Here is a 288,358-nt window from a genome sequence, read left to right on the forward strand (position 1 = left end):
ATGGGGTGGTTTTTTTCCTGGTATAGTGTAGGGATCAGTCTGGAACTAGGTTTTTTTTAAGGATGTCTTTAAAAAGAACTAGGTTCTCAGTGAGTTACTGCTGGTGTTTTCTTTGATAGGGATGAAGAAATGGCCTTATTCGTTCATAAATACCCAGCAAACAGCTCACCAGGTTTGTCTTAAAGAAACGTGAGGAGCTCTGTGACAGCAGCAAAAGCGACACTGAAGAACTATAATCTTTAAGTGACTCATAGGAGGATGTAAAATAAAGTGTGTGTTTGATGGTTGTGTCTCTACACCCCTTCTGCCCTTTGCCGTGTAAGTTACTTTACCCAACCAATGCCAAAGTGGTGCAAGATGCATGTTGAGTGTAAGCAGCCAAGTAGTAGAATACCATTTACTGTATAATAGCAGTGAATTTGGCCCAGAGACTCTTCTCTCTGTATGAGAGATTTGAATTTGAACTAGTGCAGATTGTGATTAATATCATTTTATATTTTCCCCAAGCTTCTGCACACAAAAATATGAAAAGGAAAAGGGTCTTTTTATGATACAAATACATGTGGGCAATGGTGAATAAGTGTTACTTATATACTAATATCACAAAAGCATCTTTTTCGTCCAATCTAACATGCAGTGGTTCTCACAAATAGTGCAGTTTGTCCAGGTTGTTTAAAAAAAAAAGTGAAAATGTACAGAATATCACATTGACCACAGGTACATGGGAAAGATGTGTTTCTATCATCAGCTTCCTTCCTTTTTCTCTCTGCAGTGTTAAATACAGTGAGGCATAAAAAATGTACTATAGCCATAATTCAACAACAAAATAAATATCTTCACTTGTGCACACTGCTTTTATTTTGTATGGTTCAACCATGTCTCATGTGCACATGCATGCATGCCATGTAACTGGGTTTTAGCATACAGAATAATGTAATTACTCATTCTTGAATAGAAGGATAATTACTGTCACAGAAACCCACATAACTTACAGATTTTTTTGTTCTTTTTAAAATGATAAATACAGTATTTTCTGTTTTGGAGCAGGATGCATCCTTTTCCTTCAGATTCCCCACCGCCCCTCCCACCCCACCCCATTGAATTACAGATGTTTTGAATGAACAACGAGGGATATCACTTCGCACAAGGGAAAAAAACAAGATTATTTGGAATTTATAAAAATAAAAGTAATCTTGTGTCTCTAGAGACAGTGAGGTGAGTCACCATTTGTTAAAGTGGGTTCTCATCAGTTATGACCTCACTTCGCATCAAATTACTGATACAAACACATCTGGTAGAAATGGGAAAAATAAAGAGGTGGCAAAAAAGAAAAAATTAACCAGCCGCAGATAGACACTTAAAACAAGATGTTCATATTAATAATTATTAAAGAGCACCAATAATTCAAGGGTATCATTGTCCCAGTCATTTAGATGCCACAATGATGAGCATTAGCTAGACCAGTGGTTCCCAAACTTGTTCCGTCGCTTGTGCGGGGAAAGCCCCTGGCGGGCCGGGCCTGTTTGTTTGTCCGCAGGTTTGTTTGTCCACAGGTTCGGCCGATCGCAGCTCCCAGTGGCCAATGGGAGCTGCTGGAAGTGGTGGCCAGTACGTCCCTCGGCCCGCGCCGCTTCCAGCAGCCCCCATTGGCCTGGAGCAGTGAACCACGGCCACTGGGAGCTGCGATCGGCCGAACCTGTGGACGTGGCAGGTAAACAAACAGGCCCGGCCCGCCAGGAGCTTTCCCTGCACTAGCGGCAGAACAAGTTTGGGAACCACTGAGCAAGCCAGATACTAGAATAGTCAGTGGGAAAATGGGCCCATGGCTTTGCAATTCACTCCTTAGTCAAAAGTAGCACATATCTGACGGAGCCCCAGAGAATGCTGCAAGGCTGATCTCCCACCACCACCACCACCGGCAATTGATAATGGGGATAACTGTAATTGTGGGAGTGGGGAATTGTTCAAAGAAAGAAGGTGGATTTCCAGAGGTTTCTCTTAGATTGCTGCAGTCAGAATATATTTTTAAGTAATGTCAAGGCTCCTGGAGTGCCCTTTTTATATTTTTGTAAGTCTAAATAATTAAATATAAATGCTGATTAATTATAGGATACTAAGCCAAAAATATAGATTTTAGAAATAAGGTTATGATATATCCTAACAAAATATTGATGAATCTCTCTTCTTTGATGGTGATTGGGATACTTAAGCCCTGGTCTAAACTAGGACTTTAGGTCGAATTTAGCAGCGTTAAATCGATGTAAACCTGCACCCGTCCACACGATGAAGCCCTTTTTTTCGACTTAAAGGGCTCTTAAAATCGATTTCCTTACTCCACCCCTGACAAGTGGATTAGCGCTTAAATCGGCCTTGCCGGGTCGAATTTGGGGTACTGTGGACACAATTCGACGGTATTGGCCTCCGGGAGCTATCCCAGAGTGCTCCATTGTGACCGCTCTGGACAGCACTCTCAACTCAGATGCACTGGCCAGGTAGACAGGAAAAGAACCGCGAACTTTTGAATCTCATTTCCTATTTGGCCAGCGTGGCAAGCTGCAGGTGACCATGCAGAGCTCATCAGCAGAGGTGACCATGCAGAGCTCACCAGCAGAGGTGACCATGATGGAGTCCCAGAATCACAAAAGAGCTCCAGCATGGACTGAAGGGGAGGTACAGGATCTGATCGCTGTATGGGAAGAGGAATCCGTGCTATCAGAACTCCGTTCCAGTTTTCAAAATGCCAAAACCTTTGTCAAAATCTCCCAGGGCATGAAGGACAGAGGCCATAACAGGGACCCGAAGCAGTGCCGCGTGAAACTTAAGGAGCTGAGGCAAGCCTACCAGAAAACCAGAGAGGTGAACAGCCGCTCCGGGTCAGAGCCCCAAACATGCCGCTTCTATGATGAGCTGCATGCCATTTTATGGGGTTCAGCCACCACTATCCCAGCCTTGTTGTTTGACTCCTTCAATTGAGATGGAGGCAACATGGAAGCAGGTTTTGGGGACGAAGAAGATGATGATGAGGAGGAGGTTGTAGATAGCTCACAGCGAGCAAGCGGAGAAACCGGTTTTCCCGACAGCCAGGAACTGTTTCTCACCCTGGACCTGGAGCCAGTACCCCCCGAACCCACCCAAGGCTGCCTCCTGGACCCGGCAGGAGGAGAAGGGACCTCTGGTGAGTGTACCTTTTAAAATACTATACATGGTTTAAAAGCAAGCATGTGAAAGGATTAATTTGCCATGGCATTCGCGGCTCTCCTGGATATACTCCCAAAGCCTTTGCAAAAGGTTTCTGGGGAAGGCAGCCTTATTGCGTCCTCCATGGTAGGACACTTTACCACTCCAGGCCAGTAACACGTACTCGGGAATCATTGTACAACAAAGCATTGCAGTGTATGTTTCCTGGCGTTCAAACAACATCCGTTCTTTATATCTCTGTGTTATCCTCAGGAGAGTGAGATATCATTCATTGTCACCTGGTTGAAATAGGGTGCTTTTCTTAAGGGGACACTCAGAGGTGCCCGTTCCTGCTGGGCTGTTTGCCTGTGGCTGAACAGAAATGTTCCCCGCTGTTAGCCATGGGGAGGGTTGAGGGGGTAGCCACGCAGTGGGGGGAGGCAAAATGCGACCTTGTAACGAAAGCACATGTGCTACGTATGTAATATTAACAGCAAGGTTTACCTTGAAAGAGTGTAGCCACTGTTTTATAAAATGTGTCTTTTTAAATACCGCTGTCCCTTTTTTTTTCTCCACCAGCTGCATGTGTTTCAATGATCACAGGATCTTCTCCTTCCCAGAGGCTAGTGAAGATTAGAAAGAAAAAAAAACACACTCGTGATGAAATGTTCTCTGAGCTCATGCTGTCCTCCCACACTGACAGAGCACAGACAAATGCGTGGAGGCAAATAATGTCAGAGTGCAGGAAAGCACAAAATGACTGGGAGGAGAGGTGGCGGGCTGAAGAGAGTAAGTGGCGGGCTGAAGACAGGGCTGAAGCTCAAATGTGGCGGCAGCGTGATGAGAGGAGGCAGGATTCAATGCTGAGGCTGCTGGAGGATAAACCAGTATGCTCCAGTGTATGGTTGAGCTGCAGCAAAGGCAGCTGGAGCACAGACTGCCACTACAGCCCCTGTGTAACCAACCGCCCTCCTCCCCAAGTTCCATAGCCTCCACACCCAGACGCCCAAGAACGCGGTGGGGGGGCCTCCGGCCAACCAGCCACTCCACCACAGAGGATTGCCCAAAAAACAAAAGGCTGGCATTCAATAAATTTTAAAGTTGTAAACTTTTAAAGTGCTGTGTGGCATTTTCCTTCCCTCCTCCACCACCCTTCCTGGGCTACCTTGGTAGTCATCCCCCTATTTGTGTGATGAATGAATAAAGAATGCATGAATGTGAAGCAACAATGACTTTATTGCCTCTGCAAGCGGTGATCGAAGGGAGGAGAGGAGAGTGGTTAGCTTACAGGGAAGTAGAGTGAACCAAGGGATGGGGGGTTTCATCAAGGAGAAACAAACAGAACTTTCACACCATAGCCTGGCCAGTCATGAAACTGGTTTTCAAAGCTTCTCTGATACGTACCGTGCCCTCCTGTGCTCTTCTAACCACCCTGGTGTCTGGCTGCGCGTAACCAGCAGCCAGGCGATTTGCCTCAACCTCCCACCCCGCCATAAACATCTCCCCCTTACTCTCACAGATATTGTGGAGCACACAGCAAGCAGTAATAACAGTGGGAATATTGGTTTCGGTGAGGTCTAAGCAAGTCAGTAAACTGCGCCAGCGCGCCTTTAAACGTCCAAATGCACATTCTACCACCATTCTGCACTTGCTCAGCCTGTAGCTGAACAGCTCCTGACTACTGTCCAGGCTGCCTGTGTACGGCTTCATGAGCCATGGCATTAAGGGGTTAAGGGGTCCCCAAGGATAACTATAGGCATTTCAACATCCCCAACAGTTATTTTCTGGTCTGGGAATAAAGTCCCTTCCTGCAGCTTTTGAAACAGACCAGAGTTCCTGAAGATGTGAGCGTCATGTACCTTTCCCAGCCATCCCACGTTGATGTTGGTGAAACGTCCCTTGTGATCCACCAGAGCTTGCAGCACTATTGAAAAGTACCCCTTGCGGTTTATGTACTCGCCGGCTTGGTGCTCCGGTGCCAAGATAGGTCTATGGCCCCACCACAGTTAGGGAATCCCATTGCAACAAAGCCATCCACTATGACCTGCACATTTTCCAGGGTCACTACCCTTGATATCAGCAGATCTTTGATTGCGTGGGCTACTTGCATCGCAGCAGCCCCCACAGTAGATTTGCCCACTCCAAATTGATTCCCAACTGACCGGTAGCTGTCTGGCGTTGCAAGCTTCCACAGGGCTATCGCCACTCACTTCTCAACTGTGAGGGCTGCTCTCATCTTGGTATTCATGCGCTTCAGGGCAGGGGAAAGCAAGTCACAAAGTTCCATGAAAGTGCCCTTACGCATGCGAAAGTTTCGCAGCCACTGGGAATCGTCCCAGACCTGCAACACTATGTGGTCCCACCACTCTGTGCTTGTTTCCCGAGCCCAGAATCGGCGTTCCACAGCATGAACCTGCCCCATTAGCACCATGATGTATGCATTGGCAGGGTCCATGCTTTCAGAGAAATCTGTGTCCATGTCCTGATCACTCACGTGACCGCGCTGACATCGCCTCCTCGCCCGGTATCGCTCTGCCAGGTTCTGGTGCTGCATATACTGCTGGATAATGCGTGTGGTGTTTAATGTGCTCCTAATTGCCAAAGTGAGCTGAGCGGCCTCTATGCTTGCCTTGGTATGGCGTCCACACAGAAAAAAGGCGCGGAACGATTGTCTGCTGTTGCTCTGAGGGAGGGAGGGGCGACTGACAACATGGCTTACAGAGTTGGCTTACAGGGAATTAAAATCAACAAAGGGGGTGGCTTTACATCAATGAGTATTTCAGGCAGGACTTCACGGAGGGTTCCAATAAGAAATGGTGCACCTAAGTAATTGTTCTTATTGGAACAAGCAGGTTGGTCTGGCCTCTAATTGATACATGGCTAGATTTACTTTGCTGCACCTTCTCTGTGAGTGACTGCAGTGTGACCTAGAGGAATGAGTCCCCTAGACGGGGGAGGGGGGAAAGCAAATGAGTACAAAACAAATCTGGTCTATTTCTTGTTTTGATCCACTCCATCTATCTTTTACATCTTTGGCTGGCAGCAGACGGTGCAGAAGGACTGCAAGCCATCCACATCTCATGGCTGCTCGGCAGAAGATGGTGCAGTAGGACTGCTAGCCATCCTTATCTCTTGCCTGCCTGGCAAAAGATGGTACAGTAGGACTGCTAGCAATCCGTATTGCCTGCCTGCTCACCATAAGATGATTCAGTAGGACTGACTGCAGGACTAAAGAGAATGACCTGGTCAAGTCACTCCAAATTTAGTCCCTGCGCCCATGTCTGCCCAGGCACTCCTGGCCAACGTGGCCAGGAGCACCTCGGACATGACGATGACGGCTACCAGTCCTATTGTACCGTCTGCTGCCACAAGGCAATGGGTTGATGCTGCTGTGTAGCAATGCAGTACCACATCTTCCAGCACCCAGGAGACATACGGTGATGGTTACCTGAGTGGGCTCCATGCTTGCTATGATATGGCGTCTGCACAGGTAACTCAAGAAAAAAGGCGTGAAACGATTGTCTGCTGCTGCTTTCACAGAGGGAGGGAGGGAGGGAGGGAATGGGGGCCTGACGATATGTACCCAGAACCACCCGCGACAATGTTTTAGCCCCATCAGGCATTGGGATCTCAACCCAGAATTCCAATGGGCAGCGGAGACTGCAGGAACTGTGGGATAGCTACCCACAGTGCAACACTCCGGAAGTCGACGCTTGCCTCGGTACTGTGGAAGCACTCCGCCGAGTTAATGCACTTAATGCACTTAGAGCATTTTCTGTGGGGACACACACACTCGAATATATAAAAACGATTTCTAAAAAACCGACTTCTATAAATTCGACCTAACTTCGTAGTGTAGACATACCTTTAGATTCCCTTTAAAGACCCCATTGGAGACCTATATCGACAAATTAATCTTTGTCCACATGGTTGCAAAAAAATTAAGAAATCTCTGTCCTCCTATCATTAAACAGCAACAAATATGCCCCCAGCCGCTAAAAGAGAAGAGCGTGGAAGTCAAATTCTGCTCTGTCCACTGGCATAAATCTGAAGTAACTAAATCAGCTTCAGTGAAGTTATCCTGGATTCACACTGGTGAAGCAGAACAATTTATATTAAAGTAGCATTTGGGGGATCCCATTCCAGGACTTGATTTAAAAAAAAAAAAAAGATCAGTACACACTGCTTTACAATCCACCATAAATAGTAGACTGTCAGTTCGACACTCAAATTGAGATTCTGCCTGTTTGAAATAACTTCCTTAACAACCAAAAATTGCACAAGATGATTCATATTGGCTAGGCATGGCCAAACCACATACATTCAAAATGCAAGCTCTTCTCATGAGCCTCAAAAACAGAATTTTTCAGTAAATCTTGCATTTACGGAGTTCTCTTCCATATTGACCATATTCCCCTTTGACTTAGCACATCATCACGGATAGGAAGTCACAATCACCATATTCTTTCGTGAGCTAGCTCACGAAAGCTTATGCTCAAATAAATTTGTTAGTCTCTAAGGTGCCACAAGTCCTCCTTTTCTTTTTGCGGATACAGACTAACACGGCTGCTACTCTGAAACCTGTCATATTCTTTCTGTAGATTTTTGTGGTCCTCTAGCCCACCAGCTCCAGTTTCAACCCTCCCAGCACCATACCCCAAGTCAGTTTTGAGAGCTGTGTCAGACCACATTTGTCTTAATTAAAAAAAAAAAAGTGTGTTTATTGTACCACTTCGTCAGCTAATAAACTGCCTTTTTCAATTGGTTTTGTAAATCAAGAATGTTAGAAGTTTGCTTTGTTATTAAAAACTGAGAATTTTTGTTTGGGCTGTTGCCAACTTCTGTACCATTTAGGGCCAAATCTTTGTGGGGAAAGAGTAGGGGTGAGGGAGAGGAGAGAGAGAGAGTAGAAAAGCCCATAATAAGAGTTGCTTCAGCAAGAAAAATGTCAGCACAAGGACAGAATTCTCAGCTCCAATGGGCCAGGTGGTTCTATATGTGGGCCAGAGCTGATAGAAACAATTTTTGTCCTGCAAGAAATTTTGCTATTTCAATATTTGTTTTGTTCTCAAATCAAATCATGGTGATAAGCGGGATGCCAGAGGCCTACTTCCACAATCCCGCTGTCTCATGGGGGAGTGGGCATCAGAAGCGCCACGGTCTCTAGAGAAGCGCTGCCCTTCCCTTTCCAGAGGGAAGGCTGCTGCAGCAAGTGCTAACCTCATCATGTGTTTTGTTGATAGCTGGAATTGGTCTCCAATTCAAAATTCAGTTTTTCCCCTGCTCTAATTATCCCTTCAATTTAGCTCCTGATATTTTAAAATTATGTTCTAATTCTCCTTCTTTAACCAGATGGTTTATATTTTAAAAAATCCTTGATTATACTAATTTTCACATCCCTACTTAAACATTGTTAGCATCTGCTGACCTATCCCCCCATTAAAACTGTGATGAATTTTGACTGCAGTCACTCCAGCTGTTCACTAAATATTTTCCACATTTCTACAATGGATTTTTCCATTACACATGGGATTCTAACACCGGATTCTCAAAACCTTTTCTGCTAATTCCTACTATTATTTACCCTTACAGAATTATAGAATTGTAGGGTTGGAAGAGATATCAAGAGGTCATACAGTCTACCCCTCCCACCCTTCCCGGAGGCAGGATTAAGTACACCTAGACAAACATTTGTCAGGGATGGTCTAACTTGTTCTTTAAAAACCTGCAAGGACAGGGATCCCACCACTTCCCTCGGTAACCTGTCCTAGTGCTTAACTACCTTTACAGTTAGGAAGTTGTTCTAATATTTCACCCAAATCTCCCTTATTGCAAACTAAGCAGATTATTTTTTGTCCTACTGTTGGTGGAATGGAGAACAATTGCTCACCATCCTCTTTATAACAGTCCCTTTACGTATTTGAAGGCTTATGCCTCCAGTAGATTGGCGCTGTCTCAGGGCACCACCTTGTGGCACGGAGTGGCCCTGCAGGCACCCTGCCTCATTTTCCTTTAAGTCCCCAGAAATATTTTACTCACAGCACAAGTATTTAAAATCATATTCTTCTATCTCATAGGGTCTAATTCATTAAGCACCATTTGGCTCCCCAAAGAGCCCCTTAAGTTCAGGGTTTCACAGCTCACCTTCTACAGACTGTGGCTTTAAGTTCTAGCCTCTCAGGCCCATATCTTGCCCCTCAACTCAAGGGTCTCACAGTCCTCTGACCGGAACTGTGAGCTACTTGGTTTATTTTCCTCAGGAGCTGGGTTCAGCAGCTCCCTTTCAGGGGCACTGCCTCTGACTGGGCTTGGAACCTCCTTCTGAGTCATCCATCTAGTCACCTGAACACACCCTTAATCCTTCACAGGTAGGTCTAAGAACCCCAGACAGCTATCTTTGCTGACTGGGAGAGAAGAGAGCTCTGGACATGCTGCAAGGCTTCTGCTCCAGTGCCCTTAAAGAAACAATAGTGTGGGATGACCCTGTACTTTCCCTCTGCCAGACACCAACTGCTTCCCAGGACCCAGTTACTGCTTTGGTTATTCCAGACACCTGGAACTGAGTAACTGGCCTCTCTCACTACCTTAGAAGGCCGGTACCCATTACATTCCCCCTCCCCGCCATCTTCGCTTGACTAAGCGTGTATTTGACATCTAAAAATATTGTCATCACTAGGTCCTAGGAACTGCTGAATTTCGACTTTGTTTACTGACACTTCATTATTTTCTTAGGAGTATATCCAGAGCAGCCTATGATCTTACAGTCAATTCAACAAATTATAGTGGAATCCTGAATTACTTCTCAAAACATTTGTCATCACTTCACTTTTGCTCCTCTTGTTCAAAGAGGAGTCATTAAAATTCCTGGATCAATGTTTTGGCCTCCTTACAAGCAGTGTGGCAGGCTTGTTTGTTTGTTTTGTATTTTTAAATCTGTAGAGCATTTCTGGATGTATTTTCTCCAGCTGCTACGGAGGACCACTGCAGCAGTCAATGTGAGTAATGAAGGAATCATGATGTCTATCTTCCCTAAATTTTATACAACAAAGACATGTTGCTATGAAAAAAATACCTAGATCAATCTTCATCAATACCATCTGCCCCTTACCTACTTTATTATGTACATATACAAATAATGCTTTATTTATTTATTATGTACAAATAATGCTTAGTTCTTACTCAGGCAAAAAGGACCATAGATTTAATATGAGCTTTGCTTAAGTAAAAATTGAATTGAAGATCCCAGATCCAGTTTTAAATCTCAGTCATTTTTCCAAATTAACCACTTTCCTCTTATTTGTAGCATATTAATTCTTCCCATGAGCACACACAATTCAAAACCAGCAGTCTTAAATGCTCACAGCAGAATGCGTGTGGCAGCTTGGTTTAATTGACACCTCCTTGCATTCTATTTTTGCTATGAGGTACAGTGTTGCCATAATGATATTAAGGGGAAAAAAATAACTTGAAGAGTTAGGGACGAAGACTTGTTTAATAACAGCTCATGACTTAACATGTACAGAGTTATCAGATATTGGGATTCACTCTGAGACCTTTTCCACTCAGCTAGGGTTACCATTTGCAGGTTCCCAAAAAGAGGACACTGTAGGGTGGGGTGGGAGGGAAAGACCTGGAAGAAGGGGTACAGTTGGGGGAGCTGGAGGGGTACCTGCGGCAGGGGTACTGACCGGAGGTGGGGAGTAGCATTGCTCCCTGTCAGTGGTGGGGTGGCTGGCACAAGCCCAGGACACAGCAACAGCTGTCAGTCAGCGCCTTCCTGTGGGACCTCCTCGCCAGGGCTGGGAAAGAGGGCCTGGGTGGACAGGATCCGGCAGCTGTGACTGCAGGGGAATGGACCAATCAGCTGCCAATTCAGGGGAGGGACTAACCAGCAAGTGGACCAATCAGAGCTCTGAGTTGCAGCATCTGCTCTGAAAAAACCCCACAGACATTTCCTTTTATTTGAAAAATCCACCTGGACAGAGGCTCAGAAAAGGAGGCAATGTCCAGGAAAACCCAGATATGTGGTAACCCTACATTCGGCTTATCCAAAACACATTGTCCAATTCTGGGAGAACAGGTCATCCACTTCTCTGGGATCCAAAAGCTCAGTTCAACTCCAGCTTATTAGTCAGGCTACTTTGTTAGGCAAGTAACAGCTTTATGCACCCACAATGGCTGGGCCCAGATGCAGGAGGTTTATGTACAGGGTGATAACAGGTCCAAATCATATCACACAATACATAGTTTGTGTACCTTTTTTCCCTACCAACTAACATCTGCACTTCTTGAATCTAATTAGGCTGAACATCATACAGATTGTGGAAGGACCAATAGTTTTGCAGTTTGTGCAAGGACAACTTCTTAGGTCTTCACCTTCTCTATATTTCAAGTATATCCGTTCAGGACGTTCCCACGTATCTCAACTAGCCCCAAAACACCGTCTCCAGCACACAGCCTATTGCACCCTTGTTTACAGCTTAACCTTCCACTCAAATCAAGCTTTATGCAAGTTTACTCATGACCAGCAAGATCTAGGCCTACAACAGAGTGCTATATAAAACTTCAGAAATATTGGGGCTGATCCAGCACCCGGGAAAGTAGTAGCAAAATGGGGCAAGGAGAATTGCCCATCCTGAAGTCAATGGGAATTTTGCCACTGACCCCAAAAGAGAAAGGTAGACCACAGAACAGATACTCAACCTGAGTCAGAAGGAAGAGGGAGTAAACTCTGCATCCTGCACATGAGTTGATCTTCATGGGCTCAGTGAAACTCCCACTGACTCCACGTGCTTATACCTTCCCGGTCTCTAGCTCCCTCATGCTTCTCTCATGAGATTAGGAAGAAAAGAGGGCACGTGTGGACAGGAGAGCATGTGACTTGGGAGAAGTGGTCTTATACCAAATACTGGGCTTCACAAAGGAGCTGCTACCATTTTGATAGTATATTATATCCAAAACAAGACCATTAAGGTTGCCAAATCAAGGACCAGAATGAAGGTTGTCTATGCAAATTTAATTCAGCCCTCTTGTGCATATGCACTGATACACTCTTTAATGGCATGATAACATGCTATCTTTTCCCACATGACCTCTGCCTCACTCAGTGCACTGAATGGGGAGCTGTTTAATTTTTTCCCCCACCCATATATTTTAAGGCCAGAAAAAATCATCATTATCATCTAGTCACCCGTCCTGCATACCACAGGCCCAAGAACCTCTGTTATCTCCCCATGAAGCCCATAACTTCTGTTTGAGCTAGAGCAAATCCTTTTGAAAAACATAACCAGTCTTCATTTAGAGACTTCAAGTGACGGAGAATCCACTACATCCTTCAGCTTCCAACCATTGGATCTCATTAAGCCTTTTTCTGTTACATTAAAGACCTATATTATTATCCCCATTTTACAGGTGGGGTACTGTAGCAGAGAGATTAAGGTCGAAATTAACAAGAGTGCCAACTGATTACAAGTGCCATATTTGAGAAGCCTTGGGCCTGATTTTTTAGGGTAATTAACACTTTATATGTTCAGACCAGACCTCAGTCACAGTTGTGGGTGCCCAAGACTTCTGCAAATTAGACCTCAGGTGTCACGTTTGGTATCCCAAAAATGAAGACCAAAAAGTGGTCACCATTGAAAGTTTTGCTTTATGTGTCTTGTCCAGCATCACACAGGAACTCTGTGGCAGAGTCAGGGATTGGAATCCAGGGTGGGGTCCTACAGCATGAGACAGAAGTCCTGTGTAAAAGGCTAGTACATAATCATGCAATTAAACACTATATCATAATGCATATATACAAGGGGGCAAATTAAGGTGGCATAAGCAACATTCCAGGCCTTTCCTAATTTTTGAGTGGTTAATTTTGCAATTTTAATATTCTTTAAGTGTTAGAGGGGCTATGTAATTTCCTAATTTTAAAAAAAATGGAAATAAAATTCTGCCATATCAAACTATATTAACCCCATACTTGGATAATCAGCGGGGTTCAGATTTTTAGATCCATAACACAGTCCCCTATCATGTGAACTAGTGGAGGTAAATGGAGCATTAAGAGGTTATCTTCAATGTGGCCCTGTTTCTAGAGGGGGATGAGGTTTTGCCAGTGGGTTTCACAGATATGTACTGACTAAGGAAAAATGGGTTAAATTCCAGGTTTTGTACAGTAGTATGATTTAGGAGTCATAGAGCCTTCTGTCCTCACCCCTTCTGCTCCTATTCCCCACTCCCCATCTCCTATCCTTTTTCCCCCTCTAGCTCCAGCTATCCTCCTTGATCCTACCCCCATTGCCATCTGCTCAACCCCCAGACGTCGGCCCCAATCTCATCTACTCTCATCCTTCCCGGATCTTCCCCTCCCAACTTCTCACCTTCTTCTTCCTGTCCTTGTCCCTTAACTCCCATTCTGCTCCTAGCCCCAAATCCTGCCCATGTTCTCCCCACCACTCCCTGCTCCTCTCTCTTCTTGTGCCTGCCCCTCTCCCTTCATTCTGGAGACTGTACCTGGTCTTATTCTATTACTAGGACTGTACAATAATTTTAGAAACTGTAGAGCTGTAGACCTTTGAATAAGGCCTAAAATAAAGAAAGCTTCCGATTCATGGTCATTAAAATTTCAGCTTTATTTTACTTTATAGTTTCTGCATATTCATACTTTAGATGTTGCTAACTAGAACGTTCTTCAGTACAAACATTTTTAAGTGAGTGCTGGTCTGTAACATTTTCACACTGCTGTAGAATAAGTGCTTTTTGGAGGAAGTTCATCTTACTGGTTCAAATGGAGTGGCATTGTCTGCAAATTCTCATTTTGAAATTATTGCACTGGTTTTTTGTTATGCTACAAGATGTGAAGTCCACAATATTTACGTTTCTGATTGTCAGTCTTTCCTTCATAGAGATGTATGAGTGAAGACAAATAGACAACTTATTTTGTTGAATCAATAGAGGCATATTATCACAGCAAGATTGTAAAATACAGGTATTGTACACCTGAATTATAGAGTACAAAAATGAAACTGCCATGTACTGTGTGTCACAGCAGGTAACTAATATCAACAAAGTACCAAAAACTATGTTCAAATAACATTGTATGGGTCTGACTTCAATCCACAAAAGCAAGGCAATTCAAAGTTAAGGCTTAAGCTCTATCTTTAACCCACTCTGCTGAGCTTTGGAATTGCAATATAACTAAGGCTGAATTCTAATCTCCAGTGTATATCGGTACATGTTGCTGGGCATCTTAAAAGTCTGCTGTTGTATTTGCGTGCAGATGCATACTGGGCCATACTATATCTACTAATAGCATTAACATATTGTTTACCTTTACCTCGGTCAGAAATGTATTTTGTGAACATTAGGACAAACTATGAAACACGTCAAATGGAGCAAGTGTTTGGGAGGAGAGAGGTTTGGGCGGGTGGATTTTTTTTTTTCTTTTTGGTGGTGAGATGGATGATGATTTTATGGAGGCAGAGGTGGGGAAAGTTGTTTTGTGCATTAACTTCTTGTGCAAAGGAAAAGAATTGGTTGCGGTTGCAGTCCAACAAAGAAGCAGAAAGCTGTCTTAATTAAAGGGATGCCAAGAGCATGCAAGACATATTATGTTTCATGATGAAAATTCAGAGTTATACTGCTTTTCATCCAGAGAATCCCAAAGATATTGATGGACTCAAGATAAGGAATCACTTCTCCGACCACCGAAGTGGTGGCCCTGTGTGTGTTGGAACATGGCAGCCCTTAACAAATATCACACAGCAGTTTAGCACAGGAAGTGAAGAATACCAAATCCAGCTGAACTCCAGCTGGGAGTATAGGTAGACTGAAGACCTACAAAAAATGTCTTTACTTTTTTTATACACTAAGTGCACAAACACATAACTGGTGACAAAGTAAGTGTCTAGCTTTTGAGTACAATTAGTTTATAGTACACATGTTCCCACAATGCATAGCATCTCATTGCATGAGTCGGCCCTTTGAATTCAATGGCACAGATTGTGGGGCAAGGTGTTATTCAGTACAGCTAAGGGGATCAAAATCTGGCCCAGGATGATACCTATACAAGCCTGAAAACATAGGTACTTGAATATATGCCGTATATTTTCTTGCTCTAATAAGAACACACAAGAAGGGTGTGGTCTAAGCATCGGACTGGGAGCTGCAAGGAATAGCTAGATTTTGTCATAAGAACATAGTCCCTTTGAAAAGAACATCCCAGGAAGAACTTGTGACTAAGAGAGCCGTAATTCCCTATCTGCTCGCTGGGGTGCAACATGTGCATATGTTATTAATTTACTGCTGGGAGAGGCCAGGAAGTTAATACAGATGTGCGGTGCAGCTGAGCTGCTGCAGCATTAAGTGGGAGTCGGAAATTCTTTCCCCACCTACTTGCTCTAAGGGGGTTTTATCTGGTAACTGAGCTGCACACTGCCCTAGACTTTGATCCAAGATCACGAGTCTTATCCAGGCAAGAACATAAGAATGGCCATACTAGGTCAGACCTATGGTCCATCTAGCCTAGCGTCCTGCCTTCCGACAATGGCCAGTGGCAGATGCTTCAGAGGGAACAAACACCGCAAGGCAATATATTGCATGATCCATCCCTGTCAATGACATCAGCCAGTCCCAGCTTCTGTGGTGGGAGGGCTTGCTTCCCTTTTCTGTTCTGCTCTACCAAGTAAGAGGCAAGCACAATCAAGCTCTCTGTATTTGTAAAGCATGAAGCACAGGTGGCTCTGAACCTGACTAACTCTAGGTATTACCGCAATATAAATTAAAACCTATTAGTGCTATGCATTGAAAATGTATTTGTTTCTACACTTCCTTGATTTCTCTCAAAAACAGTTCTAATATCAGTTTCCCAATGAGATTAGTTATTTTTGTAGAGGATCCTACAAAACACTGAAGGCCTCAAAACTGAATGAACTGTTTACTAGGACATTGAGATTTTTAAAAATAAAACGCAACTGTTTATTGCTTCAAGTTTTATAGCAGCATACTCTGCGAGAGAGACCACAGAAGAGTCTTTTGTGTCAGTTTTATTTTGAACCCCTTTTGCTGCTGACTATGGGAAGAGATTAGTTCACTGCTAATTGTGCTGTTGGTTTTGTGATCCTATGAACCCCCCCTAAAAGTCTGCATGCAAAACCAGTGAGGTAGAACATGTTTGACAAGCTTAGCTCCAACATGACCCATGTAGCAGGAAAAGATTTTAAAATCATTGCCTCTCTTCAACAACAATAGTACATACAAGTGTTTACAAGAGGATTAAAAGCTGCTTTAGTGAGCTGTATTAAAGATTCCTTTATCAGACAAGTTTTACTGAAAAACCTGTTGGAGCACTATTCGACTAACCAGGTTCACACAGAAACGGGTTATTTTATTTACTTTATTTCACTTGCTTTAAAAAGGTGCATACTGTATTGGTCAGATATACATCATGGCTATAATAAGCCATACCTATTAATAACCTGTCCAATTACAACAACAGCAGCAAAATAACCCACAAGCTACGACCCCTAGCACCTGGTAATTAAAATTGCTAATCACCAGCAATTATCTGGCAGAGCTTTATAGCCAAGGGAAACAGTTTGACCCTTTGCCCATTGAAAGAAGAATGTTTGCTGTCTATTGATAAGCGCTTAGGAAAGCTGTGTGCAGCTCCCATCCATTAAGTGGCTACTAATAGGAAGTCAACAAAAGAGCTTTGACATCTGTGGTGGGTACTTCTACCAGGCCAGGCTTGAGAGCACAGGTGTTTGATGTGCCCTTGCCAAAGAACACATACAGGAGAAGGAAAGTTTACTAAAAATGAAACTGTCCCACATTTCAAAGCTGGCGTCTCCAGTCGTCAAAGGGTAACTGCAATCAGATTCAAGCACAGAGATTAAAATAGTTACATTACTGTTTTCAGGAGCCGCTGTTTGCTGAAAGGAATATTTTTAAAGTATAAAGAGGTACAAAGTCATTTCAAGTTAATTTATGTAAAACTCGTACATCTTTTCTATTAGAAGTATATTATTTTCTGCTTCGATTAAGCCCTTAGCAAAAGACAGCAAAAATGTTGCTTTATTGTTATTTCCTAGTCTCAAGGAGAGAAAGCTTGAGATAATAAAGATTCTTCCCATAGGATGCTATTATGACCCTGGCTGTAAAGTATTCTGCTATTGTTAGAGCTCAAAGAAACAGTCGCTAAAGCTTCTTCAAACTGCAGCAAACAAGTCCATTAAAGCTCCAGAACTCACTAGTGCCTCCTCTGAAAAGGGCTGGATAAAAAGATCAATTTCCCGCCCCCCCCCCCCCCAAAAAAAAAAAACAAAGGTTAAAAATATTGCAAACTTTTAATGAAGAAATGGCTAAAAAATCTGCAGGACAAAAGCATCACTTAGCCACTGAGAGTTCAAATTGCTCCAAGAACAGGAACTAATAGAAAGGGTGAAGCCAGGAGCTGAGGTTGTTGATCTTCTCATTCTAAAATGTGGTTGGTTGTCGGGGGGTTGTTTTGTTTTTTGGCTTTTTGGAAATGGAGGGTGGGGAGGCGCTGCTCAGGCACCTATAAGCTGAAGTCTGAGTATCAAAGAAACAAGGAATGAAGAATCAATTCCAAACACTTTCACAGAGCTAGAGAAACCATACTGACTGCTGATTTATATAGTACCTTTCATTGCATAGGATCTCAAAGCACTTTACAAATGTATTTACACTTATAAGCAAGATTCAGGCATGAAACTACCCACAGCAATGGGTGTCCACCAAAAAAAAAAAAGAGCACAACAGAGGACTAGAGGGTAGAAGGTAACTCCAGCTGCTGATTCTTCATAGTGTCTACTCATTGTTTCCATCCAGGCATCCAGCCTATCTCATTTCCCGTGGCACATACATAGGACTATATCTTCCGCAGAGCTGAACCATTATGAAGGCTACAGCCATCTCCGCACCAGTGAAGTACTCCCAGTTTCTTTGGGACAAGTACTCCAGTAGCAAGTGCAAGCCCACTCTCTTCCTCATCATGACCACCACACTTGTGGTCTTCAACAGCGCTCTGCTCCAGCACACTACCAGTCTCCTCCTACAGACACTCCAGCAATGCTGGCTTTCACCACTTGTCACTGACTCCCTGTTGCCACTGGCTTTTAATTCACTTGCTTTTGTTGCTACTAACTGATCTGGACCTCCATATAGTCCTTCACGGTGCCACCTGCTTCAATCTTCTTGATCTGATCTGGACCTCCATATAGTCCTTCACGGTGCCACCTGCTTCAATCTTCTTGATCCTTGTCTCTACCCTCTCATACCCTATACCTGTCCATTGCCGACTCTCTCTGTTCCCATCCACCACACGCACACCCCTCATTCCTGTCACCACAGCTCTATATCTACCGCACACCAAGACAGCCTGTGAACATTGATCTGTGTTTAAGATTCCATCAGGTTCTACTCTTGGCTAGCATGAGCATGTCTTTGTTATTCTCATTCTACCTGCCTTCTTATCGCTTCACCCAGAGTCACGTATGACTTATTTCTTAGACACGGAGACCCTGTCTTTTGTACATATGGTGCCCAGCCCATTTGGGCATTTAAATAAATTACTGGCATTTCACAAGCATTGATGACTTCTACCCCACATTATTTGTATTATCATAGCACCTAGGAGCCCTACTCATTGAACCACTTCCTACTAATGCTAGTTGGGATTTTGGGCGGGTTTTTTAAGTCTAAGTTTCAATTAATTTTCAAAATTTTTCATGGAAACTTATTTGCAAACTCTTCAATCCATAGACTTACTTCCCATCTAGAAAATAAAAGTCTGTTCTATATTGCTCTTTGACAAGGGCATAGCTTATTAGTCAGACACCAATTCCTAATGATGAGATAGCAACAGCCTAGGATCCTCATCCATCGTTTGTAAGCTCACATCATTGAAATCCCAGGGCCAGATTCATCATTGGGAAAAAATTCCAGAGAAGTCAACATAGGAACTAAAGTCAGTGGAGTTGCACACCAGGGATGGATTTGGCCCTGTGACAGGGTTTACAAACCCTGAGCAAAGGCCAAGACAGGGAAAGGGCTGGAGCAGTAATGGGCTAAGGATGCCCAGCCCCTCAGGAAACTTCAGCAGCCTCTGGTGAGTGGGGAAGAAAGAGGCCATTTCTTGAAGGGGCACTGCTCTGCAGCAACAGAAGAGAAAGCTTCTACTGAGGAGACCTGGCTGTAAGTCTTCACCCCCGACCCCGCCCGCCAACCCCAAGGGACAAGGGCTCGAGAAGGCTGCAGGCATCAGCCCTAGATGGTGAGAAGCTAGAAGGAAAGGACTAAGTCCGCTACAACTATGCCCCAAACTGAAATGTAGCAGTGATAGGAAGTAGTCCAGGGGAAATGAACAAGGGCTAGCGGAACCAAGGCTGGTGCATGCCATTTCACTTGTAGGGCTGGGCCCCAGTCGAGAGGGAGGGTCTGAGTCCCTCTACCCACTCTGGAGCTATGACCCCTGGCCTCAAGAAAGGCAGAACTAGGGGGTTACCATCAAAGAGGCCAGTCCAGCTAAGACCCCATCCAGAGGGCTGGGGCACCTTGAACTAACAGAAAAGCTGGAATTGGAGGCCCAAACCAATAGGTCTGCTGACTGAACAAAATACCCTACTATAGGCCCCTAATATCCAAATCAAGAGAGGAAGAGAGTTTTGCCTACAAATGCCAGCATTCCTGGGATACTAATGTTCACTTCCATCTGTGTTTCCAGTTCACCAGTGGTCCATTGTATGTTAATCTGCTCACATGCTTCTGTATGCTATTTGTTATAGATTAAGTTATACCTAATGGCAACTCCCTGGTTTAGCTGATGTAATGGAAGATGAACTAGGCAATGGGAAGCAGGAACAGATTTTTTTTATTCACTCAATAATAATATTGAGGGTATTAAATACCACTAGATTTTACAAGCAACAGCCAACCTATTCCAGCCACTACCCAGGTTAATAGTGTCTGCAACACATGGTATGTCCACAAACCTTTACCTTTAATTGAACATTTAATTTTAGCTCTATTGTCCAAAACTGCAATCCTGTGGAAAGGTCATTGGGGTTAAGCCAGTCGGCTGTTTACTTTGTCAAGTTAATGTATGAGGTTGTCAGGAGTATATTTTCTGGGTGGAGGAAGCAAAGCCAGGAAATAATAAATTCATTTGCCTATAAAGATTGTGTGGCCCAGTAAATTAGCAGATAGAGCAGAAGGAGACCTAAATCACAAGTCCCTAGTGTATGGATTTATAAAATGTGCACATTTGTACATCTCAGGGCACATGTACAAAGATTACAAAACCACAAACAATTATATAAAGAGAAAGTGGCCAGCCCTAAAACAAATTAACAACTCACCCATTCTACCTTCAGGTGAAAGCCTGAGAACAGAGAGATGAGTGGGTCCTGACAGTCAACACAAACTGACTATGGGGCCACCTGGGTAATGAATTCCAGAGTCAAGAGCTCTCCACTGAGAATGCCTTGCTACCGTCTCCCAGACAATTAAGTCTAGGTACTCTTAGCTCATGTACCCCAGCTGACCTCTACCATCATGGCAGCTCAGAGGGAGAAAGTGAGAGCAATCCTAAACCATTTCAGGCTTGACTGTGCCGTTTAGATAGAGCCCTGCACTGGGGGTGGGATGGAACTGTATTATCAGAACAGCTCTGGGAGGCATTTGGTCTCAAAGCCAAAGGTCTTCCAGAGCTCCCAGGCATGCAGAGGCTGGTGTGCCTGCTATTCCACTCTTCTGTGGGATTCAGCATGCAGCTTGCAAGAGTTTGACCCCAAGTGATTTTAAAGTATGATCCTACTAAGAGTGAATACTGTAATCTAGAATTCAGAAAGGTCTGGCCTATTTTATGTCCCGCATCTGAAAGAAAAGGTCACCAGTATCTAGCTAGATGCAGATGAGAGATGATGCTTTTGCTACCTGTGACTCCACAAGTAGATGGGGTTCCTAAAACACTCCCAAAATTGCCACCTCTTGGATGAAGGGCAGTGGTGAGCTGGAGCCGGTTCGCACCTGTTCACACGAACCGGTTGTTAAATTTTGAAGCCGGTTTAGAACCGGTTGTTAAAGAGATGGGCAAACTGGCCCGCGGGACCGTCCTTTCCGTCTCGCCTGAGCTCTCGGCTAGGGAAGCCCCTCTGAGAATTTTTACTCACCCAGTGGCATTCCCGGCATTCGGCGGCAGGGCCTTCAGTGCCACCGAAGACCCAGAGCGACTGGAGGAACCGGTTCTTCAGCTTCTGACAGGTCATCACTGATGAAGGGTAGACAAATCCTCATAAAAAGGGAACAGAGCCCACTGCACCATTCTGTCAAGATCCTTCCTCTATCACCACCTCTGTGTCTTACCCAGATTAAACTTCAGCCAACTCACTGATCATCCATCTCCCAATCTCTGCCAGCCTCTTGGTAAGAGAAGATTGTGCCATTTGGGCTTAATGAAGGAGACAGAGCTGCATATCAGCCTTTTGCCTCCAGAGAACCTCCATGTGTTCAGGTGTCATGTTTGTGTCACTTCTGGAGGTTCCTGGGGTGCCCTGAGGTGAACAGGTGGCACGGTGTGTTCTCCAGGGTGACTCACTGTCTCCCCCTGGTCACCAGCTGGGAATAGACAATCAGCCATGCCCAGGTTAGGTTTCTGTCCCTTTCTTCAGGGTTCTGTTTACTGCCTTCACAAGCAGAAAAGAAAAGTGCACAAACCAGCAAACCATCTGGTCAGGGATTCAGACTGGGGTACTCTGGCATGTGCTAGCTAATGGATAGGGCCTTCTCTGATCCCAGAGAGTTGACTCATAGGGACTAGCTACAACCTCCTGCTCTGGTTACCAGTCCCCTCTCTCCAGGTTTTCCTCCTTTATATTGTCCAGCTGAGTGTGGGGGGCCAATCATGCAATGCTGATGGGCTGTGTCAGCAGATTCCCAGCACCTGCCTGCTGGGCTGCTCCCTGTTTTCCCTCCCCTCCCCCAGGCTATTAAAGGGGCAGATCACGCTGTTACAGTGCCTATCAGAGGAAACTCTTCCCAGCCACAGTGGCTGGGAATACTTGGCTCAGAGTGCCCCAAGCCCCACTCTTTCCTCCTGTAGGCTAGCAATTTACACAACCACTTTGTTGCATTTGAGTGCACTGTCACTGGTCTTCTATCAGGGGGTAGCCATGTTAGTCTGTATCCAGAAAAACAACAAGGAGTCCGGTAGCTCCTTAAAGACTAAGGTGCCACTGGACTCCTACTTGTCTTCTGGACACCCACAATGTACACTAATTTGCTGCCTTCATGGAAGCAGTGCCCCCCTATCCCCATTCTCTGGGGTAAACTCAGTTCAACACTTCCCTTAGCACAGGGCACTTAGACCTGTCTATTATAGAACCAAACTGAAGTTTAAGAGAGCTTGAGAAACAGATTCAAATAAAAGCAAGTGTAAGGGTTTGCAAACACAAGGTTAGAATTAAAAGGAAAAAAAACAACACAGTGTATAGCCTATAGGACTCTGGTAAGTCCTTGTAGTGCTCGTAAATCTCAGTTTTCTGAACTAGACCTGTCCTGAGATACCCTCGCTGGCAGTCTCTCCTCTGTAATGGATCACAACTTGGGCCATTTCTTCTGCTCTTATTCTGTTACAGACTATTGTCTCTTACCCCAGGGAAGGGGGCCCTGTTCAGAGAGCTCTCCTGGGGTTTGTCTTTGTCAATGCTCAAGTCTCCACCTGGTTAAGACTGTAAACAAAAAAGTTTGGTCTCCACAGATGTCCGTTGTTCTCCACGCTCATTGAGTTAGCCCTGAAACCCTGCCTCTCCTCAGGTGACAAGCCTCACTTCAGCTGTTCTGCAACCTAATATTCTACATATCTCAAACTATTTCCCATACAAACATCTCAATAACCATGACAATCAGCTAGTTCTTAGCTTCTGCCCGAAAGCACACTTGACCGCTTTCAGTAAACTATTGAAAAGATGGTCAGACAAGGGTAATATGCCTGCCAGGGTACATCTGAGACAGTGTTTTGGCGTCCCCACACACACAGTTTAGCATTCCCTTTAGCCAGTCTAGTTCCAAATCAATCTGTCACTTTCCATGGCCTAGACCTCCAGCCAGGTCACTATTCAGGCCTTTGCCCTTCCAGGGTAAGCAAGAGTGTTCAAAAATAGGAAACTCAGAAGCTAATGGCCTTCAAGCCTGTCTCCCAACATCTATCTGGAGCTTGTCATTCTTGTCCTCATATACTCTTTTTAAGACTCATGTACCCTCTCTTGGTCTGAGAGGAGAGGCAGGAGAACCCAGGCTCACCCTTTCCTCCAGCCCAGAGATCCTATTTTGGGCTAATAAGGACTGTTTCCTGTAGTCAGTCTGCCTCTTTCCTGAGCTGCTCCTACCTTCACCCCACTTGTCAACATCTTCACCAGGTCTCCTTAGCCAGCTATGAAGGTGCTTCCTCAAAGACCATTTCAGCACTTCTCTGCAGCAGCTAGGTTGTATTGCAAGCAGTCCTCTGTCTCTCATCTTTAGAGCAAACAGAAGTTCCCCCTCAGACCTCTCCTAGATCTGAAGTTTGGATCTCAGACCTCTTGCCTTGGACTAGTCAACTGCCAGGCTTTTGCTAGCTTCTGTCAGCTGAACATCCACTCTAATTAGTCGTCCAGTCTGGAAGACTCAGCAGACTAGTCATCAGTGTCTGCCCTCCCTGTGAGGGAGGAGAAGGGCTTTATGCTGGCCCCTTTCTGCCACTTCATCCCCAATTGGTTAGAGAGTAGGGGAGCCTTGCCCCACTCACTCTGCCAGGTTCCTCAGACCTTTACAGAAACAGAGCCAGTCTTTCTCCCAACCACTACTTATTCCTAAGGATTGCTTTTCTTGGTCTATCCCTACAACTCCTTAGATCTTTGTATATACTTTACTGGCCTTTCAAAATCCCTAAAGGGCCATGCCAGGTGGTGGGTGGGCTGACCACTATACACTACTGCCCTAAAGGGCAGGCCACCCCATCACTGATGGCACGGCAGCCCAAGTCATTTCACTAGTTCCCACAACAGTCTTAGTACCCAATGAACAGGAGGGGGTGAGAAAACAGTTTTGTATCCCTGTATAAGGGAAGAATGGTCCCGAAGCAACTTCTTACTCTTTTGATACCTATAAAAAGGAGTCAGCATAGACTCCTGATCCATAAAAAAAGGATAAACAGTGAAATGAACTCGCCGGGGGTGTGCGGGGAGAGAAGCATTATGGCTGACTCTATGGACCAGATAAGTGGACACAAACCAAGAAGTTCTATAAAGAACTTGTAAAAAAATATCAGAGGGACAGTTTTCTCCCCGGTAACCTGGGAGCTACAAGAAATATGGTGGCGGAGAACTCACATTGGAACAACAGGGAGTCCTTGTAGCACCTTAGGGACTAACGAATTTATTTGGGCATAAGCTTTTGTGGTATATAACCCACTTCATCAGATGCATGGAGTAGAAAACACAGGAGGCAGGTATAAATATACAGCACATGAAAAGATGGGAGTTGCCTTACCAAGTGGGGGGTCAGTGCTAACAAGGCCAATTCAATTAGGGTGGATGTAGCCCATTCCCAACAGTTGACAAGAAGGGGTGAATATCAGAGGGAAAATTACTGTTAGTAGTGTTTTTACTGATACAGACTAACACGGTTACCCCTCTGAAACCTGTTACATTGGAACAGTGACTCTAAACACTGCAGGCATGCTGTTATTCAGTATTAGAATGTCTCAAGAGCAGTTAATTGTAGCTCTAACATTTATTAAAACAGCAATGAGAACTTGATACAAGAGTTAGCAATCTAGAAGGAAAGCGGCAGTGAGGTGGACCTAGTGTACGTATACAGAAACATGATCCAAGGCTAAAAGCAGAGGTTAACCTCTCAAGTGTACTGGGTTTTGCAGGGCATGCCACACTTTGCCTGAATCAGGATGCCAGCTCCACAAAGGTCAGCCATGTTCCACAGACACAAGAGAGAGGACACACCAAATGCCATGGCTCCAGGAAACTTAGGGCAAGATTTTCCCCATGTTGGCTTCTTTACTCTGGGTAAGAGGGCCAGAGTGGCATAAAGAAGCACTAAAAGCCCCAGTTCCCATTCAGATTCTTCCAGCACTGGCACTGCAGAAGCCAGCCTTCCAGTGATGCTGTCGTAAACCCTGGCACAGGGCCATATTGGGGCAGGAGGGACATGTCAAGGAGGGGGCCAAAGCATGCAACTCTGGTGGAGATTTCAGTCACCACTTCAGCTCATAGGCCAGTCCAGGGAAGCTACCCCTAACTTAGACAGGGCCTGGCCTCTACCTGTATATTGACTATGTATTTCTACAACAACATATCCCTTAAGTGCTGTTTTGTTGTTAACAAGATGAGGGGCAAACACAAATGAATAAAATTCTAATACTTTGTTAGGGCAACATCCCAGATGCCCTATCAAGTTTGGTCCTGGATACAGAGTTACAGTAATACTGTCTTTTTTAAAAGTTGGCTTCCATAATCCCTACCTTGACTCTCAGATCCCACAAGCTAGATATTACATGTCTGCCTAGCGCACAGTAACTGACAAAGCATAGCAGCAACTGTGAAGTGCTGTTTGTTGTCTGTCTATGCACTGGGTAGAGGTTTCTCATTTCACACATCATTCAAAATTTACTCTAGTGAGTCCAAAAAGCCACAGCCTTATCCTACCCACATGTTAACACTAAACACTCACAGTTCCTTCTTCCTGTTTGCTGCGGAAATTTGTCTGGGAAGCTAGGTGCACAGAAGAGGTACACTGGCTGGCATTCTTGCTCAGTCTCTAGAGGGAAATCAGTTTTAGTAGGATTATTTTAACATTATGGTGGTCACAACCATGAGAGGTTTTTGCAGATCGTTAGCAATACTGTAGTATCCCCAGCTATTTCCTATATTAAAAGTATCATGATAGTGTTATCTATTTGCACAGTAAAATGGTGAAAATTTTAAATGGTGACCACAATACTTGTATTCTATAAGCATTTAGAGTAGCACTGGAATGTAGGAGCAGCTATAATGGATCAGATCAATGGCCCATCTTGTTGGGTATTCTGTCTGATAGTAGCTAGTATGAAGTGATTCAAGATGCAAGAATCTCTGTAATGGGCAATTACAGAATTGTCTACCCATAGGGGAAGTTGTTTCTTCTTACCATAGAATCATAGATGATATGGGTGGGAAGAGACCTCAGGAGGTCAGCTAGTCCATGTCAGTTAGTGGCTGGCTTATGCCCCGAAGTATGACAGGATAAAAATGGGGCTGAGATATAAACTAACTTCTACAGTTCTATTAGATCTCATTATCCATGAAAATGTCTAATCCTTTTTTGAATCCTACTATGCACTTATAATATAGACAAGCCTATAGAGGCTGAGTTTTAGTATAAATGACATGATCCTGAACATTACCTTGATCTATACCTAGGAGTCAGTTGTGATTAACATCACGTCAAATAACTTGACTCTTCCCAATCATGTTTGGGCATGACAAAGTTATGTAATTGTGGCACTAAACATCCCTGTATTCACACCCTCTACACTATCATAATAATCTGTGTACAAAGTATGCCCTGTGAGGTATCATTTGAAAACCAATAACCCCCTGATCATTAATATTCTTGAGTGATGTATGTACATGGTGGCTATGAAGAGTTATGAATATACGCTGGAATTATGCGTAACGTGTGTAAATCAAGTATGGCATGGAAAGTTGTTAAACAGGTCTATCCTAAACAAAGGAATGTGTTTACCTCAGTTTACGTATAAGCAGTAAACAGACCCATCAATACAGCAGAGGGAGGAGATGGTATGAAACAGAACAGTTTGCATTTAAGCAAATAAGTGGGGGAAGAAAGAGCATGGAACTCCCTTCAGCACCAGACTCCATGTTCCCTGCAGCTTGAATAAAGTCTGTTTTGTTGGGAAACCTTCAGAAGAATCCATTTCAAACATTTACTGGTCTATAAGAGTAAGCAGAGGCAGGATGAGCTCTACTCTGACATCTGGTGGCGAGTCATGGTGGGTTGTGGAAAAGAACTGCAGGGGCTGATCTCATTTGCATAGGCACACCCACTCTGCCTAGATGGTCACTTTGGCTGCTGTAGGAGCCCCAGTTTCTCTGTTATTGGGGCAGGAATAAACTGTTATTATCCTGATTATGTGAATCATGGACAGTGGAACTGTACTTGGCCTTTTGTTATGATGGAGGGACTCACCATCAACTAAGCAGCACTCACTAGGCAAGGGTCATGGGTTCCAAAACCCAGTGAATGGAGAAAAGGTGGGGACAGGTATTAATATTTGGTGGTTTGGGCCTTATATGCTAATTGCACTTTCTCCACTGTAGACTATCAGAGCTAATTTTGATTCCATTAGGAGTCTAATTATAGGCTGCTGAGCTGAATTCACTTTGGGCTGATGGTACACCAGCACTGAAGCTCCCCTGCTACAAGCTGAAATCACAAAAGAGCTAAACTTACTAAGAGCTGAAATCACTGAGTGTTGTGTTAAGTTAAGTTAAGTAGTGGGGGAGCCTGAAGATATATTGCAAAGCAGTTTGCGGGATGGCTGGCAGAGCGGCTCTTGGAGCAGAGCTGTTTGCAGGACAGCTGGTGGAGCAGAGACATTTGTCGGATGCCTGGAGCAGCTCATGGGGGCAGCTGGCAGAGCGGAGCGATTCGTGGAATGGCTGGTGAAGCGAAGCGGAGCCCCATGGAGAGGTGGGGTAATCAGCTTTGGACCACACAAGGTGCCCCTTAACCCCCATCTCAACACAGGTTGGGAGGTAAAACTCTACAGATAAACTTTTGAACTCTGGAGCTCCCCTGACCAGGGACAGAGACTTTTGGGTTGTTGGACTGTCAAGGTCCTTCCCCACTCTAAATTCTAGGGTACAGATGTGGGGACCTGCATGAAAACCTCCTAAGTTTACTTTTACCAGCTTAGGTTAAAACTTCCCCAGGGTACAAACTATTTTACCTTTTGCCCTTGGACTTTTGCTGCCACCACCAAATGTCTAACCGGTATTATTATTATTAGGAGTCCGTTTGGAAACGTCTTTCCCCCAAAAAATCCTCCCAAATGTAACCCCCCCCCCCTTTCTGGGGAAGGTTTGATAAAAATCCTCACCAATTTGCATAGGTGACCACAGACCCAAACCCTTGGATCTTAAGAGCAATGAAAAAGCATTCAGTTTCTTAAAAGAAGAATTCTAATAGAAGAAAAAGTAAAAAGAATCACCTCTGAAAAATCAGGATGGTAAATACCTTACAGGCAAATTAGATTCAAAACATGGAGAATCCCTCTAGGCAAAACCTTAAGTTACAAAAAGGCACACAAAACAGGAATATCCATTCCCTCCAGCACAGCTTATTTTCTCAGCCATTTAAAGAAATCAGAATCTAACGCATATCTAGCTAGATTACTTACTAAGTTCTAAGACTCCATTCCTGTACTGTCCCTGGCAAAAGCATCACACAGACAGAGAGAGAGACTTTGTTTTTTCCCTCCCCCCAGCTTTTGAAAGTATCTTGTCTCCTCACTGGTCATTTTGGTTATGTGCCAGAGAGGTTATCCTAGCTTCTTAACCCTTTACAGGTGAAAGGGTTTTTCCTCTGGCCAGGAGGGATTTCCCTTTATATTTATCACATGGACTTTGGGTGATTTTGGGTTGCTGGACTCAAGAACCAAAGGGAAAGGACACGCCCCAATTTGCTTGGGGTGGGGTTTTTGCTTATGGGTTGTGTTATGAATCCTGTTGGTGGTGTTTCCCCAACAATATGCCACTTTGTTTCTCTCTGTTATTAAAAGGCTTTTGCTACACTCAGACTCCGTGCTTGCGAGAGGGGAAGTATTGCCTCTTGGAGGCGCCCAGCGGGGGTGGTATATATTTGTCCCAGGTCACTGGGTGGGGGCTCGAGCCGGTTTTGCATTGTGTTATTGGAATAGAACCCCTAGATATTGAACCCGGCTCTTGTTGCTGCCAACTCTGATGGGCAGAAGGGTTGCATTAGGACAGGGAACTGAACCTCAAGTGATAAGCAGTTGATTCAACTGCTTGTATATAATATTATTGTATTGTAAAAATGTACAGAGTAAAGTCTTTTCTGAAAGCTAATGACACACTGATTGTTAATATCATTGTGAAATTTATGTATGAATGAATACTATGAGGAAATATGGATACCAAGTGATAGAATGCTTCAAAGTCTGTGGCCAAACAGGAGAAACAAGTTCCCTCCCAGACAGGAGAGAAGGCACGTACCTACCTTCTGTATAAGTGTAGTGTGGTGGAATCAGAACAATGGAAGCTCCATTTACATACAGAGGGAATGGAAGAACAGCATAAGGGCATCCTGCCTCTGGACATAGTCATTTAACTTTGCAAGATATATAAGCAAAGACAGAAACCTCTTTGATGGGTCCTTCAGGCCAGGGGGTTTCTATCTTTGGAAACTGAATATAGGTGAGAAACCATCTTGAACAAAGCCTGTACTGTGCTAGATTATGTTTTAAACTTTTAGATGCGCGTTTTTGCTTTTATTTGCTTGTAAACCCTTCTACCTTTATTCTTTGTACTTGGCATCATTTAATTTATGTCCTCTTAATAAATTTATTTTATTCTTACTACAAACAGATACAGTGCTGTGTTTTAAATGGGAGTCTGTTTACCCGAGTTAAGTTGATAAGTTGCGATGTGTGTTCCTCTAAAGAGAGAGGAAAAACAAGCCCCAAGGTATCTTGTGACTATATCAAGAATATGCATTTTTAAAAATCAGATTTCAACAAGCTGCCCTCCAGTTTCACTGGATGTTCCTTTTATTAAGATAACAGGAAAAGCCAATTTATTTTTTATACCATTCCTTATGTTGGACACTATCTTGTCTCCCTTTGTTTCTCATCTGTTCTAGACAGCTCTAGTTTCCCTCCCTTCCCACTCTCTCCTCTCCTCTCACAGAAGTTTCTTTATGCCTTTAGTCATTTTGGTCACCTCTCTGAGTCTCTTCCATTTCTGTTATAGTCACCCAAAGGGGATATGCCTGTGATTCAGGGCTTGTCTACATGAACAATTAGTCTGAAGCAAGCTGAGGTGCAAACAGTTCTGTGCACTAACAGTACACGGCAAAAGGGTCCCACATGGACAAACTGTTCCCTGGGGCACCTTGATCTACTCCATTTCAAAGCCGGGCAGATCAAAGTGCACTAGTGAACTGTTAATATATGGCAGCAGGGTCCACTTGGACAGTTAGTGCACAGAAAGCTAGTGGGATAGATTTCCTCTGCAGCACACTGGGGAGTAACTTCATGTCAACCAGCCCTTATAATGTAAAATTGCATTATAATATTCTTAGTATTTTAATATCACATTATTCCTATATCCCAACACTGGTTTTTGACCACTAACCATCAACCTGCAGCTTTCACTGGCTGTACACAGTGACTCCCACACTCTTTTAAGTGCTTACTATTAAGTTAGAGCCAAGTAAACCCAGACATGAATCCATGGCTGCACAGATGGTGTCAATGGGAGTGCTTGTTTCCTTGACCCTGGGATGCTGCTCTGGGAAGGAGAGCTACTAGGAAGAGAGGGAGTCTACCTTTCATCTTCATGCACCAGCTGACATGAAGGAGGGCTTTAAATTATGTTCAAAGGGGCCAGATGACAAAAGCCAACGGGTAAGTACTAAAAAAGAGACGTTAAGAGAAGGCTAGATGTTGGGGGGAGGAGGGGACATGTGGAAGATTACAATAGAGTCATAGGAGCAACAAGAGGGAAATCAGTGGAGGAATCTCCTCAGCCTCTTAGCTGTCTAGACACAATTGCAAGGAGTATGAAAACAAACAAGACAAACTGGAAGTATTAGTACATAGCCAAATTATGACTTAATTGGCATGAGAGAGAGTTGGTGGGATAAGTCTCATGGCTGGAATATTGTTATAGAGGGGTATAGTTTGTTCAGGAAGGATAGTTGTGTGGGGGAAGGGAGGTGGTGTTTCATTATACCTATACTCTTCCTCCCCCCACCCAACCCACCTCTGAAGTCCAGGAGGCCGCAAGAGGCAGACCAGTTGAAAGTCTCTGGATAAAGATAAATAGGGTTTTAAAAAAAAAAAAAAGGAATAGGTGTTCTGTTATAGTAGGGGTCTACTGTAGACCACCAAGTTAGGAAAAGGAGGTGGAGGAGGCATTTCTAGAACAAACAGAAATGCCCAAGACCTGCAGTAATTGGGTAGTTAAAGTTCCCAAACATCTGTTTCAAATGTAATACATCAACAACACAAAATTTCCTATAAGTTCTTGGGAATGTACTGGGGAGAGCTTTTTGTTCCAGGAAGTAGAAGAAACCAGAAGGTAACCGGGGGCAGCTATTTTTGATGTGATTCTCACCAAGAAGGAGGATTTGGTTGCAAATCTGAAGATGAAAGGCAATTTAGGTGACAGTGACCATGAAATGCTAGGATTTCATGTTTGTGAGGAAAGGAAGGAGTGAGAGCAGCAGAATAAGGATAATGGACTTCAAAAAAAGTAGATGTTAACAAACTCGGAGAACTTGTAGGTAAGGGCCCAGGGAAAGAAAATAAGGGAAAAAGGAGTTCAGGAGATCTGGCAGTTTCTCAAGGAGAAAATATTAAAAGGCACAACAGCAAACTTTCCTGATGTGAAGGAAAGATAAGAAGCATAGTAAGAGGTCGCTACACCTCCACCAGGAGCTCTTTAGCAACCTGAAAAAAAATAATTAAAAAGCAGGACAAGTTGCTAAGGAGGAGTACAAACAGAGCAACCAAAGCACATAGGAACAAAAATCAGAAAGGCTAAGGCACAAAATGAGTTACACTTAGCAACGGACACCAAAGGCAATAAGATCTTTAAATACATTAATGAACAAGAGAAAGATGAAAGAAAGTGCCAGCTCTTTACATAGTGGGGTCAGAGAGCTAATAACTGATGACATCAAGAAGGCAGAGATGTTTATTGCCTATATTATTTCAATCTTCACTAAAAAGATTAATTGTGAGGAGATACTCAAACACAACGAATATTAACAACAATTAATTGTTAATTGGGGGGAGGGATAGCTCAGTGGTTTGAGCATTGGCCTGCTAAACCCTGGGTTGTGAGTTCAATCCTTGAGGGGGCCGTTTAGGGATCTGGGCCAAAAATTGGGGATTGGTCCTGCTTCAAGCAGGGGGTTGGACTAGATGACCTCCTGAGGTCCCTTCCAACCCTAACCCTCTATGAACAGTGGGGAAGGAATGCAGTTTAAAATCAGGAAAGAACAGGTTCAAGAATATTAGTTAAGTTAGATGTATTCAAGACATCATGCCCTGATGAAATTAATCCTAAGGTACTTAAGGAACTATCTGAAGCAGTCTCAGAACTATTAGCAATTATCTTTGAGAACTCCTGGAGGATGAGTGAAGTCCCAGAGAGCAGGAGAAGGGCAAACATTGTTCCCCTTTTTAAAAAGGGGAACAAAGAAGACTCCAAAAATTATAGACCAGACAGCCTAACTCGGATACCTGGAAAGATACTAGAACAAGTTAATCAATTTGGAAGCACCTAGAGGATAATAGGGTTATAAGGAATAGCCAGCATGGATTTGTCAAGAACAAATATGCCAAACCAACCTAATTTCTGTCTTTGACAGGGTTACTGGCCTAGCTATAAGGGGAAGCTGTCACTGAGAGACACTGATTTTAGGAAAGCTTTTGACATATACCCGTATGACACCAGAGAAATGTGGTCTGGACAAAACTATCAGGTGGATGCACAACTGGTTGAAAGGTTTAGTCTGCGGAAGAGAAGAATGAGGGGGGATTTGATAGCTGCTTTCAACTACCTGAGAGGTGGTTCCAGAGAGGATGGTTCTAGACTATTCTCAGTGGTAGAAGAGGACAGGACAAGGAGTAATGGTCTCAAGTTGCAGTGGGGGAGGTTTAGGTTGGATATTAGGAAAAACTTTTTCACTAAGAGGGTGGTGAAACACTGGAATGCGTTACCTAGGGAGGTGGTAGAATCTCCTTCCTTGGAAGTTTTTAAGGTCAGGCTTGACAAAGCCTTGGCTGGGATGATTTGATTGGGGATTGGTCCTGCTTTGAGCAGGGGGTTGGACTAGATGACCTCCTGAGGTCCCTTCCAACCCTGATATTCTATGATTCTATGATCATACTCAAAGAGCAATCAATGGTTTGCTGTCAAACTAGTTACTAGGCCGTGTGGAGGGGAAATAAACCTCACCTGTTGCCTTAGTACTTTTGGCCACAGATCCACAAGGAAGTAAGTGAGTATTGTGCATCCTTGTCCTGGTTGCCACTTAGTGGCCACTGGGGAAAGCTGCACCCACTTGGGGAGAGGGAACAAAAGCGGTAAGTATTGACTTAAGAGCAGGAGCATGCCCCCGCCCCCATAAGCCAGTGTGGGGCACAGAACTCCTCTGGCCCTGGAGCTGCAGCAGGGGCACAGAACATTCAACCTCCAAAAGCAATGAAATTTAAATTCCCTAATACACCCCTGCTGAAGAGGTAGGAGTAGATCTTGAAGGCCCAAAAGAAAAAAGTTCCAATTGATATTAATTCTGATATGATTGACTATGCCACCTATTACCCAGAGGCCATTCCCCTTCAAACCACTATGGCCCAGGTGACAGCATCTGAATTATTAAATATATTTGCAAGGCTAGTATTGCCTAGTGAGTTCTTAAGTTATCAGAGTACAGACTTTGTCTCCAGACTGATGAAGAAGAATGTGACTACACTGAGGTGTGTCAGTCTTTAATTTTCAGTATCACCTACAAACTGATGACCTAGTCAAGAAGTTCAAAACAGATCCTGAAGGCCAGCCACAACCTCCACCACTGGAAGTGGCTTCCTGTTTGTAATACAAGAAGCCCTGCAAAGCCCTCCCCCTTTGATCTCCCTCTACGGTCACCAGCTGAGGGGTGTGCTCAGTCTGGTGAAGATGGCCTGTTCCACCCAGCCCTAAGTGGTGATGTATGTACTACAGCCAAGGAACAGCTTGAAGGCTTTACATGTCTTTGCACAGCAGAACCTTCAAAGAGCCCATGCAATCCAAGAAGAGACCTACAACAAAGGGACCAGACTAAGAGTTCAAGCTCAGTGACTGGGTCTTAGTGCTGTTACCCACCTCCTAATTTAAGTTATTGGCAAAGTGTCAAGGCTTGTCTCAGCTTGATGGATTATGGAGATTCATCAGCCAGATCAGAAGGAAAAACACAAATCATGTCAATTTGTTAAAACCCTGGACAACCAGAGAAGGGTTTCTTATAGCCCTGTACTCCTATGAACTAGAACTAAGACTGCGATTACCAAGGCCCCTTACAAGCTCAGAGATCCAACTGGGAATACTTGACCCCCAAGCAGAGGTAGACCAAGAGTCTTGTAAGCAAGTTCAAGGCCATCTTCTCAGAGGTTGGGACAAACAGATCTGATGTTCCGCTGCATCAAGTCTGAGCTAGGGAAGGTGGTGCAGGAACCCCTATGACTCCTGCCTAAGAAGATGCAGACCCTAGTCAAAGAAGAACTGGAGAAGTGAAAGCTGCAAGCGGGGAGGGGTGTCAAGGAATTTCAAAGCGCCTGCCACAGCCCAATAGTTCTGGTCCCCAAACCCAACCACTCAGGCAGGATCTTCATATAGACTTCCATAGATTAAGTGAGATCTATGTTCAATGCCTACCCTATGCCATATAGATGACCTCCTCCTGCTCCTGGGGCAAGCCTAGTATATAAGGACTTTGGATCTGAATAAAGGATGTTGGCAACTCCTTCTGACAAGACGATGTTGGGAGACGACCACCTTTTCTACACCCTAGGGAGTAGGAGTTTAAGAAATGCCCTTCTGCCTACCTAGTGCAGCAACCACCTTCCAACAACTGATGGCTAAGATCTTCCGACCATATACTTTTCATAATTGCCTTTTTTGATAATGTAGTAATCTTCAGCCAAGACTGGGGGTCAAACGTAGAGGAAGTGATGGCAGTTCTACACTTAAAAGCCAATAAAAAGACCGCAAACCTGGTCACACATGCTATCAGCAAGAAGGATGTGAAATCTAGGGTACCTCCTGGGAGAGACTGTATGGTCAAACTCTTAATGGATAATGTGCAGGCTTTAAGAGACTGTCTCACCCCCATGACCAAAACACAGGTGAGGTCCTTTAAGGCTTAGCCAGCTATTAATAGAAAATTCATAATTTGGCTGTGGACCAAATGGTGCCCCAGGTGAAGAGCATCCTCTCCATTTGTTAAACTTTTGAATACCTTATTTTTATTGCATTTGTAGCCCATTTCATGTCTTGGATGTATGCATGATTTATCCCTGTCATGCAACATGATACATTTGCATGATAGGATCTGTAAGTCTGTATTTATTCATGTCATATGTAACCAAATAATTCATTTCCTCTCAGCTTATAAATCTAGATTGTAATTGAATTTTTCACTTCCTGTACTGAGCTCCTGAAGGCTTCTTTGGGGGCATCTTTTATTTTCTTTCATTTTTTATTTTCTATGGGGGAAAAGTCTTAGAAAGTCAAACATTAAGTGTTAAGCATGACAAAAGTAATAACAGTATTTCTTTTATATTGTTGTATAGATAGGGGTTTGATAGGTATGTCTCATTAAATATGTCCTTTATTAGTTGCTACTTATTCTTCAAGAGTGTATACACAAGTACACTTTCATGATGACACAACAAAACAAGGTACACAATATCACATCTGGGCTCTCACTTCACTTCATTCTTATATCTCACTGACTGGCAACCCCTCATCCCTTATATGCTCACGAGGGCATGGCTGACAACTTTGTAGGAGATTCAAGGAAAATATAGTTCTCAAAGTCTGGAAGGTTCCATGAGATGCTACAAAAGTCCAGAACATTCTGGGGAAGTTAGTGAAAAATGAATCCATTGTGCCAAAATGGCCACTGTTAGTATGGTGGGTCCCGCGCTTTTCTTGGTGGGGCTGGGGGAGATGCCACTCCTTGCCCCTGCTCTTGGGGCACCGAGGGCCCCGCTAGTGGCCTGGGAAGGTGGTAAAGGAGGGAAACTGGGAAGGGGTCTGGGTTTGCACCTCACTCTGAGCCCGAGCCCCTCTCAACTCCTGCAGGTTTCTTAACCTCTTCCCCCTGGGTAGGGTTACCCTCGGTCCTTGATGCTGGGGGAGGGAGTCTCCCTGCTCTGCTGGAGCAGGGTCTCCCTTCCTCTGGTCTTTCAGTTCTCAGCAATACACCTCCAAACTCATCCTCTTTCCTTCCTCCTGCCACCCTGTCTGCCTGAAGTCCTGACAGGGCCTAATTGGCTACAGGTGCTCCAATTAACCTGTAGTAACCTTCCCTAGTCTACAGGCAACCATGCCTTAATTAGCCTAAGGCTTATAGCTCCCCTCGCCCACTTGCTCCCTGGCCCTGCTGTATTACACCACGTACAGAATACCTGAAATATTTTACTTCAATCTATTTTACCTTTTGTCACTAACAACAATAGCACCCCGAGCCCGGTGCCTCCCCCAGCCCTAGCACCCTAGGTCACTTTGTTCCATTCTGGGCTTTCTACATCCTCCTGGAAAGCAACAGCTTTGTGTAGGCATTCTGAAAACACCTCTGCTCACTTGTGTCTGATCCAGTTCTAGACCCTATGAGGGCTATTATTTGTATTAGCATAGTGCATAGGAGCCTACTTACGGGCCTCACTGTATAACACCTAGAGTAAACAGAGAAGAGTCCCTGCTTCAAAGAGATTACAATCTAAGCAGAAAATGAAACAATAGATGGACACAGACAGATGAAGGATTACAAGAAAAAGTGAGACAATGTCGGTCAGCATGAGAAGCAGTGGTCTCTGCACACCTAGTCTTCGTCACTGCACACTCTGCAGCCTATTCTTCGTCAAACTTTGGTAGGCATCATGGAAAAGGAAAGTTTTGAAGGACAACAGTGAGCTAGTTTTGAAGATGTTTACAGGGAGCACCTCCTAAGTGTGACGGGCAGAATCGAAGAAAGTGCACAGATGCTTGTTACAAAATTTAATACATGGGCAGTGAAGGCTAGCATCATGGGCCAATCGCAGGGGAGGACTGAAAGGTCAGTAACAAACGGAAGTTGATAGATGGTCTGGATAGGCTGTAAGAGACCTTGAAAATAAAGACAAAATATCTTATGTTTGTGATACAGGAGAGGAAGCTAGTGGAAGAATACAAAGTAGTGTGAAATGGTCACCGTGATGGACTAGGAAACTGATATTAGTAACAGCATTCTGAATGGATGTGAGTGGGGCAAGACTGCATTTGTCAAGGCCAGAGAGAAGGATGTGGTGTTAATTTAGACCTGAGATGCTGAGAGCCTGAATGAGAGTTTTAGTTGGGTGGATCAATAGGATTGCCTCTTTCTTGGAGGTGTTATGCAGAAATAATCTGCAAGATATAGACAGACTTCTCTCTAGGTTTTCACATCTAGGCTGAATCAAAGATGATGCCCAGTTTATGGGCCTGAGTGACAGGTGGGATGGTGGTGTTGTCCACAGTGATCGAGAAAGGAAGTAGCAGGGATGGCTTGTGGGTGAGGGGGGAGATTAAGAACGGTTTTAGCTTTGAGCTTGAACTGATGGCTTGACATCCAGAAGACAGACAGGCCAAGAAAGTACAATCAGAAATATGGATCTGGAGCAGAGAGGTAGATCCAAGAGTCACCAGCCTAGAGATCAGAATTCATGTTTGCAGAAGAGATTAGGCAAATATATGCTTAGAGGAAGAAGAGGAGGTGACCAGGGACAGAGCGCTTTTGAACTTTCACAGAAAGTTGGAGGGGGATAAGAAGTATGCTTTCTGAAGGACACATTGGTACATCTATGCTTTGAGCGGAGGTGCGGTTCCCAACTTGAGGAGGCATACCCACATTAGCAGTCAAACAATTGTGCTAAAAATAGAATGTAGCAGCAGCCATGCTAAGTACATGCCTAGTGTCTCAGATGGGTACGTTCTCAGGGTACCTAGTTCCTCTCACAGCTCACGCTGCCATCGTTACAGGCTGTTTAATGCACTAGGTCTATCAGAGCTAGTGCAAGTACATCTCCTCTAGCTGGAGGTAGAGAGGTAGGAAGAGAACATGGAGAGGGACAGAGCCACAGAAGCCAAAGGAGGACAATTTCAAGAGCATAATCAGTGGTGCCAAAGGTGGCTGACCAATCAAGGATGAAGGTGGACTTCTGGTTCTGACCTTTGGCAAGGAAGCTATAATCAGCGACTTTGGCAAGGGCAGGTTTCTTGGAGTGCAAGGGCACAAGCTGGATTGGATAAGACCTAGGATGGAATTGGAGGAGAGGAACTCCAGACAGTGATTAAACTCTAAGCTCATTGAATGCTGTCTAGATAGAAGGGAACTGGGGTGGTAGTTGGAGAGGCAAGGGGGGGTCCAGGATGGGTATTTTTTATATGGGAGAGGCTAAAGCATGCTTACATATTAAGGGGGGAAAGGACCAGAAGAGTGAAAGGTTAAGGCAAAGAGTAAGGGAGAGGATGAAAGGAGGCACAAGGAATATCAGGAGGAGGGAAGGGATCACTGGGAAGAAAGCAGATAAGCTTCTGTGACAGGGAAAGAAATCATGGAGAGGAGGAGTTTAAATTTTCTCAATTTTGAAGAAATTGGCAAGATTCTGTGTGAAGAAAAGTAGAAGCAAAAGAAGGGGAGAGTTTAAGGACTGAGACAAAGGTGTTTTGAAAAGGCAGCTGGGATTGTGGGTCTGAGATTCAGTTAAAATGGATATGTAGAGTAGTCTAGTTAGGTAAGTGGCAGAACTGAAGGAGGAGAAAACAAGTTTGTAGTGAAGGAAGTCAGTCTGGTCACAGGATTTCCACCAGAGATACTCCACAATGCAACAGCAGGAGCAGAGGGAGTAAATGCTGGAGATAAACCAGGGCTGGCAGGGCAGACTTTGCAATGGGAAAGAGGGGCAAAAGAGTCAAGGGTGGAAGAGGGCAAAGCAGGGAATCAATCAACAATACTGATGGAGAAAAGAGCCGGCAAGGAGGAGAGGGCCAACAGCAGCTGAGATGTCATCAACACTGAAGGACTAGAAGTCATAAGAAGGCCAAGAGACAGCAGATTAATGAGGGGGCTGATAGGAGATGCTAAAAGAGGCCAGCTGATGCTCTGAAAGGGGGAGCTCAGCAACAAAGATCAGAGAGAGATCAGGCTTAGTAAAGACAAAGTCAAGTGAACAGCCTTCTCCTGCTGGGGACACTTCCTCACGGTTGGTGTGAATGCAGCAGACTCATACAAGCCTTCCCCATCTGACCAGTGTCAAGATCTATTTCCTCAATAGGCTGAACGGGTGCAAATAGTTACTTAGGCACCCAGATTAGGATCAAGTAGGAGATGGGTGTGACCCTAAGAGCACCGCAGTGCCAGAGGGCTCCCTGGTACATAGCAGTGAGTCTCAGACGGCCTGACCAGCTCAGTGCACCCCACACATTGTTATCATGATAGTTATCTAAGACATGTCTTGTAATATAGCACTGGAAAACACTGGTCATTAATAGTCTTGTGTGATAGCATGTACAGCTAACATGCTGAGAACTATACAGAGCTGCTGGAGATATGAAGAGCGTGTTTAAACAGGCATGTCAGGAAAAGGTGATAAGACAGGTTTTCCTTAGACCAAAGGTTGTGAATTCCTGCTGTCTACCTCATTGTAGAGGATGGAGATACCTCCACAGTAAATGAAGCAATCAGCTCCCAGGCAGGCAGAAGACTTGATTTGCATTCTAAAATTGCAGCAGGAACCATCACATGGGAACTCACCAGAAGAGGAAACTGATCAAGATGGTGTAACCCCTTGGAGAAGTCTGAATCCCCCAGAAGACATTCCTGGCTCTTGACACCAGCATAATGAACTGCGGGGAATATATGGAACTGGAAAAGGACTTCGGGTTGTCCTTCACCTGTGGAGGAAAAGGAACCAAGCACTTTTGGCTCTCTGCTGGATCCTGGCTAAAGACAGACCAGCTTCAACTTGTTCTACTTTTTCTATAAAGTAACTCGATGCTGTGTATTGAAGTGAAGGGTGTGTTAACCCCATGTGACGTTGCACTACATATGATTTTATGAAAATATGCTAATGAGTGGGAATATAATGTAACTGGAATACGCTTCATGCAAAAGGTGTCTTGTAAGATATCATTACAAAGCTTATAATCTACTGAATGTGGTCATCCTATTTGTATAAATGTATCATTCTTGTATATGAAACTAGAAATATGAAATGTAACTCTGAGGTCCTATTGTAATTATGCAAAGTGTGGACCATTAACGGTGATTTGGAATCTTGATGGCGCCCATCAACTAGGACAATTGGTTGTAAATGGCTCTGTTTATTTGCAAGCCTTCCTCTGAGTCAGGCCAGGAAGAATGAAGGCTTGGGGTCTCACAGGGCATGTGACCATGTCACCTGGTACTGAAATCCATCTTAAACCTAGTGCTTTTCCATTTAGAAGGAGGGGTGGGGACCCAGAGAGACAAAACTATGTAAGGGGGTGGAAAAGAACAAAGCAGGTTCCAGTCATGAGAAATCCCCTAGTTACCACCTGAGCTGGAGCTAACAAGAACTGTACCAGGGGAAATGATTGGGCCCAGACTAGGAAGTCTGTGAAAGAAGCTTATTGGAACATGTCTGAGGGTGAGATTTACCTGTATTCAGTTTCTTACTGTATTAGGCTTAGACTTGCGTGTTTTGTTTTGTTTTTTTGCTTGGTAACTTACTTTATTCTGTCTGTTATTACTTGGAACCACTTAAATCCTACTCTTTATACTTAATAAAATCACTTTTGTTTATTAATTAACCCAGAGTGAGTAATTAATACCTGGGGGAGCAAACAGCTGTGCATCTCTCTCTATCAGTGTTATAAAGGGTGGACAATTTATGAGTTTACCCTGTATACGCTATATACAGAGTAAAACGGATTTATTTGGGGTTTGTCTGGGTGCTAGAGACAGGAACACTTGCTAAGCCATTTCCAGTTAAGTCTGCAGCTTTGGGGGCGTGGGTCAGACCATGAATCTGTGTTGCAGCAGATTAGCATATCTGGCTCAACCAGACAGGGTTCTGGAGGCCCAAACTGGCAGAGAAAATGGGCTCAGAGGTAGTCTCAGCACATCAGGTGACAGTCCCAAGGGGGTCTCTGTGACTGAACCCATCACACCCCAGTTAAGTAACAGGCTATTGCATGCTGTATCTTTAAAGGAGCAGGGAACTTGAGAAGGTTTGTGAGTGTTACAGTGAGAGGGGCTGAGCATGGCAGAGAAGTGTTTTTTGGGGAGAACTCGGGGCTTAAAGAGTTGTTGAGGTCTCCCTACAAAGAGTAACTGGGTGGTGGAAGCCAGGGTGAGACCCTCATGGTTGTATATGGGCTGTTGATGTCAGGGCTGTGAGCCACAGTAGCACAGCATTTAAGGCACCCAAGGTTACAAAGCATGTGTTGACTGAGCCTCTTACTGGCCTGGATGAACCCCAAAGTGTTACAATGGGCACCCAGGGAATTTACAAAGGTAGGTGTGACAGGGTGCACAAACCTCTCCTGAGCACCCATGTCAGCCAGGTGCAATCCTGCACTCATTTTTCCAGCTCTCGGCACCCTCCATAGTCTGTTGCTCTCATCAGGCAGGTCTTCAGTGGCTCAGCCCTCCAGCTAAATCACAGTCTAAAATGGGCAAATGGATGAACTCCTTCTAGGGTAACAAAAGGTCCAACAAAGACTATTGCTGTGCCCTGGCTGGTGGCTGCAGCCCTGCCTCTGGGCTCAGTTCTCAGCCCCTGCTGGGCTAGCTTTAAATCTGCCCCCACCCTCCTATAGAGCACTGTCCCTCGGGCTTTCTCCCTGGAGACTTTGTCCTCAGCAGTTCTCACTACCCCAGCTCTCCAGCCAGGTCACTCCTTAAGTTCAAGCCCTTCCCAGCAGTGGTTAACCTAGAGGTCAGATGGTCTGTCTGCCCTTACCAGGGTCTTCGTCCCCATCCCTCAGTCCTTTAAATTCTAGCCCTTTGCTTGGGCTTCTAAATGAGTCTGATCCCTTCCTGCAGGCTTAGGCCACTTCCTCAGTAGCCAGTGAGGGGACCCAGGCCACACACTACTCCAGGTCCCAACCTAGGGACCCTACACACAGCCGCCATGTCCCTGCTTCCCTTAATAATTGCTGCTACTACATTCTCTGGGCTGCTTCCCACTCAGTCCCATTACCTTACAGTCCATGGGTTCTCTCCATCTGTTCCCCTGCTGGAGCAGGGTCTCCCCAAACCTTCATGCCCTTCCTTACCCTTCTGGCCCCAGCCAGGAACTGACCTGCTTAGGCCTTGCAGCTCCTTTTAACTGAGCCTGTTGCACTCTGGCTGCTTCCCTGCAGCCTCTGAGGACCCACCTTTACTGCTCTTTCCCTGGGAGGGAGCATGGTAGCATGGTAAGGGTCTGAAAGGGCCTGATACACCCCATCACACTAGGTTCTAGACCTGCTGTTATCAGAGCACCTTGGGGACTATGTAATCTAAGAAGATGGGTCTGGGGAGTGTCCTGGGGGAGAGGCATACAAGCAACATTTTCATAAGTGGCCTGGCTGTGCTCATGAACTCCTTCAGTTGCTCAGAATTTGGGTCACATGCATGACTAAATGAGGATCGCTGCTTGAACACCTTAAGTTGCACCTCTAGGCTTAATGGCCTGTACCGCATTCACCCCTAAACATACCAAATTGGCATTGACAGAACCATGTCCACCAGCACAGAGAACATGGCCCAGTGGCAGCTGGAGGGAACAATGGGTCCAGTCAGCCATTTTAAGTTGTTAACCATTATTAAAAATGCATACACAATAAAAGCAAAAACCTGTAATAAGTGATGTTTAAATTAAACTTAAGACATATTGCATCTCAGCTGTTCAGATTTATTGTACACATGGGTGCTCAAATAACTGAATATGTGTCTATATGTATATTTTATTATAGATAGTGCAGGTAGCAATACACATAGTTAAGGATGCCTGACATTTTCCATTATATTCCCTATTTCCAGTTGCTTACAACTAGGGCCCTACCAAATTCACGGTCCATTTTGATCAATTTCACAGCTAGAGGGTTTTTTAAATTGGTCAATTTTATGTTTTCAGCTGTTTACATCTGAAATTTCATAGTGTTGTAACCCTGGGGATCCCAACCCAGAAGGTCTGATCTCCTTCCTTCCACCCCTGCCCTGAGCTGCCACGCAAGGAAAGGACAAGTCCTGTCCCTCCCCAGCCCAGCTGGGACTCGCAGCTAGGAGCCCCTTGTCTGGGGTGCTTTCAGGAGCAGTGGGAGATCGGACCCACCTCCACAAGTCTCGTCCAGCTGCAGGGGCTAGAGCTTCCTGCAGCAGGGGGAGGCACTCCAAGGTGAGTCTGATCTCCCTCTGAGAGCGAGAGTGGCTTTGCAGGGGAAGGACAAGTCCCTGTCCCTCCCCAGCCCAGCAGGGACTTGCAGCTAGGAGCCCCCTGGCTGGGGCACTCCCAGCAGAAAGGGGAAGATCAGATTTCACAAGGAAGGGCTTATTTCATGGTCCAGGACACATTTTTCATGGTCTTGAAATTGGTAGGACCCTACTTATAACTTTTCCAAACTTAGATAATTTGGACTGGAATTTTTGATGCCAAGTATATGTCTCAGGCTGATTTCTTTAAAAAAAAAATTAAAACTAAAATTTCTGAGAGGGAAGCTAAGGAAAAGTACATTGTTTTGTCCATATTAAAAAGATTCTTACAACCATTTTGTTGAGAAACACTAGTAGCTCTGTGTTTTGGTACAGGGACTTGAAATTTGGCAGGGAGTCACTCTGGTTCCAGGAATATGCCTTTTGCATCCCTATGAAAAACTACCCAAATTTGCAATATGTCCAAGCTATACGTCTGAAAAAATCTCTTTTTTTCACATTCTCAGTAGAGGCTTGTTACAGTTAACAAAAATAAATTGCCAATCTCTGTTAGGTCAAGTAACAAATGTCTGTGCAGTGGAATTAAAGGATCCAATCTTGCTGATGCCCATGTTGATAAGATGCCATCTAATGGACTAGAGCTCCTATGGAAAATACAGTATGTGATAATGTAATTAAAGACAGGTTTCAGAGTAGCAGCCGTGTTAGTCTGTATCCACAAAAAGAAAAGGAGGACTTGTGGCACCAAATTTATTTGAGCATAAGCTTTCATGAGCTACAGCTCACTAGCTGTAGCTCATGAAAGGTTATGCTCAAATAAATTTGTTAGTCTCTAAGGTGCCACAAGTCCTCCTTTTCTTTTTGTAATTAAAGACTATATCATAATGCATAAACACAAGAAGGCTGAGTTAAGGTTATGTGGGCATCGTTAGTTCTAGCATTTCCTAATCCTTGAGTGCTTGACTTTGAAACTTCATGTTCTTTTAAATTAGTTTTTTCTGTGTAATATTAACAGTATATCTTGTATATATTATTAACTCTATATCTATATAGATAGATTGGTAAGTTCTGGGGCCTGAAGCTCCAGAGGAAGGACCTCGCTGTCCCATCTATTGGTCAACAGGGGAAGTGTGGCTACAGAGTGCTTTGTTTGCATAAGCTTCCTACCCAGAATTCATCCTGTGACACTTTGGGAGCCACCATCACTGTATACAAACCCAGAATTGATCTTATCTTGTTGGAAGGACTCTGCTTAAATGTCTTGTGTTCTATTGATTTCCTCCACTATTCTATTTGGGAAGACTCTTTGAGGCAAGACACACCAGACCTGAGTGAACTCTGCTGAGGCCCCTCCAGCTACAAAATAAAATTGAAATCACTATAGCTGGTTACTGTGGTAGAGCCACAGGACAGGACAAGGGAGCACTTCCCAAGGGACTGGAGGAAGGCCTCTTCAAGGGCATCTCAGGACTCCGGGACTATGCTACCCACAGACCCGCAAACTGAGGCAGGAGTTAGCAGATAAGGAAGGAGAAAATGATGTAGTAAAGCACCATTTGCTATTGGACTTCAAACTAGTGAGTGAGGAACTGAGTTAGTGGATTACTTATTATGGGGGAGTGTTTTATTATTCATAGAGATAGATTGCTGCTGTGTTTTCCCAAGTTGATGCTATGATCCCTTTTCCCCTAATCAAGTTTTCCTTGTTTCATACACAGATTCAGTGCTTGTGTATGGGGAAGTATTTCCTATTACAAGCACCTAGAGAAGTGATCACAGAAATCCTGGCTGGAGCCTCAAGCTGGTGGTGTTTGTTAGTTACAAGAGTTTGAACTCAGCCTTTGTTGCTGACTACAATACCTGGGAGAATGGCTACATCCATATATTAGAAGAAACATTTCAGCTCTTCCCTTACTCCCAAATGAGGCCTAGCTTTGTGTATTACATAATTTTGTGAAACTCACCAATTTACATACTTAATTATTCTTCTGCATCCTTTTGTTGTTAGCATGCATAAAAAATTTGACCCACCTGGAGATAGTGTGTCATAGCTAAGTCAGATATTAGTGTATAGTGAACCTTATTGTTACAGTTTAGACATTAATTTATTTATTATTCACGTGGGTGACATACTGGGGAATAAAATATGTTTTGTAAAAAAGTTAGATTAGATTTTTGGAAAGAAATTACAAAATCCAGAAAAAATGAGATTATATTCTTTTTAAATTTTATATGTGTTCCTTGTATAAGTATACACATCTATAGATGCACCCCCACAGCCTATATAGGATATGTACACACTGTGTCTTTATCATCCTTCTAGTATTAGGGCATGCAAGATAATAAACAGATCTGTTAAAGTACCAATGATGTCTCTATTGACAGACTTTAAAAAGAGCTCAGTGACCTTGGTTAATTAGCCATGTAATAAACCAGAACTGAAAGCCCCTATTCCCACAAACCATAGCACAGCACCACTCCATCCCCCGCTTGTCAGAGGCTCTATGAATAGGAAGTCAGCAGACTCGATGCAAAGTGCAGCCACTTAGCCTTACAGCCTTTTTGAATATATGCAAAGATTAACAAAGAACTCTTCTTCCAACCACTGATTAAGAAACATTCTTTAAAACAAAAAGAACAAGTTTTGTAAATACTTGTGGTAGTGATTTCTCTTAGTTTACTGGCTGGTACAGTTTTAGAAGTACTGTCTTACTTTTATAGATAAAAAACTATCCTCCTTGATATTTGTAGAGCAGAAGAAAAGAAAGGGAAAAAAAACCTTTAAGAGTTGATTTTTATCCCCTTCAGAAAAAAAGTGCATGTAAATTAAGAATCTACTGTATTTATTTTTCCATTTCCTTCAGCTATTATTGGGATATGGACTATCTTAATTAGGTAATTATTAATATGTATTCTTTAAATATTACATTTTGTTGCCATACTGGAAAACTCATTGTCAAGTGTAAATCATGCTGAACACAAACTGTTGTAAAACCATCTGTTTAAAAATTTCACCTGCTCTTCTCTGGAGTGAGCAAAAAAAATTGAGCAATATACAATATGCAGTGGATGCGTAAGCCTTTTGGGGGAGGGAATGAAGGGAAAGAGAAGAATTTAACAGACTCTTTGGTTCTGTTTTTAAGTATCCGACCAAAATGTTTAGAAATAAAGCAAAATGCCTGTTTAAGTATAAATGAGTCATTGCTGTTTTAAAGTCTTCTAAGCGCCAGTTCATAACGAGCACATTCACTATTTGCAGCACAAACACTGTGTTAATATTTTGTGCATTTACAGTACTTTAATTGCCATACAATGTATGTTTTCTTCAGTAAACTTCCTTGAAGCACATGAATACTGTACTTTGATGGCATTCCATTCAATGCTGGTATTAAACAGCAAAAAACAAACAAATATATCTCGAGTGGCTAATGTCACTTTTCATATAGCATGCTTCCATTATCATATGGGACACTGAATGAAATTTAACACCAAGAACACCATCAAAATTATAATTTTCTTTATTTGATTTTGTTTCCCACCCCCATCTGCTTTTGAATTTTTAAGCTAAGAGTGCTATTTTATTCTCTGTATTCCTGTACAGGAAAACAAATGGATAGCATTCTAATTTTGATGTCTATAAATCTACTCACCCATTTGGAATTATTCTTGCTGCAATCAAACAATCACAGTAAATATATATATGAACAGAGACCCAGATACTGCCTTCCATTTCATTGGTGTATGTCAGACAGACTCTCTTTATTTCAAAGGAGTTTCAGAATATCACACACAGTAATTCCATTGCAATATATGGAGTCCTATACAAATCACAGTGGTGTAACCAAGAGCAGAATATGACCTAGATATTCTTAATGACCCAATCCAAACAGAAAACATGAATGCATTTTGGCAAAGCATATTTGCTAACTCATTCAATTTGTATTGTCTAGGCGGATCAGGAAGATCCTCGGTGCACATATAGTCCCCCCCAAATTTGATTTTTTTTTTTTTTGCATTTTTTTAATTGAAGAAATAGGCCCTGATCTGTAAAGACTTACATATGTGAGTATTACACACTTAGGCATGCTAGTAATTGCACTGACTTTAATGGGTCTAAAATTAAGCCTATGCATAAATGTTTCAGGATTGGGTCCCTAGACTGGACTATTTTTTAGGTGTTCAGGTGGTATGGTGATTAGAGGAATATAAAAAACCTAGAAAGGTAGCTAAAGTATATGGCCTTACAAGGGACCAATATAAAGCGCTAGTTACAAAAAAAAACACAAACAAGCAAGTAAACAAAAATAAAACCCAAGGGATTGTAAGTTAATAGGATGTCAAGTCAATGGGATTTCTCACAGTAGTAAAGTTAAGCATGTGTGTTAACGTTTTCAAGATTGGGGCCTTAAGCCCACAAATTTAGAAGGTATTTAGTCACTGCAGTGCTCAGTATTGCAACACCTAACTGATTGAGGAGCCTAAAGCCTTGTCTACACTTGGGACAGCATGTAGGGTACGTGTAGCTACCTGCCACAGAGAACAGTAGGCTGCATTCTTACTCGCTGCAGTGTGTAGCTACATGCACCAGTGAAAGGCCCTGGCAGCAGGGCAAGCACTGCTGGAGCCTTTCCCCACTACTTACCCTCTGCCAGTCCCTTTCCCTTCTGCTCCGCGGAGCCTTTCACTGTGGTGAGGAAAGGCTCTAGCAGAGGGGAGGCAGCAGGACACTAGACTGCTAAAAATAGCAGTGTAGACATGGGAGGCACGGCTTGGGTACGTAGAGAGTCACGTAAGGTATATACCCAAAGAGTGCAGGGCACTCAGCTCTACTCACTAAAGCCAGGCCACACTGCTGTTTATACCCATGCTAGCTGGGCATGCAGTGTCTCTACTCAACACACTGCCATGAGTGTAGATGTACCTATAGACTCAGGAACCTAAATCCCATTGGCTGTCAATGGGATTTAGTGTCTTACGTGCCTAAATCCCTTTTGAAAATTAGATGTAGACTTCTAAATCAGTTAGGCATGGCAAAGCTGAGCACAGCAATGCCTAAATACCTTTTAAAACCAGGGCCATACCTGTTTAGTATTTTATCATATACTAAAATGTGGTTTGTTAAGTATCGCCAAGCCTACCAGGAAAAGTAGCTGATACCAAAAGAGCCTCGAATGAATTCTGATCTCCTATGAGAGGCCCAGATCCTGCAATTCGCTTCACCTTTGTGAAACCCCACTAAAGCCAAAGGGGGTCTGCATAGGCAGCCACACACCATGATTTGCAGGCCTGGGGCCTTATAGGAGGTGTGAGAGGTTAGTACTGGATATCACTTGAGAAATCCAGGGAATGTATACTTTGGAGTAACCTAACTTGCCATTGGCTGTCACCGTTGCTGCATCAAAATATATCTAAGAGCATATTTTCCTGGTTAGAAATAATGTGTGCCCCAAAAGATAAAAGTTTGGAAATGTCAGAGTGAAGTATATCTCTCCTCTGATTTTCAGCTTCTGGAAGATTTTTAGTTGCTAAGGATGGAGGATGACGCCCTCCACTGGCTAAGCCTCCACTTTTCATCAATCATCAGACACTGAAGAGAAATCACTTTGAACACTGAGGCGGGGAGCTAGAGGCAATTACTTGTGATTGATAGCACTAAATATGAAACCGCATGTACCTCATCCATGAAGCATGGAATCAGAGGCATATTGTTAGTGGGGGAGATGAATGGAACTTGAGATAACCTTGGCAAATTAGGCATATGTTAGCATTAAGCTTTGTCAGTAAGCAGGCTATAAATTACAGACATATTGTAACTCCATAAACTCATCTAATGAATTGAATGACAGTGGTAATTTAATGCAGAATGTAACAGTTTAACCCTTTTAAGAATTTAGCTACATTTCTGTATTATGCAACAAGCCAAATTATATTAAAAGGTTGGTGTTTAATATACTATAGATACCACAATCATAAAAGGGAAATGATTACTTCACATTTCAGGTACATTTTAACAAACAGTTAACCTGAGAATTACTTATGAGTTAATTGAAAAGTAATGGAATAACTGGGGGGAGGAGGAGGTCTTCTATATTCTCTTAGTTTTGTCATTATTTTTCTGTATGATCCAGCTAAATATATTTAAGCAATAAGGCACAGCATGCAGCACATTTCTGAACTATTACTGAACACCTCGGGTGGTGTTATGCTGCACAAGGCTAAAGGCCGAGTGACTTTAATCACAAGAGAAGTGCAATAATCCCTTCAAAATGCATAGCCTGCAGTGTTTTATTGCTATTATGAAATGCAATTTATAAATAAAAATAAGGGGAACAAAGTCAGGCTCGTGCATTTACTGGTGTTACTGACAGAATTATGGCACCGGTAACAGCTAATCCAGGATTTTGAAGCCATCTGCTAATTTATGGTATATTTCAGTCAGTTACAGAGGAAATCACTGACAAATCAATGGGGAAAAAAAGTTTTAAAACCTAAATAGGAAAATTAAATGGAATGTCATTTCAAATGTGTGTTGACATATTAAAAAGTATATTTGTTCTTATTCAGATGGAAGTAATTCAAAAAACAGTGGCAATAGGTATAATTATTATACAACCAGTATAGGTATTTGCACTTAATGTTACTATAATAATTTAACAAATAAATTATTACCACTTAATTTTAGGAAAGCACACTCTAACGTACATAATCCTTTATTATAGTTGTTAGCAGAAGACACTGGTTTTGATACTTACATTATAGAGTATAGTGTGAAGTATAATATATTGACCTTTTAGTATAATGCACTACCTCTATGGTAATAAATGATAAGCACATACTGTAATTCTAAACAGGCATTCTTTCAGCATTTACCTAAACTGGTATAACATTTAGCATCCCACTTTTGTGACTTGTTCACCTTAATACACAGCATTCACTTCAAACTGACATTTCAAGTGAAATGAACCACAGCATTTGTTCAAATGGAAATTCAAGACAGAAATCACAGGCTCAATCCTGTGAGATGCAATGCCAAGACAGGGCCTCAGCAGAGGGGACAGGTACATATGAAATCATTAACATTCAGTACATTTTTTAAATTAAGCAAATAAGCATTACTTCAGCTTTCAAACAGTAATAATTACCAATCAGGATCAACGTCCAGGGATTGGGAATGAGGCTGAACATGGTCAGAGCAATGGGCAAGGGTGAAGATTTGTGTTACAGCATTTGGGATTGAGGGAAAGGGGGAATGTTGAGGGTAGGAGGTTGCAGTAGTCAAGGTGAGAGATGATTAGGACTGAGAGTGGGTTTATAGATGTGGAAATGTGAAAGAAATGGCACATTTTTTAGATCTTATAGAAGAAAAATGGCAGGATTTAGTAATAGCTTGATGTGGGGGAAGGAGAAAGAGGAGTCAATTTTTTGAAAGTTTCCTGTGGTACTCATCACCGAGTATCTGAGCCCTTCTCACACACATTATAGAATGTTATTCTTCAAACAGTCCTATGAAGCAGGGATGCATTATTAACCCAATTATTACACTACACTATAAGGGTACTTACCTACTGGAACTGGTTACCAAGGGCAGTTGTGGGATCCCCCTCACTGGAGGTTTAAGAACATGTTAAACAAAAGCCTGTCAGGGACAGTCTAGGTTGACTTGGTCCTGTCTCAGAGCAGGGGGCTGGAGCAGATGACCTATTGAGGTCCCTTCCAGCCCTACATTTCCATGATTCTGTATTGCATTTGAGTGGGCAGCAAGACATCCAGGAAGATTTATCTCGGGATGGCAGTCAGGGATGTGAGATGCCATCTGGGAGATCCCCAACCCAGCATGCCAACTGGCCAGAGGATTGTACCAGAGTTCTGCTTGCTGTCTGGTGTGAGTACAGCAAGAAACACGATTTTGGAAGATGCACCCAAAATCAGCACCCGTACGAGAGTATCTCCAAAAAGCTAGCAGAGGAGGAGATCAAGAAGACAGCTAACCGGTGTTGAGAGGGAATTAAAAGAACTCAAAGGGTATCTACTGCAAGGCAAAGAATGCCAAGGCAAGTCTGGCAACTCCCAATCTACCCATCCCTGCTTCAAGGAGTTTGACCGATCAGCACGGCCCCAGGTACAGAGCCCACTGTGCCTGGCCAGCTTTTGAGTGGAACAGCCTCCACTGCTATCCCTGCCTGAAATAGTGTTAAAACCAATACTGGCAACAGGCCACTGGTCTAAGTGCCTGAACACCTCAATCAGGCCCCACATTTCCCCCACCCCCTTTTTTTTTTAATTTAATTAAATCTAAAATACTGATCATAGTCGCTCTGTAAGCTGGTACCTGCCATGCCACAGTGTCTGAACAGAGATGAACTACTAAAGGCAGACTGAGCAGATAAGCATCAGCTGGTGGTCTTGCCATGATGCAGACTATAAAAGGGGAAATATTTTTTTCTTTCCACAGACAAAAAAATACACTCTTTCATCCAATATATTTTGAATGGAAGTCGGAAGGGCTCGGTCAGCTTTAGCAATTACCTCCTCTCCTTCTGTTAGTATTGCCTTTTAAGCCATACCTTTATTGCTAATTTAAGGCTTGAGGGAAACAAATTCACTCTCTCTGCAATACAGTTTTCTTCCAGCAGGAGAAGGCAGACATTCAATGGCTCAAATAATAATATGTGAACTGTGTATCTGTTTTATTGGTGTTCAGGGGTGCCAGTGGCATGGGGGTGGTGCTGCTGAAGAGATAGTGTGGGATAAGATAAACTACTAAGGCATTTTAGTTATTAAAAAAAAATCTGAGAAGTATAACTGAATGAGGTAAAGATGCTTTATGTATATAGTGAAAGACCTTAAAGGAACAGAATGCAGGAAATCAGTATAATTCTTGTAGGAGGGGCAGAATAGGAGAAAGGAATTTACCCAGAAAATGATTCAGTTTTCCAACACAAATAGCAAATAATACTTTGCCCTAGACGGTGTGAACTTCACTTAGAAAAGCAATAAGGTAATCATTCAGCAGTGACTGACCTTTCCTCCAGTACCACACCAAAAACAGGACTTCAGCATCTGTACATTCTGTTGTCAGCCATGTTTTATTTGGTCAGGGAGTGTCTATGTGGCTAGAGAACTGTGGTTACTGAAGAGAAAAAAATTAGAGTGCTGAGAAACAGATGATGGAAGTGCAGTGACCCAGGCTAGGTGAGGCAGTGCTAGCTCTGAGGAGAGGCAGGGGCAAACCAAGACAAAAGGGATAATTTTGAAGTTTTAGAACCTGATAAGGGAAGCCCCAAAATTGTAGCAGGAGCATAAATAGAGCATTTCCAAGTACTTACTACTTACAGTACTAAACTATAAGTTACCAACACATTAACCTTTGTGAGCTGGTACACACTACTCTTCCCTACTTTGTGCTGTTAACACCAAATGCATCCTTGTCAACAAGAAAACAACAAATTACTCAACAGTATACTGTGTCACTTCAGAAAAGAGTCCACTTTTCCTCTCTTTGACTGTAAGTCCAATGTGATGTTGCACCCTGCAATGCTTTATAGAAATATGCTTATTAGTGTAAATATGACATGACTGGAATATGTTTTATGCTAGATATGCCATGTAACATATCTCTGCAAAGGTTATGATCTATTGGAAAAATTCATCCTATTTGCATGCACGTATCATTTTTGTATTCGAAGTTATGAATATTGGCTATGTACTTGTTTGATTTTAAGTAGCCTCAGTGAAGCAGTTGGTCAGCTTCTTGAGAAAAGACTATTCTCAGTAAGTGCCTGAGCAAGAAACACTTAAGCTAACAATGAACTTTGAGAGATGCCAATCCACATCTGAGCTTCCCTGGGAATGTGGCATCGGCTGATAAAGTTCTGAGTCATGCATGGATATGTGACTTGCCCATGTGACTCGAAAACTCCATCTTGCAGCTGGATTCTGCATAGGAGAGGAGAAGGGTTTCCACCCACAAGAGAAAGTATATTTAAGCCCCTGGAAACCCCTCCATTTTGTCTTCATCTGGCTCAAGAGGTAGCTTCTCCACCCCCAAAGGATACCTGAAAGAAACTGGAACAAAGGACAGTAACTACAGGGGCCTGAGTGATTGCTGGACCCAGACTAGAAGGAGACTAGTCTGTAAAAGAAGCTTACTGGAACATCTCTGAGGGTGAGATTTCTTCTGTAATCACTTTCTTACTGTATTAGGCTTAGACTTGCATGTTTTATTTTATTTTGCTTGGTAATTCACTTTGTTCTGTCTGTTATTACTTGGAACCACTTAAATCCTACCTTTTGTATTTAATAAAATCACTTTTTACTTATTAATTAACCCAGAGTATGTATTAATACCTCGGGGGACAAACAGTTGTGCATCTCTCTATCAGTGTTATAGAGGGTGAAAAATCTATGAGTTTACCCTGTGTAAGCATTATACAGGGTAAAACAAATTTATTTGGGATTTGGACCCCATTGGGAGTTGGGTATCTGAGTGCTGGAGACAGGAACATTTCTTAAGCCATTTTCAGTTAAGCCTGTTCTGGGGGACATGGTTCAGACCGGGTCTGTGTTTGCAGCAGGCTAGCGTATCTGGCACAACCAGGCAGGGCACTGAAGTCCCAAGCTGGCAGGGAAAACAGGCTCAGGGGTAGTCTCAGCACATCAGATGGCAGTCCCAAAGGGGGTTTCTGTGATCCAAGCTGTCACATCCAACTCTTCTCTTGCTGTCCTATCCATTGTTTCTCTTTGGCTTGTAGTGCTCCTTAGATTTCAGTGTTCCTGGGGCTCTTTTCAAGCGGGGTCTCTTCACTTAGTGGCCCTCGCTTGACCGTTAGGTGCTTTTGAACTGTATTCCTTCTACTGATGTTCAAACAGTCATTTTCTGTTCATTTACTTTAGGTCCTTTGCCGGTAGGCCTCTCATTCTCTGGTTTCAGGATCTATTGTAATCTAACACAGCTTTTCAATCAGTTACCTTTTTCAGCCACCCTGATTCTCTCTCTGGTACATCTGTAGATTTTATTTCCCTCTAATTCCCTTCTTCAATAGGGTCTGCTAACATACCCAGTCCTGTGTTTTTCTTCTCCTGACCTGAAACCTTTCCTATTTTCCTTCTCACTCCCGACTTTTATTCTCCTGTTCTTCTTTTATTGTATCACCTTACCTCCTACCTCAGCTCCACTTCATCTGCTAACTCAACATTTAGGTCCTTCTTCCCTCCTTCTTCTCTAAAAACCCTTTTTCCAATAAACTCTCCTTCCAAGGTCGTCCAAGCCCCTTCTCCAGCTCAAGCTACTCTCCCATTGGCTGTTCACTTCCCAGGATAGCATTTCATGCTGCTGCATCACAGCTTCAGGCCCTAATAGCACCTCAATAATTCTCAGCTGCAGCAGGGCCTAGTGCTGGGACCTGGGTTGCTACAGGAGACACAGCACCTTTCAGGAAAAAAGCAGCTTTAGGAAACAACCTGGTCACGCTGAACCAAGCGTATTAAGTGCTATAAGCCCTGAAGCTGATAGCCAAGAATATAAAGGAACACTGAACATTACTGTTGGGTCAAAAAGGAGACTTCTCATCACAGCTACACTACTTCAAGACTACGTATTTATAAACCATACTCATTCACTGTGGCTCTTTGTCCCCTTTTGTGGTGGATAGACTACATGAAGAGGTTCATGAGTCTGTTACCACCTCTAAGGCCTCGTCTTCACTGCACTATTAGCTTGAGGTGAAACTTGAGTGTTCCCCTCACCTGACTCCTGGCCCCACACACAAATCTCAAGCAAAGAAGTGCTTTAAACCCAAGCTAGCTGACCTGTCAGGGGTATAGGTTGAAGCTTGAGTGGTCCTAAGTCTTGAGATAGTCATGCAGTAGGGATGCAGCTACGGGCTACCCCTGGAGTCAGTACAGCCCATCAGCTGCTAATCCAATTACTCTGCTAAAACTATCGAGTCACTCTGTGCAGCAGGAGTGTTATGTCACAGTGTTGCCACTCTCATTTGAGATAGGCTAGCTCAAGTGGCGTAACTGCAGTGTACTAATTCCAGCTATTGGTTGCAGTGAAGACAAGCCCTAAGTTAATGGAGCAGTAGAGGCATATGCTTTTAGATTCAAATGCCTTGGGTTAAATCACCACAGATCTCCCATCTAGGGATGTCATTACACTTATATGCTAGGGATTCTCAAGGTGTTGTTCGGCAGTCATTTTTTAAATAAAATCAGAAATCAGCCTCTTTCTTAGAGTGTCTCTCTCCAGTTTTTTGATATATTAAATTATGATCGATCTTAAATGTGAAATGGTCAGTTTCAAAAGCTTTGAATGCTTGACCCTGTGCTGCAGGATGAAATTTAAAATCAATTACGTGTTACAGCATTCCGAGCTCATCTGCAACAGCACAAAGGGCTCTGACATCAGAGGCACAAAGGATTCTGGGATCAGGCATCACAGGAGAAAAGAATGGGTGTTTTTGCAGTCTGTCCTAAAGTCACCCTCTCAGAGCATCCTCTTGTGACCCGGGTGGCCCTGCAGGAACCCCACCCTCAGTTTCCTCCACTCAAGAGCATTTCTCCACCACTCTCGTAGCCTAACAACACCCATGTCATGAGGTGATTAATTAATAAGGGCACCTCAACTCACAACGTATAGTCCAGTGCCAGAACCCAAAGGTTTAGACTTTACCATCTTCTCTGACTCCACACTCTTCATCAGTCTCAATCATCCTTCAGGCTGGAGCATGCTCATAGTTCACCCCAAAGTCCTCTACTGGACTTCAAAAGCTCAAGCAAAGCAACAGCGCAAACAATGGCCACCTGTCCTGGGCTTAATGAAAGTGACATCTCTCTCCTGTGCTTTTCCCCAGCCCCTTGTACAGGACAGTGGCACTCCCCTAGGCCTTCCTCTTGCTCCAGAGGCCCCGGCCCCCACCCCCAGGTCTCCCAGCTTATAGAATCATAGAATCATAGAATATCAGGGTTGGAAGGGACCCCAGAAGGTCATCTAGTCCAACCCCCTGCTCGAAGCAGGACCAAGTCCCAGTTAAATCATCCCAGCCAGGGCTTTGTCAAGCCTGACCTTAAAAACCTCTAAGGAAGGAGATTCTACCACCTCCCTAGGTAACGCATTCCAGTGTTTCACCACCCTCTTAGTGAAAAAGTTTTTCCTAATATCCAATCTAAACCTCCCCCATTGCAACTTGAGACCATTACTCCTCGTTCTGTCATCTGCTACCATTGAGAACAGTCTAGAGCCATCCTCTTTGGAACCCCCTTTCAGGTAGTTGAAAGCAGCTATCAAATCCCCCCTCATTCTTCTCTTCTGCAGACTAGCTTCTGGCCTGTCTCACAGGTAGCAGCTGCAGAACTTTTTGCTCTCTACGGCTTCTCTCTCAGGCCCTAAGAGCCCCACAGCTGATCTCTCTGCCCCTTTCCTGACTCACCCAGTCTCCTCCTCTCTAGGGTCCAGCTGCCCTCTCTTAAACCCAACTGGGGGTCAGCTGACCAGTCACAGGTGCACTGGCCTCTTCCCTCTTAAAGGGCCATTTTTCACAGAAGGAAAACTCCACAGTCCACTTCTCCCACCCCCCTCAGGGACCATTCGAGCCAGCACAGACACTTCCATACCATACGGGTGTGTGAAGACTCCCTTGATATCCACTCTATGTTCACATATACTTCAGAGGCCCTCCATACTTGAAATTCACACAATATGCATGTGTGGAGGGGACTATGCCATGTGCACAGTTTTCCATCTTCCAGCAAGCAATGTTCTTTTTCTAAAATAATGCATGTTTATGCAGCGTTGTGAGTTCTAACTTACACATCTAATGCTTAAACACTTAAATAATGACATGACATGTGGATTTCAAAGCTTTTGGTACTTATGTGACCTCTGAATAAAATTGGTGCTTGCAGCTTCATTCTAGAAAAGATTGCTGTGACCTTCACCTTTCCATTTTTCTAATGGTTTCTTCACTACAAAGACAAATTGAATGACTAGCTCAGCCATCTGTAAGATTTAGAATTAAATTTGCCTAGTGCAAATCAATAGAATGGAAATCAAAACTAAAAACCTGAGGTTATTTTTGCAGTACTCCATGTAATACAACTTCGCATTTATCCTCTGTACTAAACGGTGACTCCATAACGAAGTCACTCACTCAATGGATGTTTTACATACTTTAATGGGACCAAGCTGTTTTGATCAACAATGATTAATGACAACATCTATTAAAAATGACTCAGTAAAGTCATGCCTATTCAATCCTGAGAGTTTGTTAGGCCTCTGAGTTAGAAAACTTATTTCAGATAGGTATCAAATGATCTCTTAAAATAGATCAGGGTGAATTTTGCATCTCTGGTATAAAATTCCAGAGTTCTGGTTTTAGTCAGGTGAAGTACATGGAGGCTGAAGAATGAAATACATCCCTCAACACAGCACCATGATTCAAAGCAGCCAAAAGTGCGTGCCACTGCTTTGCATCACTTGTGTGTGAAATTAGGGCCACTGTATCTGTGCAACGGCAGATTCACTGGCCTTGTCCTGGCTCCTTCCATCTCTCCAATGCCATTCTCCATAATAGCTGAAACAAGATATTGAAGAAATTCTTCTCTTCTCCATAGCAAACAAGGGGTACAGAGGTCACCCGGAACAAAATCTGCATCTGCAGTTCCCCACCACTACTCCCACTGCACTGCCGGAGCCACTGATGCAAACAGCCAGTTCTGCACCAGAATTTCACACTCACTAATTAGACTTCAGTCTCAGTAAATACTATGATTTGTTCCTCGGTGTGTTTGTTGAAATTTTGGATCTGTTTATCACTGCCCTGCTCTGCTCCTTTTGTATTACTCATTTGGCTGGAAATTTTCCCAGTATCAGAGAGTCCCCAGTAAGCATAGATCTAACTAACTTGCTCTTACATCACTGCAGCTCCTCATGCAAGGGAAGGGGAGGAGCGTGAATGAGAAGCAGCTTAAAATGCTGCATTTCCAGGGACCTTGTTTGCTGTACATGGAATTTCTTGCACATCTTAGGTAGGTTATCGTGGAGAATGACATTGGGGTGCTGAAAGGGGCCAGGAGAAAACCACAGAATTTGCAATTATGCAGATTCAGTGACCATATTCTCAGCTGGAAGCTGGTCCCTTGGGGAATGTTGAAAGCTAGTGCAGGTTAAAGAAACTCATAGGGTGCTCTAGCTTGCATTGGGTAAGGTGCTGGGCAGAGAACTGAGGAGCTGTAACTGGCTTCTTAGCAGTCCCCCGCCTCTACTTTACCAAGCATAAATTTGGCCACGCAGTGAAACATCGACAGTGACCTATTGGAGCTAAAGGTTTGAATTAAGAGGAACAAACATTTTTACTGTTTACAGTGTTGGTGTAGCTCATTTTGGTCCCAGGATATTAGAGCAGTATAGAAAAGACCTGAAGAAGAGCTCCGTGTAAGCTCGAAAGCTTGTTTATTTCACTAACAGAAACTTGTCCAATCAAAGATATTACCTCACCCATCTTGTCTCTCTAAACTTTTTTATTATTACTTTTAGAATATTCTCACTTAATTTTTACATTGATATCAATAACAAGTGCAATACAAAATAATCCATTCAGTGTGAATACTAATGGAGATTGGGAAAGAAAAAGAAATATAATTAATTTTCAATAATGTAAATGGGAACATGCTGAGAGACTTACATCAAACGGCAAAAGATCAAAAATATCTATCCAAATAAAGACCACAATTAAGATGGGGGATTCTAAAAACATTTTTTTAATAACATGTTGGCTACGGGATGAAACACTTGGGGCCAGATTCTGATGTGGCTCACTCTGGTGTTAGGGCCTGGTCCTATTCCTATGAAGTCAGCCCTTAGAAACAAGACGATCCAAGCTACTCTCTTGTTGGGAAATGAGTAGAAATGGAACTAAGTTTCTGACGTTTCAGCCAAAGCCCCTGGAAAACAGGAATATGAAGCACTTGCAAACATTGCTGATGGAGGGCTCAGTTTCTAAGCACAGTAACATTAGTGTAAATCCCAAATGACTTCATTGGCTGCAATTAACTGATTCCGATGGACAGCCCAATTCTCCTCCCATTGACCTTGAACACCTAGTAATGGGAGTCAAATAGCAGCAAAGTACAAAGAGAGAGTTTGGATCTTTCTGGGAGTTAAGACCTGACTTATATGTCTTCGTCAGTGATTATTTTGTATGCACTCATGAGACATACAATAGAGTTTAAGACTTAGGCCCTGGTCCACAAAAGTACTTAGGTGCCAGGCTTAAGGACCTAACTCCAAGTTTTAGGCTCCACTGTGACCCACAAAACTCCAGCCGAATGCTGTAGGCATCTCAACTCACTTGGCACCTAAGTACCTGCCTGTGGGCATGCGCACTGACACCTCGCTCTTGGTGTCCGGAGGCCTGTCACCCACCTAAGCCCCCAAGCAAGCCACGAACCACAGTAAGGTAAGTGGCTGAATGCCTATCTCACTTGTGCGGGGCCCAATCTGGTAGGTGTGCTCAGAGGTCATTGGATTGGGTCCCATTTAAAATACTGGTGCAGGAGGAGGTGGTGCCATTACTTTATCTTAGTGGTTAAATGGCTCACCTGGAACAAGGAAGACCCAGGTTCACTTCCCCACCCCCTCTCTCCCTGACTGGGAAAAAGGATTTGAACAGGAATTCCCACCTCTCTCAGGAGCACATGCTAACCACTGAACTAGGGGATATTCTGATGTGCCACTCCCTCAGCCTTTCCTATTGAAGCTTCTGCACTCTGAATAATGAAAGAATGATGGGTGCAGAGGGACTGGACCCTGGGTTTCCTACCCCAGAGGTGGATACCCTAACCACCAGCTATACAGTTATTCTCACTCTCTCTCTTTCTCTGGCCCAGTGATAGCTGTGCCTTGGATAAATAGAAGCTACTTAGGCACCTAGGCAGCTCCCCACAGCATGCTAGCTACCGGATTGCATTCTAAGGTGCCTGTCTCTCCCCATGCATTGCACAGGAGTTTGTGGATTGGAATGTTGTTCCTGTGATTTTCTAGGTGTCTAAATGTTAGGTGTCATTTGACATTCAGCATTGTAAGGCTAAGTCCCTCTGTGGATCCAGCCTTAAGACTTCCTGAGTGAAATCCTGGTCCCACTGAAGTCAATGGCAAGACTCCCATTGACTTTAATGGGGCCAAAATTTTACCCTCTGATTTCAGTGGGAACAGAGTTAGGACAACACTGAGCACTACTGAAAATCCCACCTGTTTTGTAAAGTGCAGTCATTTTGGCTGTCTCCACTAAGAAAGATTTAGGATTTAAATTGGAGAAACGCTTAAGGCGAGGATCAAAGTGACGCAACAACTGTACTAATAATTAACACACTGTTTTTTACATCTTCAAAGTGCTTCACAAATATTAAGACTGAACTATGGATGAAGTCAATGGCAAAGTCATTGACTTTAGTTGGGCTAGAATTTCACCCTATTTGAGGAAGCTTAAATACATGATCTACCTGCCATAAATCCAAATCTAGACAGTGCTTTCAGCCTTTCACGAGCACTGAAATGTACCAGACTTACACATACCCCCTTCCTAAAAGAAAAAAAATTATTAAAAAGAAAACACCATACAGCATCACAACTAATTCAAAGTATTTATTTTCAAGTGGACTAGTGAAAGATTATTATTATTATTTATATTATCATAGTGCCACAGCTCAGGACTCCATTATGCCAGGCACTGTACAAACAGAACAAAAAACATGATCTCTGTCCTTCCAAAATTACAATCTAAGTATAAGACAAGACACAACAGATAGATACAGCCAGCCAGCCAGCCCTTACAGAAAACAATGAGAAAATATGGTCAGCATGACAGGCAGTGGTCTCAGCACACCAGGAACCTTGTTGTTTAAAATACTGGCTTTGTTTTTAAGAAAGAAAGAAAGAAAGAAAGAAAGAAAGAAAGAAAGAAAGAAAGAAAGAAAGAAAGAAAGAAAGAAAGAAAGAAAGAAAGAAAGAAAGAAAGAAAGAAAGAAAGAAAGAAAGAAAGAAAGAAAGAAAGAAAGAAAGAAAGAAAGAAAGAAAGAAAGAAAGAAAGAAAGAAAGAAAGAAAGAAAGAAAGAAAGAAAGAAAGAAAGAAAGAAAGAAAGAAAGAAAGAAAGAAAGAAAGAAAGAAAGAAAGAAAGAAAGAAAGAAAGAAAGAAAGAAAGAAAGAAAGAAAGAAAGGCACACACAACTAGTAACTGGGTACAATGCTCATTAATTAAATTTGGGACTAGAGTTCTTGAAACAGCAGGTAAGGAATTAAGAATTGTGTCATAGTATGAAACATTATCACATAACTAGGATTTAATTTGAAAGGACAGAGTTCTAGGGAAAAGGGCTAATGTTTGTAAAGGGCTATATAAGTACATGCTATAGTTTTTAAAATGTCCTCACTTCAGTAGACATCTTAATGACAGGTAAATAGCTGTGAAAGATGGAACACTGACAGCTTAGAAATGACTGAGAGTAATAAAAAGGCAGTTTGAGAGTTTGCTTTATTTTGACTTTCTTAAAATCTTTTCATGTTGGTATCAAACTTCTTACTGACAATAATTCCCTATAATAATCAATAATTCTGATAACATGTTGTTGCCTTTTGGGCCTGGGCAATTAGCCAAAATTTGGAGCCTTGCAGGGTTGTTTCCGTTAGTATGAGAAATTGATGGTATGTCAGGTGTAGTCTTGTGTAATATTGTTTATTTACAAAAAACATTCACAGTGTCCGCTTTCCCTGACACAGTAGAAATCAACAACAGCAGGCAGTTTCCTTGCTCAGGCATCCCCAAGTGTGGCACGTAGGCAAGCTCTGGGCCCAAGAGGCAAAGCTAGTCAGAAATTTTCCAATCTGAGTGGTTTTCCACCAGAAAATGTCAATTCTTCGAAACAAAACAGTTCATGGGAACATGTTGTTTTCAGTGACTCCTTCAAATAAACAAAGGTAGGGTTCCATGAGGCAGGTTTTGAAACTTACCATGAAGGCTGTCCTGGGGCCAGGAACTGCAGAGCTTTGAGACTCCTGGGCCAGCTGGGTCCCTGGGCTGACCAAGTCCCCTAGTCTGGTCAATTTCAGGACTGCTAGTCACCCCTGAACAGCAGTGAAACTGACAAAAATCATGTTAATTTCAGCCAGCAGCTGCAGGAATGCCAGGGAGCACATTTTATTTCAGAAACACCATGTTTCAACGTTTTGGAAACAAAAAAAAATAATTTAATTATCTGTTTCCCAGGAAATTTCAAAAATGAGGTTTTGTTCCAAATCGGAACAAAAACTAATTTTGAAATGTCAACATTTCCGGCAAAACAGGAATTTTGAGTTTCAATCAGCTCTGTTCAGATCTATCCTTCTCTGTCTCTCCAAATCCTTCTCCTGGCTTTTGTGTTTCTATCACATACAGTCTGCAATCAATGTCCTAGCCCCTGTACCTGCAACTAAAAAAACGCTTGTAATGTACCTGGGTTAGTTCTGAAGCCTATTGCCTTGGGTGGTTGCCACCACGGACTGCAACTGTTTTTACTACATAAAGGATTCTTGATTGCACCTTCTGTGGAGCCTGAAAGAGTGTACGTGGCACACTGACTAGCTTGGACAAGATCTAGGATAGTCTTTGGTTTCAAGATTCACCTGATGGCAGCCATTAGCATCTTTCAGCATAACAATATAACTGTAGTAACAGCGCGTAGGTAATTATACGAGCCAGATATGGAAAATACATTGCATATTGTCTTTGAATTAATTGTTTGCCTCTAATTTGTTGCAGGTGTTTATCTCATAGTCTTGGTACTGTGGCTTCATATGGGGTTCCCTTTGTCTTCTCTCATTATCCATTTCATTATTTATGGTTTTCTGTATAACCTTTTATTGGTATAATCTTTTAATTTATATAAAATAATTAAAACACATCAGGGGAAATTATATATTACAATATAATTACTACTCCTGCTTAATGATAATTACAATTTACAATCTCTGAAGGGGTATACAGAATATTTAAGAATCAGGAAGGAAGTGTTAGTAGATATGAAATAGTTAAGCGAATTACTACATAGATGTATGTTATACATTCACATTTCCAGGAAGATTGTACATTAGGTCTATGGAGTGCTTGTCCCATCTTGGGCTATGTATATATTCTTTTCGTAGATTCATAGATTTTAAGGCCAGAAGGGATCCTCATGTTCCTCTAGATTGGTCTCCTGTATCACACAGGCCATAGAATTTCACCTGATTATCCCTGTAATGAGTCCGATAACTTGTGGTTGAACTAGCGTTTCTCTTTTAGAAAGCTATGTGATCTTGAAACTGGAATCTTCATTACCCATGTATGGTATAAAGTTGGATAGTTGAAAGTCCTGTCTGGTTTCCTCACAACAGCCTAGCGACAATGGGATTCTGTGCATCCTGCATGCAGGGATGCAAAAGTAAGTCCCTGCCCCTGCCTTCCCTCCCTCAAACACACAACCATCCAGAAGCTGGCCAGAATCCAGCACAAAGAAAACAACATCATACTGGCCAGTATCAATTAAATTAAACTCCAGCACCATCTCAATGCATCCAATCTTCATGACTGGTCCCCTTGGAATCTGATCCAGTGAAACAAAGTTTACCTGAGAGACAAGATGGGCGAGGTACTATCTTTTATTGGATCAATTTCTATTGATGAGAGAGAGAAGCTTTTGAGCTACAGAGCTCTGTGCAGCTCAAAAGCTTGTCTCTCTCACCAACAGAAGTTGGTCCAGTAAAAGATACTACCTCCCCTACCTTGACTCTGTAATATCCTGGGATCGAGATGGCTACAACGACAGTGCATACGAAGTTTACCTGATAAACTGACAAAGGAGATACTGAAAACCTTGCTGCCAGTTGGAATTTTGCCTGAGTAGGGATTTCGGGATTAAACTAATAGCCAATGGTTAAAACAAGTGTTCCTCAGAGTCTCAAAAGCTATAAACGTAAGGCCTTATCTAGCAAGGTGCTCAGCAGCCTCAACTCAATAGGAGTGCAAATGCTCAGCACCTTGCAGGATTGAGCCTTAAAACTTTGCTAGCAAGTGTTCCTGCTGAACATTCAATCATATTCAGAGAAATCCTGGCCCCCATTGAAGTCAATGGGAATCATTCCATTGGCTTCAATGGGGTCAGGATTTCACCCTTAGGGTGTTTGTGAATGAATGTACATCTATTTTGATGTACCAATACCTCCACATATCCTCCATCACACTTGTTCTTTTTTTTAAATGAACTCTGACTTGTAGTCTAAATTTATTTTGGAATGAAGCTAATCTGAGACTACAGTTCTATGTATAAAAAAGTGGCAACTTCAAATGGCAAGAAAAATGAGCTAACAGAGTGGGAATCATTAAATACACATTAACTACACGTTGTCACACTAACTATAGGGTATAGCATCAATTTTCTCTTCTTTGTCATGAACTATCCCCTTTTTTTGGTACACATTGTACCCACCGTTCATGTGATATGATGTCCATGATCTGTCTCTGCTTTTGCACTTTTCTTGTGGATTATTTCTCTCTTGTTATTTCTCTGTCACCAGCTTTATCGCTCACCCAAAATAAATATTGTTGATTACAATTACATAAAATTAGTACTAGTAGTAAAATAAATTCTCCAGTCTACTGGTAATTTGTAGTAATATTTAGGGATTAAATACTAGCTTGTTGACGTAGGGTGAAATGCATCCCTATCTGCTTGATTATTTTGGTTTTGTGCAGGGCACTAAGGAAGGGTGGAAGAGAGGAAAACACCCCCGCTCCCATTCTTCCAACCTGCAAACAGATGCCAGGGCTTCAATTCAGCCCTTCTGTATGTTAGATTAGCAGCTGTCATCTGTCCACATGTCCTCCATGGAAATTGTGGAGCTCTGGCTCTGTGTACATCCAGGTACTATGGCCCCTTCCATACCTCAGCAGCACTCCTTGCACTAGCCTATTCTAAACCTGAGCCAAGACTGCCTCCACAATGTGTTGGGTGTGCAGGGACTATTCTACCCACACACACACACAGCAGACATGCCAAGCCCATGAAAAAAAACACAGAAATTGGGCTTGCTTTTGTCTTAATTGGCTTGTGAGTTGCTTGTTGGCTAGCTTTTGGCTTGTAGCTTGTTGCTTCTTTTCTTTGATTAGCTCCCGGCAAGCAGGGGCAAGGATGGGAGAGAGTCAGGAGTGCACAGTGGGCCTACCACAGTCCCAGATTGCATGCTGGGGGGATCTAGTCACCTAGAGTGTTGGAGTTCTTAGGTATTGGCTTGTTTTGGCCTTGTTTTGAAATGGGATGAGCTTGATTTTTGGCTTATTGTGAAAGTTGGGGTGCACGTGAAAGTTAGCAACTGTGACACGCATGATCAGCACAACACAAGGGCTTTAAGTAGGGCAGAGATCCTTGTGGTGTCTCTCTCACCTAAATAAATGTCACCTTTACTGAGTAATGTTCTGATTTATGGTGTTTATCATGGTCCTCACTTATAAATATTATTTTGTAATTAATATAACTACATTTAAAAAATGACTGATCTTAAGTCATCCTTACTAAATGCCAGTAAACAATAAACAATTGTTTTACTTTGTATCAGTAATTAAAACAATTAATTTTCTGCTTGGAGTGATGAACAGGCTGTAGTGTCAAATGGGAAGATAGTCTTTGTTACATTGTTCATAGAGGAAAATGCTGGACGTTAGGACCCTAAATAAAAGAAGGAAGGAAATGGGAACCAGAAAGTGGGAGGAGTGAGGCAGCATGCACAGTGAGATGAATTCTGAGAGAATTTGTGTTTGGCTGTAATAAAATGACAGATAGTTGTGTAGTAAAGTGGCTGTTTTGTTATGAGAAGCTGACTGTCTTTTCTTTCTGCACACTTAGCATTTAGGAACTAAGGTTCCAACCCTGAAAACACACAAGCACTTGAAGTCAATGGGGCTACCCAGCTAAGTTACTTTACTCATAAGGGTAAATGCTAGGAGGACTGCGGCCTAAAATATTGCACAAACCCGCACCTACCGATCCCTCAAAATACACATATGCCTATAACTCAATGTTTCTAGAAATAGTGCTTACTTAATGTAGTACTGGCACAATAGAACATTAGCTCTCCTTGTTGTCATATGCTACCTCTTGCCATTATTCTGTTCAGAAAATACCTGAATGTCTTCCAAACAGGTTGTGCCTGTGTAATCCATTTGCCTTCCATTAATGGCATTTTCTGCAGGGTGAGTCTTTTTCAATAGTTGTGACCAGAACTTCAATTATGTAAACCTCTCTAGCTTCTAGGGTCCCTCAACAATGTTGTCCTTCTTGGGTTCTATTCTTCTGCATATTGATATAGAATACAAAGCTTTCTATCCACACCGGGGGATATTTTCAACGGCATAAATGCGAGTTTGTTACTGAGCCTCCCATTGAGCTTCAGTATGGTTTGGGTGCCAAACTGCCCTGAGAGACTTTGAAAAACACCACTATGTCCGTACTCTTTGGTGCATTTCATTTTGCTGTAATGTTACACTTGTCAGTCACGTACAAAATGGCAGATGAAATTCAGTGTTGATTACTGCAAAGAAGTGAACATTGGAAAAAATAATCTAAACTATACATTTAAAATGACAGGGGTCTAAATTAGCTGTTACCACTCAGGAAAGAGATCTTGGGATTATTGTGGATAGCTCTCTGAAAACATCTGTTCAATGTGCAACAGCATTCAAAAAAGCAAACAGAATGTTGGGAACCATGAGGAAAGGGATAGATAATAAGACAGTAAATATCATAATGCCACTACATAAATCCATGCTATGCTCATACCTTGAATACTGCATCCAGTTCTGGTCACCCCATTTAGAAAAGATATATTAGAATTGGAAAAGCTACAGAGAAGAGCAACAAAAATGATCAAGGGTATGGAACAGATTCCGTATGAAAAGAGATTAAAAAGAATGGAACTGTTCGGCTTAGATGACTAAGGGGGAATATAACAGAGATCTATACACGGAGAAAGTGAGTACAAAGTGTTATTTACCCCTTCACATAACGCAAGAGCCAGGTGTCACCTGATGAAATTAATAGGCAGAAGGTTTAAAACAAACAGAAGCAAGTACTTTTTCACATAACGCACGATCAACATGGAACTTGTTGCCAGGGGATGTTGTAAAGGCCGGCACTCATCTTCCAGCTTGGGCCTCTTGACTGTCTCGTCCTCTCTCCATGTCTCCAGTGATGCCACCAACAACCCAAAAGGGGTTAAACAGAAGAAAGGTAAAGAAAAGCCTCCCTCCAGGCTAAGGGCCCCTCTGACTTCAGAGGGGCCCTGTGAGTGTCAGAGTTCACTGAGCTCCAGTGCAAGCCCCAATTCTTTCCCCCTTTTACTCAGGGGTTCTGCAGCCGCCTTCTGCGAGGGCAGGGGCTGTGCAGGCTGTTCAGTGCTCTCTCCAGGGATGGAGAAACTCAACAATCTGTTCCCTTCCCAGGCTTGCCCTGTATGTTTTTAACTCCCCCTCCAGTCCAGGCATGATCTGCAAGTACACTGGGGAATGAATCCGATGCATCCGATGAAGTGAGCTGTAGCTCACGAAAGCTTATGCTCAAATAAATTTGTTAGTCATTAAGGTGCCACAAGTACTCCTTTTTTTTAACAGTGAGAGTAATTAAATATTTGAACAATATACTAAGATTGTGGTGGGTTCTCCACCATTGACAAGTTTTATATCAAGTTTGGATGTTTCTCTAAAAGACAGGTTCTCCAAATTATTTTGGGGAAGTTCTATGACCTGTGTTATGCAGGAGGTCAGACTACATGACCACAATGGTCCCTTCTGGCCTTAGAATCTATGAATTCAGAAAAGCATTTAAGCTTATACTTAAATCCATCGCTATTCAGGAATGCACAATTAATTTTAAGCATGTGCCTAATTTCCGTTGACCCCATTGCTTACATGCTTTCTTGAATCGGGACCCAAGTCCTGTACTCAGACCATTAAGGGTATGTCTACACTACAGTTAGACACTCGCAGCTGGCCCATGGGGCCAGAGCTAAGGGTCTGTTTCATTGCGGTGTAGAAATTTGGGCTCAGGCTGGAGCCCAGACTCTAGGACCCTGCACGGTCCTACATAAATTGTTGGGCAAAAGTCAACATGGTTTCTGTAAAAGGAAATCATGTCTTACTAATATATTAGAGTTTTTTGAAGGGGCCAACAAACATGTGGACAAGGGGGATCCAGTGGACATAGTGTACTTAGATTTCCAGAAAGCCTTTGACAAGGTCCCTCACCAAAGGCTCTTATGTAAATTAAGTTGTCATGGGATAAGAGGGAAGATCCTTTCATGGATTGAGAACTGGTTAAAAGACAGGGAACAAAGGATAGGAATAAATGGTAAATTTTCAGAATGGAGAGGGGTAACTAGTGGTGTTCCCCAAGGGTCAGTCCTAGGACCAATCCTATTCAATTTATTCATAAATGATCTGGAGAAAGGGATAAACAGTCAGGTGGCAAAGTTTGCAGACGATACTAAACTGCTCAAGACAGTTAAGACCAAAGCAGACTGTGAAGAACTTCAAAAAGATCTAAAAAAACTAAGTGATTGGGCAACAAAATGGCAAATGAAATGTAATGTGGATAAATGTAAAGTAATGCACATTGGAAAAAATAACCCCAACTATACATACAATATGATGGGGGCTAATTTAGCTACAACTAATCAGGAAAGAGATCTTGGAGTTATCGTGGATAGTTCTCTGAAGACATCCATGCAGTGTGCAGCGGCAGTCAAAATAGCAAACAGGATGTTAGGAATCATTAAAAAGGGGATAGAGAATAAGACAGAGAATATCTTATTGCCTTTATATAAATCTATGGTACACCCACATCTTGAATACTGCATACAGATGTAGTCCCCTCATCTCAAAAAAGATATACTGGCATTACAAAAGGTTCAGAAAAGGGCAACTAAAATGATTAGGGGTTTGGAACAGGTCCCCTGTGAGGAGAGATTAAAGAGGCTAGGACTTTTCAGCTTGGAAAAGAGGAGACTAAGGCGGGGTATGATAGAGGTATATAAAATCATGAGTGGTGTGGAGAAAGTGAATAAGGAAAAGTTATTTACTCGTTCCCATAATATAAGAACTAGGGCCACAAAATGAAATTAATGGGCAGCAGGTTTAAAGCAAATAAAAGGAAGTTCTTCACACAGTGCACAGTCAACCTGTGAAACTCCTTGCCTGAGGAAGTTGTGAAGGCTAGGACTATAACAGGGTTTAAAAGAGAACTAGATAAATTCATGGAGGTTAAGTCCATGAATGGCTATTAGCCAGGATGGATAAGGAATGGTGTCTCTAGCCTCTGTTTGTCAGAGGGTGGAGCTGGATGGCAGGAGAGAGATCACTTGATCATTACCTGTTTGGTTCATTCCCTCTGCGGCACCTGGCATTGGCCACTGTCGGCAGACAGGATACTGGGCTAGATGGACCTGTGGTCTGACCCAGTATGGCCATTCTTATGTTCTTATGTTCTCACGCTCCTACCCAAGCCCAAACATCTACACTGAAATTAAATGGTCCCTTAGCCCAAGCCCAGCAAGCCTGAGTCAGCTGGCAAAGGCCATCCGCAGGTGTCTAACTGCAGTGTGGACATATCCCAAGACTAGGTTTTTCTGTCTTTACATTTAAATTGACAACATTTGTAACTTCCTATAGCTCTTCTTCCTGAGTTTCTGTCAAAAATTGCTTGAGATCAGCAGCAGGAACTGTACTTCATAAGAAATTTCCCACTAAAGGAAAGCATAGCATAGTCAAATGGCTGCAAAGGGCCACAAAACACACAATATTTTGTCTAACACTTCTCTCCACTTTTACTGCTAAACATTCTGAGGGTTTCTAGAGGTAGAATCACTGAGACTAGAGGTGCTACTATTACCTGTCTTTAGAGAAGCTGATGAAAGCTGAAAGGAGCATAGCACCTCCTTGCACTCCCACCTCTTTTCAGTAAAACAGGAAAGGAAAGAAGATTAATTTGTACAACAAATGAAAAAACTATGTGATTTTTGATATGGCTAATCTATCCTAGTTACACTTTACGAGAAAAGACAAAAGTAAAAAGGACAATTAAACAGACTGTGTAGAGACAAGCAACAAACTAAAAAGGCCAACAACAATATATCACAAACAGCTCGGTAAATAATAGTGCAATTTTCGTAGCTAATAGAATGGTTTAACACCTGAATACATTCACATGCCTGATTAAACAGGAACAACATAAACCCATAAAAGAAGATTATAAGTTGTAATATCTCTTTGCAAGTAGTCTCATATTAACCACTGTTGTATACTTCTCCAATTACATTCCTTTAATTCTTTTCATTAGGAAAGCAGTTCACATTATAATAGTCAACATCACTTTTGTTTTAAAACAACTGATGACATTATATGTACAGTATATTGCCAAATTGCAGGTATACGTATTGGCCTTAGGGCTTGTCTAAACTTATAAATTAGATTGACCCTAGCTACATCACTCAGGGCTGTGAAAAATTTCACACCCTGACAAAAGTAGTGAGGTCGACCTAAGACCAGTGTTGATGTGGCCAGATGGACAGAATCTGCCTCGGAGAAGTGGATTCACTACGGCAACGGGAAAACCTTTTCTGTCGATGTAGGAAGCGTTGATACGATGGCATTACGATGACACAACTGCAGCAGTGTAGCTGTGCCGCTGTAACGTAGACACAGCCTTCACACATTTTCAAAGTGAAATAAAGCTGAAAATGTGTAAATGAAGGTTTGAAAGTAAGAAATATGGAACAAACACATTCCTTTGGCAAACCAGAAGGATGGTATGTTCAGGTTTCATAAAGAGGCTTTTTAAAAGCAAGTAGGGAAAAAACAAGAAGTAAAACCTATATAGAAATAATAAAAATAATAAAAATCCAGACTGCAGCATATAGACATCCCCCAACCTCAGAAAACTATACCTAACTGGAATCTCTAAATATCTAGGCCTGGGAGCTCTGTATAATATACAGGCAATCAATAAGGAAAACAGATGGGTGCCTTTGGCACTAATTCACCCATTGCCATCCTAAAAGGAATTTGAATCTTAATCACTTGTCCCTCCTGAAGGATGTTTGTGGTTTGAGCATTGGCCTGCTAAACCCAGGGTTGTGAGTTCAATCCTTGAGGGGGCCATTTAGGGATGTGGGGCAAAAATTGGGGATTGGCCCTGCTTTGAGCAGGGGGTTGGACTAGATGACCTCCTGAGGTCCCTTCCAACCCTGATATTCTATGATTCTATGATAATGTTCAGGAAGGCAACAATCAAATCTTCACATGACCTTGAATCACAACTCTTCCCTCATCAGGTCTACCTAGACTAATTACTAATTGAGAGTATTTACTAGCTTGTGACAGGACAGCCTTCTAAAGGGCATTTCTTGATACTCTGACAGGCAGCGCCAGCCCTCACTTACTTGTTTGGGCCCAATGTGCCCTACGGCACCCTCGTCAACAAAAGGAAAACAGAACTCTTGATGCTGATGTTCAGCACAAGAGCTACTTTGTCCCTTACCTCATCAGATGTATTTTCTCACTCAGCTGAACTACCTGCCTGTCACTGCCAATACAATCTCTCCTTTATACCTCAGGGCTATACCTATGGTGCTGTACAATAATAAATACAAGTGCAATAAATATCAGCTATTAGGAGTGAGAGAGAAAATACTATCCCCATTGTCTTCCTTTGTCATCATCCTCTTTCACCTCTTTCCGTTGCTCTCTTCCCTAGTTCTTCACTTAATATTTTTTCCATCATGCTGTGCAGAAGCAAGAGGGAAAGTGGGTCCACAGAGATTTCTTTAACACCAGACAGGAGTCAGGATAGGCACCCTCCTATTAATAAATTTGCATGGTGCTATTCAGAATTATAAAACATAATCCCTGCTATAAAGAGTTCACAAATTGGAAGAGATGAGTACAGGAAATGATGTGGGTGAAATTTATTTTTAGCAAAGAAAGTAATAATAAAAATTCCTTAATTGTGTTAAGATATGATTTAGAGTTTAGTATTATGAAAAATTTACCTATTTTAACCCCCAGCAATCTCACTGGAGCAATAAAGAATAACTTGCCATGAAATACACTGAGACAGTGAGCACATGGACTAGAGTCAAAATCATGAGTCTCTAAATTACACATTTCGGGGGTGGGGGGAGGGGAGGAAAGCAGGGAAGAGGAAAGAGGTACAAATTTAAATAATTTAAACTTTCTTTATAAGAGACATAGAATTTGCTATAACAGAGCTGACCATTGGTCCAGGAAGTCCAAGTCCTAGCTCTATGAATGGCCAATACCTTATGTTTTGGAAAACAGTGAAGTAAAACTCATAATACACCTAACTGACTCTGTAGTGGCCAGTAACAGATGCTTCAGAGGTAAGAACCCCAAAGTAGGCAGTGTGACAGATATGGCAATTTCCTGCAATATCCTTGAAAGATCTTATTCTATTAAGATTTTTTATTATTGTGGGGTGGGATTGTATGTACCTTCTCTAAGGGGAAGTGTAGACAAATGTAAGAGTTATCAATAAATCAAAAAAGACATCAATAATAATGCAGAAAAGGCAGAAGTGTTCAATTAATATTTCTGTTCTGTATTTGCGGAAAAAATAGATGATATAGTCTCTGATGATAAAATTCTTTCCAATCTACTAGTATCTCTGGAGAATGTTAAACAGAAGCTATAAATCTAGACATTTTAAAATTAGCAGGTCCAAATAACTTGCACCCAAGAATTTTAAAAGAGCTGGCTGAGGAGAATGTTGACCAGTTAATGCTGATTTTCAATAAGTCTTGGAGCACTGGGGAAGTTCCAGATGACTTGCAGCTAGCAAGAGATGTTAAGAGTAACAAGAAGGGTTTCTTCAGGTATGTTAGCAACAAGAAGAAAGTCAAGGAAAGTGTGGACCCCTTCCTGAATGAGGGAGGCAACCTAGTGACAGAGGATGTGGAAAAAGCTAATGTACTCTATGCTTTTTTTGCCTCAGTCTTCACGAACAAGGTCAGCTCCCAGACTACTGCACTGGGCAGCACTGCATGGGGAGGAGGTGACCAGCCCCCTGTGGAGAAAGAAGTGCTTCGGGACTATTTAGAAAAGCTGGACGAGCACAAGTCCATGGGGCCGGATGCGCTGCATCCGAGAGTGCTAAAGGAGTTGGCGGATGTGATTGCAGAGCCATTGGACATTATCTTTGAAAACTCATGGTGATCGGGGGAAGTCCCGGATGACTGGAAAAAGGCTAATGTAGTGCCCATCTTTAAAAAAGGGAAGAAGGAGGATCCTGGGAACTACAGGACAGTCAGCCTCACCTCAGTCCCTGGAAAAATCATGGAGCAGGTCCTCAAGGAATCAATTCTGAAGCATTTAGAGGAGAGGAAAGTGATCAGGAACAGTCACATGGATTCATCAAGGGCAAGTCATGCCTGACTAATCTAATTGCCTTCTATGACGAGATAACTGGCTCTGTGGATGAGGGGAAAGCAGTGGATGTGTTGTTCCTTGACTTTAGCAAAGCTTTTCACACTGTCTCCCACAGTATTCTTGCCAGCAAGTTAAAGAAGTATGGGCTGGATGAATGGACTATAAGGTGGATAGAAAGTTGGCTAGATTGTCGGGCTCAACGGGTAGTGATCAATGGCTCCATGTCTAGTTGGCAGCTGGTATCAAGTGGAGTGACCCAAGGGTCGGTCCTCGGGCCGGTTTTGTTCAATATCTTCATAAATGATCTGGAGGATGGTGTGGATTGCACCCTCAGCAAGTTTGCAGATGACACTAAACTGGGAGGAGAGGTAGATAGATTGGAGGGTAGGGTTAGGATACAGAGGGACCTAGACAAATTAGAGGATTGGGCCAAAAGAAATCTGATGAGGTTCAACAAGGACAAGTGCAGAGTCCTGCACTTAGGACGGAAGAATCCCATGCACTGCTACAGACTAGGGACCGAATGGCTCGGCAGCAGTTCTGCAGAAAAGGATCTAGGGGTTACAGTGGACGAGAAGCTGGATATGAGTCAACAGTGTGCCCTTGTTGCCAAGAAGGCCAATGGCATTTTGGGATGTGTACGTAGGGGCATTGCCAGCAGATCGAGGGAAGTGATCGTTCCCCTCTATTCAACATTGGTGAGGCCTCATCTGGAGTACTGTGTCCAGTTTTGGGCCCCACACTACAAGAAGGATGTGGAAAAATTGGAAAACGTCCAGCGGAGGGCAACAAAAATGATTAGGGGACTGGAACACGTGACTTATGAGGAGAGGCTGAGGGAACTGGGATTGTTTAGTCTGCAGAAGAAAAGAATGTGGGGGGATTTGATAGCTGCTTTCAACTACCTGAAAGGGGGTTCTGAAGAGGATGGATCTAGACTGTTCTCAGTGGTAGCTGATGACAGAACAAGGAGTAATGGTCTCAAGTTGCAGTGGGGGAGGTTTAGGTTGGATATTAGGAAAAACTTTTTCACTAGGAGGGTGGTGAAGTACTGGAATGCGTTACCTAGGGAGGTGGTGGAATCTCCTTCCTTATATATTTTTAAGGTCAGGCTTGACAAAGCCCTGGCTGGGATGATTTAGTTGGGGATTGGTCCTGCTTTGGACTAGATGACCTCCTGAGGTCCCTTTCAACCCTGATATTCTATGATTCTATGATTCTATGACTGAAAGAAAGCTAATATGTGCCAATTTTTTAAAGGGCAAATGGGATGATCTGGGTAATTTTAGGCCTATCAGCCTGATATCAATCCCAGGCAAGATAATGGAGTAAATGATACAGGACTCAATTAACAAAGAACTAAAGGAGGGTAATATAATGAATATATTAATATAATTAATGCCAAGCAACAGGAGTTTATGGAAAACAGATCCTGTTAAACTAATTTGATATCTTTTTTTGATTAGATTACAAGTTTGGTTGATAAGGGTAACCGTGTTCACATAATATACTTAGGTCTCTCTAAAGTGCTTGACTTGGTACAGCATGACATTTTGATTAAAAAAATAGAATGATTTAAAATGAACATGGCACACATTAAATGGATTAAAAACTGACTAATTGATAGGTCTCAAAATGTAATTGTAAATGGGGACTCATCACTGAAACCTATCAGAGCCCTAGCATGCATGTAGCAACTTCTATTGTTTTTAATGTTTTCTCTGTAACGCTTGTTTCTTAAGAATAAATAGGCTTGTTTAGAAAGAGCCATGTGGTAACTTGTAACTACAAATACAAAGTGCAGATGTTGACCGGCTTAGGCAGACTGCCTTCCTGGACCTATCACAGTGTAAGGCAGGGAACTGTGTAACTTTAAAGTCCTAGTCAGAAGTGAGTGACACACAGGTCTGCACCCAAGACAACTGGGATCCAGAAGCAGGTACCCTTAGTAACCTTGGAAGGGGGAATACAGATGCAGTTACCCTGAAACTGACAGGCAAATGTGAAATAATCTGCCCCACACATTAGGTCTCATCCTGATCTCTAAGAGTTAAATTGTCTTAAACCCTGAAGCCTGACATTTAATATCCCTTTCAAAATTTCTGTTATAATTAAGGCTACATTTTAGTCACAGGTATTTTTAATAAAAGTCATGGACAGGTCACGGGCAGAAAACAAAAATTCACGACCCATGACCTGTCCATGACTTGTACTATATACCCGTGACTAAATCTTGGGAGTGCAGTGGGTGCTGGGGGCCCGTGGGTGCTGGGGGGGGGGTGGCCCAGGGGCTCCGTGGGTGCGTAGGGGCTGCAGATGCTCGGGGGGAGGGGGCGTGAGTCCTCAGAGAGGGCTATCCGGGGGGCGCCGCAGATGCGCAGGGGCTGCACATGCTTGGGCAGGGGGCATGAGTGCTCAGAGAGGGCGGTCTGGGGGGGCGCCGTGGGTCCTCGGGTGGGAGCACACTGGCGCCCCCACTGGAGCTGGGGGCGGGGGTTGGCAGAGCTGGCAGGATCCCTACCCAGCTTCTCAGAAGCAGCGACATATCCCTCCCTAAGCTCTAGCTCCATGCGCTACCAGCTCCGCAGCTCCCACTGGCCAAGAACTGCAGCCAATGGGAGCTGCAGGGGCAGTGCCTGCAGTTGAAGGCAGCACATGGAGCCAGAAGCTGAGGGAGGGACATGTTGCCACTTCTGGGGAGCTCCCACAAGGTAAGCGTTGCCCAAAGCCCGCACTCCCTCCTGAGCCCCAACCCTGAGCCCCCTCCCACACCCAAATTGCTCTTGCTGCTGCTGGGGGAAGGAGTCACAGTATCCCAAGAATGCCCCAGCAGCGTCCAGTGAGACTGGCCTAGGGGCTGCCTGAGATGCTCGGGCAGCCCCGGAGCCAGCTGCACCGGCTGCTGCAGAACTCACGGAATCCATGACTTCTGTGACAAACTCACAGCCTTAGTTATAATTATGATAATTGTGGATTTTCTTTAAATCTATAGAAATATCCACTCTCTTTTTTGAATCTTGTTAAATTATTGGGCTGAGTGACTTCCTGTGGCAATTTACCTGGATTATGTAAATAAAATAAAGATAACAAGAAATGGGTATTGAAAAAGAAAGTGTGTTTGGCACTAAAGATTAAAAACAAGTTTCTTACTGCCTTAATTCACTATGATAATAAATCTACCTGGGGATCTTCACACACAGCTCTGGACTTCAGTGGCAATGTGGTGCTTGGTGGCAGATGCTCAAAGGTATCTTTCGGATTTGAAATTCTTTCCTTCACACCTGTAAATTCATCATATTGCTCCGAAAGCTGCTTGAAGGCTTCAAAACAAACAGGAAATAAAATGTTTACAACCCTACCACTAACAAAATACACAAATACATTTTGAATTTATTTAAATTGTATTGCAAAAATACATCAACAATGTTTTACAATTAAAAGGAAAATACTAGTAAAACACTGTCTTGAGAATGAAATTCATCTGGGTACAAAGGGCCTGTGCAAGGCACTCTTCACCAGTAAAGACCAGCATTTACCCTCCGTGGGCTGGGCAGAAGTGGAACTGCCATAAAGGGAGCTGTGTGCACACCAAGCATCCCACAGAATGGAAAAATTCCATTTCTTGTATTTCTAATGATTTTTAAGCCACGTTGTTATTGATGGGTTATCTTTTATCAACCAAAGTATTATAATGTATTCCTTTGCTGGTACTGTCAGTAATTTAAGACTAAGTATCTCTTTGTTTAAAATATAGTGGTAATAACTCCCAAGATCATAATAGTGGGGGGGGGGGAACAGCATACATCATAGACTCATAAACTCTCAGGTCAGAAGGGACCATCATGATCATCTAATCTGACCTTCTGCACACTGCAGGCCACAGAACCTTGCTTACCCACTTCTGTAATAGACCCCTAACCTCTGCTTGAGTTACTGAAGTCCTCAGATCATGATTTAAAGACTGAAAGTTCCAGAGAATCCACCATTTACACTAGTTTAAACCTGTAAGTCCCCCACGCTGCAGATCAGTGGTCCCCAAATCATGGGGCATGCCTCCCTAGGAGGACACGGAGGAACATTCGGAGAGGCATGCAGTGGGGCCCAGGCCAGCCCCCACGGGGGGCAGGGGGCGAGCACCATCCAGCTCCACTCTGCCCCCAGGCCAGCGCCGCCTCTAGTCCCAGTTCTGTCCCCAGCTCTGCTGTCAGCCCAAGCTCCTCTGCTAAGGAAGCTGTGGCTGTGTAGTAATGGAGTGGGAGGCACAGACAAATTCCATTACTGGCAAGAGGGGGCGTGACAGGAAAAGTTTGGCTGCAGAAGGTGGTGAAAACCCCCCAGGGTCTCTGCCAATCTGACCTGGGGGGAAAATTCCTTCATGACCCCAAATATGGCAATGAGTTAGACCCTAGGCATGTAGGCAAGACTTGGGAAACAATTCTCTGTAGTAACACATATCCCTACCCATCTAATGTCCCATCACCAGCTGTTGGAGATATTTGCAGCTAACAGATGCCACTGCAGGCAGTTCCATCATGTCATCCCCTCCATAAACTTATCGAGTCTTGAAGCCAGTTAGATTTATTGCCTCCACTGCTCCCCTTGGAAGGCTGTTTCAGAACTTCACCTCTCTGATGGTTAGAAACGTTTGTCTAATTTCAAGCCTAAACTTGTTGATGGCCAGGTTATATCCATTTGTTCTTGTGTCCTCATTAGCATTTAACTTAATAACTCCTCTTTCTCCCTGGTATTTAGCCCTCTGATGTATTTATAGAGAGCAATCATATCTCCCCTCAGCCTTCTTTTGGTTAGGCCAGTGGTTCTCAACTCGTGGCCTGCAGGCCGCATGCAGCCCAATTAGTACTCAGCTGTGGCCCAGCTGTGTGCTAAAGGCTACCCAGTTCCAGCTGCCCTGCCACCTGGTGCGGCAGGATCCAGGGTCCTGGCTGCCCAGCACAGCAGGATCTGGGGTCAGGGTTGGGGTTGCTCGGCCCTGCGTGGCAGGGTCTGGGGTCGGGGTTGCCTGGCCCCGCACCCAGGGCTCTGCTCCTGGCCCCATTCTGTGGAGGGGTCTCTGGATGGGGGCTGGGGCGCTGGGCATAGGGGTCCGTGGGAAGGGTTGAGGGAAGCTCTGCGGTTCTCACTGTGCAGCCCAGGTAGCACATTATGGGCCGCATATGCAGCCCACAATGATAAATAGGTTGAGAACCACTGGGTTAAGCTAAACAAGCCAAGCTCTTTGCGTCTTCTCTCATCAGGTAGGTTTTCCATTCCTCGCATCATAGAATCATAGAATATTAGGGTTGGAAGAGACCTCAGGAGGTCATCTAATCCAATCCCCTGCTCAAAGCAGGACCAACACCCACTAAATGATCCCAGACAGGGCTTTGTCAAGCCAGGCCTTAAAAACCTCTAAAGATGGAGATTCCACCACCTTCCTAGGTAACCCATTCCAGTGCTTCACCACCCTCCTAGTGAAATAGTGTTTCCTAATATCAAAACTAGACCTCCCTCACTGCAACTTGAGACCATTGCTTCTTGTTCTGTCATCTGTCACCACTGAGAACAGCCTAGCGCCATCCTCTTTGAAATCCCCCTTCAGGTAGTTGAAGGCTGCTATCAAATCTCCCCTCACTCTTCTGTTCTGTAGATTAAATAACCCAAGTCCCCTCAACCTCTCCTCGTAAATCATTTGCCCCAGCCCCCTAATCATCTTTGTTGCCCTCCACTGGACTCTCTCCAATTTGTCCACATCCCTTCTGTAGTGGGGGGACCAAAACTGAACGCAATACTTCAGGTGTGGCCTCACCTGCCAGCTTTCTATCAACCTTATCATCCATTCATCCAATCCATACTTTTTTAACTTGCTGGCAAGAATACTGTGGGAGACCGTATCAACAGCTTTGCTAAAGTCAAGGTATATCACATCCACCACTTTCCCCATATGCACAGTGACAGTTATCTCATCATAGAAGGCAATCAAGTTGGTCAGGCATGGCTTGCCCTTGGTGAATTTATGTTGACTGTTCCTGATCACCTTCCTCTCCTCCAAGTGCTTCAAAATGGATTCCTTGAGGACCTGCTCTGAGGCTGACCAGTCTGTAGTTCCCCGGGTTCTCTTTTTTCCCTTTTTAAAATATGGGCACTATATTTGCCTTTTTCCAGTCATCTGGGACCTCCCGCGATCACCATGAATTTTCAACGATAATGGCCAATGGCTCTGCAATCACATCAGCCAATTCCCTCAGTACTCTTGGATGCATTGCATCCGACCCCATGGACTTGTGCGTGTCCAGCTTTTCTAAATAGCCCTTAATGTGTTCTTTCACCACTGAGAGCTGCTCACCTCCTCCCCATATTGTGTTGCCCAGTGCAGCAGTCTGGGAGCTGACCTTGTCTGTGAAGACCGAGGCAAAAAAAGCACTGAGTACTTCAGCTTCAGCATCATCTCTGCACCTGTTCCAGTTTGAAATGATCTTTCTTAACCATGACAGACCAGAACTGCACACAGTACTGCAGATGAGGTCTCACCAGTGCCTTGTATAACAGTACTAACACTTTCCTGTCTCTACTGAAAATACCTCACCTGATACATCTTAGGACTGCGTTAGCCTTTTTCATGGCCACATCACATTGGCAGCTCAGTCATCCTGTGATCAACCAATACACCTTAGTCTGTCTCCTCTTCTGTCACTTCCAACTGATAAGTCCCCAGTTTATAGAAAAAAATCTTGTTGTTAGTCCCTAAGTGCATGACCTTGCAGTTTGCACTATTACATTTCATCCCATTTCTATTACTCCAGTTCTCAAGGTTCTCCAGCTCTTCTTGTATACTATTCCGGTCCTCCTCAGATTGGAACTACTTTCCAACTTTGTGTCATCTGCAAAATTTATTAGCACACTTTTTGTGCCAAGGGCATGAATGAAAATTTTAAATAACATTGGTCACAAGACCGATCCCTGAGGAACTCCGCTAACAAGCTCCAGCCAGCCTGACAGTTCACCTTTCTGTATGACCCAGTTGTAATCTCCCCTTTAACCAGTTTCTTATCCGCCTTTCAGTTCTCATATTAATCCCCATCTTCTCCAATTTAACTAATAATTTCCCATGTGGAATTGTATCAAATGCCTTATTGAAATCTAGGTAGATTAGATCTACTCATTATGTCTAAAAAGATCAGTTATCTTCTCAAAGAAGGAGACTAGGTTGATCTGGCATGATCTACCTTTTGTAAAACCATATTGTATTTTATCCCAATTACCATTTACCTCTATGTCCTTAATTACTTTCTCTTTCAAAATTTGTTCCACGACCTTGCATACAATTGAGGTCAAACTAACAGACCTGCAGTTGCCTGGATCACTTTTCTCCCTTTTTAAAAAATAGGTTCTATATTAGCAATTCTCCAGTCACAGCGTATCACCCGAGTTTACAGATTCATTAAAAATCCTTGCTATTGGGCTTCCAATCTCATATGCCAGTTCCTTTAATATTCTTGGATGGAGATTACCTGTGGCCCCCAATTTAGTTCCATTAAGCTGTTTGGCTTCCACGTTTTCTGCAGTAATTTCTACTTCCATATCCTCATACCCATTAGCTACCCAGCCTCTAACCCTAAGCTTCTCACTACCCTTATTAAAAAATGAGGCAAAATATTTGTTTAGGTGTTGGGTCATACCTAATTATCTTTAATCTCCTTAGTGCTTAGAGATCCCACTCTTCCTTTCTTCAGGTACACAAATTCAGAACAATGAGGTCCCGTGTGTTTGTGTCATCTAATTCCCTCCAGCTACTAGATTATTATTATTTATTATTTGCGTTATTGTAGTACCTAGGAACCTTAGTTATGGACCAGGACTCCATTTTGCTAGGCACTGCTTGGGTTGAATTTATTAATAATCAACGACATATAAAGAAAGTATGTGACTAACGTCCACTTAAAAGCTCACTAGGAAATTAGCTGTAATAATGTTAGAAAGTATAACTGTTCAGATACCCTGTCAAGGCTGATTCCCCACTCTGGCACCTCGAGTGCGGAAGGTGGGGGCCCACAAGGATTCTAAAAATTAATACTGGCCACTCCAAGCTTGTATTAAACTCCCAAGGTTACAGCTTCTCTCTGACCTTGCATGGGTAGATGCTACCACCATGCAAAAGCAGAACCCCTTTGAGAACCTAGGAAGGTGCACTTGGAAATTCCTTCCTGTGGGGTCCCCTCAAGCCCTTTCACCCCCAGCCCCCCACCCCTCCAGGGACGAGCTGAGAAAGAAAGAAAAAATCAGCTGTTGCCTCCAGCTAATTACACAACATGTGCACAAACCTCTTAAGACACAAAAATACAATTCTGTTCTTAAAAAAGGTAAATTATATTAATAAAAGAAAGAAAGAAAATACATCTGGGAATTTAGGCATTTGCTAGATTTAAAAAACAACCAACTACAGGGATTAAGCATCAAGAATAGCTTTCGTGAGGTCTAGCTTAAAGGTTACAAGCAAAACAAAGCATCTGGGGTTAGCAGAGAGGAGTCCACAAGCCGTAAAGAAATAGAAAGAGATAAACCTAATCGCATCTTCCTAGACATTTCCTGATCTACTTACATATCTGGGGTTTCAAATGAGTAGTTTCTAGGTATGATACTGATGATTTTTCATACCTGGTCCCAAGCTTCTTACAGCATAGTTGCTGCCCTATTCCCTCTTCCTGGGAGAACCACAACAGACAGACAAAAGGGGAGTCTTTTTTAAAAAGTTCTAGCCTTCCCATTGTCTCTTTTGGCCAGGTGCCCACTCCCTTCCTTTTACCTATGCACAGCAGTGAGACTTTTTAACCCTTTACAGGTAGAACAATTAGAGAACAGCTACTAAGAGGGATTTTATAGCTACTGGCTGGCTGGGTGTCCATAAAAGGGAACTACGCTCCTCCCCTTCATTTATCACATACCCTCAATAATTGTTCAGTAATTCAAATTTCCATTGTGTGTACTGTATAACTAGGGCTTCTGATTTTAGGTTTTAACTGATAAACACTGATACAAAAAATAAAATTGGTATTTATGCAATAAACACTGGAAAAAAATCAGAAATGGTCACTTGCCTCTACGGACTTGTCCACACGGAGCAGTAATGTGGACTACAGGGGTGTGATTTCTAAAGCGCACTCACATATTGCACATTAATTGGTGCATGTAGACCCTACTGGTGAGCCCTAAAGGTTCCCTAATTCACTTTAACATAGTGCTGTTCAAAACAGTACTGTTAACGTGCACTAGGGAACTGTACAAAGAGAAAAGGAGTACTTGTGGCAGCTTAGAGACTAACAAATTTATTTGAGCATAAGCTTTCGTGAGCTACAGCTCACTTCATCGGATGCATTCAGTGGAAAATACAATGGGGAGATTTATATACATAGAAAACATGAAACAATGGGTGTTATCATACACACTGTAACGAGAGTGATCACTTAAGGTGAGCTATTACCAGCGGGGGGGGCGGGGGGGAGTGCCTTTTGTAGTGATAATCAAGGAGGGCCATTTCCAGCAATTGACAAGGACGTCTGAGGAACAGTGGCGGGTTGGGGGGCGGAATAAACAAGGGGAAATAGTTTTACTATGTGTAATGACCCATCCACTCTCAGTCTCTATTCAAGCCTAAGTTAATTGTATCCAATTTGCAAATTAATTCCAATTCAGCAGTCTCTCGTTGGAGTCTGTTTTTGAAGTTTTTTTGTTGAAGAATTGCAACTTTTAGGTCTGTAATCGAGTGACCAAAGAGATTGAAGTGTTCTCCAATTGGTTTTTGAATGTTATAATTCTTGATGTCTGATTTGTGTCCATTTATTCTTTTACGTAGAGACTGTCCAGTTTGACCAATGTACATGGCAGAGGGGCATTGCTGGCACATGATGGCATATACCACATTGGTAGATGTGCAGGTGAAAGAGCCTCTGACAGTGTGGCTGATGTGATTAGGCCCTATGATGGTGTCCCCTGAATAGATATGTGGGCGCAGTTGGCAACGGGCTTTGTTGCAAGGATAGGTTCCTGGGTTAGTGGTTCTGTTGTGTGGTATGTGGTTGCTGGTGAGTATTTGCTTCAGGTTGGGGGGCTGTCTGTAGGCAAGGACTGGCCTGTCTCCCAAGATCCGTGAGAGTGATGGGTCGTCCTTCAGGATAGGTTGTAGATCCTTGATGATGCGTTGGAGAGGTTTTACTTGGGGGCTTAAGGTGATGGCTAGTGGTGTTCTGTTATTTTCTTTGTTGGGCCTGTCCTGTAGTAGGTGACTTTGGGGTACTCTTCTGGCTCTGTCAATCTGTTTCTTCACTTCAGCAGGTGGGTATTGTAGTTGTAAGAATGCTTGATAGAGATCTTGTAGGCGTTTGTCTCTGTCTGAGGGGTTGAGGCAAATGCGGTTGTATCGTAGAGCTTGGCTGTAGACAATGGATCGTGTGGTGTGGTCTGGATAAAAGCTGGAGGCATGTAGGTAGGAATAGCTGTCAGTAGGAGACTGCTGAATTGGAATTAATTTGCAAACTGGGTACAATGTCTAGACTGAACAAGAGGGTATGGAAAAACAACAAACTGACAGAACACACAAAGATCTGTGTCAGGTTTCAGAGTAACAGCCGTGTTAGTCTGTATTCGCAAAAAGAAAAGGAGTACTTGTGGCACCTTAGAGACTAACCAATTTATTTGAGCATAAGCTTTCGTGAGCTACAGCTCACTTCATCTGATGAAGTGAGCTGTAGCTCACGAAAGCTTATGCTCAAATAAGTTGGTTAGTCTCTAAGGTGCCACAAGTACTCCTTTTCTTTTTTTAAAGATCTGTGTGTATCGTGCATGTGTTATTAGCACACTTTTATATGGGAGCAAGACATGGACCTTATACTCTCATCAGGAAAAGAGGCTCAACAGCTTTCATATGCATTGCCTTCGTCGAATCTTTGGAATCTTCTGGAGGGAGAGAGAGAGTCACCAACATTGAGGTGCTCAAACAGGCCGGCATACCCAGCATGCACACTCCCCAGACAAAGATGCCTCCGTTGGCTTGGGCATGTGTGCTGAATGAATGATGGGTGCATCCCAAAGGACATTCTCTACGGCGAATTGGCATCTGGAAAAAGACCCAAAGAATTCCCCAAATTGCATTTCAAGGATGTGTGCAAGTGAGACCTCAAAGAAATAGACATGGATGTGGACAAATGGGAAGATCACACTCAAGACCGCAGCCTTTGGAAACAAAAGTTTAATAAAGGTCTCCGGAGTTACGAGAGAAAGCAGTCCAGATTCGCAGAAAAGAGCTCACAGAAGGCAGAGCCCAAAGGGTCAAAACATCACCTTTAAATATGACAGATGAGGCAGAGATTGGATTGTCTCTCTCAAGTGGGTCTCTTCAGCCACCCTCGTGGCTGCCATAAAACCAACTGAGTAAATTCTTTACCTCTCAGGGGGGCATATCCATGGTCTCTCGAGACTGAAGGATGCCTACTACTACAATCTGTATCTATGCAGTGTGGTGGTGAGAAATATCTGAGATCAAGGCCAACAAACACTTTAAGTGAACTGCTTGACATTAATAAAGATGGGAGGAGAAAATCCCCACATTTTTCTTTCTGCCCTGAGCAATTTCAACTTAATTCTATTCCTCCTAATGTCCTCTTCCTTCCATCCTCTTTCCTCTCCACAAAAAACAAAGAAAAACAACATTACGCATTCTATTTAATAATGTAAAAAACATATATCTACCAGAGTCTGCCTTACTCATGCTAACTAGCACTTTCCTCCACAAGTATGAGAATATAAAGGAAACATGAGAAGCCAAAAAAGTAGTAAAACATTCATTCTAACAATGCTTTTTTCCCTGCTGAAGACAAAGGAAGAACTTGAGCACCAATTCATCTCATATATCTTCAAACTGTACGAGGAACATGTGAGGAAAACATTTACAAAATAAGGCCCCAATTCTGCAGACTGCTCCATGAGCCACATTGACTTTGTTGGATCATATTAAAGAAGTTCTGTATTAAAATCACAAATGAGTTTGATTCCCCACAGTTTAAATTCCAGGGTATTACTAATTAAGAGGTCTCTTGGTTTTTGGTACTGTTTCTCTCCCTCTATGTGTGAAACTTGCAAGCTGCTAATTGCGTTAGTACATTCTAAGACAGAGTTTGTTCTCAAAGCAATTCACACAGAGAGAGACTCAAAGCAATACTCTGTAACAACAGAAACAGCACCCAGAGACTCCCCGCCCTTTTGTTGTATTAACAATTGTGATTAAAATAGAGATAGAGGATGTATGTGGATGGATGCTTGGTGTGGATAATAACTGAATGATCAGGGAGGTGCCAGCCTAAGAATCCAGTGTCCCTCGGCTGAAGAAGGCGTCAAGTGGAAATAACCAGAGGACCCCCCCAGAGGGCAGACTGGAATCCACCCAACAGCCTCAAGAATGGGAGAACCAAAGAACAAGATAACATCTAGCAGCACAGAGCTGTCAGAAATGTGCTATCTGCTGATTGATTCAGCAACAGCATGATGAAGCAATTCCCACAGACTGGCCTAGGAATAAATTCCTATAAAAATAGACTCTAGAAAGTGAGAACTTTGGGGGTCTGACTCTGCAAACCAACTTCCAGGAGCATCAGATGAGCACCTGACAAGGCCCTGCTCCCTCCTCATGTCCAGGCCACCTGGCCAGTGGCTTGGCATGAGCAACTCTAAGGCTGGTAACTATGATAACAACCTTGCAGAACCTCTGTGTGTGTGTGTGTGTTTGTGTGAATGAATGTGTAAATAAATATGAGATTGAATGGAATGTTATAACTAACTGCTTACTATGATTCTTTCTGTATTCACAGTAAATGTGGTATTTTGCCTTTTTCCCTTTAATAAGATCCTGATGGTTTTTAATTTATTGGTATAACAACTTCAGCTGCACTTTGCAGTATCATGCCCTCAGGCTTGGATCCTCAAAGATATTTAGGCCCCTCAATGGAAGTTATGAGCCTAAATATCTTTGAGGATGTGGGCCTAAATCCCAAAGTAAGTTACACAGGCCATGCTATCCCTTCCTTCTTTTCCATTCACTCCTTATCTTCTCCTTTTCCCATCCACTTTTATTTTTTCCTGTTCTTTATCCTGTCTTTTCATGTATCTATTGTACACTGTATGAGCAGTTGACAATTTTTTTTTAAACTACGCTGGACTAAACCCTCATGGACTTCAAAGCAAGCAATGCTGGGCCCTGTTTGCACAGGACCTACTCCAAAGTAATGTTTAATGTTCTTGTGCTCCTGTTTGTTCTGCAGAAGGTAACTAAAAAACAGTATTGCCAGAACTGTGCACATGCCTAGTGTCAACATAATCACTGATTAAGTTTGTGCACAAAATAGGGAAGAAAACAATGGAATCAGGTTGGCTTCTCTTCCATTAAAAACAAAGGAAAAAGTTCTGAGAGTGCCAAGTGGATCTGGACAAGATCACTCAAGATCAAGGTCAAATTCATCCTGGGTGTAACTGCAGAATGTAGTTCAGGACAGCTGGAATGAAATTGGACCATTTTATATAAAAGCTTTTAACAGTAAAAAGTTCCATATTTCCAGTGCCCATTTACGATCATTTCATTTTGTAATAAGCAACAAAAAAAACAATTATTTAGTGCTGATGCAATACATTAATTATGCGTTTGAATGCAAATACATGTTGTATGCCCATCAAGTGTACTCACTTATTCAAACAACTATTACAGTAGTAGACTGAAATACTATACCTAGAAGGTGTTTGTTTAATTTAATGTCAGACTAAACTAAGGAAACTGAAAAGCTTAGTGGCACAGTCAGAGCTTTTGAAGGGATATTGTTTACAAGCATCTTCCTGTTTGCACTGTGAGAAGATAAGGGTCCAGTCTGATCTAATCTGCTGACACTGTACAAATGCACAGGACAACGTGGTCCATATCCCAAAGAGGTTTACAATCTAATCTGTAGTATACTGATAATAAATCGTCCTTTTTTACCCCACCACCTTTAGGCACTTGGCAAACCTTCTTAGATTTGACAGGGCATTTATAATACTGAAATACTTCTGTGCTTTCTTATTTGTACCTCAGCGATGCCCAGAGACGCCAGGGGCTGATTCATTGTGGCAGAACCGCCCAAGCGAGTTTGGTTTTTCTGGGACGCGCTAGCACAGACGAGCGCGGGGGGCTGCAGCCCCCTCCCTGTGGCGGGGGAAAGGGAACGCGAGGGCCGCACGCAGCTCCACCGACTGGGCACGGCGCCCTCGGACGCCTTCAACCGTCTTCTGTTTCACAGCCCCGTCCATTGCTTGTCGGGGAGGCGCCTTTCCAATCCACCCCCAGCCCTGGACTAAGGGAAGGCTCTGCCCGGCCCCACACCCAGAGCCCCGCAGTCAGCCTCCCCGCTCTCCCGGTGCACCAGGGCAGACCTGGCCCCCCCGCTCCCGGCGCGGGGCTTGGCGGCGGCCTGAGGAGGCTGTCGCTGCCCGGAGCGCAGAGAGCCGGGCGCGCCCCGCGGGAGCTCCCGGGCCGCACGCGCCGGCGGAGCCAGGCAGGGGCTTCCCAGGCGGGCGCCGCGCGACCCGGCGCCATTGTCCCGGGCGGGTGAGGTCACAGAGGGCCCCGCGTTCTGTGCCGCGCCGTGTCCTGGACACCGAGCCCCGCCGCGGGGCAGGGAGGTCGGAGGCGCCGCGGTGAGCATGGTGCGGGCCAGAGGGGCTGCGGCTCCCGCCTTCCTCCTCCTCCTCCTCCTCCTCCGCTCCCTGTGCGGGGGCGACACGCAGGCGGGCCCCCGGGGGGAGCCTGGCCCAGGTAGGGAGCCGCCCCTGGCCCCGCGTGGGATCCTCAGCCCCTCGGGGAGCGCACCCTGGGCACCGCAAGACACTGAGCTGCCGCCCCACCAGTGCAGCCTCGGGGGGGCTGAGCCTGGCTGGGAGCAGCTCCCCCCACCGGCTGCGCCCTGCAGGGCCCGGCTTTCCACCGCAGCTGCCCCTGGAGGCAGGCCGGCCTGGCACTCAGCGCGCCCCCCGACCACAGGTGCTGATAGGCCCCTTGCCAGGGCTGCGGCTGCTGCTCCTCCGCACTCAGGGCTTCACCTCCAGCGCAGCACAGGCTGGGGGCAGAGGATGCAGTGGGTTCACTTGATACAAACTGGGCGAGTGGCTAATGGAGTCCCCTCAGGTGGGCAGAGTGTTGAGACTCCCCTCTCATCCCGGGGGATCCTCTCCTTAAAGAGAGAGCAAGGCCGGGCATGGAAGCGTGAAGAGGCAAACTCTGAGTGGGCCTGTAAACTGGGCGGGGCAGGGACTGTTTCCTCCAGGGATTTTGTGCAGCCTCCAGCCCAATAAAAAGGTGTGGGTGGTGGCCCCTGGCTTCTAGTGTAATACAGGCATGGCTACACTGCGAGGTGTGATTGCAGTATGTGTAGATACCAGAGTTAGCTTTAATCTAGCTGGCTCAGGTAACAGTAGCAGTGAAGCTTCAGCAGCACAGATGTCAGCACAGGTTAGCTTCCCCGGGTATGTTTCCAGGTGGGTTTGTACAGCCCCTGCTGAGGCAGCTTTGTTGATGTTGGTTCCCTGGGGTAGTTAGATTAATGCTAGCTCAGGTATGTCTACACAGGCTGCAGTCACACATCCTGACTGCAGCATAGACATACCCACAATAACAACAACAGGCAAGACATTCGTGTTTTGTTTATCCTAGCAGCTCTTTATGGGAGAAAACCTGCCTAAATAGAAACCCTGATCAAACTCTAGTAATATTCCAGGGGTGTTCTACAAGTGTTCACACAGTACACTACTAAAATAAAATTATACAGTTTTTATAGTTCTCTCAAAAAATGTAAATTTACTTCCCAACAAGATTTTTCCTGCTGTTCTTTTCCACTGATACTTCCAAACTATTCCATTTGATTATTCATGCTATTTACTCTCTGATACCAGTTTCTTCAAAAAGTTTTATTTGAATAGTCTAGAAGGAAAGAGGAAATCTAGTCCTCTGGAAGTTGTGTGCAATATCAAAAGAGTACAGATATTGGAAATTAAGTGATTTATTACAGTAATTCACTGGCAGTGAATAGTATATTTCAGGTATAAGGTCTGCCAATAAATAATGGCAGCAGGAAAAGTAATAAAGTAACTGCATTCTGTAATGCACTGTTAAATACCATATAGTTATTGTAAAAATATAAATATTTTCCTGCATATGCTTGCTGCCTGCTTTGCACAATATCTCTATTATAATTATGGGACAGACACAAAGTGAAAAGAATATTTTTAACAAGGGCTCATATGATGCAGCTGTATCCATTCTTAATCATTCATTAATGTCTCATCAAAAGAGTACTGTACTTTTTGTTTGTTTCATTTACCAAAGGTCAGCATACTTGGAAGCAATTGTCATACACCATTACAGACCTTTTTACATATTTTTCTGGTATTGTTCTAAGCCATCATGTGCGTAAATGAGTCAATTGGTATGCAGATTGTCTATCATTAAAACCATTTCAAAATCAGCTTTGTCACTGGTTTAGAGTTGGAACTTTAGATTCTTGCATATACTTCTTGAATATATTGTGGTGTTCATAATGGGTATGGTAGGTGGTTATGTCAAACTGTTAAGGGCCCAGTATTTTCAGTGGGAGTTTTGCTTGAGTAATATAGCCTTTATAATATAGATGAGATTACTAGTGGTACTTTAAACCACAGTAACCTGTGCCAAAGGTTCACGCTCCCTGAGGCTACAGTATCAGAAATAGCAGGGTCAGAATCACTATTAGAAATATCATTAGGTTTGGAGACTCTAGGAGCATAGGAGGAACAATAGCAATGAGCACGACATTCTCAAGTTATCAATTGTCCTTTTATTAAGAATTTCGTTAAGCACATGAACAAAACCACAATTACTGGAGGCATAACGCAGAGATAGAAATAAACCACAAAAGATCTAACATCAAAGATTTTATACTCACATCCCCAAGGGTAGCACCATAGAGATGAGTATGTCTCAGCAGGTGGTCATTTGTGGAGGATCTCCTTCCTGTTGGATTCTTCCTCCTTTATTCATGTTGGGGAACCCCTTTTCTTTTGCGTTTCAGTCATAATCCCTATGCATATACATGAGGGTTCCAACCCCTTTCCCCTTATCTGGACTTCCACACCCCATTAATGTTGTGTTGCTTCCTTTTCATAGACTATCCTCTTAGCTCTCCTTATCTTCATTAACATTTATATCAACATGTCCCAATGGTAACTTGCCGTCATTGCAGTTTCCCATGATGTTACAATCAGGCATCTTGCGGTAGTGATGGGCACATTGTGACATATTTTCTTGAACATCACCCATTAATACATCTTTTACGATAATCTTACAACTTTACTGGTACAGGGTTACCCTTGGGTCTGTAGTCATGTCAGCTTCTTTCGGGCCTAAAGCTTGATATGGCTAAGCTAAAATTTGACAGGCGTCAGCCTGTAGGCCATGCTTCATTTACAGCTTTTCTTTACTTATATACCTAACAAATTTTTACTAATAATATATGCTTATTAATCCTATACTGCTATAATACTATCCTGCATATTCCTACACTTCTACATACAACTTAAAACTGTTCATCACACATTGGTTACATATGAATTAACCACAACAACAGATAACACAATTATATAAGATGTTTAGCTACAGTAAAGCCTGCAGGATTAAATATGCACAACTTTCCTTTTCTGGCCTGATATCTCTATAAACTTTATGTATGCAAATATCAATGAGTATTTACAGGGAACTGATGAAAGATATTCTGTAACTGTAGTAAAAGGGAGTTATATTGTGTTCTGAGAAATAATGTGGAAAGTAGTTTATTTATGGAGATTTATCATCACTACAGCCTTTGGAATTCTTAGATTGTTTAAATAATAAAGCAATGGAAATGGCCGCTGCCCTTCAGTTTGCCAGAGCTGTTGCTTTTGGCGCAGAGAAGCACCACAGCATTCCCATTGGATTGAGCACCTGCTAGCACAAGGGATTATGGAGCTGTCACATTGGCTTCATTGAAGGAGCCGACCCTTATTACTTGGTGTATGACTTGGTGTAATAGATACCATGGCAAGAGTTTTAGTATGACTAGTTATATTTTGGAAATAAAATCTTAACTATATTTATGATTTATATAATAGATTCTTATTGTAAAGTGTTTCATTTTCAGATGCACATGTTCCAGTCCTTTCCAAAAATAAAATTAAATCAATGATTAAGTTACTCAGTAAGTAGCATTTCTTTTATCTTAATTTACAATATTTATTAATTACTGTGTGCATGCAGTCTAGAACGTTATGTCTTATGTTATGCTTAAACTATAAATCCATCACAGAAGAGCACTCAGCGAAAGATTTCAACGATGACATAAAAATGGGTCAAGACAATCCACAAAATAAAATATCCGTAATAGATCTGGCAACAATTTAAAGTATTTTTAATAATTTTGCTGCTTCTTGTAATGTCGGGTACATCTACAACATAGATGAAAGGTGTAATTCCGGCTCAGGTATATGTACACCAGTAGCTCTGCTCAAGCTAGTGCACTGAAAACAGCTGTGTGGCCACAGCAGCTCAGGTTAGCTGCCCGAGTATATATATATGATCTTAGCCATGGCTGTACTTGGGTGGTGAGCCCGAGCTGCCACCCATGCCACTGCAGTCATACTACTGTTGTCATTGTGCTAGCTGAAGTACATGCCTACCCAAGCTGGAAATTACACCTCTCCGCCACAGAGTAGACAAACCTACTATTAGTAGTTCTTTTATTTCCCTGTTGTTATTTTTCCCTTAGACTTCATCTCTCTTTAGAGACTGCTGTCGTTTACAATCTGAATATGAAACAGGCTCTGAGATTTTTGTACTGAAGAACTAAGTGTTTTAGAAAACCACTTTGGCTTTTCTTTACCCATGCAGAAAGGACAGCAGGGGAATATTTTAGCTCAGAGGCTGTCTAAATAGAGTACGGAATGTATTAATGCTTGTTATAAAGAAGTTGGTGTCCAAATACCAAAAAGGCAAAAGGTCTCAAGACCACTGGGCTCACTACCAAACAGACAGACAGACCACAGGAGTTTCTAAAATTCTCAATTGGAGCTCTGTGCGTACCTCCACCCAATATAATTGTATAGATTCAAGGCCTAGCTCAGATGCCCACTTTGGGAAAATGCTTCTTCAGTCCCTCTTCCATTTTCCATTTTTCTATCATCTTCAGATTGAAAGTGTGTGTCATACCAGATGTTAGCTTCATCTGTGGGAGTAATTTTATGAAGGAGAAAACTAAAGTTACTCACTTAACAATAGCTGGAGTTTGATGAAAATCTTAATGTCACAGATTCACACTGTGCCTCCTTTCACCATGTCACAGTTCCCAGGTAACAGCACCTCTGACCCCTCCTTGTCTCTTCGAACATTCCAACCTCTCAGGCCACCCTGCCTGGGGTGGAACCACACAGTTCTCTCACTCTCAAGCTGGGCCCCGGATGACAGTTCCCTGGTACTAATCATGGTTGACTCAGCAGGTCTGACTTACTGCCTGCAGTTCTGTTCCCTCTGGAAGCAATGACAATGGTAATTAGAGACCAAACAGCCTTCTTCAAGCAAAGTATTAGTTATTAGAACAAAGGCAGTTCAGAGAAAATACACCTTAAAAACAATAAACCAGCTTATATGCATGCCTGCTTTTTCCTAAGGTTTATCATTCCCTGCATCTGGAAAGGTCCAGCTCCTTCAGACACTGCTACAGAGCCTGTGCTCTGGTCTACACTACAAACTTATGTCTGTATAACTACGTCAGTCAGGGGTGTGGAAAATCCATTCCCCTGTGCAATGCAGTTATACCGACCAAACCTCTGGCATAGACAGCATTATGCTGACAAGAGGGCTTCTCCTGTCCATATAGCTACTAGAGGCAGAGTACCTACACCAACGGGAGAAGTTCTCCCATCAGCGTAGGTAGCGTCTTCACTAAGTGCTACAGCTGTGCAGTGGTGTAAGTGTAGACAAGTCTTGTCAGCATGTCTCCCTGTCAGAGCTCACTGACAACTGGCTCTCCTCCTTCTCCTGAGAAGTGCTTTTTAGCTGTTTACTGTATAGTACCCAGCCTGGGGCTGGAAGTATACCATTGTCTTGTAATTGGCACCCTAAACCGGTTGTTCTCAACCAGGGGTACGCAGAGGTCTTCCAGGCGGTACATCAACACATCTAGATCAGTGTTACTCAACCTTGGCGTTGTGATTCCGGAGGGAAGGTCATGGGATGGGTTTAGGGGGGTTGCAAGTGCAGTGCCAGAGTTGGGGAGTGGCAAGCAGGGCAATTGACTGGGGCCCCATGCCACAGGGGGCCCCACAAAACTAAGTTACTGCTTCAGCCCTGGGTGGCGGGGCTCAGGCTTCAGTAGTCTGGAAAGGTTGAGAACCACAGCCCTAAATGTTTGGTCAGAGGTTGTTTATCCAGGAAGCCATTGTGTTGTCTTCCTGTTTTTACCTCCCACAGCCCCTATTACACTAGATGAATACATTTATACAGGAAAAAATTGTTACATCTCAGTATTTCCAGACTAATGCACAGCAACTCTGACAGTATTCATAAGATTATTACACATCAGCTCTACTTCTGTCATATATCCCAATTTGGAGTCTCCCTATTATGACTGGTTGATAGGAACTACAAGGGATTGAGCTGTAGTGACTCGTTTACCGACACAGTCTCAATGTGATTATACATCTGGGGTAATATGTGCTTATTCTGTGTGTATGGTGCACAGCTCCAAGAGTTCAGTTCTGTAGAGGCAATAATTGCAGGAAACTAGTACCCGGTTAATGAGATACATTAGTTTTTCACCTCAATTTACATTTCATTTTGTAAGGTTACTCTTGACCTAAGGATTTTATACTCACGTTCTCAGTTTCTTTAAAGTCCTTGATAATCCACACCTTCCTCTCATGTACATTGTTTCTCTTATTAAATCCTTTTATATAAAAGTTTTGGGGTTGTTTATTTTTCTTCTCTCCTTCTGGATTAGAGATATATTTCATTGCTAAAAATTAGAAGAAATATTTTATGGTCAGTAATTCTCATTTACAATTTACTATAGTATTTGACACTTTCAAAACAGTTTAAAATACTGTAAATATTTTCTCTCTTTCTTTCTTTCGCCTTTTCACAAGTAGTCATTCACCTATTTTATTTTAGATCATCGGATCCAAGTTCTGCACCAGAAGCATATGATGCATGAACATAAACTTTCAGAAAAACAAGATGAAGTGTTAAGCACACCTGTGAATATGACAGACGTAAAAGGCAAGTATTCCCAGTTTTTAAATTTCTTATCTATCCTCTTCCGATAAAATTCATCCCTGTGCAGAGGGCCAGCACAAAGTCTGTGCATTACCTCAACTTTGGCACCAGCCTTGTGCTAGCCATCTGAATTTCATACATACAGAATTATGATTTTAATATGTACAATTATATAGTTTCAGGGCCATCTGTAAAAACACAGTTATTACCAAATGGAGTGCAGATTGATGTGCAAGAGATGCTATCTTCTAACAGTGTGACAACAGAAGCAGCTCAGGTATCTAACACTTCTTCAATGCTGATTATTAACAAGCTGCAGAAGATTTTCCCAAATATACTTTTGGACACTCGGACAAAATATAAGAAAGTGGATAATGAAAAAAAAGAAGAGGGTAAAAAGAAAAGGATGTTGTTTCCTGATTTGGAGCAAGATAAAAATACTGGTAATAACAAAGACAGATTAACAAGAACTAATATTACTATAAGATTCCATTCCAATGATAATTCAAGCCAAACTCAGATTGATATTTACAATTTAAAAAATTCAAGAGCGAATCCTGAGGTGCATATTGTCGCCAGCAATATTATTGACCAACAAAATAAAATAAATTCAGTAGTAGTACAAGATGATGTTTTGCAAGTGACCGTAAACAGTTCACTGGATAAGAAAATACAGAATAATAAAAAAGTAAGAGGAAAAAGTCTTGCAAAAATTGAGGCTGGAAATGTGGAAAGAAACTCCACAGGTAGCAACAGGAAAAAACTTCTTATAGCAGGTATGAAATTCTTTTCTCTTTTCAATAAAACATTAATTCCCTGTGAAAAGCTATTTCTACACTGTTGCAAAGTAAAATGATTTTTACTGTAATATTATTTAAAGACAGATTGTAAACTCCTTACTCACACTGGTGAGTAATTACGCAGATGTAGTCTCACTGATTTTAATGGGACTACTCGTGAGTAAATGCTTACTGAATGCAAGTGGTTCTCAGTGTAATATTTAGATTGTAAATTCTTTAGTTCAGGGACTATCTTTTCATTATGTATGTGAAGAGAACTAGCACAAAGGGAGTCCTAAGCCTTGATTGGGTCTTCTAGTTGCTACTGCAATAAAAATATTCAATGCAAACAATAATATCCAAGGACGTGTACTTCATGAAAAGCTTGATGATTCAGCAAATCACCTGCGCAGCATACTGGAGATCAACTTCAGATAAATTTTAAATTTAAGCTTTTTTCTGAATTAAACTTGAAAATGAGTAGACCAATCAGTGAGACAAGGTGGGTGAGGTAATATCTTTTATTGGACCAACTTCTGTTGGTGAGAGAGAGAATCTTTCGAGCTACGCAGAGCTCTTCTTAGGGTCTGGGAAACTAACATGGCTACAACAGCACTGCATACATAATACAATCAGTGTAATAGTCCATGTGTTATAAATTTGATATTAAATTCTATGTACGCTGGTCCAGATCTTCAAAGATCTTTAGGTGCCACACTCACCTAATTCCCATCAAAATCAATGCACCCAAATACCTTTGAGGATCTGGACCTCTGTTCCTAAATTTGTAACGCAGGAAAATTCTGCAGCACTTTGAATTTAAACCACAACTGCAACGTACAGGTTGTCAGAAGAAACTGGAGGTTTTGGCAGATGGGGTTTTGGCTCTCACAAAAGAGTGTAAATGTGATTTGGGATTTCCGATGTAAACATCTGAATGTGAAATTGATTAATTTTAAAACTCCCAAGTTAAAACTCCAAATTGACCAAAATGGACCATGAATTTGGTAGGGCCCTTGTAATAGTTAATATTGATATTTAATTGCCATCATGTTTCAGAGTTAACACCCCATTCAGATGAATGAGAGTTGTTCCAACTTTCCAGAGCTGCTATTTCAGGCTCTCTGCAGAATCAAGGATATAGAACTGCAACCATTTATGCTTGCCTCATGTTTGGAAGGTTTTCTTTGCAACCATAAACTCTAGAAATTCTCTTCTTTTTAATATAAGATTGCATGCTGAAGCACAATTCTGGAGTAGAGTAAGGATTCTACAGCATATGTCTGTAGAATTATAGAATACATAGGATCATAATATTATCTTGATTTCAGCTGAAGTTTTTGAGTTTGGATTAGTGGCAGTGGGTGGTCTTTATTTTGTAACTTTATAATATCAAGTAAAATTTCACCCACAAAGGAACGTAAATGCAAATAGTATTACCCATGGAAAAGAAGCCCGTGAGGAATTCCACCATGATTTCAACAATTTCCATCCCAACATCACCTCAGCCTAGACCAATCCACACAAGCGGTCGATTTCCCGGACACGACAGTGCTAATAAGCGATGGTCACATAAACACCACCCTATACCAGAAACCTATTGACCGCTATACTTACCTACATGCCTCCAGCTTTCATCCAGACCACATCACACAATCCATTGTCTACAGCCAAGCTCTAAGATACAACCGCATTTGCTCCAACCCCTCAGACAGAGACAAACACCTACAAGATCTCTATCAAGCATTCTTACAACTACAATACAATAGAATGTCTTGCAGAGAGCCTGAAATAGCAGCTCTGGAAAGTTGGAACAACTCTCATTCATCTGAATGGGGTGTTAACTCTGAAACATGATGGCAATTAAATATCAATATTAACTATTACAAGGGCCCTACCAAATTCATGGTCCATTTTGGTCAATTTGGAGTTTTAATGAAGTGAAAAAAACAGATTGACAGAGCCAGAAGAGTACCCAGAAGTCACCTACTACAGGACAGGCCCAACAAAGAAAATAACAGAATGCCACTAGCCGTCACCTTCAGCCCCCAACGAAAACCTCTTCAGCACATCATCAAAGATTTACAACCTATCCTGAAAAATGATCCCTCACTCTCATAGATCTTGGGAGACAGACAGCACCCTAACCTGAAGCAAATACTCTCCAGCAACCACACACCACACAACAAAAACACTAACCCAGGAACATGTTCTTGCAACAAAGCCCTTGCCAACTCTGTCCACATATTTATTCAAGTGACACCATCATAGGACCTAATCACATTAGCCATGCCATCAAGGACTCGTTCACCTGCACATCTACCAATGTGATATATGCCATCATGTGCCAGCAATGCCCTCTGCCATGTACATTGACCAAACTGGACAGTTTCTACGCAAAAGAATAAATGGACACAAATCTGACATCAGGAATCATAACATTCAAAAACTGGTAGGAGAACACTTCAACCTCTATGGCCACTCAGTTGAAAGATTTAAGGATGGGCAATTTTGCAACAGAAAAGCTTCAAAAACAGACTCCAACGAGAAACTGCTGAGCTTGAATTAATATGCAAACTAGATACCATTAACTTGGGTTTGAATAGAGACTGGGAGTGGCTGGGTCATTACACATATTGAATCTATTTCCCTAAGTTAAGTATCCTCACACCTTCTTGTTAACTGTCTAAATGGGCCATCTTGATTATCACTAAAAAGTTTTTTTCTTCTGCTGTTAATAACTCATCTTAACTAATTAGCCTCTCACAGTTTGTATAGCAACTTCCAACTTATCTGTATGTATATATATATATATATATATTTTCCTACTATATGTTCCATTCTATGCATCTGATGAAGTGGGCTGTAGCCCACGAAAGCTTATGCTCTAATAAATTTGTTAGTCTCTAAGGTGCCACAAGTACTCCTGTTCTTTTTGCGGGTACAGACTAACATGGCTGCTACTCTAAAACCAGTATTTTTTTAATCTTTCAATTTTGTTTCAGAATTAAGTAAAGTTAAAGAAGTTGATATATCAAGTAATGCACAAGATTTTCCAGTGCTAATAAATAATTTTACTTTGAATAGCTTGTACAGTGTACAAAATCAAGGGCCTGGTAAGTAGGAAATGTTATGCTTGGTACGGGTAAAATTATCCAAAAGGTCTAGATTTGTAAAACAGATTTTCCCGTATAAGCAATATGATGGAGATATCATGAAAGTGATGCCATTAACTGGGGGGGGGGTAAGTCTAAAAAAAGCAGTTCTCTGTTGGCAGCAATAGTGGAAACCATCTTCTGCTATCAACTATATTAATAACATTATGAAAGCTGTAAAGTCAAGCACTCAAAGATAGGAAATACCAAAATAAGGGTTGCCTGTTTAGTGGGGTATTTGACAGCACAGCACAGGAGAGACAGTCTCCCTGCTCTCAGTTCCAGTGCCCAGCCCCGGGATCCACTGGGAGCAGCAATTACAGGGAGAGTCCCTCTGAGCCCTCATAGCCCTGGGCTGGTGCATGCTTAATTGCTCTGTGTGGATGGCAGATGCACAATCGGGTCAGCACTAGGAGCTGTGAGAGGCATAAGCATGGTCAGCGAAGATTGCATCTTCAGAGATTTTAGCTGCTAAAATATGTCTCTAATGAGCATGTGCAAACTGCAGTTTATCAAAGACTTATGACGTGATTAAACTTGGGGGAATTTCCTCAGGGATAGCAAAAGGCACATTCCTGACAGACAGGCCATCCCACTGCCAAATTTCAAGTCCCTACTCCAAAATATGGGGATGCTACAGCATTTCAAAGAAAAAGTCTCAAGAATTTTTTTTACATTTTTCCTAGTCTTGTTCTTTGAAATGGCTGAACTGTTTTGGCTGAAACCTATAACTAAATTAACTAACTAACTAACTAATCAGCCCAAATAATTAAAGTTATAAGCAAAGTTATAAGCAACTAAAACAGGAGCTAATAATAGGAAGCATCAAGGCAACCTTAATAATAAGCAATGGAATCAGCCCTGCCTAAAATAATAATAATAAATAATAATAATGATGTTGAAGGGAGGGATGCAGGAAGAATTATGAAGGGAGGAGACATAGCTTTCAAGAAAGGTGTTTCACTCTTTTGTAACCTCCCCTCCTTCAATTTATCTCATAGCAATTGAATTCCTAACTTAATAAATCTTAGCTGGTAGCTGGATAGCTGCTTGATTGAGGTGAGCAAGCAATGGATAGGAGCAACAGCAGTAAAAACTGAAGTTCTATACGATCTCAAATCTTTGTGTATGGACACATGCACTTGCTGCTGCTCAGGGTACCCTTCAGTATTGCCTATTGGTGGAGGCTGATCTCGCTGGCTAGGTCCAAAACTTGGAAGGTGCTCAGTCCCTTCAATTCTAGTTGATGCCAGTGAAGGTCTGATGCTGCTTTGGAACTCCTGTTGCAAAGGGCATATGTAAAGTCTTTGAAAATGGAGCAGATGCACCACACCAGTTTACACCAGCTGAGGATGTAGATTGATAAATTTTAATTAACAACAATTGTGAATGAAATTTATTCTGTCTCTGTTTTTCAACTTTTCTGAGTGGGATAGTGCTCCAGTAGTAGACCCTCTAGAGATTTGGGGACAGGGGAATGACCAGAATTTTCCTGTTGAAAAGTCTAATCCCTGGATAATCAAAATGCTTTTTACACAGCAAATGATTTTTTGTTGATGTAAAGCCAATACATTAACCAAATCATAGCACTGATTTTCATTTTCACCGAATCAATTTTCAAAAATTTAATATTAAACATTGTACATTTACAGATTTGACAACGAATAGTATGAAACAAACAAGTAGTCATTCACCATTTTCTGAAGAAACTTATCCAACAGAGAGCAAACCAACAGGTTAGGAAAAAGATATTTTTAAAAAATTGTATGTGTTTTCCCCCTTCAGAAACATTGCATCATGAAGAGCTTGACTATTTAACAACATTTTCCATCCCTGAATATTTCCTACCACAGAAACTGTGAAAATTGGTTCTACTTCCAGTTAATCATCAGTCTGCTACAGGAAGCCTATTAAAACTTCTTGTACTTGGCTCAAAATTATAAAACTTTGCAGAGGGGACAGAGAAGGGTATCTCATTCATAGAGAATCCCATATGTTCCCTTTTATGGCATTTTCCCCTATAGCTACATATGTTTTTTTCAGCCTTAATTGCAGCTTAAAGTTTCCTCTGGGAATTTTGTAGAGATATGATTAAGTCACACAAGGAATTTTTGTGACAAAGGTGTTACTACAATTTGAGTAGAGTACCTATCTTTTGGGCCGCCACAGTGGGTGTAGGATAGAGATTTGGAAGCTGTTCTCCTAAAGCCTCCTTTTTTGTTTCTCTTAAATACTGGTGTGTTGTTGTATTTGGTTATGAAGAGGAGCAATTTTCCCATTCATTGGAAGGAATTTTGCCCTCTAGAACCACCTCCTTCCATTGTTGCTCTGTAACCATAGTTGACTGAGAAGCCTGTTTCTGAGATCAGTGGTGGAATATATAGCAATATAGAGATGCTTCCACCACCATCTCAGTGGTAGCAGACAGAGGCAAATTGCTAATAAATATAGCTTACTTTTCCCCGAGAGGCATCAGCATCAAAAGTGTCAATCAATCAGGGAAGAGTTTATTTGTGTTTGGCATTTATTTAGTTTAGGATTCCTTTATTACTTCAAGCAGGAAACAACCTCAATATGTTATCCAATTAGTGTACATGGTGTTAAAACGTAAAGATAAATTTGCAAGTTATACTAATGTAACCCAGAAAACCTAACATTAAGCCCTACCTAACATCATTGTGTTTACTGTAGGAAGTTGCCCACCATATGTACAGAAGTACAGTAGGCTGAATTAACGTTTAAATGGCAGTTTTACCTTTCACAGGTGAATGGGCGTTTGTACAACTGAAGTGCAATTTATTGTTTTTATCATCTTGTGCTGCATTCCCCCCCGCCCTTTTTTCCCTCTTTTCTTTCACGCATTTTAGAAGCCTTTTAATGAGAAAGGGATATGACAGGCAAGTTTAATTTTTCATCCCATTTTTACAATAGCAGTGGATGTCACATAAGAATTATAGCTTCAGATGGAGATTACAACACTTCCTTCAGGATGTCAGATCCCAACCTTATGGGCTTCCAGTTCCAATAGACAGCTTTGAAAATCTTAGCCTGAACATGTTCCCCATATATTTTACATATTTATATTCTAATAAGGGACAGTCCAGCTTTTGACTGAGCTCTGCAAGAAAGGAAAATTAAGATAATTGGACTCACTAGAAATTATGACCAGTGCTTTTTAAATTCTGGTTTATTTTCTTTCCTATGAACTACTGGCAACTAGTGGTTTTATTACTCTCAAAACTAAGTAGAAAAGTGTTCTGCCGGAATGCTTAGCACTGAGAAATCCTGACTGCCATCTCCAGAGTGTCTCTGACACTCTAGTGTGGCTTGTTCTGCCATCATTGTAAGCTGCCAATCTAACAATCCTGTTTTTATTTCTGTCTACAGAACGTTCTTCCACTGAGCCATTGCATTGGTGAAGCCATTTAAATTTTAGTTTTGTTATCACAGTGTTCTCGCAGAAGCCCTAAAATCCATTTGCAGCTACTCATTGTATAGCACCTACCACTTTACTAGCTACATAATTAAATCATTCCAAAAGATATTTTCATCCTCATTTTTGATTGGCAAAAGTACTATTCAGAGATCTGTTCACTACAATTAAAGTATGGAAGAATTGACCACAAGTGTTTTCATATGTTTGTTTGCAGATCTGCCTGAATCGGCTACTTTTCCATTGCGTCAGTTGAACCATATTTTACAGACGCTGGAAGATCACATGGGTAAATCTAAATATTTATGGTATAACTTTTTAAATATAAAATTCAATCACTTTCTAGTAACTTAATATTTTTTTTATAGGTGTTCAAGCATATAATTTCCAAAGTGTAAAAGGAAGCCATTCTCAAATGTCAGTGAGGATGCTGAAGAATGTATTACAGGATTTACAGAAAGAATATAGTATGTATATTTCACTCTCCATTAATCTTTATATTTTATAAACATAACATTGTTATTTTATGGATGAACACAGTTTAACATACTGAAAACAGAGAGGATCAAATCCTCCACTGATGTAAATTGGTGAAGTGCCACTCAAGTCATTATCGATTTACATCAGCTGAAGATCTGGTACGAGGCCTCTATCTTCAGTTCAGTTTTAACTTGGGCTACAGCCAGATGCTATATAAACTTCACACAGTGTAAGAGGTATTGGTAAATAACATTATTAAAATCCAGAAAGTATGAAATAGTGTGCTGAATGCCTCCAATAACCAGGATAAGAGACAGGTTTCAGAGTAGCAGCCATGTTAGTCTGTATTCGCAAAAAGAAAAGGAGTACTTGTGGCACCTTAGAGACTAACAAATTTATCTGAGCATAAGCTTTCGTGAGCTACAGCTCACTTCATCCGATGCTGTAGCTTACGAAAGCTTATGCTCAAATAAATTTGTTAGTCTCTAACGTGCCGCAAGTACTCCTTTTCTTTTTTCAAGGTAAGAGAGGCAAACGTTACCAGATAAGAAATGTAACTATGTTTACATTTTTTGAACAGAGAGAAAAAGGCATGCAAAACAAATAGCCATCTATTCTTTTAAGAATTGACAAATAAAGGCCCTGATCCTGCAATTGCTTATGTACCTGCCTAAGCTCAAGCACATGAACAGTCCCATTGATTTTAATAATGATTTCAATAGATACAATCAATGGGACTTATTAATGGCTTAAAGTTAAGTAGATAAATAGGTGATTGCATGATCAGGGGCTTATTTATTACCCCTAAACTATGTACACAATGTAATTTAAAAAAAAAAAAAGCCTGCTATAAAAAAGCTCCCTCAAATGCCATACCAAACATATTGGTGGCTATAGTATGTACACACATAAAAACCCTGCCGCCACTGAACTTAGATCACAAGTACGTTTCACATAGGCCTAGAGCTGGTGCTAGGGGCGTGCAAAGAGTGCAGATGCATGCAGCACCCTATTTAGTAGCCCAAGCAATTAAACAAATAGGAAGGTGCTAGGAGGTGAAACCTCCTGTTAGGGAAGGGAGAGCAGTGGTAGTCAGGGAAGCGCCTGAAGAAACTGATGCCTCTCTCAGCAGTTCTCACACTTCCTCTGGAAAGAGGCAGAGCAAGCATTGTGTAGACCACTGAACAACCAGTCATCAGCTAGTATGCCGTGTTCAGTTTAGTGATAGAAGAGGCGCCATGCCCTGTTGCCATTGAGTTTACTGGCTTATCGATCCTACTATTATTTCTGCTTTTAGAATTGGATCTGAGAAGTCATTACAGTAGAACAATGGGTAAATGCTTTTCTTTTTCAAGTACCTTTTCCAACACTAGAAAGAATTCACCTCCTCATACACATTTGTGACACTGAAAAGTATAGTATAACCACGCTCTGCTCAGGGTAGCCCTTCTTAAATAAATATTATTAAATCCTGGGGAAAAACACTGAAAACAGACAATAAATACTGAGTAGAAAATGTTTCTTTAATGGATATTTTGCCTGAGTAAAGACTTCAGGAGTTGGCCCTGAGAATACAGAACAAAGACTCACTAGTAAAAAGTAAAAATGAAAATACAAAGAAATACACAAAACCGAAGAATAAAAGAAAGGAAATAAAATATTCCTGGGCCTGATTTATTATTATCTTGAAAGGGTCATTTGTTACGGATTAGGTTGAGAACACTGATTCCCCAAGTTGCATGTAAGCAATGAAATACATCAGTACTGCAACTTGTCAATGCAATACTTTTGAGTTTACAGGAGTAAAAACAAACATTTCCCCCCCACCCTTGTTGTTATAGAAACACAGGTGCCTGTATCAGTTAGTGAGAGTATGAACTCTTCAGTCATGGAAAGCATTCTTCAAAATTTAAAAAAACATAAAGGTAAGGGGAATGTGGATTGATTGCACATAGAAAGAAAATAGCAAACCAACATGCATGTTAATAGGGATGTAATTATAGTAGCCCTCGGCTATTAGAAATCTGCTTCCAACAAGTTTCATTTTCAGATTCAAGGCTGACAAGTGTAAATGTCCTTCTAAGATAGTAAGTATTTTAAAAGCTACATAAGAGAAAAAACGTTTTGAAGTTTTTACTGAAGCAAGTTAAGAATATACAGCATTCCTAACAAAAGCTCATCACATGTAATTTCCAAGGCCATCAGTTAAAATAGGCCCTGATACAGGAAGGTACTAAAACACTGGCTATCAGTTAGTTAGAGAGAGCCTTTCCAACCCCATCATTCAGAGGTATCAGAAGAGACACCACTTCCCCAGCATCACTCCCTGGCACCCCCACTGCAGCGTTTATAGCAGTGGTGGTGCTTTAGGGTTGGGGGCAGAGTCCATAGGGCTGGGTGATCTCAGAACAAGTTTGTTAATGTTCCTCAGGAAGCAAGTAGTGCCTACAACTATGGAAGCTGGCCAAGCATGGCTCTCACTTTGGCTTATTATGATCATATCAAAATTCATGGACTGTAAAGTATTCATTCACATAACTCTTGGGGTTTCAAGCATAATTTGGTGTCTTCGCAGCATATTTTACATTATGTATTATTTTAAAAGTGCGCTAGGAAAAGTAGCTTCACACAGGAGTAATGATTTGTGTTTTTAATTTGGTTTTGAAACTTAATTGCGTAAGGGACAATGATTATTTACATTCACAGAGCACTCTCAGCCCTGCTTAATCTCCTGCCACTTGTCACTTAAATTCATGTCACTTTAAGTATCCATGAATGAGTCTTTCTCCCAAGGGAAAATGGCACAGAACTGCGTATGGGCATGTGCTGCCTGATGTGCACTCCCCTGATGGAAACCTCAGCAGTGAAGACAATGGAGAATGGACCCTGAATGTTAATAAACTAGTTAGTTAACCCCAACCATCTATCTGCAAGAGGCAGAGAGTGAGCAAGGTGGGGCACTCCATCTTTTCTGCCCCATTCCCACCCAGCTGCTGAAAAGAGGGCTCTACCCTCTCATTCCTGGCTGCTGGGAGGAAAGGGAGGCTTTCTGCTACTGTACCCTGGCAGCTGTCTTCTGCCCTCTCTATGACTGGGGGCAGAGACGTTTTGGCAGTTACAGCATTGCTAGGCATTTTGACTGAATGCTGGAGCTGTCCATCTGCCTGATCTATGGGCATGGGGCAGAGCAGGGAGTGCTGCTGTGATTGTCACTGCTATAGCTCTGCCTAGATACGAGCAAGTGGAGTATCATTCAGTGATAGCAGCAGCAGGACTCAGGGTTTGCAAAAGCCAGCAGGTGGCAGACACAATGGGCCCTTTCAGAGTGCAGGCCCTAATTACAGGCCATCACTTCTAGCTTCCCTCCCCTACTCGATATATCGTTAGCTACTATTTATTTTCTTAGAATTTTTACTATCATAGATTCAGTTTCTACTTTAAGGGACAGCTCCAGCATGACCCAATATGCTAAAAGAGTCACAATTGAAGACATTAACTTTTTTATGCAAGATGTTATACAATAGATCTCTAAAGACAGGAATCTGATGCCATTTGGAGTGAACATTGTAGAGTTGAATCAGCCTGGGGACAAAGAAAACAAAAATGTTTTATGATAGGTAGTTTATCATATATACTGTAACTATTTGCCTTGTACAGTGTTTATCCTTCCTACTAGAAAATCTGTTTTTAAAGGGGGTGCCTTACTCAAGAGAGAGCTTTCATTCTGTGGAATTTCCTTAAATTAAGCAAAATTTTAATTAACGGGGAATAACAAATATTTGTTGTGCTATCCTTCTGCTTGCAAATTATTCTGTATTTGAAACACTAGATGCTAGCAAGTCCTTCTGTGATTAGTATGTACAAAAAAAAAAATCTTTCAAGGGACAATTAATTTTCCCCCTAAAACATTTATACTAATCTAGTTCTCTCATTATTGGACCAGATTCATCCCTGGAGTAACTTCACTGATGTCAGTATTATTACTCTAGAAATAAATTTGACCCAAACATTTTTAAAAAGTCATTCTATAATGGTTTCTTTATGAACCAATTTTTTAAATTATCAAAGCTGAGATTTGAAGTTCTCTGTGTTGGACCTTTGTTCCTTAAGGCACCATAGTTGCCAAGCCATTCTCTCTCATTGCAGCTTCAGAGACAAAGTGCAATCCTACAAAGTTCCAGCAGGCTGCTGAACTGTTGGGCATTAAAACTAAGGCAGGATTAAGGCAATTCAGGGCCACACTTTTTGGCCAGGACCCTTCCTCCCACTTGAAGTGGTAGTGGTTGAGGGCCCGTCTCCCAGAGAGGCAGGGATATGGAGCCCCCTTCCTCCCATTCCTGCCCCCCCCCCCCCCCACGCAGGAGCACGAATAGGGTTCTCCCCCTCCGCTTAGGGTTCTCCCCCTCCGCTTAGGAGCAACAGGATTGTTTTGATGGGTGGTCTTGCCCAGAACAGTAGGGCTTAGAGCTAACATCCTACAGTGGGTAATTTTAGACTGCAGGCACTGGCTGCTATTGCAGCTCAAGCAAACATATTTGAGCAAGCTTTATTCTAGCTAATGCAGGTCTTGGATCAGCAGGGCTGTGGCAGCACGAGCTGTATGAACCCTGTCTAGAATGCTGGGTAATTACACATGGGGTTAGCCTGTGCTGAAGGTCATGCTGCCAGTTTCACTGTTCCAGGACCCGAGCTAGCTAGAATAAAGCTAGCTCACATACATGAGTTCACGATGCAGTTACACTCTACGCTGCAATAAAAGACCTGTGGAACAGCTCCAGCTAGCCCGGATCATCTGACTCAGACTCATGGGGCTTGGGCTGCAGGGCTACAAATTGTAGCATAGATGCTTAACTGGAAGCTGGGCTCTGAAACCCCGCAGTGGCAGTGGATTTCAGTACCCCAGCTCTAGCCTAAGCCTGAGCGTCTGCTATTCTGAGCCCCACAGCCCAAACTCAGTGAGCCTGAGTCAGTTGACCTGGGCTTTGAGACTTGCTGCTGGGGGTTTTTTTGTGTAGTTTAGACAGACCTGAGCTGTCTGGTGTAGTTCACACCTCTTAAGCTATTATTCCAAGCTGTCAGTTTACTCAGGCAGGCCTCACTGCATTGGTTACACACAACTAATGTTTTCAAGCTTTTTTCTTTGGAAGCAGGAGGGCTAGCCATTACTTTTTGGAAAGAAAAAGAAAAGAAAGCTGAGATTGTGTCATCATAATGTGATTCCTGGAGCTGGGGTCCTAGGCAAGGGCTTTAAAAGTTCATTAATCCTGCCCTGATGAAGTCCTATTTTCAGTCATGACTGACACATTAAGCCTCTGGGTGGCTCATGTTTTCCACAGTTGGTTCTGGCCAAAGGTGTATTCTGTTTGGTTACTTTGAGCAAAAATAATCCAACCACTTTTTTTTTTTTTAAGTGAGGGGAGAATGAGGAAAGCATATTTTTCTTACTTTGAAATTCTTGCAACTTTTGGTGTTCACTACCCAACAGTCAAAAATGCCGTGCTTTGAATACGGCAGTTTGTCATGGAAATAATCCTCATTGACAAATAGTACATATGTGGACTTACTCTGGAGGAAACTGGTTTGGATTTGGCAAGTTCTGAGTGTTTGAAAATTTCACAACGAGAAGACAGTTTTTTTGCTAAGCTTGTTAAAGATGAACCTATTACATCTTGTGCAATCATAAGAGGACAGTGACCCTATCGTGCGGTGGTGCTTTTTTGGCATACTACCCCTATGCACATATAGCAGGTATCCACAGAAAGTGACTGACCAATGTTCTTGGGCTTGCTTTCACTCCTACAATGTAAGTAACTGGTCCCCAGATCTGCCTGAAGAGCACTTTCTGTTCCTGTCCCTCCCTCCCCAAAGAACCTGGAACCTGTGAGATAAACTCAGGGAAAAAATGATCAGAAAGTCATATATCTAACTCAGGAACGATATGTATGATTGCTTCTTTCATTCATCTGAGAAGATCTAGGTATGCTAAAGACCAAATTGCAGATTTAATGAGGTGTTACTGTCCCAGTTGTAGAGAGCAAAAACAGTTCAGGAGAATTCAAGATATTCTGGTGCTTTGGAACAAAACTATTTCTCTTTCAATACATGCAAGTTTGATATTTGGCATATGCAATAACAGTTTCCTTCATATGCAGCCATCCTCTATTGAAGCCTGCAAATTCATTAATTGCATGATAAAAAAAGCTTTATTTCACTTACTTATAATTGCTTAGTGAAGCTTTACCAGAGAAAGATTTGTTTTTACTTCCATACCTGGAAGAGAGATCAGACCATCAGACTGATTTTGATAAATGTGCCACTTGGCATTTTGTTAGAGACTGCTGTTTCCAGTACAATTAGGGAAACCCAGGTAAAGATCTTATAAGTCAGAGTAGCTCATTTCCTAATTTAATACTATTCATCTTCCCTCTCCTCCTTACAGGTCCCTCATATAATTGGTGACTGTGTTCCCATTCATACTATTTTGGGCTCTCACAGAAAAGCTTACATACATAGAATCATAGAATATCAGGGTTGGAAGGGACCTCAGGAGGTCATCTAGTCCAACCCCCTGCTCAAAGCAGGACCAATCCCCAACTAAATCATCCCAGCCAGGGCTTTGTCAAGCCTGACCTTAAAAACTTCTAAGGAAGGAGATTCCACCACCTCCCTAGGTAACGCATTCCAGTGTTTCACCACCCTCCTAGTGAAAAAGTTTTTCCTAATATCCAACCTAAACCTCCCCCACTGCAACTTGAGACCATTACTCCTCATTCTGTCATCTGCTACCACTGAGAACAGTCTAGATCCATCCTCTTCAGAACCCCCTTTCAGGTAGCTGAAAGCAGCTATCAAATCCCCCCTCATTCTTCTCTTCCGCAGACTAAACAATCCCAGTTCCCTCAGCTTCTCCTCCTAAGTCATATGTTCCAGTCCCCTAATCATTTTTGTTGCCCTCCGCTGGACATTTTCCAATTTTTCCACATCCTTCTTGTAGTGTGGGGCCCAAAACTGGACACACTACTCCAGATGAGACCTCACCAATGTCCAATAGAGGGGAATGATCACGTCCCTCGATCTGCTCGCTATGCCCCTACTTATACATCCCAAAATGTCACTGGCCTTCTTGGCAACAATGGCACACTGTTCACTCGTATCCAGCTTCTCGTCCACTGTAACCCCTAGATCCTTTTCTGCAGAACCATTCGGTCCCTAGTCTGTAGCGGTGCATGGGATTCTTTTGTCCTAAGTGCAGGACTCTGCACTTGTCCTTGTTGAACCTCATCAGATTTCTTTTGGCCCAATCCTCTAATTTGTCTAGGTCCCTCTGTATCCTATCCCTACCCTCCAATGTATCTACCTCTCCTCCCAGTTTAGCGTCATCTGCAAACTTGCTGAGGGTGTAATCCACACCATCCTCCAGATCATTAATGAAGATATTGAACAAAACTGGCCCGAGGACCGACCCTTGGGGCACTCCACTTGATACCGGCTGCCAACTAGACATGGAGCCATTGGTCACTACCCGTTGAGCCCGACAATCTAGCCAGCTTTCTATCCACCTTATAGTCCATTCATCCAGCCCATACTTCTTTAACTTGCTGGCAAGAATACTGTGGGAGACAGTGTGAAAAAGCTTTGCTAAAGTCAAGGAACAACACGTCCACTGCTTTCCCCTCATCCACAGAGCCAGTTATCTCATCATAGAAGGCAGTTAGATTAGTCAGGCATGACTTGCCCTTGGTGAATCCATGCTGACTGTTCCTGATCACTTTCCTCTCCTAAGTGCTTCAGAATTGATTCCTTGAGGACCTGCTCCATGATTTTTCCAGGGACTGAGGTGAGGCTGACTAGCCTATAGTTCCCAGGATCCTCCTCCTTCCCTTTTTTAAAGATGGGCACATCATTAGTCTTTTTCCAGTCATCCAGGACCTCTCCCAATCACCACGAGTTTTCAAATGGCCAATGGCTCTGCAATCATATCCGCCAACTCCTTTAGCACTCTCAGATGCAGCGCATCCGGCCCCATGGACTTGTGCTCGTCCAGCTTTTCTAAATAGTCCCGAACCACTTCTTTCTCCACAGAGGGCTGGTCACCTCCTCCCCATGCTATGCTGCCCAGTGCAGTTGTCTGGGAGCTGACCTTGTTTGTGAAGACTGAGGCAAAAAAAAGCATAGAGTACATTAGCTTTTTCCACATCCTCTGTCACTAGGTTGCCTCCCTCATTCAGTAAGGGGCCCACATTGAAGGAATTAATCTTGCTTCTATTTTGCAAGTTTTTTTTAAAAAACCTATATCTGGGATTTCCCCACATAGAATATTCTAGGTAATTTATATGGGCCTCTAATCACACTGCTGAAGATCAGTCTGTACTCTCTTGCATGCGTCCATTCTTTCATCTACAAACAAACTGTTCCCAGCCTATCTGGGATGTCCTAGTTATGGAAAATTAGACACATGTGGAAACGATACTGTGGTTGCCATTAAAAAGAAATAACTTGCCAGTAGATATTAAGGCCATTCATATAGACGATAGTGACAGGTGCTTTAGAAATGTAGGTAGGTAGTTACCTATCTGCAGTAGGTACTACAGTGTCCCACTATTCTTGGAATAGGCAATATTTGTGGTAAAGGGTAGTACAGGTTGGCAAATATCAAATTTTTAAGTGGTGTCCACTGTCCATACATAAGTTAGATTGCTGTTTAAACTCCTTTTCAGAGAGAAGGATGTTTGCTGGCCAGTACAGTGTGATCACTGCCGCTGCTATTTGATAACTGTTACCGATGGACTAAGAATTGCACACAACACTGCTCTGTATTAAAACTACTATTTTTTTGTCCCCCACTCACTTGTTTACCTCATTCACTTGTTATATCTTGTTCTTTTTTTTAGAGTGCAAGCTCTTTGGAGCAGGTGCTGTCATTCACCTTGTGTTTATACAGAGCTTAGAGCACAATGGTATCAAAGCCTCTAGGGTTCGCAATAATAATGATCCACAAGGTCTTTAGAACCTTTCCCATGAGACCCTCCCATTACTCCACATCTTCCTCACGGCTCTTCTTTAATGTCACTTCTCCCCCAACCTTTTTGTGTCCCTGGCAGCATATGGAAGTTTGTAGTAGGAGCTGAGTCTAATAAATTGTTAGTTTTGTGTTGAATATTGCATTAGCGGTTATAAACTTTTCAGTTACATGACAAATGTTTTGTACTTTTACTTTGTTACCAGTGTTACTTTTTGCATTTATACTGATGTAACATGTTATGAGCGAATGTTTCAGTTATCCATTTCCTCTTCGATACATTAATATTATGGGATTACAAACTTTTTGAAATCTAAAACATTTTAAAATATTTTACCAGGGTGCCTTGAATATATGTTGGCAGTGATTTGGCTCCATCCACTTTCTAGCGGGATATTGTGCCTACAGTGGCAGGAGTCTACATAACAGGACTTGCTTCTACAAAATTGTGGGGTGGCGGTTGTGTTTCTGTTAATAAAATATTCAGCTTCTTACTGTAATTTGCTAAAAATGCAGTAACTGGAATGTAAAGTAAAATATGTGCAATGTGGAAGTCACCCAATGTGTCTGGTTTACCTATCTGCATCAGTTAACTGGATTTTAAAAACTATTATGTAGTTTAATTTCCTCCAGAAAAATAGGGGGTGTTTGTTTGTTTGGGGCTGGACGGGTGAGATGACTCACTCACAAAAATACAAAATGATCTTTAACTTTTAAAGCTGAGAAATATTACATCATTGATATGGTCATCATCAGCTAGTGAAGACTTAAATGCCATTTTAAAATGAATTGTTTTCTCTTATTAAAGAGAAGTCAGAATCCAGTGAAAAGGAAAACAAGACACAGACCCCTTTTGAGGGACATAGTCGCAGTCTACAAGTCTCAGATGAAAATCTAGAACAATTTAAAGCAACACCTGTGCCAGGTAATAAAGCAGAGTAGCAAATGAAAAGGTCTGCTGTACGTAATGGCTCCAGTTTTATCTCCTCGTATAATAACCACTCCATGGCTTTTCACTTCAGTTGTTTCCTGCTAAAGAGACCGCTGCCTACACACCACTGGCTGATTTTATATTAAACTACAACAGACTGCACCCAAATATGAGGGGTTATAGTCTGTGCTTGCCTCAAACTGAACTCCAAAGTGGTACCTGAAAGTTTTGCATTCACAAAGCAGGCAGTGAGACATGTAACTACCCCTGCAGGTGTACACAGTGTCAGAGGCCAAGCTTTAAAATATTAGTACTGTAACTGTCAAATTTTTCAAAATAAATCAGAAAAGTTCTAAGTTTATCTTCCTGACTTTAGTGTCTAGATATCCCTGCCATAGGTGCGTTAGAAATGCCTATACTGGCTCGCAACATCTCCACATATAACCTGTTAGCATGTCACAGTTATGGGCTGAATAAGTGATTGCTGAGAAGCCATAATTTGCCTTAGTGGTTATTGTACTACTAATTACGACACACACTTTGAATTTACTCTTTTTTCCCCCCAAACAGAGCCTACAAGTGTCACAACAAAGGCAAACATGAAGGATGCCAAACGATTTGAATTTTTTAAAGAACATGAAGGTAAAATATTGGCTGCTACTTATTTAAAAAAAAAATAAAGCTGCACATTAAGACAAGGGTTTAGTGTAGGCAAACAGATAAAATACCAGTTTGCTCTTCCTGCCCATCTCAACAAAACATACTGTAGTTTAGTTAAATGGAGTCTTACCTAATGCAACAGGGGTATAATTTCAGCTTTGTTGTCCTGTATTTATTGACTTAGTAAACTACTGCTATTTTTAAACTCTTGATTTATGCCTTTCAGTAGAGTTTTATTCAGCTAAAATGTAACGTGTGTGTTCAGCTGAAAGAGGGCAAACATTTTTCTATGGCTATGGCAATTTGTTTGCATAGACTTCAATTACAACATTAAAAGGGCAGATTGTGTTGTTGTTGGGCTGCTTAGATTACAATAAAAGCATCTAATAAAGTGAGACATGAGAAATCAGAACTAAATGCTATACAAAAAACTATGGTCTACCTATTTACTACATTTACTTTTGTACTCAAGCTGCATGGCTTTGGTTTCAGAATTCATCAAACAAGTCACAAGAAAATAATTTACAGATGGTTCACCGGTAAGGCTCTGGGGTAGCAGGACTTCATCTATGGAATAAAGTTCGGCTGACAGATAAAGAACAGTTAAATAAATGCAGTATTGCTATTTTTAATATGAATGCAACAAATAAATGGGTGTGGATGTATTTTCCCCTCAAGTAGCCAAATCATCCAGTTGAAAATCTACAACCTCTGATTCCTAGAAACTAGAGCGTGGGAAGAAAGGACTACTAGTGCCATTTATTGGAGAGAATAAAGTGGAGTCCAGTAGCAGAACGGCTGGATGGTCGCGTCTCTCTATTGCACTGAGAGATTTCAGTATGAGATATATGCTAAATTACTGCCGTGAGTGCTGGCTTTTGGATTCCAGAGTACCGTGGCTGCAGATTAGGTTGCCCGAATTAAGGGTGCTGTTTCTAAGGAGTAGATTTAGTACAATATGTGTCAAGCTTCTATGCATACTGATTTTTCTGGGCTTCCAAAGATTCGTTCTGAAGCCAAATGTTTACTGGCAGAGCATCGGAGTTCAAGATCAGATTATGGCAGAGGCAGTACACATAGGCCTGAGGGAAGATAATCATCTCTCTGGGGACAACCTCAACTCAGCTGCAGGAGCAGCACTGATTGGCTTTGAAGGGGGGATCATCCCAATGAATTATATTAAGGGTAGAGAGATTAAGTAAAATGTTGAAATGGGTCCTACAAGACACCCCTTGCTTTCCTTCTTCTCTCTAACAAAACGAAAAGGAAGAGCAACTAAGAAGGGGTGAAGGAAAGCAATACAGACACTAGAAGGGAGATGGAGACTAGTAGGAAAAGGGTCTGGGGAGAAGAAATAAATGAAAATCAGTGTGTGTATGGGGGGGCGGGCAGGGTGGAGAGACAAGTCATGGAAGCAAATAGCTTACTTATAGGGGCAGGACTGTTTGACAGAAACTCAGAAATTTCTACCCCTAAATCTTACTCTTTGAAAGAGATAGAGGGGTGTTTCATTATTATACATAACCCCCTACAATAGGATCAGACATTTTAAACTATGGCTTGTTGCTATTATAAATATATTTATTAAGCATGACCATCTATTCACTCATCTCAGTTATTACGATGCTTCTATGCATTTTGATTACAAGAGAGGAGAGTTAGGAGGAGCTATTGTGTGACAGAGGCACATACAGAGTAGTGACGAGTCCTGTTTTAGATCTCACATAAACAAGGTTTAAAAGTATTTGGAGAGAAACAGAGGGCCACATTCAACCTGAAGTAAATGGTGGTAAAGCCAAATTTAGCAGATATTTAAAGAGTGCTGTAAATTAAACATGTTTAGGGCATGAAAAAGTGAAAGTTGCAAGTTTGGCTTTCATTGGCTATGCAAAACAAGTATAACTTCATGCTGATGGAGTGGAAGAGTGTTGTAATGAGCAGGGAAATGAAAGCTGCCCTCCCATTCCCACCCACCCGCTCCCCATTCTAATTTACATCCACACCGTCCTCAACACATCTGAGAGAAAGTCCAGGCCCAGCATAAGCCAGTGCAGCTACCATTAACTTCCACACAAGTTGTATCCACTTATGCCAGCCTTGAATTTGATCCGAAAATACCAAATCAGTGGTTACACTCATTTTTACACACCCACTGAGGGTTTAGCTTAGCAAGATACATCACTGCTTGCCTAACTTTCAGCATATGAGTAATCCCAATTGTAAGTCAGACTCAGTATCTGTTTACACTTTAAATAGTGGTGTAAAATGCATGTCAGGTGTAAGAAGAAATATCAGACTTGCACGGTTTTGACATTTAGGCCTCAATTCATGAAGGTTCTTAAGTACATGCCGAACTTTAAACATGAGTAGTCCCAGAAGTCTATAAGCTTAAAGTTAGGTACACGTGTAAGAGTATCTTGATGAATCAGGGCCAAAGTGTCACATCAGTGCAAGTTACAATTCTTCATTTCTTGCACCTGACATCTAATTTACCCCATCATTTAAGTCGCTGATGAGTTGATCCACAATGTGTTGTTTGAAATGGTCCTTTGTTTGGATAGGTTATATGACAGCAAGATTCCAAGGCAAAGATAATTTGTATTTAAAATTGGTCCAACAATGTAAACACTAAATACAGTGCTGGGTTTAAATAAATAATAAAAAACTTTACAGCCTTCCTTAAATACTGAAATTACAGTTCACTTCCTGTTGAGATTTAAGGCCCAATACTGTAGTCCTCACTAGCAAAGCTTTACTGGCATGAATGGGAGAGAATGTATGCTTGTCTGTTAGCCGATCTGAGTGATTGGAAAGGGAGTAGAGAAAGGAGGGAATTTGGCTGCATCCTTACTAGTCGATCTATACAAAATATTTAAATTGCCATAGTCATAAGAGCAATTCAAGAAAATACCAAAATATATCCCAAAGTGCATAAGTTGCATAACTTTAAAGAGCTCTGTTTGGTGCTACTTTAATGCAAAAATGTAACAGGATTTTTACTAATGCAAAGAAATTACAAAAGGAGAAGAATGTTTTACTATTATTTGCAGCAATGTTTAGAACACATTGTTAAATTATTAATAATACACATTTTCCCCTCTAATGTGGAATTGTATAATTTCCTTTAGGTATTCATGACAAGAAAAAAGCAAAAGCTGCAGATCTTAAAGGCCTTCTAAAGCACATCATCATAGCCTGTGTAGCGGTCACTGGTTTGATATTGGCTGTAATAGTGTTGATGCACATATTTACTTCGATATTTCCGAAGAACAAACAGTGAGTTGTTGTTTTCCCCCCCATTATATAGTACATGGTTGCTGTTGAATAATTAAGATGTTATGGTTAAATACACATCACGGTTTTTTGAATTCTGGAACATAAAGTGTTAATTCCTCAAAGTAAAAGACAACATCAGACTGTAAATTAGGTTTCTGCTGTAAGATCACTTTTAAATTGTTATCCAAATTCATAAAAATGTATATTGCTTTCTGAACTTATTTTTATTATTGCAGGGAACCAGTAATAACTAATACTTACAACATTTACAAAAGAGAAAACCCAACAAAAGATGAAGCCAAATCAATCTCGGAAATAGATTGCAAAGACCTGAAAAGAGACATTGCTGTAGTGAAAAATCAGTGTGAACATAGTAACCTGAATCAACCACCAGCGCATCAATCAACAGAAGAATCTAAAGAAAATGGTAAAGACTTAGAACCTTCAGAAAAACAACCAGGCCATAATCCTTCCTCCATTAACTCACCATCAAAAAGGACTGATGAAAGAAATATAATTCTGTCAACGTCAACTGAACCTGTAAAATGTAACCATTCTTCACAAATGCCTCCCGACAATTGTTCGTCTTCAGAAATGAAAACATGCAAGAACCACAGAACTAGACCTAGAACTTTAAAAACAAATCAATCTTGTTGTCACAAACCAAGACAACATTGTACAGAACCAAAAGAACATGGTTATAAAAGACTACGGGATAAAGATATCGCTCTTCATAGAGAGCATTTAAACCATCAAAGATCATCTAAGCATGACAAACATAGATCAAAGTCTACAAAATGTAATACAACTCATTCAAATTGTTCACTTCTAGATGGATGTTGTAGTGACTCAAGTCCTAGTGATGATTCTTCATCAGATTTATTCATTTCTTCAGATACAACTGCAAAAACACATCTGTCAGAAATATCCCAACATGATGGTTCAAAGTGTACATGTTCTCAGCACAGAATGGGTTCTTGTAGCTCTGATTCATATTCTGATTAGAACATTAGTAGCATTCCAAGGAGTAAACATTATCATTCTACATGATCAGTGATAGCCAGCAGCATGTAGTACCAATCATTTTATCACATGTGATCATGATAGTCCTGAGAGTCCTGGAGGTTGTTTTCTTTTGTAATCATGCTAATAAATAAATATTTTTATATTAGGCGTCAGTACTTGCTAATGTAGAGATTAGTTTCAGGTTTGTTCATGACATTTTATAAACTATTAAGCTAACATGCACATTTTCTTTATATGTTTGAGTTTTCACAATGCCCATAACTAACATTGCAATACTAATACCGTAAATGAGCGACACAGAAAAGACCCATACTGAATGTGAATCTCTCAAGCCTTTTGGATTTTTTTAATCAAACGTTTTTGTCTCAATTCCTCCAACCCCAGTGATCATCTTCTGTAGAGGTAAGGAATGGGAAGAGTTCAGTTTACTGATACCTGCATTCTAACAAAATTAAATCCTTTATCCAGAACTGGTCCAGTTCCAACTAAGCAAGAAGAGATGGATGCTAGACATTAGAAGACTTTTATCCCATCCCAACACCAGAATTGTAAATATATGAGAGAGAGAGAGAGAGAGAGAGAGAGAGAGAGAGAGATCGCACATTGTAAAGGGCTCGATTCAGCAAAGCACCTTTGCACATGCGAAACTTTAAGCATGAGTGGTTCCACTGAAGTCAAGTGGACTGCTCAAGTGCTTCGCTGAATCAGGGCCTAAATAAAGAAACATTTTGAAAGATGAAGTCTAATCATACACAACATCACATACAAATAAATATTAGAACAGATCATCAATTTAAGCTGTTCTGAAGAGGATAAAATTTTCAAACTTGTGCATAAATCTGTTTAGTTTTCTTAGTGCAGAGCAACAATTGAATGTTTACTTAAATACATAAAACATCTACGTAGCATTGGACTTTCAAAAGCTTTCTGTGTTGGCCTATGTGCTCCAACTGAAGTCTGAGTTAGGCCTGTGTTCTGAGGGCTTTTAAAATCCCACCCCTATTTTTTTTCCCCTTGTGCATTACTCTAAACCAGTTCCATAGATATTAATCAAGGTTTGTGTTCATCTTTTGGATGAAACCAAGCATAAACTTCAGCCCAAAATACAGAGTGGGTTTTTTGTTCTGTTTTACATTATATATTGATTTTATGGCTGATAACGAGGATTTAGAACAGAAGCTCCAAACTTAGTCTTCTACAACATTTGTACCAATGTTGTAGAAGGTTAAGTTAAAACTGTACATAAAAAATTACCCATCACCTACACATGTGTACTTTTACCCCTCTCTAAAAATTATCATTGGTAAGAATATAGTCAGCTATTTTAGGGCATATAGGCCCCAATCCTGCAAAGACTTGCACCCATGCTTAACCTTAAGCATGAGTACACCTCCATGAAGTTAAGCATGTGTGTCAATCTTTGCAGGATTGGAGCCTCGCTGGTTAGGCCCCAATTCAGGACAGCACTTAAGCGCATACTTAACTTTAAGTACATGATTAAGTCCCACTGACTCATGTTTAAGTGCCCTCCTGAATAGGGATGTTTTCTGAAGCAGGCCTTAGAGTACTGCCGTGGGAGAAAAGTCTTAGTGAGAGCAGGTCTGACTATAGAGCAAGACAATAGAAAAATAGGAAAAAGTAGGTTTATTTTATTTTTTATAGTCCCATTCTTTAAAAAAATGGTGCAATGGGGATGGCTAACAGTTTCAAGTAGAAGGAAAAGTGACAAATGAGTTTTAACTCAGAACAAAAGTATCAACTTGTCAGAGTTTGCCAAGAGTCCAATGAAATTTTCTAGGAAAACCACACTACTGGGCTGAAAGGATTAAAATATAAAGGGAATAGAAGGAGCTTGGATGGGAAAGAGAAAGAGAGTGTAATATTAATTATTAGAAAAATTGAACGGAGCATAACAAATTAAAAATACCCATGGAAATAGCATTACTCAGTTCCATGCAGTCAATATATGAACACTGGAGATAAAACAGAAAAGCTAACAGCAGGCTGATAAAGAAATATTCAGAGGAAACCCTTGGAATCATATCCTCTGTCTAAAATGAACTAACGTTGACTGTTTCCTTTCCAGAGGAAATTAATAAAATACTTCCAGATTATTAAAAAAAAAAAAAAAAAAAAAACACACCCCACAACATTCACTCATGTGAAATTAAAAAGAAAAAAAGAGGAATGAATTATCTAATGGAATCCAATTTAAATAGCATATCAAGATACACACCACCACCAGCAGACCCGCCAGGGAAATCCAGAAGGCCACAGAAGACCTATAGTCTGAGGAAAGCCAGGACTGGATGGGCTACCTATCAAATATTACAAGAACTCACTCTTCAGCTAGCCCAACATTACCACTCTGATGGGTCAGAAAGAACCAGGCCATCCCTCCCCTGCCACATTCCTCCCACCATATTTGACTGTTAAAATACAGATTTAGCTTATCCACAAACCTCACACTCCACACACACTACAACTAGTCTTCTCTCAGACGAAGCAACAATAACACTGCTGTAGGGAGAACTCAGACTATAACATTACAAAAACAATGCCACTTATACAGGGCTTTTTCACGGAGTAGCTTACAAAGCACTTTCAAAAGGTGGGCAAATACAGTTATCCTCATTTTGTCACTGAGGTGCAGAGAAGATCAAATGACTTGACTCACCATATAACATAGAGCAATGACACTCTGCCAGACTTCCTGTGTGGCCTCGGGGCAATCACTTAGACTAGTAGTCCCCAAACTTTTCAGGGTCACGTCCCTCCCCATCCATGCCCCCGCCCGAGCCGCGGCTGGGAGCAGGGCTGCGGCTCCCGGGGGTAGAAGGGGATGCGGCCGGGGTAAGGGGCCAAGGCTAGGGCCGGGAGCAGACCTGGCAATGGAGTCGCATCCAGGGGCTGAGGGCAGGGCCAGGTGAGGAGCTGCAGCCAGGCTGTGGCCGGGGGCGGAGGCTGGGGGCAGGGCTGGGAGCCACGGCTGAGGCAGAGCTGGGAGCGAAGTGGGGCTGAGTCGCATTCGCTCTCCTCATCCCCCATGGGGGCTGGCCCAGGCCCTGCCACGCACCCCCAAATGTTCCTCCGTGCCCCACCGTTTGAGGACCTCTGACTTGGGCCCTATCCAACAGAGCACTTAAATCACTTACATGCAAGCAGTCCCTTTGAAGTCAATGGGACTATTCACATTGATTAGAATTACACAGGCCTTTGAGCTTTGCTGAACCTGTAGTTTTGTGTCTCCGTTCCCTACCTGTAAAAACTGGGATAATAATGGTTCCATACATCCTAGGAGTGTTATGAAGATAACTTTGTTCACGCTTGTGTGGCAGTCTGATATGATGGTAACGGCGCAAAAACATTCAGAGAGAATAGGAACGGAATTTAAGACTCCAGTTGTCTGCTATGTCCAGTTCCATAAGTCCATGTGATGTAACCTTTTCCAGGGTGGACTCTATCATGTAAACTCCTTTGAGAAGATGGAACAGGGGCACAGGGCCAGATAAAGGTAAACTGGAGACCTAGGCACGCTATGACTGGGATTTCCTGGGGTTCAACCCTGCAACCCATAGAATGGAACTGGCAAAGGGGCTTCTTCTCTTCCAGGGAGGGAGGGGCGGCAGGATGGGGTCCCCAGGCCCACCAGGAACAGCAGGGGTGGTTGTGCAGGGGTCCCCCAGTACTTACCTTGGCTTCCAGGATATATTGGCATAGGTGGGGAGACCAGACTTCCTGCACACAGTGTCCTCTCTACTGGGATGGTGCTGATGGGTGTCTTGGAATTAATACCCCATTAAGATACTTGGGACAGTTCCCCTCTCTCAAAAACTTTTGTTCCATACTGTCTACAGACTCAGATCCTTGCATCAGTTACATTCTGGTCATGTTCTCAAGCCACAGATGTTAACTCAGTATATAACTTGTTAAGCTTTTTATCTAATGGGGACTAGGTACCCACATTGTGAGCATGTTTAAACTCAAAATATTAAGCAGCAAGCCTGAGTGGGTTCTAGACTGGCTTACTGGGGAGACAAGTGGAGATTTGACCTAAGTTGTCAGGGAAAGAGGTAGATTTGCAAGTCATTGTGAAGGTGGCAGTTGAAAATAAGTGAGTTAAACTGCAAAGGAGAAGAGGACTGTGAATGTACCCAGAAGGGACATCACAGTGGGAGGAAGGGAGGAGGAAATAGGATCCTCCAAAGTCAACACAACAGGCTCAGTTAAGCAACATAGGAGAACCAGGAAAGCAGGGAGTGAATCAAGGGAGCCTATATAGGAGATGGCCTCAAGGAGGAAAGGAGCAACGGCCCACAGTGCTGAAGAAAAATAAAAGACATGAGTGTTTATATGGATGGAGTATATGCTGTTTTACACTTGGCAAAAAGATTGTCATTAGGGCAGTTTAGGTGCAGTGAAGGAATTGAAAACATTATTGGGGGGTGGGATTAAGGAGAAAGTTGAAGAAAATGCATCGACAAAATCCTTCCTAACACAGGAAGCCATTCAATTAACTTGAAAGGCAAAGCATTTAAAATTGATGAAGGGCAGTATTTTTTCACACAATGCACAGTTAGCATGTGGATCTCACTGCCACATTTAAATCAAGGGGCTAGTAGGATTTATTTAAAAAAAATCAGATTTTTATATGGACAATAGCCAGAGTTGTGATAACAAGGATTTAAAAATCCCAAGAGTTTTGGAAGGGATATAACCCCTCAGACTTCAGGGCATAAACCAGCCGTTAGCTAATATGGATTAGGAAGAAACTGTCACTGTGGGTAAATTGAGTACTCTATGGTTAGGGCACAGCTTTCCTGGCAGGGCAATGTACCTGTTTTGATGGTTTGCCCTCAGAGGTTAATTGAACCTGGACATTTCCAAACAAATTGAAGAACACTGTTCCATTCTCAGACCATTCTACTGATGATTATGACTTTATACTGTACCAGACTCTTGTTTTCCATCAGTGCACTGGCCCTTAGGTGTCCAGTAGCTTCATTCTCACAGATCACCTCGATCTGCAACAAATGAACCAAGAGGAAAAAAACAACTAAAACATCAGTGGTGGAAGTCTCAGGATGAATCCGGCTGATTCTGTTGAAAATGCTTGACATCTTGTATTGTGGCTGGGAGGGAGGCAAAAAAGTTTCTCTGTCTACTTTAAGAGCCACAAGGTCTTGGTCAATTGATTTGTTTCAAGTTGACATTCTGATTAATTCACTGTCTCCTCACTTCATTTCTATTTCAAGTGCCTCCTGTTGTGGGGCAAATTTATAGTTTTGAAGAAAAAACCGATGATTCAGGCTGAACTGTGTTCATATTACCAGGGCAATACTGAAAATGAAAAAACTTCATGTCATCTTTGCTCAATGCTTTAGCTGCCTTTTTCAGGTACTGGAGTTGAATGACCTTTATACCACAACTTGTGATTTAGACCCATGTTCCTCTTGGCTGATGACCTGAACGACCTCCTTATTTGAAGGACCTTTCCCCATTGATACCACTACACAGTCAGTGGAGGAGCTGGAACTGAAGCACCGATGTTTTAAAGTAGGCAAGGCTGTTGTGTGACAGGGTGTTCTCAAAAATGGAATTTTCCTCCCTCTTGATCCAAAGTAGCCCAAACTTGATAGACAAAGGGGCTTTACATCATGCAATGTAGGCTGTTTTCCCCATAGGTTCAGAGAGGCAAAGGGAAGGGGAAAGAGGCAAGCTTTGGAGTACTTGATCAAGTGCTCTGATCACATGGGTTGATTTATTATGGGACTGGGCTGTTGGGATTTCAGTGTAATTATTGTTATAACTTTTTGTAGAATTGTGAACTTAGTTGATGTGAGCATACCAAGACCTGCTATGGATAGGGATTTTGTAATTAAAAAAGATCAATGCATATTGGTATGCAGTTTACCCTTTTTCCACCTTCTCCAAAAATGTGTCATTTTCCAGTCACAAAAAACAGCAAAGTATTTGAAAGATAGTTGTGTTTTTATTTTTCTAAGCTTTTACTTGTGGAACATAATAAATGGATACTTAAATGACTTGATATAATGACATCTTTACAAAAACCATTTCCCCCTAACATCTGGACAGCAATATATAAATATTTACAATGGAAAAATAGGCAAGAAAGAAATAAGTAGTCTTCATTATCCAAGTCAATTTCTTTCTAATCATAGGATTTTGACCACAAAATACTTCATTCACTTCTATCCATATTTACACATTTCTTTACTTCACTTGGGCTAGCACTAAGGTTTTAACTTCAATTTTAGGATGCTATATTATGTGATACATGTCACACCTGTTATGGTCCTGTAATTTGCTTTTGTATAGTAGCAGAATTTGCCTGGAATAATAAATCAAAATTTTGAAAATGTTAGCCTTGAAGAGAGAAAAAAAATTTAAAACGTATGTAAAGTTTACATACCAGGATACAAAGTTTCTCACACAAATACATCACAACACTGAAAATCAGTATAGTAAAATGTTTTTCTTAATACGGATATTAGGTCTCGATCCAAATCTCTTGGTTTTAACAAAAGCAATATCCCAATAGAACAAATATATATAGAAAAAATAACGCCCTCTTATTTTACTGTTAAAAAAGGAAATGGAGCCTTTTGAAACAAACTAAGATGTGATTTCCTGGAGACGAATGTAAGTTACAGTGAAGAGAGCTTAAAAAGCCCCAAATAAAATACGGTCTTCATTAAGAGGAAGATTTAGCATATCAGTTGGAACAGTTTAAACCAGCCCATTTAATTTTGTAATATTACAAACGTTAATGTAAAAAACAAGACTTTTTTGCTCTCTGTCCTATAGTGTCACACAATCACGACTGAAAACATATTGCCTGCAGAAATCATAGACACCTATTGCATGCCATTTGGTTTTAGTATGTAGACACTGACTGCCTTGTCCAATACCAGGTTTAACATCCTTCAGAATTCCAGGAAGACTCATTAGAAGTTGCTTTACGTATGTGAGCTGCGTCTCCCTCTAGTGCCCAAAGACATACGAAGTCTTGGTTCTCTTGCTTTATAATGTTCATTGAAGTCCAATCTAAAGCTAAGAAATCGAAGGCTTTCATCGGAACTGGTTGTCAGTAAGATCAAAAACTGTTGCACAATGCCCTGAATGAAAAGGGAAAAAGAGGAGATTCACCAGAATGTACAGATGGTGTCATTTGTGTGCAATAGTATTTGTTGACAAACTGAGGATCTGAATGGTAGCACTGTATTAGAGGAACAGGGAACTCTGAAAGGAAGGGCAAGCAGAATGTTTATAATTAGTAGTTCACAAATCAAGTGGAGATGGTTATACAGAAGTGCAAAACTAAGTATAACAAATCCACAGCTATATACATGACTGAAGTTAAAAACAGAAAACCTATAACCGCAACAGCAGAAGCTCTACGCCAGTTGGGCACTGCTTATTCTGAGAAGCCTCTTCAGCTTTGTATCCCACACCAGAATCACTGCAGCATGAAAGCACTGATGTTGCAGCTGCACAATTGCAACTGGTTCTCCTGCAACCCATTCAGCAGCTACTTTACAATGTTTATTATACTATCAATTACCTTTCTGTTTCGAGGTACTGCAGCTTATGTAATTATATGCACATAAATTGTGTTCTGTTAGCTGCAGTGCATGCACTCAAGATTTTGATTGTTTTAAAAATGTTTTATTTATAATCTCACAGAAAAATGGTTAAACTAGCTTTGTTATGGTTGCAAAGTCAAGCACTCAAAAGTTAGTAAATATCAGAACTAAGTTTACCTGTGAAACCTTAATTCACTCCCCTTGTGCATATGCATTATATGATGCTATCTTAATTACATGATCATATGCTATTTTTTCCCCACAAGTCCCTGCCTCATTTGCACAGAGCAGACAGTGCCCACTTAGTTCAATGGGTAACCCTAGGCCTTATTTACTACACACTATTCAAACTCTGTTCTGAAATCAATTATTAATTTCCTCCTGGGCTTTTCTCTGGTACACATCTCTATAGTGTCTGAGTGCTTCACAAACATTCAGTAACTTATTTTCATAACACCTCTGTGCGGTGAGGGAGTGGTATTATCCCCATTTTACTGATGGGGAGCTAAAACAGAGAGATTAAGGTCAAAAATATCCAGTAAATGTAGGTGTCAACCAACGCCTAGTAGCTGACTTTTCTATAGCAAAATTTTATATGTTCAAAGCAGGTTTCCCACTGACTTCAATTGCAGCTGTGAGTGCTCAGCACTTCTGCAAATCAGACCCAGGGTCTCAAGTTGGGTACCCAGAAAATGAGGAATGCACAATTAGTGTCTTCCAGTGAAAAGTCTGGATTACATGACTTGCCCAGCATTACACAGGAACTCCCTGACTGAGACAGGAATTGAATCTAGTTCTCCAGGATGGCTTTCAACCACTTTCACCGTCCAGAGACTGAGACCATAATTTCTCTTCCAGCAATCCTCTGCCTCATTCTACTACACACCTTCCAAATTCTACAATAAATGAGGCAGGGGCCCTACAGCCAACAGTTTCCTTCACTATACAATCCTGATTCATCCCCAGATGACATCAACACATACTACAAAACTTGCAGTGAGTTGTAGCAGTGCCCACATGGGATGTTACTGCGTGGCAAGCTGGTGCCTTCTAGATTCACAGACTGGCTTGTCTTTTCCGAGAATTTAGCTGCAAACCTTTTATGGAGTCTCTACTGAGCGTGTGTGAACTGCAGTTTGTCAAAGGCTTATAACTTGGCCAGTTTAGATGGATGTTCACAGGGATGACAGACAGGTCTCTGACACAAATGCCATTTGCCTGCCAAATTACAAAGCATGGAGGCACTAGAGCTTCTGAAATATGGTTGCCAGATTTAAAAAAAAAAAAAAAAAAAAAAAAACCATGGGCAAAACATTTTTACCTGGCCTCCATCTCAGAAACAGCTGAACCACTTTGGCTGAAATTCTGCACAAAAATTCATCCCAAGGCAGACAGCCGGCATGGAAATTTTCAGCCCAAAGGGTTAAAATTTCACAAAGTTATAAGCAACTAAAAACAGGGTCTTAGGAAGTGCCGGACAACCTTAGTAGCATCAGTATTTTAGGTGGAGCTGGTATTATTTAATTTTACAAAACGATTTCATATATTAGACATGCTAATTTACAAGATTCACATTTTAAAAGCATTTAGTACAGAACCTTGCCAGTTCTGGCAGTTACTATCACAAACCCAGCTTTGGAGATCTGGGTCAGAAACGATGAGCCAGATACCCACAAATTGGTATTGCAAAAGATGGAGGAGTGCTGTGCAAGAACACGTTGAACAGGTTTATAACAGCCAGAATGGCTAGTGTAGACACGATGCATCCTTGCAAGCAGTAATGGTGGAACTACTGGTGGCTTAGTGTTGCAAAAAACAAACAAACCCCTACACGTGTTTTATTGTCTAAGGCCTACATCAGTCCTGGTAACAACAATGCTGTATAAATGCAGAACATGGTTCACTTAGAAGAAACCTCTGCTGTCTCCCTAACTCATTGATCTATTTTTATTTAATAGGTCTACATTTAACATCTTGTATTTTGTCTAATGTACTAAACATGTGGGAAATTATAAACAGCAAAACAGGAAGAGAACTGGCTCAACAAGTTTAGTTAGAAACATACAGTAAAACATACATTATGAAGATGATATCACCGTAATCTTCAACATCTAACTTTATATTTTATTTACTGGCTTTTGAGTAGTTATCACTAAAAAATGCTGTCCTTATCCTACACAGTGCTCTTTGCAGGGGGTTTCAGAAAAGTACACGATGAGACATTTCAAATAAGCTTTGACAACTAGACACGACAGAGCAAGTTGAAACTGAAAATCCATCCTTGACAATCAATTTCCTGACCTTCGTAAATTGATAGAAGTGTGGCCCTAACGTTTTATGGTTGATTACAGTAACGTTAATTTTCTTAAATAAAAATGTGGAATGCTTTGCTTGAAGTGTAGCTAAGGGCTTCCATAGTGAATGGTGCATTTGGAATAAAATGTAACTAATTAAGAGTAAGCCTGAATAATTCTCTTTTCACAGCATGTGACTCTGCATGCTTTCACTTAGCTGCTCAGACACTACCCATTTCAACATTCCTAAAAGATGAACAGAAAATGACTGTTTCTTTAAGAGAATTATTTGGGCAGTAATCATTTGCAAAGATTAGGAAGGTAAATGGAATGCAATTGGGATTATATGGATTAAGATTACTTTTAAAAGAGCTATTAAATCCATTATGAAACAAGTATGAGACTTAACAGAAGAGGCTATCATGGTCCATCATGTAAGAAAGTACTTGCTTTCAAAGCTCATACAGAACAGCTACTAGAAGTTCCCAAATATCATCCACCTACAAACTATCAATTTTCCTAAGGTTGATGTTTTCCATGGAGCCACTCTTGAATTAATTAAAACATATTTAAAAAGACAACACACTGTATTGAGGACTAGCTGACACGAATGTTTTAAAACAAAAAAAATTCAGATCATGGACAGACGAACATTCATATTGAAATTGCAGGTAGTTTTGATTTTTAGAAATTCAAATGTATACAAAACTGGCAAATTTATTTTTTTGGTACAGATTAAACAATCCTTATAAATCTGAAGGTCACCTGATAGAAATGTGTAAGTATTCGCAGCTGTGAACACATTTTTGGTATAGATTCTTGAAACTCTCTAATCCTTTTGTTCTCTTCTTCCTCTTCGGATGTAGTTACTCCCCACTCACCCTACAGAACAAAGTGAGAGAGATGTTTAACCTCACATGTATAAACTATAGGTCCAGCAAACAACTGGACTAAACTGACATGTTCATACATCGAAATTCATCATAACAATCCACATATTCAGCTTCTCATATTGTGACTGTCAACCCCTTCACACTGGTTATGCAGCAAATATAACTAACTAGTTGTGGTAATCGACAAAAGGTGACAAGTTATAAAATGTACTGGCTAAGAATTATTATATGATAGACAACGGTAAATGAGAATTCCGTAAGTTTGTGTGTGTTTAGGAATGAGCTGGTTTCATCACATATCCACTCTTCCAATTGAATGTATCTGTATGGTGGGAGGGAAAAGGATTCGACTTCTAGATTTAGGCAAGACATTTTCCAAGAGGGGTTCAGAGCTCTGAACCTACTCTCCACTCCTCAGTCTGAAACATCTCAAAAATGGCTGACTTTCAAGACCTGCTGCAAGACCTTCTATTTAACTTTCTATGGAGTATGTGGAAGCTGCTGATATATTCTCTCTCTGACTATATTTTTAACTTTTGGCAAAGGTACCTAACAACCTTGGATGTTTGTTTTGTCTTAAAAAGCATATCCACTTGAAATTAAAAAATGCATTGTTCTTCCATCTGTTTCAAATAATTGCCACCCATAATTAAGGCTAAGATTATGTCAGAGAGGTCACTGAAGACACGGAATCCATGATTCCCAGAGACCTCCATGACATTTTCCATTTCAGGCCCAGGACGGCCAGGGCCCCTCCCTCCCACAGTTCCTAGCCCTTCCTCCCCCTTTTGTCAGTTATTTTAAAGAAAAAGTCAGGGACAGGTCACAGGTTTCTGTGTATTTTTGTTTATTACCTGCGACATGTCCGTGATTTTTACTAAAAATAACTGTGATAAAATCTTAGCCGTACCCATAATACATTGCACTGGCAGCCTTACTGTACCTCAAGTTCACGCTGCTTCTTTTTCTCTTCAAACTGCAACCTCAGCCGCAGCTCCTCCAAAGCAGCTCTGTACATTACATCTTGAGCACTCTGAAGCTCAATGATTTGATCAAAAATGGCTCGAAGCTGGTTAAGAAGTGTCTGTGAGAAGATTCAGAAAGAGGGTAAAAAGGAAGAAAATTCTGGATATAAAGAGGATTTTAAAGCTACTGTTACATTTATTGAGATTCTAAAGAATTATTTAGCTGGAAACAAATTGGTAACCTAGGGCACAACTGTGCAAAAAACCCTGATTCAGGAGAAACTTTAATACACTTCTTACTGGAATCAAAAAGGGCCAGTCCATATTGCAATAGCAATGTGCTTCATCTCAAGTTCTGTGCCTGCATATGCACCCCAAATGCAAGCCAAGTGACCCACTTTTCTATCTGAAGATTATCACAATGGTTAAGAACATTAAGGGGAAGAGTGGAGTAAAACAGATGGCCAATAGTCCACTTCTAGGTCCAAAATAATTATGTTACTGCTACAGAAAGTCTGGAAAGAAAGAAAGAGTGAGAACATTTTGCAGTTCCTCTTTGTTCTCCTAAAAGATTCTTTTTAAATTCTTACCAGTTGTACAGCTCTTAGTAGCTGTGTAAAACAACTGAATTTTTAACATGAAGGGCTTTGCTCTGGTATTGCCCTTTTCCAATTCAAAAGCAGCTTTTTTGGCTAATTGGCCCATCAAGGAAATAATTATTTGTATTACAGTAGTGCTTGGAGGCTCTCAGTGTGTTGTGTGTTATACAGAACAATATGGTACCCACCCCAAAGTGTTTACAATATAATCAAGGCAAGATGCAGAGAGTGGGTGGATTACACTATTGAAATAAATATGAGAAAGGAGATGAGGGCAATGGTAATGAGAACAGGCATTTACATAGGTCAAAAAGATAACAAACATCTGATGTCTCTACTGGCTATCTATCTAGTAGTTATCTGTTGGCAGATTCCCATAAGCATCGTGGAAGAACAAGTCTTGAGAAGGTATCTGAAGGAGAACAGGGTAGTGGTTTCACATTCTAGTCTGCAGAGGGTATTCCTCACATAAAAGGAGGCACGGAGGAAGGTGTGAAGATTCTTGTGGGAGAAGTCGACAAACATGCCACAAAGATGGAATCAGCATGTGGAGAAATGTGATAAGATACACAGCATGTAAATATTTAGGGACTTAAAAGGTAAATGCTAGAAGTAAAGCTGGTCAAAGCCTGTCAACATTTCAGAAAGAAAAAAATTTCAATACAAAATTTACAATTTCCTCCCTTTTTTCCAACCAGGTCTAATCTGAAGCTCGTATTTGGTGTGGGGGAGATGGTAGTGGAGGGACTCAAAGCTGTGTGTGTCATCAGACGTGGTCAGAATGATGCTGGAGCAGGAGTTAGATGATACTCCATGGACACTATCTTCATTCTTGTCACTCAATCCTGTGATCAGTGACACAGAAAGACAGGGCTGGGGGGGGGGGGGGGGGCACAAAGAATTCAATTTTGGCCCTGCAAAGTTTAAGTTGATGGCAAGACATCCTGGAGGAGTTAGACGGGCTGAGATACAGGACTGGACAGAGGCAGACAAATTAGGGGTAGGGTGGTAGATTTGAGCCATCAGCCTAGAGTTGGTGGAAGCCATGTGAGCAGAGGAAGTCACTTCAAGAAAGGGGTAGCTGGAGAAGAGGATTCAGTGTAGGCATTGTGTACAGCACCGAGTCCAATAAGGCTCTGATCCCAGGGGGGAGGACTCTAGGTCTACTGTAATATAAAAAAAATATTTTTATAATTTAAGCATGAGCTGACATAACAAAGTTATGATTTTATACAAAGAAAAAGGCGTACTCTGGAGTCGCTATCCAACAAACAGCGAGAGATGATTGTGTCCAAGAAAACTTCATGAGCAGCGATGATGTGATCTAAGTCCTGTGCTTGTTGGACCTTGTTCCAGAGCTCATCCCATGAACATTCAAGGACCTAGAAAACAAGGATTCAGGGCTAAGCTGTTCTATATTTGATAGATTATATAGTTACTCTTCTACTCTAAATAGAAGACACATAAGTCACCTTGGTTATTAAATGTGACTATTCTCCCTTTTTAACAGTAACAAATTAGATGGATAAAGTGTACCTCAAATGTAATGTAATACTGCATTTGATGAATGAAATGGACCATTTCTGATGCCAGAACGTGGCACTGATGCAGCACCCCAGAAAGCTCTGTAAAAAAACCCAGAGTTTATATATTAAAACAGAGGACAGACACACCAGCCAGTGTATTAATATTGCTTTATCCAACATACTAAGTAAGCTATAGCAAGACAGTCATTGGTCTTCATCACTAGCTTTAATACTAGCTAGTAATACTTGAGTAAAGATCTTTCTCTAATGAATTTCTATGCAATATAAGACAAACAAGGAACCAGATGTCTAATCATATAGCATTTTATGGCTTTGCATTATGTAAAAGCCTTTTGCTTCTCAAATCCAAGAGACAGAAAGAAATGCATTATAACTGTACGCAATATTTAAATATGAAAATCTTACAACTCAATGTCTCGAACAAACACTTACTATCCTTCAGGGTTTTTGGTTTTTTGTTTTTTTTAAACACACAATTCTTCTGCATACTGTGCATGAAATATATGTGCTCTCTCAGATATTTTGAGGCAAAAGAGAAGAAGGATGGTCCAGTGATTAGTGGATTAGCCTGGAACTAAGGAGCCATGGGTTCAACTCTCTGCTCCACCACAAATTTCCTGCATGACCTTATTAGGTAAATCACTAAGCGTCTCACTGCCTCAGTTGTCCATCTGTAAAGTAGGCATAATAGCACCTCTTTACCATACCAGGTAGTTGTGAGAATAAAATACATAAAAGACTGTGAGATGCTCAGATACTACACTAATGGGATTATATAAGTAATGCAGATAGATTAAAGAAATAACATTTCATTAACTGCAAGGTGATCTTGCCACCCAAGAAAAATATGAAACTTTGAAATAGGTTAAGGACAAGTTAAGACTGTGGTGGTGGATTGTTGTTGTTTTGGTTTTGTAAAACACTTTGTGAGTTTATAAAACCATCAAAAGATTTGAGGGTCTACCAATGAGTACCACCTCTGGTTCTTCACTCAATTTCTTTGTTCATAAGCCATTCCTAGCACATTACGTTACATGGATGCATGTGAGGAGTCAAATAAAAAATAAATCTCTAGTTTCATAATAAATGGCTGGGTCTGCTACTTTGTTTTTTAATACATATGGTATTAATTTGCTGCCCTCCCTGTGACCAAAGTATGTGGGAGCACAAAGAGACAGGACAAATAAAGGTATATTCAGTTTCTTTGTTTGTGTAACTTGTTTTAGGCTGAAAATAGGCATTATGCTGGGAGCCAGTGTCGAAGTTCCAGCACAGACTGTGTGTGACAACAGACATGTCATTTACCTTCTCCAATCACGAGGTTCTCCATCTGTAAACTGGGGATACTGATATTTACCCATATCATAGGGAATAGGAGCAAAAAGGCATAGCTAAGTTTTAGTCACTCACTATGTTAGAGAAAATTATTAATTTCTTCCCTCTGCAGCTTTTTAAGGAAACACACTCCTTTCTCTTGGATGAGGATCTGGCTATAGAAGTTGATGCACTGCGAATCTCCCAGACTGAATTATAATACATTGTGTCTAAAGCTGAAGATGGACAACACAACAGCATATCTTCACACCAGGACTAATTGTTGGGAAAATATATACTGCACTCTCCACTGGCTTTCAGTTTGCTTCTGGTGCCAGTTTAAGGTTTTACCCTCTTAATCTTTAAGGGCCACAATGGGTCAGGACCAGGCTACATTAAAGAATGACTCTCCACCCATTACCTTCCAAGACAGCTGCACTCTTCTGGGACAATGCATCTAACAAAGCCTAGACCAAAGTTTGAGAGAACTGAAAATAAGGCACTCTCAGTCAAGGGTACCCAACTATGGAACAACCTACCAAGCAAGTTAAGACTGTACCAAAGCCTATTTTAGAGAGTATGTTACAAAACCGACCTCTTTGCCACATTCTACCTGCCATAAGTGAAGAAAAGGAATTACTTACATTTACAAAAATAAAATAATCCCAAAATCAAAAGACATGGTGAAGAAAGCTTTGGCAAATCAGGTAGAGACAAACAGCAGAACGCACTAGGATGCCATTCAGGGCCGGATTAACCTTTTGTAGGCCCGGCGCCAAACATAATTGTGGGGCCCCATGGGGGCAATGGAGCATGGCGCAGGGGGGTCGGTCCCCAGAACAAGGGACCAGCCAGGGGCAATGGGTCACAGCATGACAGGGGTGGCCCTGCTCCACCCAGCCCAGTGTGAGGGCACTATTTACAAACTGGCAGTTGCCAGATGCACAATAGCCCACCCGGCACTGTGCTGCCAGCATGCCCCTTCTCCTCGGGGGTGGGCGCATGCCATGCCACGCCACACAGCCTCCCTGCCCAACATCAGAACACGCCCCCTCCCCCCGATTCCCTATGGTCAGAGCCCCCACCAGATCCTGCCACAAATGTATAGCGCCCTGCACACCACCGTAACTGCCCAGCACCTCACCCAGAACCCCCACTCCCTAGTGTCCCAACACACAGATCTTCCCCGCCCCCTCACAGCCATGCACCCACCCCCAGGCCCTCCAGAGACCCACTCCCCTACCCCCCAGCCCCACTCACCAGCCCTGCTGGGATGTGACTGTGTCTGCTGGGCTGAGCCACCAGCGCAGACAGGGCTGGTCCCGGGGTGGGGAATCGCTCCGGCCCCTTGCAAGTGGCGAGATCAGCCAGACCAGGGCCTGCCCATCCCGGGCTCCCTCAGGACCCACTTGCCTGGAGGGGCCCACCCAAGCCCCTCCCCCCCACTCCACTGTTCCTCCCCACAACTGACCGAGACTGGCCAGGCTTCTGCACCAGACCCAGGTGGCTCAGCTCCAGGGAGACAGGTGGTGGGAAGCAGAGACTGACCGGAGCCGGAGGTGCGCTAGGGTCAGGCCAGGAGGCAGAGAGAAGCGGGCAGGTGGGGCCAGGGGCTGGAGAGCAGCCCTTGGCCAGCCGGCGGGCAAGCCAACAGGAGCAAATGGTGGAGGGGGAGCCAGTGGGCTGGCAGGGTCTGAGGGCACAGTGCAAGCAGAGCAGGTCGGGGCCCCTTCTGAGCATGGGCCTGGCTCCATGGAGCCACTGATGCCATTTATGGACAGTGTTGTGTGACTCTATATTGCTGAGTAAAAACAACGAGGAGTACTTGTGGCACCTTAGAGACTAACAAATTTATTTGGGCATTTTATATTTTATATTGCTGAGTGTAGCACTTAGACACCAAAAGTGATACTATTCTAGAAATACATAAAGGGCAGCCAACGGCAGAGGTCAGTCTAAAACTCCGGTATATTTTGCTCCCAGCCATGTGCACACTTTTTTAAGCTATGGTTTCATTCCTTTAGGGCCTTCAGGGTCTTTTCCCAAATCTTCTGAGAATTGTTAAACTAGATCACTAAAACACCATAGAATCATAGAATATCAGGGTTGGAAGGGACCCCAGAAGGTCATCTAGTCCAACCCCCTGCTCGAAGCAGGACCAAGTCCCAGTTAAATCATCCCAGCCAGGGCTTTGTCAAGCCTGACCTTAAAAACCTCTAAGGAAGGAGATTCTACCACCTCCCTAGGTAACGCATTCCAGTGTTTCACCACCCTCTTAGTGAAAAAGTTTTTCCTAATATCCAATCTAAACCTCCCCCACTGCAACTTGAGACCATTACTCCTCGTTCTGTCATCTGCTACCATTGAGAACAGTCTAGAGCCATCCTCTTTGGAACCCCCTTTCAGGTACTTGAAAGCAGCTATCAAATCCCCCCTCATTCTTCTCTTCTGTAGACTAAACAATCCCAGCTCCCTCAGCCTCTCCTCATAAGTCATGTGTTCTAGACCCCTAATCATTTTTGTTGCCCTTCGCTGGACTCTCTCCAATTTATCCACATCCTTCTTGTAGTGTGGGGCCCAAAACTGGACACAGTACTCCAGACAAGGCCTCACCAATGTCGAATAGAGGGGAACGATCACGTCCCTCAATCTGCTCGCTATGCCCCTACTTATACATCCCAAAATGCCATTGGCCTTCTTGGCAACAAGGGCACACTGCTGACTCATATCCAGCTTCTCGTCCACTGTCACCCCTAGGTCCTTTTCCGCAGAACTGCTGCCTAGCCATTCGGTCCCTAGTCTGTAGCGGTGCATTGGATTCTTCAGTCCTAAGTGCAGGACCCTGCACTTATCCTTATTGAACCTCATCAGATTTCTTTTGGCCCAATCCTCCAATTTGTCTAGGTCCTTCTGTATCCTATCCCTCCCCTCCAGCGCATCTACCACTCCTCCCAGTTTAGTATCATCCGCAAATTTGCTGAGAGTGCAATCCACACCATCCTCCAGATCATTTATGAAGATATTGAACAAAACCGGCCCCAGGACCGACCCCTGGGGCACTCCACTTGACACCGGCTGCCAACTAGACATGGAGCCATTGATCACTACCCGTTGAGCCCGACAATCTAGCCAACTTTCTACCCACCTTATAGTGCATTCATCCAGCCCATACTTCCTTAACTTGCTGACAAGAATACTGTGGGAGACCGTGTCAAAAGCTTTGCTAAAGTCAAGAAACAATACATCCACTGCTTTCCCTTCATCCACAGAACCAGTAATCTCATCATAAAAGGCGATTAGATTAGTCAGGCACTGTACAAGACAAAATGAAGGTGGTCCTTGTCCTGAGGGACTTGCAACCCAAGAGAGACAAGACAGACAGGGAATCCTGGGACGGCCAAAGGAAAAGGATTTGACAGACTCAACTATTTGTTGGTTTAGATCAGGGTTGGCAACCTATGGCACACGTGCCAAAGACAGCACACAAGCCCATTTTTAATGGCAGCTGCCAGCTCTCCTGCCTCTTCCCACAGTGTGCTGAGTTCCTGCCCCTCCTCCTCTTCATCCCTCCCTCCCTGTTGGCCCTTACGAGGGAGGGGGTGGAGGAGGAGCGGAGTCAGCGTGCTCACTGCTCCCGACGACGGAGGCAGAAAAGAAGCAGGGGCAGGACCTCGCAGGGGCGGGGCATATCCCCTCCAGCCCCCTGCTGTGAGCACCCCATAACCCCAGCCCTCTGCCCTGACCCCCCCACACACAAACCCAGCCCTCTGCCCTGAGCCCTGCAGCCCCGCACACCCCCAAGGCCCCTGCTCTGAGCCCTGTACCCCCCTCACACACACCCAGCCCTCTGCTTGACTCCTTTACCCCCCCCAAGACCCCAGCCCTGACTCTGGCACCCCCACACATACCCAGGCCCCCATGCCCTGACACCTGCACCCCCCTCACATGCCCCCAGCCCTCTGCCCTGACTCTTGCACCCCGCCACATCCCCAGCCCCCCCCACACCCCATGCACCCCCCACATCCCCACCCCCACCCTGAGCACCAAACAGGAGCTCCTGCACCTCCCCCACCACATTCCCACCTGCACCCCTCCCAGCAAATGGGAGCTGCCAACTACACCATCAACCAACTACACCATCCACCCTATAGCAACTTCATCTAGACCATATTTCCCTAATTTCTGTATGAGACTGGCAAGCCTTACTAAAAATTAAGGTCTCTCAAATCAAAAGCTTCCCTCCTCCCCCTCCACGAGGCCAGTAACCCTGTCAAAGAAGAAAATTAGGCTGGTCTGGCATAATTTGTTCTTGACAAATCCATGTTGGCTATTAATTATTACCCTATTATTCTTTAGGTGCTTACAAATTAATCGTTTAATAATTTGTTCCATATCTTGCTGGGTGTCAAAGTCAGGCTGATTGGTCTAGAATTTCCAAGGTCCTCTTTGTTATCCATTTTCAAGATAGTTACTATATTTATCTTCTCCATTCCCCTCATGAGTTCTCAAAGATAATCGCTAACGGTTCCAAGATTGCTTCAGCTAGTTGCTTAAGCACTCCAACTTGAATTTCATCAGACCCTGCCAACTTAATTACATCTAACCTATCTAAATATTCTTTAACCTGTTCTCTCTCTCTTTTAACTTGTGTTCCTTCCTCCTTGTTGTTACTATGAATTGTGTTAAGTATATGGTCAAAATTAACCTTTTTAAGTGAACACTAAAGCAAAATATGCATTGAATACTTCAGCCTTTTTGAAGTCACCTGTTATTAGCTCTCCTTCCCCACCAAACAGGAAGGGCCTACACATTCTCTCATCTCTCTCTTGCTCCTAGTATATGTATAAAGCCTTTTCTTATTGCTTTGGATATCTTTTGTTCGGTGTAACTCATTTTTTGCCTTAGCCTTTCTGATTCTGTCCCTACATGCTTCTGTTATTCTTTGGTATTCATGCTTAGCAAGTTGACCATGTTTCTACTTTTGTAGGATTCCTTTTGATTTTCAGGTCATTAAAGAACTCCTGATGGAGCCATATTGGCTTCTTTCTTCCTATCTTTCCCTCCCATCAGGACAGTAGGCTACTGTGCCTTTAATATTGTCTCTGAGAAACTGCCAGCTCTCCTGAACTCCTTTATACCTTAGATTTTCTTCTTACAGGACCCTACCTACCAGCTCTCTGAGTTTGTTAAAGCCTGCTTTTTTAATTCCATGGTGCTTATACTGCTGCTCTCACTCTTTCCTTAGAATCATAAAATCTATCATTTCATGATCACTTTAACCTAAATTGCTTCCACCTTCATATTCGCAACCAATTCCTCCCTGTTAGTCAGAATCAAGTCTAAAATGGCTGCCCTTCAGTTACTTCCTTAACTTTCTGAAACAAGAAGTTGTCCCCAATACATTCCAAGAACTTTTTGGAGATTTTGTATTTTGCCATATTACTTTTCCAACAAATATCTGGGTAGTTCAAGTCCCACATAGGTACAAAGGTATGGGGACCTTTAACATTTCAACACTTTGTATGGGAAAGCGACATTATGTAAATTTTATCGGTTTCTATAATTAGTAATAATCTAATTCCCCTTTCTAAATCTTGTACAGTTGGACACCTGATAATAACGTAGCCTGCCTTTTCAGGTGTATGGTGCAGGTGTGTGTGTGTGGGGAATATTAAAAAACCTCTAAAAATAAAGTTAAATTAATTTTTTTCTAAAAATTCTCTATTTCTATTTGGCTCTTCTATGACTATGTGATATAAATGCCAGTGAAGACTTTCTAAGTCCCTCATACCTTTGCCAGTAGTAAGTATGTGGCCAGCATACTGACAAAAAGCTTTACACCGCAGCATACATACTTCTCTCTCATAGTATTATTATACAGCTTTGTTTACACCCAACTTTTATTACATACAAAGAAGCACCTATCCATTGTTCTAGGCAATCCTTTATATATTTTAGAACAATTAAAAAACCCAGACTCTTCCAGTACTCTCACTTTGTCCAATAATTAATACATTTATAACCAAGCTGCTACAATATGTAACCCATCTTTGTGATCTCCCGGTGTCTCAAAGCCAGAATACACACAGCCTTGGATCAGATGGGAGGTAGGAGGGGGAGAAGCAACTTGGAAAGCGGAATGGCCCTCAAGGAGAACACCCCACCAGATGTCTCCCTCACTCTTATACGAGTGGAGCTCCAACTCAGACACCTCCACTGCTCACAACAGTGACTGCAAGCCATGGGGAGAGAGGTGTTCGGTCACACAGGTACCAGTCCATTTAGGGCTAGATCAAAATCAATAACAAATTTTAGCCAATACCTAGTAGGTCGCCAGTATGGATCCAAAAAACACTGCTGTCGTGTGCTCCCAGAAAGATGTACACTATAAAAAGAGCACTAACAAATTCAAAATCAGCTTCAAACTTCTGAATAGATTCAGGATCTAGCCACACAGAGCACAGTACAATGGTTTATTCTAGAAGTGACAAAGGCGTGACTAGTCCATTCATATCCAAAAAAAATGGCAGCTTCCTGGCTGTAAATAGATGAAATAAAGCTGTTCTGGCCACATCTGATATGTGCTCTTTTAAGAGCTAGAAGTCCAATCAGACTTCTAGATTGTTCACCTGCCCCACAAATGAAAAGCTAAACCAACCAACCAGAGAGGGGCAAATATGGATTCCTGCCAGCTAGCTGTCCCAAACATCATTTTCATCCTCTCTGGATTGAGTATTATTTTATATTTCTCACACACACACACCCCTATGCCAAAGCAGCAATGAACTAAAAACAGACTTTTAAAGACTAACAATTACCATCTTCTGTAAAATTAGACAAGAAAACTAGACTATATATTTGGCTCTGTAGATGGGAAACACACTCTGCTAAAACCCATTTGTAATTCTCTACTGCCCTCTAAAGGCTGTTTCAAGATTTTCAACTTTGTAGTTTGGATGATTAAAAACAGGTGTATTACGTATATCTTTGGACTAGACATTATCAAAATAGCCACAAAAGGTTGATATTAATCTGAATAAGACAAAAGAGGTTTTTTTTTTGTTAATACTATAGATTTTTTACCTAACACATGCAGTGAAGCAGTCGTAGCTCAGAGTAAGGCTGTGGCCAGAACTCCATCTTTGGCATGAACTAGAATCCCCAAGTATTCCAGCACACAAAAATGTAAAACATAACCCAACAATTCCCCCCAAGCATAAATGATTAAGGTAAGTTTTCCACATAATACTTAGTTTTGCTGTTAATTAACACAAACAAGGGCTTTAGTGTTACTTCTGGTTTTGCATGCTGTCAGGGTTCCCTCCCCACTCTGAACTCTAGGGTACAGATGTGGGGACCCGCACGAAAGACCCCCTAAGCTTATTTTTACCAGCTTAGGCTAAAAACTTTCCCAAGGCACAAATTTCGTCTTGTCCTTGAACAGTATGCTGCCACCACCAAGTGATTTAGACAAAGAACAGGGAAAGGACCACTTGGAGTTCCTATTTCCCCAAAATATCCCCCCAAGCCCTTACACCCCCTTTCCTGGGGAGGCTTGAGAATAAACAAGTTGAGCACAAATCAGCCTTGGATTTTTAAGACCCAAAAAACCCACTCAGATTCTTAAAAAACAGAACTTTATTAGAAGAACAAAAAAAAGATAAGAGAACAACTCTATAAGATCAGAATGGAAGATAATCTTACAGGCAGTCAGATTCAAAACAGAGTATCCCTCTAGGCAAAACCTTAAGTTACAAAAAGACACAAAACAGGAATACACATTTCCTCCAGCACAGCGAATTTCACAAGCCAAAACAAAGAAAACCTAACGCATTTTCTAGCTAGATTACTTACTAACTGTACAGGAGCTGGAGGGCTTGCATCCTTGATCTGTTCCCGGCAAAGGTATCACACAGACAAAAGCCTTTTCCCCCCCTCCAGATTTGAAAGCATCTTAATCCCTCATTGGTCATTTTGGGTCAGGTGCCAGCCAGGTTACCTGAGTTTCTTAACCCTTTACAGGTAAAAGGACTTTGCCTCTGGTCAGGAGGGATTTTATAGCACTGTATGCAGAAAGGTGGTTACCCTTCCCTTTATATTTATGACACATGTGCATAACCCACAGGTCAAATTAAGAGGGAATGTAAGTAGGTGTCAAGTTAGGCCTACTTAAACTGATGTAGCCATTGAAGTAAGATGTGTTGAAATTGGCAATGTAATTTACAAACCAAAGAACTGGAAGAAGTCATGAGTTAAAGTAGGTGGCCATCTACTTTAATATAACCCTTCTTAAATCCTCTTGTTCATTGCCTTGCTTGCTACACTCCTCTTCCAGCCCCTCAGCACATGCATTGCCACCAAATCAGACTTCACTTTACTGAAGGGACAGGAGGCGATATGTAAAATAGGATGCAAGTTAAAAAACTAGTAATGGAGCTACATCTGAAGTAAGTCTAAGGGGAGCTTCTGAGAGCCTAAGTTAGTGTAATGCACATATTTGTGGAGGGTGGGAGTTGGGGGGGGGAGAACTGGAAGGTTTAAGATTCAACAGTTTCAGACTAAGACGTATATCTCAATTTATTACGCTGAGGCAGAGGAAGAGGAAAAAGAGAAGGTTACTCACCTTGCAATAACTGAGATTCTTCGAGATGTGTGTCCCTGTGGGTGCTCCACTCCAGGTGACGGTGCGTCCTGGCACCATTGATCGGAGATCTTTGGTAGCAGTGCCTAGTCGGGACGCACACATCCAGCTGTTCTCGTGGCATCATTAGGGTCTATCTGTGCATGCGCGTCCCACAACCCCTCAGTTCCTTCTCTACCGTAGGGTCGTCTGATTCGTACTTCAAAGTAGAGGGGAGGAGGGTGGGTAGTGGAGCATCTCGAAAAACCTCAGTTACTGCAAGGTGAGTAACCTTCTATTCTTCTTCGAGTGCTGTCCCTGTGGGTGCTCCACTCCAGATGAATGTGAAGCAGTACCCACTATGGTTGCTGGGACTTTGGAGTTGCGTCATTGATACCAGAAGACAATACTGTATGGCCTACTATGGTGTCCTGTGTGATAGCGTCATGTTTGGCGAACGTGTGGTCTGATGCCCATGTGGCCGCCTTGCATATGTCAGTAACAGTTAAGTTTTGCAGGAATGCAACGGATGTTGACATCGCTCTAGTAAAGTGTGTTCTGATGCCCTTGTGGGGTTGAGCATTCTGGGTCTGGTAGCAGGACCTAATGCATTCAGATATCCACTTGGAGAGTCATTGCGTGGAAATAGCAGCACCCTTCGATTGCTCAGTAGTGGACACAAATAGTCTAGGGGATTTACGGAATGCCTTAGTTCTGTCTAGATAAAAGGCAATTACACGTCTGACATCAAGAGTATGTAATGCCGCTTCTTGTGAGTTCTTATGAGGTTTGGGGTAGGATGCAGGTAAGTGTACTGGCTGACTGAAGTGGAAGGTGGACGCCGCCTTGGGAAGGAATTTGGGGTGGAGTCACATCGTAATCTTATCTTTAAAGAAAATCATGTAGGGAGGGAAGGCCGTTAGTGTGCTTATTTCCACGACCCTTCTCACCAATGTTATGGTGACCAAGAAAGCTACTTTCATGGACATGTGTAGTATGGAGGAGGTAGCCAGTTGTCCAAAGGGAGGTTTCATAAGACGCCGGAGAACTAGGTTCAGATTCCAGTTAGATGAATCTCAGGGTAAAGGTTTTGAAGGCCCGTGAGGAAGCATTTTATGGTGGGGTGGGTGAAAACTGAAAACCCGTCCAGCGTGTCATGGAAGGTATTAACTGCCGCGAGGTGTACTCTGATAGAGCTGAGCGATAGTCTATCTTTTTTCAGTTGTAAGAGGTAGTCCAAGGTATCAGGGAAAGGCATGGTCTGGGGTGGCAAGTTTCTGAGGGAGCACCATATGGAGAACTGTTTCCATTTTTGCAGGTAAGTCTTACGAGTGGATAGTCGTCTACTGTGGAGGATGACATGTTGGACCTGCTCCGAACAAGCTAGTTCGTGTGTTTGGAACCATGAAGGAACCACGCCGTCAGATGGAGCTTCTGCAGTTGTGGATGGAGAATCTGACTATTGCACTGGAAAAGCAGATCCAGACTCTTGGAAAGAGTTCTTGGAGGGTGGATGGACATGTGCAGCAGGTAAGGATACTATGTCTGTCTGGGCCAGGCTGGGGCAATAAGTATCACCCTGGCCTTGTTCTCTTTGATCTTTCATAGGACTCTGTATCAGTGGGACTGGCGGAAAAGTGTACATAAGTGTTTTGTTCCACGGAATGAGGAACGCGTCTCCGAGGGACGCGGTCCCAAGTCCCGCTTTGGAGTGGAATAGATTGCATTTGTGCTTTTGTGTTGTGGCAAACAGGTCTACAGACGGGGTGCCCCAGTAGGAGAAGAGCTGTCGTAGTATCGTGGGATGCAATTCCCATTTGTGTTCTTGTGAAAAGTGTCTGCTGAGCGTGTCAGCGGTAGTGTTCTGACACCCAGGCAGGTAGGAAGCAGTAATCTCTATGTGACGTTGTATGCACCGGTTCCACAGTTGGATGGCTTGGTGCATAGGGAGTGCGATAGCGCCCCCCCATCTGTTGATGTAGAACTTACATGCTATATTGTCTGTCAAGAGCTGAACAGATTTGTTCCTTATGATTGGGAGAAAGTGGAGGCAGGCATATCTGACTGCTCTGAGCTCTAGAAGATTTATGTGCAAACGTGTCTCTGAAAGGAACCATCAGCCCTGTGTTGTGAGAGCTCCTAGGTGCGCTCCCCAGCATATCAGGGAAACGTCTTTCATGATCATGAGCACAGGGAATTTTGATGGAAGGGGACGCCCGCGCACGTGTTTCCCGTTTTTGTCCACCATTGTAGGGTGGCGAATACCTTTGCTGGAGGAGTTAGCATCATGCGGTGGCTGTGCCTGCTGAGAGGGGTGCTCGTGAGAGGGGTCCCTGAAGAGGGTCGGGGAAGAGGGAAAGGTGGGTGGGCATGAAATGAAAGGGATGGAGTAGCCCAATTGTACTATTTCCAGGACCAGCGGTCCTGGACATGGTGGAAAAACTGGAGGTGGTGGCCAAATGGGCAAGGAAGCAGTGGTGCCAAGGGATGGTCATTGTCAGGCTTGGTGCCAACGTTCTTGTCAGCACCGGGGTGGACAGCGCTGCTGGTACCGGGTCCGTCTGTGGTGCCGGCAGGGCTGGTGCCGAGGAAAGCTGCCCACTGGGCAGCGGCCGGGGGGGGCGCGGCTCGAGTCCTGGTTTCTGCACCTCATGTGAGCCATGCCTACGGTGCTGGGGCATTCAGCTGTGCCGGTTTTTGGTGTGGTCAGCACTGGGGGAAAGTGATTTCACCAGAGACCTTTTCTGTTTCTGTAGGTCTCTCGGTGGAGAGGTTTGGGCTTCCTGCCTCTTCGCATGAGCGGGTGAAGCCAAGCTCCTGGTTGGTGCCGACCTGGTAGGGGAGCGTGAGGGAGAGGGTTTACTTGTGCCTGTCTCCATTGGTGGCTGCAGAGATTTCTCCATAAAGAGCATTTTTAGCTGCAGGTCTCTGTAACCGCGAGTCCTGGTTTTCAGGCTAGTACAATGGACACACTTAGCAGGGACGTGTGTCTCGCCTAGACACTTCACACACAGTGAGTGTCCATCAGACCGCGGCACAGACTCATTGAAGGAGCCGCATTTTTTTAATCCAGGGGACCCCGGCATCATGAAGCTATGATTGCCTGAGGGGAAGTCTCAACGGGAGACAAATGTGAGAGGAAAAAAAAGTGTTTGTTTTTTTTAAACCAACAAACAAGGAGTAACTATTCTAAAGGGAGGGAAAGAACTGGGATACATCTATCTAACTATTGCTACTTATTTCCTTCAGTGACCAGGGAAGAGGTTCAGCACTGCCTCGAGTTCAGTCTTCAGCCGAGGACGGTTGAGAAGGAACTGAGGGGGTGCAGGACATGTGTGCACAGACAGACCCTAACGACGCCACAAGACAACAGCTAAGCGCGTGCGCCCTGACCAGGCACTGCTAGTGAAGATCTCTGATCAACAGCGCCAGATTGCACCGTCACCTGGAGTGGAGCACCCACAGGGACAGCCCTCAAAGAAGAAGTAATGTTTATCAATGGAATAGCTCTGCCAAGCTGTGGCCAACAATTATTGCAAATGGAATCCTTTGAACTCCTATGCAAGTGTTAATTCATTGATATAATTGTATGCCCTTTTTGTGCAACCTCTCTCTATTAATATAATTGTTTTCCAGGTTGGACATCACCTGACTTTCCCAGACGTCATTTCACAGCACCTACATTGCAACAGTATTTCCACGTAAACTAAATCAAGAGTGCAATGATCTCTCACCTACACACGTTACAGATGGAAACCTATAATCTTGAATGTCCCATTGATAGAGCCCTGCACAGATACAAAATTTTTATCCCCATCTGATCTGCAAACATGGTCTATGGATATAAAGTGGATATCCATGGATTTGCAGGGCTCTAGCAACTGAGTTTGTTGAGTCCTGCTGTACCAGCACTGAGTACTCAATACAGTATAATTATCTTAGTTTCGATCCAGTGTTAGGATGCTTGACGAAATGGTAATGTTGTGTATGTATGGTTTATTGTTCACTTTACATCCTATTTTGGCACTGCCTAGGACAGTGGGGAAGCGAACACTTCATAGGAGTTTAGTATAGATCAAGACTCTGATCATATATCTGTCAGTGTCTCAGTCTTGCCTTTCTGCAGTTCCTAGAATTACAAAGAATTGGACAAGTCTGTCTAATCAGAAGATGGAACAACTTGATTTTATTTTAGAACTTGTGTTGCCCTATCACTATTTTTGGCTCCATTCGCATAAGATGGAAATATAATGAAAGCAATATCTCCATCAATGGTTTTATGCCAGATGCAACTGAACCAATTTACAAGAATCCAGAGTGCATTCTGCAACATATCCTAAAAATATTTCTAAGCAAGCTTATAGAAGCAGGAGACAAGTCCTGCTTTTCAAATGTGGGGTGCAGGCAACAAGAATATTAGAAAGCATCTGTCAGATTCATCTCCATCTATGTTTTATTGGAGACTTCTCCCCACTATACTCATTGCAATAAGTGGAGTGACTTCACTCCACTTTCATGCATGTGAAAAGTGCTCATTGTGCAGGCTCAGGTAATCCGTTACCTCAAGACCACACACAAATACATTTGGGTACAATCCTGACATGAAGAGTCTATAGCTCTCAAGCCACTTAGAGATACAGCTTCCAATTTTAGATTGATATGGAAATGGTGTAAAGTTCCAGAGACTGCTGCCCCAATAGATAAAAGTATGTTGTACCAGGGTGGTCACGCAGCTCCGGCCCTGAAGGAGTGAAAGCAGCCCTGGAGAGGGCTGTGGCTGGGAATAGCTGGGCTGATTGGGGGAAGCAGACACAGCTGGAACCACGCCTCAATCAGGCCACAGCTGGCCCTTATAAGAGGGCTGTGGGCCAAAAGCTGGAGGAGTCTCTTTAGCTGAAGGGAGAGAAGGACCTTGTTGCTGGGAGCTGAGCAGGGTACCTAGAGTGGAGCAGGGCTGGGGGAAGGCCAGAGGAGATGGGGAGCTCCAACCTGGAAAACACCTAGGCTGCAGGCCTTGGTAAAGGCCCAGAAAGGTACTGGGGCTGCAGAGGGGCAGCCTGGGAATAGGCAGAGGCACCTGGTCCTAACCCCTTGCCATTGATGAGTGGCCATTACAGACTGCAGTCTGCCCCAGGGAAAGGGGGCTGGATGACGATTGGCAGTAGCCACTGAGGCAAGGTGGGTTTAGAAGGTTGGGGGTTCCCCTGGGAGGGAAGACCCAGAGTGTGGGGGTACTGCTGGGGCAGAACCGCAGGGTAAAGGGCACCGGGAGCAACACAGGGCCAGCGGCAGATGAGACGCTGGCCTGCAGAGGACATGCCGTAAGCTGGAAAAGAGCTAATTACCAGACAACCAGCAGGAGGCACTGCCGCCGGTGAGTTTCGTCTTGCTACACATGTTAATATTTGTGAACAGCCAAGTGAGGAAACAGAGGGTGAAATGCTATCGTTATCTCACCCAATTGTACCCAAGTATTGCAGAGTTCTCATTGCTTATAGGATGTGTATCATATCCCACGTATTACATTCACACACCATAGGAAAGTAGTCTCAAGGTAGCCATATTGATCAGTATAAATCAAACTTGAAAATTCAGAGGAACTGGGGGAAAAGGGAGGTAAAGCCTAGCCCAATACAATATATGGACACTTCTCTACCACCCAGTCTGCTCACTACCACATTTCCAGCAGGGAAGAGCAGATGAATTGGAGGGCAACAAGTTGTTGTGACTCTTGTTAGTGCTAGTATGCTTCAGAGCTTTCAAATTTCACTCCTACCCTGGCAGCTCTGCACCTCCTCCCTTCCTTTATACCGATTTAATCCTAGCAATGGAGTGGAGTAAGGGTGGCAGGCAGGGAAACTACTAAGCTTTGACGGGTGATTCAAAGGGTCTTGCTACTTTCAACTATAACTACTCCCTTTAGCTGGGGAGTGGAACACCATAAAGAGCATGTGGGACAGAACAGGAGGAGGAGGAAAAAAAGCACTACAGGGAAGAGACAGGCTGAGAGGAACAAAGGAAAGGGGAAGAACAGGTGGTAGCAGGTGCGAAAAAACAACAGAGAATTAGAAAAAAAAACCAGCAAAGAAAAGAGAAGACTATGAACATAGGAGAAATATTTTGTCATACTCCTCATCAAAAAAGGAAAAATTAGAAACCAACACCTGGCAATATCTCCAGGAGCAGCAGATGTTTTTCTGAGGATGGGCCTAAAACAGTGGTTCTCAAACTGTGGGTCGGGACCCTTTTAAGGAGTCACCAGGGCTGACTTAGGCTTGCTGGGACCCAAGGCCAGAGCCGAAGCTTGAGCCCCACCGCCTAGGGCCAAAGCTGAAGTTCAAGCTCCACCACCCAGGGCCAAGGCCCGAGGGCTTCAACCCTGGGTGGTGTGGCTCAGGTTACAGGCTCCCTGCTAGAGCTGAAGTCCTTGGGCTTCAGCTTTGGCCTCCCCACCCTGGGCGGTGGGGCTCGGGCTTTGGCTTTCACCCCTCGACCCGGGCAGTGGGGATCAGGCTTTGGTTCCCTCTTTTGGGGTCGTGTAAAAATTTTTGTTGTCAGAAGGGGGTCATGGTGCAATGAAGTTTGAGAATCCCTGACCTAAGAGATTTAAGAGATGATGCCTTTTTTCAGGAAGGCAGGGTCTCTAATAATAATGGACCCAATTCCCTTTGCAAGATTTTGCCAGCCAAGAGGGCCATGGATCCAAGTTACAGATTACAATACGACGTTATTATATGTATAGCACTAACAGCTTTGCTGATAGCTGTGAAGACAAGGGCTCTGCCCCATTTAGCATATTGTAATCGAAACCAGTTGAAATTTAATTAGGGAAAATAAAATTTGTAACAAACAAACTCAAGTGTTTGTAGCTCAATACTGATGTTGTTTTATGCTTTCCTATTTTTTTTAAAGTACTTATTACAAAAAACAATGAAAACTTTATCAAGATTAGCTGTTCTATTATGACTGCCTTAGTTTATTTTCCATGTGTTAAAACTACAAACAAAATAAATACACCTCAAAGCACATTTAAAACTGAACAAACCCTCCACCCACTGCCTCTTGTGCTCTCATTTAGACAAACAACACTGGCGTTATGCTCTTAAATGCTCCATGTTAAAGTTATCACCATGTATGCAAGGGCAATGGAGTATCTAATTTCAGTTTTAGCCATACAACAGGATTTTCTTTTTAAATACAGTTCCAAATTTACTGAACAAAATTAGCTTTTGCTCTGCACAATAAACAGAACACTATCTTATTTATTACAACTAAGGAAGATATTTAAAAACTTTATTTTTTTAATTAAAATACACTAACCTATGAATAGGTGGAAAAGCTATTTCAGATATCAGTGCTGGGCCTACAATATATAATGGACAATGTGAGACTAAAACTGCCCACATGGAACCCTACTGAAGCCAATCAAGCTTCGCCTGGGCGCAGCTGTCTACCTTCATGTTGTCCCTTGCAGGATTGGGACCTTAATTTATAAAAGGTTCAGCTATCTAATAATCTGACTGTAGTAAAAGAAACTGCCACACTGTAGCAAACAGTACTGGCAAAATACAAAATAAGTGATTTACATGTATTCTGAAAAAATTGATTAAAACATTAATATATATAATCTTGATTGTGAGATCTTTTTAAAAATATACATAGTAGGCCTAGTTTAGAGTTTAGCTACTTCTGACTGATGCCAAGCTGTTTTGATGCATCTTTTAAAAACAACTGCATTGATTTTCATCTTTTCCCTCCCCTGAACAAAACAGAAAGAAAGCGAACAGAAGCCTAAGAAGTTCTCAATGCCCAATAATTCAATGGCTGAAGATCAACAAGCAGCAATACAAAAGTCATAGGATAGACTTTCCATTCCCAGCTACCATGCCATTTCTTCTTCACTCAAAATTTCTGATGTGATCAAGTTAAATAATAAAAACAAGACATTTCTGAGTAGGTGGCAACAAAATGTTATTTATAAATTCTTTTTTTATCTCCACTAGCTGGATTTTTCTCTTGTGTACAATTTTAGCTAAATTGCATCTAAACACGAGTTAGCACGTTACCCATTTTGTTTTTCCCCTACCTGGCATACATTTCAGGAGCTTTGCATTGCACATATGTCCTTTCCATATGTCTGTGAGAATATATTCCATCCGCTTTGCTCGCCAAAGGAAGTTAAACACCCTTAGGTAGTGGCTCATGCACTCTCGTGTAAATACCTGCAAATAAAATCAATATAACAGCTTAAAATAAAATTACCAGATTTACTATCTGTTCATTTGGTTTCTTTAAATCGTTCTATGCTATCCCAAGCAATGTATACAGGTTTTACCAGCAGATTACAACAGGAAATAAACCCAAAGCTCTCGGGAAGTTACTCCCTCTGTGCAGGGAGCTCATCTGGCTCAGTCATCAACGGCCCAAGCAATAGGCAAAACACCATTATAAAAGCTGAATCAGAAAACCATTAGAGTAAAAGGTTCTACTACACTAAAATAAAGTCAAAGTCTAGACTGGCACAGGAGGACTTTTCAAAACCAAGTGATCAGGCAAGTCTCCAGAATCTCTCTGTGCAACAACAGTCATAGGCTGGCGTACGGGTGAATAGGGGAAAAAAGATTTTCTACAGCGTGAAGAAACTGCCTCAAGGCAGTTTACAGACTACGTCAAGTCAGCAATGATGTATCTAAGGCTGCCCAGGTGGGCTTTAGAGCACTAGAACAGAAACATCCCTTTTCAGTCTCAGACAGACCCAACAATGGAACAAGCCTTGAATGACGACAGTTTCTTTACAATGGACTGTGTAACCTTCCCTAAGGTTGTCAATACAAATAAGACACTGATCCCTTTTAACCTGTTAGACTTTCTTAAGACCCCTAAAGAGAAAGCAAGAGCTGATCTGAATAAGGTAACTTCAGGACCTATTTTCGGACACACACAGAGCTCTTTCAGTGTATGAAGATACTTCTCTCTTACTTCATTGGGGTGGACAGGAGAGGGAGAGAAACTTGAGTCAAAAGGAAAAGGAAACCCATCTTGGGAAGGACAACAGGAAAAAAACAATGATTAAGCCTATCCCGATGATAAACCAGGAACATATTCCTGCATTAAAGAGCATAAGTTTCCCCATACACCCATCATCAGGCAGATAGCTACCAGAAGATTAAAGGTGAGTCTCTCTCAGATGTTCCTAGGGACCGTGTCACATGGTGGCTGGCTCCTTAAGGGGAGAAGCACCTAAGACCACCTATGACCAGCTTAATTCACTTCCCAGGTAAGAAGAATGGAGATTCTATGACAGGTGGATCAGGTGACCAATCAAGCCTCTAATTAGGGAGAAGAATGTGGGAGAGGAAGAAGCTCAAGTGGGAGCCTCTAACAAACCATCTAAGATGGATGGGAAGGCTAAACAGGACAGAAGCATGGGAGCCTGGCTTGAGGAAACAGCTTCAGGTGAGTGCTGCAGAGAGACAGAATGGCTCCTCCACAGAATAAAGGGACTGTTTGGATGATAACCCAGCTCCAGGAAGGAGAGCTGGGGGGAAAGAAAGACTGAACTGTGACCACTCTCCAGGAAGGAAGGCTGAGGCCTCTTGGTTCCCAGACACTGGACTTCATTATGAAGCACCTACTCTTCCTACCCAGCCAAAAAAAAAAAAACACCAACATGTGGCAGTGGGGTGTGTGGCCCATGAACCCCTCAATGCCAACTGGCAAGGCGGTAACAAGAATATCCTGATTCTGTTATGTACACTCTGGGTCACCAAAGAATGTCACATGGGTTCTTAAACGAAAGCCAGGATCACATGGGTTCATAGAATCATAGAATATCAGGGTTGGAAGGGACCTCAGGCGGTCATCTAGTCCAACCCCCTGCTCAGGGCCAATCCCCAACTAAATCTTCCCAGCCAGGGCTTTGCCAAGCCTGACCTTAAAAACCTCTAAGGAAGGAGATTCCACCACCTCCCTAGATAACCCATTCCAGTGCTTCAACCACCCTCCCAGTGAAAAAGGTTTTCCTAATATCCAATCTAAACCTCCCCCACTGCAACTTGAGACCATTACTCCTTGTTCTGTCATCTGCTACCACTGAGAACAATCTAGATCCATCTTCTTCGGAACCCCCTTTCAGTAGTTGAAAGCAGATACCAAATCCCCCCTCATTCTTCTCTTCTGCAGACTAAATAATGCCAGTTCCCTCAGCCTCTCCTCATAAAACATGTGCTCCAGCCCCCTAATCATTTTTGTTGTCCTCCGCTGGACTCTTTCCAATTTTTCCAAATCCTTCTTGTAGCGTGGGGCCCAAAACTGGACACAGTACTCCAGATGAGGCTTCACCAATGCTGACTAGAGGGGAACGACCACATCTCTCGATCTGCTGTCAATGGTCCTGCTTATACAGCCTAAAATGCCGTTAGCCTTCTTGGCAACAAGGGCACACTCTTGACTCATATCCAGCTTCTTGTCCTCTGTAACCCCTAGGTCCTTTTCTGCAGAACTGCTACCTATCCACTCTGTCCCTAGTCTGTAACCATGCATGGGATTCTTCAGTCCAAAGTGCAGGAGTCTGCACTTGTCCTTGTTGAACCTCATCAGATTTCTTTTGGCCCAGTCCTCTAATTTGTCTAGGTCCCTCTGTATCCTATTCCTACCCTCCAAGATATCTCCCACTCCGCCCAGGTTAGTGTCATCTGCAAACTTGCTGAGGGTGCAATCCACACCATCCTCCAGATCATTAATGAAGATATTGAACAAAACCGGCCCCAGGACCAACCCTTGGGGCACTCTGCTTGATACCGGCTGCCAACTAGACATGGACCCATTGATCGCTACCCGTTGAGACTGATCTAGCCAGCTTTCTATCCACCTTATAGTCCATTCATCCAGCCCATACTTCTTTGACTTGCTGGCAAGAATACTGTGGGAGACCATATCAAAAGCTTTGCTAAAGTCAAGGAATAACACATCCACTGCTTTCCCCTCATCCACAGAGCCAGTTATCTCGTCATAGAAGGCAATTAGTTTAGTCAGGCATGTTGCTAATATTGTTTTGAAATGTATGTACAGATGCTATGTAAGGGGTTACGTATGTATACTGAAAATATGTTTTAATGTATGTATTAATGTACAGTTGACAAAAGGATTTTCTGACAGAGAAGCCACCATCTCTGCTGGCATGTAAATTAAGCATTGTAAGCTACCACAATGGAGATTCATTTACATATGAAGTCAACAGAGGGACAAGCACACCAGAGAATAAGCTACAGAGGGTTATCCTGACTGAGTACAAACAATGAACTTTGGGGGAATATAAGGAGAAGGCAAGGAACACACCCCTTTATCCTGCACCTAAGGAAAGTAATTGGGCAGTGTGATTACATTCATGAAAGTGGGATTAAAACAGCCTTGATTAAAACACTACAAAGGACATTTGGGGTGAGATAACAGGCTAACCTAAGGAAGGTTATGTTTAGCCTCTAGAAAGCTTGTTATGATTTTGTTTTGAATGTAACCTTTTTGGATCCACTAACCCTACTCACCATCTCTTGAACCTCTGATAGCAAACTTATTTATAGTGAAAACGATACTATAGCTTAGTGGTGTGGTATTATACAAGCTGCTAATCCTTAGCTGAATCAAATAGGCTGGTGTGTATGTTGTTCCCTTGCGGGCAGCAGGCCCAGTATTTCTGTGAGTGTTCAATGGAGAAGGGGCTGGACACTACAAGGGAATGCTTCAAAGGAACTCAGAGACTGGGCTACACCTGTTAACCTGCAAGCCAAAGGAAGGCATAGCCCAGAGGAGACTGCTTAGGTGGCTAACAGGCTGATGATGTCAGTAAAGCACAAGTAAGGCACAAGCAGGTTTCCCTCACACTGGAGCCCCACAGGGGGATGGTAACAAGGTGATGCAAAGTCCTGGGTATCTTGAGAACTGTCACAGGAGGAATCACCAAAAGAAAAAAGTAATAGACAAAAAAAAATTAAGACCAGATTTCAGAAATGCACATGCTCAAACGTTGTATGTCTATTTACCACAAATGAATGTGCAATCCTGGTAATTATGCATATGCCATTTGGAAAATCTGGGCCCAAAACCCCAAGTCCAGCTCTCTTGCTTGGTTCTGTCCACCTGCTGGAGACAGGAAAACAATTAAGCAGGATTGGACAGATACCCTCTTTATAGGAAGAGATATGTCCTAAGAACTTTGCTCCCTCCCATCTCCATCTCCTGGTATTACGATCCATATCAACTATCTGGGTTGGTCTATGGACTCTAGAGTGCTAAACTATTCTTTTTGCTTAATCTCAATGGTTTTATCTGCAGATGCTAGAGGAGAATCAATCTCTCGCTCTCTCTCACTCACACACTCCTGCAAGTTAAAATATAGTTGAACTGTAGTCCATTAAGAATAGAAGCCTTATGTATACAGAGATCTGAAGCACTAGCAGAGATATTTTCTAATGCATTCCTGAGCAACACACAGTGCTTCTCTAGAGCATTTTCCTCTTGTTAACTGAAACAGCAACTGCAAAGCTTTCCAAGTACTAACAAAACATTTCAGACGGCAGAAATGTAGCATTTTCATTTATCCAGAGTATACCTACACTGGACATGCATACACCATATGTATTTTTATTTTTACATTTTCAACAGTGAAGAGGCTTCTGTAACACACTTTAAGACATACATGAACAAAGATCAACATTACTATATTGTTATATTCTTGACTTGATTAGGAATAAAATATAAATGCATTAAATGTTATATAGGTTTCTATACATGAGATTTACAGATTACTGTATGATAGTAAGTTACATCACTTCAAAAGTTTCCAATACTTCTATGGATGCTCTTGCCATTTTCAATTTATAGCAGGACCATAAAGCTCCATTTTAGTTATGGTTCCATCACTATTCCCATTATAAACACTTGGGCTCTGTCAGACCAGAAAGCACTTCTTGTTCTTGGGAGGTTTTGAGCACCTTTCAATTCCCAATAAGATAACTGGGAGTTGAGAATGCCCAGCACTCTCCTAGAAGTGCTCAGTAATTGGACCTTTTGCTATGCATATGGAGTTTTAATATTCCTCTTCACATGTGACCTTCCAGGTCTCCCAAACAAAGGCTTGCTGGCTGCCTTCCCTGTAACTTAAAAATGAAGTGACATTTTGTTCAAAGAGCTCAGTAAAAAACAAACCTCAGGATCTACTGAGACTTTAATCCTTCATAAAACAATGCTAATTTTTCTACACTGGTTCCTAAAAATATCACTTTGCTTGAGAACATGAGGAGATACTGTCAGCAGTGACACACAGCCCTTCCCCAAACCTAGTTTCTAGTGGTCAGCTGTACACCTCAAACCCCTCATACCTGATTTTCCTTCTCTACTCAATGAGCTACTCTGGAATAGCAAGAGTTGCAGATATGGGGACTACAGTGCATTTGTGGAGAAGCCTGCATACTGGTTGATGCATGGGGGATAGACAGCAGTGAATACAGTCAAAAGTATCTGAGCCCCCCAGAAAATATTCCAGGGAAAGAGACCAAATTTCTGTGTATGTTAAAAGAAACTCACAGGAATCTTTCAGAGTAACAGCCGTGTTAGTCTGTATTCGCAAAAAGAAAAAGGAGTACTTGTGGCACCTTAGAGACTAACCAATTTATTTGAGCATAAGCTTTCATGAGCTACGGCTCACTAATCTAGAGTTTTTACTCTGGATGAAGTAGCAGGGGCTGGTAGGGATAAGAACTTTTTTTTTTTTATGTCCTGTTTAAATCAATTACCTGTATAACGTTAGGTACATTCTATGTGTTTAATTACTTGCTCAGTTGTCTACCTCCCTGTAACTACCGCTTTGAAAGGTAAAAAGTTATGTAAACAAAAAATCATCATGAACCATAAAAGTGAAAAAAACTGATTCAATAATAATAGAGACACTTTCTGTGTAAGTCATTTCACCACAATTGAGGATTACACCATGTTTCCCCAAATGGTAATGTCAAATGGTCAAAATTAGCTTAAGGGAGGTGGTTTGAAATATAAAGTTTATATGGATGAGTAATTAGCAAAAAAAGAATCTGCCCCAAAGTATAGGGAATGTGAGAATGGATGTACAAATTAGAGGCCCAGAGAGGTATTTCTCTCCTTTCTCTAACTATACATCTACGTAAAATACCTTCTGCTGGTCACTGAGACCTTGTTTAAAAGAAAAAAAGAAGAAAAAAAAAGAAAAAGCACTGAAATTTTTTACATACGGTAAAAGCATTTTGAACAATAGTGCAACTATTTTCTCATCAGTTTTAATGAATACTACATATCAAATTTAACTAGTATAAATAGATTTCCCTAAATATATTTTACAGTTTCTTGCAAATTATCCCAAATTAGTTGCTACAGTCTAGAAATAATGTCAGAAAATGAACAATCCTTTTATTAAGTACTTGCTAAAATTTTGCTGGAACAAATGTATTATTTATTTTAAGTAATGAATGTTTTAACTGTAGCATTTTAGCACTCATTAATAATTTAGAGAAACTGAGATTCTGGTTGAACTGTTAATACAATGGGTGCATCTGACATGCCAAATCTCTTTAATCATCCATTTCTACAGTAAAAAGGCTATTTTAATAACAAAGCAGTTAGCAATCTAAGTGGATATCTGAGAAATCTACACAAACTACAATATAAAGCCTTACCGTTGCAATTGGCCCATCCACATGATAGTCTAGACTGAAGACATCCCATCCAGTATCACCAGGAGATACCTATATGAAAAAAAATGCTACATTTAGTCACGTACCAAAGTCTGCACACTGCTGAAATCTTTACTGTTCCCCCAAGAACTATGTAAAAGCAGTTACGTTTGCCAAAAATGGCTTTATCAATATTATATTGCTAATTTTCACAAAGAAATACTATAACAACTTTGTTTCGTTGGTTTAACAACACGTAGATTAGACATCTTTTGAGGCTAAGCACCACATTCCCTCACTAAACTCCTATAATTTACAGAAGTCTCTCTGATGCAAGGCTGACCCAGAAAATATTCACTGTTCATTTTCTTCATAATTCCGTACCACCAGTGTCACAAAGACCCTGCCTCCGATTCTCAGAGTGGCGACTGAAGGAGCTAATTTCAGCCCCCTGATTCTGGACTACTAGCCCCTGTATAAATTACAGCAGGACTCTCCCTACTCTCTCTCTCCCTCATACTGCTCGTGTAAGGGACCTTATATCAGCAGAGGATCAAATTTAGCAGAGATAATCTTATACTTTTGGGGGTTGGCGGTGGGGAGAGGAGGGAATAGTTGGTTTAGAAGGAGGCTGTGTGTCATCCACCAGCTTTCCACCAAAGATTCACTCTAATATTGGGTGAGGAGAGGCAATTCTCTGCTGGGAATCTCCAGCCAGGGTAAGGCCAGTTTGTGCTGTGTGAGCAATACAAAGTGACCTTAGTGGGCAGAAGAATGTGACTCAACATGAATAGAGACTAGAAGTTCACCTGATGGTGATCCAAGAGCTAATTTTAGATATTTATACCCAGAAAATAACTTTCATGTCAGGAGCTGAAATGACCCAGAGTACCTCCAGAAGTCTAACATCCAACCGTTTGAGGATCTCAGGATTATCAAACTGTGCATTAGTTGCCCTGACAGCTGTTTCAAGGATTCCTGTCAGATTATGCTGATACAAAGTGGTAGCTGGTCGGGCAAGCTCTGGCCTAGAGGTTACAAAAATAAAGTCATTATATACAGTTTATGATATTATATAGTAGCTACTTTGCAGTATGGTAGCAATTGCAGTGAGTCTGTACAAACACTTAAACATTTATCTCCAAATTGTATTTTCAAAATTAAGGACAACTGCCTACATTCACTACATGAACGACAGAGAAATGAAGCATTAAATAACATTGAGAGATTTTAAGTAATTTGTCTATCTGTGTATATAACAAACATCAGTGCTATTACTAGATTCATTACCATTTAATGCAAGTAATTATTTTAAAAATTGTATTAGTATCTAACACAAAACTATAATTTTAGTCACATTTACAATCAGAATGAACTATTGTTTATTTGTACTGCCTTAATATGGCAGCTACAACCAGAAAGCCGCTAATTTTAGTTAGTGGTTATGAGAGACTTGTACATACTAATCTGAAGTGCTTAGACTGGCTGATGAAAGTATCTAAAGCCTATAATCCTCAATTTAATGGGAACTTTTTAAAGTTCTACATCAAGAGGTTGTTTTTCCCCACTAGAAAGTTCCTCACTATTTATGCGTCAAAGGCAGTACTGATTCTATACATGATCCCCAGTTTTTCTGCTGCAAAAGGAGAGCTGCTTAATGTTTTTTTTAATTCTTGCACATGAAATTTCAGCAACATGACCACGAACTAAAATAAGATGCTATGCAAGTATGCTTCTTACAAACTCAGCTGGGCACTTATGGCTGCAGTTGAGGGTGCCAAACATTAAAGATATGAGCTGTCAGTTGAAGCTGTAATCATAAATCTTACCAACATACTCTAAACATTTTGGAAAAAAAAGAAAGAAAAAACGAACAAAATACACTTAAAAGGATGTAGAAATGTTGTATTTATAGCCGTGCTCATGAGTGGTGTTTTAAAAGTACTAGAAAGTGAGATAGAATTTAGAAATCACAGAGCACGGGCACTGGAAATGCAGGCAGCCCAGAGCACATCAAGAGGGAGAGGGTAACAGTAGTTCAGCTTTTAAAGATCTCGAAATTCTTTTGTACTTACTACTTACAGGAAAAAACAAATTTCAACTACTATTAAAAGGTCAAAAAAATCCAGTCTAATATTTTGTTGAATCTAAGGATGTCTATAATAATAAAATATTAGCTGCATTAAAATATTTTCTTTTTAGAAAATGATCTGTTGTACATTTGCAAATATTCAAAATGCAGTATAATTGTACTGCATGTCGTCTTACTTAAGCAAGTCCATTAAGTGTCTTATAAAATCTCCTTGACCGAGAAGTAAGTAGCGCCTCATAGCCTGCATGTGCTCCAGTAAATTGTATTTTTTATTGAGAACATCCAGCAAGTATTTGCTGGTCTCAAAGTAAGCTGCATCGATTTTTCCCTGAAATGCATTTTCCAAATCTGTGAACAAGTCAGCAGCTGCAAAAACAAAAACAAAACCAGAAAATACAAGGATTATTAATATACGTATTTAAGAAAAACACTGAAGATGAAAAAAATTATACAAATATAGAGGTATTACCACTTCCACAGATTCTAATTCTCTATTTCTGAACTGACCTATCCATGAAAAATAGAAGCATGTCTGGAGTAGCCCGTACATCAGTGTCAATCAACATTAGGCAAAGATCATCAATATTGACCTTCAAATTAAGAACTCATATTATTTCATATTTTTTACAGAAAATATCTGTCTACTTTCGCCATCTGCTGTGATACTGTGGTAGTCAGGATCACACACTGTTCTGTAACCATCCAATAGAACATACAAACAGGATGTGTATGCAAAAGGGGACAAGACAAAATGTGCTGTGATGGTTAAAACAAGTCTTTAAAAGTCGAGAGAGTTGTGGGTTAACAACATAAATTAAATTTTCAAGAGTTAAATTGTAATACTGACATTCTACTCAGAGCTGAAAACACTTGTCAGACCAAAGAAATTGTATAAAGGGACAGAAGTTAGAAACAGTGGCAGAAATGTAACAGTGAGATTTAAATGCAGGGGAAGAGGCAAGCAACCAAGAAATGATATACCTGGGGGAAATAGTTGAAATACATACATACCAGGAGGGAGAAACCTAGGAAGCACCAATGTTGCAAGAGACTTAAGTGTGAGTGGAAAGTAAATTCAGTATTACCAATCATGAGCGTGCAAAAGCAAGCGTCAGGCTAAAAAAGTCATGAGATTGACTAAGAAGTTGTGAGATTTTTAGAAAATAATAAATGTATGTTCGTTTATATGCCTTCTATTGATTGAATCTATAGAATTCGCATTCCAGCTTCTCTCTACAACCATGGAGACTATAAAATTACTTTCTTTATTAAAAAAAAAAAAAAAAAGCTGAGAATCTCAGCTTTAAGGAAAAACTTTAAGGAAAAACACCAAATATCATAGGACTCACAAAACAAGTTACAAGAGTTGGCAGCATTAAAATTAAATGTGGGTTTTCAGTGGCAGGGGCAGAGATGGAAGAAGGAGTGACCAATACATATATGCTTCAAAACTGCAAGGGAATCACATCAATGAATAAGGAGGCAATAGTCCATCTCTACATGACTATGGTACAAGTGCACCTGGAATATTGTATTTATAACCTTCACATCATATTACCATTGACATTGATGAAATTCAGTGAGAAAAACAACAAAAGTTACCAGGAAACTAGATTATATTTACAAAGAAAGATTAATAAATATGCATAACTAGGTAAATGAAAAAACGTGTGTGTGGTGGAGCTATAAGCAGCCTACAGATATTTTAAGAATAAATGGATATAAGGGACTGAAACTAGAAGAAACAGAACAAAACTAAGAAAGGGAACACTGTGACAAAATATGAAAAATTTCTTAAGAGTGAAATATGTTAGAATGAGATTCTCCAATGGGAAAGGGTTGTTCCATTTAAAGTTGAAGTGGACAAAAAACACAAGAAAGTGAATTGTAGGGAATAATCCTGCATTGTCCGATGGATCGTGTGTTAGTGATCTGGTAGTTTTCCATCATCTCCAACGTTTGTCAATTTGGAGGTAAAAAGGTAATAAAGGGAAGAAAGTATTACCCGAAATATGCATTTAAATAAATGGTGTTATTTTACACTTTTGTGCAAATACAACAATGCCATCATCTCAGGCATTGGCACCCTGACAGCAGGATTGTCTGGCTATGTAGACTCCCTCCTCAGGCCCTACGCTACCAGCACTCCTAGCTATCTTCAAGACACCACTGACTTCCTGAGGAAACTACAATCCATCCGTGATCTTCCGGAAAACACCTCCTAGCCACTATGGATGTAGAAGCCATCTACACCCACATTCCACAGAAAGATTAACTACAAGCTGTCAGTAATATGTCGATAATGTCATGGCAAACCTGGTGGCTGAACTTTGTCCTCACCCATAACTATTTCACATTTGGGGACAACGTAAACCTTCAAATCAGCGGCACTGCTATGGGTACCCGCACAGCCCCACAGTATGCCAACATTTTTATGGCTGACTTAGAACAATGCTTCCTCAGCTCTCGTCCCCTAACGCACCTACTCTACTTGCGCTACACTGATGACATCTTCATCATCTGGACCCATGGAAAAGAAGCCCTTGAGGAATTCCACCATGATTTCAACAATTTCCATCCCACCATCAACCTCAGCCTGGACCAGTCCACACAAGAGATCCACTTTCTGGACGCTACAGTGCTAATAAGCGATGGTCACAAACACCACCCTATACCAGAAACCTACTGACTGCTATACTTACCTACATGCCTCCAGCTTTCATCCAGACCACACCACACAATCCATTGTCTACAGCCAAGCTCTGCAATACAACCGCATTTGCTCCAACCCCTCAGACAGAGACAAACACCTACAAGATCTCTATCAAGCATTCTTACAACTACAATACCCACCTGCTGAAGTGAAGAAACAGATTGACAGAGCCAGAAGAGTACCCAGACGTTACCTACTACAGGACAGGCCCAACAAAGAAAACAACAGAATGCCACTAGCCATCACCTTCAGCCCACAACTAAAACCTCTCCATCATCAAGGATCTACAACCTATCCTGAAGGACGACCCATCACTCTCACAGAACTTGGGAGACAGGCCAGTCCTTGCCTACAGACAGACCCCCAACCTGAAGCAAATACTCACCAGCAACCACACCACACAACAAAAACACTGACCCAGGAACCTATCCTTGCAACAAAGCCCGTTGCCAACTGTGTCCACATCTCTATTCAGGGGACACCGTCATAGGGCCTAATCACATCAGTCACACTATCAGAGGCTCGTTCATCTGCACATCTACTAATGTGATATATGCCATCGTGTGCCAGCAATGCCCCTCTGCCATATACATTGGCCAAACCGGACAGTCTCTACGTAAAAGAATAAATGGACACAAATCAGATGTCAGGAATTATAACATTCAAAAACCAGTCAGAGAACACTTCAATCTCTGTGGTCACTCGATTAGAGACCTAAAAGTTGCAAATCTTCAAAAAAAAATTTCAAAAACAAACTCCAACGAGAGACTGCTGAATTAATTCCAATTTGCAAACTGGACACCATTAAATTAGGCTTGAATAAAGACTGGGAGCGAATGTGTCATTACACAAAGTAAAACTATTTCCTCATGTTTATTTTCCCCCCTACTGTTCCTCACATGTTCCTGTCAACTGCTGGAAATGGCCCACCTTGATTATCACTACAAAAGGTTTTTTGTTTTTCTCTCCTGCTGATAATACCTCACCTTACCTGATCACTCTCCTTACAGTGTGTACGGTAACACCCATTGTTTTATGTTCTCTGTGTATATAAAATCTCCCCACTGTATTTTCTACTGCATGCATCTGATGAAGTGAACTGTAGCTCACGATAGCTTATGCTCAAATAAATTTGTTAGTCTCTATTTGTTAGTCACAAATACTTCTTAACATTTTTTCAGTTTATTTTAAACTTCAAAAAAAGGTGGGGGGGATTGGAATGGGGCTACTGGAATAGGGAGAATATTTTTGTTGAGGTTTTGCAGATCCAGAATCTCTCTGAGACCACCGTTGGCTTTCGGGATTAGGAAATACCAGGAGTAGAACCCCCAGCCCTTTAGCTCTGGCAGAACGTTCTCCACTGCTCCCTCCCTTATGAATGACTGCACCTCTTGGGCTTGAAGCTGCTCTTGAGAAGGATCCCTGAAGAGGGACAGGGATGGAAGGTAGGAAGAAGGGGAACAACAAAACTGAAGAGTGTATCCCAGTGCTACCATGCATAGACCCATCAATCCAAGATGATACAGGCCAACGCTCAATAGAAGTGGGATAACAGGTCCACAAAAATGGGAGAATTTGGATCCATGAACTGTCTTGGCACATCATCCTCAAAAGTCCCATCAAAATGCCTGCTTTGACCCCACCAAGGGTCTGGGGGGTTCAAGCGCAGGTGAAGACTATGGCAGATATCTCCTTCTCTAGCCCCTGATCCTCCTCCCATTATAATCCTGTAAAGGGGGGAAAGGAGGGGGTGGAGCGAGGAAGGGGAGGAAGGCGGGGGGAGCGAGCAGTCAGCTGTGTCCTGTGGTGCTTCCTCACAGGGGCTGGAGTATGAAGGCCCAAGGACTTACGTGTGGCCCTTGAGTCCTTTAAACTGTGAAGTCTGGAGTCTGTCTTCTCAGAAAAGAATGACATACCCTCAAAGTGGAGGTCCCACAAAGTTTGTTGGGCCTTGTGTGGCAAGATTGAGGATTGAAGCCACGAGCTTCTCCACATAGCCACAGCTGAAACCATGGATCGGGCTGCAGACTCCAGCACATCCAGGGCAGCCAGTAGTGACGCCTTTGCCACGGACTAGCCTTCCTCTATGAGTGCCACAAACCCTCGTCTTGACTCCTGAGGTAGCAACTCCTTAAATTTTTGCATAGAGTCCCAGTAGTTGAAATTGTACCTGCTCAGGAGTGCCTGGTGACTGGTAATCCTTAGCTGGAAACCCCCACCAAACAGACCTTCCTCCCAAAAAGGTCCAACTTTTTTTCATCTTTGGCCTTAGGTGTCAGTCCCTGTTGGCCTTGCCTTTCCCACTTGTTGGCTGCTGCCACCACCAAAGAGCCTAGTGGTAGGGGTGTATACAGGAACTTGAACCCTGTCACCGGGACAAAGTATTTTCTTTGTCTGTTTTGCAGTTGCCCTGATGGGGTCTGTGACAGCATCATTTGGCGGGGGGGGGGGGGGGGGGGGGGGGGGGGCAACGCCACCCTTGCAGGATCAATTGCCGCCAAGATATTCACAAGGGAGTGGGAAGACTTTCTAATTTCCTCCACCTGGATACCCAGGTTCTGAGCTACCCTCCTTAGCTTTGGTGCACCCTATAATCCTCCTGCAGGGGCACAATATCAGTTCCCATGACCGCCTCATCTGGGGAAGAGCAGGAAGACACCTGAACCAGCACCGAGCCCTGCTCTTCACCCTCAGCACTGGCTAGGTCCTGTGATACTGTCTCTTGGTACACGGTACCAGAGCCTGGATCGTGTTCTGGTGGTGGAAGCAGTCTGAGCTCCGAAGCCACCAAATATGACCTCTTGGAATGGGAACCCACCTGCGCTGGAAATGCCCAGGAATTCCAGAAAGGCCATTGCATGGGGAACTGCCACTGCCCGGTGGCCACACCACAGGCGAGACCCCTTGGCTCAGGTCCTTAGCGGGACAGTGTTTGCTGGAATGGCAGTGCCAGCTTCTCCGTGAGATGTAAGACTCTGCCTCTCAGTTAGTCTCCGAGGATCCCTCCCAAGACCAGGATGGAGCGGTGTCAACTGGTGCCGGTGAGCAGTGCCGGAAGGGAGGAGACTGGGGTTGTGCTATCATGACTGGTTTCCGCTTTGAAACTATTTGAGCCCTCAAGCCTGCAGAAGTCTTTCCAGTCAGTTTCACTACTGACAGCTCTCGTATGGCTGAGGACATCGGCATCGGTAGTGCGAACAAGTCCCTCATCACTGCAAATGCCTCTAGCGTTGTCAGTACCGGCAGAGTAGTAGGGCTCCAGTGCCTCTCTTGTGATGGCAAGTCTAATAGTGCCAGATTCAACGGCTCCCGTTCCGGGTCTGGAATCAACAGCGTGGCATGGGTTATCAGTGCCACGGGGTGGCCTGATGCAGGTCGCACCCTGGCAGTGTCCCTCTGTCCCACTGACCTCAGTGTTGGTGATTGGCCTCCGTCTGTCTTCCTTTGCTTCTTCCTATACACTGGCGATGGTGAACAGTGCCTAGGCTCTCTCACCTGCACATCCTTCTTTGGCACCGGGGTTGACTGACAGTGCAGAGGTTCCTTAGGTGCGGTCAGAGCGTCTAGCCTTGGTGCCAGAGATAGAGAATGGCACTAGGTGAAGCCAGAGTGCTCCTTACTGAGGCCAACATATTCAGTGCCAAGACCGAGTGGCCTGGCTCTGATGGAGATTGGAGTGCTGCCTCACTGAAGACAGAGCAGAGTCTAGCATTTCTATCCTTCTTGGTGCAGGGCTTAAAATCCCTACAAATCTCGCATCGCTCCTGCATGTGTGCTTCTCCCAGAGACACTCGAGATGGCTGGAATGGGGGTCATTCACAGGCATAGGCTTGTGGCATGATTCACAAGGCTTGAAACACGGAGACCAAGACATGTCCCAGTGCTGTGGGGGGGAATTAACCCCACTTAGCGAGCTTCCTAACTAAACTAACTAATAACAAACGACTATTAAATTTAAATCAATTATATACAATGAGAGAAAAAAGTCCACTGAGGAATACCTGTAGCAGCAAGAACGAGTTGTAGTTCCAGTAACCACCATGGGTGGGAAGAAGGAACTAAGGGGCAGTTGGATCCTTTATACAAGCACTATGAGAGCACAACTCCAGGGGGCACCAGAGCAGATGGATACCGCTGAGGAGAAACCTTCCAGTGGCAGTGCTCGAATGGATATGAGCAAGCACTTGAAGAATTACTTGGACAAGTCAGCAGGGCCCGATGAGCATCCTAGAACACTTAAGAATTGACTGATGAGATCTCTGAGCTATTCGAGATTATCTCTGAGAACTCAGAGGACTGGGAAAAGGGCAAATAAAGTACTTATCTATAAAAAAAGGGAATAAGGACAACCCAGGGCATTATAGACCAGTTAGCTAAATTTTGGTAACCAGAAAGATAATGGCGCAAATAATCAATCTATCTGTAAGCACCTAAAAAACAGTAAGGTGAGAAGTAACAGTCAACATCGATTTAAGAACAAATCATGTCAAACCAACCTAATATCCTTCTCTGACAGGGTAACAAGCTTTGTGGACGGGGGAAGCAGTAAAAGTGATATCTCTCTACTATAGTAAGGCTTTTGATACTGTCTCACGTGACCTTCTCATATACAAACTAGAGAAATACAGCCTAGATTAATTTACTATAAAAGTGGGTGCACAACTGGCTGGAAAACCATACTCTGAGTCTAGTTATTAATGATTTATAACTGAGCTGGAAGGGCATATCAAGTGGAGTCCCACAGGGATCTGTCCTGGATCCGGTTTTATTCAATATTTTCATAAATGATTTGAATGATGGCAGAGAGAGTACACTTATAAAGTTTGTGGACAATACCAAGGTGGGAGGGGTTGCAAGCCCTTTGGAGGACAGGATTAGAATTCAAAATTATTATGACAAACTGGAGAAATGATTTGAATTACACAGTATAAAATTCAATAAGGACAAATACAAAGTACTACACTTAGGAAGGAATAATCAATTGCACAAATACAAACTGGGAAATGACAGCCTAGGAAGGAGTGCTGCAGAAAAGGATCTGGGTGTCATAGTGGATCACAAACTAAATGAGTCAACAGTGTAACACTGTTGCAAAAAAAGCAATCATTCTGGGATGTTTTAGCGGGAGTATTGTAAGCAAGATAAAGATGTAATTCTTCCACTCTACTCAGCACTGATAAGGCCTCATCCAGTGCTTAATTTGTGCCAGGGCTTGCCAGGACTGTGCCCTGGCTTCATCTGGAGTACAGTGTCCAGTTCTGGGCACCACACTTCAGGAAAGATGTGGACAAATTGGAGCAGAGGGGAGCAACAAAAATGATCATGTTTTCTAGACCTTTAATCTATAAGGAAAGATTGGGGGGAAAAAAAATCAGGTTTGTTTAGCCTGGAGAAGAGAAAACAGAGGGGACATAACAGTCTTCACATACATAAAAGGTTGTTATAAAGAGGGTGATAAATTGTTCTCCTTAACCACTGAGGAAAGGACAAGTAGTAATGAGCCTGAATTGCAGCAAGGGAGGTTTAGTTTAGACATTGGGAAAAACTCCCTAACTGTAAGGATAGTTAAAAACCTAAACTATCTAGGGAGATTGTGAAATCTCCGTCACCAGATGTTTTTAAGAACAGGTTAGACAAACACTTGCCAGGATTGTTAAATAATACTTAGTCCTGCCTCAGTGCAGGGGACAGGACTAGAAGACCTAACAAGGTCTCTTCCAGTCCTATAGTTCTATGATTTATAAATATTACACACAAATAACTACATTAAAAGAATATTATTCAAGTTGCAAAGTCAAGCACTTGGAATTTAGGAAATGGCAGGTTAAGGTTGAGTGTGCAACTTTAACTTGCCTCCTTTATGTGCATGCATTATGACAGGGGTGGCCAACCAGAGCCTGAGAAGGAGCCAGAATTTACCAACGTACATTGCCAAAGAGCCACAGTAATACGACAGCAGCCCCCCCCCCCCCCCCCCCCCCCCATCAGCTCCCCCACTAGGGTGACCAGACAGCAAATGTGAAAAATCGGGACAGGGGTGGGGGGGGTAATAGGAGCCTATATAAGAAAAAGACCCAAAAATCCGAACTGCCCCTATAAAATCAGGACATTTGGCTACCCTATCCCCCACCTTGCTCCCAGCGCCTCCCACCCCCCGGCAGCCCCGCCGATCAGCACCTCCTGCTCCCAACCAGCACCTCTCGATCAGCTGTTCTGTGGCATGCAGGAGGCTCTGGGTGGGAGGGGGAGGAGCAAGGGCACGGAAGGCTCAGGGGAGGGGGCAGGGCCTGTGGCAGAGCCAGGGGTTGAGCAGTGAGCACCCCCTAGCACACTGGAAAGTTGGCGCCCGTAGCTCCATCCCCGGAATCAGTGCCTATGCAAGGAGCTGCATATTAACTTCTGAAGAGCCGCATGTAGCTCTGGAGCCACAGGTTGGCCACTCTTGCATTATGACATTCTTTAATTACATGAAAGCAGCAAAGAGTCCTGTGGCACCTTATAGACTAGCAGACGTATTGGAGCACAAGCATGCATCCAATGAAGTGGGTATTCACCCACGAAAGCTCATGCTCCAATATGTCTGTTAGTCTATAAGGTGCCACAGGACTCTTTGCCACTTTTACAGATCCAGACTAACAGGGCTACCCCTCTGATACTTTAATGACATGATCACACACTATTCTTTTCCCTACAGGATCGTTGCCTGATTCAGTGCACAGGGCAGACCTACTTTGCGGTGCTTGACATTGCCTTTATAGAAAATAAAGTTACATACTGTGATGGTGCAGTCCCCCCCGCCATGCCTTGAAGGGCTTAAAACAGCCCTGGCAGAGGGCTGAGAGGGAAAAAGCTGGGCTGTTTGGGAAAACAGCCACAGCTGTAGCCTGTGTAATTAGGGCCCAGCTGGCCCTTATAAAAGGGCAGTGGGTCAGAAGGAGAGACACACTCGCTCTAATCACATGGAGAGAGGAGGACCTGGCTGCCTGGGAAGCTGAGGAGGGTACTTAGGGCAGAGCAGTGCTGGGGAAGGGCAGAGGGAGCTGGGGCATGCCAGCCTAGCAGAGTCCCAGGCTGAAGGCCAAGGTAAAGGCCCACAAAAGGGTACTAAGGCTGTAGAGGAGCAGCCCAGACCTAGACAGAGGCAGCTGGTCCGACCCCCCCTTGCCGATGATGAGTGGTACAGACAGCAGTCTGCCCCAGGGAGCGGGGGTTAGATGATGACTGACAGTAGCCACTGAGGCAAGGGAAGGATAGGAGGTTGGGGGTTCCCCTGAGAGGGAAGACCCAGACTGAGGGGGTACTGCCAGGGGGCAGAACCCTAATCTAGAAGGGCACCAGGGTCCAGGAGGGGCACGGGGCCAGCGGCAGGCGAGACACTGAACAGCAGAGGGCACTCCTGGCTGAAAAGGGCTAATTCCCTGGACAACCAGCAGGAGGCGCCGCAGTGGTGAGTCGTCGCCCTGCGACACACACACATTAAAAAAACCCTTAAAGAATATTAAAGTTGCAAAAATTGAACACAGACATTTCACCCTGTGGCATAACACTGACACCCACATGGGTCATTAGCAAGGTTGGAACCTTTGGATCCACCATACAGACCTCTGCCACTTGACAAAGTAATTGACAGCAACAGTAGGTCGTTGTCCTCTGTGTGGACAAGCATCAGACAGGGATGAGAGAGACACTTTTGCCAGAAGGTTTCACAGATATTTGCTGACAGCAGAGAAACAGAAAGACTCAGAAACCTTGGGTTCCATTCCAGGCTCTGAAGGAAGTGTTCTCTAGCAGTCACAGACTGTTCTGTCAGTTCCTTTACAAGCTTGACCCCTTCTGCCCTGGTCCCCACAACCTGTCCTGATACTATATCTTCCCCAGTCCCCGGCTCCTCAACCCAGTGCCTGGCTCCTTGACCAGCCAGTCACAGTTTCCTCCGCCACTCCAGTTTGTCATCCAATTTCAGTCCCTCCCCTCATTCAGTCTCCTTGACCAGCCAGTTGCAGTTAACCCCCGACAACCTGGCTCCTTGACTGATAGGTGTCTCTTCCCCCCACCTCTGTAAATCCCCATCACCCCACCAGTGGTCCCAGCCTCAGCCTGTTTGTCCAATCAGTCCCAGTCTTTCTTCCTAGTTATCCCCATGCCCCCACAACTCCCACCCTCAGTTTCTCTACCCTCACCCAGGCCCCAGTTTCACCAGAGTCCTCATCAATCTATTCCTTTCCCTCCTCCACCTGGTCTGGCTCTCAACCTCTCTGCATTTGAGTCAGGCAGATTATTTCTCCAGGCTGTGTGAAAGCACAGGAGAGACACAGGATCCTAGCTCTCATTTTTGATGCCATGACCCACTTTGTTCCAGGGCAGCTAGGAGCTCAGCTACAGTTATAGCTAAAGTCTGGCTTCATCCCTGTGGCCCTATGTTGGAACATGCTCAGTCGCTCTGTGGGGTAGTGTACACGGAATCTGGTCAGCATTAGAAGCTGTGAGGCAATGGAGTATGGTCAGTAAGCAGAGTCTTCAGAGATTTTAGCTGCCAAATTCTACTGCGCATGTGAAAACAGATTTTTCAAAGCCTGTAATTCAGCCAAATTTTGGAGATTTTCACAGGAATAGCAAAAGGCACATCCCTAAGACAAAAAGACTCCCCATGTTAAATTTCAAAACCCTGCTCCATATCATAGGGGCACTAATTTCTCACAGAAAAAGTTGCTTTTCCCTAGTTTCATTCTTGGAAATTGGTGAACTGGTTTGGCTGAAAATTTCCTAAAAATTCAACCTGAGGTACACTCCTGGCACAGAGTGTTGATGCCAGAACAGTTTGGGAAAGTTAAAAGCAACCAAACACAGGTTCTGATAAGGGAAAGTGGCAGAAAACCTTAATTACCAGCGATGGTGCCAGCTCTAGCCATAACAGTGGTATCTGCAGTAACGCTAGCTACTATAAGAATTCTTAAGTGTTAAACCATCATGCATTAGGGCACAATGCCTGTTCATTATAGGGGTTCTCACAACTTCCTCTGAAGCACCAGGTTATAGTTACTGTTGGATAAAGAATACTAGACAAGTTATCTTACATGGCAATACCTATATTCCTAGGATGCTGAAGACTGACCAGTCCAGGTAGGTATAAAATAACTGGAGGAGGTTGGGACTATCAATAGATACAATTGTATTATGGCAAATGGTTGGAGGTGACATGTCACCAGAGAGGCCTGCTCAATTCTAATGGTCTCTCATCAACCATGACTGGCCTCCAGCCAGTCCACCATTATCTTCAAAATGTGAATTGAGGCTTACAGGAGTTGTCTGTGCTGGACCACTTAGTACTGTCACCCATTTGAACTGCTGCATGCCTCAGTTGTTAACTTTGCCATAAGTTCATGTTGAAAAATAGGAAGAAAAATCTTCAATGAAGGGAGAGGAGGAGAGAAAAACAATGTTATGCCAGGTCCACCCCAAAGTCATGCATTCCAAAGCTCAGTCCCTGAGGAGCCACTTCCTTCTACAGGGTGTTTTGAGCCCAAGTGGAAGGCAAGACAAAATAGCAGACAAATCAGCCAGAAAGGAGCTAGAATGTCTAATCACATGACCTAAGCTCAGACCTTGCATAATACTTCTCTTTGATCAACAGCTGCATAGAGTGCCATTTCTGTTCTGAGTGTAAGGCAGCTATGTGGGGGTTATTGTAAAAGGATTTCTTCTTAGCATATGTGCAACATGCCTCGGGTGGCATGTGACGAGGATTCATCACCGAATTTGGTCTGCTGATTAGATCATTAGCTTCCCCAGCATGGGCCAGGTACTAATAGGGAGTGCGACATGAACACTGAACAAATACATATGTGCATTGTATAAGAACAGCTTCCTTTTATCAGTTTTACATTTGATTCCTTTCTCAATTTCATACATTGAGCTCTCGTTCTAGCATTATGAGACAGGCAACCTGAATAACCTTCTCTACACTTCCTATAAATATCTCTTTCCATGGATACAAGTTTAAACATCCAATGATTACTGTCACCTGTTTGGAAATTGCAACTCTAGTATGGCACTGAGCTTATTTCACTCATTGCACTGCCACTGCATCACAAGATGTAATGTAATTTCCCAGACTGAACATGGGAGCCAGGAACTCAACACTTTTAACCCCAACTTTGTCACACACAAGTCAGTCATAACCTCACTCTCTCTTCTCCATTCCACTAGGAAACAGGTACTAAAGTAATTAAGTAGTATTATGACAAACTGGCTGCTCTTCAAAGTAGTAGATTCTTGAAGCCAAAAACAAACAATGGCATTTGCAAAACCTTTAAGTTTAAACATACTGGAAACCCTACAGTGATATAGTTGAAACCCTACAGTGATATAGTTCTCTACCTCCATGAAACCAAGTTGTGTTTGGGTGTTTTTTGTTTTGTTGTGGGGTTTTTTTGGTTTTTTTTTTTGTTTTTTTTTTTATCAGCACTAATAGTAAGCAGGTCAAAGTAATGACCAAACAGAGAATTACAGCTTTATGCTCTAGGCCGCAAGCTTCACTTTCATGTTATATAATAAGTAAACATACAAAAGTCTAAGTATACCATCAAGAGAGCTTACAATTAATTTATATTACAACAGTAAAGTCATTCTATAATTGTTCATCAAAAATATCAAAAGTTAAACGAGACTGACAAGCTCTCTTTCCAATCACATCTGGTATCATCTGGAAGTAATTAGATAGAGAATGCAGGAAACCTCTTTTACAAAGAAAGATTAGTAAATTCAGCACCACTTTAGGAACTATGTGATTCTAGTGCTGGATTTATAAATTAAAAAGGGAACTAATAACATAGCTTATGTCTGACAATTTGTCTTCAGTTACAGCTACTGTTTTTTAAAATCTCTGTTGTAAATAATCTTATTTCTAGTCATTATAATGACAGTATTCTACAAATCACTATATTTCCACTGCACTTAAGCTACCTGGGTTACACCCACTCACTGTCAGAACTCAGCGTTAGTTTAAAGACAGCAATTTTATGTTTGAATAAAATAATTTGCTAAAAACTTAACCAGTTGACTTCCCTTTAAGCCAAACTTCTAAAAAAATTGGTGAATTTAGACTGTTTGTCAAACTAATATCAAAATGTGTCAGTTTTTACTCATTTAAAATTTGCTTAGGCGTAATGAATTCTAGCCATGCAATTTTCCTGTGAAAATTACAATGGTAAAACAGTACTGATTGTGTACCAACATGGACTGAACTATCTAAATGGGAAACAACGTACAAAATTTTGTGCAAAATCATCACATTACTTCAATATTTGCCTTCAAACATGCATCTAGGTTGCAATGTTTTGCAAAAGTTAACCCTGTATTTCCAAATGTACCATTTAGGATTTACCAGAAAAATATTTCATAAGTTCAAGACTTCTTAAATAAAGATTTACACCTATACATACACCTAAAGTATACATCAATTTTTACAATCCATCTAAATACACCTAGGACTATAACAATTTTTAACGTTGTTGCGCATGGGTAAGTTGTGTATATTTTTAAACTGGCTGAATACATATTTTTAATACACTAACAGCTGTCGCATTCTCTCATACATTTCCATAAGATTTGTTTTTAATGCTATTGTAAAAAAAAATCCAAAGCTAATTAAAGCAATAAAGCCTATATTCAGGTAAAGTTAAGGATTTGATTTAAAATGACAAAAGCAAAGGAATACAGAATTAAGACTGGAACTCTCTTTAATTTGCCCTATTATAATTAATTATATAAAGGGAAATTTCACAACAGTGGCCGATTAAGCAAATAAGAACATATGCACAGGCAGGGCAGGATGAGTTAGAAATGCAGTTTCACCACTGACAGAATTTTCTATTCTTGTGTGGATGGGCAAGATAACCATTTCTATGTTAATTTGTATAATTTTATTTTACCATATCATTTATACTTAAATTGTAAACTGGTAGGGGCAGGGGCTGTCTTTTTGTTCTATGTTTGCACAACATCTAGCATAATTGTCACTACAGAAAACAAACCAACCAAACCAAAACAAACTGTGTACTGAGGTTATAGTCCCCAATCTTGCCAAGATCATAATAGAGAAGGACTAGAGTGGAGTCAATTTAAAAAACAAAAACAAAAAACCTACTGCTGTCTGAAAACATTTTAACTAGTGTTATTTGTAACATCTAAAATTACTGCAATTGAAAGATTAGAGACTTTTTTTCAAGTTTGTTTCCTTTGTTCATTGAAACTCAAAAATTAATTCCCTCATGTAAAAGGGTAGCTTGCTCATGCGCTGGAGAACCTGGGGCTAAACTAGCTCAGATTACAAAATGAGTCCCACCAGAATGGAATAAGATTATTCAAATATAAAAAGGAGCAGGAAGCAGGAGGGAGTATAAGGAAGAGGTCGAGCTCCTACAGTGAGGGAACTGCAGAATGAAACTGCAGGGAAAGAGTCTCCTGCAGAAGAATCAAAAGTTGTTTTGTTTTTTAAATTCAGTTCAGAAGTAGTCAAGAGAAGAAAGGCAAATTGGATGAAATCTGAGAACAGGTATGGTAGAAAGGAGATTTTACCAGATGTCAGGAACTTCAGAGGATAAAGCTTTTACACCCACAGAATTTAGATTACATGAAAAAGAGTTAGGAGGGGACGGAAAAAGTGCATAGGGTTCGTATGCCCACAAAAAATCATTTTATTAATATGATATTCAAAATGCACACTTTGATCAAGTATGCACAACATAGTATTGGGAGTCTATTTAACAACCACAGAAACATCACGGTTTAATTTTTTGAAAGGAACATTTATGAATGTTGATAGATGCAAAGTAATGCACATTAGAAAACATAATCCAAACTATACACGAAGTGATGGGACCTAAATTAACTGTTTCCGCTCAAGAAAGAAATTTTGGAGTCATTGTGGATAGCTCTCTGAAAACATCCGCTCGATATGTGGCAGCAGTCAAAAAACCTAACAGAATGTTAGGAACCACTAGGAAAGGGATAGATAAGACAGAAAATATCATAATGCCTTTATTTAAACCAATGGTATGCCCACATCTTGAATACTGCATGCAAATCTGGTCGCCCCATCTCAAAAAAGATATATTAGAACTGGAAAAGCACAAAAAAAATGATTATGGGTATGCAACAGCTTCCAGATATGATAGAGGTCTATAAAATCTTGACTGGTGTGGAGACAGTGAGTAAGAAAATGTTATTTACTCCTTCCCATAACAAAAGAACGAGGGCTCACTCAATGAAATTAATAAGCAGCAGTTTTAAAACAAACGAAAGTACTTCTTCACACAATGACTGGTTGGCAGGGGATGTTGTAAAGGATTCAAAAAAGATTAATGGAGTACAGGTCAATCAGTGGGTAATAGCCACAATGGTGAATGATGTGACACCATGCTCTGAGTGTCCCTCACCTCTGTTTGCCAGAAGCTGGGAGTAGACAACAGGGGATGGTTCACTAGATTATACATCCGATGAAGTGAGCTGTAGCTCACGAAAGCTTATGCTCAAATAAATTGGTTAGTCTCTAAGGTGCCACAAGTACTCCTTTTCTTTTTGCTCTGTTCTGTTTATTCCCTCTGAAGCACCTAGTATTGGCCACTGTCCACAGACAGGATACTGGGCTAGATGGACCATTGGCTTGACCCAGTATGGCGGTTCTTATGTTCTTAACTACATTTTTCTATGTATAAATGCATTTTGCACATTGAAAACATTATTAGGGGAAGTTTTCTATAAGCAAAAAAACCCAGTTAAACTTTACTTTGACAAAATCACTTTTCTGGATGTGGTAGGACCGTAGGTGTTGCACGGTATTCACCTTTGTTTAGTTTTTAATAAACAAACATAACATTTAGAGTAAAAAATATTTTTAATTATGAATCTGGTTGGACTTTCACAAGTATTCAACAACAGGACACTCTTCCAATCACTGTAGGGGATATGTCATCATAAATGAGAACAAGAATTTACTATGTTCTCTCTCATAAGAGTGCCATTTTAATAAATCACATTAATTCTCTTAAAAAGTTATCTTATAAAATATTTTCAAATTACTTATGTTAGAGTGTAGTGTTGTTGTTGCCATGTTGGCCCAGATTATTAGACAGACAAAGTGGGTGAGGTAATCTTTCTCACCAACAAAAGTTGGTCCAATAAGAGACAAGCTTCCACAGAGCTCTTCTTCGGGTTGTACTCATTTCCCAGACCTGAAGAGCTCTGCATAAGTTCAAAAGCTTATCTCTCTCACCAACAGAGGTTGGCCCAATAAAAAATATTACCTCATCCACTTGTCTCTCTTATGTTAGAGTGCTCAAACACTGACTACTGTGTACTGTTAAAATCAGATTTGATGGAAGATGATGACTCTTTTGTAGGCCACATATATGTTCTATGCCACTTGGCTCTTGTTGCCTTTCACCATGTGTCTGAGTTTCTTATCACAGAAAGGTTTTTATCCCTCATGTCTGTACCATTCATTCTTTTAATTATAACAGTGAGAATAATTTCAGATATCACAGAATTTAACAGCTCTCAGAATTATTACAAAATCTTGCAAAATTAATCTGACAAAAGGTCACTAATTATCATGAGGATTTTTATAATAAACTTGAGTGATTAGAACTCTACAACAAAAAATTTGTCAAAAGATGGAAATGGTTTGATTTTTGCCTGCACTTCTCATTATATACACAACTACAATACTACAGAACTAAAGAGGGAAATTACATATTTACATCTTCCTGAGACATCTTTTGTAGAATGACTTAAGATACAGGTTTTAAGGAATATACAGGAATATATTTTTTTTTTTTTTTTTTTAAATTCCCCTTCCTGGTCTTCCCAAAACCAAAAAGTTACTCCATAGTTTCAAGTCACATACTGTGTAAGACTAATTACAACAGGTCTGAAGTTCAAAGGTAAAATTAAGCTATCAGTTTTGATATCATACCATCTTTTGGTGATTCTGCAGACTTTGCCACAGCTATCATCTTTGTAGATGGAGTTTGGTCATGACAAACCTGATGTAAGAAGTTTATGGATTTTCCTATTAGAAGGACCTAAACACAAGAGAATAACATTTTAGAAATTATTTTTATATAAATAATAAAAATGAGATGTTGTCTGTAAGTTAATTGTTGCTGCCTCACTCCCAACCCCTGAAAAATAGACGAACCCCCGGATGTAGCCAAATATATCAAGCACAACTTGTTTTTAAAAGTCCTTTTTTTTCCAAAGTAATTCAATTACACAAAACAAAGTTTCTTCCTCCATCTCAAAGTAACAATCCAGGTTATCCATACACCTTTTTCAGAGACAACATGGCAGGTTCAGAACATTTGGCTAAATTTATGCTACATATTCTTAATGTTATTCCAGCCATAAACAGCAGCAAAGGGTCAATGACACATCAAACAAATAATCCTTTTTCCCATACCTTTTTTGATTGATCCATTGTAATGAACGAAGGGATCATTGATTTTCTCAAAGTGTACTTGTCATGCCACAAACGGTCAGCTTTAACTGTAGGATCTGAAGCTACAAAAAACTGCAGGTTGACAGAAGCATTAGATATAAAAGGAATTTACCTGGTATTTATGTTTCACACACATACACCCACTCTTGTATTTCATTTCTAAGGGGAGGCATATTACATATACATGTCTATTTATAGTCCCATGTCAAGTACGTGTTGCCGCCTTTGGGCTTTTTGGGGGAGTGGATTTCTTTTGTTTTGTTGTTTCCTTGAATAGTTCATGCACATATTACATAGAAGTCAAACTGTACTTTTGTACAAGCATTTTGGTACTTTTATGCTGTGTAGGCAGTGTTTTTTGGTGGACAGCAGCATTTTGGCACATAAAAAGAGCCATAGCTGAATCCACCAAAACTAGCTCATTATTTCTCCTGAGCTTCTCGTCAGAAGGATCTTTCAAGGAAGCTATGCCCTCTATGGGAAGAGAGTCTGTGATATGCACAAAAAGGACCACATCTCTGGTCTCACAGAATCTCTGACAGGTGGTAGAAAAAACCCCAGCATATTGCCAGCTGTTCTCTTTGCCCAGAGAGTCTTCTTGAGAGAAAAGGCCTTTTATTTGACTTGAATAGTCTCTTCACAGAGATCTGAAGTCTTCTGTGGCAAAGACCCTGGCTTGATCTGGAGAAGCCTCCATCTGGGAGGGCATACACTGGATCTGTCTCAGGTATGATCTCTTTCACGTGGGCCATTCTGCCTAACCAGTCCCTACTTGCAAAGGATGAGGCCAATGAGAGGCCAGGAGTTTGGGAGGAGGTAGCTCCCTTTCTGGGCACTCTCTTCCCACCTAAGTTCTTTAAACAAGGACTTGTAGATCTATCATAAAAGGGTTTAACTGGAAAGAAAGTCAGGATCAGGCAGCTACCCGCAATAATATAACAAAGAGCAACAGCCCAGACTGCAGACTGGCAGCCTCTTCCAAGCCCCTCCTGCCTCCCAATACCCTCTACCTCAAACATGAGCGAGAGATGTACAGATAGGATAGTGGGGTGAGGGAAATCTGGTCTGTTTGTAATGATGCAGTCTGAAGAACGAACTCTAACACTTTCATCCCCATGAGGGGAGAGTTATGGTTGTGATGCATTGTCTGTAGTGAGGTGTGTAGAGGGCATGCATAATTAGATGCCTTAACTTACAATTTCTTGTTCTTTGGGATTGGTGTTATGTACAGACTAACCTTAATTAACACACAACATACTGTTTTATGTCTTTTCTTGTTTACTCAGATTCTGAAGGTATGACAACACAGCAATAGCTAAATTAATTAAAAAAAAACAACAGGATCTGCTGCTGAACTGGCTGAGGCACTTTCATTAAGATCCTAGTGTTTGGTAAATTAGCTGCTGCTTTGTCAGTTCCTGTTCCTCATTAAACTTAGTTGGTTGATTAGTAGATTGATAGTATCCAGGAAAGATGATGCAACAGGAATACACCACATACTCATGAAACCTGAACGTGTCTACATAGGAGTTTGGAAAGTGCCTAACAGAAGTTTCCAAACTGTGATTCATGGAGAGCTGACTGGCCACATAGTACTGGTTCTCCTACTTATAGCCAACTGCTAAATCTCATTAAAAACAGATAGGAACTTATAAAAATTATTTCCTAATGTTACTTTTTCTGGTAGGCAGGCATGCTAAATTCCAATTAGGCAAGCAATGTGATCACAAAGGGGAAGGGACATTCCCACAAGACATTGTCTCCATTAAGATGTGGTCTACACTACCAAAGAGTTTTTGAGAATTCCTGGCTTACTATTTAAAGTGTAGTCCAAAATGTGGTAAGTGCCACATTCTATGTTCAAATTGGGCAGGCTTCTGCTGGGTTGGTGATCTAGAATGCTGAGGTTTCCATCTTGTTCTCAACCAAGTGCAGTTGATGCAAAGATGCCTGTGCGAGCCTACAGAAAGCCAGAAATAGTTCTGGGAAGTGTGAACTAACATTTATCTCAATGGGGTGCCCACTGAGGAAAATTTAAATGTCAAAATTATTCTCAGTGCCGACCAAAACATATAAGAAAGAAGAGTGACAGTCATATCATAACGTACTTCACAATCTACTGAGTAGCAACTCAACTTGTTGCCACAAGTGGATGGCACTTGGAAGAGTACCATCAGTTTCTTCCTCAGAATAAACCTGACCTGTAGAGCTAGAATGCTAGATGTGAGAAGCTGAGGCCAGGGGAACGAGAAACTCACCAAGGGGGAATCAATCAGTCAGAGGCCAGGATGATATCCAAGCCTTGTCCCCACATAACCAAAGTGGCCTCCTCTGCACAAGCCAGATAGCTTTCTCCCTATAGCTAGTAGTTGCTGCTGCTCCTCCTCCTCCTCCTCTTCTGCACGGTTTTAGCAGACATTGTTGCATCAGTTACAATCAAGTCACATTTTCAAGCTTTTCTTTGTAGCCATGAATGTTTATGAAGATATTTTTAAATGAAATCGATTCTGATGCTGTGACATGACTAAGCCAGGGGTCTAGGCAGATCCCTATTCTGCCTAGGCCTTAATCCAGCCTTGCCCACAGATGTAAATGAACCCCAGTGAGTGGGAGCCAGGATCTGAGTAGCCTGGCAGTGGATATGCTCGGTAACCTAAGCATTTTTTGAAAATGGAGTTTAGGCTTCTAAATGTCATTGAAATTCAAAATAAGATTACATAAACAGAGTTGTAGCCTGGCAAGGAGAAAAGCAAGCGTGAAGATGACTGAGGTAAGTGTAAACAGGTACAATTAACAGTGAAGTGCCAACAAGATCTGTGAATAAAAAGCTTTATGTAAGAGTTGAATACTCTGATGATTAATTTGTTAAATAAGAATAAGAATAAGTAGGTACTATGAAGGCGATGTTCTAGTTATTCATGTATTAAGGATGCATTTTATAGGACTCTATTACTGCAAAGGTCAAAGCAAATTTTGTAGGACTTTTAAAGGTATTTCATTCTCAACATTTTCTATAGAATTTGAAAAAGTGAAAGACTCCAAGAGCTCAATCTATTTAGCTTAAAGAGAAAGGACAGGGGTGACCTGATTACACTTTAAATATCTACATCTGGAACAAATATTTAATAATGGGTTCTTCGATCTAGCAGAGAAAGGTATTCCACAATCCAATGGCTGGAAGTTGAAGCTAGACAAATTCAGACTGGAAATAAGGCATTAATTTGAGACAGGGAGTGTAATTAAACATTGGAACAATTTACCAAGGGTTGTGGTGGATTCTCCATCACTAAAAAGTTTTAAATCAAGACTGGGTGTTTTTCTAAAAGATATGCTTCAGGAATTACTTTGGGGAAGTTCTATGGCCCATGTTACACAGGAGGTCAGATTAGATGATCTCACAGTGGTCCCTTCTGGCCTTGGAATCTATGGAAATTATTAGCACTAATGCCTAGGATAACAGTAGGAACTGTAAACATAAGACATTAATAAAAAATAAACTACAAAGCAAAAGAAATAGTCAAACCTCATACTTCAGGCACAAAATGGACTGCTTGCAAGGGCTAGAACAAATTTTGTACACCATAATGTTAGGAGTACACTTTCCAGAAAGAGGTTGAGAGGATCTGGGCTCTCTAACATCAGTTTTTTGCCACGAGTAGAGGTAGCATGCTGGACTAATGAATCAGTTATCCAAATCTGTCGGGTCATTACCACATGTAGTTTAGTTACATACACAGTAAATTACACAGGCAATTTCATAATTTAATGTGCAACTGAACTATTCTTATGCTCATAGTGGGTTCAATCCTGCAGTTCTCACTCAAACGTCTCACTGATTTTTACTCAAATAAGAACTAGAAAGAGGTCTCAACATTACTAAAACAATGAGCAGGTCTTTATGGCACCTTAAAGACTAACAAATTTATTTGGGTATAAGCTTTCGTGGGCTAAAAACCCACTTCATCAGATGTATGGAGTGCTGATACAGACTAACACAGCTACCACTCTGAAACCTGATAACATTACTAGTTACACATAACTTACTTCATGGTATGTGTCCTCCAGCTCCCCATCATAAATCCAACGGTAAAGGAAATTCAAGACAGGATGGGACACTAGGCCAAGAATGTGTTGTACCAGGGATCTCATATAGGGATCTCCTGTTTTAGTGTAGGCATGGACAGCTGATGCTAGTTCACCACCTTTTCTTCCTAAGGAGACAGGCGAAAGAAAGAGAGCAGGTTCTGATTATGTACTTTATACTTAAAAATAACTTTTTTCAGGCCTTGATGTCTAGCTGTATGTCTGTCCATCTCTGACCTTCTTATACAGCAATTTTAAATCCAATGCATATAAACATTTAGGCTACGTCTACAATGTATGCCACTTGCAGCAGTGCTTAGGGTATATATAGCTACATTCTGTGGAGAAAAGCAGACTGCAGTCACACTGGGGTGTGTGGCTACACGTGTCAGTGGAAGCCTCTGGCAGCGTGGAGGCATAGGAAAAGTCTTGGCAGCAGGGAGCTGCTGGAATCTTTCCCTGCTGCCCCCCCGCTAGAGCCTTTTCCCACAGTGGTAAAAGGCTCTGGCAGCTCCCTGATGCAGGAAAAGACTGGCAGTAGGGAGGCAGCGGGATATTACGCTGCTAAAAATAGCAGTCTAGATGAGGGCAGTGCAGCTTGCACAAGTAGAGAGCTACTTATGGTACATACCCAGGTACACCACATGGTTTAGGTGTGTCTTTTAGTCTACTCACCTAAGCAGTGCCTCATCATCTACACTGCTATTTATACCCCTGCTGGGGGTAAGAGGGGTAATGTAGTGTATGTACTCTACACACCACCAAACGGAGTGTGCAATGTAGACATACATTTAGAATTATGACAATTAAAAAAAAATTAGAAGGAAGATTTAAATATTAAATATCAAACTTTAATCTCAATTTTAACATTTGGACACATCCACTGATAAGCTCTGGTTGTTTTATGCCACCCTGAAGCAAGCAAGACCAAGCTTGCCAGTTAGTTTTTGCTTTATACTGCTCTGGTGAAGCACGCCAACTATAAACCCAGCTTGAGGGAACATTTCAATTTCCTCTCTCGTCCTCTAAATTATCCTTGCCTCTTGCACCTCCCTACATTCCCCTGTGTGCATGCATGCACACACACACACAGTTCTTCCCCTCTCTCCAATCCTTCCTATCTTGCCCTGAACAGTTTCCCCCTTCCTCTTGCAAACTGAGTAGCTTTAGTAATAAAATACTTAGGATTAATGGTCTCTCTTTACTGTTATGTCACATAAGTGAAAGTCTGTCAGCACAGACTGCTACATAAAATCTTTTTCTTCAGAGAAACTCAATGAACTCTCTCTTACAAAATGACTATCATTTCTCACTGTTCTCTGTGGTACCAAGGCCATATGCATTCTTCCATTAAGAAAAGGTTTCAAAATGACCATAGCCTCCCACTGTTTCCAATGAGAGTGAAGCCAAGTTTTCCTCAGTGCAGATTATACACCCTCCATGCCAGAGGAACACTCAGACCCACTACAACAATGGGAGATGGCACCCATTTTGAAAGAGGGTAGCTCTTAGTGTAATTCTCCAAAGCAGAACATTAATCTTCAGGCTCCACAGAGTAAGAAACTTATGAGGAACATGAAAAAGTGACCATTAACCCTAATTTTTTTTTTTTCATATGTATCCTGTACAAGAGATTTCAGTGAGTTTTAGTTAGATGGGCAGTTTGAAGAGTCTGCATTATTTTGATAAGAAGAAAGCTTCCATTTATGCACAAACATTTATGCTGGTAACCAGCAACAACAGGAAAGAAAATAAAGTAAATAATAATTTAAATGTGTTTTTACTAAATAAATTTACAAAAAAGTGCATGAGAGTATTACTATGGTTATGTAAATAACTATTTAAAATGCTGAAGACAGTCTGATGGATCTACTGCTTACAGACTTGTTTGAAGGAAAGGTGAACATTTTTACCTGGTAGCCACATCACTACCAGAAATCTACTAGTTTAATCTCAAATATAATTAATATAACTGGCATCCATGCTTGGCATGCACAATCACTCCTGAAGTTACAAAACTTGAAAAAATAAAGAAATATATTTCAAAAATAACAGACCTTGACAGTGGTCAACAAGTGCTGCAAGCGTCTTGAGTCTTATTTTAGGATCATACGTCCAGACTAGAAGACGACGAAGTGTTAAACTGCTCTCAAGTCCCAAATTTACACCCTGATCATCTTCAAGTTGCAGCTGATCAAATTAAAACACACAGGGCACAGTCAAAACACAGCATTCAACTACTGGCAGCAAAACAGATATTCTACATTTTTGTTCTGAAGTTAGCTTTGTTTAGTTACTTTATTACATGCAACTGGTCAATACGTACATTTTATCGTAAAATTCTTAGCCTGCAACTTCACAGACTGACATGAGAAGAAACCAAGAATCAAGTGTAGATGAAAGCACAGAGCAAAATGTAAAAATAATGGATCTGACAGAAGAAAGAGGGTAGGGAAGACACAAGGGGGTGAGTATGCAACAGAAGCATCAGACAGCTTGATGGATAGGTAGTTACAAAAGCAGCGAAGGACAGAGAAACAATGTTGAAGAATAGCAGGTGGCAATCAGAGAGGCTATTAAGAGATGAGTGGAAAGAAAACAAAATGTGTAAAACAAGAATCCTGAGAGCAATAGAATGAATAGTGAAACTTCTACCATGACAGCAGCAGCTTGATTTTAATTCTGTACGGGACAAACCCTCTTGAAATTTTCCTCCAAAAGTCACCAGAACAAAGCAAATAAGTTAACTACAAAGTTCAAAGATGGAGTACTATTAATATATAGGACCCTAAGTCACTTCTAGAAATGGAACTTGGGTGCTTTTGAAAAAGTTTTACTTCAGATTTAATGAATAGTGCTTAATTAAGGTGTGAATTGAAATCCATGTGGCTGCTCTGCAAATCTTCCCAAAGGGCATCTGCTCAAAACATACACAGAAGCAGCTGTATCATATGTGGGTGGGCGCCAACCCCTGTTCATAAGGGGACCCTAGCCTGAGAGTACACAAGCAAATACATGAAGAAATACATGGCTGTAGAGTGGAAGAACACACTGGACAAGATGATGGTATGCCAAAATTGTAGCTAAATGGCCTTTTAAGAACAGGACTAACTCCTTGAGGTGTCGCAAGTAATCCATATAAGGGAACACAGGAGGACCCTGGAACAACCCCTGTAATAGTCGCCCAAGTAGAGAAACTCTTCCATCTCTGACCCTAGCCCTTGGGAAGGGCAAGTGCCTAGACTGGAAAAGAACGTGTTATTCTTGTAGAGCAAGGGAGGGTAGAACTGGTTAAGAGTCTATCATCCAGGTAGCCAAATATAGCAATTCTAGATCAGGGTAGAGGATACTCTCAGGTGTCTGAGACAGCAGTCTGGTGTTGGATGAAAGCTATATGGCGGCTCCTGGGGGAAAGTGTACCAGAAAACCAGCATACAAGAGCTGTCTGGACTACACTGATGCATTCAGAAGAATTTCTGCACTGCCTCTCTGGATCTTTTGCAGGAGTCTGGATCCGAGAGGCTTTGGAGGGAATGCCTATAAAAAGGTCTTTGCACCAACCAGGAGGAATGAATCTGTGAGGGACTCCTGATCTATAATTGCTCTTGAGCAAAAGTCGTGACACACTATTCTCGCTGGTGGTGAAGATCTATTGCATGTGTTCTCCAAGGGCAGAAGTAATGGTAAACCATTGATGTTTTCAGAGATCACTCACTGGTCTTGTCATCTTCTGCACAGGGAGCCTGCCTGGACATTTTGCATTCCCAGTAACAGTAGCGCTATCAGATGAATGTACCATCAATGCAGCTCCACAAGGGGAGAGGCAACTCTCGATCTAGTCCTGAGTGGAGCGCAGGATCTGGTCCAACAGGTAACTATAACAGGACCGCTTGGAAATGGTGACCATAATATAATTCCTGTGGTGGGAAGAACACCTCAACAGTCCAATACTGTTCCATTTAATTTCAGAAAGGGGAACCATGCAAAAATGAGGAGGTTAGTTAAACAGAAATGAAAAGGTACAGTAACTAGAGTGAAATCCCTGCAAGCTGCATAGACATTTTTCAAAGACACCATAATAGAGGCTCAACTTAAATGTATACCCCAAATTAAAAAACACAGTAAAAGAACTAAAAAAGAGCCACCGTGGCTTAACAACCATGTAAAAGAAGCAGTGAGAGATAAAAAGGCATCTTTTAAAAACTGGAAGTCAAATCCTAGTGAGGTAAATAGGAAGGAGCATAAACACTGCCAAATTAAATGTAAACATGTAATAAGAAAAGCGAAAAAGGAGTTTGAAGAACAGCTAGCCAAAAACTCAAAAGGTAATAACAAAATGTTTTTTTTAAGTACATCAGAAGCAGGAAGCCTGCTAAAAAACCAGTGGGGCCCCTGGATGATCGAGATACAAAAGCAGCACTTAAAGACAAGTCATGGCGGAGAAACAAAATGAATTCTTTGCTTCAGTCTTCACAGCTGAGGATGTTAGGGAGATTCCCAAACCTGAGCAGTCTTTTGTAAATGACAAATCTGAGGAATTGTCACAGATTGAAGTGACACTAGAGGAGGTTTTGGAATTAACTGAGAAACTTAACAGTAACAAGTCACCGGGACCAGATGGCATTCACCCAAGAGTTCTGAAAGAACTCAAATGTGAAATTGCAGAACTATTAACTATAGTTTATAACCTGTCCTTTAAATCAGCTACAGTACCCAATGACTGGAAGATAGCTAATCTAATGCCAATATTTAAGGACTCTAGAGGTGATCCTGGCAATTACAGACCAGTAAGTCTAACATTAGTACCGGGCAAATTAGTTGAAACAATAGTGAAGAATAAAATTGTCAGACACATAGAAGAACATAAATTGTTGGGTAAAAGTCAACATGGTTTCCTGTAAAGGGAGATCATGTCTTCTAATCTATTAGAGTTCTTTGGGGGGGGGTCAACAAACATGTGGACAAGGGAGATCCAGTGGACATAGTGTACTTAGAATTCCAGAAAGCCTTAAAAAAGTCCCTCACCAAAAGCTCTTACGTAAATTAAGTTGTCATGGGATAAGAGGGAAGAACCTTTCATGGATTGAGAACTGGTTAAAAGACAGGGAACAAAGGGTAGGAATAAATGGTAAATTTTCAGAATGGAGAGGGGTAACTAGTGGTGTTCCCCAAGGGTCAGTCCTAGGACCAATCCCATTCAACCTATTCATAAATGATCTGGAGAAAGGGATAAACAACAAGGTGGCAAAGTCTGCAGATGATACTAAACTGCTCAAGATAGTTAAGATCAAAGCAGACTGTGAAGAACCTCAATAAGATCTCACAAAACTAAGGGATTGGGCAACAAAATGGCAAACGAAATTTAATGTGGATAAATGTAAAGTAATGCACATAGAAAAAATAATCCCAATTATACATACAATATGATGGGGGCTAATTTAGCTACAACTAATCAGGAAAAAGATCTTGGAGTCATCGTGGATAGCTCTCTGAAGACATCCATGCAGTGTGCAGTGGCAGTCAAAATAGCAAACGGGATGTTAAGAATCATTAAAAAAGGGATAGAGAATAAGACAGAATATCTTATTGCCCTTATATAAATCCATGGTATGCCCACATCTTGAATACTGCGCATAGATGTGGTCTCCTCATCTCAAAAAAGATATACTGGCATTGGAAAAGGTTCAGAAAAGGGCAACTAAAATGATCAGGGGTTTGGAATGGGTCCCATATGAGGAGAGATTAAAGACGCTAGGACTTTTCAGCTTGGAAAAGAGGAGACTAAGGCAGGGTATGATAGAGGTATACAAAATCATGAGTGGTGTGGAGAAAGTGAATTCATTTGTTCCCATAACATAAGAACTAGGGGCCACCAAATGAAATTAATGGGTAGCAGGTTTAAAACAAATAAAAGGAAGTTGTTCTTCACACAGCGCACAGTCAACCTGAGGACTTGCCTGAGGAGGTTGTGAAGGCTAGGACTATAACAAGGTTTAAAAGAGAACTGGATACATTCATGGAGGTTAAGTCCATGAATGGCTATTAGGCAGGATGGGTAAGGAATGGTGTCCCAAGCCCCTGTTTGTCAGAGGGTGGACATGGATGGCAGGAGAGAGAGATCACTAGTTTTGTGTGGGAGGTAGGGCTGCTCTGCAGTGCCCCCTTGAGGGTCACATGTGATATTGCAGGTGCTCTCCGCCTTCGTCCGCCAGGTTTGGCTGCTTGCTTGGAGCAGGGTAACCTGTGCTGTAAGGTTGGCAGTAGTCTCTAATCAATCAATGAAAACAGCAATTCAGGATTTGGCTGTCTGAACTAAAAAACAAACAAAGAAAGAAAAAGGCTTCAAAATGACAGCACTTAGGACTAGGCCCTGGCCTGACTACAGAATCCATGTGTGTAAATCTTGGAAGCAGACTGCCCATCCTAGTTTGGAGGTTTCTGTCATGACTAGGGCTGCAGAAGTTGTTTATGTTCAAAATATACTGCTCCTACAAAAGGAGAGTTCCTGACAAGTGAACAGTTTCAAATTTTGCCGGTTGATTTTGAGTCCAAAATGATATGTTAGATCAAGAGAACAGAAGAGCCCCTGCTGTGATCTGGCCTTGAGAACCCAGTCCTTTAAAATATGGAAAAACATGTACTCTTTCTTAGGTGGGCTGTCATTACGGCCAGAGACTTCGGAAAAAAAAATATACAGCACTACTGACTTCTTGGAGGGGACAGTTTTTCTCTTCAGCAAAAGCTCAAGTATTCCTGTGCAACTGCTCTGTACCAACGTGAAAGTAGACATCTTTCAAGTCAAGAGCCACATAGCCTCGTTGGTATGGAGATCAATCATCCATTCCCTATGGTGATCGTCCTGAATTCTGAAGTTCTGATGTATTTGTTTAGACTTCTTACATCTAAGACTGGGTGGAGGCCATCAACCTTCATGGAGATTAGAAGTATAAGTCAGAAGAGAGTAACTTGCATGAGTTAATAGGCAGCAGGTTTAAAACAAACAAAAGGAAGTATTTTTTCAATGCACAGTCAATGCACAGTCACAATGCACAGTCAACAATGCACAGTCAACCTGTGGAACTCCTTGCCAGAGGATGTTGTGAAGGCCACGACTATAACAGGGTTCAAAAAAGAACTAGATAAGTTCATGGAGGATAGGTCCATCAATGGCTATTAGCCAGGATGGGCAGGGATGGTTTCCCTAGCCTCCGTTTACCAGAAGCTGGGAATGGGCAACAAAGGATGGATCACTTGATGATTACCTGTTCTGTTCATTCTCTCTGGGGCATCTGGCATTGGACACTGTCAAAAAGACAGGCTACTGGACTAGATGGACCTTTGGTCTGACCCAGTATAGCCATTCTTATGAGTGTATTCCTGAAAAGGGATGGGTAACAAGGGTTGGGAGGCAGTCTGATGAGGATCTGTATATGGAGTAACTTTGAATTAAGGCTTCTGGGTACCCAGCAATCTGAGGCAATTTCTTTACACCAGGCGTCATAGAACCTCACAAACCCTTCTCCAAAGAGACAGGGAAGAGGTGGTGTCAGAAGAGAGGATGAAAGGCTATTGGAACAGGTCTCCTAACTGCAGTGTCAAACCTGTTGTCCGGACACAGACAATACAGAAGATTAACTAGGACAAGATGAATGTGGAGGCCTGTTATACAGTGAATATCTGTGACCTGATGCAATCTAGAAGGGTCTCTGGTACCAGAAGCCAATGTAAATTGATTTTTTCTTTACTTAGCTGGTAGGTGACTGGGGCCTCGAAAAGACCATGGGAGCAAGCCATTGCCATTGTTGTTTCAGCCTCACTGAGGTTCATCATTCCCTCTGTTCCCCCTCCCCACCACACAAACACTAAGACCACCCTGAGTTTCACAGGTTAAATTCTCTATTCATCCTTGTTATTCTGGAACAGGGCTCAAGGAACGAAGCCATGGATAATCTATGCAAACTGACTTATGTGGCCAAGACTCCGGAGCAAGAATTGGAGGAGTCACAGGTCCCAGGGAGGCACAGTGGGTCATAACACGGCCATCTGCAGCAAGATTTTTTGTTGCCGGTCTCTGGTTTTCAGGGATTGACGCTATCAGCCCAGAGGGCGTATGGACAGTGTACCTGGTAACTGTGTAAATGTTTAAGCAGCATACATCCAGGGGACTGGACTAGATGACCTCTCGAGGTCCCTTCCAGTCCTATGATTCTAAGCCCAACACACCTCAATGAATGAGATTTCTGTCAGCCATCACTCATCCAGATAAGGATATAGATCTGTCTCTTTTGGGTAGGCAAGCTGCCGCTATCACATGCATTTGGTAAATACTTTCAGAGCTGACAACAGACCGAAGGGTAAGATGGTTAATTTGTAATGGTAGCCTCCTACACTGGCCATGAGGAACCTCCTGTGGCCAGGATGGATCGCCTCTTAGAAATGCGTGTCCTGCAAGTTGAAGGCAGTATAATATTCTTCTGGATCGAGGGAAGGGATGATCGTAGCTAAGGACACCATACAAAACTTCATCTTTTTGACGTATTAGCTGAGGTTCTAAATGTCTAACATGGTCTGAGACCACCTCTGTCTTTGGGTATCAGAAGGTAATGGGAATAAAATTCCCTGCCCTGATGACACAAGAGCATGCCCTCTATGGTTCCAAACAATATAGAGCCTGTACTTCTTGTCTTAGCACAGACTAGTGAAAGGGATCCCTGAAGAGGGACTGGGTAATAGCTGGGAGAGGAAGGAGGGAATTTCCATCCAGATTCCATTATGCTGAGCACCCAGTTCTTTGAGACAATGAATTACCAAGCACAGAGAAAATGGGACAACCTGTCCCAGAAAGGTGGGGAAGGACCAGTGAGATCCAGACTGGATAGTACACAGTCCTCAACCTAAAAAGTCAAAATGACAGCTTGGAGGCCTTTGATTGCTGAGATGAAGAGAAAGGCAAGGGCTTCTCTCTTTGTGATCTTTGCCTCCTCTTGGATTGGTCAGGCTGCTGGAAAGGATAGTATTCCTGTCTGAGCTGTTGGTTCAATTTTAGGCCCAGAATGTTGGAGACTCAGGATTTGGTGGACAACGACCTGCACATGATGTTTGGACTGTATAGTAGCCAGGCAGTACCTGAGACCTGGACTGGCCTCTTACTAGCCAGTCATCTATGTAGGGGAATATGTGTATGGCTGACTTTCGCAGGAATGCTGCTACCACAGCCATGCACTTTGTGAACATGAGGAACTACTGACAGACCAAAGGGCAGCACTGTGAATTGGTAGTGGGATTTATTGATCACGAACCTGAGGAATTTTCAGCGGCTGTGGTGAATAGCCATGCGAAAATGTGCATCTTTTAAGTCGAGAGCTGCATACCAGTCACTGGAAGAATCTAGGGAAGGGATAATAGAAGCTAGAGTGACCACCCAGAATTTTACTTTCTTTAGGAATTTGTTTAGCTATTTTAGATCTAAAATAGACCTGAGACCCCCAACCTGCCCCCTTTGCTTTCGGGATTAGGAAGTATTGGGAATAAAATCCCATCCCCTAAACAACAAGGGAACTTCCTGTATGGCCCCCACAGGAGGAGAATGAGAAATTGGACCTCCTGAAGCAACACATTCTTGTGAGAGTGGTCCCTAAAGAGGGACAGAGAAAGGGGATAGGAAGGAGGGAGAGAAACAAATTGAAAGGTGTATCCCAGTACCACCATGCTTAGGACCCACTGATCTCTGGTGATGCGGGCCCAAGCAGTCAGGAAGTGGGACAGATGGTTGGCAAATATTGGGGTGGAGAAAGATGGTACGCTGAGGAATGATGGTACGCCGAGGAATGACAGACTGCTTTTGACCCATGGGTCAAAATGTTTGTTAAGAGGACCCAGTTGCCTCGATGAACTGGCAGCTGCAGAAGAGGAAGGAAGAGAAAGATGCCTCTTGTAACTTTTGCCATTATTTCTGGACAGATCCAGAGGGATGAAAGGCAAAGATCACTGGGACTGCTGAGGGTGGAACTGCTCTCTTTTTGTTGCTGGTATAAATCACCAGAGACTAAGGGTCACCCTTGAATCCTTAAGACTACATAGCCTCTTGTAAGTCTTTTCAGAAAAGAGTGAGGGGCCTTCAAATGAGAGATCTTGGATAGCTTGTTGAACCTCTGGGGGGAAGACCGGGCAACTGCCACCAAGATGAGTACTCCATAGTGATGATGAAAGCCATAGCTCAAAATGCAGAGGCCTTCACAGCTAGACTTGCCTGCAAGGCCATTCCCGCAAATAACTTTCTCTTCACCACCACAGCAGTGAACTCCTGTTTTACCTCATCCAGAAATCTGTCCTTAAATTTCCGGATATTGACCCACCGACTAAAATTGTACTGACCTAGGAGAGACTGCTGGTTTGCTATTCTAAGCTATAAACCTCCAGTGGAATAAAGCTTTCTTCTGAATAGGTACGGCTTCTTTCATAGAATATCAGGGTTGGAAGGGACCTCAGGAGGTCATCTAGTCCAACCCCCTGCTCAAAGCAGGGCCAATCCCCAACTAAATCTTTCCAGCCAGGGCTTTGTCAAGCCTGACCTTAAAAACCTCTAAGGAAAGAGGTTCTACCACCTCCCTAGATAACCCATTCCAGTGCTTCAACCACCCTCCCAGTGAAAAAGGTTTTCCTAATATCCAATCTAAACCTCCCCCACTGCAACTTGAAACCATTACTCCTTGTTCTGTCATCTGCTACCACTGAGAACAATCTAGATCCATCCCCTTTGGAACCCCCTTTCAGGTAGTTGAAAGCAGCTATCAAATCCCCCCTCATTCTTCTCTTTCAAAGACTAAATATTGCCAGTTCCCTCAGCCTCTCCTCATAAAACATGTGCTCCAGCCCCCTAATCATTTTTGTTGTCCTCCGCTGGACTCTTTCCAATTTTTCCAGATCCTTCTTGTAGCGTGGGGCCCAAAACTGGACACACTACTCTGGATGAGGCTTCACCAATGCCGACTAGAGGGGAATGATCACATCCCTCAATCAGCTGGCAATGCTCCTGCTTATACAGCCCAAAATGCCATTAGCCTTCTTGGCAACAAGGGCACACTCTTGACTCATATCCAGCTTCTCATCCACTGTAACCCCTAGGTCCTTTTCTGCAGAACTGCTGCCTAGCCACTCTGTCCCTAGTCTGCAGCAGCGCATGGGATTCTTCCATCCTAAGTGCAGGAGTCTGCACTTGTCCTTGTTGAACCTCATCAGATTTCTTTTGGCCCAATCCTCTAATCTGTCTAGGTCCCTCTGTATTCTATCCCTACACTCCAAGATATCTACCACTCCGCCCAGGTTAGTGCCATCTGCAAACTTGCTGAGGGTGTAATCCACGCCATCCTCCAGATCATTAATGAAGATATTGAACAAAACCGGCCCCAGGACCGATGCTTGGGGCACTCCACTTGATACCAGCTGCCAACTAGACATGGAGCCATTGATCATCACCCGTTGAGCCGGATGATCTTGCTTCTTTCCTTTTAGATGTTGAGGCCTAGTGTCCCTGCCTCTCTTTTTCATTAGCACCAGAGACTACCAGGAAGCCAAGAGAAGGAGGGTTATAAAAGTTTTCAAATCCCTGTAAAGGGACATATCTTCTCTCCATCCTTTTTGCAGTGGGAGATATGTCAGACCCAGTCTTTCCCTAATACCTTGACAGGCTCCTGGATAGCCTCATTATTAAGGAGAGCTACCCTAGATGGTCCCGCCGAGACGAAAACGTCCATCAACCGGTAAGACTTTTCCTGTACCTCTTCCGGTTGGATGCCCAGAGCTGCAGCCACTCTCCTCACCAAGTCGTGATGAGCTCTGAAATCATCAGGTGGGGGATAAGCAGACTCTTATCACCACCTCATCAGGCAACAAAGAAGAGGAGGTGTGGCACAAGAGTATGGCACACAGGTCACATGCCACCACCCCCTCCTCCCCCCCATTTCTGCAAGCGCAGAGCTGCCCAGCTAAAAGAGACTGCCGCCCGGCTCTGCTGACTTTGCAGCTGGACACTGCCTTCTGGGTCTTAGTGTTGTTCCTGCTCCCCTTCCGTATGCTAGGAGCCATCCTGTTTTCTGTACAACAGTGAGTCCCCACAGTGAGGCAGGGTGGTGGAAAGAGCCAGTGGGGAAGGAATGGGGAGGGGATGGGGAAGAGGAGGGGATAAGGGAATCAGGGACAGCAGGGGAAGCAGGATTCCAGCATAGGGCAACCCCTCAGCAGCAGCTGGGGCTCCCCCATTAGCAGGCCCATCGAACCCCTACCCTACTTGAGCTCCAACCACCATCACCTGGACCCGCTGGCAAAGTTCCATTGCCCCTGCAATCCCGCAACGAGCCCCTGTGCATCCAGATCCCCCAACTGAGCTGCCCGCACCCAGACTGCCCCATATTAAACCCTCTTACCCCATAACAAGCCCCTCTACACTTGGATCCTGCTGGGGTGAGCCTCTCTGTCCACACCTGGTGCACCTGGCACAGAGGGTATTTCTGGGGCAGGCCTGACCCTTGCGCTGTGTCAGGGTCGGGTACAGCCTCACCACCAAGTTCCTTGTATCGGTGGGTGAAGGGGGAAGGCAGGTGCAGGGTGATTTCCCACCTCCATGCAACCAGTGGCCTGTGCTCCCCACTGCCATGCTGGAGCCTCCACATTTATTTATTGACAAATAAAATTTGCAGAATTTTGCAGAATTTTAAAATATTGTGCCAGAATTTTTTTTTTGGTGCAGAATTCCCTCAGGAGTATTGGCTTAAGGATTGTTTCTGGGAGTGCCTCTCTAAGCACACTTCTGTGTCCTTGTCTCCACTCAGTGCTTTCACGGAAGATTTAAGATCTCAGTACCAAGTGTTAAACTTGCCTCTTCTTCAGTACAGGCAATGAAGATCTGCCTCTCAACTCAGTCAGAGCAGAGGGAGCACCCCTAAGAGATGAGGACATGCTTGGTATGTGCTCTGTGCAGAAGGCTCTGATGCTGGGCAAAACATACTCCATGAGCAAATACTTGAGTCAGGTTGCCCTGTCTTTCTTTGAGCAGGGTTTGAACCCCCTACAAATCTGACATTGGTCACTCACACGTACCTGTCCCAGACACTTAAGGCAACTGGGGTGCAGGTCACTCATTGGCATACACTTTGTTACATGAATGACAGGACTTGAAGCCAGGAGAACAAGGCATGAGTCTGGTACTGGTACCTAAATGGGAACTGGTGAATCCATGCTACTACATAATAATCTAAATTTACTCTTGTATCTAAATTATGTATAAAACCTCTAAACTAAAACTAACACAACAGGTACTATTTACACTAAAGAGAGCAGAACTTGCAAATGCAAGGATAGCAGCTCCAACAACAGTCCTGGGCAGCAGAAAGGAACTAAAAGGGGTCAAGGGCAGCTCCACCTGTTATACTGCGTGCAGTGGTCCTAGGCAGCAGAGGGTGCTCACATGGCCCTAACAGGTACTGCTGAGGGAAAAATCTTCAACATCTGTGCATGAGGCATGAACATACCTACAATGCAATGGACATGTGCAATCACTCAGAGAAGAAGCTGACATCCTTCTGCGGGGCTCCTGATGCACCTTAGAGACATACAGTACCAATACCAAGGCTTCATCGGGCAATGATGACAATGGCCGTGGAGGTACTAAGGGAGAACATTTTCTAGGCTGCTTCTGTGGTATCAAGAGAGAGATTGTGGCTCCAGGATAGATGAGAAAAAACGAGGGCTGCAGCTTCCACTGGTGGATTGGTACTGACTCTGACTAATTTGTCAGTACTGGTAGGAGAAGGGTCCCCCCATAGATTTACTAGAGAGTGAGGGATCAGTGAAGTAAATCTAGATGCTAGAGGCATCCCCTATGGCATCCGATAGGACCACTGAGGGGGCTAGTATGATACCAGGCACTCCTGGCTCAAGCTTCCCAGTCTCTAGAAGTCATCTCAGAACTCCACCAACAAGCATGGGAACAAGGGCAGGAGGAAGCTCTCAGACTCTCGGTACCAGAGAACCCAAGAGCCAGCAGTCCAAGGGCTAGTGTCCGGTGGTACCAAGATTTGTCCTCTGTAACTGTGACCAAGATGTACATCCAGGGCACGATAGTGGAAGTAACATGGAAGGCTTCCTAGCCACTGGCAATATGAATCGTGGAGGAGTTGTTACCGACCCTAAAGATGAGGCAGGGATAGGTACCAAGGAAGGCAATGCACAACTGGAGTGCTCCAGCGCCGATGATCTCAATTGCTGTACCGATCCCACAGGTGGGTCCTTGAAACAAGGGAAAAGGCAGTACCGACATGCACAGTAAGTCTCTGGCCGCGGCATTAGCCCGCGGAGTAGTTAAAACAATATAGGCTGTTGACCTGCAAAAATGAAGGATTACTTTATCATCGTCAATGAAGTTGCCAGTCTCAACAGTCCCTCAGAGGGCACCAGAGTCAATGACTCAGGTCTGTGTGGATGAGTTGGTACCAGGGAATGGCAAACCAAGGGGAGCACTCGATCATCGGTACAGGCCGAAGTTCTGTGGAGGAATCCCCAGCTCTGGACTTCGAAGAACCAGTACTGAATTATTCTTATGTTTTGGAGGTCAGGACCAGGGATTTCCCTACAGCCGCCTGAACACCCCATCTCCCCCTAGTGGTCAACTAGGCAGTGTTGTCAATTTAGTCATTTTCCAACCCGCCTGGTAAATTCAAACACCCCCTTTAATTTCAATTCCTGGGGAAAACACTGGTCAAGACTGTTCAGAAGACCTAGACTTCAGAGATAATGGACCTGGTGATGGGGCTCTGCTCTGGTGGTAATGCTGGGGAAGCACTTTGAGAAGGGTTACTGAAGAGCTTCCCTTCAACGACCAAGGGCGTTCCAAAGCCAGTCTCAGGGCTGCCTTCACCAGGATGCAGTGGAGACGCCCCTCCCTCAGTTTTTGTTTTGGTCTTAAAAGCATGGTAAATGGAGCACCTGTCTCTAACATGACCCTCCTCCAAGCACTTCAGATAGCACAAATTGGGAAACTGATGGGCACAGGTTTTCTGCAGCCCATGCAAGGCTTGATCCTCGGGGACTTTGGTATAGGGTCATCCCAGTACTGGGTGGGGCCCAGAGGCCCTGCTAAGCAAACGTTAGCCTGAAAACTAAAATAATCCAAATAAAATACTAACAAATGGATTAATGAAAGTTAGAAATTAAATATATATTTTTTTTGCTTAAAAGAGTACCACTAGGACCACAAACTTTTTTGTGAGAAAGAACTGAGGGTGGGGTGACTCCACCCTTTCTACCCTCACTTTCCAACACATGGAGCTTGGCAATGGGCAGGGCCACCTCTACAGGTACCACTAAGGAAAACTCTCTTGTACCAGTGCGAAGAGGCATGCACAGACCTACACTGTAATGGACATATACAAGCACTAAAAGAAGAAACGTGCACAGATTTAATTCATGAAACCAAAATGGCTGAGAATTTAAAAATTGGATGGTAAACTGTAAAACTGAGTGATGATTCAACCTGATGATATTCTGAACATACGAGTCCTCAACCATACTTGTAGTCGTTTCCATTACTTCATACAATCGCTACAGACATTCCAGGCTTCAGAGTGACACACCTAGTGTCTTACTTCATAGTTGCCGGACGCCCACATAGTTAGACCCTTCACCAGCCAGATTCCTGCTTTTACAATGCTCATATTGTATCACTTAGCTAAATAAAAACTGTCTAACCAAAAGTCACAATCTTCTAGAAGTGATTTATAAACACCAAAGGGCGAACTCATTAACCAATCAGAAGTATTAATTTACCTGGGAGTGTAAAACAGAGAGAAGCCTGTAGTATTCTTTGAGTTCCTGGTGTAAGGCAGCACAAAAACTCTGAGGGGGGGAAAAAAAAATCAAATAAATGCTATTTCCATTTTCACTTTTATCTAGCATTTTAAAACACTGATATTAAGATTGCGTCTTTTTTAAAAACCACAAACCTAACTAAAAAGTGTCTTTAAGAAAGTCAAATTAGGTATCATCCAGAAAGATTATATGAATGCACCAACTGCTGCCTGTCTCTTCAGCATGCAGCTAACAGGTATATACATTGTCAGTCAGGGAACAAGAAAATTTCTGCTGGCTGCCAACTTAATTCTACTGACAGTCTAAATTCTGACATCAATACCCTAAGTAATTGGGTTCTCAAATGGTTAAAAAAAATAGGAGGAGTACAATAGCATTGTTCATATCAGTTCTACGAAGACTACAGACTTCTTGGGAGCAAGAATGGCATTTGCAGTGTTTGTACAGTGCCTAGCACAAAAGGATCTCAACTTGATTGAGACCTCTAGGCATGACTGCAATATAAATGTTAAATAATAAAAACATACAGCTAAAGACTAGTATCTAATATAAAGAAGAGGTCTGTATACATCATGGGCAAGCCAGTACATTCTTCTGTCATGCTTTGAAAAGAATTAATATTCCCTCTTTAGGTGCTGCTTATTTAAATTAGTATTGTACATTTTGGCATTGGAACACGCGATAACCACTCGCCACTCCTCACCTGACACTGAAGAAAGGAAGACTAAGAATAATGAAAAGTTTAAATAGTCTGAAAGGTGCACTCCATGATGATGTGGTCAAATTTACAAAGGCCTGACCCAAAGCTCAAACAAATCAACAGAATAATGGTTTTCAAAGTGAGGTACGCGAGCTCTCAACGGGGAACGCAAGAAAAATCCTATAATGGCAGACAATGCATTTTATTTAGTAAGATTTGGCAATCTAATCAAAGATACATTATGTCCCTCTCTCAAGATGGGGGTACACAGTAGACTACATTATTTGGAAAGGGCCAAAAAATTTTGAAAACCACTGCAACAGAAAGACTTTCATTGACTTAAATGAGCTTTGAGCAGTTGCAAATACAACACTCCATCAGAAGCAAAAGCATCACAGACCATTTTGTCATCTTCTTCCAAGAAGGCCTATATTGCTAGAGTATAACCAAAAAATAACTGAACTACAGTTTTGATTAAATATTTTTCTAACGACAGTTGAAAACATTTTGCCAGACATTTTTATTATTATTATTTGGGTAGAAATAGATCTAGGAGAGGATATGAAATATCCTCCATTATCACTATTTATTAATTCTGTTAACCTGGCACAGTAGGCTAAAAAGACTAATTTAATTTTCAAAAATTGATTACCATTCTTGAACTGTGACAGAAGTGTGTGTTGCTTTTTAATCTATTTCAAGTAACAAATGACTAACACTTTATGAAATATCTAAACTACTTTGCTAATCAAAGTAAATCAGCAATTTTGATATATGCCTTCACAGATTTGACTGGAACAGTTCAGGTTAGTAAATTTACATAAAGAAGTCTGCTACATCATATGCAGCTGAGTGAAATTTTTCTACTCCCTACCCCCTTCAGCCTAAAACCAAGTTAAGCAAATCCAAAGTAAAAAACTGGAGCTAACAGTACTCTGTAAAAGTAAACTAACTATTTGCTACCTTAGGTGTACACCACTGAATAATTATTACTGACAGAAGGAAGAGAAATCCCAATTTTCCTTCCATAAATTTAAGTCCCTTATCAAAAGAATCATCTCCTTTCCAGATTAAGAAAAATGTGACCAGTCTAAAGGATAGGATCAAATGTCTAAAGTAAGTGAAAGTGTTCCTCTCTTCAATTTGATTTTATGAGAAAGAGAAATGCGCGACAATAAATTTATGCTAATCCAGAGAGGGGTCAAGAGTTATGTACAGATTACTGAAGAATAAAAACTCCACGACATGTAACCCTACTTTCCATTTCTTCTCACTTGTTTCTTCAGTACAATTTAGTAATCTACCAAAGCAGTGCCTATTAAACTGAAGGGCAAAGTAGGGTCTATAGTAAGATAACATTCAAAGGCACTAGTTAAATGTTACTTCTCCACATTCCTTATGTTAAACATTTCTAACTTCAATACTCAAAGCATTTACAGTCATACTGGACATCAGATTATTGTAAAAGAAATTAACTTTAATAGTTCAAATTTGCATTCAGTGCCAATTGCAATTACCTGGTAAAATAGGGTTTGGAATACAAAGTATGCAATGAAAACTGGATATTATCCTAGAAGTCTCACATGGCTAACAACACAGAAAGAAGGGGTTTCAAGGGGAAAGTAGAACTTGTACTTAAGAGAGGGAATTTAAAATGATTAGCACCTCAACCCTACTTTGATATTTTCTTTGAGAATATGTGAACATGTAAGGTAACTATATTCCACTGCTGATGATCCTGGAAAAGCAGCAAAAATTAAGTAGCGTAGGTGGAAATATAAAAGGTCAATGTGCAGTATATCTAACACGTATTGCTAGTAACTGACAGACTAGTTTCTGACCCTCATACTTCAGTCAAAAAGCTAGGTTAACAGGAACACATACAGGTGGTTTAGGTTTAAAATAAATGTGTAATTTTCTGTGTGCTCTAAATAAGGATGAGATTTTCTGAGACAGCAAATTAAAGAGGCTTTCAAATGCACAGTATATTTGCAATAATAAGTTCTTAATGCTGAGCATGCAGCATCTGAAATTGTCAAATAAAGAAGTGTTCAAGAATGATAAAACATGATCTTTTGCCTAGTTACTGACAACTTAAGTAAATTATACAGCTTTATCTTCATACACTGGTGCCATAGAAGTCGCACAAATGCTAGTCTCAGACACAAATCATGAATGGAAAGCTATACAGATACACTTGATGGCCTATACAGCATTCTACACAGGCCTTGAAACTTGCAATTGATGTCGGAGATATAAACATTTAATTTACTCAGGAATTTAAAGTCTCTTGTTTTGTGAAATGAAAAACTAAAACCAGAGACAGTGAAAATAAGCATAAGCAGGAAACTATTCTAGGAAAGAGGGTAGGAAATCTCACCTAGAAATTGAGAGTTTTTTCACACTCTCAAACAAACACACACACACACACACATTAGCACTGCCAAATAAAACATGGATGTCAGTATTAGCCTTTAGAAAACAATTCTTAATATTGTATTATATATATTTATATAAATATATATATTTAGAATGAAAAAAAGACAGTCAGAAGGGGACAGAATAAAAACGATAGAAAAGTAGAAAGCACCATAGTGTCTCTACTGACCTCAAGAAAAATTAGACTGAAGGAAGGAGCACTTCACTTTCTTTGCAGATTAGGTAGGATCTTATGGCTAGAGGCAGGGACAACAACATTTCTGACGACTCAGAAGGGATAATATCCAGTTTTACAGAGGGAGCAAGTGAGAAGAAACGGGAATGTCTTAGCGGTAAATGTGGTTTTAGGTTTTACAGCAGCTGTGATGTTACTGCAGATTATAAATCATGGTGATGGAACCTATAAAAACAAAAATTGACATTCTTTTGATGTTGCATTCAAAAGAAATGGCAGCAGATAACTGGTGATTTGCATTTAGCCTCAGTAGTGCAGTATTTTATTTATCATTAATGATCATCATCTATCAGCTAGTCAAGTGTTCCCTTACACATTTTTCAGGGGGGAACTACAAAAGTAAAGCAGAATCTTTCTCCTAACAATGCAACTGGGCACACTTTAATTAGCTCAGAAATGTCACTATGCCATTCCTGGATTTTTTTTTTTAAATATAAAAGTAAACTTTAAAAAAATTAAATTTAAGTCTATGGAGGAGGCACTCCCAACTAGGGATAGAAGGGCAAGACTGCTCCATAGGACTAGCAAGAATGAACCCTATTATGATTCAGCTGAGAGTTCCTTTACCCTACACCCAGAATTTGGCTCATCGCCAACAATGACAGTTCACACAGGAGTAAGTCAAATGATATGGAACGACTCCAAGTTATGAATTCTCCAGAGTCTCCCCAGCATTCCCATATTGTATTTCTAGATCCAGCAGTTCCTAAAGGGAATGAAACCAAAGTATTGTAACCGAGCCAACATACCTGACCTACAAGCCCAAAGGCACGATCCAAGCTCCTCTGGTCTGTGTATCTTCTTATTTTATTGTGTAGCCATCCTAACTCTGCGAGTCTGCTTGTAGTATCTCTGAGTGATTTGGACAGGCTGACCTACAAAGTTAGCAAAACAACAAAAGCTCATTAAGTCTGGATTAAAAAAACAAAACCAAACCCTCCCTATTTCCCCAAGTATATCTTTGCTCAGCATAGAGCAAACTCATTCAGTGAATGTCATTCATCCTATACCCTGAAGAAGGGATTCTGCGAGGGGAAGAAAAAAAATGTGATCACATAATTAAAGACTATCACAATGTACACATACAAGGTGGCCGCATTAAGGGTGAACAAGCAATGTTAAGCCTTTGGTCTTCAGAATGCTTGACTTTGAAACCTCAATGTTCTTTTAACATAGGTTTAATGAATATTCCTACTTTTTAAAAATGCAAAGCAGAAAAAACACAGAAATTGCATCATGTGGAACTATAGAGAATCCCAGGTAGGTGAGCAGCAGAGTTGCAACTTTCAGATCCACAAACCTCTAGTACTTGAATTAATGAAGTAAATAGTACACTATTATCCTCTCTGTGGACCAGCCACTAGAAACAGATAAGATACACACTTTGCATTTACTAGACAGCAGAGACTCAGGAATCAAGAGCTCAATTCCAAGTCCTGGATAGGGAGTGTGTTCTTAGTGGTTACAGACCCTTCTACTCCGGTCTTATAGCATAAACCTCCCTAGCTTGTCCCTTTCTGTCTGGCTCAGTCTTCTCCTATTTATCGTTATCCCCTTTCACCTCCTCCACTAACCTGCCTCTGTCCCATCCAGGTACTCGCCTTTCTGTATTTGTCAGGCTGCTTCCTCCTCCACATTATCTGGGTACCAACAGAAGGAGCAAAGAGCACAGGAGAGATGGCTTTGTTCTCAGTTTTGCTGCTCTGTGCCACAGCAGCTGGGAGGAGCAACTGCTGGAAAAGTCCTGGTCAGTCCTGGGTTAGAACATGCTCAGTGCAGACAAAAATCTTTGGAGAATTTAGCTGCCAAATGCTAACGAGTCTCTGAGCACTTGCACATGGCCATTCAGAGGCTTATAACTCAGGCAGATCTGGTGCATTTTCATGGAAACAGCAAAAGGCATCTGAGTTTAGAGCCCCTGCCCTGCCAAATTTCAAAACCCTGCTTATAGGCTGAGAGGTGCTACAGCTTCTTTGTGAAACCATGGTAAGACTAACATTGACAAAACACAGTATTTTCCTCTCTGCTCTCATAAATGGCTGAACAGTTTTTGTAGAAAAACACATTAAAAAAAAAAGATTCGGCCTGAGACAAAAACCCAACATGGAAAATTTCAGCCCAAATGGCTGTAGTTTGGCAAAGTTACAAGTAACAGAGCAGGGTTTTATACTGGAAATTGTTTACAATAAGTGGAACTGGCAGCTTCACCCATAACTTTAGCACAACAGATGACAAGAGCAACACATTTAGAATTCCACAAGCAAGAGCACTTAGTAAGGAGCGACTGCTCCTCATGACCCTCAGTATGAGAGGAAAGAGCAAAAAAGCTTAGTGAGATTATATCCACGCCAACTAAGTCAAGTTGGGGACTCCACAAGCTCACTAACTGCTGAATGTAACCAACGGGCTTAACAATATTCATATGGATATCTGACCTGTCTATATACGTTCTAGAGTTCTGGAAGTGTGTTTTTACTCTGAAAAGTTACCATGTACAAAAGGCACTTTCTTACTAAATAAATCTGCTCCTGTGTATTCGGATGGGTTTCAGAGTAATAGCCGTGTTAGTCTGTATTTGCAAAAAGAAAAGGAGTACTTGTGGCACCTTAGAGACACTAACCAATTTATTCAAGCATAAGCTTTCGTGAGCTACAGCTCACTTCATCGGATGCATCCGATGAAGTGAGCTGTAGCTCACGAAAGCTTATGCTCGAATAAATTGGTTAGTGTCTCTAAGGTGCCACAAGTACTCCTTTTCTTTTTGTGTATTCGGAGGCATACCTGCTCCCCTCATGGGCAAATGTAAGTTTTGACAACTTTTTAATTTGATTGGTAATGCACATCCAACACAACTACAAGCAAGGGAATTGGATTCCATTCTTCCTCATACATTAAAATTGCTTACTGATTTTATCACTGAGGGCAAAAGCCAAAGACATTGGGGCTGCACAGATGTAACTGAAGGCACAATTCACTATGCAGAACTTTTATTACTGGCATTGATGCCTATGAAGGGAAGAACCCAGTTTCACTCTCAGAGCAGTTTGTAATTTTTAGGAAGAAAGGATTGGGGGAGTTTTTAGGCTCTGTATTCTGCAATGGCAGAAGGAAAGCTTTATAAAAGCAAGCTGCTAAGAGAGATTTACCTGGATATGAAAAATCTCCCCAATTATTGTTTGGATAGCTGACCATCTCATGAAAGGGCAGTTTATGAATTCCACCATGTGCAGACCCCCAACCAAAAGAACAAAAAGCCCAACACACACACAAAACTGGACCAGATTGTCATTTATGTTATGGCCACTCTACACAGCTTTGGCAACATGAAGTGGCCTGAAAGTAATTTTCACCCTCTATAAGGCTAAGTTACACTGCCAGAGCAGCGAAGAGTGCATGAGAATCAAACCTATTATTCTTCATTTGAATAAACACTTAAAGGCAGTTGAAGGACTGTCACTGTACTCATGCTATAGGCAGCATCCACCAGCTAAAAACCGTAGAAGGGGTTAAGAAAAGCATTTAGACCCACCCAGCGGTCCACTGCTCCCCCCCACACGCCTATCATTTCTCTGGCTCCTTGCCCCCACAATACAAGCATACTCTAGTCTCCTTACAGCCTCAAAAATGTTGATCCTTCATCTCTCTGGCCACTCCAAGCTTGGGTCCATCTTTAGTCTTCATTGCTAAACTCATTGGATGCACCATTTACAACCATTGCCTTGTGGTCCTCTCCTCCAGCTCCACCACAGATCACCCCCAGCCCATATCTGGCTTCCACTCTGCTTCACTGAAACTGCTGTCACCAGACCCTCAGGGCCACTATTCCATCCCATTTCTCCTTGACCTTTCTGCTGCTTTTAATACAGTTATACTCTCCTTTCATGGCATCTTGTCCCCAACAACTCTTACTTCTTTGGAGATTCAGTGTATTTTAAATGGGTAATCCTACTATATTCCTGCTTTCCTAAAGTTCGGTTTATGGCCCCTCCTCCTCCTCCTCTTTTACTTAGATGAGCTCATCAGATCACATAGATTCAACTACTGTCTTCAGAGTGGCAACTTACAGACTAGCCTTTCCACTCCTGACCTTTCCCACATCTCAGCCTATCTAGAGCCTGTTTGGATAGATCACCAGTAACAGGATCAAACATGAACTCTTTGCTGACAATACCACTATACCTGACTCCCCAGCACATGAATCTGATTCCTATCTCTTGAGCCTCACCATCATGGCCATGTCCATATCTTGCCATTTCTCCCATAACACTTTTAAGATTTGATTTTTTCCTTTCTATACACACAGCTAGAAATCTTGTTGAGGCCCTCATTTCCTTAGGTGAGCAGCAGACACCACCAATTTGGTTGACGTAATGTACCCTCTCTACACATGCATATCATACATAAATTTGAAAGCTTATTATGTCTACCTTAAGATGAAGTATGATGTGGTGCTGTCAAGTAGTGCTGTTACCATAAAAATAGGGATCAAAAATACCAACACTTTCAAATGACCATGGTGAAATATGTGCATTAATTTGTTAGTTTAATGACTATTTATAATTCGGAGAGACCAAATTAGATTTTTGACCTCAAAGCATAACAACAATCTTATTAAATTTGCACAAGTATCACTGAAATATAATAGCACTGGTGAAATTTCTAGTCAACATTATTATCATCTTGTTAATCATTATGATCTCTACCAAGACTACAAGCGTTATCACAGTCTTCATTGCCTTGGCATGAACACGGTTCTGTACAGGGAAGATTGTGACATAGTTGATGTGCAGCAAACTCTACAGGTACAAACCCGAATAAGTTTTGTAGAAGCTCGGGTGCCATTGGGCCCTTGAAGGATAGAAGAAGTAGTTCATCATCCACATTTTTCTATCTATTTTGCAATGGTGATCCAGTATCTGGCGAGAAGACATCCAAATCTTTGTTTGCAAAGATGCCTCTTTTGACATGCTCTTCAAAACTGTCTCACATGGTGGGAGTTTGGCCAGTGACTTGTCTTTTTTGATAGCTACATTCAGACACAAGCAATTGAAGTCTCTGAGTGTCCTTTTCTTTCTTGGACTGGTCATATAGCACTGCTACCAACTTTCTTGCTGCAGAAATTGTGCCTTGTCCATCATTCATTCCCAGTTTAGCAAGATCTCTTAAGCAGAAAGCTCCTTATGTTTGTGTTTAATGATGTCAAATCCCCCTCCCTGCCCCATACCAAATAAGGAAGACAGAGTCACACCCTGTAAATGCATGTACAGCAGAAAGTATCTTGCACAAGACAGGAGTGAGTGTGTCACAAATTGCATGCACAGGTATAAAGTAATGCTTGTCAGTTGTACTGACAGGTCAGGTGCCTGAAAGTAGTGAACAGCAAAGACCAAAATATCTGTATCAGGTGACCTACCTAATTATTATGGTTCCTTTCACACCAATAGAAAAAAAGCCATATTGGCACAACCAGCATGCAGAAGCACGCTGGTGTCTGTTTCCCCTTGAGCAATGTACAAGCCCTGGGCTTCTTCAACATTTCTACTGGTGATGGACTTTGTTGCTTCACCATTGGAAAAGGCTCCAGCAAGGAGGAGCGTTTCTGCTGGGTGTGCTCCTACACACAGGTGCATTTTGAACAATATATTCAGAGGAATGTTACAAGTGACTGCCTGCTGGATGCCACATTTAGAAACTTCTTCCATGGAGGCACAGGGCTTCCAGGAATCTCCTGGTATTTCTTGCATCCAACTTTAGACTCTGTCTAGCACTGTCTGTCTTACCTGCAGTTCACAGTTACTGTTCCCATATCTGTCAAAGACTTAGATTACAGAATTAGCTTTGTCAATCCTTTTAGGACCTGCCTCAATTACTCAATCAATTTTGTGGAATTTGTCTCCAGCCATCATTTGTATGACTGCCATGGCATGTGATGTACACTGTGGTTTTTTTGTTGCATGCTCTTAGCTCATACATTCTTTCAGCTTGAGCTTCCAGCTGATGCCTTAATTCAGCTTTGTCTGCTCTTCTCATTCATCAGCATGGAAGAGGAACATAGGCAGAGGTCCTAATCGGTGACCAATAACAGTTGTCATTGAAACATCATCTCTGCTTCTTGATGAGGAAAGGGCTCTGCAAAAAACAAACTTCTGGACTGATGGCTGCTGTGACTGTTCATCACTTACCAGACTTAAATTTGGTTGTCTTAGCTATGTTTTGATGCCAGACTTCTTGACTGGGCTGAAGAAGCTACGTGTCCCATCAGAATCAAGAGCACTTCTCACAAATCTGTTTGTTCTTCATCAACAACATCTGCTATTTTCAGAAGAGACTCTTGTACATCTGATGTTACATGCAGCTTAGTAGATATGTTGATAAGCATCTCTGGATGTGATTCATGGTTACATGACTTTGCAATATTGTTGGTGATGTGATTGGTAAGAGCTGTAACATGCTCTTCATTCTTCAGTGGAGAGGCAAAGACTTGTTGGGGACTGTCTCTTCACTATTTCTTGTTACTTCACTTCTTTCTCTCTTAGCTTTTGCATATCCACTCAGGACATGTCTTGCAGGGGTCCACCTGACAAAGGCTGGCTTCCTTCCTGTCAGTCCTACAATCCCATTACTGCCCTTTGAGTCTTTGATGACACTTTTCTGTTCCCACATCACTCCAAATTCCATTAAAAGAATGAGGAGTCTGGTGCACAGCAAATTCCCCAGGTTCAAAGGCACTGTGTACTTGAACGAGATTTAACACATCAAGAATGTAGACGGGTTTCCACCTGGCATAGCTGGGCCTGTTAGCAGTAAAAAAAAAAAAAACAAAGTATGGAAGTATGACATACTATGTGTGTAGATGAAGTTTCCAACCATCCTCTCACTCTGCATAGACCATTTAGAAGCAGTATCTCCATAACCTGGAGAAAGCAATCCCAGAACTTGAACGTAGTAGATTAGGCATATCCCTATGTCTGAAATTCCTCCAGTAGTAGAAGTAGCATATGCTGAATTACAGCATCATCAATCTCTTTAATGACATGTTGTAAGGAGGACTCAATGCCTTCAGACTCAGCACACCTTGTGAGTGGTCAGCCAACATTTGCCAGACAAAATGCTAGAAATACAGGAGTAACTCCTCTGCAGTCACACCATTTAAAAAGTGAACAACATTTCAGAGCACTCAGGTCCTCAAATGCTAAAGTCAGCCGATATAAAAGCATGGTTGAATTGCTTACCAGCAAGCATTTGATTTGCAGTACAAGCCGCATACACATCAGAAACAAGCAGTCCTGCATCTCCCCAAAAATGCAATAAAAAAAGCACAGGCTGTGAAAAACTACTCAGGCAAATCACATTGGTACCAAGCTCATTTGGGAGAGCCCATTTCACTTGTTGAGCAACAGCATATGGCTGCTGCTTCATGGTCTGAATGGCATGCTGCTGTTGCAGAGCTGATGAGATTGTCTTACATTTCCGCATTCTAAAGGACTTTGTACATATCAGCTGGTCTGGCATCCACAGTAAGTGCACATGCAACTTTTGTGTAGGTGCACTTAGTTGCAAGCTTATGGCTGAAATCAGTCCAGATTGGAATCACCTGAGCATGAACAATGTCAACCTCAGCAGTCATAAAAGACAACAGAAGAGATCTCAAACAGCAGTCACTTGTAGGTGACAAGAGTTTATTTTCTCAAGTACTTTATCCACGGTGAGACAGTTCTGGACATGTTCTAGGTTTTTCAAATGCTGCACACTGCACAAGAGACTCATTGCCTGGAGAGAGTAAGTGACTTTTCTCTCCAACACTTCAGTGATATTTCTTGTCATGCTGGACTATCTGCAGCCTGTTCTTGAAATACCACTCTAGCCTTTCATTGGAAAGTATTCTTTCCATCAATGGCCTCTACGCTGATGTCTATCAAAATCTCATCCATGAAGGAGATGATAATCTGTTAAATACTATGCACTCCGCAACTAAGAGGCATCTTCTTTGAATGTCTTCGGAACTGTTGGCTGAATTATGTGTCTCAACCAACCAACCAAAAGAGAGAGACTCCTGTTCCAACTGGGGCACAAAAGCAGATGACCTCTGACAACTACAATGACCTAGCTTTGAATAATATTCTGAGGCATTCATTTTGGCTATTTCAGACACAAGGATTGAAATGGCATTATACAAAGCTACCTGTTCATTTAAAAGCTGTTCATCAGGCTCACTCGCCAGAAGAACATCTACAAACGATCTCAATGACTTAAGTTCCTGTTTCAGATTACTAGCAGCTTGACTAAAGTCAGCTAGTGTTATTGATCTGGACAGAATAATGATAGACTTGTTTTGTCCATGCTATTCATGGCATGAAGTTTCAGAAGTTGCATTTTTCTAATCTTGCCTGTAATTTGCTACTGAAATAGCTTGCAGGATCTACATCTAAGAGAAATAGGGATTTATATCTTTGTAGGAGCTTGGAAAGGAGAAGAGCCTTCTTGCTGTAGATAAGATCGTTGTCTATCCCTTCAATCAGCTGATAAAATGCAATGTCATAAGGTGATTATTGTTGCAGTATAACTAGATGGCTTTCCTTTAAGATTCATTTTACTCAAGTAGGAAGAAAAAGGCATGTTGAGTGATAAACTGCATCCTTAGCAATCAAGTCTTACATAGATATTCCATGAAACGTCATCTCCTCTTCGAAGTGATGCCTCCCTTAGTTTGGTTGCTCTCTCATATATTTCTATTTTATGATGTTTCTTGTCCATATTGTGTGCTTTGCCTCAGGCCAACAATGCAACAGGAGCAAATGCTGGAGGGTGTGCTTGCTCTGGTGGCTATCGAAGCAGACGAATATGATGCTCTCTGATCGGATTCAGAGTCTATTTTCTTTCCTGGGTTCAGTACAACTCTGACATGTACCAAAAATTCTACTTGCTTATGTATTTCTGAAAGCAAACCCTATGAAGGCGTATAGGTAGCACATCATCTAAACTAGAAAACTCATCCAGTAGCTGCCAACAGAATTCATCTCTCCTGGCTTCTGCTGCCAGCACCAAGAATTCTGTACAGCACTGGTGGATTTTGACAATTTTACATTCTTTTGATTTTCTTGACAAATAACATTTTTCAAAGTTTGTGGAGAGTCTTTTTCTATTTGATGTAAGCTTTAAGAGCCTTGCATTCGCCATATCTTCATACACTGTAACATCCTTGTAGAGGTAAAATTCCCAAAGGATATTGTTAGCATTACGACCACCAGTTTTCATTTTGTACAAGTATACAAATATATGCTAAATTAGATATAAACTAGATCTGTTAGTATCAAAATGGCCATTTTTGTTTGGTGAGCACTTTGACTGAAGTCCAATATGAAGCTGTGTATTGTCATCTCTAAATTAATACTGATCTGTGCATAAGTGTCACTGGATTAAAAACCTAGTTTTCAGAATTATATCAAAGGCTAGTACTGCATGCACAGGCAATGACCAATTAAAGCCATCTGTCAGGCACACTAGATGCTACATTGTATGTACAACGGTTTACAAATGGAGAAGCATTACATTAGGAATTCATGTGCATTTACATGTACACGTAAATGTACATGAATTCCTAATGTAATGCTTCTCCATTATGTAGTACAAACTATGTAGTACATTATATAGTACAAACTACGGGAAACTGATCTGGTCAGCAAGTTTCAACTGAAAATATACAAAACTATTATAATCGCTTGGTAGATACTTTGACAATTAAGAATATGTGATGTGAAAACATTTCATGGTAGCATATTGCAAAATGTGGATATTCGCCATTTTTGCTACATGCATTTTTGCTTTATCATTTCTGGAAAAAAAATACTTGTCCATGCAAAACTAATAAAAATATTTTAATACATTGTCATTTGATAGCTTTAACCAATAAATACCACCTTAAGGTGTTGAAATTAACGTAAACAGTAAAACTTGTAGTCATACTGCAGTGTTTCTGGTACTGTGCAAAAAATGACACTCACTTTGTTTCACCCTGCCTACAGGCTTACAGCATCACTTTACTGCTCCACATCATACCTCATCTAAATGTATATATAATAAGATTTTAAATTATATAATGATGTGGGTGTGTGTAGGGTGGGTACATCCCTCCAAACTCCAAAATATGGCCCTTTCTGGAGAACTGCTACATGCTTATCTGCAATAATTACTGTAGCCTGCAAACACCCACATTGCCCTTTCCCAGACAAACAAAAATTCTACAGCTTAGATAACGTTCCTTGCTTATTCTTCTCAACATGTATCTCTCACACTCCCCTTCAAATTCCTCCATTAGCTCTGTGACACAGAGACCCATTGGTACCAACAGGCAAAGGATTTACTGTTCTTTACAAGCAACCGTCTCAGACCAGACAAACTCACTACACCTAATACACAAAACTTTCATGGCATTTATCCAAGAGGGATATCCTGTGAGGTCTCTACTGTAACTTACCAATACTCAATCATTGCAAGATGTGTGTATAGTTAATATTTAAGGAATAACATAACTATATTGAAAATTATATCCTTTATGGTCTTGGAGTTAAAATAAGTCACCAGGAAACCATAAGGCTCAGTGCTAGCGCATTGAAGCAGGAGGAAGTTGTCACCTCTCACCGGCTAACCAATTAAGTAATGTACTGCTCAACTGTCCACTGTTGCAACAGCCCAGAAAGGTCAATGGAAAACCATGAGAGAACCATCAAAACCTGTTGGAGGTAAAAAGGAAACTTAACAGACAGGGGATCTCCCTGTTTGTTAATAAAGACAAAAGACTGATTCAGTATATCACAGGGTGCAGAAAGACACTCTGATTCCATTCACTGAGGAGACATCTTGTTGAGCAGGGTTGTTGCAGGAAAGATTGGATCCTGGTTCCTGTACTGTGTGTTATACATGAGTGGTGATTTAAGGTAAAAATGGTAAACTGGGGTGCACTGCTCCTTTGAGAGCAGAAGGCTCTGGGATTTCTGTGAGTACCAAGTGTCAGGGGCTGGATATCACAGGGGAATGCTTAAAGAAGACTCAAGGACTTAGAGGCACTTCTTGTTAACCTGCAGGGCAATGACAGGGCTGGCATAGCCCAGAGGAGAGTGCTTCCATGGCCGAAAGGATAGAGATGTTAGGAAGCTAACACCCAGCCACTATAGGCAAGACTCCCTCTTGTTAGAGGGAGCCCTGCAAACTGTCATAAGTTCCTCTTTATCCATCATAAACAATTGCTTGTACTTACTCTCATGGCCCTTCACAGGTCTGCACCTTCCCAATTATCCACCCCACCTCTTAACACACCTAACATCCAACAATACTAGCCTCATCCACTTTGATGGGATCATCTCCATCCTTTATTCTACACTGCTCCTTTATGCATACAATGCCCTCTCTGAACTAGTTTGTAAAGCCACTCTCCTCCCCCATCTTTTTGCAGGCAGTACACAAGAAGTGGCCTTGAAGATGGTTTGACCAACAGATAGTGGATAAGTTTAGAGGCTGTTGGGTATTGCTGATAAGTTGGGTTTTCTTAAAAATTAAATTGTACATAAAGTGTATATAAATATTGTACATTCCAATGGTATCCCTCTCCCCTAAGCTTTCCTGCCTGTTCTGATTCCATTCATAAATAAAGTGATAGCAACTGTACAGTACCTTTCCTTCTACTTTATAGCAGTTTTCAGAATTACACATTTTGATGTTTTTGCCATCTATTCCCTGGAAGACGTACAAAATGTCTCTTACAAGGTTTGCTTCAGTTATTTCAACATTGCCTAAAAAAAGAGAACATTGGTTAAGACTGTTTAGATTTGTAAGGTTTCAGAGTAGCAGCCGTGTTAGTCTGTATCCGTAAAAAGAAAAAGGAGTACTTGTGGCACCTTAGAGACTAACAAATTTATTAGAGCATAAGCTTTCGTGAGCTACGGCTCACTTCATCGGATGCATACTGAGGAAGTGAGCTGTAGCTCACGAAAGCTTATGCTCTAATAAATTTGTTAGATTTGTAAGGATACTTAGATTATTCTTTTTAAAAGTTACGTAGAAGTTGAATTGAAAAACAAAAAGACTACCTTCCATTTATTTTAAGTTTTCAATGGTGAAATTGTCCTGATGAGGCACAAAGAAAGCCATATGCCTATACCTGAAAACATACCAAAGCAGTTCAGCCACCAGATGTGTGCGCTCTAAACTTAGCACAACATTCCAGAGACTATGAAAGGAACAGACAGCCTTTAAGGTCAACTCCGTTTTGATCTTACCATAAGTGAAAGTAGCCCTGAATAATTCCTTGTCCTTTCTTGACAGCACAGTTGAAACTTGTTTGTTGTTTCAGAGTTAATTTTTTAATAGTCTCCTTTGGAGACAATACAGCTCATCCATGAAGGAGATCTGCTTATTAAAAAAATGTTTCTTGTGAAATCAGGATATTTTTCTCATATTTAAAAATTACTCCAGTGTTGGGTGCTGGGAGATCACTCAAACTTTTTCATTTTACAGCCTTTAAATCCCAGGTAAAGTAAATGCAGAGAAAAATTTAAGTTATGCTCCTATAAAAAGATCTAGCTCTTGATTCAGTAGAGCTTAAGGTGCTGGAGCATCCAATTTGCCCTCTAGTTCACAGCTCTGATTGAAGTCCAGACTGCTTCTGTGCCTCAGGCTAGTTATCAATTTACAGAAGGCAATTCAAGATAGTGAGCAGTTTGTCTTCATTTGCTGGGTCTTACTGTATCCTGTACTTTTGTGACCCTATTTGAGGCTAAGAACTAAGCCATTTCAGTCTTGATGATGTTCTCAGTATCATCTACAGATTCTGTCTTAATAGGATGCTGCCTCTTCTGGAATTGGCAAGAGAGCTGTCCTAATTTGGGAACCCCAATGAGTTCCTTTACCATCTCCTCCAATTTTTGTAATAAGACACAGGTGTGCCTGGTTTAGGCTAAGGAAGCCAGCTGGGTCATCTAAGGATACAATCTACAGAAGCCAAGAAGCCAAGAGAGGCTGGCTTCATATCAACATCCAGAACCTGTGCTATAAGACTTATTTAAGTGTAGCAAGGTTTTCTGAACACCTCACAGACAAATAAAGCTAGTCTATGTTATGCTTTAAAAACACTCCCATCAGCTAAGAGGGTACAAATTCTCAAACATAGCTGAAAAGTATTACCTGAACAAGTTTATTTCACAACAGAGAAAATAAAAGGTTCTCCAAAGTCACTGTATCTGCAGATCCGTATGAACTTTCTCTTCCTTTCTCCCTTCTTCAGAAAGTCAATAGTCTGGAGGAAGGAGAGAGGAACTGAGGGCATATGACAGTGTGGTGGGGGATCCTTTTATAGTTTCAGCTAAAACGGGGGTGCACTCTTACATCTAGCATTTCAACTGTTAGACAGCTCTAGAACAGGTTCACAACTCCTGAACTACGCACTTGCAGAGGCAATATCAGAGAATGCCAATTAACAGTAATCAGCCTATTTACAGAGCTCTATAATTATCTGTATGTTTTGTAAATTTCAATAGCTGCCTGTTCTTATATTTGGAATGTGGTTTTACTCCAAAAAGTGACTGACACTTCATGTACACTTAATATAATTTGTTCCTTGTATAAATTAAGAGTCCTACTTGCTGGTACACTGAGAAAAATAAGTTTTTACTACTTTTTAACCGTATTAGCATTGAAAAGCTAGCATGACCATAAGAGACTGGGCTAAATTATATATTTCCTCTTGTGCATTCACAGTATTGTTAATCAGATTCTAATTGCAAGGCCAAATTCTCTCTTCAGTTACAAATGTACACTCCATTTGGTCTATTTTTTTTTCCTAACAACAATACACAACTGGAATAACTCAGCTTGATTTTCAAATCCAGGATACATTTCGCAGGGTTGGCAGCTAGGAGATCTTTTATTTGCTAACTGACCACATTTATTCAGGAAGCAGTTGAAAAAAAATGGCATTGTGAGGCACCTTGTCTCTTTTTAGTCACTGTTCAACATTGATCTTGTTAATACAAGAATGAGAGAGGTTTCTGAATACAAGTAGATGGAAGATTAACTTTCCTCAACAGCTCCTCCACAGTTGAGTTAGCTACTTAAATTGGCCAAATGCTTTCTTCAGTTAATGTAAAACCAAGAGTGGCTCCTTCAAAGTCTATTCAGTCTTATATATGTGAATATAAATAGTTCTTTATGTTTTGGGGTTTTGTCCTCCTTGTTATCCATTTCCCCTGAGGCTTTTGGTTATCATTATAGACACGGCAGCTTTTAAGAGCATATTCATTCACAATCCATCTGCTCTGCTACTTGGTCCTGCTGTCCACAGCAATGGATTGGGTCTGTGATACTTGCAATATCAAAGAAAAGACGAATTTTGAATGGGGAGAATGTGTACTCAAACCATTTTTTTCCACCCCACAATAGGAACAGAGGAACACAGAAAAGTTAATGGCCAAATACACTGCTCTTTTGTATATGTGCTGTCTTCCTACCTTCAAATCTGCCCTTATGGGAAAGTTCTTCACATATAGTAACAAGCAATGGAACAGAAGCTATTCCCAGGAAGAGTATAGAATAGTCACAACAAAACAAGAAAACAAAAAAGTTGCAGAAAAAAAAAACTTTAGCAAAAAGCATCTTGCTCACCACTTGTCTCCCCTTCTCGCCTTGACCTTGGCACATTGCGAGACACAGTGTTTGGAAGGCCTTTTGAGGTAGAGCTTTGTAACGAAGGCTGGCCAGCAGTTAGAGCCCATGCAAGACGTGAACCCAGCTGTTGACGAAGGCAATCTCCCACCCCTGGAGCTTGATAGGATTGTCTAAAAAGACAGGAAGAAAACAATGTTAACAGGACAGTGTATGAAGTCTGCACAACTGCTGCCTCTATCATAGCTGTTCTGCAGATAAACCGAGGACTTCAGCATCCAAGACTGCAAGGCACGTAAACTTCACAGGCACCAAGTTGAAACAGAGTAATGCAAAAGAGTGACATGAAGATATTCACTAACAGGAATTGTGAACAAGTTAACCATATATCCTCTCTATTCCTTCATTCAGCCTTCTGTAACATGTGGTCGGTAAACATACTTAAACCCATAACAATATTTTGAGGTTTGCTGCTGTGAAAATGTATGTGGATACCCATACAGAACGTGCTTATCACTGTAAGAAATTTGAAATCACTGGATAAAAATGCTAAGTAATATTAAAAATATTTATCGAAGTCTTCACTATAGGCAAGATTTAAATTACCCTGGAAGGAGGGACTGTGGAGTTGGCGTTGGCCCATTCAGGGCATACATGCTTATGCTGCTGATCCCACTGCTCGCCATACTGCCCACACTCTGGGCAGACTGAGCATTGCGGTCCTGGTAATTCAATGGAAGGCTTTGAGGCCTGGCATAGTAGTAAGGGGTTGAGTGAGCATCTCGCGGCAATGCTTGAGCAAACAATGTGGCATAACTTGACACCTTAAAGACAAAACACAAATTGAGAGTTACTTTAATCAATCACATCAGTAGCTAAAATATTTTTTCTCCAACCGTGTGTCTGAATGGCTATTGCCTTTCCTAATAGTAAATTAAAGTCAGGTATATACTAGAAAAGGTTTGCTGGTATAGCTGTATCGACAAAACCCTCTTAATGAAGAGGCAGCTTATACCAGCCAAAGAATGCATTTGGCAGCATTGTTCATTTCACTTGCCAAACTGGTATATACCATCCCAGCAAAAGCACATTTTTGCCAGTATAACTGCAACTACACTAGGACATTTGCTCCTAGCAAAGTGTTGCCAAAACACCACACCCCCAACCAAAATTGCTGTACCAGCAAAGACAAACACAAACGTTCAGTATGGACTTGACCTAAGTTAAATCTATCCAAAGTGTTCCAGATAATGACTGCCTTGCATGTTTAATTAATTATTCAGTTTTATGCTTAAAGAGAATAGCTTCTTTAATTCTCATTGTTAGAATATTTACACAAAATACATTTTTAAAAGCATCCTTATAATTAAAAATTTCTTGCTTCCAGCCTTTCCAAGGACTTTGTGGATACATTCCTTTTTGAAGATATTTGTTTTAGTCTGCATATTAACATCTCTTAACATTCCCATTTGGGATTTGTACTGAATTTTAAATATTTATTGAAGAAACAAAGAACCCCTTACCTACCTTGTTAGACTGCTTACGTGGGTCTTCACTAAGGCTGAGCAGGAGGTAGAGTATTGACCATTTGTTTTTCAGGACACCCTATTCAGAAATAGGCATGTATTAGATAATGTCCAGTTAAAAACAGACAGTGCTCCACAATTATTGCCAGAGTTTATTGCATTTTTACCCCTACCTCACAACCTAGATCATAAGCAACTCATTTCTATGTTGTAGTTGTAAAGAGCAGGCTAAAACTTTAACAAACCAAAACTACACAAAAACATAATTTAAATATACACAGGGAGGATGTCTGAAGTCATGTTCTCAAGGTAGAGACACTGGAGTTTATATGTCAGTTCTATAAAGAAAACTTCCTCCAGCATTCAACTTTCTTGTGTCATAAATTCTCACATGCACTGAAAGAGGTCAACTAATCAGCACACCAAATTTTAAAATTCATAGCTAACTATAAAGGAAGTTTACATACTGCTTCATGTACGCCATACATCAGTTTCTCTTTGATCTAAATCAGCATCTTGGATTAACCCCTACTTTCTACAATAGAAGTGAGGTGGAAGACCCAATCCCAACCTCTGAGAAATCTAACAAATAGCTGCCCTTTCTCTGCTGCTCCCCCTTCAGGGAGGCTCCAGAATAAGAGGGATCTAACCTGGGATTTCTATAATCTCCATAAAGAACACAGAGACAAAGGAAACTACTAAACTATTTATGAAGTCAGAGGCACAGAGATCACATAGCTGTACTCAACTGTGGACTGTCCCAAAACAAAAACCAAGAGAAAGCAGCCTACACAGCTCCACTTTTCCTATCTTGAAACACAGCATTATCAACCCTTTAAATCTCAATAGGAAAGTGACCTGCAGGAGATAACTTAATGGTACATCCGTGTTAGATGAATTCCAATGTCACCTTGTAAGGAGTAATAAAGACAACTGTATAAAGATGTCCTTGTTTTCGCTGCACATTAATACACTTGGAACCATATACTCTATTCTACACCACTAATTCACAAATATAAGGGAATATGGTAGCTGACCACTTTCAAATGAGTTGATGATGTATCACTTCATGGGGAATCAGTTGCAGAGCTGAGGAGAATGAGATTCCATAGAATTTTCCAAAAAAGTGATTTTTTTCCCTTCTAAATTTCATTTGTCTAAATTCTGTACCAGTGCAACCTTACCAAATCAGGAAATTCAACTGTATGTAAGAAATCTTTACAATTTAGGTTTTGCACTTAACTCTAGTAATTTGACTAAAACCGAAGTGTTACAATCATGAAAATGGAGACTATTGTGTTCCATGCACTTCTACCTTTCCTTTTCCATATCTTCAATAGAGTCAATAGAAAGGCCCTTAACTTTCATTAAATTAAATATGTCAGCAGTTTCCAACATCCCTCTCTGTGTAGAATACACAGAGATAGATGATCCAAGTGAGACCGTATGTCCAACTGCTAGATTTCTATGGTCATTAACTCTGTCTTGCATCTTCTGAGACATTTTATAATGAAGAATCCCTAGATAATTTTGTTAAAGGTCACTTTCTAGAACAGTCTTCTTTAATTAGAGGCTGGCAGGCCAGATCTGGCCGCATGGGGCCTTCGCTTGGCCCACTGGACATCAACTATGCCGCTGGGGGCGCCACTGTAAGGACGGTCCCACTACCCAGTTCCAGTTCACCCCAGGCTTCCAGCATCTCTGGCCCCTGTGCCACCCTGCCAGTCCAAGCTGCAGCATCCCCATGCTGGCCCACCCTCTGAGCACCCCCATACTCCCCACCTGACCAGCACCTGCCAGCTCAAAGGATGCTCTAAAGCAGTGTAGGAAAAGGGACCTCTTGGAGTGGAGCACAGGGGCCCGAGCCGCCAGGAGCAAACTGGAACTGGGGAGTGGGGTCACCCTCACAATAGAGCCCCCAGTGGGGACAGGATGGAACAGGTGACACCCAGAAGGACCTAGCGAAGTCAGTACAAACTAAAATTTCATACAAACAATGACTTGTTTATACTGCTCTATATACTACGCACTGAAATATAAGTACAATATTTATATTCCAGTGATTTATTTTATAATTATATGGTAAAAATGAGAAAAAGCAAGCAATTTTTCAGTAATAGTATTTTTAGGTCAGATTTTGTTACCCTCTAGGTGCTTACAAATTGATTGTTTAATAATTTGTTCCAGCAACTTACAGGTACTGAATTTAGGCTAACTGGCCTATAAATTCCTTGGGTCCTCTTTGATCCCCTTTTTAAAAGATAAGTATTTATATATACAGCAGGAATGGCCAAACTTACTGGCCCTCCGAGCCACAGACAACAATTTTCAGAAGTTCAAGAGCCGAAGCACACCTGCCAAGAGCCAGGGCTCAGGGCTTCAGCCTTGCTCCTGCTGAAGCCCCAAACCCTGGCAGGTGTGCCCCGCAGGGCTGGACCCCCGAGACCCTCCTCCCCACTGGAGAGAAGCTCCTACCCACCACCCCACTGCAAAGCAGAAGTCCTGAGCTTCCCCCCTGACTCAGTCTGGTAGCGGAGAATGGGGAGTGTGGAGGGGGTTTGCGAGCCGCACTTGAATGGTAAAAGAGCCACATGTGGCTCGCAAGCTACAGTTTGGCCACCCCTGATATATACCCCTTTCCTGTATTATCATAGCACCTAGAAGCCCTAGTCAGGGACTTCGACCACTGTGCCAGGTGCTGTAAAAAACAAAATGTATGTCAGAAGTCCTCATAGGTCAGATGACGACTCCTTTCTGTGATTAGTTCAGATATTCAGCAAACTGGGCAGGGCATCCAAATTCTACCTGCTGGAAACAACTGAACCAGCAAAGACCTCATTAACAAAGGGGAAGCAGGAGGAAGAAGAATTACATAAGATTTTGATGTATGGGCTAACCATGATGTGATAAATCTTAATGTCAACTGATGAACAACAAATATAGCTTGTTGGATTAGATATATCCCACTAAATACATATGAACTGGCCTCGTGAGCCCAGGGAAGGGAGATGGAATTCACAAGTACTAAGCAGCTTTCACTTTAAAAGGTTACACACTGAAGGAATCTAGGAAAAGTAATTACTACACTTTTGAAATAGATAGTTTCTAAGACTGTTGCAAAAAAAGTTAATCATTAAACACATATCCACACCATCACCACCAACATATAAATGTGGAGGGAAAGGATTTCCATGGCTAATACTACACTTAACAGCACAAAAAAAATATTTCTGTGGAATCAGTTGTGTAGCTACTGTAAGCAGGGGAATGGTCCTGCTATTGTGGGGAACTTTCCTGGCTTCTGCACTAGCCCAGTGGAATCAGACAGCAAAAGGATCTGAGTCCCTTGCTCCAACTCCCTTTACCCAGACGCCTGCTTGACCTTGAGGACTTCCCTTTCCCTCTCCTGTGAGGGAGAGTCCTTGTAACCCTGATAATGTTGGATCCAGGATTCCTGAGAGGCTATGCCCCCAGTCTCATCATGGTCACTTAGGACAGGGGCTAAGATGTCCCCACCTCAGGGTACTCCCTCCACACCAGCCACTTCCCTGGTCCAGTGAGCACTACATTAAGTTCAAACCAAATACAATTTATCAAACAGCAAGAAACACTGAGAAAAATAAGGAAAAAAAAATCAGAAAGATTAAAGGAAACAAGTAATCCCACCCTATGGGCAGAGGGAAACCACAAACAGCAGTCTCTGGAACGTAAGAAAAGTTCACAGTCTATTCCTCACATGTCCCAGGCCTCCTTCCCAGGCCCTGGCTGCACTGTAGTGATACCACGGGTCAGACATGCTCTGGTGGCGGCCACATGCTCTCACTCTCTCCCCAACGCCAGCCCTCCCTCCAATTAGGGTCACGACCCCACTCCAAGTCCAACCTGCAAGACTTTGTCTGGTGATGTGTCCCTGCGCTGGGCCCTCGCTCACCCCAGCTGCTCACAGCACTCAACACCGGTGTTATTTATGGCACAGCACGCATACACTCCCCAGCTCTGGGCCCGCAGATTCCCACTGTAGCTCAGCCGTGGCTGCTCTGCGCTGCTCTAGCTCCAGCACAGCTCTGGTTCCATGCTGCTGCTCAGCCTCCAGCCCAGCTCTGCTTTCTGGGCTGCTTCTCTGGCCCCCTCTGCTCTGCCTCCAGCTCAGCTCAGGCTGCTGCTCTCCCTTTAGATCTATGCTACTCTGGCTCAGGCAGCTCCAGCTCACATGGAGGATGAGATCCCAGGCTCCTGACTCCCTCACTGGCCTACCTGCCTTGTCAATCAGGTTAACCTGGACTGTTGGCCTCTCCCCATGGCCCTGGGGCCTGTCAGTCTCAGGATCTTGATCTCTCATTGGCCCGTCCCCTTTCTTTTGGAACTGGGAGATGGACAACCAAATAAATCCCACTAAGTTTCAGCAAGGGACCAACAGTCCCCTTACGCTACTATTAGCATTCAGAAATCACAATGTGTGCACTTTTCAAAAACAGAAAAAATAAATCACTCTAGCGCTTAGACACTACAATGACAGGCATTTAAGAGAGACTGCTATAGGGAAATGGGGAGGAGGGGAAAAGGTTCTAAACAATGCCCTATGAAACAGTTATCGGCTTGTTCTGGTAGATGTCAACTAACAATACAGGGGTGGGGGGGGGGGAGGGACAGAAGGTTAAAGCCAGCTTAAAAGTTTAACTAGGTTATAGTCACATTCTTGTAATTATGCTCACATCATCTATTATTCTGCTTCAAGCAATGTATGTATTGCTTGTGTGTGTTATAATGGGTTAAATTTTGGTCGTTCTCATATGCTGTGTGTCCATACTACTCTTGCCAAATGCTAGCTATGATAATACCACATTAGATCAATAGCAAAGCATGAGAGAGTGTGTGTATTTTACACATATAAAAGCTACCTTAAAAGAACAAGGTAGCAAGACTGCTGACAGTAGGACTGAGGACAGCTGCAAGTTAGTGCTGCTGAAATGGAAGAGCTGATGATGGAGCCTACTGCAACCTGGTGATACTGTCCATCACTATAGAAGCTGGAAAAGATATCTTGTAGACACGTGGAATGCATGGGGAAGAGAAAAAGGAGTAAAGGTGAGCTGATAAACTTAGCAACAACATTGGTATTTTCAGGATTAGGGCCTTATTTTTCTAAAGCATACGTGTAACTTTAATGACTTCTTAAAATTGAGTACTGTTTGCAGGATTGGGACCTAAATGCAACAGTCAGACTGACTGACTGGGTCTCATTTGCAATGAGACAGGTATTACCCGCCAATGGCCCATAGACTCTAGTATTTTTTCTGACAATGGCCAGTACCAGATGCTTCACAAAAAAGTGCAAAAAGTCCTGGAGTGAGCAGTTGCAGAATAACCTGCAAGCAGGGAAAGTTTCTTCCTAACCCACTAAAGTCAGAGACTGACTTACACCCAGAAGCGTGAGGGTTTATATTCCTTCCAAACTACTGTATGGAATTTTTGTTCTTTCTGAATGGAACACTGGATGTTCTCCATATAAAAGTGTCCCATTTTTACGTGATCTTGCTAAGCTCTTTTTTCTCAATTATATTAGCCTATAGAATTCATTGCCACAATATAAAGTTCCTTAGTAGAACCATTTTTTTATCCTACTTAACTCAAGTTACTGTTCCCCTTTAAGATAAGGGGTGGTCACTGAAACATGTTAACAATCCTCTATTACAGTGGTTTTCAACCTGTGGTCCTCAGACCTCTGGGGTTCCACAAACTATGTCTAAGGTGTCCACAAAAGTTGACGATGAAAACAAAATTTCAGATCCCAGAACAGGCATTCTGTTTTTCTGATCAACCAAAAATATGTGAATACCCCCACCTACAGGTCAAAACCCAGAAGTGTTATTATCATAGTAGCCCACAGTTTAGCGCCCTTTCTCATGCTGCGTTAAATACCATGCCAAGCATGTGCAACATTTATAGTTGAATTCTGTTAAGTCAGTTTTCAGTCTAAGACTTCTATGGTAGGGGTCGACAGACCACAGGTTAAATTTCCAAAGGGGTCTGCACCTCAATTCAAAATTTTTTAGGAATCCGCAAATAAAAAAAAAGGTTGAAAAGCACTGATCAACGACACTGGAAATTTTAATCCTGCATATTAGTTTTTGACAACTAAAAATATCCCTATAATATTTCTCCCTATCACACTATACAAAACAGATGACTTAAGATACTGTCTTATTGGCTATCTCAGTTTCACTGAGATTTTCATCAAACATGACAGATGTTCAAGTTTGAGAATTCAGGACACATTTAAAGTATTGATTTCTTTCCATCTCATCTAAAGTTCTAGCCTAAGACTTTCCTTTCTTCTGATACATAGACTCTACAGATCACCTTCTATTGTCAGAAAAGACTGACATACACTGCTCTTTGGTAAGTGCTTGTGTGTTAGGAGAACTCTCAAAGTCAGCAAAACCCTTAACCTTCAACATGAAAACCTCAGATCACTTAAAAACTCAAAATAAGAGGACTGCTTAACTTCTAATCAATACATCGATACGCTTCAGGACACATTATTCTAAAAATAAGTGGCAGTGAGATAATCCTTCAATTTTACACATAAAAAAGTAAACACTTCTATTTTTGCAAAGCTACTTCCTTCCCATAAAATGTCCTTTATGCAGTTATACGCAAACCAAAATACTGCTGGTATTTTTCGATTTTATTTTACTCCAAGCTAGTTTCTTACATTTTGAACTATAGGCAATTTAACAGCAAGTCCAAAAGGAACACATTGTAAGACTGAAATTATTGGTAAAGCCACACATTACTATACCTGCGAATGGAGTTTTCTGTAAAGTTCTGAAAACAAAGCAGCATCCGCTTCCCTTCTTTGTCGCACAACTGTTAAGAGGAAAATGCTTCTTAGGGTATGAAACTAAAGAAGTCAATTATAGTAACAACATTATTTTGTATTGATACATTCGTGCAATTTGTGGGGTGGGAGGAAAGCAAGAGGATAAAGAGACAGTTCACTTTCCATACACATGCACTCCTTGGCCTCCAAGGGTACATCTACAGAATAATCAAACACCTGCAGCTGGCCCAGACTCCAGCCTGAGCCCGAACATCTACACACCAATTTTTAGCTCCACAGCCCAAGCCCAAATCAGCTGATTCTGGACAGCAGTGTCCATGCCACTGGTCTTTTATTCCAGTGAAGACATATCCCCCGACTGCAGGCAAAGGTCCTAAGAGTTATTCTATTTTTTTCTGCAAAATGGCATCTAGCAAAGATCATCTATTCACTTCACAATCACTATACAGGAGTTAAATGACAATGACTTTGGGTCCATACCAGTTGGGCCATAAGTAAGCAAGCCACTGACAGAGATAAAATTGTATTCCATTACAATTCTGAGGTGTTATAGCTCTTTCTGATGATCTAAAACATTCTACTAATAAATATAGGTAAGGACTCGCCTATACAGTAACTCCTCATGCAACATCCTGGTTATGTTATTGAAAAATGCAACTTTAAGCAAAACGATATTAAGTGAATCCAATTTCCCCATAAGAATTAATGGGAATATGGGGGGTTAGATTCCAGTGAAATGTTTTTCGCTAGACAAAAGACATTATATACATATACAATTTAAAATTATTTAAAATTTATACAAACAATTTAATACCGTATTCACCAATGATGATTGTGAAGCTTTGTTGAGGCAGGGTCAGGGCACAGGGGCTTGCCCCACTCTACCGGGCATTCCAGCTGTGGAGCGGGGTCAGGATGCAGGGGCTTGTCCCATTCCGACCACCTGGCACTCCTTCTTGGGAACAGGGTGGGGGTTGCCCGCTCCCCGGCTGGAAAGCTAGGTGGGCAGAAAGGGGGAAGCCCCTGTGCCCCCACCCCGCTCCCCAGCAGGAGCACTGGGCGGGCAGAACGGAGCAAGCCCCTGTGGCCTGACCCCGCTCCCTGGCTGGAATGCCTGGCAGGCGGAGCTGGGGGCCAAACAACATTATAAGGGAACATTGCAAGACTTTAAAAGAGTATGTTCTCTAACGGGTCAGCAACCTAATAATAAAACAACATTAACCAGGACAACGTTAAGAGAGGAGTTACTGTACAGCGACACTCCAGAAAATATTAAGTCAAATCAGCTAAATGTAAGAAGTAAACACACAAGTTAAAACCGCATGTGGATGTTTTTATTCAAGAGTAAGGTGGTCTTAGCATGCACTGACTTTGCATCTTTAGTTGAGTCACCTTAACTTTCCTGAATGTTCCTATATAGACCTGGCCTCACATTTATTAAATTGTACTTATGCTCTTATGACTTATATGTCTCCACTTCGAAGTGTCTTGATTTTTTTTTTTATATCAATTGCCTAAGTATGAGATTCACAAAAGCCAGTAAGCCGAGTAGGGAGCTGCCTAAGCTAGCCAGTAGGAAGTGCTGGGGAGAAGGTGGTGGTTGTCCGTTTATACTCTATAGCCTGCTGGTTAGCACACTCTGAGTTCAAATCCCCACTCTGCCTGATGTCCTTATGTGAAGCAGGGACTTGAACCCAGGTCTTTCATATCCCAGGTGAATGCCCAAACCCCTGGTCTAGTGGGCATTCTGGGATGAGAGTGAGTCAGTCACACTCAAAGCTTTTTTACTTTTTAAATAATCAATCATGGGAGCAGGGACTAGAATTTGGGTGTCCAGCATGAGTCCACTGATCACTGGGTTACAGTCACTCATTCGGTCTCTGGTCCAATAAATATTTAAATATTTTATACAAAGTGGAACAGCTTCAACCGGAGGGTTGGACAGACCCACCCCCCTCGCAGAATATCCAATACCCCAATAGTTAGGGTGCTTATCTGGGATGAGGGAGACATGGGTTCAAGTCTACACCTGGCAGAGAGGTATTTGGAACCACCATCTCTACATCCTAGGTAAGTGTTCTCACCTCTGGGCTATTGGGTATAAAGGGGGTGGTGTGGCGGAGAGAACTACATCACCATCAGTTCTGTGCTGTGTGTGGAGGTTGATCCAGTTGGCAGCCTCTGAGCATCCTAGTGGATCAGGCCCTGGAGGCAGGGTGATGTGGGAAGGCCTAGTTTGAGGAAGCAACCAGGATTTAGGCACAAGTTAGACACTGAGCAGTTCAGTACTGTCAGAACTTAGACAACTTTGTGCATGCCCACCAACAGAAATTTAGGTGAGTAATGGGATTTTAGGTTTCTCCAGGGTTAGGCGATCTTTTGAAAATCTAAACTTTCAGTTTAGGCATCTAGAATGGCAGTTAGGTGTCTAAATTCCCTTGTGGGTCTAGTCCTTAGCTCTTACAGAAAGCTTTGTAAAGTCCTTTGAGATCTATAAATGAAAAGCAAAATCATCATTCCCATTCTACGTATGGGAAAAGTAAGGCACAGAGAAGTGAAGTGATTTGCCCAACATCACACAGAAAGTGAAGAGCATAGGTGGAAATAGTTTGGCATAGTACTTCAATACATCAGAAGAACGTACCTTAGTCTCAATCATCTAACTAGTGAAACAGGAAAGCTTTCTCCAGGAAATTGGAGTTTTGTCTTAAGCTTTAAAGTGGTCATTTGAAAGAGCAAGAGCACATTACAGTAAAAATAGTCAGACTCCAAATCAAGCAATAATCTACAGAAACCTTTACAGAATAATAAAAATAAAAATGTGTCAAACACTCTACATGCCAGTATTAAAAGCTACCGATAAAGACATTTTCGCAACTAAAGTCACTTCCTGCACCACAATTCTTAAGTAAGAGTTTATAAGAAGGATATAACCCACTATTTCTTTTCATGAGGGCTCACTCAACCCACAAAATCAGGGGAGGGGGACAAGGTGGGGAGAAATGGAAAGAGTAAGTTTATAAACTCTTGGTGTCAAATCTACTGCATAATCAGGTGTGTATGCTGCATTATGTAACGATGACCAAACTACATAGAAAACCTTCAGTGCTGAAGGTCCATATTGAAGAATATTTATGCTTTGAAAATTCGAGTTGGAGAATTCTGAAATTCTTTTTTGGAGAAGGCAATATGAACTCTAACCTAGATATTCTTTAAGAGGAGTTCTAACCGATGATGTATGTTAATCCTGATCTAATATAACAGGTTTAAGCTTAATAGCTCTGAATATCTACCAACTGGGAGGTTTACATGTAATTAAAATATTCCCTCACACAACTTGCTCACACATTTTACTATGAACTCAAGAATCTGTAGAGAGCAAGTACGCTTTTTTTTTTTTTTTTTTTTTTTTTTTTTTGCAGAGGGATGTACTGTATCCCTACTCCTTTCATACTACATTTGGTGCTCTTGTATCAAAGCACAGAAAGTGCAATAGAACAGAGTATATCTAATTTTGTAGTTAAAAAAAGTGTATTTTGTATTTGAAGGGGGGGGGGGGGGGGTGTGTGTGTGTAAGTAAAACTCACTTTGGCATTTCCTGACTTTAAAAACTGCATGTTAAGAGTCAAATTTAAGGTTTATGGTGAACAAGTTTCACCCTTATTACTTATAGAGCTTGTTTCTGGTATTTGGAGTGGTATTTTAAAACACACTTAGAATACTGTTACAATTTTCACCCTCAACAAAACATAACGATTCATTTTAAAATTATTCAGATCTAAATTACTGAAGATGAAAGGAAGCCAGACATACGTTCTTTCTTGATTTTCTCCGCAACAAGAAATTCATCTCTTTCAACAGTAGGAGCAAAGTTGCTTCCAATAACTCTCACTGCATATTGAAACTGCTGGGCTACATCAGCTGAAAGAGGGAGGGGAAAAAAATTAGTTAAGCCAACTTTTAAAATGAAGAAAAAATAAATAAGAGCTGCCATGTTCCTAAGTGATTAAGTCAAATAAAAATGCAAAAAATGTAGACGTTTCAGATGAGAGATCAAATCTGATAGTGACTAGATCAAATCTTTCCCCTAATACTACCTTGCATTGATATTTTGTCCCGTAAGCTCTTATGCAGAAACAGTCAGGCACTTTAAGAGCACAAATCCAATCATGGAAGTAAACTACAACTTAAAAGTGCTGGCACCTCCTTTTGTCAGCATATTTCTTAGCATCTTACTGATGTCTGCCGCATGAAGCACTACCTACAAACATGAACAGTTCAGTCAATAACATGTCTTTCGTATGGGTCAATATTCACACAAACACAAAAATGAGGGGGCATAATCTCCTTTCTCCTCCCCAGTCTAAGCATTCTGCAAGTCTGAATTCCAGGCTCCCCAAGAGCAGATTTGAATCAAACTGGAGATTTACTGAAGTCAAACTACAGAATTCCATGGTAATAACATAAGATACTGATTAGTAAAACTGCAAGAGATCTGCTTTAACTCTCACACTATGTTTATTCATTAGTTTTGACAAATCAATTAAACCTACTTAATTTTGGTAGGGTGAAAAAGTATCTTTCAGTTTCTTAAACTGTTATGTACAAGGACCAAGTACTTTACCCCAGTAACTTTCTACCAAAAAAATTAAAAGTAAGCCTCCAGTTCAATTTAAAACCTACAGAATCCAACTAGTCAGCAATCAATTTCATTATGATCACAATAAACTTACCATATGCTTATTTTAGGAATAAATTTAATAGTGGAGGCACTTAAGTATAGCAGCATGCTAATCAAATGGCAGATAAGGGCAAGGCGTAGAAAAGCCACTAAACAAAGACTGAGCTCGTCTCAAATTGGCAATGGAAGACAATGAACCAGAGCAATTAACAATCAGCATCTCTGAATGCTAGATGTTGATCAAGGTTAAACAAACACTAACAAAGGAAGAATCAGCTTAATCCTCAATTTTTCCACCCACAAGAAGCAACCCAGAAGTGGGTACCATCTGAATTGTAGAAAGAAAAAACCCAGCAAAATTCCACAGGCACTAGGATTCAGCTTACGGGAGGAAGACTACATTCTCCCCTCCTTCTGCCCTAGCACTACCTCTCAAATACCACTTATCCAACCCCAACCACTCTCCAAGGATCTTTGCAGCAAGCTCAAATGAGAGGGCTATAGAATTTGAGCAAGTCCTGAAATGCAATAGCTGGTGGATTGGAGGTCCCAGGTGGAAAAGTCTGACAAACTATTATAGAACACTGCCATCATATTATTTGAACTTTCGTGTAAGTATTCAGATATTACTAGTTGTTATGACAGGTCTGGCTCTGTATATGTGCAGAGTTACATAAAGGTCTTCACTTTATGCTTTTGCAAATATATTTGTAAGTCACAGAAGTTGAGCTACAGCCATATCTTAAAACAAAAAAAATTCGTTTCAAAAGCTTTTGAGGGTGTTAAAGTACTAGGTAAATTATCACATTTTCATAAATTCAAGCACTTAAGAGCAGGTACATCAAAAATCTTCCACTGGCCATGCACACCACATTTTTATTATTATAAATAAATGCATGTTTTAATTACAATACCTTTACTCTGAAATGGTAAGTGAATGGAAAGTAAATGAATGGTAAGTGTACTACTTTGTTATCTAGAGATACTTTTAAGAGATATACGGGAGAGCAGTCAGTCAATATCCCAAAGCTTGCCTCTCTTACCAGCAGAAGTTGGTCCAATAAAAGTTGGTCCACCCACCTTCTCTCTCTAATATCCTGCGACTGACACAGCTATACCACCACTACACATCCCCCTCATTAGTGGCAGTAGAACTTTTGTTACAGCACCTATTTGAGAGGGAGTTGCATATAGTCACTGTCCTAATAGTCTGTATAATATGGTATGGCACCACTATGGTATGTGGACATGCATTTGAAGCTGATCAATGCAATTTCTATTTTTCAAATCTATTGCATTTATATTTTGAGATTACCAGTAAAAAACAACATTTATTTTGGTCACAGTTAATGGTGTATGTGTGTTACTATTACAAACACGTTCCTTTGTAGCAAGTAAAACCGTATTGCTTTCTGTGTGTCTAAGGAATTGCTGTTATTTCAGAATTAAACATTTTGCTATCTGTGCCCTTGAAAACTGCCTCTGCATCAGCCAATGTATAGTCTACCTATGTTTCTAGTTCTGTGGTGCAATATGACTTTGCTGTGCAGATTATGGGACAAAAGACATGGAAGCAAAAGTTTCTGAACAGTTATTTTGAAATCTTATCCATATTCAATTTAACAACAAAATTTAAAAATAAATCCTCACCAGTGAGAGACTTAACCCTAAAAAGGACATTTTGGGTTATCCTGACTTGGAAAGACCATCTGTTTCCAAAATGATAATTCAGTCTCCTTATCCATTTAGTCCTTGCTCTCTGCTAAGACTGAATCAATGAACTTTTGGCCCTTCCTTTAATAATTCAAGACTAATCTTCAAAATTTGAGACTTTTCTTAAGATTTATATTGGACCTGCAGTTATACAACAGCTTTGAACCAAAATGGTTTACCTATCCAACCAAGATTTCAAAGTCCTTGATTTGCAAGAGACTCGTTTTCTGTGGGAGCGCTTTTGGTGTCACACTCCTGACTTCACGTACAGAACAAGTAAGATGGCATACAGAAGTCATAAGAATTAAAGATATATTTTGCAGTAAGATGTCCAATAGCAATACACACAGGAAGTTTATTACATAAGCAGATGTCCCCCATGAGACATTAGATGAACTTAAAAATAGATGTGTACTCACAATACACACATTTCATTGCATAAACATGTAAACAAGTGCAACTGCTATGCAACACTGCCATCTTGATCTGCTAATAGATGAGAAGGATGAAATTGTTTATGGAAGATGTGATTTAATTTTCAGTGTTCTGATGTGAGCTCTTTATCCAGAGCAAGCAGAAGACTCCAAATTCTAAAAATTATGAATACAAACATAGGAGAATAATGCTATTAAATATAAGCGACTATATTTACCAAATACATAAAAGTTAAAAACAGTGTAAAAAGCTTGCTACATTCAGAGGAGGGGAAACAAAACAAACAAAACAAAAATCTATAATTCAAGATCTATAAAATCTTAATTTGAGTTGCCTAAAGTAGATTCTTATGTTCCATCTGCAAACGCAATTTTCTGATGCTTAGTAGAGAATGTCCTTTATGCATGCATCTATTCCTCCTCTCCCCCTCCACACTGTGATCTATCAGAACTGTATGATGCAGTTTTCATGTTCCATTTCAAAGCCTAAAAGGAGCTTTAAACAAAGCACATGTGAAAAGTGTAGAAAAACTAAAGAGGAAAGGAGGGAGAATCCTTAGTGAGCAAAAACAAGGAAAAATAGTAAGAAATGGTGTAATTTAAAAAGGAGAGAAATTGGAGACAAATACAAGAATTTAATTATGCTGGCTAGATAATTTTTATTTCCAGATAAGCCTGATAAACTGGAGGACAGCCTTCCGGAACATTCCTTTTATTAATAAGCAACTGATCTGCTTCAGTGCACTTCCCAAAGTTAGTAATATCAGACAACTCTCACACCTTTCAAGAGACTATAGCTATTGGAAGAGAAAGTCTTGCTTCTTATGCTGATCGATACGAGCAGTTCCAGATCGCCAGAGAGGCGGGGCAAGCCGGAACAAAACGGCTGGAGGGAGGAGAGAGAAACAACCCTGGTCGCAGTTGGAGCGGATACCAGAAGGGACACCTACAGACCACACCCTACTACCGGGGGCAGCCCAAGACCCCAACTACACACCAAGGAATACTCCAGACACCTTATCGTCCTCCCACACCGTTCTCCAGCAACCCACCTCGCCCCAGTGACCCGTCAGCTGGACGATGTTTTAAATGTAATGAGCCGGGGCATGTGAAGGCCAACTGCCCCAAGAACCCCAACAGATTACAGTTCACTGCACCAGAATCACACCAGAGGTCCTCAGGCCCAGATACCTCCCAGATACCCTCAGAGCGGAGGGAAACTGCAAGTGTGGGCGGGAAGAAGGTCACCGGGAGGAGGGACACCGGAGCACAAGTGTCGGCTATCCATGCTTCCTTAGTGGACCCCAATTTAATAGACCCAGAGATCCAAGTGACAATTCAACCCTTCAAGTCCAACTCTTTCAATTTGCCTACAGCCAAGTTGCCTGTCCAGTACAAGGCCTGGTCAGGAACATGGACTTTTGCAGTCTATGATGATTAGACCATTCCCATGCTGTTGGGGGAAGACTTGGCCAATCATATGAAGCTAGCCAAGAGGGCGGGAATGGTCACCCGCAGCCAGGCTAAGCAAGCCGTCCCACCTAGCTCTGTTCTGGAAACTTCTACCAGGACCCGGTCAGAGGTGATGGACCCGGACCCCATGCCAACGTCTGCATCAGCAGTAGTGGATCCAGTCCCAGAGACCCAGACAGAGCCAGTCCCAGAACTGGAACTGGTGGAACAACCAGCACCAGACCCATTGCCAGTACTGAATCCAGTATTTGCAACCCCAACACCAGAGGGCCCCACTGAACCTGAACCGGCAGCAGCTGATAACCCGACACAAGAGGCTCAGCCGGAGCCTGAACCCCAACATAGTACACCAGCAGAGAGCGGTTCACAGTCAACGGAAACAGCCCCATCCCCTACATCGCTTCCAAAGGGACCAAGCCTAGGTCCACAATCCAATGAGGAACTGATGTCTCCAGCATCAAGGGAACAGTTCCAGACCGAACAGGAAGCAGATGAAAGCCTCCAGAGAGCTTGGACGGCGGCCCAGAGCAACCCACTGCCTCTCAGCTCTTCTAATCGATCCAGGTTTGTTGTAGAAAGAGGACTTTTATATAAGGAAACTCTTTCTGGTGGACACCAGGAAGACTGGAATCCTCAGGGACAGTTGGTAGTTCCAACTAAGTACCGGGTGAAGATCTTGAGCTTAGCCCACAATCATCCTAGTGGCCATGCTGGGGTGAACAGGACCAAAGACTGGTTGGGGAGGTCATTCCGCTGGGAGAGAATGGGCAAGGATGTTTCTACCCATGTCCGGTCTTGTAAGGTATGCCAAAGAGTTGGAAAACCCCAAGACCAGGTCAAAGCCCCTCTCCAGCCACTCCCCATCGTTGAGGTTCCATTTCAGCGAGTAGCTGTGGATATTCTGGGTCCTTTTCCAAAAAAGACACCCAGAGGAAAGCAGTACATACTGACTTTCATGGATTTTGCCACCCGATGGCCGGAAGCAGTAGCTCTAAGCAACACCAGGGCTAAAAGTGTGTGCCAGGCACTAACAGACATTTTTGCCAGGGTAGGTTGGCCCTCCGACATCCTCACAGATGCAGGAACTAATTTCCTGGCAGGAACTATGGAAAGCCTTTGGGAAGCTCCTGGGGTGAATCACTTGGTTGCCACCCCTTGCCATCATCAAACAGATGGCCTGGTGGAGAAATTTAATGGAACTTTAGGGGCCATGATACGTAAATTCGTAAATGAGCACTCCAATGATTGGGACCTAGTGTTGCAGCAGTTGCTCTTTGCCTACAGAGTTGTACCACATCCCAGTTTAGGGTTTTCACCATTAGAACTTGCATATGGCCATGAGGTTAAGGGGCCGTTACAGTTGGTGAAGCAGCAATGGGAGGGGTTTACACCTTCTCCAGGAACTAACATTCTGGACTTTGTACCCAACCTACAAAACACCCTCCGAACCTCTAAAGCCATTTTATTCCAGAGAATTAAAGGTTTGTCAGTTTACAGCCCAAGGAGGAGATGACGCTGAGTGGCCTGAAGGTGTCTACTATGAAGGGAAAAGCGCTGGTGGCGTGGAAGAGGTGAACCTCTCCATGACCCTTGGGCGTATGCAGCGACAGCAGATCAAGGAGCTGTGCACTAGCTACGTGCCGACATTCTCAGCCATCCCAGGACTGACTGAACGGGCATACCACTCCATTGACACAGGTAATGCTCACCCAATTAAAGTCCAACCTTACCGGGTGTCTCCTCAACCTAAAACTGCTATAGAACGGGAGATCCAGGATATGCTACAGATGGGGGTAATCCACCCCTCTGGCAGCGCACGGGTATCTCCAGTGGTTCTAGTTCCCAAACCAGATGGGGAGATACGTTTTTGCGCGGACTACCGTAAGCTAAATGCTGTAACTCGCCCAGACAACTATCCAATGCCACGCACAGATGAACTATTGGAGAAACTGGGACGGGCCCAGTTCATCTCTACCTTGGACTTAACCAAGGGGTACTGGCAGGTACTGCTAGATGAATCCACCAAGGAAAGGTCAGCCTTCACCACAAATGTCGGGCTGTATGAATTTAATGTACTCCCTTTCGGGCTGCGGAATGCACCCGCCACCATCCAAAGACTTACAGATGGATTGGGAGAAGTCGCCTACCTTGACGATGTGGCCATATTTTCGGATTCCTGGGCAGAACACCTGGAACATCTACAAAAAGTCTTTGAAAGCATAAGGGAGGCAGGACTAACTGTTAAGGCTAAGAAGTGTCAAATAGGCCTAAACAGAGTGACTTACCTTGGACACCAGGTGAGTCAAGGAACTATCAACCCCCTACAGACCAATGTGGATGCTATCCAAAAGTGGCCTGTCCCAAAAGTCAAAGAAACAGGTCCAATCCTTCTTAGGCTTGGCCAGATATTATAGGCGATTTGTACCGCAATATAGCCAAATCACTGCCCCACTGACAGACCTAACCAAAAAGCAACAGCCAAATGCCATTCAGTGGACCGAAGAGTGTCAGAAGGCCTTTAACCAGCTTAAAGCGACACTCATGTGTGACCCTGTACTAAGGGCCCCAGACTTTGACAAACCGTTCCTAGTAACCACAGATGCGTCCGAATGTGGTGTGGGAGCAGTTTTAATGCAGGAAGGACCAGATCAAGAATTCCATCCTGTAGTGTTTCTCAGCAAGAAGCTGTCTGAGAGGGAAAGCAACTGGTCAGTCAGTGAAAAAGAATGTTACGCCATCGTCTACGCTCTGGAAAAGCTACGCCCATATGTTTGGGGACGGCGTTTCCACTTGCAAACCAACCATGCTGCACTACAGTGGCTTCATACCGCCACGGGAAATAACAAAAAACTTATTCAATGGAGTTTCGCTCTCCAAGATTTTGATTTCGACATCCAACACATCTCAGGAGCTTCTAACAAAGTGGCTGATGCACTCTCCCGTGAAAATTTCCCAGAATCAACTGGTTAAAGTCGTCCTTGAGATGTGGAAAATATTGTTAGTTTTTATACACTTGGTAGTATATTTAGAGGTGTATGTGTCTTATTAACTCTGTTTTCTCCTAGAGCTCCAGGAAGAAATCACAGCCAGTGTTTCACCCTATCTGTGATTTGGGGGGCGTCATAAATATAAAGGGAAGGGTAAACACCTTTAAATCCCTCCTGGCCACAGGAAAAACCCTTTCACCTGTAGAGGGTTAAGAAACTAAGATAACCTCGCTGGCACCTGACCAAAATGACCAATGAGGAGACCAGATACTTTCAAAGCTGGAGAGGGGGAGAAACAAAGGTTCTCTCGGTCTGTGTGATGCTTTTGCCGGGACCAGAGCAGGAATGCAGGTCAGAATTCCTGTAAAGAGTTAGTAAGCAATCTAGTTAGATTCTGGTTTGTTTAAATGGCTGATAAAATAAGTTGTGCTGAATGGAATGTATATTCCTGTTTTTGTGTCTTTTTGTAACTTAAGGTTTAGCCTAGAGGGATTCTCTGTGTTTTGAATCTGATTACCCTGTAAGGTATTTACCATCCTGATTTTACAGAGGTGATTCTTTTACTTTTTCTTTAATTAAAAATCTTCTTTTAAGAACCTGATTCCTTTTTCATTGTTTTTAAGACCCAAGGGTTTGGGTCTGTGTTCACCTATGCAAACTGGTGAGGATTTTTATCAAGCCTCCCCCAGGAAAGGGGGTGTAGTGCCTGGGGGGATATTTTTTGGGGGGGGAGACGTTTCCAAGTGGGCACTTACCCTGTGCTTTATGTAACACTTTGGTGGTGGCAGCGTTTAACCTAGAGTTCAGAGTGGGGAGGGAACCCTGACAGGGGGAAAAAGCAGTCCTGGAGACAGGAATACTGGGAGACTTCTGTTTCCTACTTTCTGGGTATTTTTCTGTTCTAAAACAGTGAATTACTAAAAATAAGTTGTTTGATTATTTTAAGTTGCTCTATTCTTAGAACTGATGTTTACCGAAAAGTTGTCTACTTGTAATGTATGGTTTTAATTCCTTTATTGGCTTTGTTTTACTGGTTGTATGACTTTTGTCACCACCCCTCCAACTCCAAACAGTTTTCAGAGATTAACAATATCATCTTCTTGGTAAATCCTACCAAGAAAACATGTTTAATGTAATACTGCATTACATTTTTTGTTGCATGCAGAGAAGTTTCATGTCTGTAGTACAACCTCCAAACTTCTCCTGCAGTTTCAACTGGATACAGTATTCATTTGGTACCGAATGGTTCCATCCCTGTGATGGCCAAGGTGATGTCTCTATCTCTTAGCCATGTCATGTTGGTTTTGGTAGAAAATGATTAAATGTTTTTAAAGCACTTTCAGATGAGGTACTTTACCAAACATATCAGACTGCAAAAAGACACCATGAACAAAAATGGAAGTTGTAGAACATAAAGAAAAATTGTCTTCAGGCTTGTCTACACACAGGAGTTGTGCTACATCTAATCAATATAATTAAAGCAGTACACCTCTCTCGTGTGGACAGTTATAACTGTATAAAGCTGCCTTATATCAGTATGGATAAAGTACAGGGAATAAGCTGTACCAGTATCAGGCACATTTTATACGTCTATAACTGCATCCAAACTACAAATTATACCGGTATAACTAGATCAGTTAAAACAAAAAACACCCCCATCCAAAACAGATTATACCAATTCAAAAATTGGTGTGCAGACCAGCTCTTTAGCATGGTATAATCTCTAAAGACCAACACCTACTTTGACGAACCTCTGAGTGTTTGTATAAAGCAAAAAGCTAAAGCGTCTCATTAGTAAGTATCTTCTATTTACAAAGAGAAAGTGACAGCTAATTTATGTTTCTCCAGTGAACAAAGCACGGATTTCCAGTCCCACCATCATTCATGTTTTATGTATCAAGTTTTATTTTTAAAAAGTTTTTTCAATCTCCCCAATGCCTAAACATTTTCTTGACTGAAAGCTTTTCTTAAAATTGGAACTAAAAATGGTTATGCTTCCCATATTGTATATGATTCTTTAAAACAGCGATTCATCTTGCAATGTAGTAAACAAGCCTATTTGAAGAAGGCTCCTCTGAGTTCATCAGCAACTAAAATAAACTTTCCTGGAGGACCTTTTCCCCAGAGTGAATTTCTTGCCAGCTTAACCAACCACTCATATGTTTTCTTCCCTTGACATACGGAGATCAGTTTTATCTCACAGCTGAGTTACACATTTTCACTCAATATCTGTAAGTTCTCTGAAAGCCCTGGATATAAGATGCTATAAAATGTATCAGAGTACATTACTGTATGCAACATAATGTATTATACTGATCATCAGCTACAGATTTTTCCTTCCCTCTAACCGCAAGGGCACACCACAGATTAAAGGAGCTAGCTGCCCAGTATACAGCTAGAGATCATAAGCAGGCGTGAATTCTATAAATATCTAATCTGAACAGGAAGACTAACTCTACCTGTGTATCTCTGGGACAAAAGTTATTAGAGCAGAATTCTAAGAGTCATTACTGAGATCTCAAAAAACTAAACAATCACATCAGTGAAAATGGCCTTAGAAACAGAGGGAAACATCATCTTAAAGACTTCAAGCATGTTAGTTATTTAAAGAACAGGATACCAAGAGTTGAGTCTTTAGGTAACACAAGTTTTCCGAGAAGTGGACTTGACAGAGCTGGAAAATCCATAAGGTCTGCCAGCTTTGCTTCGGTTAATACACTTTTGGAGTTGCTCCAAGACACTATACTGGTTGACATTTCCTCATATTTTTCAAGCTGTCCCACAGTCCAAATCCCACTAGACAGAGCATCTTACATGCCTCATAGAGCTAGAAGTTTCAATTGAAGCATTTACGTGACACAGATGAATTACTGAGAGAGATTTTTTTTATAAAAATACAAAGGAAGTGACCAAATAGTAAGCTTCTTTATGCTGGAGCTAGATCTACATAGACACACTGAACCAGCCCCAAAAATACTAGGACAGGCACTGGAGTCTCATGAAAAGAAAGTCTTCAATTCCAAAAAGGCTTGCCAAAGCACCCCTGAATATAAAGGAGCACTCATAGCTACTGCCTTACCAAAAAAAAAAAATGGGAAACTGGACTGAACTGCAGGGAATGGAGGAGTAAATTTAATAAGTAATGCTCTTTCCCTGGTTACCAAGGAAGGAACTGAGTGACATGTAGAGAACAATACAGATCTCAATAAGGGATGGCATAAATAGCCAACAAGGGGCTGTCTTACACAGCACAGATAATCACTGCCTGCAACCATCAAAAAAACCTTAACTAACTAAGGAAGTAGTTGTTGTCTTGTGCTAAAGATCAAGGACCCAAAAGTGACAATTCTGTACAGCTCGTGTAGTTAGAGCAATCTCTTTTCCAACTGAAATTTCAATGGGAATTTTAGACAGGGAATTTATAGCTACATAAACTGGTTTTTGTCCACGACACTGGAATTAAGTCCCCTAATTCTGAAAGGTGTAGCCAATTTTTTTTTTTTTTTAAAAAGGAGTACTTGTGGCACCTTAGAGATGAACAAATTTATTTGAACATAAGCTTTCGTGAACTCCAGCTCACTTCATTATTCAATTATTTTAGTTTATTATTCATTTATTGTGTGATGTTATCATTACCATGTCACATTATATATAATCATTGTATGTTAAAATATAGTCAAATTGTAGAATTATAGAAGTATAAGATTGATCAGTATTTAGAAGGAATAATCATGTATTAGATATCTAAGTAAGAAAGGCTGAAACACAAGACCTGTAGGCTGAGGCCTGCAAGATTTTTAGCTTAGCTATTTTAGGCCTTGGAGATAAGAAATGCTGAGATAAGTAAGGGACAGAAGAATAACCTGATGGCCTAAGATTATGGGAAGAGAGATACCAAGTGGTAATACTGAGGAAAAAGTAGCCAGAAGATTAATTTTAAAAATCACAAAATGCTGTAGAGGCACTTCTGCCTTCAATGTGTTTCTTAACCACAGGATACAGGTTTCAGAGTAGCAGCCGTGTTAGTCTGTATCCGCAAAAAGAAAAGGGGTACATGTGGCACCTTAGAGACTAACAAATGTATTTGAGCATAATCTTCAGTGAGCTTTCTGTAGTTATAACTGGTGCATGGTAACACCCGTTGTTTCATGTTCTCTGTGTATATAAAATCTCCCCACTGTATTTTCCACTGCATGCATCCAATGAAGAGAGCTGTAGCTCACGAAAGCTTATGCTCAAATAAATTTGTTCGTCTCTAAGGTGCCACAAGTACTCCTGTTCTTTTTGAGGATACAGGTTGTGCATCAATGCTAATGAGAATAAAGAGAACCTACATGACCTATAGAAATTGGGGGTCCCTTAAGTTCTTGGGGACACCAGACCAATAAGAAAAAAAGACAGCTGACACTTTCCTGCACATGCACAGAATGTAGGGATAGGCAGAATCACATTATAAAAAGGGGTTACTCAGAGCGGGAAAATTGAATTTCCTATGGGAGAACTCCAGCAGGAACCATCCTTTTATTGATGATCAATCCATGAGACACCCATCAGACCCTAACACTATCTAGGAAGATGTATGCCTGTAGTTGTAACTGGTGCATGGATATATCTAGGACAGGGGTGGGCAAACTTTGTGGCCCGAGGGCTACATCTTGGGGGGGGAAATTGCAGGCAGGGCCATGAATGTAGGGCTGCGGCAGGGGGTTGGGGTGCAGAAGGGAGTGCGGGGTGAGCTCATATACTGATTCAACAATACCACTTGTTGGCAGGAACTGTCATTTAAGTATTGCCAAATTTACTTAACAAGATTTAACGAGATCCCCAAACAAGCTAATATAACCATAGATTAACAATAATATGATTCAGTATATTACAAATCCTCAACACTGACCAACTAGTATAAACCGCTCTGAACTATGCTAACATGCTTGTACATATTGACTTTTCAGTCCTAAGTTCTCGAATGTCATCTTTTTAAAAAAAAGAAAAAAGACATTTGGTATTTTTAGTAAAATATTTCCATCCAGCTCAGTAGCCTAGTGGCAGCAGAGGGCGACACCTGAGCTCACAACGTTAGTTAATGTTGAGTCCATATTTTTTTCTAAGCTGTATTTCTTCTAGGGTTTATTTTTCAATACATACATTAGAAGTTCTGTAGTTGCCACAGAGTTCTTCCAGGGTAGATAAGACAAGAACTGGGGAAATTATGACATTACAAGAAACTTGTACATGTTCAATTGAGAGAGAAGGAATTTCAGTAAGACTGTTTTGATTACATAGGTTTTTTGGATGTCTCTGTTAGGGATTCCATACATTCAACCCTTCAATTAAGGTATGTAAACTCAAAAATAATTTCCCAGACACCCCTCAAAAGGCCTTCAACAAAACCAGGGAAAGTTAGACAGGACATCCCCAGTACTTTAAGAAAAACAAATGTACAGCCCCTCTTTCCACACACACTACTGTTGAGGCCTTATTTATGTATCACGAAGATGATAGTAAGTATTCAGGGGGCATGAAGTGGGAGGGGGCAGATAGGTGGCGGGAGCCAGGCTGTTTGCGGAGGCACAGCCTTCCCTATCCAGCCCTCCATACCGTTTCGCAACCCTGATGTGGCCCTAGGGCCAAAAAGTTTGCCCACCCCTGGTCTAAGCCCTTATAAAACCTCATTCAGCTGATGGAAGAATTGCTTGACAGGATAGGAGCAAAGAAGAGCATATGTGATGGGGAAGGGAAGAAAATGAGGACAGGGAATTGATGGAGAGGGTTGGAAGTACTCTCCTTATATATTTCTAGGAACCAAAAGAGGAAGAAAAGAGGTATATCCTTCCCCATGGAAGAAGAGAGTAATGAGCCACCCCATGCCCCATCTTCCAGGGGGGAGCATCTCTCTCCAGAAAGCAGCTTTTTCTTTTAAGGCCACGTCTACACTAGAGAGCTTACAGCAGCACAGCCCTATCGATGCAGTTGCATCACGGTAAGATCTCTCATGTAGTCACTCTATGCTGATGGGAGAGAGCTCTCCCATCGACATAATTAAACAACCCCCAACGAGCAGCGGTAGCTACGCCAGCAGGAGACGCTGTCCACACTGGCGGTGTCTTTTTTTCTTCCCATACCCCTGAGCGACAAACTATACCAACAAAAGAATCAGCAAGAGACAGGGGACTTCAAAATTTTACACCTACAGGCCAAGGCTCTGTATGCTGCCAGGAAGCACCTAGCCCCAGGGAGCACAGCCTTTCAGCTCAGTGTCTAGCCAGCAGGCAGCTAGCCCATTGCTCCAGCCCAGAGCTGGCTGTTGCCAGGCCCAGCACAGGCCATCGGCAGGGCAGAGCTGAGCTACAGGAGGGGGCTAACACAGCAGGGTGAACATTCTCACAGAAGAGGTAAATGGGACACACCTTCAAGGCAACCCCCAGGCAAAAGCCAAGCACACAGCAGTTGACAGCGTTTTATGGCTGCCCTCAGGCTCTGAGCAGCAGAATTAAACTAAGCCCTGGTCTACACTACACGTCACTATAAGTACATCACTCAGCAACATGGAAAATACACCCCTGTGCAATGCAGTTATACTGATCTAACCCTGAGCGTAGACACTGCTATGTTGACAGGAGGCCTTCTCCCATTGACATAACTACCGCTTCTCAAGTTAGTCTACGCTACCGCTTAAATCGATGTAACTTACATCACTCAGGGGTGTGAAAGACATTCTCCCTAAGCGATGTAAGTTACATCGACCTAGTGCCGGTGTGTTCAGCGTTTATGTCGGCAGAAGACGCTCCCCCGCCAACACAGCTTCCACTTCTTGCGGTGGTGATGGTGTAAGAAGCTGGCCGACGGGAGCTCTCAGGGGTAGTGCAGGCTTGCCCTCAGGGAGGTGGAGCACTTACACCGACTGGAGAGAGTCCTCACTAAGTGCTAAAGCAGCACTGCTCCAGTGCTGTAAGTGTAGACAAGTCTTAAGTATTTTGCTGCTGTTGCTAAAGGCTGAATCCCTGCCTTGGTTGCAGCCGCTTGGAGGGAGAGGAGGAGACTGAGATACTCCCGGGTGTCCCCTTTTCCCCCCAACTACCACAGCAGCAGGCAAATGGAAGTTTCGCTCCCTCCCCTGGAGAAAGCGGGGTCTCTCTCCTCCCTCTTCTGGCGCCTCGAAACACACAGGGCGAGCACGTCCCACTCTCTCCATCTATTCCCTGGTCTCCTTCTCCTCCCCGTCCCCAGGGCCATGGCACGGAGCAGGCTCTCAGCCGCCGCCTCACCCCGCTCCCTTGGGGCAGGGTCTCCATCAGCCGGCCCACGCCTGCCTGCCGCTCAGGGCGGGCACGGCCCCACTACTCCAGCGAGGAGCAAGCTGACAGCAGCAGCAGCAGCCGCCGCCGCCCCCAGCGCAGGGGGCCTCGGTTCCAGCCGCGGGACGCCGCGCGGGGCGGCTCCCCGTTGGGCTCGCGCTGCCCCGCGGGCTCCCGGGCGGGGGGGAAGGGCTGTTACCTTCGCTCTTGCCCAGGATGCGGCAGCACAGATTCTGTAGCAGAACGTTGGGGGATTTCTGATCCGGACACGCCATCCTCACCCCGGGGCGTGGGGAGGGGGCGGGGAACCTCCCTCTGCAACTGCCGCGCGCGCGCGCGCCCTGCGCCTCACAGCCTAACGGCCGCCGCCTCCCGTTACCTAGGGCGCCATTTTAACAGAACCCGCGGAAAGCAGCAAGCGCCCACAATGCCCTTGTGCGCTGGGCGACCCGGAGCGCGCAGCGCCGAACACCACCCGCTCTCCTCACACAGCCCCGGCGGAGACGTTCCGGGGCACAAAGTGACCGCCGATCCTCTCAGCCAGATACTGACCCCAGACCCACACGTAGAGCCCGTTACCATCGCAGGGGGCGGCTAGGATTAGCACAAAAATATACAGATCTCCCCGGCCCCGGCCCCTCGGTGCTGATGACAGGGGTTTTTTTTTGGGGGGGGGGGCCTACAAGGCCCCTGCCAGATCCAAGACTCTCCTGCTCCTGCCATGGTGACACCCCAGCAGCGTTTCAGGCTGTCACCCGACCTGCTCTATGTCGTCACCAGCCTCACGACCACCCAATGATGTCACCGAGTTGTGTCATGCTGCAAATGAGGGCTGGCCAAAATACGACCCCTCCAGCCCCCAGGAAACTGCAAAATGCCAAGACTTCTGTTTCCATCCTGAACTGGGATGAAAAATCAAAAGCTCCGCTGCCCTCTCCAAATGCCGTGTTCCCCAATAGCTCCCTGCAGCTTAGCAGTGTGATTTTCATATTATACATTACATCATATTTCATAGAAAAGTTGAAATTATAAATCTTACTCTAACAAACATAGAAAAGAAACATTTTGATAATTTCCTGTCACACATCCTTGTTATCAATTCACCGTCCTGTGAAACATTTCCATTTTGTGGAATCAGAATTTTGTGACAGAAAACTGTCCCACTGGAAAAATTTCAACTATCTTCAATGCAAACAAGGTTGTGGCCTAAAAGAAACCACCATACGATGCCTGCACTGCTTGCCCACCTTGGTACAGATGCAGGATCTGATGGAGATTTGCAGCCTCCATAATCTCTGGAGTTTGGTCTCCAACCTGGCTAGGTTCCACTACTTAATCATGATGTTGAGTAGAAAAGATAAAGAGACACTGGGAAAATTTTATCATTTGGAGGGAGGTGGCTGAGGATGTCAGGAAAGGTGGAAATGTCAGGCTTTTCATTTTCCTCTTGAAGGCAGGTATGCATATGTGTGACCCCTCCAGATGGGTTACGGGCCACCATCTTGATCAAAACACTAAGGGCCCTAACACTAAAAGCAGGAGTCTCTACTTGAGCTAATGAGCAAGCGTCTCTAGCCAAGAGCTGAAATAGACCCATAGACTGTGTCAACGCAGCAGAGGGATGTCACACATAACACACACTGACATGGGTTACATGTTCATCTTTGCAAAATGCTGCTTGCGTGCATTAATCTGTGGTTAAAAGAAGACTAAGGGCCCACTCCTGGAAATTCTTACTCATGTGGTCTTTACTAAATTATAGAGGGAGGAAGAAGTAACCCACATATTTACATTACACAACACTTTGTAAAAGGTTCTTGTGACTAGCTTTTGAAAATCTCTAACACTTCTATCATTTGCAGCAGGCCTCTGAAGTTCAACTTGGAGAAAGCTCTCAGAATAGAGAAGCACCTTTTCTTTTTCCCCTGAAAATCTGTTCAGGTTTAATGGAGTTATAAACTGTTAAAAATCACCATTTCCCTTAGCACAGTTACATTCCATAGGAACATTTTGGGATCATATCAAAATAATAATTGAACTTGAACTAAATCCAAGATTGTGTTCAGGCCACCAAAGCAGCAGCAATAGCCCTCACTGTAGCAATGGTGAAGAAGGAGAGGGATGGCTGGGCTGGGCTGGGCTGTCCCCCACCCCTAACCCTGAGCTGGCATGGCACACAGTCCTAGAATCCCATCCTCTCCTCAGGTGGTCCCACATAGGACAGAAGCTCCTGAAACTCCTGCAGAGATTAGAAAGAGATAGACCAGGCTCCCATGACCACCCTCTAGAACTAACAGAACATCACACCTGCCCCTCCACACCAGGACAACAATTTTCTCCTGCAGCCAGTTAATGTAGTTATTGCCACAGCTCAAGTGCTAACAATCTGCTCTTCAGTGCTGAATGTTCAAGGTCTAAAACCCTGCTGATAATGCATGATATGGGAGTTGTTACATTTGAACGTAATAAAAATGTTTTTAACTGATTCTTTAAAAAAAAATCTATAAAAATGATATAAAGGAAAATTATGTAGTTGCAAAGTCAAGCACTCAAAAGTTAGGAAATGCCATTTTTGTAGTTACCTGTGCAACCTTAATTCAGCTCCCTTGTGTGTATGCATTATGGTACAGTCTTTAGTTAGATGATCACTTATCACTTTTTCCACAATCTTTTTCCTCCTTCAGTGCACATGATGGATGCACGAAGAGGTAGAATTAATGTTGAATGGCTTATCATAAAACTGGCATTTCCTGACTTTCAAATGTTTGACTTTGTAATGTAAATACATTTCATCTACCAAGGCACATGCGGGTTACTCATATACCATATAAAGAACATTGACAATACAGTGCCAGGAAACATTGTTGCTTCACAAAATCTTTAGATCCCAAGGAAACCCAACAACTAGCAAACATTTTGTTACTGACATAATTTCAGTTTGTAAAATGGACACACTTTAACTATAACAAAAAGAACGAGGAGTACTTGTGGCACCTTAGAGACTAACACATTTATTTGGGCATAAGCTTGAAGTGGGCTAAAACCCACTTCAAGCTTATGCCCAAATAAACGTGCTAGTCTCTAAGGTGCCACAAGTACTCCTCACTATTTTTGCTGATATAGACTAACACGGCTATCACTCTGAAACTTAACTATAACAGTTTCTGCTCCTGTTAATCATTTCTAATTATGACTATTATATAGGTCATGGCTCTAAAACTAAAAAAAACCATCATGGAACAGAATAATAAGAACACACTGTTAAAATGCACATACTCATGCATGAGTGAACACACATGCAATTACCCATTTAGGTTTCCAACTCCTAATCACAACAAAACCATATTCTTTGTTTATGATTCTGAAATATCATAATGGGTATCATTATTATTTATCATTTGTATTACCATAGCAGCTAGAAGCTTCAGTCATGGACCAAGACCCCATTGTCTTAGGAGCTGTACAATCACAGAACAAAAAGACAGTCCCTGCCCCACAAAAGCTTATGATCTAAGTATCAGACAAGAGACAACAGATGGATAGACAGACAGACAAACAGGGGAGTACAATGAAACAATGAGAAAATATTGGTCAGCTTGATAGACAATGGTCTCAACATACCAGCAGCCTAACAGTTGCCAAGTTTTTTAGGCTTCACAGCAAAGGAGAGTTTTAAGCAGGGTTTTGAAGGAGAATAATGAAGTAGCCAGGGGCGCCAGAATAGGGATGCCAGGGGGCCATGGCCTTCCTACTTTTTGAAAGTTTACGGGCCTGGCCTGTCCACTTTTTTGACATGGCCCCTTGGCCCTCGCCCCTCCCCTTCCCCCCAAGGCCCTGCTCCATCCCCACCAGGCAGGCAGCTGGAGCCTGGCCAGAGAGCCCAGGCAGCAGGGGGCGCCGCCCCATGGACCTTCCACCTGCACAGGCTGAGGGGGCAGGGGGCTGAAAGCAGCCCCCAGCTTGTGTCCCCACCCCTGGGCCTGCCACTTAGGGAAGGTGGAGGGTTTGCGGCTCCTCACAGCTGCCTGGCCTCGCAGCTCTTACCATGGCTCGGCTGCAGCTCTGAGGCCCCGTCCCCCGGTCAGAGCCAGGTCAGGGTAAGAGCCACGTGGGCAGCTGTGGGGACCCACAAACCCTCCACCTGCCCTGGGTGGGGGGCCCACAGGGTGGGGACACAGGCTGGGGGCTGCTCTCAGCCCCTCCACCCCAGGTAGGTGGTGGGTCCGTGATTCCTAGCTCACTCCGGCTTCCAGCTTGGCCAGGGGTGGGGCAGGGACAGAGCCACAGAGGAGCAGGGGCCCCCCCACACATTTGGGAAGCCTCCACCACGGCTGAAAGTAGCTGTCTTGATGTTTTCTGGGAGCTCCTCCCAAGTATGAGGGACAGCATAGGAGAAACCATAAAGTTGCTTGTTCAAAAATTTAAAAAGAGGGCAATGGAGGCTGGAGTCGACATCTTGATAGTGAGTGAGAGATGATAGGGTGGGTATAGGTCATGCAGTTAACACCTGTGACTAATTGAAAGCAAAATTAAAGTGTTAATTTTTTAACGTGTTAATTGCATACCTGTGGGTGGGGTGGGAGTCATTGGTAGTGGGGAGGGCTGAATCATCAACCCCCCGCTCCGTGGGTGGCAGGGGGGAGAAGAAGCCCCAGCCCACAGCTCCAGAGGCAGCAGAGGGGCTGAAGCAGTCTCAGCCCGCAGCTTCCCGGGTGGTGGGGGTGAGCCCCAAGAGCAGCTGAAGCCCTGAGCCCCGAGAGAGGCTGGAGCCCCCAGCCCTACACCCTGAGAGCCCCACGCACCAAAGACGGCTGGAACCTCGTACTCCATGCCCCGAGGAGGGCTGAAGCCCAGAGCTTCCAGCCCTGACCCTATATTTGAAAATTAGAAAAAAACCCAAAATATTGAAATAAATGGTATTCTTATATTGTTTAACAGTGTGATTAAAAACTGCAATTAATCACAATTAATTTTTTAAATCTTGTGATTAATTTTTTTAATCATTTGACAGCCCTAATAATAATAGTTTTTGCAATTCTTGAGTAGGTTGCATTGCTCTGAGTGCAGAGAACACATCAGTGAACACAGATAAATACATATTTTTAGAATGTCTACAGTGACTTACAAGGAAATTTAATTTATCCAATAGTAGGTTAAGCGGTGACTTGATCACAGTCTACGAGTAACTACATGGTACTTGATCATTTGATAGTAGACATCTCTTTAATCTATCAGAAAAAAGTATCTCATTGGAAGGTGAAGACTGATAAATTCAGACTAGAAATAAATCATAAAATTTTAAAACAGCCATGGTAATGAACTATTGGGACAACTTACCTAGAGATGTGACACTTTCAATCTCTTGAAGTCTAAATCAAAACTGGATGTCTTTCTGAAAGTACAGTATTACTAAAGTTCAACCATGAGACATGGGCTTGATGTATAAACTATTGGGTTAGATTCTTTGGCATTATCTCCTGCAAATGTAAACAAACTTGTTTGTCTGTGTGATTGGCCGAACAAGAAATAGGACTGAGTGGACTTGTAGGCTCTAAAGTTTTACATTGGTTTATTTTTGAATGCAGTTATTTTTTAACATAATTCTAGTTTTGTAAGTTCAACTTTCACAATAAAGAGATTGCACTACAGTACTTGTATTAGGTGAATTGAAAAATAATATATCTTGTTTTTACAGTGCAAATATTTGTAATAAAAAATATAAAGTGAGCACTGTACACTTTGTATTCTGCGTTATAATTGAAATCAATATATTTGAAAATGTAGAAAACATCCAAAATATTTTAATAAGTGGTATTCTGTTGTTTAACAGTGTTATTAATCATGCAATTAATAGTGATTAATTTTTTCAATTGCTTGACAGCCCAATTTATAATATAATAAAAAATCAAAATTAGTAAGGTTTCAATTTTATCAAAACAAAATATTTCTGTGAGGTTGTTTTATATTCCTGAAACTTTTTGGAAATTTTGTTTCATTGGAAATTTTTTAATTTTGAATATTCATTCCAATTGGGGATAACAAAGACATTTTGAAGTGTCAAAATTTCCCATGGAACAGAAAATTTGAGTTTTCCAGCTTTAGTCACATCATTTTCTAACACAGGCTTTCATGTTAATCTTTCTGAGCCTTGGAGAAAGGAAGAAAGAGTATTAGAATAAAATGCTGAATACAAAGAATAATTGGTAAATATGTAACTCTATATTTGTAGTGAGATATTTTTGTAGAGATGTGAAAATACCACAAAGCTCCTAACATACAGAAATAGCTCATTAAAATGACCTAAAGTCAATAACCAAGCAAATAATGTATCTGAAATGAATTGCAAATCTGTACAAGAAAATATACAAAGTATGCTTAAAATCCTAAATCAAATACAATGAACACATAAGCTGGAATTAGAGATTGTTGCATTGTAAAACATGGGTGAAGATTTTTTCTGTACTTCACTAACCTTACTCTCTTTTCTCATGTCCCCAAGTGACTGTTCATGGTCCCAACTGCAAATCTCACATCAGCTTGGGCCCCATGACTCAAGGTCAGGTTTCAGTGTTTATTCTGTAACAGTTGATGGTAAAACAGCACCAAGACGGTTATGGAGGAACTGATTTTTCAGATATTTTCTTTAAAATGTTAATTGCAATTTAAACTTTTGAAACAACATTTGTTATCTTGAATTTCTTTGAACTAACTCACTTTTATTTGAAAAAATTTCTAACAGTATGCTCTATAAAAAGTGTTTCTTTGAATGTGTATGTGTCTATCTGTATTTGTAAGTCCTCTAAAATATTTAAGAGAGTTTTCTGCTCTCCTGTTGATTGCTAGGATTTTTTCAATTAGTCATTTTCTCCCTTGCCAACCAACTATAGAGGGAAACAGGAAAAATGACCATGCCTAAAGTTCAGTTAAATGCACAAGCTAAACAAACTGAAAATTAGAGGAAAACATTTTTTTCAGCTGGCTTTTTTCAGCTTTAACTGTCTTCATTGTTGTTCATGACATAGTAGGTACAACATTTTTAGACATAAATGATTGTCAAGTTAACAGCGTCACTTGAAGTCTGCATTTTGAGCTTGATCCTGCTTCCCTAAATGTTAAAAGCAAATCTCCCATTCACTTCAGTGGGACTATTCACATGTATCAAACTAAGCATGCATTTAAGTCCTAGCAGGACTGAGACTGTGGATCATATTTCCAGCTCAGCCACGTAGGTGATATTTACGCAAGTCACTTAACTTTCTGTGCCTTTGTTTTCTCATCTGTACAATGGGGATAATGCTTACATCTACCTCACAGTGGTGTTGTGAGGCCTAATTAACATTTGTAAAGCTTCTTAAAATTATAAAGTATTATATTTTAATTCATTAGAACTGTGTTGGGGTATCCATGTCACATCAGTCATAGTGCTACATCGTTCTCTTCCATCAGAATTAATAATGAATCTAAGATGCAATCCTAGTGTTAGGAACAATCACGTATGTATTACTGGATGTTTAGGATGAAAGGTAAAAATGAGGTTCTGAACAACTGAGGTCACTGAAAAAAATCACATGGCACTTTTTGTTAGAGTAGGGGTATAATTCCCAGCATCCCTGCCAACCTCCCATTTGGTTAATAACATCCTGTCTATCTAAATTCTCCTTGCAGTCTTATTGAATGATATTTTTCTTCATTTGCTGTATTAAACTATTGAATCATTTTGCTTTACATAGTTAAAAATCTGATTTATTCTACCAAGCAAGTGGCTGCACTGTAGCAGTGTGACTAAATAAATATTAAATAAAAGGTAAGAATATTCAACATGCTTTCAAATCCTCAGATGAAACGTTGTATAGAATTGTGAAGTATTAATTATTATCACCACTGTTAAATCTGTAGCAACAGGAAGGCCTCAGCCAAAAAAGGAGCTCCGATGCCCCATTGGTTTGGTTGTCCTAAAATGCACCACATATCCAGAAAAACTTTGCTTTGTTCCTGGATGTGCTGGGGAACTTCTTCACTCTTTGACAGCGTAGCTTGGCAGCCAAATTAAAGTAGCTAACATTTGCTATGCCAAAAGGTACAAAGATTTTTTAAAAGGATCTACTGGGTGGTGGATCAGGAGCTCACATCAGCATTTCCTTCATTTTAAAAAGCCTGAATGAGATGAAAGAGTTGCAAGCGTATTCCAGGAGAGTCAAGGACATGGAGAGACATACACACATAAACAGACGCATTAAGCAAGTAATCAAAGCCTTTGAGAATGATTTTTATTAACTATATTTCTTAGGTTTCCTAATGTAGTTAGATTAATTTTTTAACTAAGAGGCTAGTTAGAGAGCGCCTATGTTTTCCATTTATAATAATACTTTGTACTTATATAGCACCTTCCATCTCAGAATGTCTGGTACTGTACAAGTCTTACAGAATTATTTTCAACATCCCTTTGAGGAAGGCAAGTGTTATAATCCCCATTTTACAGATAAAGAAATGGAGGACTGACAGGTGAAGTAACTTGCCCAAGGTCACACAGGAAATCGGTAGAAGAGCTAGGACTATAACCCAGGTCTTCTCCTTATGTTGTTCTTTAACCACAAAACTATCATCACTTCCTATTTACAACTCTTTGTTCTGCAGCATTTATAAATATTGCAATTATCTTTTGGCTGCATTCTATTTAAAGAATATGCGCTCAGCATGTCTCTAGAAGGCACATGACCATCATGCATCCATTCTGTGCAGATCTTTCAGTTTTCATAAACTGGGAAAACTGATCATTATTTTTAATAAGCTGAGCTGCCCCTCCCCCCAGAGCTCTGGCACCCTACAGGGCAGAATTCCCCACGCCCCCATGCCGTGCAGGGCAGAAGCCCTGAGCCCCCTCCCCCGCCTGAGCCCCAGCGCCTCACAGAGCAGAAGCCCCAAGCGCACCCCCCACTCCATGGCTGGAGCCCTGCAGGGATAAAGCCCCAAGTCCCCCCTTACCTCCCTGTGGCTGACTCCAGGAACCCTGAGGCCCCCCTTCCACCCCTCCCCAGCTGGGCCCTGGAGTTTTTATAGCATGTTGGGGGAGCCCCAGGAAAAAAAAAAAGAAAAGGTTGACAACTCCTGCACCATAGTACAATCTTGACTGACGGACAGCTGTGTCCCCTCAACTTTCCAACGTGGAGTGCCTTTTATACTGCTTTGCGGTGAGAACAACCACTCCTGCTCTGTTCTCACACGGCCTCTAGCATGAAAAACACTCCCAGCTGAATATATAAGTGCTTCTGGTCAGCCACTCCTAAAATATATTGGAAAGCAACACAGCAAATTCCCAGTCCTAGACTTGTCCCCAGAAAAGTACAGCTTGTACTGCCCAGCTCTTTCCTTCTGTGCAGAACAAGCTCATAAAAAGTTGGTCATTTCATTAATAGAAAATAAAATATGCACAAATCTTATCTCAAATGGAGGCTCCCAAACACTTCAACCCAAACACCTTGTCCTAGATAAATAAAATAAGTTTATTAACTACAGAAAGATAGATTTTAAATGATTACAAGTAATGAGGCATAAAAGTCAGAATCAGTTACAACGAAATAAAAGGTAAAACACAAACTAATACCTAATTTGTCAAGTAAGTGAGTTTAAAGCAAATGGATTACTCTCACCATGTATTCACAGCAGTCTGGCTAGATTCCTTCATGCAGGAACACTCCCCCAAGTTCACTGATGCTTCCTTTGTCTTTCAAACATTGTTGATACTGTGAATAGAGATGAGGGGAGAGAGGTGATTTGGGGCCTCTATTCCTCATTTTTATATCTTTTCCTTCTCTTTGAGAATAATCTCCAGCTGGGGTTCAGGCGACAGCAAGTCTGTTTGCCAAGATGTAAATTTCTCACTCGCACCCTTCTTCCTGCCAAAGAATGGTTGCTCAACCCGGTAATAGTCCACTTGATTATGTTGACACCTGGCTGAGGTACTGGCTAACCTTCTGTCTCTGAGGAACTAGTTTGGGCTGCTTTTCTAAACTTGGAGCATATCTCAGTAATGTCATACAGTAAATCTTATAACTTTACATATAATGTTGCTATATACATGTAATCAAGACAACAATGTTCAGTAGATTATGAGTTTTCAAATGATACCTTACAAGGCATACTTTGTACAAAATTTATTGTAGTCTTGTAAAAGTGGTGAACATAAGAGTACAGTCTGTCACAATCTTCTCTCCAGCATAAACTACTGAAGATGCGAAGCAGACCCATTAAAAAGGCCTTCATCCAGGGAGACTTTCTCCCCAGCTTTTTTTTCTTGGGATCTCTTCCCCTTATCAAGCAGGCGGATCTCATTTGGAATCTACTCCTGCATCTCAAATCTGGATATAGCAGACCTAGCTGTGGAAGAACTTTGGAAATCAGTAATGATCTCATTTATTTTTATACTTGTGTTCATGATTTGAAGTCCCTTGCTCTTGTTGAATAATACTGATCACACTCCTCAGTTTCTTCTTGCACGTGAGTGTGCTGTATTATCATCCTACCTGATACAGAGCCTGTTGCAAATTAAATATGTGATCAAATCTCAAAATAAAAGTATCGTCCAATATTTGATGCTGTGACATCATTACAGAGAAAACCCGTCCTAATCATTTCCTTCATTAGGGACATATATAAATGTTGGAGTGTCTATTAAGTCCAGATCTCTGACACCAAACAGTTGAGGCAGAAAACACCACACACAGTAGTATGGTTGCAGGTCTACTTTCTGAAAATCAAATAAGGGAAACTGATCAAGAGCTGTTTGTGCTAAAGGCCTCTTAAAATCAGACCACTTATTTAGGTGCCTAATATGAATTTAAGTACCTGACTTTAGGCACCTACATACAAAAAATTTGGCCTAAATATAAAACACAGAGTATCAGTAAAAATTTGCTGGCCACCCAACTTCACAAAGCTATTTGCCTCACGCCCTGACCTGCCCCTAAGAAAAAGAGCATTGCACATCTATACACAACTAACTTCGTTTTGTAGTCAACTGCCTTATCCCCTCAACTGCCTGTGCTAGTGGTTAAAAAGAAACTATATATCACACAATTCCTGACCAAATTATTAAAATACCTCAGAGAAAAGGAAACTTACATAAAAGTCTGTCAAAAATATGCTGGATCTTTGACAATGACATTAGTGTAAATATAACTTAAAAATATTACAAGTAGCTACATATGTATCTAAAGTTGCAGAAAAATATTTAATGTTATTTAAGACAGTTTGGGATCATGCAATTAAGACTGTAGCATAATAATATACATGCACAAGAAGCAAAGTTAAGGCTACACATTCAACCTCGAACTTGCCATTTCCTGATTTTTGAATTATCGGAGAGAGAGCATGCCACCTCATAAAAGTAAACTAACAAAGGCCAAAGCACAAATTGAGATTAAACTAGCTAGAGACATAAAGGGTAACAAGAAAACATTCTATATATACATTAGAAGGAACAGGAATACCAAAGACAGGGTAGGCCCATTACTCAATGAGGGGAGAAAGACAATAACAGAAAATGTGGAAATGGCAGAAGTGCTAAATGACTGTGTTTCAGTTTTCACCAAAAAGGTTAGTAGAAATCGGATGTCTAACATAGAGAACGCCAGTAAAAATGAGGTAGGATCTGAGGCTAAAACAGGTAAAGAACAAATTAAAAATCACTTAGAAAAGTTAGATGTCTTCAGCATGGCAGGGCCTGATAAATACATCCTAAGAATACTCAAAGAGCTGACCGAGGAGATGTCTGAACCATTAGTGATTATCTTTGAAAACTCCTGGAAGACGGGAGAGATTCCAGAGGACTGGAAGATGGCAAATATAGTGCCAATCTATAAAAACGAGAATAAGGACAACCCAGGGAATTACAGACCAGTCAGCTTAACTTCTGTACCCAGAAAGATAATGGAGCAAATAAACAAATAATCAATTTGCAAACACCTAGAAGATAATAAGGTGATAAGTAACAGTCAACATGGATTTCTCAAGAACAAATCATGTCAAACCAACCTAATAGCTTTTTTGACAGGGTAACAAGCCATGTGCATATGGGAGAAGTAGTAGATGTGGTATGGTATATCTTGACTTTAGTAAGGCTTTTGATACTGTCTCGCATAAGGTGGGTGCAAAACCATTCCCAGAGAGTAGTTCACAGACAAGCTGGAAGGACTTCTTGAGTACAGTCCTGATCTGCTCGATATCTTCATCAATAATTTAGATAATGGCATAGAGAGTACACTTATAAAGTTTGTGGATGGTACCAAGCTGAGAGGGATTGGAAGTGCTTTGGAGGATAAGATTAAAATTCAAAATGATTTGGACAAACTGGAGAAAAGGTCTGAAGTAAATAGGATGAAATTCAATAAGGACAAATGGAAAGTACTTCACTTAGGAAGAAACAATTAATTGCACACATTCAAAATTGGAAATGACTGCCTACAAAGGAGTACTGTGGAAATGGATCTGAGGGTTATAGTGGATCACAAAGTAAATATGAGTCAACCGTGTATCACTATTGTTAAAAAAAAAAAGAAAGAAAAAAAAAGGCAAATATCTTTCTGGGGCGTATCAGCAGAAATGTTGTAAGCAAGACATGAGAGTAATTCTTCCACCCTGCTCCACACTGATAAGGCCTCAGGTGGAGTATTGTGTCCAGTTCTGGGTGCCACATTTCAGAAAAGATGTGGACAAATTGGAGAAAGTCAGAAGGGAGTCACAAACATGATTAAAGGTCTAGAAAACATGACCAATGAGGGAAGATTGAAAAAATTGGGTTTGTTTAGTCTGGAGAAAAGGAGACTGAGGTGGGACATTATAACAGTTTTTAAGTACATAAAAGGTTGTTAAAAGGAGGAGGATGAAAAATTGTTTTTGTTTTTGTTAACCTTTGAGGATAGGACAAGGAGCAATGGGCTTATATTGCAGCAAGGGAGGTTTAGGTTGGACATTAGGAAACACTTCCTAACTGCCAGAGTAGTTGTGCACTGCAACAAATTGCCTAGAGAAGTTGTGGAATCTCTGTCATTGGAGGTTTTTAAGAACAGGTTGGACAAACACCTGTCAGGGATGGTCTAATTATTACTTAGTCCTGCCTTGAGTGCAGGGGACTGGACTAGGTGATCTATTGAGATCCCTTCCAGTCCTATGATTCTAATCTGCACCACAGTACTTGTAGTTAGCACCAAATGACAGTGCCTAGATTTAAATATGAGGAGAGTGGTGGTAGGGTATTCTCAGCATGCGTGGGCTCCCTGACTCTGGAATTTTTGTCTACAACCAGTTGAACCGAGTCCAAGTTTGAAGACAAGCAAAACCTATCTATTTAAATATGGTGGGGTATTTTTTGAGGGGGCTGTTTAAGATAATTTGTTTGGTAATGGAGCTCTTTGTGTTAGTAAGCCTTGGTTTAACTGACATATCATGCAGTTTTATTTATTGGAAGTGTACTCTGATGTTAATGATAGGCACATTTTATAAATGTAAATAAAAAATTGTTAGCAGGAAAGGCAACAAAAAATAAAATTTTCCGGAAAAGGAAAAGCCTTTCTTAAAGCAGAATATTCAAGCTACAAATAATGGAGTGGGTAAGTACTGTAGCAGGCTCTATGTTCTACAATGCTGGGCCCTGAAAGAGTTTTGCTGCTTGACTGAAATATACCATGTGGTCTGTTTGTTTGGGGGAACATGTGCTGAGCCCAGCGGCCTGCTAGGCAAGGCTGAGAGCTTCTTAACGAGGCTTTGATCCCCAAGCCCTTTAGCACCTATCAACCCTTAACCAGGGGGCAGGGCTACTCAGGAACACTGGGGCTTTAAAAAGCCCACTCCGAAGTGACCAGAGAAGCTAGTGAACAGGATCAGCTAACAGGGGAGTTTTGCGAAGGAGTTTAGAGGGAGAATGTGAGGGGGGTTAGATACACTTAACATTCTTTAACCTTAAAGCCCAAAACATCCCCTGATAAAAACAAAACATCAACAAAGGAATGAGCTGCAGGAGTAAAAAGAGAATGCAGGCAGAAGTCCAGCAATAGAGTGGGGGCTATCCAGTTTATTGCACCAATGCAGCATGTATGATTACCTGCCGTATGGACAGGTGGTGTATGTGTGCATTCAGTGTAGGGAGCTCCTGGCCCACACAGACCATGTATGGGCTTTGGAGACCAGCGTGGCTGAAATGGAGGAGCTAAGGGAGACAGAGAGATACATAGATACACTTTCTGGGACATAGGAGAACTGTTCCACCCCCAGTCTGACAGCCTCTGTGTCATTGAGGAGGATGAAAGTCTCAGAAAAGTTGAATATCCAACTGGAGCAGAGGAAAACGATCCCATAGTTAGGACCCTCCTTCCAGATGATGTCATGGTATCTTCTTGCACTGAAGGTACCTCCCCAGGGGAGGGAACTCCAGTTATTAGGAAGAGAGAGGTAATAGTTATGGGGGATTCGGTCATTAGAAACGTAGCTGGGTTAGTGATGACTGGGAGAACTGCATGGTGACTTGCCTACCTGGTGCAAAGGTTGCAGATCTCTCAAGACATCTAGATAGATGTATGTGTAATACTGGGGAGGAGCTGGTGGTCATGGTACATGTAGGTACCAATGACAAAGGGAAGGATAGGAGAGCGGTCCTGGAGGCCAAATTTAGGCTGCTAGGTAAGAGATCGAAGTCCAGGACCTCTATGGTAGCTTTCTCTGAAATGCTTCTAGTTCCATGTGCAGGGCCAGTTAGACAGACAGAATTGCAGGGTCTCAATGCATGGATGAAACGATGGTGTAGGGAGGAAGGAATTCGGTTTATTAGGAACTGGGAATTTTTTGGGAAACGGGGGAGCCTATACAGGATGGGTGGGCTCCACCTAAACCAAAATGGAACCAGATTGCTGGCACTTAAAGTAAAAAGGTCAGAGAGCAGTTTTTAAACTAAGGGCTGGGGGAAAGCCAACGGGTGCGGAGGAGCATTGGTTTCAGATAGAGGCATCCCTTCGGGGAGGATCTACTAATGGAAATTCTCTATGTCCCATCATGTAATGGCAGACGGCTAAAAAGTGACAAGTTTTTAAAGTGCTTATATACAAATGCTAGACATCTAAATAATAAGATGGGTGAACTAGAGTGCCTCGTATTAAATGAGGATATTGATATATTAGGCATCACAGAAACTTGGTGGAATAAGGATAATCAATGGGACAGTAATACCAGCGTAGAAAAGATATTGGAAGGACGGAACAGGTCATGTTGGCATTATGTGAAAGAAAGAGTAGAATCAAATGAAGTAAAAATTTTAAATGCACCAAACTGTACCCCAGAATCTCTGTGGATAGTAATTCCATGCTCTAATAATAAGAATATAGCAGTAGGGATATACTACCAACCACCTGACCAGGACGGTGATAGTGACTGTGAAATGCTTAGGGAGATTAGAGAGGCTATAAAAATTAAAAAACTCAATAATAATGGGGGATTTCAACTATCCCCATATTAACTGGGTGCATGCCACCTCAGGACAGGATGTGGAGATAAAGTTTCTTATGAATGACTTACCTTAAATGACTGCTTCTTGGAGCAGCTAGTTCTGGAACCCACAAGAGAAGAGGCAATTCTTGATTTAGTCCTAAGTGCAGCACAGGATCTGGTCCAAGAGGTGAATATAGCTGGTAATAGTGACCACATAACTAAATTCAACATCCCTGTGGTGGGGAAAACACCGCAGCAGCCCAACACTGTAGCATTTAATTTCAGAAAGGGAAATTACACAAAAATGAGAAGTTAGTTAAACAGAAATTAAAAGGTACAGTGCCAAAAGTGAAATACCTGCAAGCTGCAAGGAAACTTTTTAAAAATACCATAATAGAGGCTCAACTTAAATGTATACCCCAAATTAAAAAAACATTGTAAGAGAACCAAAAAATGCCACTATGGCTAAACAACAAACTAAAAGAAGCAGTTAGAGGCAAAAAGGCTTCCTTTAAAAAGTGGAGGTTAAATCCAATTGAGGAAAATAGAAAGGAGCATAAACTCTGGCAAATGAAGTGTAAAAATATCATTAGGAAGGCTAAAAAAGAATTTGAAGAATAGTTAGCCAAAACTCAAAAAGTAATAGCCAAACACACATTAGAAAACATAATCTCAACCATATATATAAAATGATGGAGTCTAAATGACCTGTTACCACCCAAGAAAGAGATCTTGGAGTCATTGTGGATAGTCCTCTGGAAACATCCACTCAGTGTGCAGCGGCAGTCAAAAAAGAGAACAGAATGTTGGGAATCATTAAGAAAGTGATAGATAACAAGACAGAAAATCTCATATTGCCTCTATATAAATCCATGGTACACCCACATCTTGAGTACTGCCTGCAGATGTGGTCGCCCCATCTCAAAAAAGATATATTGGAATTAGAAAAAGTTCAGAAAAGGGCAACAAAAAAGGGGCATGGAACAGCTTCCATATGAGAAGCGGTTAATAAGACTGGGACTTTTAAGCTTGGAAAAGAGACGACTAAGGTGGGATATGATAGAGGTCTGTAAAGTCATGACTGGTGTGCAGAAGGTAAATAAGGATGTTTTAATTACTCCTTCTCATAACACAAAAACTAGGAGTCACCAAATTAAATTAATAGGCAGCAGGTTTAAACCAAACAAAAGGAAGTATTTTTTCACACAACGCAGTCAACCCGTGGAACTCCTTGCCAGAGGATGTTGTGAAGGCCAAAACTATAACAAGATTCAAAAAAGAACTAGATAAGTTTATGGAGGATGAGTCCATCAATGGCTATTAGCGAGGATGGGCAGGGATGATGTCCCTAGCCTCTGTTTGCCAGAAGCTGGGAATGGGTAACAGGGGATGGATCACTTGATGATTCCCTGTTCTGTTCATTCCCTCTGGGGCACCTGGTACTGGCCACCGTCGGAAGACAGGATACTGGACCTTTGGTCTGAACGGACCTTTGGTCTGACCCAGTATGGCCATTCTTATGTTCTTATATTTTAATGACTAAGAAAGAGTTGGACTTTTGGAGGTTTTAGCTTCAAAACAGAGACTCCAATGTGGAAATCTAGGGTAAAGATAGGACTATTAGTAACTAACTAATACTAATCTCTGTAATGAAATTTAATGAAGACACTAAGATAGCTGACTGAATGATGAGAACAGGTTACAGATTGCTGGGAAAGAGCTGAAGTGCTGGGCTCATTGGATTGTATCACTGAACTAGATTGCTTCAAAATCAGCAGCCCAAGCAGAGTAAAGTAGTGTAACCCTTCTGCCCATCCGAGTTGGCAGCAACAAGGGCCAGGTTCAATATCTAGGGGATCCATTCCAATAACACAATGCAAACCAGCTCGAGCCCCCACCCAGTGACCTGGGACAAATATATACCACCCCCGCTGGGCACCTCCAAGAGGCAATATTTCCCCTCTCACAAGCACCTAGTCTGAGTGTAGCAAAAAGCCTTTTAATAACAGAGAAAAACAATGTGGCATTATGTTGGGGAAACACCACCACCAGGATTCATAACGCAACCCATGAGCAAAAAACCCACCCCAAGCAAATTGGGGCATGCCCTTTCCCTTTGGTTCTTGAGTCCAGCAACCCCAAATCACCCAAAGTCCCAAAAGTCCAATGACCCAAAAGTCTCTGTCCCTGGTCAGGGCAGCCCCAGAGTTCAAAAGTTTATCTGCAGAGCTTTACCTCCCAACCTGGGTGGAGATGGGGGCGGGGGTAAAAGGCACCTTACATGATCTGAAGCTGACTGCCCCACAGCTCCATAGGTTTCGCTCCGCTCCACCAGCCGCCCCACGAACTGCTTCGCTCAGCTCCGCAGCCCACAAGCAGCTCCCGCCGTCCCACGAACTGCTCCGTGTCCCACCAGCAGCTCCCGCTGTCCTATGAACTGCTCCACCAGCCTGTCCACAAGGCACTCCAGCCGTCCCACAAACTGCTCCACAATGGATCTTCAGGCTCCCCCACTACTTAACACAACGCTCAGTGATTTCAGCTCTTAGTCAGTTCAGCTCTTCGGTGCATTCAGCTTGTAGTAAGGGAGCCTCAGTGCTGGTGCACCATTAGCCCAAAGTGAGCTCAGCAGCCTGTAACTAGACTCCTAATGAAATCAAAATTAGCTCTGATATTCCACAGTGGAGAGAGAAAAAAGAGCAATTAGCATCTAAGGCCCTCACCAAGGGGCCCATGCCACCAAGTATTAATACTTGTCCCCAACCTCTCTCAATTCACAGAGTTTTGGAACCCATGACCCTTGCCTAGCGAGTGCTACTTAGTTGATGGTGAGTCCCTCCATCGTAACAAAAGGCCAAGTACGGTTCCAAGCACAGTTCCCATAATCAGGGTAATAACAATTTATTCTTCCTGCCCCAATAACAGAGACACTGGGGATCCCACAGCAGCCAAAGTGACCATTTGGGCAGCTATGGCCTCATTCTAGGCGGGGTGGGTGTGCCTATGCAAATGAGATCAGCCCCTGAAGTTCTTTTCCACAACTTGCCACACCTCACCACCAGATGTCAGGGTGGAGCTCATCCTGACACTGCTTACAGTAGGAATGTAAGGAGTACCAGAACAAAGATAGAGAGGGAGATACGTAAGCAATGAAAAAAAACTATGAGGCATGAGAGCTGACAAAAGTGACTCCAAGCATCAGAGTCTGATATTGATGATATATTGCTTTTGAGGAAAGCTCAATGAATTTGACCACACAGAAAACGGTGCTTTTCTACATGGAGGATTATATGCAAGCAGTGTTATGAAGCTACTATTGCTTCTCAGTGTGACACCTAGAAAATGACTAGAGTTTGGAATCTCAAAGAATACACAAGGTGAGTGGATGCCAGAGACGAGCTGGCTGCAGCAACAGGGCAACCTGCCTCTGTGAGACTTACTGGTGATTTTGCAAAGGAAGCTGTGTGTACTTCAAACCTGTCAGGAAGGTACATTGTCTATGAAATTCAGAAAAAATTATCACTGTGGTTGAAATAGCTTGCAATTCCAAGTAAAAGCACCAGATGGCAGTGCTAAAGCTAGGAAAGAAGTAGCAAATTTAAAGCAATTCAATAAATGATGCTCAAGCAGCCTTGAGCCTACCTACCCTCTTGCTAAAATATTATTTTGGTTGTACTAAAACGATGGCATCACTGTCAGTGACAATATTGTTTGTCCCACATGGGTTTAGACCAGGATCTAAAAGATGAAAAGGATGGCACATACTATGATGTGGTAAATGTATATATGAATTTTTGTTTGTTTTCTCTGATCAGGAATAAGACTTCTTTGTGTAAAGAATGTGCACAACACATATTTCTGGATCACCACCTCTGCCAACAATCTAGACATTTTGTGTTGTGCTTCTCTTCCTGCAAATACCTGAGGCAGCTCAGACTTGTACTCAAAATTCCAGAGCTTGCCCACACCCTTTCTGCCTTTATTCCAGCTTCTCGGCTTCTTGTCAGACAAATAATGTAGCAGCTCAGCTCTCCCGCCTTACATGCTACTATTTCAGATTTTAAAAGCCAAATTTTGGGGCAGCATTGTAGTATTCCTTCCCTCTCCCCTGTCTTTCATCTGTGGGATGAAATTTGGGAAGGGAGGTATCATTACTGAAACAGTCCCACTTGCCAAACTCCTTTCCTCCCCACCCCGAACAGTGAGGTTAGCCAAATAGAGCAGGCAAAAGGTCAGGAAGAGACCTTCTAAAAAGCCAAAGAAGAGTATATCTGCCACAAGTACTCCCAGTACGTGTCCTTGCTATACAAGAGAAATGGGCTCTCAGTTTGCACCGATGTTCCTACAAGACTAGCCAAGACAACTCCACCTCCTAAAGCAAAGGAGAGAATTCAAAGGTAAATAAAACTGCAGAGACAAGATTTTTAATGATAAATGTGGAAATAATCACAACACATTGCAAAGAAGTGTTCGTGACAATGGGTGCAATTCCATGAATGCAATAGAAGCAAACCCTTTATCATTCTCAAGACATATTGTAAATTCAGTACAAAAAATACATTCATGAAAGTACAGCTGATGGACAAACCTCTGATGAGGAGAATGGATGATGCAAAGTTCACTGTTGGAGTTTTTTTACAATAAATGTACAAAGAACAGTTACTTACCTTAAAGTAATTCTGGTTCTTCGAGATGTCCTGTCCACATGGATCCAATTCTTGCTGTGCATGCACTCAATCCATATGAGATTGGAATCTTTTAACGAACAGGGAGTTTTGGGGCTGTTCACACTGCCATTCAGCTACTTTGCCACACACAATCCAGAATAACAGGATTCCCTAGCAGTGAGAAAGGAGGATGTGGGATCCATGTGGACAGAATATCTAAATAACCCACTATAATCCCCAAATCTGTGCTCCCAATTACCACCCGCACAAATCAATACATCTCCCAGCCCAACCCCCCCGACATAAATCAACACAACCAACTACACAAAACAAAACAACCACCATACAGAATAACCCCAAACACACATTTGCCACCCACGCAAATCTACACAACTCTCCACAGGCTGAGAAACCCTATCCTAGACCATTGTGAGATCAGAGGTGACTCAACCAATCACCTCCCTTACTCTACAGTTAATTTGCATGCAACAATTTTATTGATTGTATGAGAGATACAGCATTGATTGTGGATCACTGAGGACCAACTGGCACATCCCTGTGACAGCACAGACTTTCAGCTACTCATCCGTATAGTACGATTCTGGGATTGTCATTCTCTGTGTCATGCTGAAGCCTAGAATGTCTGGGTCACTGTGAAGTGATGGAAACAATTACAAGTAGAGCTGAGAGCTCTTTTTGTTCAGGTTCAATTTTAACTGGATTGCATGGTCTGTTACCATCCAATTTTTAAGTTCTTGTCCATTTTGACTTTACAAATGTATACCTATGCAACAGCAAGGCATGTATATACACCATGCCAAGAATCTTAGACCATTGTGATATCAGAGGTAACTCAATCAATCACTACACTTACTCTACAGCTAATTTGCATGCAACAACTTCACTGGTTGAATGAAGGAGCCTGCATAGATGTGGAATACTTGACCCAGCTGCCACAGTTCTTCAAAACCACCTCCACAACACAACCAGCACACGCAATAACCTCAAACACACATAGGCCCTCAGAGCAGCACACCCCCCTCATTTGCCACCTACATAAATGAATACAACTCTCCCAGGACAACACAACCCCCACACAAATCAATACAACCAGCACACACAATAATCCCAAACATCACTTTGAAGCCTAGAACGTCTGTTGAATCAGTATGAAGTGACAGAAACAGCTACAAGCATGGCTGAGAGCTTTTTTTTGTTTCAAATATTAGCAGGTTCAGTCATCACTAGGACTCATGGTCTGTTACCACCCAATATTTAAGTTCTCAGCCATTTTCAGCTTTTTTACATATCGCTACATGTGAATTGCACCTGTGCAACAGCACAGGCTTTTAGCTACTAGTGAGATTTGATTGGGGGGGGGGGGAGAGAGAGCCAATTTGTTCATATAAAATCCTAATGCAATCTGAGATCTATTACAAAAGTCTCTGTGTAGAAATGGCTTGTCCTCAAGACTTAATTCCAAAGGCTACAAAAAGTCTGAGTGATGTGCATAACAGTTTCAATTAAGGGAATAAGAAAGAGCTCTCAGAACATCTTAAGTACAGAGTTTTGCCTTGCCAGATGAATGAGGCTTGGGGCGGGGGGGGGGGGGATCACTGGTAAGTGTATATAATTGTTCAGGTGAAAGTCTGAAACTACTTTTGGTATAAACTTTGGGAAAATCTTAGTCATTCTTCTGTTCTTATGGAAAATAGTATGTGGAAAGCCTGCCTCCTTCAATCATCAGAACTTGATGCAGTGTATAAACTTGTTCAGCCACCTGAGGTCCAGAATAGGATGCCAACCTTCCTTCTCTGAAATCAAGAAATATGGAGAATAGACTCCTCTGTTCCACTCTGGAAAAATGAACACACCATACCTCCTGAGTTTGTATCTTCAGAGGTGCTGGGGGTGGGTGAGGCAGAGAACACACCATACCTCCTGAGTTTGTACCTTCAGAGGTGCTGGGGGTGGGGGAGTTACACAAATCTTTTTGCTGATGCACTCAAATTGCCCGGAGGCAAAAAAAATGTTTTTATTGGAGAAACCTATGACTGGTGAGCATGACTCAGAAACGCTTCCTGTGAAAGTCTGTTGTTCCCTCTTCAAAACTGGAGTTACCTCGTGCTCCAGTCACGAGAGTGGTTACCCGCAGGCACTCGGGGAGCGAAGAGACATCATACCATGGGCAGATTCTCCAAAACTGTGGTGCAGATTGTCACAGTTCAGAACAGCTACACCTGTATTTCCCCTCAGTGGTCCAGGAAAGGCACCCACTCTAGGCTTCTGGCTCCCATCGTCATCACCTCTCTTGGATGGAGACCTGCATCTATCTCCCTGCTGAACACTTTCCTGTCTTCACTGTGTTATTCCCAGCAAAAGACAGATTTGTGTAACCCCTACCCCTGGGGTGTCTCTGAGGGTACAAACTCAAGTGGCTGGGGATGTGCTCTGTGTCCTGAGGTCCTGGGTCATTCTGCCAGTGTACGTCTCCCTTCTGAACTTATGACTGCATCTTTCTGTCCGTCCCATCCCTCCCCAGGTGTTCTGGATTACTCGGACTGCTACTGTAATAATTATGCCTCTGGGAAATGACAGGTAATCCACCCTAACAGTGGTTACCATACTCCCTTCATAAATAAGTACACACTTCTCGAGTTACAAAACAACTCCAATAAACTTTATACAAACAATAGAAATTATGAACACAAAAATGCTAGAACAAGTTACACTAAATTAACACAAAAATGGCTAGATTTTTAAAATATACATCCAGAACCATTGGTAGAGGATGCCATAAACTTCCCTCCTCCCCCTTTTGGTCATTTAACACAACCACTCACAGTCTCCTGGCATGACTCTAGTTGTTATGTTAACCCCCCTAACATGTCAGTCCCAAGTCCAGGTAGATGTCAGTGGTGCTCTTGTAGATTTTGCAGGCGCTGTGGTCCAGTGTCTGTCTTGTCTGAGGGGTCCAAATATCTGCATGCCTATATAAGGACACATACCACTCAGTCTGAAATACTGAAACAGGATGTCCCATTTGTGCTTGAGTGGAAGAGCAATCTGCAAATGCAGGTGATAGAATGGGTGCATAACTTGTCTACTGAAGAAAAATGCAAAAGAATTTCTTAAAGGATTTGATAAGGAGTTTAAATAATTAGGATGCATTAAGGATATACAGTAATATATCACACAGATATAGATCTTAGTCCTGGTCTACACTAGGAGTTGAGGTCAAATTTAGCAGCATTAAATCGATTTAACCCTGCACCCGTCCACACAACGAAGCCCTTTTTTTCGACTTACAGGGCTCTTAAAATTGATTTCTTTACTCCACCCCCGACAAGGGGATTAGTGCCGAAATCGGCCTTGCCGGGTCGAATTTGGGGTACTGTGGACGCAATTAGATGGTATTGGCCTCCGGGAGCTATCCCAGAGTGCTCCATTGTGACCGCTCTGGACAGCACTCTCAGCTCAGATGCACTGGCCAGGTAGACAGGAAAAGGCCCGTGAACTTTTGAATTTCATTTCTTGTTTGGCCAGCGTGACAAGCTGCAGGTGAGTGCAGAGCTCATCAGCAGAGGTGATCATGATGGAGTCCCAGAATCGCAAAAGAGCTCCAGCATGGACTGAACGGGAGGTACGGGGGATCTGATCGCTGTATGGGGAGAGGAATCCATGCTATCAGAACTCCGTTCCAGTTTTCGAAATGCCAAAACATTTGTCAAAATCTCCCAGTCATGAAGGACAGAGGCCATAACAGGGACCCGAAGCAGTGCTGCATGAAACTTAAGGAGCTGAGGCAAGCCTACCAGAGAGGCAAACGGTTGCTCCAGATCAGAGTCCCAAACATGCTGCTTCTGTGATGAGCTGCATGCCATTTTAGGGGGTTCAGCCACCACTACCCCAACCATTTGCTTTGACTCCTTCAATGGAGAGGGAGGCAACATGGAAGCAGGTTTGGGGAACAAGGAAGATGATGATGATGAGGTTGTAGATAGCTCACAGCAAGCAAGCGGAGAAACCGGTTTTCCTGACAGCCAGGAACTGTTTCTCACCCTGGACCTGGAGCCAGTACCCCCCGAACCCACCCAAGGCTGCCTCCCGGACACTCCAGGTGGAGAAGGGACCTCTGGTGAGTGTACCTTTTTAAATAGTATACATGGTTTAAAAGCAAGTGTGTTTAATGATTCATTTGCCCTGGCATTTGCGGCCAGTACAGCTACTGGAAAAGTCTGTTAACGTGTCTGGGGATGGAGCGGAAATCCTCCAGGGACATCTCCATAAAGCTCTCCTGGGTGTACTCCCAAAGCCTTTGCAAAAGGTTTCTGGGGAGGGCAGCCTTATTCCATCCACCATGGTAGGACACTTTACCACGCCAGGCCAGTAGAACGTAGTCAGGAATCATTGCAGAACAAAGCATTGCAGCGTATGTTTGCTGGCATTCAAACAACATCCATTCTTTACCTCTCTCTGTGTTATTCTCAAGAGAGTGATACCATTCATGGTCACCTGGTTGAAATAGGGTGCTTTTCTTTAGGGGACATTCAAAGGTCCCCGTTCCTGCTGGCTTGTTTGCCTGTGGCTGAACAGAAATGTTCCCCACTGTTAGCCACGGGGAGGGCGGAGGCTAAATGCGACCTTGTAACAAAAGCACACGTGCTATGTATGTAATGTTAACAGCAAGATTTACTGTGAAAGCGTGTACCCATTGTTCTATAAAATGTGTCTTTTAAAATACCACTGTCCCTTTTTTTTCCTCCACCAGCTGCATGCGTTTCAAGGATCACAGGATCGTCTCCTTCCCAGAGGCTAGCGAAGATTAGAAAGCGAAAAAAAACGCATTCATGATTAAATGTTCTCTGAGCTCATGCTGTCCTCCCACACTGACAAAGCACAGACAAATATGTGGCAGCAGACAATGTCAGAGTGCAGGAAAGCACAAAATGAACGCGAGGACAGGTGGCGGGTTGAAGAGAGGGCTGAAGCTGATAGGTGGTGGCAGCATGATGAGAGGAGCGAGGATTCAGTGCTGAGGCTGCTGGAGGATCAAACTAATATGCTCCAGTGTATGGCTGAGCTGCAGGAAAGGCAGCTGGAGCACAGACTGCCGCTACAGTCCCTGTCTAACCAACCGCCCTCCTTTCCAAGTTCCATAGCCTCCTCACCCAGATGCCCAAGAACGTGGTGGGGGGGGGCCTCTGGCCACCCAGCGACTCCACCCCAGAGGATTGCCCAAGCAACAGAAGGCTGGCACTCAATAAGTTTTAAAGTTCTGTGTGGCCTTGTCCTTCCCTCCTCCACCACCCCTCCCATTGCTTCCCTCTTCCACCACCCCTCCCGGGTTACCTTGGCAGTTATCCCCCTATTTGTGTGATGAATTAATAAAGAATGCATGAATGTGAAGCAACAATGACTTTATTGTCTCTGCAAGCGGTGATCGAATGGGGGAGGGGAGGGTGGTTAGCTTACAGGGAAGTAGAGTGAACCAAGGGTGGGGGTGGGGGTGATTCATCAAGGAAAAACAAACAGAACTTTCACACCGTAGCCTGGCCAGTCATGAAACTGGTTTTCAAAGCTTCTCTGATGTGCACCACGCCCTCCTGTGCTCTTCTAACCGCCCTGGTGTCTGGCTGCGCATAACCAGCAGCCAGACGATTTGCCTCAACCTCCCACCCCGCCATAAACTTCTCCCCCTTACTCTCACAGATATTGTGGAGCTCACAGCAAGCAGTAATAACAATGGGAATATTGGTTTCGCTGAGGTCTGAGCGAGTCAGTAAACTGCGCCAGCACACTTTTAAACATCCAAATGCACATTCTACCACCATTCTGCACTTGCTGTAGCTGAACAGCTCCTGACTACTGTCCAGGCTGCCTGTGTACGGCTTCATGAGCCATGGCATTAAGGGGTAGGCTGGGTCCCCAAGGATAACTATAGGCATTTCAACATCCCCAACGGTTATTTTCTGGTCTGGGAATAAAGTCCCTTCATGCAGTTTTTGAAACAGACCAGAGTTCCTGAAGATGCGAGGTTCATGTATCTTTCCCGGCCATCCCACGTTGATGTTGGTGAAACGTCCCTCGTGATCCACCATTGCTTGCAGCACCATTGAAAAAGTACCCCTTGCGGTTTATGTACTCGCTGGCTTGGTGCTCCGGTCCCAAGATAGGGATATGGGTTCCATCTATGGCCCTACCACAGTTATGGAATCCCATTGCAGCAAAGCCATCCACTATGACCTGCACATTTCCCAAGGTCACTACCCTTGAAATCAGCAGATCTTTGATTGCGTGGGCTACTTGCATCACAGCAACCCCCACAGTAGATTTGCCCACTCCAAATTGATTCCCGACTGACCGGTAGCTGTCTGGCTTTGCAAGCTTCCACAGGGCTATTGCCACTCGCTTCTCAACTGTGAGGACTGCTCTCATCTTGGTATTATTGTGCCTCAGGGCAGGGGAAAGCAATTCAGAAAATTTCATGAAAGTGCCCTTACACATGTGAAAGTTTCGCAGCCACTGGGAATCTTCCCAGACCTGCAACACTATGTGGTCCCATCAGTCTGTGCTTGTTTCCTGGGCCCAGAATCGGCGTTCCACAGCATGAACCTGCCAAATTAGCACCATGATGCCCACATTGCCAGGGCCCGTGCTTTGAGAGAAGTCTGTGTCCATGTCTTCGTCACTCTCGTCACTGCGCTGACATTGTCTACTCACCTGGTTTCGCTTTGCCAGGTTCTGGTGCTGCATATACTCCTGGATAATGCGCGTGGTGTTTAACATGCTTGTAATTGCCAAAGTGATCTGAGCGGGCTCTATGCTTGCCGTGGTATGGCGTCTGCACAGAAAAAAGGCACAGAACGATTGTCTGCCATTGCTCTGATGGCAGGAGGGAGGCGACTGACGACATGGCTTACAGGGTTGGCTTACAGGGAATTAAAATCAACAAAAGGGGTGGCTTTACATCAAGGAGAAACAAAAACAACTGTCACACAGAATGGCCCCCTCAAGGATTGAACTCAAAACCCTGGGTTTAGCAGGCCAATGCTCAACCCACTGAGCTATCCTGCCCCCTGATATTTCAGGTAGGACTGAATCTCCATTAAACTTTTCAAGGTGCCCCTGACAGACCTCACCAAAACGATTGTCAGCCATTGATTTCACAGAGGGAGGGAGGAAGGGAGGGAGAGGGGAGCAAATGAATACAAAACAAATCTGGTCTATTTCTTGTTTTGACCCACTCCATCTATCTTTTACATCTTTGGCTGGCAGCAGACGGTGCAGTAGGACTGCAAGCCATCCACATCTCATGGCTGCTCGGCAGAAGATGGTGCAATAGGACTACTAGCCATCCTCATCTCCAGGCTGCTCGCCAGAAGACAGTGCAATAGGACTGCCAACAGGACTAAAGAGAATGACCTGGTCAAGTCACTCCTATTTCAGTCCCTGCGCCCATGTCTGCCCAGGCACTCCTGACCGACCTTACCAAGGCGGCCAGGAGCACCTCGGACATGATAACGATGGTTATCAGGCCTATTGCACCATCTGCTGCTACAAGGCAGGGAGCTGGTGCTGTGTAGCAATGCAGTACCGCGTCTGCCAGCACGCAGGAGACGTAGGGTGACAGTGAGCTGAGCGGGCTCCATGCTTGCCACGGTATGGCATCTGCACAGGTAACTCAGGAAAAAAGGCGCGAAACGATTGTCTGCTGTTGCTTTCACAGAGGGAAGGAGGGTCTGACGACATGTACCCAGAACCAGCTGCGACAATGTTTTTGCCCCATTAGGCATTGGGATCTCAACCCAGAATTCCAATGGGCGGCAGAGACTGCGGGAACTGTGGGATAGCTACCCACAGTGCAACACTCCGGAAGTTGATGCTAGCCTTGGTACTGTGGAAGCACTCCGCCGAGTTAATGCACTTAATGCACTTAGAGCATTTTGTGTGGGGACACACACAATCAGCTATATAAAAACGATTTCTAAAAAACTGACTTCTATAAATTCGACCTAATTTCGTAGTGTAGACATACCCGTAGTGTGCCACCAAAATATATGGATAATGTAAAGTCTCATAGAACTGAGTGATAAAGTAAAAGCTCTACTTGACCATAGATGCTATTGAGCAAATTCAGATACCGACTAGGTTAATAGTGCAGTTATTATAATAAAACCAAACAGGTCAAAGATTTGTACAGAGCTAAAAGATTTCAGTAAGGACAAGAAACATGAGCACTACCTTACAACTGAGGAGGTGTAAGCTGAAGTTGTAGTAGAGGTTATGAACAGTTTTCCTATGTACATAAATACACACAATCATAAAGACAAGTCTCTATACGTATCTCATAATGGCCATCAAGTTCAGAACCTTACAAGCTTTCGTAAAAGACCTTTCTTGATATTCTTTTATAGTCCAATAATACAGTATGCAAATCAGTTGTTTCAACTGCTCATATTTGGGATTTAAATTTTCTGTTCACCTCTTGGCGTTTCTGGACACTGATTGTCACATATGGGGAGAAGACTTAAGATTTATTGGATCTACTTTTTTGAAGTTTGTGTTTTTCATGTGTAATGAACCTAAAGTATGAAATAAGCACATAAATCTAAATAACTAATTTCCTTCAGAGGATAAATTCCATCTTGTCATCTCTACTAATTTGTCTTCATTTAAAGGGAGAAGGAGATCTATATTAGAAAGAAACGTTTTTAGCTTTTGGGAGTTAATGTTAATAATTTTTTTAATAAATATCTAATAGAAACATGAACAACTCTGGAACTGACCTAATATCTTTGATAACACTCTGGAGTAGAGTTGGTAGAATCATACACAGAACAATCTCTGAATATTTTTGTCAGTAAAAGGAACTTGACTGAATAAAACTTGTGACTTTGGGTTTTAATTTGTAAGATCATTTATTAGTTCATGCATATTCAAAATATTCATAAAACTTCTGTAATTTGTGAAGTTTAGCACAAGTGATTAATTTATCAGTAAGTTCAAACTGGAAATACTTTATTCACTACACATTATTTGTCTTTTTTCCTATTTTAAAAGTATGTCATCTGATTACAGATCAGAAACGCCATGTGGCTTAGGTGTGATTAAGCATACCTAACAAATAATGAAGTCAAAGCGAACAGTTTGTGAACACCCATGTGCTGACATTTTTGTGGTAGAGGTCAGCGATGCCGGCTTCCAATATTCCCCGGGGGTGCTCAACCCCCAGACCCTGCCCCCACCCTTTCCCCTAGCCCTCACCCCCTCCCTTCCCACCCCCATTCTGCCCCCACTCCACCCCTTCCCCCAAGGCCCCACTCCTGCCCCTTCCGGCCCCGTCTCCTGAGCGTGCTCCGTCCCCGCTCCTCCCACTCCCTCCCAGCACCTCCTGCATGCCATGGAACAGCTGATCCGCGGGGAGGGAGGTGCTGGGAGAGAGGGGGAGGAATTGATCAGCAGGGCCACCAGAAGGCTGGAGGAGCTGGGGGGAGGGAGGGAGGGAGCTTGGCTGACAGTCAGTGCTAAGCACCCACTAGGAAAGCTAGTCCACAAGTATTTACAAAGAAAGTCCTCAATCCTGCAGTGAGCTCTGCAGAGGCACAAGGATCCACCCACCCAGCGCTCATTGCAGGATCAGGACCAAGGAATTAATCAGTCCGTACACAACTTGCATGTAGAAAAGGGGATGGATATTACTACAGTACTAAATTCAAAATTCAAGAGTTGAGCTGACGGAAGTGTTGCAAATGTCTTAAACGGAACAATATTAACAAAATTAAACTTGCACGAGTTACATGCCCTTTAAAATGTCTTACATCAGTGCCCTTTAGACCATGTTCAGGTAGAGATGTAGACTAACTAAAAGAACCAACATTCTCTATAGCAGTGTTTCTCAACTATCAGTCCATGGACTGGCGCTGGTCCCCGAGATCTGCCCAACACCTGTTTAGGAAGGCAGCAAGCCGGTCCCTGGTATCAAACAGGTTGAGAAATACTGATCTACAGGATTTAGTTTACAGTTTATAAAAGTTCAGCATTCATTGACCTTTCTCTCATCAGTGTAATCCCTGCTGCTTCTTCAACCAAAATAGCTCTCTTTGGTTATAGCACTTTTAGTTTTGCCAGACACAGTCGTACAGCTTCAGTATTCCATTCAGTAAACAGAAGCCTGTAGCTCAATAAGATGTGGATGGGGTCGTATCTTTTATTGGACTGATTTCTGTTCATGAGAGAGACAAGTACACAGAGCTCTTCTACGAATTCTCTTCTTCTTTTGAAGAGCTCTGTGTAAGCTCAAAAGTTTCTGTCTCTCACCAACAGGTGTTTGTCCAGTAAGAGAGATTATCTCACCAGCTTTGTCTCTCTAATATCCTGGGACCACCATGGCTACAACACTGCATCCAGCTCAATAACATTTCCAGTGGCAGATTAGCCACTGGGCCAAAGGCCCCAGCCAATTGGGAGGTCCCAGAAAAATTGGTGTCCCCGTGCACCGACCTGCTCTGCCCACCTGCCCAGCACTCCTGCTGGGGAGCAGGGTCAGTGTGCGGGGGCTTACCCTGCTCACCAGCCTGCCTGGCACTCCTGCTGGGGAGCGGGGGAAGCCCTTGCTCCCCACACCCGCACTGCAGCAGGAGTGCTGGGTGGGCAGAGCGGGGCAAGCCCCCGCACTGCAGCAGGAGTGCTGGGTGAGGCAGTGGAAGCCCCTGCGCTCCAACCCCATTTCCCCAGCAGGAGTGCAGGGTGGCCCACTTGCTTTGGCCCAGGGCCCCTAAAAAACATAATCCACCTCTGAACACGTCTCCTGCTTTCTATGGTGGGGCTGATGTCAGGGAACAAAAGGATCTTGTTGTCCTGATCTTGGAGATTGTGTTGCTTGAGTTGCTTTCACAACAGTCTATCCTGTTCTCCGATTTCAAACATAGATGAAATAAAAGTATTCCCACTGTCACTCACATTCTCCTCATTGGTATCCTACAGCACTTTCCCCACATAAAAATGTTCCCTCTTGACATCCATTTCCAGAAGTTCAGCAAGAGTTTTAGTAACAAATGTAATAGAATTTGCTCCCTTTGCATCAGAGGGGAATCCAAGGATGGGCAAATCTCCAGATCTTATTTGGTTTTCATTTGCCTCTAGTCTCCTCTCTATTGTCTTCTGACTTGAGCCTGCGACACACTTCACAAAGGAGGCTCTGTACACTTCAATCTTTAACTACATGTTTTGCATTTTAAAGGTGTCTTTCAGCCTACCTCACTGCACCTGGCCATGCCATCGGACTCAGTCAGAAGTTTTCTTCGTTGGTCCTCAAGGAACATTAGAGAGAATGCTTGATATCAAATGGGACACTTGTAATTTTGTATTCTGTCACAGCCTAGAGCAGGGGTCAGCAACCTATGGCATGCATGCCAAAGGCAGCATACGAGATGATTTTGACTGGCACTCACGCTTCCCAGGTCCTGGCCCCCGGCCTTGAGGCTCTGCTGCTGGCCTGGGGTCCTACTGCCAGCCCCGTGCCAGTCGGGGTCCTGTCCACCAGCCCCGGGTCCCAGCCGCCGGTCCTGGGAGGTCTGCTGCCATCCTGGGGTCCTGGCCTCGGCCCGGGACTCTGCTCCTGGCCTCGGCCGGGCCTCCGCTCCACAGCTGTGGCCCACTGGCCCCAGCCTGGGGCAGTGAGAGGTGCAGACAGGGGCAAGGGAGGGCACAGCTCAGCACCCCCACCTTAAAAATTGTTCCAGCACCACTCTATTGGGATATTTTTAAGTCCTGATTTGCTGCTTACATCACTATCACGTCATGTGGAACAGCACACTGCGTTTGACATTGTGCATGCCATCTGTCGCGATCTTTTTTGAGGGGTACATTTGACAAAATATCAGCTCCTAAGAAAGCAAAGTTAGATGTCCATTCATTTCAGCCTTCTTGGACAGACACATTTGGATTTATTCAAAAGAAGAACCATGCTGGTTTGTGCTTTCTGTTGTGAAAGTGTGGTTTGTCATACATCAAGTGTTCGACGATATTTTCAAACAAAGCATGAGAAAACCTTTCTTGATGAAGCGGACAAGACAGAATCGATCAAAAAGGCAGTAGCAGGATATGAGAAGCAAAGCAGTGTTTTTAAATGCTTAAGTGTAAGTAAAAATCAAGCCACAGAAGGAAGTTACAAGATTGCACAGTGCATTGCAAAAAACAGAAAGTCATTTACAGATAGGGAATAGATAAAAGAAGCTTTTCTCAGCAGTTTGGAAATTTTGTTCAATGATTTGCCAAATAAAGACATGATCGTATCTAAAATAAAAGAACGGCCTGTCTCTGCCAGAACAGTTGAGAGATGCGTAAGCGAAATGGCAAAAAACATTAACAAAAAGCAGACGACTGCATTAAAAGACACAGGAGTGTTTAGCATTGCAGTTGATGAGAGCGTGGATATAAATGACATTCCACATTTGGCAGTGGTTGCAACATATTGTGCTTCCGATTAAATCCAAGAGGAACTTTGTTGCCTAAAACCCCTGCATGGCACAACAAAGGGGGGAAGATATAGTGGAAACTTTTGTAAACCATTTTGAAGAATGAGGCATTGACATCAGAAAAATATTTTGTGAGACAATAGATGGTGCTTGTAAAGTTACTTGAAGATCAAATTGGCCACCCAACAGTCAAATTTCACTGCGTCATCCATCAAGAAAACCTGTGTGCTAAAATTTCTAATTCAGAGCTTAATAATGTGATGAATACAGCGGTGAGAATTGTGAATTTCCTTGTTGCTCAATCTGCTTTGACTCACAGACAGTTTCAAGCACTGACAGAAGAGATGGACAGTGCTTGTAATGACATTCCACTTCACAGCAATATTCGGTGGCAAAGTCATGGCAAGGTTTTGGTGTGTTTTGAAAACTGTTTTAATGCAATCAAGGCCTTTTTGTCGGAAAAAGGACAAAACTACCCAGAACTGGATGATGACAAATGGCTGCGTAAGCTAACTGACATCACCGCTCACCTAAATGAACTCAACCTCTGTCTCCAGGGTGCAGAGCAAACAGTTCTGGATCTTTATGAAATCTGGAAGGCATTTGTTCTAAAACTAGCAGTTTTTTCTCAGGATATTCGAACTTTGACTTTCTGCTACTTCCAACCCATAAAAGAACTACCAACATGTTGCACTGTCAGTGTCGATGAGATTGGAATGTACATGCAAGAACTGGAATCCGAATTTTCTGACAGATTTGAAGATTTCCAGCTATTTGGCCCAATGCTTTCTTTTCTAAATAAACCTGAAAACTTCAATGAAAGTGACTTCGATTTGTCTGTATTTCAGTGGATGGATGTTTAAGATTTCAAAATGCAGCTCATTTAGTTAAAAAGCTCAGAATTGTGGGCATCAAAGTTTGGATATCTGAAGAGTGCACTTGATGCTACCGAGAGAGATCATGGGGCCTCTATTCTGACCTGCTGGATGTCCCTGCCAGTGAAATTCAACTGTTTGAAGAAAATTGCGTTTGCAATGCTTTCAGTATTTGCATCCACATACCTGTGTGAACAGGTATTTTCACACATGAAATCTGTTCTCTGACCCTCTTGGAGCCGGTTAACAACGAATCACTCAGAAGCCGGTGTGCACCTTAAAGTATCCAAATACGTGCCAGACATTGGAAAACTCAGCAAGGAAAAGCAAGGGCAAGGATCACACTAAACTGGTAAGATTTGCATTTTCATTTAATTTTAAATGAAGTTTCTTAAACATTTTAAAAACTTCATTTACTTTACGTACAACAATAGTGTGGTTATACTTATAGAGAGAGACCCTCTAAAAATGTTAATATGTATTACTGTTACGCGAAACCTTAAATTAGAGTGAATAACTGAAGACTTGGCCTACCACTTCTTAAGGGTTGCCGACCCCTGGCCTAGAGTGAAATTTCCTGCCTCACCAGTCCTACTAGTGGAGACCTCAGGGAAGAATCTATTGTATAAAGTGGTATCCTCGGGGAGCCTCAGAGAGACAGCTAGTGCCCACAGTTCAGGTGTTGCCCCTGATCTTGGAAGCAAGTTAGTTTTAATTAGGAAAACTAGAAAAGATTTATACTAACTACATAATGGGAAATTATGTGCTAAGAAGATTATGGGAAAATTTTTCAAAAGCACCCATCTGATTTAGGAGCATAAACCTCAGATTTTTATAGATATTTAGTTTTTTGTCTGCATAGTATTGCAAGGTCTGACTGATTTAGGAGACTAACCCTCATTTTCAAATGTAACTCAGGAGCCTAAGTCCCATTGGTTTTCAATAGAACTTGGATTGTAAGTGCCTAAGTCACTTTTTAAAATGTGACAGGCTCCTAAACCATTGAAATGTTTTTGAAAATATAAATTTTAGCTTTATTAAGCCTCTTATCGTAAGTGATACAACATTGTCCGAAACAATACATTTTAATGTAAACTGTTTAAATTAATATTCTCAATATTGTTAGAGCTAAATAGAAGCAATTTTGTAAAACTATAAATACTGACTTGATACTGGACATTTTTGAGACCAATGTCTGTAGAATCACTAGAAGCAGTTTATGGTCTGTGTGACCGGCGGTGGGGCGTGAGCTCTGTTTGTCGAGCCGGGTCGTCACTGTTGGCCCGGTGCAGGGTTGGTATACTCCGTCACCCAGTCATCAGGATTCCCTGTTAGAGCAGGTAATTGCAGCACGGTGGGTTCCGGACCCCTGGTGGGGCCTAGCAAACAAACAGACCTTAGCCCCTGAGCCTCAAGGCTAAGGCCAATAACAGTTGGGAGTTCTGGCCCTCTGGGCAGGGAGAAATAATGATCAACCTGTAGCCTCGGGTGGGGCGAGGCAAACAAATAGTCTGTGGCCCCTGAGCCTATTGGCCTGTAGGGAGTAGTAGGGGAACCCGGCCTGCCCGCGCCACCAGGTTCTGACCCGATCCAGGGCCCTATGAAGACTTCCACGTTAAAGGTTTAGGTATTGGCTTCTACTACATCCCCTGGGTCAGTTCCTACCACAAATTGCGTCCCAGGCATCTCCTCAGCTGGAGGAGACCTGGTGTCCCCATCAGTCTCTGCAGTCGGTGAATCATCCACAGCGTAGTCGGGGTCCATGGGCTCTACCACCTGGAACATCACAGGCACCTCTGCAGGAGCCTGCAGTACCCATTGTTCCTCCTCCTCAGCCAGCCCGACTGAGCTGGGTTGCCTCCTTTTATCCGGCTCTTCCACCTGGAGCATGCGCAGCAGGGGAAAGGAGGCATGGCTTTCTGGGCCCACAGTGATTAGTTTGTCCCTGTTGGTCCCTGTCTGTTATGCAGTAAACTAGATTAGATGATTATAATGGTCCCTTCTTCTCTTAAAATGTGTAATAGACCTTAATATTCTTTTTGGGTAACGTGTTAGCCAAGTGTTCATTAAAAATGTTACATATATAGATAAATAATTTATCTAACCTAGGAGTCTTTGGCAAGAAACCACAAATTAGGAGGGACAGAACCACAATTTTTATCAGTAACAGTCTGAAAATAAAATTTTGGCTTGGTATTAAAGAACATTTTAAGTATGTCATGTATACGTTTTTTAAAAATCCAAAATATTAATGGGGAGCGGCGCTCCCATGAGGTGGTATATCAGGCGCCGCCAGCCCTGTGCCCTCTCAGTTCCTTCTTATCGCCTGCGACGGTTGATTGGAGCGCCTCGTCTTGCTTAGCAAGAGCAGTAATGGTTATCCATTGACTGGTTTCATTGTTGTTGTACATTGTTTCATAGATAGTTAGCTGATAGTGTTAGTTAGTCAATAGAGTCCCATTTGGGACTTTGCTCTGAGCAGGGCATGCCCCACTCCCCCGGCTTCAGGCCACGTGCATCATGCAGCAGGCTGATGCCTATCAGCAATCTGCACGATAGCTGTTTTAAGTGTCTGGGGGAAGGCCACTGCAAAGACAAGCACAGCATCTGTAATATATTTTTCCCGCGACCCAAAAACAGCGGGATATCTGCTTGAGGATGTTATTGATGGAGGCTGCTCTTCGTCCGGCCTTGGAATGGCTCCACCATGGCACCCATGCCCAGCACTTCGGCCTCAGTGCGCAATGCACTGCCAGTGCCAGACTCGGCCCGGCACTGTTCCATTTCGCCTGTGCCTAAGAAGAGGCTGATGAAGAGAAGCCCTTGGGCATCGAAGACAAGTGGGGCCTCAGGTAAAGGACCCGTGTCAGGCCTTATGTCCACTACAGGGTTCATGGGGGTATCGCAGAGGTCGGACGCACCAGCCCCGCAGCGGCAGGGGCTCTCAGCTAGTGATGGGGCCTTCAGTGCCTGAAGCAGTCCCGGCGGCCAAGGAGCAAGGCCAACCGGCTCCAGAAGTGCCATGCCAGGTGACTGATACGGCTCTGCTTGCGGCACCAAACGGGAAAGCCACCAGGGTGCTGCAGCATAGAGTGGCGGAACAGCCCAGGTCACCGGATTGCCTTCCCCCGACAAGGGAGGGGATAACACCAGCCCTCGGGTGGTACAATCGTCCTCGTTGTCCCCAGACAAGGCAGTGCCCAGACCCTCCCACACCAGCAGTCCCCCAGACGATTTTAAGGAGCACCAGGCCCTCCTTAAATGGGTGACTGAAAAGCTTGGCCTGCAGATTGAGTAGGAGGCAGATGACCTCTTCAATGTCATCTTGGCCACCACACCGGCAAAAATTGCATTGCTCGTCCACCCAGGGGTGCTCTAAATAGCCAAATCGGTGGGGCAAAGCCCCTCATCTATACCACCAACGTCCAAGAAAGCGGAAAAGAAATATTATGTCCCTGCAAAGGGCTTCAAGTATCTGTATACTCATCCCCCCCGCAGCATCATTGGTTGTGTCCACGGTGAACGAAAGGGGCAGGCAGGGCCACCCCAGGGAATGCCAAAAAATAAGGAGGTCAAGAGACTCTATTTATTCAGCAGGAAGGTTTATTTGATGGACAGCTTACAGTTTAGGGTCTCTTAACCACCAGGCTGGGATGTTATAACTGTAACCCGTGGAACTCCCACAGTATTCTTGTCAGCAAGTTAAGGAAGTATGGGCTGGATGAATGCACTATAAGGTAGGTAGAAAGCTGGCTAGATTGTCGGGCTCAACGGGTAGTGATCAATGGCTCCATGTCTAGTTGGCAGCCGGTGTCAAGTGGAGTGCCCCAGGGGTCGGTCCTGGGGCCGGTTTTGTTCAATATCTTCATAAATGATCTGGAGGATGGTGTGGATTGCACTCTCAGCAAATTTGCGGATGATACTAAACTGGGAGGAGTGGTAGATACGCTGGAGGGGAGGGATAGGATACAGAAGGACCTAGACAAATTGGAGGATTGGACCAAAAGAAATCTGATGAGGTTCAATAAGGATAAGTGCAGGGTCCTACACTTAGGATGGAAGAATCCAATGCACCGCTACAGACTAGGGACCGAATGGCTAGGCAGCAGTTCTGCGGAAAAGGACCTACGGGTGACAGTGGACGAGAAGCTGGATATGAGTCAGCAGTGTGCCCTTGTTGCCAAGAAGGCCAATGGCATTTTGGGATGTATAAGTAGGGGCATAGCGAGCAGATCGAGGGACGTGATCGTTCCCCTCTATTCGACACTGGTGAGGCCTCATCTGGAGTACTGTGTCCAGTTTTGGGCCCCACACTACAAGAAGGATGTGGATAAATTGGAGAGAGTCCAGCGAAGGGCAACAAAAATGATTAGGGGTCTAGAGCACATGACTTATGAGGAGAGGCTGAGGGAGCTGGGATTGTTTAGTCTGCAGAAGAGAAGAATGAGAGGGGATTTGATAGCTGCTTTCAACTACCTGAAAGGGGGTTCCAAAGAGGATGGCTCTAGACTGTTCTCAGTGGTAGCAGATGACAGAACGAGGAGTAATGGTCTCAAGTTGCAATGGAGGAGGTTTAGATTGGATATTAGGAAAAACTTTTTCACTAAGAGGGTGGTGAAACACTGGAATGCGTTACCTAGGGAGGTGGTAGAATCTCCTTCCTTAGAGGTTTTTAAGGTCAGGCTTGACAAAGCCCTGGCTGGGATGATTTAACTGGGAATTGGTCCTGCTTCGAGCAGGGGGTTGGACTAGATGACCTTCTGGGGTCCCTTCCAACCCTGATATTCTATGATTCTATGATTCTATAACTCCCTTAATAAGTTCACAGAAGCCCTCCCATAGGAGCATGCCCAAGAGTTTGCCACGTTGGTGAGCAAAGGAATGGCGGTGGCCCAGGGAATCCTTCAGACGGCCTGGGATGGGGTGGACTCAGCTGCCAGGGCGGTTGCGTTGGTCACAAGATGCAGCTCCTGGTTGCAGGCTTTTGGGCTGCCCCAGGAGATGCAGACCACTAGCCAGGACCTGCCATTCGAGAGTTTGGGGCTCTTTTCTGAGCTGACTCTAGGCTCCCTGAGCTCAAGGACTCAAGAGCCACCCTCCGCTCCCTGGGTTTGCACACCCCTCAGCAGCCCAGGAAGCTGTTCCGTCCTCTACCTCCTCTGACGCAGTCTACGTCCTGGGGGGCTCCCAGGTCTGGCTCCTACAGGAGGAAGGACAAGGACAAAGGGCCTAAGAGATGCTACCCATCCTCTTCCCACCCGGCTGCCCAACCTGACCCTCACAAGAAGTCAGGGAGGGCAGAAGCAGTCATTTTGATGGTGTGCTCGAGGACGTCGCCCCAGCCAATGTACTGGATCCAACCCTCCCTTTCCTCAGCGCCGTGTCACCTCGGACCAGTGGGTGCTAGACACACTTTCTTCAGGCTACACCCTGCAGTTTATAGCCGATTGTTCCTCCCACCCCGCTTCCCCAACCTTCTTCAGGGACCCTTCTCATGAGCAACTCCTCGTTCAGGAGGTTGAAAACCTCCTGCTCCTAGGGGCAGTGGAAAAGGTTCATCGGAACATGGAAGGCAGAGAATTCTACTCCCACTACTTCCTAATTCTGAAGGCAAAACTGGGCCTCAGACCCATCCTAGACATGTGGGGCCTCAACAAGTCTCTCAAGGAATTGAAGTTTTGCATGGTCTCCCTGGCTTCCATCATCCCATTCCTGGATCCAGGAGACTGGTATGCCACCCTCGATATAAAGGAAGCTTACTTCCATAGTTTCATCTTCCTGGGGCTCCGGCACTTCCTCTGCTACATGTTGGATCAGTGCCATTTTCAGTTTACAGCAATGTCCTTTGGTCTCTTGTTGGCCCTGAGAGTGTTTACAAAGTGTATAGAGCCAGAGGCCACTTACCTGAGATGACTGGTTGACTCAAATATACCGGTGCCTCGATGACTGGTTGATAAGGGATCAGTCTTTGGAGCAGGTGCGGAGACATCTCGACCTGATATGTTCCATCTGTTGCAACCTGGGGTTGATAATGAGAAAAAGTCAACCTTGACACCAGCACAATGCATAGAATTAATCGGAACGGTCCTTGACTCTATTCGGGCCAGGGCCTTCCTCCCGAAGACTTGGTTCCAGACCATGGCGAACCTCATCACGGGCTGCAGGCCCGCCCACTCACCACTGCCCATGCATGCCTGAAGCTGTTGGGCCACATGGCAGCATGTACTTATGTGGTCGGGTACACATGGCTCTGCCTCAGATCTCTTCAGGTGTGACTGGCGTCGGTCTATGTCCCCAACCGGTACAGCCTGGACCGAGTGGTCAGGATCTCGGACAGCGTACTGGTCGTCCCTCCTCTGGCTGTAGGATCCCAAGTCGGTGTTGGAAGGCGTTCCCTTTGCAGCCCCAGCCTTGTCGGTGACCCTTGTCTCTGATGCCTCAGACCTGGGCATGGGAGCCCACCTTGGCACTCTCAGCACTCAAGGTTGCTAGTCCAGTCATGATAATTCCCTGTATATCAATGTCAGGGAGCTCAGGGCAGTTCAGCTAGCCTACCAAGCCTTTCTACCTCATATACAAGGCAGGGTAGTCAAGGTCCTGATGGACAATACGACTAAGGTCTTCTATATCAACAGGCAGGGCAGAGCCAGGCCATTTGCCCTCTGCCAGGAAGCCCTCTGGCTCTGGGACTTCGGTCTGCAGCACAACATCCATCCCATAGCCGCTCACCTTCCAGGGACTTAAAAACACTTTGGCAGATTGCCTCAGCGGGATGTTCTCATCTCGCCACGAGTGGTCCCTTCATCTGGAGGTGGCCAGTTCCATCTTCTGCAGGAAGGAAACTCCCCGGGTGGACCTGTTTGTGTCCTGGCAGAACAGGAAATGCCACATCTTCTGATTAATTGGGGGCATGGACAGAGGAGCCCTATCCGATGCCTTTCTGCTCCCATGATCGGGGATCTGATGTACGCCTTCCCTCCGGTGCCATTGCTACCCAGGGACCTCATGAAAATCAAACAGGACAGGGTGAAGGTCATCCTCCTACCACCAGTGTGGCCATGCCAATACTGGTTCAGCACTCTGATGGACCTCTTGGTGGCGACCCCATTCCAGCTACCACTCCAGTCGGATCTTGTCCCAGAACCATGGCTGTCTTTTGCACCCCAGCCTGGTGGCATTACATCTGACAGCCTGGCTGCTGCATGGCAGGAGCAACAGTGCTCGGCTGAGGTTCAGCACGTTCTCCTGGGAAGTAGGAAGCCCTCCAGCAGAGTGACTTACCTGGCTTCTGCTACAACCAAGTGAAGGTGCCCCCCCCGGCGATTGTCACTGCCCACTCTACCAGGGCGCAGGCCTCTTCAGCAGCCTTTCTGGCCCATGTGCCTATCCAGGACATCTGTAGAGCAGATGGTCATCTGTCCACACTTTTACATCCCGCTATGCACTGACGAAGCAGGCCTGGGACGATGCTGGCTTTGGTAGGGCAGTACTGCTAGCTGCTAAGCTGTGAACTCCAAGCCTTCCTCCGTGGATATTGCTTGTGAGGCACCTAAAATGGAACTGACATGAACAAGCACTCGAAGAAAACACAGTTACCTACTTTTTCTTACCTGTTGTTCTTCGAAATGTGTTACTCATGTCCATTCCATTACCTGCCCTCCTACCCCTCTGTCGGAGTTGCCAGCAAGAAGGAACTGAGAGGGCATAGGGCTGGCGGCGCCTGATATACTGCCACGTGGGAGCACCTCAACCAGACCTACAGATACCGCTAAGGCAGAAATCTTCGACAACTGTGCACGTGGGTGCGCACACACCTAAAACGGAATGGACATGAGCAACACATTTAGAAGAACAGCAATTACTAAAGGGTAGGTAATCGTTTTTTTCTGTTTTTTTTACAGTGCAAGTACTTGTAATCAAAAATAAATATAAAGTGAGCACTGTACACTTTGTATTCTGTGTTGTAACTGAAATCAATATATTTGAAAATGTAGAAAACATCCAAAAATATTTAAATAAACAGTATTCTAATATTAACAGTGCAATTAATCACGATCAATTTTTTTAATCACTTGACAGCCCTAGTGCTCAGACAAAAAAGCAATTTCAATGAGCAGTTGTTTTTTCCAAACCATCATGTTTCAACAGTTATAGCAAAGATTATTTCCCTAGAGCTTTCAGTGGTTAAGCAGGCCCATAATTTATTCTATTTGATGGGTCCCCGTGGGGAAAAAATATCCACCTGGACTTGGGACAAACTAAAATATTTATTAATTTAGAGAGAGATTACTGTGCCTCTGTAACAATAAAGTAATGCATCAATGTTTTCTCATGAGGTGTTGCAGAGGACCTAGAAAATACGTTCTTCCAGTCCATTGTCCAGCTTCCTCCCCACAACCACCACTCCCCCAACCCCACACACTCCCTTATTCCCTGTAACTGAAATAGTGTTTCCTGTGACATACATCCGTATTTAAGGATAGAAGATAGAGGAGCTTGGTATATAGGCTGCAAACTAAGTGTCACAAATGATATTTTTTCAGCAGTATAATGGGTACAGTGCCAGCACTTGTAGAAACTCATCTTCTAAAATAAGCATAGCCCACATGCCCTAAATAGCTCAGAGTCTGATGTCACTGAAAAAGTGGTACTTGCTATCTGAATTTCCAGATGGCTGTGCTGAGAAAAAATGGGTGCAATTTTCTTTTAAGATGTGAAATCATCATGCTCTAACTCAGGGGCAAGGAAACTTTTTGGCCTGAGGGCCACATCTGGGTATGGAAATTGTTTCGCGGGCCATGAATGCTCACAAAATTGGGGGTTGGGGTGCGGGATCTGGGGTGGGGCCAGAAATGAGGAGTTCAGGGTTTGGGGGGGGGCTCCAGGCTTGGGCAGGCGGTTGGGGTGCAGGTGGGAGGGTGAGGGCTCCAGCTCGCAGTGCACACCGTGGGGTGCAGGAGGGTGGGACTGAGGGGTTCGGAGGGTGGGAGGGTGATCAGGGCTGGGGCAGGGGTGCTGGAAGTGGTCAGGGGTACAGGCTCCAGGCGGCGCTTACCTCAAGCAGCTCCTGGAAGCAGCGGCATGTCCCCTCTCCAGCTCCTACGCAGAGGTGCGGCCAGGTAGCTCGGCATGCTGCCCTGTCCGCAGGTGCCGCCCCTGCAGCTCCCATTGGCCGCAGTTGCTGGCCAATGGGAGCTGCAGGGGTGGCGCTTGGGGTGGGGGCAGCGGCAGCATGCGGAGCCCCCTTACTGCCCCTACACGTAGGAGACAGGGGAGACATTCTGCTGCTGCCAGGAGACGTGTAGAGCCATGGCACGCACGGAGTGGGGCAAGCCCTGGACCCCGCTCCCCGGCAGGAGTTCGAGGGCCTTATTAAAATGTCTGAAGGGCTGGATGCGGCCCCCGGGCCATAGTTTGCCCACCCCTGCTCTAACTGAACAGCTTAGGCACACAGGAGAACGAGCTCACAAAGGCTGACTGATGACAATATCACCACAGCCAGGAGCCCTAACAGGAACAATGCCTGTCAGTTCGTGTCTGTCAGAGCTGTAAGATGTCATTTTCTGGGTGTGTGTTATTTTACTGGTTGACATATATGGCAGCTTTCACAGATAAGAAAAAAATGAGGGAGGTGAAGGGCACAGAGGTAAGATATTTTCTGACATCTAACTCAAGAGAACTTGATGAACAGTTTTTGACAAGGCACATATGAACAAGTTTATTTACCATTAAGGAGAGGGTTCTTATCGTTTGTGCATAGTTGACAGCTCCTTTATAAACCCCACAGCCACAGTACTGGGATTAAATATGCGCTGCCACATGTCTCCTAGTGCGTACCACAGAAGACACACTTATGGCATCAGAAACTCACATAATTCTTTTCCCATTTGTCCAAATTCAGTCATGAGGCAAATCCATGCACTTCAGTGAAGTTTTTCCTCATTTACACCAGGGATGATTTTGGCCCATGCCATGTACTTCAAATTCTGCTGCTGCCCTATTTTTCATAACATGTGTCACGCTGGCTGGAGTGGCTCACAACGGAGAGTGCCTACCCAGGGCACACTGTCAGAAAACAGGGCACACAACTCCAACCCGTGGTGCGTTCTATAATTAGATTTCACCAAGCCGGTAATGAATGTGAATTCCTGGATCATTGTACTAGTCTTACCATGGAGTCACAGACAGTCCCCTTAGGCTCTCCAATCTATCTTGCCACTCAGACAAACTGCACTTTGTAATAAAAGGTCACTTACACCAAAAATCATATCACATTCAGGTTACTCCCAGTCCCAAGAGATCAGTGACTTACTCCAGATCAACTGGTACCCTAGGTCTTACACCAAAGACAAGATGGTAGCCAGTTCTATAGTTAACTGAAGGTTTATTAGCTAAGAAAAGGAAATGAGAGTTATTGGGAGGTTAAAGTAGGTAAAATATATGTACAAGTGAGTCACAGTCTAGAAATCCACATTGTAGCAGAGATGTAGTAATCTGCCAGTTTCTCAAAAGTCTCTTAGGGCTACCCAGAATCTCCGTCTTCTCATTCAGCTATTCCACTCTGTTAGAATCCAAACAGTCCAGAGATGCACGATCTTTCCCTCAAACCATACTTATAGCTTCTTCTCACAGAAAACAAGCTGACAGGGTCACTACCCACATGGGCTTTTCCTTTGTTGACAGAGAGTGAGGAATGCATTTTGAGACTTTGACCTCCGATCACCACACATAATGACCACTTGCTTTGCAATTATCACTTTTCTGTTTAAGTTCTTCATTTGCATTCCACAAGGCTTCTTTCTCATTTGATGGGTTATTTAGTTACAGGAGTAAACACAATATAAATAATGCTAGTACATTATAATGGCATACAGATAAGTGATGCTAGTTACATCCCATTAGTTTTCATGAAGTTTAAACTCCAAATACACTCTTATACATTTAACAAATCACTTTGATCTATACTCATACACAGGTGAATTGTCCTGGGGTTTTGGCATGAGCTGGCACCTCGTTACCAGAATCAGAACAGGTCATCATCTTCTCCTGCCAAACTCAGTCATCATATGACAGGAACATCTAAAGAAATGTACACAACCTAGGTCCTCTGTCTTCTCTGTGGCCTCCTAAGGACACCATCAAGGAGGAAGAATGCCAAAATCATCTACTGTACTCTGATTAAGTATGGTCCAGCATTACAGAGGCATTTCAAAGCCATTCCCAAAATAGCAAAAGTGTTTTCAAAATTGATTTTGAATACCATGAACAATCGTACCCAGCAGAAGTCTTAACTAACAAAAATCCTTACCTATAACACCCGGAACAATCAAAAGACTTGAGAAGTATCCAAAGTAATCATGCAGTATGCTATTGGGGAATCCAGAATGCTAGCTGGTTGATGAATTTATAATACAGCCACACTATGTGTTTTGCCAGAACTAAAAAGGGGGTCGTGTGTGTAAGTAGGCTTCAGAGTAAAAAAGTTCTTCAATAAGTGAAGAAAATATTACTGATGACTAACTGTGTAAGTCAAATGCCAGAAGTTTATCAGTCACATTGTGAACACATTTCTGTATCTAGTTTACTATATGCCCTGAATGAAAATGGAAGGCAAGGAAAGGAAAATATTGACCCCAATGACTAACTGAGAATCTTGACTTCGAGTCTAATTTTCAGCCAGATCTGAAAACCTTAGCTAGCTGCTACGGTTTCTTACCTCCCCTAGGTGACAAGTATTTATTATTGATGGACAAGATGAACCTTAATAGAACCAGTTCTTAATATGGAAACACTGATCTACATTCCATTCATTTAGAATGAGAATTACTCCTATAAAATGAACATGTTCTGATATGGCTGTTAAAGGTTTGAAGTTAATGAAAAGAGTTTGTCTTAAAATATATTAATTTTGATCATCTCTCCAAGACTTCTCTGAAAAAAAAATCTGTCTTATCTATACTGATCTTTTAAAAAGATACATTCCACCCCCACACCTCCATGCCAGGATCATTACACAGAGATACTTACATAGTGATTTAAAAATATGTAGGACAAAGTTTAATGATGGGAGCAGCCGTCATTGTGTTTTACAATGCAAGTCTAGAAGGAAAGAAAATTGATGATATTTGTTTAGTTCTTCCTGTCTTCTTATCTGGCAGCTATTTCAGGCCTCCTACTTTAACTATAAAGATAGAAGTAAAAATAGTTCTTAAATGGGTAATATTTTAATATTTAACACATCAGAGCTGATCTAAATCAGCACATGGGCAAAGAACATTTCTTGCTCTTATAAAGCCCTGTTATAAGAGTGGTGAAACTAGTTGCCAATTCAAGTGCCAGGTAATTTCACAGAATAATTACCAGCCTTAAACAAAGGGCCATATTCATCCTCTCATAGGACCAGGAAACTCCATGAGTTTCCCCTCCATTCTTCTATCCTGGCAGGATGGTTCCCTGGGGAAGGAAGCAAGGATCTTACCCACAAATCAGAGGCTCGTTCACCTGCACATCTACCAATGTGATATATGCCATCATGTGCCAGCAATGCCCCTCTGCCATGTACGTTGGGCAAACTGGACAGTCTCTACGTAAAAGAATAAATGGACACAAATCAGATGTCAAGAATTATAACATTCATAAACCAGTCGGAGAACACTTCAATCTCTCTGGTCACTCGATTTCTGATCTCAAAGTGACTATCCTTCAACAAAAAAACTTCGAAAACAGACTCCAACGAGAGACTGCTGAATTGGAATTAATTTGCAAATTGGATACAATTAACTTAGGCTTGAATAGAGACTCGGAGTGATTGAGTCATTATACTCAGT

The 288,358-nt window shown here is 42.6% G+C and overlaps 2 protein-coding genes across 20 annotated transcripts; one reads left to right on the forward strand and one right to left on the reverse strand.

Moving 5' to 3' along the window:
* The first annotated feature begins 88,709 nt into the window (after window positions 1–88,709).
* Window positions 88,710–118,437, forward strand: LOC114020404. Of its 15 annotated transcripts, none has more exons than XM_043535723.1 (10): window positions 88,710–88,878; window positions 92,388–92,444; window positions 95,411–95,518; window positions 103,100–103,171; window positions 103,251–103,349; window positions 105,204–105,287; window positions 113,190–113,306; window positions 113,883–113,954; window positions 117,101–117,248; window positions 117,485–118,437. In XM_043535723.1, the coding sequence occupies exons 2-10, from the start codon at window positions 92,429–92,431 to the stop codon at window positions 118,251–118,253; spliced, it is 1,485 nt and encodes a 494-aa protein (XP_043391658.1). In that variant the 5' UTR covers window positions 88,710–88,878; window positions 92,388–92,428; the 3' UTR covers window positions 118,254–118,437. The 15 variants fall into 15 exon arrangements, with proteins under 15 accessions (XP_043391658.1, XP_043391633.1, XP_043391651.1 ...); XM_043535698.1 differs by having other exon boundaries at window positions 88,712–88,996; XM_043535729.1 differs by having other exon boundaries at window positions 88,715–88,887.
* A 5,809-nt stretch (window positions 118,438–124,246) lies between these two features.
* TUBGCP3 (tubulin gamma complex associated protein 3) lies at window positions 124,247–242,500 on the reverse strand. Of its 5 annotated transcripts, none has more exons than XM_007063897.4 (22): window positions 242,239–242,500; window positions 227,270–227,377; window positions 223,415–223,482; window positions 216,614–216,691; window positions 215,693–215,910; window positions 215,087–215,259; window positions 212,102–212,220; window positions 201,184–201,309; window positions 197,019–197,087; window positions 183,257–183,389; window positions 181,161–181,327; window positions 177,078–177,188; window positions 176,592–176,700; window positions 159,081–159,270; window positions 157,705–157,840; window positions 156,816–156,884; window positions 150,200–150,335; window positions 132,169–132,257; window positions 131,883–132,014; window positions 130,012–130,152; window positions 128,941–129,057; window positions 124,247–125,413 (listed from the first exon to the last, which is right to left on the reverse strand). In XM_007063897.4, exons 1-22 carry the CDS (start codon window positions 242,312–242,314, stop codon window positions 125,255–125,257), a joined length of 2,724 nt encoding a protein of 907 aa, XP_007063959.2. In that variant the 5' UTR covers window positions 242,315–242,500; the 3' UTR covers window positions 124,247–125,254. The 5 variants fall into 5 exon arrangements, with proteins under 5 accessions (XP_007063959.2, XP_037752977.1, XP_043391585.1 ...); XM_037897049.2 differs by having other exon boundaries at window positions 157,660–157,840; window positions 242,239–242,469; XM_043535650.1 differs by lacking the exon at window positions 197,019–197,087 and having other exon boundaries at window positions 242,239–242,461.
* Between the last annotated feature and the right edge of the window lie 45,858 nt (window positions 242,501–288,358).

This window comes from Chelonia mydas, chromosome 1 (assembly GCF_015237465.2).
Source record: "Chelonia mydas isolate rCheMyd1 chromosome 1, rCheMyd1.pri.v2, whole genome shotgun sequence".
Lineage (NCBI taxonomy): Eukaryota > Metazoa > Chordata > Testudines > Cheloniidae > Chelonia > Chelonia mydas.

Excerpts from the sequence above, each read along its gene's own strand:
- TUBGCP3 (XM_037897049.2), bottom strand. The coding sequence starts at position 242,314 with ATGGCGTGTCCGGATCAGAAATCCCCCAACGTTCTGCTACAGAATCTG. Across the intron at positions 216,692-223,414 it reads ACAGAAAACTCCATTCGCAG|GGTGTCCTGAAAAACAAATG; the intron begins GTATAGTAATGT and ends ATTTCTGAATAG. Across the intron at positions 125,414-128,940 it reads TACTTACACATTTCTATCAG|GGCATTGTGCAACAGTTTTT; the intron begins GTGACCTTCAGA and ends CTTTTCATTCAG.
- LOC114020404 (XM_043535663.1), top strand. The coding sequence starts at position 95,811 with ATGCTGATTATTAACAAGCTGCAGAAGATTTTCCCAAATATACTTTTG. Across the intron at positions 103,172-103,250 it reads GACGCTGGAAGATCACATGG|GTGTTCAAGCATATAATTTC; the intron begins GTAAATCTAAAT and ends TTTTTTTTATAG. Across the intron at positions 113,955-117,100 it reads ATTTTTTAAAGAACATGAAG|GTATTCATGACAAGAAAAAA; the intron begins GTAAAATATTGG and ends AATTTCCTTTAG.